General features: G+C 50.3%; 5 protein-coding genes across 6 annotated transcripts; 3 read left to right on the forward strand and 2 right to left on the reverse strand.

The window, feature by feature from the left end:
* The first annotated feature begins 1,871 nt into the window (after positions 1-1,871).
* On the forward strand, positions 1,872-13,721 carry MXD4 (MAX dimerization protein 4). The gene is made up of 6 exons (XM_062212701.1): positions 1,872-2,004; positions 2,106-2,205; positions 4,825-4,854; positions 9,539-9,653; positions 10,370-10,532; positions 10,811-13,721. The coding sequence occupies exons 1-6, from the start codon at positions 1,941-1,943 to the stop codon at positions 10,963-10,965; spliced, it is 627 nt and encodes a 208-aa protein (XP_062068685.1). The 5' UTR covers positions 1,872-1,940; the 3' UTR covers positions 10,966-13,721.
* A 4,578-nt stretch (positions 13,722-18,299) lies between these two features.
* On the forward strand, positions 18,300-33,899 carry HAUS3 (HAUS augmin like complex subunit 3). 2 transcript variants are annotated; one of them, XM_062213726.1, is made up of 5 exons: positions 18,300-18,376; positions 19,177-20,224; positions 22,869-23,305; positions 25,779-26,007; positions 33,579-33,899. In XM_062213726.1, exons 2-5 carry the CDS (start codon positions 19,316-19,318, stop codon positions 33,810-33,812), a joined length of 1,809 nt encoding a protein of 602 aa, XP_062069710.1. In that variant the 5' UTR covers positions 18,300-18,376; positions 19,177-19,315; the 3' UTR covers positions 33,813-33,899. The 2 variants fall into 2 exon arrangements, with proteins under 2 accessions (XP_062069710.1, XP_062069709.1); XM_062213725.1 differs by having other exon boundaries at positions 18,331-18,376; positions 19,060-20,224.
* Positions 18,322-224,140, forward strand: POLN (DNA polymerase nu). Its single transcript, XM_062213723.1, has 25 exons — positions 18,322-18,376; positions 35,894-36,038; positions 53,644-53,723; positions 57,232-57,717; positions 59,159-59,340; positions 70,245-70,357; positions 83,617-83,774; positions 84,534-84,602; positions 85,975-86,035; positions 86,686-86,750; positions 89,492-89,575; positions 92,618-92,710; positions 104,245-104,301; positions 105,440-105,493; positions 106,134-106,199; positions 160,858-160,915; positions 161,885-161,962; positions 163,500-163,614; positions 208,634-208,716; positions 213,537-213,668; positions 215,433-215,543; positions 216,017-216,095; positions 220,481-220,548; positions 223,283-223,344; positions 223,975-224,140. Exons 2-25 carry the CDS (start codon positions 35,900-35,902, stop codon positions 224,068-224,070), a joined length of 2,589 nt encoding a protein of 862 aa, XP_062069707.1. The 5' UTR covers positions 18,322-18,376; positions 35,894-35,899; the 3' UTR covers positions 224,071-224,140.
* A 4,040-nt stretch (positions 224,141-228,180) lies between these two features.
* On the reverse strand, positions 228,181-233,895 carry NAT8L (N-acetyltransferase 8 like). The gene is made up of 3 exons (XM_062213727.1): positions 233,529-233,895; positions 232,410-232,574; positions 228,181-230,461 (listed from the first exon to the last, which is right to left on the reverse strand). Exons 1-3 carry the CDS (start codon positions 233,893-233,895, stop codon positions 230,094-230,096), a joined length of 900 nt encoding a protein of 299 aa, XP_062069711.1. The 3' UTR covers positions 228,181-230,093.
* Positions 233,896-237,588: 3,693 nt separating this feature from the next.
* Positions 237,589-240,045, reverse strand: NICOL1 (NELL2 interacting cell ontogeny regulator 1). The gene is made up of 4 exons (XM_062213100.1): positions 239,991-240,045; positions 239,551-239,704; positions 239,355-239,443; positions 237,589-238,789 (listed from the first exon to the last, which is right to left on the reverse strand). Exons 2-4 carry the CDS (start codon positions 239,675-239,677, stop codon positions 238,724-238,726), a joined length of 282 nt encoding a protein of 93 aa, XP_062069084.1. The 5' UTR covers positions 239,678-239,704; positions 239,991-240,045; the 3' UTR covers positions 237,589-238,723.
* Between the last annotated feature and the right edge of the window lie 6,091 nt (positions 240,046-246,136).

Below are 246,136 nucleotides of genomic sequence, written 5' to 3' on the forward strand. Positions count from 1 at the left end.
CCCCCGCTCCCAACCCCATGCCCTCCGCCACCTCTGCCTCTGCCGCTTCCGGGTCTCCCCGCCCCCCCCCCCGCTTCCGCCCCCCAGGCCCACGCAGCCCCGCGCTGGCTCGGTGGACCCCGGAGCGCCCCGGGCGGAGACGCCCGAACCACGGAGAGTGCTCGGTTCTGGGTGTGGCCGGGGGCGGCGGGGCGGGGGTGCGGGGCAGAGTCCCGAAGCGGCCTAGGTGGAGGTGGAGAATCTGCTAGGCTGGCAGGTAGGCAGCACCCCACGGCCACACCTGGGCACCTGCCTGTGGCAAGCGGGAGGGGCCGCATCCGGCGCGCGCTCTCGCGCTCCTAGCAGAACCCACCAGGGGGCCCAAACCTCGCCCAGTGTTGACCGCAGGTGGGGAGCGGCCAGGGTGGACCCCCAGGACTGGGTACCCTCCTTGGCCACGCACGGCTCCGCGCAGCCCTGCGGACTGACGCGGAGGGGCCGCAATGTCCGGCGCCTGCTGGCCCTGGTCCAGGCTGGCCCGGGGGGGCATCGGGCTCCGGCCGGGGCCCTTCGGAGCGGGCGCAGAGTGACAGCCGTGGCTCACCGCGCACAGGTGCCCCGAGCTGTGTAACCAGCCCCGGATCACGACGCGCGAACCTCCGCTCTGCGGGCATTTGGGGACCACCAGCGTCTCTAACCCCCAGAGGTCTGTTTCCTTCCCAGTCACTGGGCAGAGACGCGAGGGGCTGCAAACAGGGCGTGCGCGCCGCTCCCGAGAGCCCGCGGCGCTGAGGTTCGGACAGCTTGTTTTTCTGGCAGCAGCACCCCCCGCCCCAACTTGGCACTTCCATGGGGAGGGTCCAGCCGCCTCATCCCACAAACCTCTCCAGCGCCTCCCAAGCTAGCAACTTCTGAAGCCCGTGAGAGGGGCCGCACCAGTCTGCACCTGCCCATTCTTGCACCTGTTGGGCCAGTCTCGGAACCAGGGGGCCCCTGGGCGACCTCTCCTCGGCCAGGGGGCACCGCGCCTGCCACTGGGGGGGGGGGCGCCCACCCTCATACCGGACACGGAACTCTTGGGGGCCCCTAACGACGGGGACGGCCGTTCTTGCTCCCCCTCCACCCGTGGTGTCCACGCAGAGCACTGAGGGGCCCCTCCCGCTCCGGGCCTCGGCTCCCCCATGGACACCCTCGGGGGGCCTGGCTCTCAGTCCCGACCGTGTGCGTCCCGGCCCTTCCCGACGCCATCCCGGGTCCCGCGGATGGGGGCTTCGTTGGCCGGCCCCGGAGCAGACCGCGGGGCCCCCTCCTCCAGCGGAGCCAGCGGTGGAAGCCGGTCGTGGACAACAGGTTCCCGCGCGCGGCCCCTCGCCCCTCGAGGGCTCCCGGTCCTAACGGGCCGCGGCGCGCCCCGCTTCCTCTCGGCAACGCGTCGGGCCGCGGCGTCCTCATTGGCCGCGCGCCCCGCAGCTGGCCATTGGTCCGCCGTCCCTGTTTTACATAGGCCGCTCTGGCCCAATCGGCGCGCAGCGCCTACTTAACATGCACGGCGGCCGCCAGTCAGCGAGCGCGGGGGCTGGGCCACCACGTGCTGTTGCTAAGCTTGGGCTTCTAAATTGTTACTACCGCGGCGGGCCTATCGGAGCCGCGCTTCGCATCTGTCAACAGTCTCGGCCCGGCCCGAGGCGCTCGGCCCGTCCCCATTGGCCCCGGCCCGGCGCGGCGCCCGCCTCCGGAGCCGGGGCGCCGGCTCCCATTGGCCGCGCCGGCCGCCGCTCGCCCTTATGTGTCAATTTGAGGGCCCGAGGCGGAGGGTGGCGGCCGAGCGCTCAGCGAGTCCGCCGGAGTCGGGGAAGTGGTGCCGCCGGGCGCGCGGGGCGGGCGGCGAGCGGAGCCGGCCGGAGCGGGCCGGGCAGCGGCCGCCGCCGTCCCGAGTCGCGCGGGCAGGCCCGGGCGGGAGGATGGAGCTGAATTCCCTGCTGATCCTGCTGGAGGCGGCCGAGTACCTGGAGCGCAGGGACCGAGGTAGCGCCCCGCGCGCCCCCTTTGTGCGCCCGGCTGCGGGTGGGCGGGCGGCGGGCCCTGGCGCGGGGCGGGGGCCCGCTGACCGAGCCGTCTGTCCGCAGAGGCCGAGCACGGCTACGCCTCGGTGCTGCCCTTCGACGGCGACTTCGCCAGGAAGAAAACAAAGGCGGCGGGCCTGGTGCGCAAGGCCCCGAACAACAGGTACCGCCCCCCGCCCGGCCCGGCGCCCCGGACCCCCGCGCTGCCCCACTCCGGGAGTGCCCGCCCCGGGCCCAGATTTCCGCCCCGCAGCCCCGGCCGCCGCCGCGCGCCCCGGCGGCCAGCCTGGAGGAGGAGGCGCGCCGGGCCGCGGCCGCAGCCCCGCCCGGCCGGCCCCGCCCGCGCCGTCGCCATCTTCCCGCGGCCGCGCCTCCTCGGCCTCTCGTAAACAGTGCCACGCGTACAGCCTGGCCGCCGGGGTCTCCTCCCGCAGCCGCTCCCCGCCCCCAAGTTGTTCTGGACTTTTCCAGGCGGGGAAAAAGTTGTCAGTAGGCGCTGGCTGGTGCCCGCCGTGGGTCCGGAGAAACCGAGGCGCAGCCTAGGGTCCCGTGGGGCTGCTGGCCTGGACCCCTGCTTCCCGCAGGAGCGTGGGCCGCCTCGCTCCGCCGCTGGACTGGGCACCCCCATCCCCGGGGGCTTGGACAAAGGCGCTGTGGGAAGGCCCCGCGCTGGGAGCCCACCTGTCCCCAGGGCACCCAGCAGCCCAGCTCGGCCTCCTGGGGCAGTGCGGCTCCAGCCACAGGTGCTAGGGCCCCTCCTTAGGGACTGAAGGACCTGGTGGGGGTGGGGGAGGGGCCAGGTCAGGAAAGCGGCCCCCCCTGGCGCCCTGTGGTCCCCCGGAACCCTGGCCATGGACTCAGTCTGCAGAAACTGGAGCTGGGGGCCGTGCACACCCCTGGGGGGGGAGTGGGCTGCCCGGGCCTGGGCCTCCCCCAGGACTCCCCTCCTGGGGCTGCTGTGGGGACACCGTGGCACACCTGGCCCTGTGCGGGGGCCCACCTTGGCCCAGCTGCTCCCAGGACCCCAGGCTGGGGCTGAGCTCACTGGGGGCTCCGGGGCCCCTCGGTGGAGGGTGCGGCTCATTTCTGTGGCTGCCTGTTCTTGGGAAACAGAGAGGCTGGCGCAGGGACCCATCTCTGTGGCGTTCTGGGCCTGGCAGGGAGCTGGTTGCGTCCCCAGCTGCCCTGGCTGGGAACCATCTCTGAGTCCCAGCCCCTCGTCCCCTGCTGGGGACAGTTTGGGGAAGGACATGGGTGTGTTTTGGGTGGAGGGGACGTCGCTGCCTCTGGCCTCGGTGAGCCGACCCGAGTCCCTGCCACTCACGGCAAACTCTGGGATGGGACCCCAGGCTGCCGGAGGGCCCCTCATGTCGCACACACGCACACGCTCACGTGCACACACGTACACGCACACACACATCAAGGTGATTTTCGTGTCCATTTCGTGGCTGAGCAAACGGGCTTCGTGAAGTTCAGTTACTTGCCTGCCGTGGCTCGGCCACCTGCTGAGTGGGGTCCTGGCCGACCACGTTCCACCAGGACAGAGACCTGGGGGCCCTGGCCAGGGTGCAGCCCCACGCAGCTCTCCTGGTCAGGGCCTGTGGGGGCCCCGTCCTTGGGGACCCTGGTGTGGCACACCTGCGAGCCTTCTGTGTCATGCCAAAGTGGGGAGAGTGGGCGGTGGACAGGAGGGCAGTGGCAGGGACACTGTGGGCTCCACTGGGGGTCAGCAGGAGGGGCTGGAGCCAGCGTGCCAGGAGGAAGTGAGCAGGAGTGTGGCCGCTGCACAGCGCCCAGCCTCAGACGAGCAGAGCCACGTGGCCAGGCTGCAGCTTGGGTAAGGGCAGCCCCAGGCAGGTCAGTGAAGAGCGATGGCTGTGCCCCTCCTGGCCTAGCCCACGTGGCCAGTGAGCCCGGGAGGACTGTGGAACCTGGTCTGGAGGTCCCCTGGGGCTGCAAGGTGCCCCCCGGCGTGGCTGTGGCAGGCGTTGGGGTGGGCAAGGGAGAGTGGGGCCAGGTGGGCAGTGGCCTGCAGAAACTTCTGGAAGGAGCAGAGGTTGCGGGCAGGGTTCAGGGCTTGCTCTGGTCGTGTTCCAAGGTGGCCTGAGCCTTCTGCTTGCGCGTGCAACAGCCTGGCAGGCCCCGGAGGCAGAGCTGGCCCAGGGGGCCTCCCTAGACTGGAGGGTGACGTGGAGCTGGGAGCTTGGTTCCACTGCTTCATTGTCCTTTTGTGCAAGCTCCCTGAGGGGCGCTTCCCCCTGGGGTGCTGAACAGGCAGACGGTGGGCAGACGCTGCCTCCAGGGCGGCCGGTCCTGCTCCCACACAGCCGCCGAGGGGTCTCAGCGTGCCCCAGGAAGCATCTGGGTGTCCCCGTCTGTACCGGCTTCTCGGCTGGCCCGTGTTGGCTGCAGGGACGCAGCTGGCCTCGGGGTGTGGCGGGTGGAGAGGAGCAGGCCGCTGAGGAGCCTGGGCAGCCGCTGCTCCCTGGGCCTCCCCCACCCTTCTAGACAAGGGCCCGGTGCTCCCACCGGTCAGCACTCCCCGGGGCCTCCCTGCATGGGCTGGTGGCCTGCGGTGCCTTGGTCCAGTCCTTGCAGCCCAGCGTGTGGTCCCCCAGCCCTAGTTGCCAGCTGCACACCTGCCCGGCCCTTGGCGTCCACCCTGGGGCCCAGGCCCACCTAGCGTGGCCCGTGGGCTCGCGGCCTCCTGGGCCGAGCATCGTTCTTTGTGCCTGGTGGTCGGGCAGCGGAGTGAGCTCTGTCTTTCTGTCTCTCTAAACAGGTCTTCACATAACGAGCTAGAAAAGCACAGGTGAGTGACTCTCCCGCCCCCCTCCCACGGGAGCCCCCCCACGCGCCTGGCCCCGCCGCGGGCGGACAGGGTGCTGTGGCCAGCTGTGCGGCCCCGCCTCCCCCCGCCTGACGTGTCCTGCCAGCTCTGCCCTCTTCTGGGAAAGGCTGGGTCTCAGAGGAGGGGCCCGGGAGGCAGGAGTGGAGGCTCGGCCTGGCCTGGGAGCTCGCTGTGGCGTTGGGGACTTGGAACAGGGTGCCTCGTGCTGGGCGGCAGGCAGGGCCGGCTCGGAGACGGTTCTGCTTAGACTGACCCCTTTGGGAACAGAGGCTGGCGTCTGACCAGAGGGGTTCAGTCCCCTTGGCCTTTTGGGCCTCTGGCCTGTCTGACCCCTGCGCCTTCTAAGAAGCCACGGAGCCTTGTCCGGGGCCACAGGAGGCCGGAGTCAGGCTCCAGCCCAATGCAGGATTCCCCTGAAGCCACTGTGCATGGCAGGGCCTGGGTCACCAGGAGTCTGCCTGCCCGGCCGCAGCCCCTGCGGGGACAGGATGGGGTGAGCCAGGCTGCCAGCAGGTGCTCTGGGTAGGGGTGGAGTCCCCTGAGCTTGGCAGCCCCAAGTTCAGGAGTCCAGTGCCAGGCCCCCTGAGGGACCCCGGGCAAGAACTGTCTCTTGACCTTGGCTTCTGTCTGTGACGTGGGCCAGATCTTTCTCCTCTCAGTGGGGGGAGGTCTGTGTGCTGGCTGAGCCCTCCCCAGCGGCTCTGGGAAGGCTTGGAGCTCGGCCAGTTCTCCGCCCCTGCGCCCACGGCAGCGCCAACTTCCGCTCCCCTGGGATTTGGGCCTTTGGCTGGGGCGGGTGGCAGGGCAGGGGCGGAACACTGTGTTCTGAGGAGCTGCACTTCCTGGACTGCTCGTGTGTGTTTGGGGGCTCCCTAGAGGCCACAGGAGAGTGGGTTGCAGGGACCAAGAGAACCGAGCAGGCCTGGGGCTGCTCCCGGGCCAGCAGGGACTGGCCTGGCCTGGAGGAGGCCCAGGAACCCCAGAGGCACGAGTGGAGGGGCAGTCCTGCAGTGAGGCAGACATCTGGGAAACGGTGGTGGCAGCCACAGGGGAGGCCGCGGGCTGGCCTCTGACCCCGTCCTTGGCTTCTGCCACCTCCTCCCAGAGCCGGGCTCTCAGGCTAGGCCTCCTGGGGCCCTCGGATAGGTGGGCAGCTTGGGGTCTCTGTGTGCCCCGCAGCCCAGTGCAGGCGACTCTGTTGTGGGCAGCCCCAAGCCTGGACTAGGACCCCTGGCCGGGACCTCGGCTGTGGCCGTACCCATGGCTGGCCAGTGCTGACGCCAGATGCTTCTGGCTCCTGGCCGCAGGAAAGGCTGGGTGCTGTCCAGAGGAAGGAAGGAAGCTCCTGGCTGGGCTGTGCAGCCGGTCCTGGGGGGACAGGCCGTGGGCCCTGCCTTCCCTGGAGATAGCCCCGCACAGCGCGGGGCGGGGGCTTCCCCGGGGGACCTCTGAGCCCGTCACCGCCAACCTTAGGCCCCCCCGTAGGTCAGTAGCTCTGACAGGTGTGCTGAGGTCATCGATCGGCTGCTGACCCCTGAGGCCTGGCATGGCCGAGGCCACACATTTCTCGGCCTGGTGACCCTCACGGGCCCACTCCAGGCCTTGGCCTTCATGATGGTTGGGGGGTAGGGGTGGGGCTGGCCATCCTTCCAGCCCTCGGCACCCCCTGGAGTGGCAGCGCCTGTCTCAAAGACTAGGCCAAGTCCTCCGTCGGCTCTGAGCGTGGAGATGGCTGTCCGGCTTCCAGGTAGGCCTGCGGGCGCAGGGCTGCCCCGTGGGGTTGGTGTAGCCGCGTGCCGCCTTCATGAGGCCTGCGCACAAGCAGCGGGTTTGGTAGCAAGAGCCAGAAAACCCAGGTCTGCAGTGGGGGAGCGAGAGGCCCACCGCTCCCCATCCCAGCCCGGCCAGGGCACTTCCTCGGTTCTGGGACTCTGCCCTGAAGAGCGGTGCCGGTCCAGGGCTGGGCTGGGGCCAGCGTGGCAGACGGAGCTGCGGGGGCTGTGACTGCGGGCGCTGCCTCCTCGGGAAGGCACTGGCGGTGGCCTAGGGCACTGCGGTCGCTGCACAAGGAGGGCTTGATGAGACCCCGCCCAGGGCGGCCCCGCTGTGGGGACCTTCCCAGGGTCCCATGACCAGTGACTGGCAGAGCCGGCTCTAGGTCCTGGCTCCAGGCTGCCCCGTCACGGGCACTGCCCAGGACAGGGGGCCAGGGTGACCTCTGTAGCCGGCGCTCCTCGCTGCGTGCTCCCCTGGGGCTGTGGACTCGCAACGTTGCATGTGTGTAGGCAGATGGCTTTGCTGTGTCCCCGAGAAATGTCTTGCTGAAATGGTCTGTTCTCACCCCCTGCACACCACCCCCCGAAACAGCACCCCGGGTACCCAGAGGCCAAGTCCTTGCCTCTGCCTTCTTCACCAGGGCACTAACGCTGCTCCTGGCACTGGGGTAAGAAGGGGCACCTGACCTCTAACCGGTCCCACACAGGTGCAGCTCACCTGCGGGGATGTGTGTCCCCACGTCCCGCAGTCGGCAGGCAGGACCTCCAGGTAGTGCCGCAGCGAGCGGTGTGGGGTGGATCTGTGTACCTGGGGAGGTGCCCGTAGGACCCAAATCCTGGCAGCAGGGCTTCTGGCCAGCGCACAAGCTGGCGGGACTCTGCTGATGGGCCTCACAGCCTTCAGAACTCCACCCCAGTGGGATCTCCTGCCAGCAGAGTGACCACTCCCCGGGCCACCTGAGCCTCTGCTCTGCCGTCCAGCCTCGGGAAGGGGCCGTTAGCATCCCCTGGTTTGCGCATTCACACTTCCAGCCCGTGTGGAGGAGAGCCCGCCTCCCTGGGAGATGGGCCGTGCCGCTCCTGTAACGTGCTTTGTGCCCTTTCCCTGTTGTCACAGCGAAGTGTTCTTCTCTTTATTTTTGATGTGTATGAGCTCAAAATACCATGAATACTAATCGTTTGTCTTTTATATGTATTGCAAATATTTTTCTACTGTGACTTGTCTCTTGGGTGTGTTTTTTCTTTCTTGTACAAATGTGTCTTTCTCTGATTGTAATAGTAATATGCAGAGTGTTTTTCCAAGAAAACTTGGAAAATACAGCAAAGCATAAAGCTAAAGAAATAAACGTTGCCAACGGCATCACCCGGAGGTGCTTCCCGTGCTTCATTGTGTTCTGTCCGTCTCTCGTGTGCGTCCGCTATTTCATTGTTTTAAACAGAATCGGTGCTTGTCGTGAATTTCCCCCGAACTCTGATGATGTGGAAAGCAGTTACCGGGTGGTGGGACTTCAAGTTGCTTTTTTCTTCTTCTTCTCCTTGGTTTGCACTCTAACTTCCCCGCAGCGCTCTGTCCGGCTGATGTGGGTGGGTTGTAAACGCTGCCGTTTGCTCTCACGTGCAGGGTGCTGGGGTGCCCGCGCTGGGACCTGCTCGGTGCCTGGGGGGGTGGGTGCTCGCCCAAGTGCAGCTGAAGAAGGTGCCCCCCGGGAACGGTGGCTTGGACTCGGAGCCTGCCGGGTGCCTGTGAACCATAGAGGGCGGGGGCTGAAGATCCTCGCGCTGCGAGGTGGCGTCCCCTCTCCTGGCCCGGCACAGCCCCAGTCTCCCACGCCCTGAGGGTTCTTCCTAAGGTCTGACTCAGAAATGGCACCGTGGGCTAGGGAGAAGGTGTGTCCTCAGGGTGCCCTGTGGCCCAGGGCGACAGCCTCTCTCTGCCGTTATCACCGCCCGGCAGGCTCTCCCCACGGCCCCTCCTCCTCTGTCCACAGGAAATGGCTGTCCCCGCCCAGGCTCCTCCCAGGGTCTCCCTGGGGCGGTGTGGGTTTGCCAGGACTCTAGGCCGCAGAGGTGAAAGGTGGGGGTGCCAGCGATGGTGCTCCTGGGAGACAGGCGTGTGTGCGGCGCCGCTGGTGGCCAGGCCGTGGGGCTGCAGATCTGCAGACTGGGTAACCCTCCTCAGAATTTACCCTGGGCCAGGCGGCCTGCAGCCGGAGGCAGTCCCAGCCGCTGGCCAGGGTGGGTCGGTCAGCTGCCGAGCCGAGCTCTGCTGAGCCTGGGTGCCCTGGACCCTGGGCTGGGGGACATGTAGGGCATCAGGGGCCACAGGCCATTGTGGTAGGTCGGGGAGGCCGGGGCTGTGCAGCCACAGCCTGCCCTCCGCAGGCAGGCTGGACCACCCCACCCCCCACCCCCGGCTCACGCGGTACTTCCGGGAGGGCAGATGTCTCCTGGGGGCCCTGCCAAACACCACCGGCAGACCCGGCACGTGACGGCGCCAGTTCTGGGGCAAGATGGATTTGTCCTGTGGCTGTGGGGACACCCCCTGGAAAAAAGCCGACTCCAGAGGAATACCAGACGTGGGTGAGCGCGCTGGTCCTTGGCCCTCCCTGGACCTGACTCGTGCTCCTGGGAGGACGGGAGTGGCCAGCAAGTACCGTGGGCCTGGCGCGCTGAGAGGACGCACGCCTCGTCTGGGTCCCCGGGGCTCTGGGAGCAGCCTGACTGTTCTGTGCCCCCACCCCAGCCATGGGACCCCAGCGTGGCCTGGTGGTGGCGCTGCAGCTCCTGAGGGCAGGGTAGCGGTGGACCAGGCCCCCACCCCGCCCTCCTCCAGACCTCTGGGCCAACGGTTCTGTCTCTGGCTCTTTCAGACGAGCCAAGCTCAGACTGTACCTGGAGCAGCTGAAGCAGCTGGTGCCCTTGGGCCCCGACAGCACCCGCCACACCACGCTGAGCCTCCTGAAGAGGGCCAGGATGCACATCAAGGTGAGCGCCGCTGCCCTGCCCAGCCCTGGGCAGCCCGGCCCACAGGGTCGAAGGTGGGTGGGCACTGGGCAGGTGCATGTCGAGGGCTGGGGCTTTCGGGGGGTGGGGGCCGAGGAGGGTTTTGTTGGGTGGTGAGAGGCAGGAGGTAGAGCAGGCTGCAGGAAAGGGAGAAGTAGGGGTGCCAAGGGTTCCAGGGGCCCTGGGTGGTGGGGACGGGGCAGCAGCTGGAAGGAGAGTTGGAGCCCCCTGAGGCCTTTGGGTTGAGACCTGCAGGTTTTGGGGTCTTGGGACACTTGAGCCTACCCGGGCAGGTCTCCCCCCACAGAGGGCCCCCGCTGCCTGTTCAGGGTGGGGAGCTCCAGGCTGGGTGGCAGGAGCTTTGAGAGGCACACGAGGCCCTTGTGGGGTGGCGGCTCTCGGAGCAGCCGGCCTGTCACTCAGGCCCTCAGGAGGACTGGGAGAAGTCCGGAGGGTGGGGCAGGGAGAGGCAGTGTGGCACAGGCCAAGGCCAAGGCTTGGCCCCCTCCCGCCGTGGCAAGGCTGTCTTCTAAAAGGTGCCGGCCGGAGGCTGGGTGTCACCGACCCAGGGCTTCGGGGACCAGCTTGGCTGGTCAGCAGATGGAGAGCACAGGCCCGGGAGGTGCCCTGGGTGTGGCCTGGGGGCTGTGTGGGGCGCGCGGGGCTGCAGCAGGCTCACGGTGCCGCCTCGCTCCCAGAAACTGGAGGAGCAGGACCGCCGCGCCCTGAGCGTCAAGGAGCAGCTGCAGCGGGAGCACCGCTTCCTGAAGCGGCGCCTGGAGCAGCTGTCCCTGCAGAGCGTGGAGCGCGTGCGCACCGACAGCACCGGCTCTGCTGTCTCCACCGACGACTCGGAGCAAGGTGGGTGGGGGCCGGGGGTGCGGAAGGGGCAGGACGAGGAGGGTGGGCCACAGAGGCTGGGTGAGCTGCCCGAGGGAGGGCTGTGGCCAGGCGAGGCCCCCGCCGCAGGCTCTGAGCCACAGCTGAGGATGGGGAGCCCGCCCACCCCGGTGCCTCGGCGCCCTCACCCCACTGCCCTTGACCCCAAGCCTCGGCTCTGTGAGATGGAGTGGTGGGCCCCAACTTTGAAGGGAGCCCCCGTCCGTGGCCTGACCGAGCTCCCTCGCTGTTCTCCCCAGAAGTGGACATAGAGGGCACGGAGTTTGGGTCCGGCGAGCTGGACAGTGCAGGCAGCAGCAGCGACGTGGACGACCACTACAGCCTGCGGAGCGGCGGCTGTGGCGCCGGCTACGGGCCTCCCTGCCGGCGGCCTGGCCGCCCCGGCCTCTCTTAGGCCCACGCCCCCTGCTCCTTGGCCTGCCTGCCCGCCTCTGGCTGAGCGTGTCAGCCCTCCTGCGCTCCCTCGACCGACATCAGCCTCTCCACGGGCCACTGCTGTGCCGTTCTGGAAGCCCCAGCTGTCGCCTGGGCTGCCTGCCTCTGCCTGCCTGCCGGTCAGGGCCCGCCGAGCCGCCCGCCCCTCCTGGCTGTGCGGGGCCCACCGCGGGAGGGCAGGGCCAAGCTCCGCGTAGTCGCCCACGGTCTGTCCTCAGATTCCTAATCATTCCAGAAGTATTAAATGTCATTGCTGCAAACCTCGGCGGGCGCCGTGTGAGGGGCTTAATGACCACCTCGGGGAGCGCAGACCCCAGCTCGGATGCCGGGAGAAAGGAGTGGACCGAGGAAGGAAGGAAGGAAGGTGCAGCTGTCCGTCCGTCCATCTGTCGGTCCACGCAGGCTCCTGAGGCATGGACAGAGGGATCTGTGAAGGGCGGGACTTGGGTGAGCACCCCGGGGTCGGGAGGGTGGAGGGGGCCCTTCCCACCCTGCAGGTTCAGGAGCCAGGCCAGGCCTCCCCACAGCAGGCGGGGGGGGGGGGGCTCCTGCCCTGGTAGGACCGCGGGTCGCACACACAGGCACCTAGGTTCACGCCTGCTCGTGTGCCCGAGGAGCACGTGGGCACCCCTGGAGGGCAGGCTGGCCTTCAGGGTCACCTGCTGGCCCTCGCCCTGTGCCTGGCTCCCCCTCTGGTCCCTGGCCCGCCTGCCCCTGCCCACGTGACCCTGGGGTCTGCACAGAGGGAGCTTCTCTGCCAGCAGAGGCTGGAGCCTCCGGGCTTTCTCACCTCTCTTTGAACAGACAAAAATGCAAAATCCGACGTGAGAAGCTGCAGGCCAGCGCCCCCGCAGGGCTCCAGCGCCCTCCCCGGGGAGTGCCCACGGCTGCCTGTGGCAGCCTCAGCTGGCAAAGAGGCTTTTCCCAAAACACAAAACAGAGAGACAGCTCTGAAGCCGGGGCCAAGGGCCGGGAGCGTGTGCCGCCTTGATTTCCTGTACCAGATTTTGTACTCTATTTTCCTAGCCGCTGTTACGTCCTTGATTGCTGAGGGGTGGGAGCCACCCGGTGTCTCAGGGACCCGTCCCTCCGTCATGCTGTCACAGTGTGCCTTGCGTCCCGAGTCCCGCCCCGTCCTGCTCGCCACCAGCAGCCTGTCTCGGGGCCCTCCTCCCTGCCGCACCGGCAGCCCCCCCAGCCACGGCTGTCTGGGAGTGGTGCCTGCGTGCACAGCATGGCGGCTGCTGTCTGCAGCAGGAGGGGCTCTGATCCTGCCCCGCCGCCTGGCAGCTGGCAGGGACTGGCTGTGCAGCCTGGGGGAGAGCAGGCCTCCTGGGTGGGGGCTGGCTTGTGAACCAGAGGGAGACTCTCACCTTAACCCCCTGCACTCCCTTGAACCCTGGCCCAGGGCAAGGTCTCTGGGTTTCAGACGTTGGCAGCTCCTGAAGACAGCGCTGGCCCCTGGTGCTGCAGGCCCGTCCCTGGGGACATGCAGCAATACTTGGGTGGGCCCGCGCACACACCCCCACTTCCTCCTCCTCCAGTGCATTTGTAACCAATTTCCAAACTGTCGGGGAAATCTGTGTTTTTATCTTCAGTCGTGCCAATGGACGCCCCAGAGTGTGGCAGGGGGCTCTTGAGGCATGCGGGTCCCTAGAAACAGCTCTGGCGCAGAGCCTGCCCTGTGAGGGCGCGGGGTGGTGGGCAGAGAGCAGGCCTGGGGCGCAGGTGGAGTCTGTGCGACAGCCCAGTGGTCCCCGTGGGTGTGAGGAAGCTGGGGGCGGGGTCAGCAGTGCCCCGAAAAGGCAGGTGTCTCCTGTCTGCCTATGCGTGTCCACTGAGTGGTCACTCATGCCCTCCACCCTCAGAGTGTGCTTAGGAACCTGCTTCGAGGGCCAGAGCCCAGGAACCCTGCCCAGTGCAGCCCCGGCCCTGGGGCAGGCACAGCCCAACCCAGGGCTGACCTGCACCTCAGCCCGGGGCTTTTCAGGCTGTGGTTCCCACATGGGCTGGGGCCTCGGCCTCCTAGCTGTGCTGCAGCCGCCCCCACCTGCTACCAGCAGGTGAGGGGGGTGGTCCTTGATGGGGGTGCAGCTGTGCCAAGAGCTACTTGACGCACTCCTCTCAGCCCTGTCTTTGGCACAGGCTGGCTGATGCTGGGGCCACAGGTCCAATGCGGCTGTGGTGTCAGAAAGCAGGGCTGCTGAGGGCGCTCCGTGTCCTGCGTGTGTCTGTCCACGTAGGCCGGCGTGGTGCTCAGAGGCCAAGGGTCCGGAACCCCGGGCACAAGCACAGGGCCGCCACGTTATTAGGAGGTAGCCCCACGTCAGACGCCATGGTCTGGTGCAGGCCCAGCTGCGAACGAAAGGCCGCAGGAAGTGGCCCTGGGCCAGCCCTCCCCAGCCCCAGCTCGGTGGCCTGTGGGCCCCCACCTTCCCGCCGGCCAGGACCACCCCCTGCCCCCCTCAGGGTTAGCTAACCCAGAGTCCCTCCCCAGGCCAGCAGGCTGCCCTGGGCCTACATCTAGGGCAGTAGTGCAGGGCCGTGCCAGGGTCTGGGGCGACACAGAAGGGGGCCTGGTGCTGGCCCAGTGTGTGTGGGTATGCTGCGAGGTCCGTACTGGAGAGAGAAGCGGGGCCTCCACCGCCTGTCCGCCAGGTGGGCTGTGCTGTGTCATTGTGTCATTGTAATATAAATACAGATTTTTATACCTCAGCCTCTGGCTTCCAGTTCTTTCCATCACCTGCTCTGCTCCCTTTTCTTCAGCCGTGGAGTTGACCTTTACACCATGGCCACAGCCCCTGCCAGGGCCTCCCACCTGCTGTCCAGCCCTCACCACGGTCACAGCTGCACTCGGTGATGGCAGGGGGAAGTGAAGCCCCCTGCCCACCCCACCCCCGGCCCCGGTGCTCTTGTTGGTCTGGGCACTGCCCACTGAGGACACCCTGCCCCTTGGGGTGCTCTGTGCTGGCCACGGGCCCTGCCGGCACCGAGGCTGCTGTGAGTGGGGCCCTCCCCCGCCCCAGAGCAAAGAGCTCTGATCTCTGGGTCCCTGGCACAGGGCAGTGGAGCCCGTGGAGCTGAGCAGCCCGGGAGCACGGGGTCACCACGCTGCATGTGCAGCACAGCCTGCTGGAGGCCCAGCGGACTCGCTGCAGGTTTTGGGGCGGCCGTGGGAGGGACTTTCCAGGGCCCTAGGGCATGTGAGTTCCTCCCCTGGCCCCTGGGCAGACAGCAGTGGACTCCTGGGGGAGGGGTCTGGAAAGGGGGCGAGTCCCCCTGGGAATGCAGCTGGGGCCTCAGAGCTGGTGGGACTCAGATGTTCAATGCTGGACATTTGAATTCCAGGTGTCATGAGTAAGGGTCATCACTGACACCACCTTGTATTGCTGGCCCGTGGGCACCAGGGACAGCCACAAGCACGTTGTGAGACTGGCGCCTGGCCCCTCCTGGGCCCTGCTGGCAGGCAGGGACAGCTCCCTTCCCCAGCTCCGCCTCCCCGTGGGACTCAGCTTGCCAGCCAGATGCTGTCTGCATAGTCCATCTTTTTTATTTTTATTTTTTTTGGGGGGGATTTGTTTGTTTATTTGGAAGAGTTGGAGGGAGAGATCCATCGCTGGTTCACTCCTCAAATGGCCCCATCGGCTCAGGCTGAGCCAGGAGTGTGAAACTCCATCCAAGTCTCCCTTGTGGGCGGAAGGGGCCCAAGCAGTTGGCCCATCTTCGGCTGCCTTCCCAGGCACGTCAGCAGAGGAGTGGAGCAGCTGGGACCCTATGGGATGCCAGCGTTGCAGGCGGTGGCTCACCCTGCTGTGCCACAATGCTGGCCCCTCTCCTCCATCTCCCTGTTCGCTGGACTGCAACAGGTCCTCCCGGCCGTGGGACGCCAGCCCTCACCCTGCCTGCTCCCTTCGCAGCTACTGGTGTGACCTCGAGCTGCCTTGGGACTCCCTCCCCTGAAATCCCCCTGTGGGTCCCCAGACACCTGCCCCACCCTGTTCTGCAGCTCAGCCTCTGGCAAGAGGGCCCTGTGGGCACCTGGTGCTGTGCTGGTTTCATATGAGTTCACGCTCATGGCTCCTCCCTCCTTTCCCCAGCCCTCGCCAGGGGGACCCTTCCAGATGGGCTGTGCCAGCAGCCCGTGGCGCCTTCCTCACTGCTTCGGCTTCCTCAGCCTGTCCTGTGCACACCTCGCCTTCCTGGTGGGGTACCCACACTCACTCCTGACTTAGGGGTTGGCTCACCTTTGTCACGTGAATGTCAGTTCAACGAGACAAACCCCTCCTCCAACCCCAGGGAATCAGCAGGGTCTCCTGCTTTCTTCTTTTTGGGGAAGACTGATAGCGAGAAAGGCCACTGCCCACTCAGGTGCAGACCCCAGAGAGGCCCCGACCACCTCTCCCTGGCCCTACTCCCCCTGGGCCAGCCCTCTCCCCGCTACCCGCTGTGGCAGGAGCCCACCTGCATCTTTTTTTTTGACAGGCAGAGTGGACAGTGAGAGAGAGACAGAGAGAAAGGTCTTCCTTTTCTGTTGGTTCACCCTCCAATGGCCGCCATGGCCGGCGTGCTGCGCTGATCCGAAGCCAGGAGCCAGGTGCTTTTCCTGGTCTCCCATGTGGGTGCAGGGCCCAAGGACCTGGGCCATCCTCCACTGCCTTCCCGGGCCACAGCAGAGAGCTGGACTGGAAGAGGAGCGACCAGGACAGAATCCGGCGCCCCGACCGGGACTAGAACCTGGGGTGCCAGCGCCGCAGGCAGAGGATTAGCCTAGTGAGCCGCGGCGCCGGCCTAACCCACCTGCATCTTGCCACCTGTTGTCATTCGTGTCATCATGGAATCACACTTCTAACACATTCTAGAATGTCATGGCACCTGCTCCCCATTGCTGGCAGAACAGGATTCCACCACCTTCATCAAGAACTGCGTCTAAAACCAAGTCCCTTCAGCCGTTACTTCTAACCTTTAGAGCTAGCCCGAAAAGATAGCGTGCACAACCTGCAGCACTCTCCAAAAAATTGCGATGGGAACAGAGCCTCTGCCAGGAAGCAGCAGCACACGGCACACACGCCTTCCGCTGCACAGCTCAGGGGCCCGGTCTGGTGACTCCTGCGGCCCTGTCGGAGGAGTGGTTCCTGGGTTCCCGTCATCTCTTATTACGTTTTTTATTAGCATAAAGAGAACAGACTCCATGCAGTCCAGATAGAACTCCAAGAATGCAATGAAATTCACTCCGTCCTCTGACTTCTTTTTTAGTTTTCCCTTCATCTTTTGACCCAAGACTGTGATACTGGCGGAGAGCGAGTCTGATTGGGGAGCACTCGTAAGTGTGATGCCCGCGTTCTCTCACATCCCAGATGCGTCAGGAACGCTCTCCAAGCCTGCAGCTCACTCCAGGGTCTGCCACTGGTACTCTGGCCGCTGACTGCATTCTGATTTCCCACAGGAACGGTGGTCAGCATTTCAAAGTCAGGTGGAGGATTTATGGGCCCAAGAAGCCACCCAGTGTCAGTATGAAAGTGGCCCTGGGTGCCCTCCCCCCCCCCCCCCCCCGCCTGCTAGGGTGTCTCTACTAGGCAGCCCCTTTTCCTTCCGGCATCCTCAGTTCTGGCTCGAGTTCCTCCTCAGACTCTACAAGTGTGTCTCCAAGTTCCTCCCATTCTAAAACCCAGCCCAACCCAGTCCTCCCTCCGCCGTGCCCGCCCTCTCTCGTTTGCCTCCTCAGCAGAATTTCTTGAAGACACTGCAGGCTGCTCAGCCTCCACTTCCTCCCCGCCAGACTGGCTCAACTCCAGCCCCGCTGTGCCCCCACCGCCACCGCTCTGCTCCGGGGGCTGCACCAGGGCTTCCCCTGCTCCAGAGGCTCCCGGCGCCTCTCGGTTCTAGCACCCCGGGTCCGTGTCTCCAGGCTGGGCACCACTCATGTTTGTTTCTCAGGTCATTTTAGCTTTTGTTAGTTTTAAAAGGATAAAGGTTCTTTAAAAAAAAAAGGGGGGGGGGGCTGACGCTGTGGCGCAGCAGGTTGAAGCCCCGACCTGCAGTGCTGGCATCCCAGATGGGCGCCGCTTCTAGTCCAGCTGCTCCTCTTCTGATCCAGCTCCAGGCTGATGGCCTGGGAAAGCAGTAGCAGACGGCCCAAGTGCTTGGGCCCCTGCACCCACGTGGGAGACCCGGAAGAAGCTCCTGGCTCCTGGCTTCGGATCAGCCCAGCTCTGGCCGTTGAGGCCAATTGGGAAGTGAACCAACGGATGGAAGACCTCTCTCTCTCTGTCTTTCAAATAAATAAAATAAATCTTAAAAAAAATATGCTAAAATAAGGATAAGGAAGACAAGAATTAATAGGAAGTATCTGAGCCTCGGGAGTAATTTGCAATATCTGCCTAGAAGCAGTCCTTTATCTCTTCTTAAAAATATTAAGAAAAACCACGCAGAGCGACGTCTGCCTAGTCACACGGAGTAGAACATTCTCTGACCAGTCACCCTGGGGTCATCTGCCCCCGGGACGAGGGCGCACTAATGACCAAAGCCCACAGCTCGCAAATTTAGCCGTGCACCTGCAGGAGACTGGCCAGCCAGCCACACGTACTCGGCAGAGATGCAAACGAACTCTGTGCCCTGTAAACAAATCTTGTCCGGCACAAGCGACAGCGCTAAGGGGCCGGTCTCGCTGGGCGGCAGATTCGCACCGAGCTCCGGTCGTGGACGCTCGGAGGCTCACAGAACTCTGCAAGGGGCATCGCGGCCGAGGCCGGCTTTTACGAGCGGTCAGGTGGGCACCTGGCACAGGCTGCTTCGGCGAAGACGCTCAGGCACGCGGTGGCCAGCCCTTACACGGCGCTGGCACGGCTGCTGGCGGGCTGCAGACCGCCCCCAGGCCGCGGACTCAGCCCCCACCACCAGCCTGGGCGTCGTCCCCCGACAGCGCCCCTGCCCCAGCGGCTTCGGGCTGCGGTGCAGGGCACGACTCCAGCTGGGGCGGAAGGCGGCTCCCGCCCACGGCCGGGAAGCGCGAGGAGCCCCGACAGGCCGCCAGGGCTCGGCTGCGGGCTGCCGGCGGCCGAGGCCCCTCGCCCGCGGCGCTCCAGAGGACAGAGCCCCGGCCCCAGGCGGCCGCCGCGGCGGACGTCGCCGCTGGGCGCTGGCAGCCAATCAGCTCGGGAGACGGCGCGGCAGGGGCGGGGCCTGCCTGCTCAGCCCCGCCCCCCAACGCGCGCTACGTCGGCCCCGCCCCCGCGTCCCCCGCCGGCGCGGACCTCCCCGCGCGAGCCCCGCCCTGCCCTCTGCGCGTGCGCGCGGCCGGCTCCCGTGAGGCCGTGCGAGGCGCGGGAGGCCGTGGCGGGCTGCTGCGAGGGCGCGAGCGGTCGCTCCCTGAGGTGAGGGCCTCGCGCGGCGGGCTCGCCGCTGCCCGTCAGCCGTGGGAGGGGCGGCCGCGACCCGTCGCCCGCTGCCTCTGTTTCCCTCGCAGGAGGTCGCGGGCTCAGTCAGGGCGGTGAGGGGCGGAGGTGGAGGGCGAGGGGCCAGGCCGTCCCGTGCCCTGGGCGTTGTGGGTGTGTGTTGTGAGCGCGCCTGCCGGTCCTAACTGGATTACAGCAGCCCCTGCCCCCCGAAAATCCGAACCCCGAGCCCAGCGGTGTCGCCCGGCGGGGGTCCGGTGGTGCCGTCGACTCGGGCCGGAGGCATTTTGACGCGATGAGCGCTTAGCTCTTGGGTGCCGCTCGAGCGGGGGGTGGTCCGCGCCCCTGGCGCGCGGCCGGAAGTCGCGGGCGCTGGGTGCGGGGGTCCGCAGGTTCGCGGTTGGTGCTAGGTGTGTCGTTGGGGCGAATGGTCAGGTGACTGGTCCTCAGAGCTGCCGCCTCTGGCTTCTGTGGGGAAGGCGGGGAGACAGGCTTTGAGCCGCACGGGTTTCCACGCGGTTACTTTGAAGTAAGAACTGTAAGAACTGTGTTGTTGCTCCACGCACTGTATTCTATTCTAAGCCTTGGGGAAGAAGGTTTTGATTGCTTTTGCAGTTCGCTAAGGAATGCCTGGATTACTTCCGTGTTTTTGTCTTCACCAGGGGTTGCGGCTACAGCTACCACTCAGCTGGTTCCAGTAGCGCGTGCTATTTATCAGTACTCCTGTTTTAAAAATACGACTGTCTTTGAGTTCTAATACTTGTTTTCTTACCCTCCAGGAGGAATCATAGATTATAAAAATTAATTTTTTTCTTCTTCATGGACTTAATGTAAAAGTTTTATTTCTATTTGCATTTATTTTCTAAAAATCAGCCTCATAAACTCATATCAGTAACGAAAAATTGGGGTCATTAAACCATGAGTTGTGGAAATGAGTTTGTGGAAACATTAAAAAAAATTGGTTATCCCAAAGCTGCTATTCTTAACGGAGAAGATTTTGACTGGCTGTTTGAGGCTGCTGAAGATGAGGCATTTCTGAAGTGGTTTTGCGGGAATGTGAGTGAACAGAATGTGCTGTGTGAAAAAGAACTGGAGGCTTTTAGTGTTCTTCAGAAATCAGGCAAGCCCGTTCTGGAAGGGGCAGCTTTGGATGAAGTTCTTAGAACTTGTAAAAGTTCTGACTTCAGGACATCCAGCCTGGATGACAAAGAGCTAGAGAAGTTAGAGGAAGAGATTCAAAGTCTCCAGAGATTAAAACACCTAAAAATCCAGCGGCGTAATCAATGCCAGTTGATGGCGTCAGTAACTAGCCACAGAGCTCTACGGTTAAACGTTAAAGAAGAAGCGGCCACAAAAAAGCTGAGGCAGAGCCAAGGAATTCTCAATGCTGTGAATGCTAAGATCAGCAGTGAGCTTCAGGCCTTTACTGATGGAATTACCAAATTGATGATGTTCTTCAGACACTCAAATTTAAGTCAAGGGACAAATCCACTGGTATTTTTATCTCAGCTTTCCTTGGAAAAATACCTGAGCCAGGAAGAGCAAAGCACAGCAGCATTAACATTATATACCAAAAAACAGTTCTTCGAAGGTGTACATGAAGTAGTTGAAAGTTCAAATGAAGAGAATTTTCAGCTGTTAGATGTACATACACCATCTGTTTGTGATAATCAAGAAATCCTTGAGGAGAGACGTCTGGAGATGGCTAGGCTGCAGCTGGCGTACATCTGTGCTCAACATCAGCTAATTCACTTGAAAGCAAGTAATTTGAGCATGAAGTCAAGTATAAAATGGGCAGAGGAGACTCTTCATGGCCTAACCATCAAGGTAAAAATAAGAAATGAGATTGGATTCATATTGCGAATGTTGTTAGGAACATGGTAATACTGTTAAAGTACCTTAGAAAGGAGGATCTAACAAGAAATTACAGTTTTTAATTTTCCCTTGTTTAGTGCTTATTTGTGATATCTGTCAATATTTCGTAGAGATAGATCCTTATAACGAGGGCAGAAATAGTAATTATAACCCCAACCACATTATCTAGTTTACTGTAAATTAAAAGTGCTTTAGTTTGTTTTCTGGATTTAGAATTTGTGTTTATTCAGAAACAGATGGAACTGAAATTTTCTTATGATTTCTGGGTAAAACAGCTGATTGCTTTATTGTGAGTAGTCTGCCTTGTTTGCTCTGACCAGAGCATGGTGCTCATGAAGTCAGTCCAGGTTCAGTGAACTGAAACCATGATTGCTGGTTGAGAGTGGATGAGTGAGTTGCAGATATTAGTCTGTATTCTTGGGAAGCTCTGTTGGTAATGTAATATGTAACTTTTCTGAACCTGAATATCAGCACCAAGTCAGTTACTGTAACTGACAAATACTTACAGGGTGAGAAGACCTGTGAGTCTGTAGAAATGGTAGCTAAAGTCAACTGAATAGGTTAAAACCTGCTGAGATAATTTTAACTTTAAGAAAATCTTAAATGACGTATTTGACTTCAATGGTAGTAATGATTTTGAATAAAACAAGCATAATATCTTTGAGTACTCTATATAAATAGTAGTAATGGCATAACAATTTCGTAATTTTTTTTAAAGATTTATTTATTTGAAAGTCAGAGTTACACAGAGAGAGGAGGGGCAGAGAGAGGGAGAGAGATCCTCCATCCAATGGTTCATTCCCCAACGGCCAGAGCTGTGTCAATCAGGAGCCAGGAGCCCCCTCTGGGTCCCCCATGCAGGTGCAGGGGCCAAAGGACCTGGGCCATCCTCCACTGCCTTCCCAGGCACAGCAGAGAGCTGGATCAGAAGTGGAGCAGCCGCTCCTGACCCTAACGCCGGCGCCCCAGGCCAGGGCATCAACCCATTGTGCCACAGCACTGGACCCAATTTAGTAATTAAAAATATATATATATTTATTTATTTGAAAGGCAAAGTTACAGAGAGAAAGAGAAAGATGTTGAGGTCTTCTGCTTCTCTCCTCAAATAGATGCAGTGGCCTGAAGCTGGGCCAGGTAGAAGCCAGGAGCTTCATCCAGGTCGCCTATGTGGGCAGCAGACCCAAGTACTTAGTCCATCCTCTGCTGCTTTCCCAGGCACATGAGCAGGGAGCTGGAAGGGAAGTAGAGCAGCTGAGACTCAAACCTGAACTGATGAGATGTTGGCATTGCAGGCTTTAACCTGCTGTGGTGTACTGGCTCTTAAAATTTAGTAATTCATTGTAGCTCTACTCTTTTTTTTTTTAAGATTTACTTATCTGGCCGGCACTGTGGCTCACTTGGCTAATCCTCCGCCTGCGACGCCGGCACCCCAGGTTCTAGTCCCGGTTGGGGCGCCGGATTCTGTCCCGCTTGCTCCTCTTCTGGTCCAGCTCTCTGCTGTGGCCTGGGAAGGCAGTGGAGGATGGCCCAAGTGCTTGGGCCCCTGTACCCACATAGGAGACCAGGAGAAAGCACCTGGCTCCTGGCTTTGGATCGGTGCAGTAAGCCGGCCGTAGCGGCCATTTGCGGGGTGAACCAATGGAAGGGAGATCTTTCTGTCTCTCTCTCTGTGTCTAACTTTGTCCAAAAAAAAAAAAAAAAAAAAAAGATTTATTATTTATTTGAAAGAGTTACAGAGAGGCAGAGGCAGAAAGGGAAAGGTCTTTCATACGCTGGTTTACTCCCCAAATGGGTGGATCAAAAGCCAAGAAGCTGAGCTTCCTCCAGGTCTCCCACATAGGTACGGTGAATCAAGGACTTTGGCAGTCTTCCTCTGCTTTCCCAGGCGCATTAGCAGGGAGTGGATTGGAAGTGGAGCAGCCAGGACTGCCTGTATGGGATGGCGGCATTGAAATGGCGATTTGGGGCCGGCGCTGTGGCGCAGCGGGTTAATGCCCTGGCCTGAAGCGCCAGCATCCCATATGGGCACTGGTTCTAGTCCCAGCTGCTCCAATTCCGATCCAGCTCTTTGCTATGGCCTGGGAAAGCAATAGAAGATGGCCCAAGTCCTTGGGCCCCTGCACCCGTGTGGGAGACCCGGAAGAAGCTCCTGGCTCCTGGCTCCGGATCAGCCCAGCTCTGGCCGTTGAGGCCAATTGGGAAGTGAACCAACAGATGGAAGACCTCTCTCTCTCTCTCCCTCCCTCCCTCCCTCCCTCCCCCCCTCCCTCCCTCCCCCCCTCTCCCTCTCTCTCTCTCTCTCCCTCTCCCTCTCTCTCTGCGTAACTCTGACTCTCAAGTAAAAAATAAATTAAAAAAAAAAAGAAGTTGCGACTTTACCCCCTATGGCACATTGCCAGCCTCAGCTTTACTCTTTTCTTAGTGAACATGTTTCCTTTTTACACTGTAATTTTGGTTTATGCTAATATATACTTACTCACTGAACATATTATATGACCACTTACATGGAAAGTGGGATTAATTTTATAACTGTTTGAAGTTTAAACCTAGACTTTGAAATGCAGCTGAAATGTAGTTGTTTTTTTTGTGTGTGTAGGCTGTTGGCAAAGAAAATTTGAGCACTAAAATTTCTAACTTCAACAATGAGATTCTGAAACTTGAAGAACAAATCACTCATATGAAAGACAGAAGTTTGCCTGCTGTGATAAAAGAAAATGCCCAGTTACTGAACATGCCAGTTGTAAAGGGAGACTTTGATTTGCAAATTGCTAAACAAGATTATTACACAGCAAGACAAGAGTTAGTTTTACATCAGTTGATAAAACAAAAGGCATCATTTGAACTTGTACAGCTATCATATGAAATTGAATTGAGAAAGCATTGGGACATATTTCGTCAGCTTGAAAATCTGGTTCAAGAACTTAGTCAAAGTAACATGATACTGTACCAGCGATTGGAAATGTTAACAGATCCATCAGTCTCTCAGATAAATCCAAGGAATACCATTGATACCAAGGATTATTCTACTCATAGGTGTGTATGCTTTATTTCCTTAGTAATTTTTCTTTTGGTTTTGTAAAATACTAGGGATTTTGAGCCACATTTTTGGATATTTAAGAAATTTTTAAAATATTTATTTGAAAGGCAGAGTTAGAGAGAGAGGTATAGACACAAAGAAATATCTTCCATGTGCTGGTCCACTCTCCAAATGGGTACAGTAGTCAGGACTGGGTCATACTGAAGCCAGGAACCTCCTTCTGGTCTCCCATGTGGGTACAGGAACCCAAGCTCTTGGGCCATCCTCCACTGCTTTCCCAAGCACATCAGCAGAGAGCCGGATCAGAAGTGGAAGAGCTGGGAGTTGAAAGTAGAACAGCTGGGAGTTGAACTGGCACCCATATGGGACCCCTGGCAAGGCAGGTGGTGGTTTTGTTTGGCCCTCTAATTCTCTCCTACTTTTCTTCTGTATGCCTCTTTAAAAAAAATTTTTTTTTCTTTTGAACTTGGGTGGATTGGTTGGAAGAATATTTCCAAGATTTTATTCCCTTTTAGATAGCATTATTTAGATAATTTAGTTTAGATTTGGGGCAGGAAGTGTGAATACAGCTTGATACACTACTCATAGATACTGCTGGGCAAGGAGTTGACTGTGTTTGGAGAAAGTAATAATAGAGGATAAAACTTCTTTTTCAAAGATTTATTTACTTAATTAAAAGGCAGAGTGACTGAGAGGGAAAGAGGTCTTCCATCCACTGGTTCACTCCTCAAATTACCACAACAGCCATTATTGGGCCAGGCCATAGCCAGGAGCCAGGAGCCAGGAACTCTATCCTTGACTCCCCCATGAGTGGCAGGGGCCCAGTTACTTGGGTCATTTTCTGCTGCCTTCCCAGGCTCATTAGCAGGAAGCTGGATTGGAGCAACCAGGACTCTAATCAGCACCCATATGGATTTTGGATGCTTAACCTGCTGTGCCACAATGCCAGTCCCCAAACTTATTTCTGCCCCTAGTCAGAGGAATCACTGAGAATGAATGTGAGGGGCTGGCGCTGTGGTGTAGAGGGTTAAAGCCCCAGCCTGCAGCACTGGCATCCCATATGGGCACTGGTTTGAGTCCCGGCTACTCCAATCCAAGTCTCTGCTGTGGCTACTGCCTAGTAGAAGATAGACCAAGTCCTTGGGTCCCTCTACTCGCATGGAGACCTGGAAGAAGCTCCTGGCTTCAGATCAGCTCACTCTGGCCATTGCAGTCATTTGGAGAGTGAACTAGCGCATGGAAGGACCCTCCCCCCCCCCCCCAGCTTTACCTCTCTCTCTGTCTTTCAAATAAATTAATTAATGAAATATATCTTTAAAAAAAAAAAAAGGAATGTGAGCTCCCAAGTCTTTTCTGAATGTTTAAGCAATTGATGGTACGATACTGTAATGGGAGGGCTTAAGTAATCTTAAAATCTCAAAAATCTAGGTCATATTCCTTATTTTTCTATAGCACTAGAAAAAATTGCCTAATGCTTTTATTTTCTTATTAATGAAATGAAGGACTTGGATAGGGCTCCCTCATTGCATAATTTCAGGGGCTGCCAGAGACATGATCTGTGTGAATGGTGCCTCCTGGAATTGTGTAGTTAGGTCCCACAGGACAATAATTGGCAGCCTTAGGCTTTTATGAAGTCTGTTGTTACAACTTGTTAAAATTTCTTTTTAATTCTGAGAAGAACAGACCCTTTTTGTCAGATGTGTATGGAAGGTGCTGCCTTAGATTTTTCCATATACCCTGTAGAATAATGGATTTTTCTAGTATTAATATTTGAAGTAATAATAGTGATCTCATGGCTCATCAAGTTCTTTGTCTTTTTTTAATAAACAGTTTCCCTCTCTTTCCTGTTTGCATTGTTTTTTATTTTTTCACTTAGTCTGTCTGGAAGGTAAGTACTGTATGGTAGAAGGTAGTAAGACTAGGCATCTATCGAATTGTTATTATAGCTATTCATGTCGCTCTTTGCTGCTTTACACTTCACATTGTTTACATTATCAGTTTTTCTCCTAAGTACTTCCTTCAAATCCTGTAAAATGAAGCGGCACTAACATGCAGAAAGAAAACTCAAATCTAGATGTTCTGTGTCAAGCTCATTGCTATTTCTACTGCATCCTGCTTGTATTCTGTGAAAGAAGTGTTTTCTTGGGAGGTATCTCTGAAACACATCTTGTTTGAAGTAAGTTAAGACAGTTAAGTGAAGAATTTTGTATCTAAAACTTGGAAGATGGGAGAAACTAGAGATCAAGTGTAATAGGAGCATATCATTTTTGCTGCAATAGTTAGAATATGTGTTTCTGTACTGAAGTAGGATTATAGTTGAAATGGTTTCACTTGGTTGATTTTAGCAAATGAATATTTTTAACTTGTCACTTTGCTGCCCCTGCAAATGCCTTAATACAGTGGATTTTAATTTTGAAAACCATACTGACTTGAGAATTTTACCCTATAATTTTTATTTTTACATCTTAGGCTTTATCAACTTTTAGAGGGAGAGAATAGGAAGAAAGAATTGTTCATAACACATGGAAACCTGGAGGAAGTGGCTGAGAAACTGAAACAGGATGTTTCTTTACTACGTGATCAGTTGGCAGTATCAGCTCAAGAGCATTCGTTCTTCCTGTCCAAACTGAATAGTGATGTGGACATGCTTTGTGATGCTTTGTATCAAGGAGGAAATCAGCTTTTGCTTAGTGATCAGGTGGGTATCTGCCATAGAGATTAAAAATCTTTTTTAAAAATGTTCAATGTTAAAGGTACTAATTAGGAAAATATTACCTCAATCTCATTGCACATCTAGTTTTTTTCACATACACCTTTCCAGGCAGTTTTGATCAGAATGGTAGAAGTTAAAAATGTGTAAGGTTTTTCAGACACATAAAAGGTTAATATAACATTTATGCCAAGAATTGAAAAAATAAAATTATGCTATCCCTCTGTTCATTTGCTCATCTTAACAAATAGAGGGTTGCCATTTTATCTTTAAAATCCTGTGTGTACTTAATGGGTACACGCACCTCCTAATAGAATTCCCCTTTCTTCTTACTTATATGTGTGTGTGTTGTGTGTGCTTAAAAGATTTATTTATTTATTTAAGAGGCAGAGTTAGAGAGAGGGGAAGAGACAGAGAGGTCTTCCACCCCTTGGTTCACTCCTCAAACGGCTGCAATTTCCAGAGCTGGGCTGATCCAAAGCCAGGAGTCAAGAACTTCCAGTGGGTCTCCCACATGGGTGGTTTTTTTTTTTGTTTGTTTTTAATACAGTTTCACTTCTTTCTTTCCTATTTGCATTGTTTTTTATTTTTCTCTCTTAGTTCTGCCTGGAAGTTAAGTAGTAAATGGACAGAAGGTAGTAAGAATAGGCATTTTTTTCGCTTGTTTGTTTTCTAAGATTTATTTATATGAAAGGCAGAGTTAGAGGGAGAGACAGGTCTTCCATCCTCTGGTTCACTCCCAAATGGCTGCAGTGGCTGGAGCTGGGCCAATTCAAAGCCAGGATCTTCTTCTGGTTCTCCCACGTAGGTTCAGGGACCCAAACATTTGGGCCATCTTCCACTGCTTTCCCAGGCCAGCAGCAGGGAGGTGGATTGGAAGTGGGGCACCTGGGACTCAAACACCCATATGGAATGCTGGCACCACAGGTGGAGGCCTAACCTACTAAGTACCAGCGCTGCCCTCTGGAGTGTACTAATTTAAGATACTTACCTTTCTGGTAAAGGGAATCTCTTAACATTATGAAATCCTCCTTAAATGTCTTTGCCTTCAAGTCTGTTTTGTTCCATACTACAGGCACAGACAGTTCTTATCTGCAAACTAGTAAAAAGCCCTAGACTCTTTGGACAACCCAGGAGATTCCTATCTGGACTGTAATTCTGAGCAAGGGCTCTTCCCTATCTGGGCCAGTCTGATTGGATTCCCTTTGGGTCCTCAGCTTATTACTGAGATGGCCTTCTCTTAAAGTTTGTACCTTCTCTGGATCCTGATTTCTCTCCCATTCATCTTGCTAGACTAATAAGCCAGGGATTGGCAATTGACCTTAGAGTAAAGCTGCTCCTGGGCTCTCTTTCCATTTCAGTTATTATAGGGACTTGTAGCTCCAAGTCTCATCTCTATTACTTTTAGGAAGCTTTTATTTATTATTTATTTTTAAAGATTATTTTTTCAAAAGGCAGAGTGACCATCTGCTGCCTTCCCATGTGCATTAGCAGGAAGGTGGACCAGAAGTAGAGGAGCTGGGACTTGAACTGGTACTCTGATAAGAAACGCTGGCAGCTTTGCAAGCAACAGATAACCCACTGTGCTTTTATTTTGTTTAATTTTAAAAATTAGCATTTTAAATCGTTTCCTGTGGGAAGATTGATTTGAAAAGCTGCCCTTTTTTTTTTTTTAAAGATTTATTTATTTAATTGAAAGAGTTACACAGAGGGGAGAGGCAGAGAGAGAGAGAGAGGTCATCCATCCGCTGGTCCATTCCCCAAATAGTTTCAATGGCCAGAGCTGGGCCAATCTGAAGCCAGGAGCCTGGAGCTTTCTCTGGGTGTCCCATGCAGGTGCAGGGGCCCAAGGGCTTGGGCCATCTTCCACTGCTTTCCCAGGCCAGAGCAGAGAGCTGGATTGGAAGTGGAGCAGCCAGGACTCAAACTGGCACCCATATGGGATACTGGTGCTGCAGGCTGCAACTTTACTAGCTACGCCACAGGGGCGGCCCCTGCCCTTTAAGTGTATATTTCATCAGCATTAAGTACGTTTACTTTGTTGTGCAACCATGATGGCTCTCTTTCTAGAACTTTTCATCCCAACCGGAAACTCTGTACCTATTAAACAGTAACTCCCTATTCCTCCCTCCCTGCAGCTCCCCTTCTGCTTTCTATCTCTGTGGATTTCCCTACTCCAGGAACCTCATTTAAGTGGAATCCAACATTTGTCCCTTTGTCACTGGCTTATTTCACTTAGCATAATGTTTTCAAGGTTCATGCATGTTGCATGTGTCAGAATGTATTCCTGTGTCTCACACAGACATCACATGTTCTTTATCTGTTGATGACACCAGGATTGATTTCACTTTTTGACTGTTCTGGAAAATACTACAAACATTGGTTTACAGGTGTATTTGAGTTACTGCTTTAATTTCTTCTGGCTGTCTACCTAGGAAGGGCCTCGCTGGACAATGGTAATCCTTGGCTTGATTTTTTGAGGACGTTGCCTGTTTTCTTTTTCTGCAGCCAGTACATCATTAATGTATGAGGGTTCCAATTTCTCCACATATTCAGCAACACTTGCTGGTCTAATGGGTGTAAATTAGTATCTGCTTAGCTTTTTGAAAGATCAACCATTACTGACCTTACTTTATTTTCTTTAAGATTTATTTTGAAAGAATTAGAGGGAGAGAGAGAAACATCTTCCATCCACTGGTTAACTCCAGATGGCTGCAATGGCCAGGCCGGAGCCAGGAGCCTCATTTGGGTTTCCTACATGGGTGCCAGGGGCCCAAGCACTTGGGCCATCTTCTGCTTTTCCCAGGTCATTAGCAGGGAGTTGGATTAAAAATGAAGCAGTTGGGACATGAACTGGTGCCCATATGGGATGCTGGCATTAAAGGCAGTGGTTTTACCTACCAGCAGCCACAACACAACACTGGCCGCTGATCTTACATTTTTGGTTCATTAGAGAAATATTTTAAGAATTTCCAATGTGATGATGGATTTGAAAATATTTCCATTTAATCCTATAAATTTTTTCTTTATTTTTGATATATTTTGCAAGTTACATACATGCATTTAGCATTACATGATCTTCTCTATGCCTATAATGCTTTTTATTTTGGTACTCTTGTCTCATACTAATATTCTTGTGCCATCTTTCTTTTTGTTAATAATTGTGAGATACAGTTTTTCTTTTACTTACATATTTTCTTCTCAACAGCATTATGTTTTTGTTTTTTTGTTTTTGTTTTTTGTTTTGTTGACAGGCAGAGTGGGCAGTGAGAGAGACAGAGAGAAAGGTCTTCCTTTTGCAGCTGGTTCACCCTCCAATGGCTGCCACGGCTGGCGCGCTGCAGCCAGCACACCGCGCTGATCCGAAGCAGGGAGCCAGGTGCTTCTCCTGGTCTCCCATGCTGGTGCAGGGCCCAAGGACCTGGGCCATCCTCCACTGCACTCCCCGGGCCACAGCAGAAAGCTGGCCTAGAAGAGGGGCAACCGGGACAGAATCCAGTGCCCCGACCGGGACTAGAACCTGGTGTGCCAGCGCCGCAAGGCGGAGGATTAGCCCATTGAGCCACGGTGCCAGCCTAACAGCATTATGAAATAAACAGTTTTATTCTACTTTTCTTATATTTTAAGTTTATAGTGCTCTAACTGAGCCATAATTTCTGTAACCATTCCAGCGGACATTATGATTCTTTTTTTTTCTTTTGTTCTCTAGCAACATTATGTATGGATGGAGTTCAGGTTTTTTTTTTTTTTTTTTTTTAGAAATTTATTTTATTTATTTGAAAGAGTTACAGAGAGAGGTAGAGATGGAGGGAGAGAGTTCTTCCATACACTGGTTCATTCCCCAAGTGACCACAATGGTTGGCGCTGAGCCCATCCAAAGCCAGGAGCCAGGAGCTTCTTCTGGGAGCAGGGCCCAAGCACTTGGGCCATTCTCCATAGCTTTCCCAGGCACATTAGCAGGGAGCTGGGTCGGAAGTGGAGCAGCTGGGACTTGAGCTAGTGCCCATATGGGATGCTGGCACTGTGCCATAGTGCTGGCCCTGGGAATTTTTTTTCTTCTTTTGTATTAAAATAAACATCTTATAAATTCCATTTCCTATGAACTTTTGAAAGTATCCTTGTATATCTTTGTATATATACAAATGTGTTGTTGGGTGCTTTAATTTGGATAAATTCTCAGAATCATTGGGGTTTTTTGGGTATACACTTTTTTTTTTTTTTTTTTTTTGCCGTTTATTGCCTTATTACTTTCTTCATTTTAATTTTTAAAGATTTATTTATTTGAAAGGTAGAGTTAGAGAATGAGACAGAGATGTCTTCCACCCACTGGTTCACTCTCCAGATGGCCTCAAGGACCTGGACTGGACCAAAGCCAGGAGCTTCTTCCAGGTCTCCAGTGTGAGTGCAGGGGTCCCAAGCATTTGGGCCACCCTCTGCTGCTTTCGCAGGTGTATTAGCAGGGAGCTGGGTCAGGAGTGGAGCAGCAGGGACTCCAGCCAGTGCCCATATGGGATGCTGCTTCATAGGCAGCAGCTTTACCTGCTTTACCACAGTGCTGGCCCTGCCATATTGCTTTCTAAAGGAATTGTATGTATTTATAGCTTCTAGCACTATTTAAGTGTTTATTAGACATCATATGAATTATGAGTTGCTAATAAGAAAAAACTCTGAATATGCTTACATAATACTTTTTACACTTACTAGAGAAGATCTTTTAGACACAGGTAGACATAGATGATTATCTTATCCCTCTTGAACGTAGCCAGTTAAAATGGTTGGGGGGGGGGCAGCACTGTAGCACAGCGGGTTAAAGCCCCAGCCTGCAGTGCCGGCATCCCATGTGGGTGCTGGGGGTGGGAGGGCTAGCCAAAAACAGTCACACAGTGCTTTCAATTGTAAGATGCATCTTGATTTCAGTTGTAAGATCATCTTGATTACCCCCTCCTCCTCCCCCCCTCCCCTCCCCCTCCCCTTATGATCCGGCTCTCAGCTATGGCCTGGGAAGACTTCTCTCTCTCTCTGCCTCTCCTTCTCTATGTAACTCTGACTTTCAAATAAATAAATAATTATTAAAAAAAAAAAAAAAAGGTTGGGGGGGCGGCGTTGTGGCATAGTGGGTAAAACCGCCGCTTGCAGTGCTGGTATACCATATAGGTGCTGGTTCGAGACCCAGCTGCTCTACTCCTCATCCAGCTCTCTGCTATGGCCTAGAAAAGCAGTGGAAGATGGCCCAACATGGGCCGACATGCACCGACATGGGAGTCCCAGAAGAAGCTCTTGGCTTTGGATTAGCACAGCTCTGGCCGTTGAGGCCAACTGGGAAGTGAACCAGCAGATGGTAGACCTCTCTCTGTCTCTCTCTTTGCCTCTCTTTCTCTCTCTGTGTAATTCTGACTTTCAAAAAGAAAAAATCTTAAAAAAACATGGTTAGGGTATTTCTATACCTTCACATTACATTAACTCAGAGTTGTCTGTATTTTTCCACATCATACATCAAAAATGTTGTTGAAAAGCATTTTAAAGAGTAGTCAGAGGGAGCCAATGCTGTGGTGTAGCGGGTAAAGCCACCACCTGTAGTGCCTGCATCTCATGTGGGCATCTGTACCCCATGTGGATGCCTGTTCAAGTACTGGCTTCTCCTCTTCTGATCCAGCTCTCTGCTATGACCTAGGAAAGTGGTAGAGGAATCTTTTTTTAAAAAAGAAAAAAGGCCGGTGCCGCAGCTCAATAGGCTAATCCTCCACCTCGGCGCCGGCACACTGGGTTCTAGTCTGGTCGGGGCGCCAGATTCTGCGCTGGCCGCAGTGGCAATTTAGGGGGTGAACCAACAGAAGGAAGACCTTTCTCTCTGTCTCTCTCTCACTGTCTAACTCTGCCTGTCAAAAAAAAAAAAAAAAAAAAAAAGGCGGGGTGGGGGGGCCTAGCCAGAAACAGTCACACAGTGCTTTCAGTTGTAAGATGCATCTTGAGGCCAGCGCCGTGGCTCACTAGGCTAACCCTCCGCCTTGCGGCGCCAGCACACCGGGTTCTAGTCCCGGTTGGGGTACCGGATTCTGTCCCGGTTGCCCCTCTTCCAGGCCAGCTCTCTGCTGTGGCCGGGGAGTGCGGTGGAGGATGGCCCAAGTCCTTGGGCCCTGCACCCCATGGGAGACCAGGATAAGCACCTGGCTCCTGCCATTGGATCAGTGCGATGCGCCGGCCGCAGCGCGCCAACCATGGCGGCCATTGGAGGGTGAACCAACGGCAAAAGGAAGACCTTTCTCTCTGTCTCTCTCTCACTGTCCACTCTGCCTGTCCAAAAAAAAAAAAAAAAAAAAAAAAAAAAGATGCATCTTGATTTCAGATATTTTTTAAAAAATGCATCCTAGAATTATTAAAATATGGTAAGTTCACTATGTCATTAATGCTTTTCTCTGGCTCAATATGGTATAAAATGCCTTATAAATTTTTAACTTATATTTTTATTAAGTAAAATGTATTTTGGTATTTGTAGGATTATTTTAGCAATTGTAAACTCTTTAATATTTAATTGAAATTAAAGGTGAGTTGTTTTTTCAGTGTATCCATTGTAGTCAGTTTTTCTTGAAGGAGACCAGTAAATGTATAATGTCAAAATTACTTGATTTTTTTAAAGAAATGTAATTTAAGGGACAGGCATGGGCATGGTAGATTAAGCTGCTGATGGAGACACCCACATTGTATTTGAAGTACCTGCTTTGCGTCATGACTGTTCTGCTTCTAATCCATCTTCCTGCTGATATGCTTAGAAGGCAGCAGACGATGGCTCAAGTACTTGGTCCTTGCCTCCCATCTGGGAGACCTAGATGGAATTCCTGGCTCCTGATTTTGGCCTGTCCCATCCTGGGCTATGCAGGCATTTGGGGAGTGAATCATGGGATAGATCTCTGCCTCTCTGCCTTTTTTTTTTTAAAGATTTATTTATTTGAAAGGCAGAGTTAGAGAGGCAGAAGCAGAGAGAGAGAGAGATATCGTCCATCCTCTGGTTAATTCCCTAAGTGGCCACAATGGCCAGAGCCAGGCTGATCCAAAGCCAAGAGTTAGGAGCTGCTCCCAGGTCTCCCACAGGGGTGCATGGGCCTAAGGACTCAGACCTAGAGCATAGCAGAGAGCTGGATTGGAAGTGGAGCAGCTGGGACTTGAACGGGTGCGCGTATGGGATGCCGGCACTGCAGGCGGTGGTTTTACCTGCTATACCACAGAGCCAGCTCCCACTGTGTGTCTTTCAAATAAATAAATCAGCCTTAAGAAGAAGCTGGAAAAAAAAAAACTGAAACATGCTTAGCACATGGTATGTACTCAGTAGTATTTGTTGAATATATAGATATAGCAGTTTACAAGTATTCTTCAAACCACTTAAAATTAATGTTACAATTAATCTTACATAGAATTTACATTATACCTGTTTAGATTTTTAATTGAGGATTATTTATTGCTAAAATTGTGAAAATATACTAAAATCATTAAGAGTCATGTAAAATTTTTAATTAGGATAGGGATAAAGCTGTTGAATTGAAAGCATTTTTATTTTCTTCTTTTAGAAATTAATGGAACAGTTTCATCATGTGGAATCTCAGCTCAATAAGCTAAACCATCTCCTTACTGATATTCTTGCTGATGTGAAGACAAAAAGAAAAATTTTGGCAACTAATAAATTGCATCAAATGGAAAGAGAATTATATGTACATTTTTTAAAAGATGAAGATTATCTGAAAGAGATGGTGGAGAATTTAGAAAATCAATCAAAGATTAAGGCTGTTGCTCTTGAAGATTGAAAATTAGTAAAAACTGAATCTATTACGCATACTATCTTTTTAAATGTTTTATATATTAAGAGAATATATTTAATAAACACATTTTTAAATTCAAGGTCAATGGAATATTTCATTTAATGAATTCAAGTATTACATCAGTTTTTTCCTTATTTAATATGTTTGTTCAAAGTAATAATGCTTTTTATGACTTGAACATTTACTTGTACTTAGTCCTGGGAATGCTTTTACTTACAGGGAAAAAGCATTATTGTATAATGCAAATATTTTTTAATATGGTAATAACCCCTTTACTTTTTTTTGAAAATGGAAAATATCTACTGTTAAGTATTTTAAAAATTTGTTGAGGCAGCATTTCTAAATCTGTAGCCCTTCATACGGTAGTTTCCCTTACCCATAGCTTAACCTTTTGTTTTAGTTACCTGGGGTTAGCTGAAGTCTAAAAATATTGAATAGAAAATTCCAGAGATAAAGTTTGTGAACTTTAACTTGTGTACTGCCTGAGTAGCATGACAAAGTCTTGAACTGGTCACTTCATCCCACCCAGGAGTTGAATCATCCCTTTGTAGAATGTATCCACATTGTATGCTGCCTGCCTAGGTCACTAAGTAGCCATCTTGGTTATCATATATAGGAATCAGTACTATCAGTGGTTTCAGGCATCCACTGGGAGTCTTGGAAAATAGCCCCCCCATGGATAAAAGGGGACTTCTGTATATGTAAAAGCCCAGTCCCTCATATTCATTATAAGGTTAAATTCTGCCACTCAGACTATTTCCCTGTAGTCCCCTGCTCTAGACTTTACGGTTGTTTGAATGTCGCTACTTGCACCCCAGAATACAGGGCTCCATTGGCCATTCATTTTAGGGACTGGGCTCTGGAGCCTCAAAGTTTCTGCAGAACAGATTTTAGCAGTGCTTTTGCTTTAGTGCAACTTACACGTCAGAAGTGACTTTGAAATCAAATTTAGAATTTGAACTTTAAAATTCCATTAAATTGATTACTCAAAGGAGGCACAATATTTTGATCAGTTTCTCAGGTAGTAGTGTACTATTTGGATAATTCAAAAATAGTTTAAGAACTGGTATAAAATAACGTGAGGTAGCTTATAAGTTACTACCTCAAATGCTTCTTGAGTGCCCCAATTTAAACATGACCCATGTTAAATATGATGTGAGGATTATAGAAAATACCTTCAAGAGTATTCTTGACCTGCTTGTGACTTGAGAAGCTTAATGTCTAAACTACACATTTCAGGTGGCCTTTGGGACTTTTCAGCTATAAACATCAGGAAATGGAAATGTGCATGTTTGACAGAGAGCACTGTTAATTTTTGTAATCTTAAGTAAAAATATTTTGCCGTTTATTGCATTAGCATATTTTTAAGTGTGTGTTAAGTAAATATAAAGTAAACCTTAATATAGATGAAAATTTTGTAGCAGTAGATTTTGTCTAAAATTTTGCTATCCTTCTCACTTTTCTCAACTTGAATGACTTCATTTTTTCCTATTCTGTCTTGGTGTAAGAGAATTAAAATTTTTCTTTTCTTCAATAAGGTAGAAAAATGTCACCTGATTTCCTGGCTTATGGTAGTAAATTCTGTTTAAATTAGTGTCAGCTATGTTAGATGTGTGAGCAGGTGCTTGACCTGGACTGTCCTTACCTAGGCCTTCGCCTGCTCCATCCATGGGCTGGTAGGGCTGAGGAGTGCAAGGACTGGGGGTTGTGTGTCTGCCAAAATTATCAAGTCAGTTGTTTCGTGTTACTAGATTTGCATGTCAAGGTTAGTAACAGTCATTTTTTGAACTTCAGCAAGTATTTGGATAGATTGCTTGTTTTGATATTGGTTTACTAGAAATTAAGTTCTTGTTCTTTACTGTGACAACCTGATTGAGCCTCTATTTGACTTTCTTCTTACTATCCTTTCTGTATTATGGCATGAATGATACCTATGTCCTCCCATAGCTATTAATACAGACTTAGCAAATGACAGTCTTGGTACCTGAGTTTTGCAAATAATTGTGTTTCTTATTTTAAAGTGTTAGAATATGTGAATATTTATCTTCTGTTAATCTTGCATTTAGGATTTTATGAAAATGGAAAATTATGAGGCATTTGTAGGCTTTGAGCTCTGTAAGACACCACTCTCCAGTATTGCTCAGAAGATTATGTCTGCTATGCGTTCAGGTGATTTAGTTGATTCTAACAATGGGGGAGACAATACAAATAGTAAGTATTTTTTATGAAATTGTTACCTTGCGCTTCAATTAATGTTAAGACTAAGAATTGAAAATGAAATACATATATAGCAAAATTATTCCATAATGACTTGATATTATGTAGGGAAGTTCCACGCCTGCAAACAAATGCAATCCAGCTCTCATCCCCCTCATTCTCATTTAGTGCTGACTGAGCTTCTGCTCACTAAAATTACTCTTTCTGCTTTAAGCAATTTTACCAAATTTTACTGCTTTAAACATAATTACTAAAATTAACTCTTACTGCTTTAAACATTTAAAACTATTCTTTGTTATAGGCATTTCTGTGAAACATTCCCATAGAATATAGGGATTAAAGTATTTTCAAAATACTTTGTGCTTGTTGCTTCAGACCTGGCCCTTGTATCATGAAATCTGCGCATAGTATTGCTACTGTGTGTGGTGAACTGGTAGTATACATACTACATTCCCACAGAAATGTGAAAACTTGTAGGTGGCAAAGATCTATGGAACTGTGTATATGTGTTTATGACGTGATATGATAGTAAAAGCAGTGGCATGGTTACAAGTGTGGCTGAAATGTTTGTGACAGTTTTTACTATTAGGGAAGCAGTTTTCATTCTAAATTTGCAAGTCTGGGCCAATAATTTGTGGTTTGTTTCTTTTCCTAGAGTAAGTTATAAATGAGTGAGATCCAGTTGAGTAATTAGATTCAGATGAAATAATGGAGGGGCTTGCCAAATACTAGGACAAAAGCTGTGGTAAACATGATTACAACATTGATTAAGATACAGTAGCACTTAACATTGCACTGTACTTCTGTTTATGTGCCTTCTTATACTAAAAGTCACTGTTAAACCATGAAGAATTTTTGGCTGTGGACTATGTACCAAGCAATTTGTAGTGTTTTAGAAGGAAGTATTAATATCCTCTCTATCTCCTCTGAAATACTGTTGCTTTCTAAGTACATTGTCTTAACTTCCAGAATTCTTACTGATTCATTTATTATTTCCTATACTTTAAAAAACAATTAGAGCTGTTTGCTTTTGACAGAAGTAGAAATATACTTCCCTTCTGAAACTAATAATTATGAAATGCCTCTGTTAATTATAACGTGACTGTTGAAAAATTTGTGTCAGTTATCTTGTCTCATATGAACTCTTATCATGCTCCTAAAATATTCTGTGAAAATTCTTATTTTTAATAAAGTTATTGAGAAGATAATAGGAAAAATATTCTACCACCCAGCTTTTTCATCACTGTAATGGAACACCTGAGGCAGCCGACTTTATAAAGGGAAGAAGCTAATTTTGGTCCTGGTCTAAGAACCTTGCCTTGTCTGCTGGTGGCTGCTTTGCTATCAGCACCCTGAGGCAGCTAGAGCATCACAGGCAAGGCGTAGGGACTACTGTGTCTGTGGTCTCTTAAAGCCACAGGACTCAATCATGGGGCTCCACTCCAGTAGCCCAATCTAATCATTTCCCAAAAGCATCAGTCCCCTGCTCTCCCCTCAGAAAACCCCACTGTGTAGTAAGTTTTCACTCTTTTTTTCTTTTTTCCAAAGATTTATTTGAAAGAGTTACAGAGATAGGTAGAGATAGAGAGAGAGGTCCTCCATCCGCTGGTTCACTCCCCAATCGGCCGCAATGGCTGGAGCTGTGCTGATCCGAAGCCAGGAGCTTCCTCTGTGTCTCCCATGTGGGTGCAGGGCCCCAAGGACTTGGGCCACCTTCCACTGCTTTCCCAGGCCACAGCAGAGAGCTGGATCAGAAGTGGAGCAGCTGGGACTAGAACCGGCGCCCATATGGGATGCCAGCACTTCAGACCAGGGCTTTAACCTGCTGCACTACAGCGACGGCCCCAAGTTTTCACTCTTTTAGTGTGACTTTGAGGTTTGATGTTCTGCGTAAGTTTGGGGGCCAAATCATCAAATTATAACAGTTGGTATTATGTTTCTGTTGAGCAAACATTGAATTTGGAAAAATAGTGGAACTTTGATAAAGATTCTGTGTTGTCTATTGCTGTTTATAACTATTGTTGTAAATGTGCTGGCTTAAAGCTGCACATTTAATGTTGCTTAGTTTCTGTGGGTCAAGAGCCGGGGGCGGCTCACCCGAGTCTTCTGCAAGGCTGCAGGCCCAAGTTTTCAGCCAGGGTTGAAATCTCATCTCAGGCTCAAAGTGGAAGTCACTGTCTTCCAGGCTCACATGGTTGTTGGCAGAATTCCGTTCGTTTTCATGTGTCCTAATATGGCAGCTTAGTTTTTCAGAGCCAGCAAGAGAGTCTCCCTAGCAAGATGGACATTACAGACTTTCCGCAATACAACCACACATGCCCATCACTTTTTTCTGTTGGCTAGGAGCCAATCACGAAGTCTTACCCACATTCAAAGGGAACACTAAGCAGCATGGCTTGGGGCCATCCTAGAGTATTTCCACCAGATTCCAACGGTTTTCTTCTCGTGAAGTATGAATGAGTTAAAGTTGGATTGCTGGTGGGTAATTAATGAATGATGAGCCTGGAGACTTTCACTGATTCCCGGACACTTGTCACATGCAGCTGTTTTTGTATCAAGGCTTTATTTCTTATAAAAAATATTATAAATCAGCATTTCATTTCTGTAATCCCATTTCATACCGAATAAATGTCAAAAATGAACTCAGAAGTGAGTGGGAATAAATATAAATATTTGTTTTACAGACATTTATTTTTAAAGAATTATTTTTGAAAGAGTTGGAGGGAGAGTCAGAGATAGAGGTGTCTTCCATTCACTGGTTCACTCCCCAGATGTCCATAATGGCCAGGGCTGGGCCAGGTTGAAGCCAGGAGTTTTCTTCTGGGTCTCCCACTTGGGTGCAGGTGCCCAAAGACTTGGGCCATCATCTGCTGCTTTCCCAGGCCATTAACAGGGAGCTGGATCATCAGTAGAGCAGCTGGGACTCAAACTGGTGCCCACATGAGAAGTTGGCATTTCAGGCAGTGCATTAACGCGTCTTGGCCCCCAGACACTTATTTAGTAAAAACAAATAATATTAAACCCCTGGTACATTGTCACTTTGGAGGCTAATTTTATAAGTATTAAAAATTTTTTTAGATGATACAGTTATACATATTTATGGGTATAGGGAATGTATAAAGATCATATCAGGATAGTTGTCATATCCATCAATTCAAACGTTTATCATTTCTTGTGTTGAACATTTAGAATCTGCTCTAGTATCTTATTTTGAAATATACAATTAATTGTTGTCAACTGTAGTTATCCTACTGTGCTGTAGAACTTTAAAAGTAGTTTCTCCTATACTTCAGTACCTCTATACCTCTTAATTATCCTCTCTTCATTCCCCTTCTCCCCAACACCTTTCTCTGGTAACCATTGATTTTACTCTACTTCTGTAAGATCAGCTTTTTAATTTCTGTATATTAATTGAGAGAACATGCAGTGTTTGTCTTTCTGTGTCTGACTTCACTTAACATCATATCTTTCAGTTTCATCCATGTTGCTGCAAATGAAATAATTTCATTTCCTTTGGATTGGAGGTTTTGGTTTTTTATTTTAAGATTCATTTTATTTATTTGAAAGAGTTACAGAGAGAGAGACAGAGAGAGAGGTCTTCCATCCGCTGGCTCACTCTCCATATGGCCGCAACAGAGCTGCGCCGGTCAGGAGCCAGGAGCCTCCTCTGGGTCTTGCACGTGGGTGCAGATCTTCTACTGCCTTCCCAGGCCATAGCAGAGAGCTGGATCAGAAGAGGAGCAGCCGGGACTCGAACTGACACCCACATGGGACTCCGGCGCTTCAGGTCAGGGCTTTAACCTGCTACGCCACAGCACCCACCCCTGGATTGGAGTTTACTTTTTTGGTCAGTTAGACTGAGACGTGTCAAGATATCTATCCAGTAAGGCCTGGACTGTTGATGGGCATTTGGGTGCCTTCATCCAGTATCAGAGTGCCTGTAATCAAGCCCCAGCGTCACGTCTGAGTCCAGCTTTCTGCTAGTGTGCACCCTGGGAGGCAGCAGATGATGCCGCCAGTACTACATCCCTGCTACCCACTGGGAGACCAGGATGGATCAGACTGCTGGTTTGAGCCTGACCCAGTCCTGGCTGCTGTGGGCATTTTAGGAGTGAACCGGGGTCAGCGCTACGGCTCACTTGGCTAATCCTCTGCCTGCAGCACCGGCACCCCAGGTTCTAGTCCTGGTTGGGGTGCTGGATTCTGTCCCGCTTGCTCCTCTTCCAGTCCAGCTCTCTGCTGTGGTCTGGGAAGGCAGTGGAGGATGGCCCAAGTGCTTGGGCCCTGCACCCACATGGGAGACCAGGAGGAAGCACCTGGCTCCTGGCTTTGGATCAGCACAGCGCACCAGCCGTAGCGGCCATTGGGGTGAACCAACGAAAAGGAAGACCTTTTTCTGTCTGTCTCTCTCACTGTCTACTCTGCCTGTCAAAAAAAAAAAAAAAAAAAAAAGTGAACCGGTGGATGGAAGATACTGTCTGCCTCTGTGCTTTTCAAATACATTGAAAATAAGTAAAATTTTCAAGAAGCTTGACTGTTAAATCTTCTTGAAACAAACATAGATCTTTATTTTAAAATCCTTTTGCTGTGGAAAAAAAATTTTCGGAAGCTTAAAATATACCTAAATAGTTAATATGAGAACATCTGTGTTAACTACTACTTCGACTGCTAACACCTCAGAATTTACTTCTCAATTAAAGCCCTATCCCTATTCAAAGGTAACTATTATCCTTTTATAGCAATAAAAGTCCTAATCCTGGGCATTTTATGTTGTTGCAAAGATCTATTTGGCAGAGATTACTTATTGTCCTCCACACTGGATTCCATTCTTCCCTTCTGAGGTACAGGATTATGCTAGTTGGCTCAATCTCATTACAATAAGGTGTGATCAAGTGGCTAGACTCCTGTCCATGGGATGTGAGTTCAAGAGATGGATGCAGTTTCCTGGGAGGGTCAAAGACAGCCAACTTGTTTGCTCTCTTTACAGTTGAAACCTGAAAAGATCCCTCCAATCTTGCAATGATGAGTGTCTTCCTAGTGTGTTGTGGAACAACATGCCACAGGGATCCTGGACCTGAGTGATTTCATCAAACAGCTACACTAGCTGAGACCATTTGCCTCCAAACATGAGACAGAAATAATCTTAGCTTTGATTCTTTAAGCCATTGTATTGTTAGGTCTTGTGTGATTGTAGCTTTTGTCCTAAATTCATATGCCTTTAAAGTTTATTCAGAATTGGGTTCATCTGATTTAAATTTTCATTGACTTTTTTTTGTTTGTTCAGTAATGCTGCCAGAAGTCACTGGTAAATACTAAGGGAGTCTCAGTTTTCAGGACTGTCAGCGGACGTACTGGGATATCTCTTGTGTTTTGTCTCCGTACATGTAGAAATTAATGTTTTCTAGCACATGTTTATTCATTTGAACTTCTTGGAGCTCAGATAAATATGGTGTTATTCCGTAATATAAAAATATTTCTACAAACACTACAAAGTAATAAAAATTTGAGATCCTAAAGGGAAATATTTGCTAAAAATCTAATTAATGTTTCAGTTTCTTTTTTCCCCACCACCGTTTGGAAATACTTGCAATTCAGGAACAGATACATAAAAGCTAAATGACAAAACAGAGCTATTGTAATTGTATTCATTCTAGTCAGGGATATATTGATAAGCATTTTATCTCTGTCAAATAAATGTACAATTCTTACAGCCAATCCATTACCAAACCCTGCAAGGTCTTAGATTTCAGTTCCCACTACTGCTGCCCTCTTTCCTTCTCTTGGGGGTTCTTGTAGACTCTTCACTGCTCTTTGCCTTCAGTTCATTCCGACTTCGGTCTTCTCTTCACTCCATCGCTAGAATTAGCTGTTTTTTCTTTTTTTCTTTCTTTCTTTCTTTATTTATTTTTTTTGACAGGCAGAGTGGACAGTGAGAGAGAGACAGAGAGAAAGGTCTTCCTTTTGCCGTTGGTTCACCCTCCAATGGCCGCTGCGGCCGGCGCGCTGCGGCCGGCGCACCGCGCTGATCCAATGGCAGGAGCCAGGTGCTTCTCCTGGTCTCCCATGGGGTGCAGGGCCCAAGGACTTGGGCCATCCTCCACTGCACTCCCTGGCCACAGCAGAGAGCTGGCCTGGAAGAGGGGCAACCGGGACAGGATCGGTGCCCCGACCGGGACTAGAACCCGGTGTGCCGGCGCCGCAAGGTGGAGGATTAGCCTAGTGAGCCGCGGCGCCGGCTTGTTTTTTTCTTTTTTTAAAGATTTATTTTATTTATTTGAAAGAGTTACAGAGAGGTAGAGCCAGAGTGAGAGAGATGTCTTCCATCTGCTGAATCACTCCCCAAATGACCGCAACAGCCAGAGCTGAGCTGATCCGAAGGCAGGAGTTTCCTCCGGATCTCCCACATGGGTGCAAGGGCCCAAGGACTTGGCCATCTTCTACTGCTTTCCCAGGCCATAGCAGAGAGCTGGATGGGAAGTGGAGCATCTGGGACTTAAACCAGTGCCCATTTGGGATGCTGGTGCTGCAGGCTGGGGCTTTAACCTGCTGTGCCACAGCACCGGCCCCTAGAATTAGCTCTTGTTTGCAGAATTTCTTTCTGGAGACATCTTCATGTGCTCCGGAGTGCCTGTGCTCCAGCCTGCCCTTTTAGTCTCATGTTCCACTGCTTTCTCTCTTCCAGTGTGCTCCATTCACATTTGATTGTGATTTCCAAACGCATGCCACTTTTCTGTCTTCATCCTCTATTTAATCTTTTCTCTTTGTCCTTGGCTTACAACTATTGAGTTTTGAAATCACACTGTTCTACTCAAATAATGCTGTATTGGAAGAAGACTGCTTTGTTCATGAAACGTACTGTGAAGTAGGGGTTCTTTTCATATTCCTTTAACTCTAGATTTTTAGCTTCTTGAAGGCAGGTTAAGGTGTTCTGCCACAAGTGGGCTGATCTGTTACTTTTTTTTTTTTTAAGATTTATTTATTTTAAAGTCAGAGTTACACAGAGAAGGACAGGCAGAAAGAGGTCTTCTATCCACTGGTTCACTCCCCATTTGGCCGCAATGGCCAGAGCTGCACTGATCAGGAGCTTCTTCTGAGTCTCCCACATGGGTGCAGGGACCAAGGACTCGGGCCATCTTCCACTGTTTTCCCAGACCATAGCAGAGAGCCTGATCAGAAGTGGAACAGCCAGGTCTTGAACTGGCGCCCATATGGGATGCCGGCACTGCAGGCAGTGGCTTTACCCACTACACCACAGCACCAGCCCCCATTACTGACTTTTAAAAAAAATATTTAGGGGCCAGCACTGTAGCATAACGGGTGAAGCTGCTGCCTGCAGTGCCGGCATCCCATATGGGACCTGGTTCTAGTCCCAGCTGCTCTACCTCTGATCCAGCTCTCTGCTTTGGCCTGGGAAAGCAGTAGAAGATGGTCCAAGTCTTTGGGTCCCTGCGCCCGTGAGGGAGAGCCAGAAGAAGCTCCTGGCTCCTGGCTTCGGATCGGCGCAGCTCTGGCCAGTGTGGCCAATTGGGGAGTGAACCAGCAGATGGAAGACACCCCCTCCCCCGCCGCTCTCCTTCTCTCTTTGTGTAACTCTGACTTTCAAATAAATAAATCTTTTTTTAGGGGATTTATTTATTTGAAAAGCAAGGCTATAGGGAGAAAAAAGGAGGGACAGGTCTTCCATCCACTGGTTCACTTCTCAAATGGTCCCAACAGCTGGGACTGGGCCAGGCCGAAGCCAGGAGCCTTATCTGGGTCTCCCATGTGGATGCAGGGCCCCAAGCCCTTCGGCCATTCTCTTCTGCTACAGAGAGCTGGATTGGAAATGGAGCAGCTGGGACTTGAACCACTGCCCACGTGGGATGCTAGCATTGGAGGTGGCAGCCCAACCTGCTGTGCCACAACACCAGGCCCTCCGTTACTGATTTTTAAGTGCTTTCTGCAAATATAACACATGAAGAATGTTACTGTTTTATTATATTAGGAGGCTTCAGAAAGTTGTGGAAAATGGAATTAAAGGGTGAGTTTATTGTGGTGCAAAAATTTGAAATTGATCCATGCAAAGTATCCTCAAAAAGTTAATGGGCATGCATATTATGAGTAACCATAGATTCCGAAGTTTTGTGAACTTCAGAATAAACCTAATTTTTAATTCCATTTTCTGTGAACTTTTTGAAGGACTCTCTTGTGTTGTAAATATTCAGGATCTTTGAGGGAGCTCTCTTGGTAATACTTTAGGAGAAGAGAGAAGGAGACAGCTGTCTTTGACTGGTTCCTTCCCCAAATGCCCACAATGGCCAGGAATTCAATTGAGTCTTGCTGTGTGTCTGGCAGGAACCCCATCAAGTGAGACATCATTGTTGCCTCCCTGGGTCTTCAGTTAACAGAAAGGTAGAGTCAGGACTGGAGCCTTCTATGAGGATGCCAGGCTAAATGCCAACCCAAAAAGTATGTTTGTATTTTTTTTCCCCAAAAGTTGTAACCCAAAACCAAATATTAAAGCATTTTTATATACTTGCACACACATATACATGTATAATTTTATATAGGTTGTGTGTTTCATCCTTAAATTTTTTATTCAGTCTTCTTGGTTGCTGCTGCCTCCTCGTCTCCTGGCCATTAAGTCACAATATGATCTGTCCAAGAAGCAATGGCCCTGTACAGGCAATCCAGGGACTGGCATTGTGGCAGTGTATACAGCTGCTGCTTGCAGTGCTGGTAGCCCATATGGGCATCATTTTGAGTCCTGGCTGCTTACAGAGAAGCAGAGAGAGAGAGAGGTCTCCATCTGCTGGTTCACACCCCAAATGGTCACAACAGCTGGAACCGTGCTGATCCGAAGCCAGGAGCCTCTTCTGGGTCTCCCATGTGGGCACAGGGGCCCAAAGACTTGAGCCATCTTCCAGTGCTTTCCCAAGCCACAGCAGAGAGCTGGATCAGAAGTGGAACAGCCGGGACTTAAACTGGTGCCCATATGGGATGCGAGCACTGCAGGTGGCAGCCTTACCCGCTATGCCACAGCAGGGGCCCCTGCGCCACTTCTGATTCAGCTCTCTGTTAATGTGACTGGGAAAGCAACTGAAGACGGCCCAAGTCCTTGGGGCCCTGCACTGACGTGGGAGACCCAAAAGCTCCTAGCTTTGACCTAACCTAAAACAAGAAAAAAGGCAGTCTAGTCAGGGGGACAGAAACAGAGTAATTTGGAGAGTGTTTAAAACATTACTAACTAATAATGGTATTAGCTATCAAGGAATAGAAAGAATTTGAGCAAATCCAGTGGTGGACAGATACAAGGATCATCTTCTTCCCCTAGGGCTAAAATAGGGGACAGATTTAGAAGGGGCACTCCCCTTAAAGCTGAGACTTAGCCCCTATCAAGAGAACATGAATGTAACTCACTGGCTGGCTGTGGAGTGTGCTGAGGTGCCCCTGAAACTGGCCAACAGGAACTCGCCGTGGGCTCTCACTGAACTCACTGAGAGGGTGACAGTGCCTGTGGAACTCAGAGGAGGCCGCCCTCAGGATCTGAAGCTTGCTAGAGGGCTGGCTGGGACACCTAGGAAATGGCACGTGGGCCGCTGCTGGGTATGTGATGTACTGACCAAGAGCGGCAGGCAGAACCAGATTGGCCCCTAACTCTGACAGTGTCCCTCCAGCACCCTCTACTGGCAGAGTTTAGCATTGTGCCACATGTTTACAGGAACCAGCTCCATCCTGTTCACAAGCAGTACAAGGAGGGGTCAGTTTATAGCTGAAAGGCAGTAGATTGATGCCAGGCACAGAGCTGAACAGGACTGTGCCCCAGAGGGACGGCAGAACCTAACTGTGACGCTCAGGCGGGGCCTTTGAGGTACTTGCGTGACTAGGTTTGAGGGTGCTGCATCAAGATGGGTAGAAGAACTAAGGTGGGGTCAGGGAGAGTTGTGGGCTCACTTTTCAGGGATACCAAATTCAACAACAGTTGATAAGAACCCAAAGATGGTGCTAACATACTACTAGGAAGGCTCTTGATCCTTTGTAGGCAATAGTGAAGGAGAAATTTCAGAACTGCCAGGAGGTGATGAAAGAGGGGTAAAACCCAGAAAGCCGGCCATGCTGGAGTGTGTATCATGTGGGACTGGAAAACTCAGCTGGTGGCAACGTTCTGTGGGAGGGTCTGTTGGACACTCAGGTTCCTGAAGCAATAAAGAAGGCTCTGCTGATGGAGTGGAGGTGGGGTTAGGGAGCAGCAGCTTCATAGAGAAGCTCGGTGGTGCTCGTCCGCTGTAGTTCAGGGCTGATAAGAGGAGATGATGATGGTGAGGGTGAGAGGCTCCTGTAATAGAGGGGTGCCGTCAGAAGCAGGGTAGGCACAGTTCTCAGGAATGGCCAGGTCCCAAGACAAAGGACCATACGACACTGTGATAAGTGTATATGACGGTTACTCCCCTGCTCTTTCCCTAGGACCCTATAACCACTTACACATGGGGAAGGTGAAATACTTAAACCTTTAGGGAAAATTGGCCGTGAGGTTCAATATGACATTGATATTTGGAGACTTGGAGTGTCATTGTGGTCCTCTGTTGCAGTCGGGGCTTAGGGACCCAGGTGATATGTGGAGCCTTGGCCTAGATCCTACTCATATGAGTCCACAGGATCCATACCTCCTCTCTTCCTCCAGTTCTCAGAAGTATCTTCCATCTGCTGATTGACTCACCAAACAGCCACAAAAGCTAAAGCTGGGCTAGGCTGCAATCAGGAGCCGGGGATTCCATCCAAGTCTCTCCCATGGGTGGCAGGAACTCAAGTACTTGACCATCATCTGATGCTTCCCAAGCACATGAGTAGGGAGCTGGATCAGAAGTGGAGCAGCTAGGATTCAAACTGGCAGAATATGGGATGTGGGCATGCCAAGTGGTGATTTGACCCATTGTGTTATTATGCCCACCCCAATTTGGGGGTTTTAGGAGTAGAGGTAACATTCAGGAATATTGCTCCAACCCACATGAGAGGTCTTCAAAAGGTTCCTGTGTATTCAAAACTGTGCTTAACTTTCAAAAAACTTTTACACCAAAATAAAGTCATTATAACATCTAGTTTGAAGCATCTAGTCTGAAAAGAGCACCTTTCAGAGCAGCATGAATTCTAAACCTGAAGCAAAAGCAAGCATTAAATTGATGGTAAAATTGAGGTGGAGGAATGCTTTGTGAAAGTTTTATGGGGACAGTGCCCCTAAAGAAATCAGTTTACAAATGAGCACCTTGTTTCAGGAAGTGACAAGATGTTGAAGGTGAAGCCCACAGTGGCAGACCACCCCCATCAATCTGTGAGAACAGAATCTTGTTTGTGCCCTAGCTGAAGAGACCTGATGATTAACACCAGAAACAAAAACCGACACCATGGACATTTCAGTTGGTTCTGCTTATGCAATTACTGAAAAATTGAAGTGCAGCAAAATTTCTGCTTAAACGGATGCCAGACCGCTGTGCCTAGATTAGATGCAGATAAGAACAGAGTTTCCAGTGAAAATTCTACACAGCTGAGACCAAGATCCTGAAGCATTTCTCTGAAGATTCCTAGCAGGAGATGGAACATCTTGATGCCAGTGCAGTCGTGAAAACAAAGCACGAAGAAAAGCAGTGGCTGCCACGGAGGGAGCAGAGGCCCAGAGCAAGAGCAAAGGCTGTCGTGATGGTTCTGTGCGACCGTGCTTCTTCCACGTTTCACCATCAGTTTGATGTTTGTTATTGCTGACTTTCTGAAGGCCAAAGAACACTAGTGTCCACTTATCCGGAGAGTGTTGAGAAAGTCTGCCTCCGCTTCAGGGGAGGGACGCCTCACCAGAGTCTACCACAGCAATGTCTTGCTTTCATCAAGTAAGGGCGATTTGGCCAGTTTTAATGGGAAATGACGAGGCATCCACTTGGCAGTCCTGATCTGGCTCATTCGGACTTCCTTTTGTTTCCTAATTTTTAAAAAATCTTCAAAGGGCACCCATTTTTCTTCATGTAATAATGTAAGAAAGGCTGCACTGACATAGTTAACTTCCCAGGACCCTCAGTTTCTTTAGTATCACTGCTGTCAAGGAACTTGAGCTTGATGGAGCTTTGGTTAGAAATGTTCTGTTTTTAATTTTTACCTTGTAGTTGTGTTTGCCATGAACCGTTTGATGCTCCATTGTCAAGTGTGTGACACTAAAAAAGCCACAGGAAAAGCACAAGGACCAGGAAAGCACCCTGGCAGAGGTCCAGACTGAAGCACGTGCTAAACTACATGGACTTCCAACCCAGTGGATCTCAGGGTGTCAGATATCTGGTGGGAAGAGATGTCATGTGACGTTTATGGGAGATCCGCGATGGGAAATCACAGTGCAGAACCACCAAGAAGTGGGGCTGTAGCAATCTGTTTTAAGTTGTAAGTGGTTAATTTGTAGTAGATACGAGCAGGCCGGTAGGTACTACCAAGCTGCCTAAGTAGGTAGCCCAGACTCCCATGAGATGAACAATTTTAGACCTGCTAATGGAAGAGACAAAGGCTAAGCTTGGTTTAAACTGGGTTGGTTTGGTAAGTGCAAGCAACGGATGGGTTGCAGGTGTACCACAGTCTGATTCAGATAGTCCTGATGACAAGGTTGAAGGGAAACCCAGTGGGTAAAACTTTGGGTAGTTTCTTTGTATGGAAAAAACAATGGCCCCAGGGTTAGAATTTGGACTACTGAGCAGTGGTGAGTGAGTTGACTTGATCAGGGACCTGGAATGGGGACGATTGGGAGATTTGGCACCAGGCGTTGTTGGAGCAAGGAATGTGGACAGCTCTGTGGGAAGGGACATGAAATATATCCCACACGGCAGTATCTACCCCAGAGGATACAGCAAACAGCCATGGACGGAATTACCTGGCCAAGCCTCTGTTCCTTGCTGTCCCCTGCTGGGCATGGGCTTTTTAGTGGAGTAACCACAAGGCTGGTCCCGACCACATGATGCTCCCGCTCACCAGGACTGTTTCTTTGCTGAGCATCCAACATTCCAACGGAGAACAAATGCCAAGTTCCCAGTCGCACCAACTTTTTTGAGAAGTCATTTGAAGGCCAGTTGACAGTGCTGACCCTCCTGCACCCTGAAAGGTTTGACTTGACTGACTGACACGTGCCCCAGGCCTGTCCTCTTCACAAGGCCTCAGCTGCATTGTCCAAGGCTCCAGAGTGCTTGATCCACTGGAACAGGGTCTGCATGCAAGCTGCAGCAGGGGTAACCGAGAAGCTGCCAGACGAGAAAGCAGCAGAGTGGTCTGCGGAAGGCACAGCTTGCAGGTGACACCCTGCAGAGAGAGCAGCGACCTTCAGGATGTGGTGTGCACTGCATCAGTCAGTGTGCCTGGAATTCAGAGTGAACTTGTCTGGGAACCAAGGAGTGGATGCCATCAGTCTCAGTGACTCGTGCCTCTGGGTGCTACAGGTTTAAAGTCCTTGGCTCCCAGACGTAGACCTTCCACCGAGGGCACAGGGAGGGTGCCATTCGGATTCACGCTGTATCTGTCACCTGCTCCTTCCAGTTCCCTGTGCCAAGGGACTGACAGACAAGGAACGTGAATTCCCATCCTGAGCTTCAGGAGAAGGTGGAATAGGCAGAGAAGCGCTCACGTGATGTGATTGGTCACCGCTGGTCCCCTTCCCAAATTTGATAGCAAAGTCAGGGGCTGTGGCCACTGAAGGACGTGGTGACTAGAGACTCACCTCTCAGGGATGTGGTTAGAGCAGATAAGCCATCTAGACCAGCAGAGGTGCTGAGTGGGGACCAGGAGACCTAGAGTGGACTGTAGAGGAGGAAGATGAGTGTAATTTGCAACCTTGGGACCAGTTACAGTGACAAGGTGGAGTTCCTCTCATCAGCCTGCTTTTTGTAAGTTCCCCAGCTAAGAGGCCTACCAGAATCCTCTCAGCTGCTCCAGGAATGTGTGTAGCAAGTGTCTCTGAGCAGTTTAAGTGTGGACTAGTGAGCCCTGTGAGTGTCCAGATTCCTGTTAGTACTAGAGCTCTGGTACTCAGCTTCTGAGACAGCCCCTCCCCTCCTGGTGAATGCCCTGGCTGCAAAGAGCGTCTTTGCCCATGGGTGCACTCCTTCCCCAGAAGCAACCAATCTAATGACTGGTGTAGAGGCTCAGCTCCATAGACTCACCAGGGGACACCTCTGTGGGGCCAGGCCAAACCCAGAGCAGGACTTGAATGACTGCGTCCTAGCCAGGTTCTTCTTTGGCATGGTCCTGCTTCTCACTGCCCAGTCAACTTTCGTTTTTTAAAATTTTTATTTGAAAGGTGGAGAGAGAGAGAGAGACAGACAGACAGACAGAGGCTTTCTGTCGATATGCTAGTTCACTCCAAATGCTCGTGATGGCTGGGAGTGAGGAACTCAATCTCAGTCTCCCAGGTGGAGATCAGGGACCCAGCAACGTGGAGCCATCTGCTGCCTCCCAGGGTGCACTGTAGCAGGGAGCTAGAATGGGAAGCAGAAAACCAGACCCAGCACTCCAGTGTGGGCTGCAGTTGTCCCAGGGGTGGTCTGAACTGCCGCGCTGAAGACACGCCTCCGGTCGACTTTCTGAATGTAGACCTCCCTTTGATCCTGTACATGTGTGACATCTTCAGGCGCATAAATGGGAAATTTGGTCTCGTCTTAGAAAGTGAAGTTACCGTTTTCAGGCAGCTGATACAGCTAAGTCATTCTCTTTAATAGCTGTGCATTTTGTGATATGGATGTTACATAATCTATTCATCAATTTCCCTCTTGATTGATATCTACCGTTTTCAGTCATTTGCCATAATGAGCCACACTACTTTAAGCATTTTGGTCTAAGCCTATTTACTATTGCTTAAATTTCTATAAGACAGTTGCAAGTGAGATTGTTTGATTAGATTGCCAGTTTAATTTATATCTGTGTGTTCTTATTGAAGTCCACTTTCTCTTGTGCCTGTGTGTATACATATATACATATGTGTATACATATATACACATACACACACACACATATAAAACCACACACGTCCTATGTTTATACTTCAAAGTGTCACAGGCTGCACCCAACTCAAGAACCAGAGCATTCCAAGCATTCCCAGCAGCCCATCTTGGGCTACCTTTGGGTTACTCCTCTGAACTCCCAAGAGCAATGTGTGTATTTTTAAAAGACTTACTTATTTGAGAGAGAGTAAAACATAGTCAGAGGTCTCCCATCTGCTAGTCCTCACCCAAAATGCTTGCAACAACCAGAGCAGTTGAAACCAGGAGTTGGGAACTCAAACCAGGTCTCCCAAGTAGTTGGCAGGGAGTCAGTTACTTGAGCCATCACTCTTGCCTCCAGGGCCAGAATCAGGACCTGGAGCTGGGGTCAAATCCAGGCACTCTGAGTGGGATGCAGATGTTCTAACTGTCGGCCTAACTACTAGGCAAAGTGTCTGCCCTGATGGGTGCATTTTTGATTTTAGTAAGTGTTGACACTTTGCTTCTCACAAAAGTCACAGCTTTTCACATTTTACCAGCACTGCGTGAGACTGTCTTCCTCACTCCATCTCACTATACTTACAGTTGTGTTGCTTGCTCACAAAAATACATTCTGGGAAATGCACTGTTAGGCGATTTTGTCATTGTGTGAACATCATGGAGTATATAAACTAAGACAACTATGACATCACTAGGCAGTATTATCTTGTGGGACAAGGTCATGTATGTGGTTTGTCCTTAACCAAGATGGTGTTGTAACTGCAACTTTGATTTCCCTGACTTTTAGTGATTTGAGCTTTATGTTGTATTTATTTGCTGTTTGGATTTGGTATTTTGTGTGTTGCCTCTTCCTATCCCTTGTTCATTTTTCTATTGATTTGTTTTTCTTGTCAAGGTGTAAGAATATATTATGTAATACAGATTTTGACCCTTTGTTGTTTTTGTTCCAAATAGTTTTCCCAGTGTGTTTTCTTTATTGAATGCTATATGAACCAGCCCTATTTATTCATGTCATTTTTCCCAAATTGAAATACTGTCTTTATTGTATCTTAAGTTCTCAAGAGTCCTGGCATTAGTTTCTGGACTGTCTGTTCTGTTCTAAAGGTTGTTTTTTGTTTGTTTGTTTGTTTGTTTTTGTCTATTCCTATTCAGATAATACCATGTTGACTTGATTTCAGTGGCTTTATATTATGTTCTGATAATATAGCAAGGCAAATTTTTAAGTTAAATTTCTTGTCTATTTCATATATTTAGTACTTCACATATACTTTGAAAATGTTTTGTTTATTGAAAGACCCCAGTGGTAGGTCTGTAAGTGGCATCACATTCGATTTATGTTTGGAAGAGAGGCCACGGGGCTGGTGTTGGGCAAGCAGGGTGACCTGCTGCCTGTGGTGCCAGTGTCCCAAAGGAGCTCCGGCTCAAGTCCTGGCTGCTCCACTTCTGGTCTAGGTCACTGTCGAGATGCCTGGGACAGCAGTGAAAGATGTCCCAAGTACTTGGGTCCCTGCCACCTATGTGAAAGACCCACGTGGAATTCCAAGTCCCTGGCTTTGACCTGGCCCAGCCCTGACCATTGTGGCCATTTGGGAAATGAACCAGAGAAAGGAAGATCTCTCTGCCTTTAAAATTTTTTTTTAAAAAGTATATTTGGAAAAATTTAAATATTTTTTATTTAAAACAATTTTTAATTTATTTATTTTCATTTAGATAGATATTCCATGCACTCCCAAAATGCCTGCAACAGTCAAGGATGGGCCATGCTGAAGCCAGGAGCCTAGCACTCAACCCTGGTTTCCCTTATGAGTGGCAGGGACTTAAGTACTTGAGCCATCACCTGCTACCTCCTAGGGTGTGCATTAACAGTAAGCTGGAACTGGAAGCAGGGCTGGATTTCAACCTGGGATTTTGATATTGGACACAGGTGTTCCAAGTGGGGTTCTGACAACTGTGCCAACGCAGGCCCCCAGAAGTAAACATTTTTGATACATGTCCTAATGCTTCATCTTTCCATTTGTACAGCTCTTGTTTTATTCCATTTAATAAGATTTTTAAGTTTTCATCCTTGGGATCTTTGTGCTTTTTTTGTGAAATTTATGCCCCCAAATAACTTTTTTTCTATTGTAAATGTAGTATTTTCCTCCTATTTATATCTCTTTTTTAATTTTATTTTTACTTTTTTAGATTTATTTATTTGAAAGTCAGAGTTACACAAAGAGAGATGGAGAGGCAGAGAGAGGTCTTTCATCCATTGGTTCACTCCCCAATTGGCTGCAATGGCCAGAATCTCTAATTGTTCCATTGCAATATTATTCATCTCAAGGATTTACTCAGACTTTTAATACTTAACAAGATTTCTGTAAAAATGTTGACTTTGCGTTTTCAGAATCAAGTGTTCAAATGTAAATGCCAAGTAATGATTTTTAATAAACATAGATTTGCCTCCAGTTAATTTGAAGGTACTTTACATAAATGTTGCAATGTAATATGCATTTTGGACGTGATTTTTAGGTAAGTTAGTAGTGAATAAATACCCTGAGTATAGAGGCTATTTTCTGTGTTTAGCTGATTGTATGATGTATAGTTCAATGTTCCTTTAATGCATCATGTTTCTTTCTTGTTTTTAAAAGCTGTAGAAGCGATAAACAAATCCAGTGTTAAGTGTTCAGTACTACTTGAAGATGGGAAGAATCAATCACTGGAAAAAAAGGTAAATCATTACAAATGTGCTTAATTTTTTCTTATTTGAAAGTCAGAGTTATGCAGAGAGAGGTAGAGGCAGAGGCAGAGGCAGAGGTAGAGAGAGGTCTTCCATCCAATGGTTCACTCCTCAATTGGCTGCAACCGCTGGAGCTGTGCTGATCTGAAGTCAGGAGCCAGGAGCTTCTTCCGGGTCTCCCATGCAGGTGCAGGGGCCCAAGGACTTGGGCCATCCTCTACTGCTTTCCCAGGCCATAGCAGAGAGCTGGATCAAAAGTGGAGCAGCCAGGACTAGAACTAGCGCCCATATGGGATGCTGGCGCTTCAGGCCAGGTCATTAACCCACTGTGCCACAGCGCCGGCCCCGTAAATGTGCTTAATTCTAAACGGATAATCTTCATTTGTCCAAAGAATACTTACTAAGTGTCCTATTATTTTATTTTTTTAAAGATTTATTTTTTATTTATTTGAAAGAGAGTTACAGAGAGAGGTAGAGAGACAGAGAGAGGTCTTCATCCGCTGGTTCACTCCCCAGATGGCTGCAATGGCCAGAGCTGCGCTGATCTGAAGCCAGGAGCCAGGAGCTTCTTCCAGGTCTCCCTCATGGGTGCAGGGGCCCAAGGACAAGGGCCATCTTCTTTTTTCCCAGGCCATAGCAGAAAGCTGGATGGGAACAGGAGCGGCTGGGACTCGAACCGGTGCCCATATGGGATGCCGGTACTTTGGGCCAAGCAATTTGTGCCACAGCAATTTTTTTTTAGATGGGGTTCTTGCTCTCTAGGAGCTTATAGTTTGATCTGGATAGGGGGTAGGGGAAGACAGAGAGGTACAGAGTTCTACGTGGGAACAGTACGAGGGATGTCTAGCAGGTGTTGTGCTGTTTCATCTTCTTTTGTGGGTGGTGGGGAGAGGAGTCTGGGACGTCTTTGGGAAGCATGGAAATTGTTATCTGAGTTGAGATCTAATGAACGATTAGGAGTCAGGCAACCTAAAAGTCCCCACCTTTCGGTTGAGAAAATGTTCCAGGTTAAGGGAAGAAAGCTTAGATATTTGGGGTGGTGGAAATAAATAGAGGTGCAGAAAGGTAGGTGTATACAGTTCACCATGGCTGAGTTCTGTGGTTTGACTAGTTAGGAGAGGTAGGCGGTCACATTACTAAAGACTGTGTGTGTGAAACAGTGGTGAGGGTAGATGGTGGTTAAGAGAACGAACTCTGTAGCAAACCAGCTGTGTTCCAGTCCCACCCTACTGACTTACACCTAAACTCCCTGTAGTGCAGTGTGGTAACAAGAGGACCTATGTGTTGTCATGTACCCTGGGAGGGAGGGAGAGTCGTCCTCCACAGAGCAGACACCGTTCTCTTCAGCCTCTGTAAGCAAAGAGAAGTTGTCTCTTCATGGTACAAGAGCTTGCTCCTTGGATTTCTAAGGCAGAGGGCTTAAACGTTTTTATTCCCTTTCTTGCAAAAGAATTTTGAAACCTCTTAACATAAAGTTGAAATTTAAAATATTCATCCCAAATTTAAAAACTCTTATACCACCATTTAAAATATATTCACTACAGTTAAATACTGAACTCTGGCAATTTGATATTCATTCCTTTTAAAAATAACTTAGTAAGATCTTCAACAGTTTGAAATTTTATATTTTTCTTTTGATCTTTGAATTCCTTTTCTTGTATATTTCTCTATAATATTTTTAATTAGTATAGTTTTATGCTAAACATTTCTTGAAAACTATATTATGTTCTTAAAAAATCATATTTTTTGCAATAAAAATAAATATTAAATTTTCCATGCTATAGGACCAAATATTAAAGCATTTCCTTTAAAATTAATATTAACGGGCCGGCGCCGCAGCTCACTAGGCTAATCCTCCGCCTTGCGGCGCCAGCACACCGGGTTCTAGTCCCGGTCAGGGCACCGATCATGTCCCGGTTGCCCCTCTTCCAGGCCAGCTCTCTGCTATGGCCCGGGAAGGCAGTGGAGGATGGCCCAAGTGCTTGGGCCCTGCACCCGCATGGGAGACCAGGAGAAGCACCTGGCTCCTGCCATTGGATCAGCGTGGTGCGCCGGCCACAGCGCGCTACCGCGGCGGCCATTGGAGGGTGAACCAATGGCAAAAGGAAGACCTTTCTCTCTGTCTCTCTCTCACTGTCCACTCTGCCTGTCAAAAATAAAAAAAATAAAATTAATATTAACATACAATTGTTCAAAACAGCATGTATTATAAATTTGAGAATAAACGTAGAAAATAAGATATTATTGCAAGTGAATCATATAATGGAATGGGATACTTTTTCTCCCTTGATTAGTTTGTGACCTAAGCTGTGTTTTTATTATTTATTATTTTTTAAAGATTTATTTATTTATGTGAAAGAGTTTACAGAGAGAGAGACAGGGAGAGAAAGAGATTGATCATTCATTCCCCATTTGGCCACAGTGGCCAGAGCTGGGCAGGTTCAAAGCCAGGAGCCAGGAGCTTCTTTCAGGTCTCCGACGCGGGTGCAGAAACCCAAGGATTTGGGCCTCCCACTGCTTTGCCAGGCACATTAGTAGGGAGCTAGATTGGAAGTGGAGCAGCCGAGACTTGAACTGATACAATATATGGGATGTCAGCTTTGCAGGTGGTGGCTTAACTGGCTACATCCTTATGCCAGCCCCTTTATTTTTTATTTTTAAGATTTGCTTATGTTATTTGAAAGGCAGGGTGGCAGAGAGACAGAGAGGCAGAGAGAGACATCTTCCATCTGCTGGTTCACTCCTCAAATGCCCACAGCGTGGGGCTGGGCCAGACTGAAGACAGGAACCTAAAAGTCTACCCTGGTCTCCTACATGTGTAGCAGGGACCCAAGTACTCGGGCCATTATCCGCATTAGCATTAGCAGGGAGCTGGATCAGAAGTGGATCAGCTGAGACTGGCACTCCAACATGGGATGCCAGCGTTGCAGGCAGCCTGTGCCCTGGCGCTGGCCCCAGTAGAGGTCTTCAGGCTCCTGCCTGCCGTAGCCATGATTCAGATATGCATGCCTACCTTGATTGAGAAAAATCACTAGAGGACACCGTATATGTTCTTTTGAAAGTTTGGTTGGGCCAGGTGTGTGGTACAATAGATTAAGTCCCTGCTTGCAATGCTGGCATCCCATTGGAGTGCCAGTTTGAGTCCTGGCTACTCCACTTCCAATCCAGCTCCCTGTTAATGCACCTGGGAAAGCAGCGGATGATGACCTGAGTACTTGGGCCACTGCCATCTGTGTGGGAGACCTGGATGGAGTTCCTGGCTTCTGCCTGGCTGAGGCCTGACTGTTGTAGCCTGTGGATGGAAGATCTTTTTGTCTCTCCCTCTCTCTCTCTGAAACTGTGCCTTTCAAATAAATAAAACATAAATCTTGAAAGAAAAAAAAAAAGTTTGGTCATAGTGATATAAATCTTATATTCCCCACACTACCTTATATAAATTTGGTTTATAATCTATCTTTTGGGTCCATATTCAAATGAAGTATTTTCTACTTTTCTGTAGAATATTCTGTCTTTGACAAGTCAGACTTCAGGAAGTTCCAGCAAGCTCTCTTCTCAGTCCTGCAGTACCTGGCCCACAGATCGGCTGTCTGCTGACCAGGAACCGAAGAGCAGCCACTCACTGGCTCGTTCTAGTTGTTCAGTTCCACAGTGGAATCCAGAGGCTTCAGCCCTCCAGGAGGTGGCGTGTACAAGCAGGCATTTCCTCAAGGACAGTGTGGAGCAGGGAAGTGAAGAGAGCATGACTCTGAAGAGGAAACACACGGCCCACGACTCACCCGAGAGAGCAGGCACACGGACGGCACTGGACGAGGCTGAAGCCTGCCTAAGTTCTGGGAACTCAAGAGCCGTCAAAGAACATCTTTGTGACATTAGGTATTTGGACGATTTGACAAAAAACCAGCTGATCGAAATGTTCAAACGGGCAGCAGCTCTGGTGGTCACTCTGATGTATAAGGATGGTTCAACCCAGCTAAGTGCTGACCAGGTCAGTAAACTACTGGTTTTTGTTTGTTGTCTTGCACTATAAAAGAAGTGCATTGTCCTAGCATCTGACTTTTTTCTTTTTTTTTAAGATTTATTTATTTACTTCAGAGGCAGTGTTACAGACAGAGAGAGGGAGAGACAGAGATAAAGGTCTTCTATCTGCTGGTTCACTCCCCAAATGGCCAAAACAGCCAGAGCTAGACCAATCTGAAGCCAGGAGCCAGGAGCTTCTTCCCAGTCTCCCACGTGGGTGCAGGGGCCCAAGGACTTGGGCCATCTTCTACTGCTTTCCCAGGTCATAGCAGAGAGTTGGATGGGAAGTGGAGCAGCCGGGACTTGAACTGGTGCCTATATGGGATGCCGGCACTGCAGGCTGATGCTGACCCCATGCCACAGCACCAGCCCTGGATCTGATTTTTAAAAAGTTATTTATTTGAGAAGTGTGTTGGGGGGGGGGGGTGGGGAGGAGCTGGGGTTGGAGAGGGAGACCACCCATCTGCTGGCTTATTCTCCAGTTGCCCACAATGATTATGGTATATCTTTGTTATTTATTAAATCTGATTTCTTTCATCAGCATTTTATAATTTTCAGCACACAGGACTGTATGTGTCTTGTTGATTTATATCTAAGTATCATTTTTTGCAATTATGAATGATAGCTTTAAAAAATTTTAGCTTTCACATGCTTATTGTAGTATATACTTGCAGAAATACATTTGATTTTTAATTTTTGTATTTAAAGATTATTTATTTGAAAGGCAGAGTTACATAGAGGCAGAGAGAGAGGTCTTCCATCCACTGGTTCATTCCCCAAATGGCCACAACGGCTGGAGCTGTGCCAATCCAGAGTGGAGCCAGGAGCTTCCTCTGGGTCTCCCACATGGGTGCAGGGGCCCAAGGGCCTGGGACATCTTCTACTGCTTTCCCAGGCCATAGCAGAGAGCTGGATCTGAAGAGGAGCCACCGGGTCTTGAACCAGCGTCCATATGGGATGCTGGCACTGCTGTAGGCTGAGGCTTTATCCGCTGCGCCACAGCACCGGCCCCAGTTTTTGTATTTTGATCTTGTACTCTGCAAGCTTGCTAAATCACACATTAGTTCCAGGACTGTGTTTTAAGATTCCTTTAGCTGCTTTATGCAGATATTCATGTTGTCTGTAGACAGGGACGGTGCCATGCTTCCGTTCTGATTTATATGCCTTGTATGTCTTTTTCCTGTATTCTGGCTGAGACTTGCTTTGTGATGTTGGATATGTTAGAGGCCAGATGTAGAGTTAGATCATGGGGTTTGGCTTTTATGCTTGACTGTCATTAAAAGGCTGTCCATTTCCAAGTTTATTTTTAGACCTCTTCTATTTCTGTCCACTTCATTAGGAAGTGTGACATCTTTCTTGAATAGATGTATTGTCTGTGTTCCATTTGGAAACTTATTGTCTATTTACAGGCTGTCATTTCATCTGTCAAAGGAATTGTGATGCTACTGAATTGCCAGGTGGAGGGCGGCCGTGCTCCTCCGGCCGCTGCAGCCAGGGGGAGTATTCTGGACGAGGATCAGTGCTTCTACATACAAACAGAGCGCTCTTGTCTTGCCGGCCAAGAACAGGAGGCACAGAATCAGTTTGCCAGGTGAGAAATCTCTGCTCATTCTCGGAAGTCTTATTAAATGCTTGCTTTACCCTCCCAAGTCCCCCAGACTCCAGTATTCATAATGTAAATGTTGAAAAGTTTCGTGTGAAAATGAAATGGCTCTAAATGTTAGAAACCTCTGCAAACACTGAGCCGCTCTTCTCCAAAGAGCTTCTGGAATGGAGGTTGCATTCTTCCTTGGAAACCTGCTCCAGGATTGGAGTCAGCTTCAGGTGAGAAGCTGGGAAGAGGAACACCATCCCAGGCCCTGCCGTGGCCCGGATCCCAGCTGGTTTTCCCCACCACACTCACTCACTCACTCACTCACTCACAGCATTAGAAAGTTAAGTTATCGCTGCAGGAACACAGTAAATTATCCTCCATACCGCAGAGGTCAGCACTAATTTCAAAGCTCCATGTCTGTAACCAGAACCTGTCTCACCTGACCCTGCCCCCCTAGAGTCAGGGCTGGGTCGCAGGCAGGGATGTTCCTGTTGCCTAGACCCTTTAGCAGCTCCTGCTCATGTCTCAGACCAAGCGGGACGTGCTACGACGGCCTTCGAGGCCTGCATCCTTACAGTTCCTGACCCTGCGGAGCTGCCTCAGCTCAAGGCCTTGTTCTGCTGTCCACTGCCTACAACAAACAAACTAGAAGTGAATTGTGAAACATGAAAGTACAGAGCAGTAGTCACTTCCTCCTAGACCAACATGATCAAAGATTTTTCCATACTTCATCTCCCTCTCTGTGAGGCAGAGGAGGGAGCTGGAATTAAAGAAAACCCCACACATGTAATCACCTTGTACGTCTCAAGACACGGCTCCTTTGTTTTTGTTGTTAGAACTACAATTCCATTTCAAACGTAAATTGAACACTCAGTCCACATTTGAAGTTGCTTGACTGTCTCAAAAATGTCCTTCCATCACTGACTTAGTGGGATCAGGAACCCACCAAGGCCCCCACACAGCCTTTGGTGTCATGCCTCTCCTCTAATCTGACCATCTCCACCCCGTCTTGCAGGGTGCCATGTCCTGAGTTTACCTGCTGGTGTCCCTGTGTGCTTCTTTAGCTTGTTCTCTCTTACTCCATAGTGACTGTAAACTGGAATTTAGTTCTAAAGCCTTGGTTATTCAGGTCCAACATTTTTTGCAAAACACCTCCATGCTCCTCTGTGATGTAGCTCAATGACCAGACTTAGCAAATAAAAATACAGGACACTAAATGTGAATTTCAATTAAACAACAACTAATATTTTAGTATAATTGTGTCCCAAATGTTCATGGGACATGCTTATCCTGAAAGAATGAATATATGACTGAAAATATTTAAAATTTTTTTCAGATAAAAATTATTGACTTTTTCCAAAGTTCACACTTACCAGGGTGTCCTGTGTCTTATCTGATTCCCCCCCCCCTTTTTTTTTTAAAGATTTATTTATTTGAAAGAGTTAGAGAGAGAGGTAGAGACAGAGGGAGAGGTCTCCCATCCTCTGGTTCACTCCCCAGATGGCTGCAACAGCTGGAACTGCGCTGATCTGAAGCCAGGAGCCAGGAGCTTCTTCTAGGTCTCCCACATGGGTGCAGAGGCCCAGGGACTTGGGCCATCCTCCACCACTTTCCCAGGCCATAGCAGAGAGCTGGATTGGAAGAGAAGCAGCCAAGACTAGAACCAGTGCCCATATGGGATGCTGGTTCTTCAAGCCAGGGTGTTAACCCACTGCAGAACAGCACGCCAGCCCTGTCTGGGTCAGGTGATATCAGCAGGATACCTTCATTGTAAATTTCCCCACCAAACTTTCCCTTTGTAGTTTTGTCCTTGGATAAATATCATCTGAATTATTTATTTAATAATGGCAAGCGACTTGGTGATTTTTTTTTTTTTTGAAGAAAGAATTATATATATATAGAGAAAAGAAGAGTGAGAAGTCTTCCATCCATTGGTTCACTCCCTAAATAGCTGCAACAGCCTGGGGGGAGTGGGGGCAGGCAGAAGCCAGGAGCCAGGAGCTTCTTCCTGGTCTCTCATGTGGGTCAAGGGCCCTAGAGCTTTCCCAGGCGCATCAGCAGGGAGCTGGATTAGCAGTGGAACAGCTAGGCCGGCGATGTGGCTCACTTGGCTAATCCTCTGCCTGCGGCACCGGCACCCCAGGTTCTAGTCCCGGTTGGGGTACCGGATTCTGTCCCGGTTGCTCCTCTTCCAGTCCAGCTCCTGCTATGGCCTAGGAGGGCAGTGGAGGATGGCCCAAGTGCTTGGGCCCTGCACCCCATGGGAGACCAGGAGGAAGCACCTGGCTTCTGGCTTCGGATCGGCGGCCGTGGTGGCCATTTGTGGGGTGAACCAACGGAAGGAAGACCTTTCTTTCTGTCTCCCTCTCTCACTGTCTGACTCTAACTCTGCCTGTCAAAAAAAAAAAAAAAAAAAAAAAAGAAGACGGGAGTCACTGGGTACATGCTCCCCACGTAGGATCTCTGTCCTTAATGTGTTTTACTATGAAACTTAAAAACACTACTAGTTGAACAGTACCCTATACCTTGTGTGGTTGTGTGAGTGCAGCCTGTTGAAATTCTTGCTTAGTATATACTAAGTTGATCTTCAGTATATGAAGGTAACTGAAAATGAAACTCGATAAAGGGTGGGATGGGAGAGGGAGAGGGAGAGGGGAGGGCCATGGGAGGGAGGGAGGTTGGGGGCGGGGAAGCCACAACAATACAAAAGTTGCACTTTGTAAATTCACATTTATGAAATTAAAAAAAAAAAGAAGAAGAAGAAGTGGAACAGCTGGGACTTGAATCAGCACCCACATGGCATGCTGGCTTTGCAGGCAGCAGCTTTAGCCACTAAACCAAACACTGGCACTGAGATGGTACTCTTTTTAACTCTACTTTCTTCCAAATTTATTGGCTAAAACTTTCTGTAAAGAACAACTAGACTTTTAGTTCACCTTACCCTTCATGTCTTTACTTGAGTGTTACCTTTTGGCCCAGCCTGCCCTGACTGTCCTTCATAAAACAGTGCCACCCCCTCAAGAGCACACACAGCCCCTGTTTCCTTCTCCTTCTTCATTTTTTAAAAAACTATTTGAAAGGCAGAGGGACAGAAACAGATTTTCTACCTGCTGGTTCATTCCCCAAATAGCCACCGTGGCCAGGGCTGGGCCAGGCCTAACCAGGAGCCTAGAACATCATCTAGGTCTCCCATGGGGTTACAGGGGCCCAAACACTTGGGCCATCATCTACTGCTTTCCCAAGCACATTAGCAGGGAACTGGATCAGAAGCTGGGCAGCAGGAACTCCAACTGGTGTTGCAGGCAGTGGATTAACCCACTGTGCCACATGTTCTTCATGTATTCCTGTAATACTTAACCGTAATATTGTTGCCGGTGAATGGCAGGGTTCTTGTCTTCGTGCAAGAAAGAATTCAGGCATGAGACAGAGAGTAGTGGAAAAGTAAAATAGCAAGGTTTATTAGGGTAGGGACATCTATAAGAACAGATGGGCACCTCTCCAGACAGGACCTGAGAGAGAGTGAGTGCACAGTCACTCAGACTGGGGGTAAGGGCACGAGGTTCCATGGTCGAGTGGAGAGAGTACACCTGGGCAGGCAGGCGGGTGGCTCAGCAGAGAGGCAGAGGGCTGAGCGCGCAGTCCGGTTGAGGCCGGGGGTTTTTAAGGAGATGGCTCTTTGTCTTCACACATCTCCTCCTGAAACAAAGGATTTCATGGATGTAAATATTAAGAATTTCCTATCTGAGTTTTCCCCTGAAGGTATCAGACAGGAGGAAGGCTAGCTGGCTCCATCCTGGGTTTAGAGGAAGGGTGAGCAAGACCCCCTAGAGAATGGGAATCCGGAGCAGGGTGTTTGAAATGCAGATACTGGGCTTCATCTGGGAGATTGTGGAAGATTTGTCAGGCAGAAGGGACCGCGGGGTGTGTGTGTGTGTGTGTGTGTCCCACCTGGCAGGTGGTTATCCGGTAGAAGGGAGCAGGGCAGGATACGAACACTGGGCTGCCCTGAAACATTATCGGGATGACTTTGAGATGCAGATGCATGTGCTGGACATAGACATCTTTTCTTTAGGCCTTTATGTCACACACACATAAGCTCGTATCTGACTTCCTACCTAACAGTATCATTCTGTGTATGTGACTTATTTATTTTGTTTACTCTGTGTCTACCTCGAAACTCTCTGAGAATGACACTTTTTGCATTCTGTTTATGTTTGTATCCCCACAGCCAAAAACGATGCCACAGGACAGGTGCTCAGTAAGCATTTACTCAACATTCTTATTGAGTGAATGAGAGCTGCAGCTTTACTCAGAGTACTTACCTGAAGATGCTGCCTTGAGTTCCATAAAACTGGAAGCAGTGATCCTGAATCTATGCTAGTATCTTTGATATTCAAGATGAATTTGAATAAATCTCACCGAAATTAATACCCTTATAGGTAATGTTTGTACAGAATGTATTAGGTGGTATTTATTGCCTGTACAGGGCCTTTCTGCTCATATGATCTCACTTCATCTTCATGCTATTTCCCTGTGTTAGGTCTATTAACCCCATTTTGTAGATGAGGAGACAGGCTCCGAGAAATAATTGAAGTTATAGATCAGTCCTACGATTTCAGTTGAAGTCTCTTATTTTTAACTCAAGTCTAACTTTTTGTACTATAGCTTCCTTTTTGTTTTGCAAATGTGACAAATAGACTTAATAACCAACTTATGTTTTAGCCATTTAAATAACCAACATTAATACCAATGTATGTTTTAGCCATTAAAGTATGTATTTATTTATCTGTCTGAAGAGCTGAGAGAGACAGTGAGTGAGTTGTCTCAGTTGAGTCGATCCTGGAAGTGCCTGCAGTAGCCATGGCTGAGTCAGGGTCACGCCGGGAGCTGGAACTCAATCCATGTCCCACGTGGGCAGCAGAGACCCAGGACTTGAGCCATCACCTCCTGCCGCCCAGGGCGCACATTAGCAGGAAGGTAGAACTGAGAGTACAACTGGGATTCGAGCCAAGGCGCACCAGTATGGGGTTGCAGTGTCCCGTAACTACCACATCGAGCACCCATCCCATGTTTTACCCATTTTATCTCACAAGATATTCTTTTTGTTGTTTGTCTTGGCAAGGTAGAAACCAATTAGCTCCTGTCCACGTCTTTTGTTCGTGGGAGAGAATGTAGTTGAGTCTCAGGCTGACAAGGGTCCAGTGGAAGGGAGCTCCACCCAGCTTTATTGCCTCTCCCTGTGAGCATTTCACTCCCTTCCCTTCTCTTCCGTGTACCACTCCCCAGTCCAACCAAGAGAAGATCTGAAGCCCTGATACTGGCACATGGCCCTCCCCAGCATCTTGGCTTCTCTATTACAGGGAAGCCAAAATAAAATGCAAGAAACCTTAGCTAAAATTATCTGTGGTGCAAGACAAAATCTAACTACCTACTTGATGTGTGGAGCTCTGGTTTCTTTCTTCCTCAGTTCTAGTCAAAGAACCTTATCAGTGTATTAACATTTACTATGAAGGGAAAACTTTGGCTTGTTTTGGGCCCTGCAGCAGCAAGGCGTGGTGTGTAGGTGTTGCCATGTAGCAGCCTGTAGCAATGCAAATCACTCAGTCTCTCTGAGCCTGAGTTCCCTAATTCAGAAAACAGATTGGGTGCCTACCTAACAGGATTGGGTGGGGCTTCAAGTCAGTCATCCTTCTGAAGTATTTGGTGGTATTTCTGCCATGTGGTACGTGTTCAATGAATGTTAGCCGTTATGAATCCTGCACTCAGTGAGCTCATGATACAATGGGGAGAGCAGATGTGTAGGGTACTCCCCAATAGGGGCACAGCAAATGTGACCCCCACTGCACTGCAGGTGTGGACAAAGGCACAGAACGTAGGACGGGGCAGCTCCCTGCCGAGGGACCCAGGGTTCCCCCTGCACACAGCGGTTGAGCAGTTTCCCAGGCTGTAGCCATGAAGGCAGCACAAGGGGCGAGCACTTGGCCTACCTGCTGAGGAACTACTGGGGATGCTTGGGTTCGAGTCCTGGCCCCACTCAGTTCCAGCTTCCAGCTGTGTGCTTCCTGGAAGGCAGTGATGATGACTCAAGTGCCGGGTTGCTGACACACACATAGGAGGTCTGGATTGGGTTCCTAGCTTCTGCCTTTTGCCTGGACCAGCCCCAGCCAATACAGGCATTTGGATGGAAGACCTATGGTTTTCTCTCTTGGAAAAAAAAAAAAAAGTAATGACTACTAGGAAGTAGTACAGTCAAAGCAAAAGTGGATTGGTCCAGAGCAAAGGTTATAGAAATGGTTTTTTGGAAGCTCAAAGCATTTTACTTGTTGATTTTCTGGAGAGCCAAAGAGCAACAGTATCTGTAAGTAAGGAGAGTATTTTGAGAAAGTCAGCCACAACTTTAGGAGAAAACTGCCTGGGAAAGCCTCAGAGAGTCTCCACCACCACAGTGCTCCTGCCCGTCTGTCCTGGAGGGTGATCTGGGGAGAGTTTTGAAGGGAAATCACAGGCGTCTGCTTTATAGTCCTGATTTGGCTCATTCTGGCTCCTCATTGTTTCCTAATCTTAAAAAAATCTTTAAGGGGGGCCGGTGCCATGGCTCACTTGGTTAATCCTCTGCCTGCAGCGCCGGCATCCTATGTGAACACTGGGTTCTAGTCCCGGTTGCTCCTCTTCCAGTCCAGCTCTCTGCTGTGGCCTGGGAGGGCAGTGGAGGATGGCCCAAGTGCTTGGGCCCTGCACCTGCATGGGAGACCAGGAGAAGCACCTGGCTCCTGGCTTCGGATCAGCGCAGCTCCGGCCATGGTGGCCATTTGTGGGGGTGAACCAATGGAAGGAAGACCTTTCTCTCTGTCTCTCTCTCTCTCACTGTCTATCTGTCAAATAAATTAAAAAAATTAAAAAAAAAAAGTTTGGAGTCAGAGAAGTGAGGCAACTGACTCCTTTATATTAAAAAAAAATCTTTAAGGGACCTGCGCTGTGGCATGGTGGGTAAAGCCGCCTCCTGTGACTGGCGTCTCATTTGGGCTCCAGTTCAAGTCCCGGCTGCTCATTCCTATCCAGGTCTCTGCTATCGGCTTGGGAAAGCAGCAGAGGATGGCCCAAGTGCTTGGACCCCTGCATCTGTGTGGAAGACTTGGAAGAAGCTCCTAGCTCCTGGTTTCACCCGGGCCCAGCCTTGGCCTGTGCAGCCATTTGGGAGTGAGCTAGCAGATGGAAAACCCCTCTCTCTGTCTCTTCTTGGTCTCTGTAACTGCCTTTCAAATAAATACTGTAATTGTTTAAAAAAAAAAAAAAAACTTTAAACGTTAAATTTTAAACCACTAGGACCTACCTGCTTTGATTGTGTTTTGTCTTTGTGATTGCAGTGCCAAAACCATATCTCATTTCCTGTTTCAATTCTTGAAAGAAATACTAGATATACATGTAAACATTAAAAAAAAAAGATACTAGAAAGTCCGCCTGCTGCTGGGCCGTGAGGGCGTGGTGGCATCTGCAGGCTGCGAGGCGAGGTATGGGGCTGGCAGAGCCGCTGGGGCCCACTGTGGCACTGAGTAGCTACTAGTGGCCCAGCAGCGGTGGTGTTCGAGCCCTTCAGCGTGGGCATTGCCATCTGCCCAGGTCAGCCCTCAGCAGCTTCCTGTCCTACACAGACTTACACTGCCGAGGGCTGTGGTGATGAGCAGCCAGCCAAAGCCTCGGGACCAGTTGCAGAAGTGGATTCACAGGAATGTGAGTGCCTGTGCAGGCTTGGTTTTGATATCTGATGAGATGGATGAATTCCCCCCTGGGGGGTTCTGACGACATCAAGCTCTTTCTGGACTACTGTGAGCAGATCGCCAGGCTGTCTCACTGCAAACCACCTTCATCTTTCTCAGCAACGCAGGTAGCGGCCTCGTAACCAAGACAGCCTTGACTTCTGCCGGGCCGGAGGGGGGAGGACATTGAGTTGAAGGACCTGAAGGCTATGCTGTCTGTCTGCGTCTTCAGTAACAAACACAGTGGCCTGTGGCACCACGGACTGATAGGAATCTCATCGATTATTTTGTCCTCTTCCTGCCCGTGTGTGAGGGCAGATATGTGTGCCCTGGGGGTTGCCATGGGTGAAGACAGACATCAGTAGGACAGCAAGGAGATGACCTTTTCTCTCCAAGATAAGAAAATCTTCCCAGACAGGGCTGCAAGGTGGTGGTGGCGCGACTGGATTTCCTCGGAGCTCTCAGCCAGGGGGAGGAGCCTTGCCTCTGCCAAGCACTTTGGAGACCTCTTCAGGGTTTTGCACATTTGCACCTGCAGACTTTTGGGATATACGAGTAAAAGTTTCTAATCGGAGTTCATTTTTGGGAAGACTCTGATCTGTCTAGGACACTGGTCATTTTGCAACCTGACGGGGATCCAACTGCTCATTGCAATTGAAGATGAACTTCTAAAATCGCAACGCTTACCATCACTAATGCACAGAAATACCTGAAAACAGCTGTGTGAGGCCTACACACAGCCCACAGGAGCTGCTGTGGCTGGTTCCTGGCGTTGCTTCAGTCCCCTACCAGACATCCTGTTCTGCTTTTCCCCTTCACAGGAGATGTCCCCTGACTTGGAGGATTTTCCAGTCATGGGTGGCACCTACAGGTGCAGATGGTGCCTACATGGAGGCTGTGATGGCTTGTTGAGTGGTTGGCCTGGAGTGAGCCAGCTGCATGTGTGGAGGGGGCTGCGCAGCAGGCTGGAGCACAGAGGGCCTCTCCATCTCTCCCTTGCTCGGGCCCTGGCCTTGGAGTTCCTATGCCAGTCTCTCATTTGGTTTCTGTCCCAGCCTGCCTTGTAGCACATCTCCTGGACTTCAGGTCACTAGCAGATTGCCCCTGGCTCAGCACATCATCACTACAGGCAAAGCAGAAAGAGACTGTGGGCTTAGAACTTGAGTCCTCAGCTCCCTTCGTCTGTTACACGTGCTCAGCGGGCCAGGAGCCACAGCAGCACCACAGGAGCTGTGCTCTCTCCATGGTGGACGCAGGCCTAGAAAGAGCTGTCAGCCTGCAGATGCTGTGTTGCCAAAGAAGTGGCCCTGTGTGCACTAGCGATGCCAGGGTTTTCAAGGATGTATTTTTTTATAATGCTTTTTCTTCTGAGTCTTCAATAAAAGATGCATAGGATGTTCTTATTTTAAACTATGGGAATAACACAAAATGGAATAATGCTCTTCCTTTCTCAGGTCCTCTCTGGTGGTACCAGTCTGTGTTGTAGAAGTGTGTACTGTGTGGTCGCAGTTGCAGATAAGACAAGGCCGGAGAACAATGGGCAATGTTTTTGTTTGTTTGTTTGTTTGTTTTTTTGACAGAGTGGACAGTGAGCGAGCGAGACAGAGAGAGAAAGGTCTTCCTTTACAGCTGGTTCATCCTCCAGTGGCCGCTGCGACCGGCACACTGCGGCCGGCACATCGCACTGATCCGAAGCCAGGAGCCAGGTGCTTCTCCTGGTCTCCCATGCGGGTGCAGGGCCCAAGCACTTGGACCATCCTCCACTGCACTCCCGGGCCACTGCAGAGAGCTGGCCTGGAAGAGGGGCAACCGGGACAGAATCCGGTGCCCCGACCGGGACTAGAACCCGGTGTGCCGGCGCCGCAGGCGGAGGATCAGCCTATTGAGCTGCGGCACTGGCCAGCGTGTTTGTATTTGAAGAGTGACAGAATGAATGTTTTAGCACATGGAAATGCCTCACATGAAATCATGCAAAGCAAGGTGAAGCTTAAGGTTTTTAGTACGGTTCTCAAATTGGAACTAAGTTACATTTCCTTTTTTTTTCCCCCCAAGATTTTATTTATTTGAGAAGTAGAGTTACAGACAGTGAGAGGGAGAAACAGAGGTTGTCCATCTGCTGGTTCATTCCTCAAATGGCCGCCACAGCTAGAGCTGGGCCGATCAGAAACCAGGAATGCTAGGGCCACCTTCTACTGCTTTCCTGGGCCATGGCTGAGAGCTGGATCTGATGAGGAGCAGCCGGGACTAGAACTGGCGCCCATATGGGATGTCGGTGTCGCAGGCGGAGGCTTAGCCTATTGTGCCACAGAGTCCGCCCCCAAGTTATATTTCTTTTACATCTCTCTGGGTGTCTGGTTGAGAGGAGACAAGATTTTCTGCTTACAGTGATGCAGTCAACTCTGCATGTGATGGGGAAGGGAGGGAGGGAAATGCTTTAGGAGACTGATGCTGCGTGTTTAAGATTGAAGACCTCTGTTGGAGACTGATGGTGCATGTTAAAACTGAAGGTCTCCGTTGAAAACTTGCCTGCTGCCCATCCCAGCGCCCCAGTTATGGCATCCATCAGCAGAAAGTTTGCTACAATTTAATTTTTCAATCAGAATTGTGTAAGCTGAACTAATTGAGATGTCTATGGTGTTGGCTATTGTTTCTGCTGTTAATTGTTGCTCCCCTTCAATTAGGGCACAAACATGATTAATTTTTTCTTGGAAATTGATGTGGATGGTCTGCTGCTGCAGGCTTTGTCTTCAGCATTGTTCAGTCCCTTCTGACAATCAGCTTCCATCTGTGAACTGCTGGGTTCTTCGGGGCATCATCCCTGTACCTCCCCGTGCAGCCTTCCTGAGCCCACCCTTCCTCCACACAGCCTCCCCGCGTCTTGTGTCAATTTTAGCACAATTCCTGTCGCTCTGATAGGGACTCTTTTAAAACCGATGTCTTATTCTTCTTAGCGCCTCATCCTAGGTCCTGTTCAGACGTGTTGTAACAAGATAGTACTAGTTTATTTTAGTGCAACAAAAACCAAAATCCATACATGTTTTCCATGTATGTGTGCACTTTATAAGGGAAAGCTATTAGAATAGAGATAGTGTTTTTCCATTCTCAGAGGTTCTAAATGTCAAATCAGTGGTTTGTCTCGTCTTCTAGGAACATGCTGTCTCAAGCACTGAAACGTAAGCTTCCCGTTATTGGCTTTGATGCCAAGGACTTCGTGAGGACGGTGCTGCAGTTTCTTGGTGGTGATGACAGTTGGAAGCATGGTGAGCTATAGTTCTCTTTGTCTCTAAAATTTAATTTTTTTTTAAACAATTGATTCATTTATTTGAAAGTCAGAATTACACATAGAGAGAAGGAGAGGGAGAGAGAGAGAGAGAGAGAGAGAGGCAGAGAGAGAAAGAGGGAGATCTTCCATCTGCTGGTTCACTCCCCAGTTGGCCGCAATTGCCGGAGCTGCACTGATCCGAAGTCAGGAGCCAGGAGCCTCTTCCAGGTCTCCTACACAGGTACTGGAGTCCAAGGACTTGGGCCGTCTTCCACTGCTTTCCCAGGCCATAGCAGAGAGCTGGGTTGGAAGTGGAGCAGCTGGGACACGAAGCGGGACCCATATAGGATGGCAGCACTGCAGGCAGCGGCTTCACCTACTATGCTACAGCACCAGCCCCTGAAATTTAAGTCTTCAGAGTGACTCCTAGGGACAAGAAGATGGCAGGGCAGCTGTGTTGGCACTCACTCCCTGGGAGCTGGTCAGAGACCCCGATGTTCCCTGTCACATGAACCAGGCATGAAGAGGCACTGTCCCTCAGTGTCTGGTGTTTAAGTTTTTACAAATATAGTCTCCTTTTGTAATTTAATGCAGAACATTTATGCAGCACGGTGAGGTGGGATTTGTTGTTACTGCACAGGGCTTGTAAACTCTCTAAGAATTACACTATAGTCATTGTCATTAACCAAAACAACGTAGGACACATTTTTATCTTTTGTTTAGAATGGTAAAGGCAGATTTTGTTATTGTTTTTACTAAATGGACTGATAGGTAATAAAACAAATAAAGGAAAACTATGCATTGTAGAATCTGGGTGGTGGATATAAGTATTCACTGTGCAGTTCTTTTCAACTTGTGTGTATGTTTGAAAAACCCTTTTTATATAGAAAATGTCTAGCATGTACAAAAGTGCCCATTATCAACTTGCAAGCAATCTTTTTCCTCTGTAACTCCCCACACTTCTACACCCCTACCCCTTGGATATTTTGTAACAAATCCAAACATCATGTGAATAATCTCTAAATAGTTCCATTGTATGGCACAAACACAAGGATTCCATTTTTAAGATGATACCATCATCCCTCCCCAAACAACAATAATCTCTTGGTATTATTCGTTATCTGGCTTGTTACCTCCACAGTTGTCCTCTAAGTGTTTCTGTTTGCCACTTTTTCTTTTTTCTTTTTAAACATTTGTTTCAGTTAGGATCCAAACAAGGCCCATAACTTGGTATATGTGTGCTTACGTTTCTCACCCTCTTTGAGCTACCTGTTCTCTTTCCCTCCTTCTGTCTTGCTTCCTTGTGATTCCTTTGCTTTTGAAGAAACTAAGTTGTTTGTCCTACAGAACTTCACAGTCTGCATTTTTCAGGTCTCATCCTTCCTTCTGTCATTTAACTCATTCTCTCTGTCTTCTATTTCTTGCAAACCAGCTTTTAGATCCAGGGGCTTAATCAGATTCAGGTTAGATTTTGAGAGGAGAAGGATGACTTCAAAAGTGGCGTGTTGTACATTTCTCAGGAGGTGTGTGATGACTGGGCGTTTATCTTTTGTTGTGATGTTAGAAGTTATTGACTGCTGTTAACTGCGACGTGAAGATAGTCACATCTTTTGCACGTCCTCCCTTTCTTACAGTGCTTCGATGAGAAATCCCCCCTCATCACTGGTTACCATATGTAAAAGCTAGAACAAAAATGTGACTTTTTGCCCTCTATTTACCTGTTTTCCAAATAAGGAATTGTTCCAAAGAGTCAGGAAAATGTGATCAAAAGGCTTCTTCAGGGCTGGTTTGCCTGTGGCATAACTTGTGAAGTCTCCACCTGCAGTGCTGCTATTCCCCCATGGACGCCAGTTTGAGTCCTGGCTGCTCTACTTCTGATCCACCTCCCTACTAACGTGCCTGGGAAAGCAGCAGAGAATGACCCAAGTGAGTGCTGGGGCCCTGCACCCATGTAAGAGACTCCGACAGAGGTCGAAGCTTCTGGCTTCGGCCTGGCCCAGCCCCAGCTGTTGCAGCCATTTGGGGAGTGAACCAGCAGATGGAACATGTCTCTCTTCATATTTCTCTTCTCTCTCTCCCCCTCTCTATAACTCTGCCTTTCAAATAAGCCAAGTAAAATATTTTTTTAAAAAGGCTTTTTATGAACCAACAGACAGAAGACCTTTCTCTCTGTCTCTCCTCTCACTGTAACTCTACCTCTCTAATAAATAAATAAATCTTTTTTAAAAAGGCCTTTTAATTTTAGTATCATGATGAGCATACGGTTTTAGCATATTTGATGGATTTTGATCCATGGCACACAATCTTTGAGAAGTTAGGAGGTTAGTCTTTGCCATCCAGGCCTTGTTGTCTGAGGCATCTTCTTTGGTTTGGGGATGGTGAGATATTCCAGGGTCATCATTTGTACTTCTTTCCTAGACCAGGAATTAGCCATGTCTCTAAGGAGCCCTGTGGTTTCAGTGAAGATGGTGTTGAGACCAGAACTGGATGGCTGAATGTGTGCATTACTGTTAGGTTAGCCTTTGCTTCCAGGGTAGGAAGTCTGTAATTCTTTGTCTTTTTATTATTTTTTTAGTCTGTATTTTTTAAATAAAACATATCATGAGTTAAAGCTAATACTGGTAATTCAAATTCAAGATGACAGAGTTTTTTCTTAATCTCGTTGATTTTAAATTTATATCTCCTTTTGAATGCACTGAAGAATTGTTTTTACTCGGAAGTGACTTTATACAACATCTTCATCTCACATCTTCTTTCCTCGCTTGTCTAAAAGGTGATATTGTACCATTTTAAAAATATAAAGTGATTTCAGAAAGTCTGAAAAAAAATCTTCTTTTCTCTCCTGGATTAGTGATTGTCTTTTTGTGTAGCTGCCCAGAGTTCTTTATTTCTCCTCCTTTGAAGTCTGGTTTGCAAGACTGTACCTTGGTGTTGACTATTCAGGGTTAATTTTCCAAGATGTGTGTCCACCACTTTTTAAAAATAAAGGACCCCTTTAAAATAGTTTTTGATTCAACTTTTTTAAAAGGGCAGCTTTATTAATATATAATTCAATACTGTAAAATTTACTTTTAAAGTACAGTTTAGTGGTTTTCAGGATAATCACGGAGTTGTGTACCCATAACCACTATATAATTTCAGAACTTTTTATCACCTTAGGAAATCTATACCCATTGGCAATCTTTCTGTATTCCCCTTTTCCTCAGATTCTGGTAACCCTAGCCTTTCTTTCTGGGAAGATTTGCCTCTTCTGGCCATTTCATATGAATGGAATCATACAATATGTCATCTTTTATGACTGGCTTCTTTCACGTTGTGAAACCCATGTTGTAGAATGTAGCAGTATCTCATTCTTTTTTTTTAACTTTTATTTAGTAAATATAAATTTCCAAAATACAGTTTATGGATTACAATGGTTCCCCCCCCCCCCATAACTTCCCTCCCACTCGCACCCCTCCCATCTCCCGCTCCCTCTCCCATTCCATTCACATCAAGGTTCATTTTCAATTATCTTTATATACAGAAGATCAATTTAGTATATATTAAGTAAAGATTTCATCAGTTTGCACCCACACAGTTTCAGTACTAGTTATAGCATTAATTCACATTGGACAACACATTAAGGACAGAGATCCCACATGAGGAGAAAGTACACAGTGACTCCTGTTGTTCACTTAACAATTTGACACTCTTGTTTATGGCGTCAGTAATCTCCCTAGGCTCTAGTCATGAGTTGCCAAGCCTATGGAAGCCTTTTGAGTTCGCCGACTTCGATCTTATTCAGACAAGGTCATAGTCAAAGTGGAAGTTCTCTCCTCCCTTCAGAGAAAGGTACCTCCTTCTTTGATGGCCCCATTCTTTCTACTGGGATCTCACTCACAGAGATCTTTCATCTAGGTCCTTTTTTTTTTTGACAGAGTGTCTTGGCTTTCCATGCCTACAATACTCTCATGGGCTCTTCAGCCAGATCCGAGTGCCTTAAGAGCTGATTCTGAGGCCAGAGTGCTGTTTAGGACATCTGCCATTCTGAGTCTGCTGTGTATCCACTTCCCATGTTGGATCATTCTCTCCCCTTTTTTATTCTGTCAGTTAGTATTAGCAGACACTAGTCTTGTTTATGTGATCCCTTTGACTCTTAGACCTATCAGTGTGATCAATTGTGAACTGAAATTGATCACTTGGACTAGTGAGATGGCATTGGTACATGCAACCTTGATGGGATTATATTGGAAACCCCTGGCACATTTCTTTTTTATAATTTTTTTTTTTTGACAGGCAGAGTGGACAGTGAGAGAGAGAGACAGAGAGAAAGGTCTTCCTTTTGCCGTTGGTTCACCCTCCAATGGCCGCCGCGGTAGCGCGCTGCGGCCGGCGCTCCGCGCTGTTCCGATGGCAGGAGCCAGGTGCTTTTCCTGGTCTCCCATGGGGTGCAGGACCCAAGGACTTGGGCCATCCTCCACTGCACTCCCTGGCCACAGCAGAGAGCTGGCCTGGAAGAGGGGCAACCGGGACAGGATCGGTGCCCCGACCGGGACTAGAACCCGGTGTGCCGGCGCCGCAGGCGGAGGATTAGCCTAGTGAGCCGCGGCGCCGGCCCTAATTTTTTTTTTTTTTTGACAGGCAGGGTGGATAGTGAGAGAGAGAGAGACAGACAGAAAGGTCTTCCTTTGCCGTTGGTTCGCCCTCCAATGGCCGCCGCGGCTGGCGCGCTGCAGCCGGCGCGCTGCAGCCGGTGCACCATGCTGATCCAAAGGCAGGAGCCAGGTACTTATCCTGGTCTCTCATGGGGTGCAGGGTCCAAGCACTTGGGCCATCCTCCACTGCACTCTCAGGCCACAGCAGAGAGCTGGCCTGGAAGAGAGGCAACCGGGACAGAATCCAGCGCCCCGACCAGGACTAGAACCCAGTGTGCCGGCGCCGCAAGGCGGAGGATTAGCCTAGTGAGCCATGGCGCCGGCCAACCCCTGGCACATTTCTAATTTGGGACAAGTCCGATTGAGCATGTCCCAGATTGTACATCTCCTCCCTCTTTTATTCCCACTCTTATATTTAACAGGGATCACTTTTCAGTTAAATTTAAACACCTAAGAATAATTGTGTGTTAATTACAGAGTTCAACCAATAGTATTAACTAGAATTAAAAAAATGCTAAAAGGGATAAAGTATTAAATTGTACATCAACAGTCAGGAAAATCACTGTTTCTCATAGTGTCCGTTTCACTTTAACAGGTTTCCTTTTTGGTGCTTGGTTAGTTGTCACCGATCAGGGAGAACATATGATATTTGTCCCTTTGGGACTGGCTTAATTCACGCAGCATGATGTTTTCTAGATTCCTCCATTTTGTTTCAAATGACCGGATTTCATTGTTTTTGACTGCTGTATAGTATTCTATAGAGTACATGTCCCATACTTTCTTTATCCAGTCTACTGTTGATGGACATTTGGGTTGATTCCAGGTCTTAGCTATTGTGAATTGAGTTGCAATAAACATTAAGGTGCAGACAGCTTTTTTATTTGCCAATTTAATTTCCTTTGGGTAAATTCCAAGGAGTGGGATGGCTGGGTCCTGTGGTAGGGTTATATTCAGGTTTCTGAGGAATCTCCAGACTGACTTCCATAGTGGCTTAACCAGTTTGCATTCCCACCAACAGTGGGTTAGTGTCCCTTTTTCCCCACATCCTCTCCAGCATCTGTTGTTGGTAGATTTCTGTATGTGAGCCATTCTAACTGGGGTGAGGTGAAACCTCATTGTGGTTTTGATTTGCATTTCCCTAATTGCTAGTGATCTTGAACATTTTTTCATGTGCCTATTGGCCATTTGGATTTCCTCTTTTGAAAAATGTCTATTGAGGTCGTTGGCCCATCTCTTAAGTGGGTTGTTTGTTTTGATGTTGTGGAGTTTCTTGATCTCTTTGTAGATTCTGGTTATTAACCCTTTATCTGTTACATAGTTTGCAAATATTTTTTCCCATTCTGTCGGTTGCCTCTTCACTTTCCTGACTATTTCTTTTGCAGTACAGAAACTTCTCAATTTGATGCAATCCCAAATGTTAATTTTGGCTTTGACTGCCTGTGTTCCGGGGTCTTTTCCAAGAAGTCTTTGCCGGTACCTATATCTTGCAGACCAATATCCCTGATGCACATAGATGCAAAAATCCTCAATAAAATTCTGGCCAATAGAATGCAACAACACATCAGAAAGATCATCCACCCAGACCAAGTGGGATTAATCCCTGGTATGCAAGAATGGCTCAATGTTCACAAAACAATCAATGTGATACACCACATTAACAGACTGCAGAAGAAAAACCATATGATTATCTCAATAGACGCAGAGAAAGCATTTGATAAAATTCAACACCCTTTCATGATGAAAACTCTAAGCAAATTGGGTATGGAAGGACATTCCTCAATACAGTCAAAGCAATTTATGAAAAACCCACGGCCAGCATCCTATCGAATGGGGAAAAGTTGGAAGCATTTCCACTGAGATCTGGTACCAGACAGGGATGCCCACTCTCACCACTGCTATTCAATATAGTTCTGGAAGCTTTAGCCAGAGCCATTAGGCAAGAAAAAGAAATTAAAGGGATACAAATTGGGAAGGAAGAACTCAAACTATCCCTCTTTGCAGATGATATGATTCTTTATTTAGGGGACCCAAAGAGCTCTACTAAGAGACTATTGGAACTCATAGAAGAGTTTGGCAAAGTAGCAGGATATAAAATCAATGCACAAAAATCAACAGCCTTTTTTTTTTTTTTTTTGACAGTCAGAGTTAGACAGTGAAAGAGAGACAGAGAGAAAGGTCTTCCTTCTGTTGGTTCAACCCCAAATGGCCGCTACAGCCGGCTCACTGCGCTGATCTGAAGCCAGGAGCCAGGCGCTTCCTCCTTGTCTCCCATGCGGGTGCAGGGCCCAAGCACTTGGGCCATCCTCCACTGCCTTTCCGGGCCACGGCAGAGAGCTGGACTGGAAGAGGGGCAACTGGGACAGAATCCGGCACCCCAACTGGGTCTAGAACCTTGGGGTGCTGGCGCCGCAGGCGGAGGATTAGCCTAGTGAGCCACGGTGCTGGCCTGCAGTACCTCATTCTTTTGTGTGTCTAAATAATAGGCACATTTTGTTTATCCATTTATCAGTTGATGCACATTTGGATTGTTTTTACTTTGTGTTATTATGAACATTGGTGTACAAGTTTTTGTATGAACATATATTTTCAAACTTCTTGGATATATACCTAGAGGTGGAATTAATAGTTCTTTTTTTCTTCTTAAGATTTATTTATTTATTTATTTGAAAGTCAGAACTACAGTGAGAGAGAGAGAGAGGAAGAAACAGAGAGTGTGAGAAACCTTTCATCTGCTGGTTCACTCCCTAGATGGCTACAACTGTCAGGGCTGGGGCAGGTTGAAGCCAAGAACCAGGAGGTTCTTACGGGTCTCCCACATGAGTGGCAGGGACCCAAGAACTTGGACGATCTTCCACTGCTTCTCCCAGGCCATTAGCAGAGAGCTGGTTCAGAATTGAGTGGCAGGGATATGAACCAGTGCCCACATGGAATGCCAACATGGCAGGTAGCACCTTCACCCACTACACCACAATGCAGGCCCTGGAATTCTTGTGGTAACTCTATATTTAACTTTTTAAATAAGATTTATTTATTTATTTGAAAGTTAGAGTTACACACAGAAGGAGAAGCAGAGAGAGAGAGAGAGGTCTTCCATCTGCTAATTCATTTCCCAGCTGAACGCAACGGCCAGAGCTGCGCTGATCCAAAGCCAGGAGCCAGGAGCTTGCTCCAGGTCTCCCATGTGGGTGCAGGAGCACAAGCCACCTGGGCCATCTTCCACTGCCTCCTCAGGCCACAGCAGAGCTGGATCAGAAGTAGAGCAGCCAGGACCTGAACCGGCACCCGTATGGGATGGCCGCACTGCAGGCAGCGGTTTTACCTGCTATGCCACAGCACTGGCCCCCTGTACTTAACTTTTTAAAAATATTTACTCATTTTTATTTATTTGAAAGGCAGAGTCACACACACACACAAACACACACATACACACATGCACGTGCACACACACACACACACTGAGGTGGGGGAAAGAAATTGATCACTCTTTAATCCACTGGTTCATTCCCCAGATGCCTGCAACAGCCAGGGCAAGGCATGCTGAAGCCAGGAGCCAGGATCCAGAACTCCATCCTGATCTCCTGTGTGGGTGGCAAGGAGTCACCTAGTTGAGCCATCGTCTCCCGCCTCCCAGGAACATTATCTGGGAACTGGATGGACATGGAGGAGACGTGACTGGAACAGGCACTCTGATGTGCAATGTGGGCATCCCAAGTGGCTCCTTAGCCTGCTGTGCCACAATGCCCACCCGTGTATTTTAACTTGTTAAAGAACTGCCAAACTGATTTTTAAAACAGCCACAGCATTTAAATTCCTACCAGCAATGCATAGAATTTTAATTTTTCCATGTTCCTTGGCAATCCTTTTATTTTCTTTTTAATCTAGTCAACGTAGTGGGATTGAGGTGACGCTTCACTGTGGTTTTGGTTTGTGTCTCCCTACTAAGCAGTGACATTGGATAGCTTTCATGTGCTTGTTGGCCATTTGTATAGATCCTTTGGGGAAATATCTATATGAACGTTTTCCCATTAACATTTTTGAAATGAACTGTTGCAGTGGATTTTTTCTGAGAGGATTCGTTCTGAGAGGAGGAGCATGGTGGGGGCAAGAGGTGCGGGGTCACCACACAGACCCTGGGAGTTTTTAAAGTTTTTAAAAAAATTTATTTGTATTTAAAGGGCAGATAAAGACAGAGAGAGAGGGAAGGAGGGAGAAAGAGAAACCAACCTTTCATCCACTGGTTTACTCTGCTGAAGTCTTCCACACCCAGGACTGGGCCAGATCAAAGCCAGGAGCCTGGAACTCCATTTGGGTTTCCCATGTGGGACCCAAGCAGTAGAGCTATCACCTGCTGCCCCTCAGGGTATGCATTAGCAAGAATCTGCATAGGGCTCCTGCATGGGTACAGGAGTCCAAGCACATGGGCCATCTTCTGCTTTCCCAGGCCATAGCAGAGAGCTGGATTGGAAGAGGAGCAGCCGGGACTAGAACAGGTGCCTATATGGGATGCTGGCGCTTCAAGCCAGGGCTTTAACCTGCTGCGCCACAGCGCGGGCCCCTCTATGTTTTCTTTTGTTGCTATCAAATATAAGAAACCATTGTTTAATCCAAGCTCACAAAGATTTACTCTTTTTTTTTCATTTTTCTAAGATTGTTATCATTTTAACTCTCATATTTAGGTTTATGATGTTTGAATTCATTTTTGCATGTGGAAGAGATAGAGGGTCTGATTAGTTTCCTGTGGCTGCTGTACCAATTACCACAAACTGTTTAGAACAACAGGCATTTACTCTCCCAGTTCTGGAGGCTGGTGTCTGAGATGCAAATGTTGGCAAGGCTGTTCCTCTGGAGTTGTGGGGGGAGAGTTCATTATATGACTCTCTCACAGCTTCTGGTGGTAACTGGTGATCTCTGCCGGTTCTTGGCTTGCACTGCAACCTCTGCCTTGTCCCTCTGTGTATCTTCACATGGCCATGTCCCTCTGTGTATCGGTTTGAGTTTTCTCATTTCTTTCTCTTATAAATGACACTTATCCTTGAATTTAGGTCCCACACTCATTCAAGATGACCTATCTCAAGATTCTTCCCACAATGACATCTGCAGAGAACGTCACATTCTGAAGTTCCAGATGGACTTCAAAAAGTTTGTGGACAATGCATAGATTTCAAAACATTTTTATACCAAAATAAACTTACCTTTAAAAAAAAAAAAAGGCAGGTGAAGAGAGAGAGAGAGGAAGAGACAGAGGGTATCTTCTATCCACTGGTTCACTCCCTGAATGACCAGTACAGCTGGGGCTGGAGAACGCCATTCTGTTCTGTGGCAGGGAACCAAATGCTTGGGCTATCTTCCAGTGCCTTCCTGGGTGCATTAATAGGAAGCTGGATTGGAAGCTGTGTAGGCAGTATTCTCTATTATGGGATGCTGGTATCACGAGCAGTGCTTTAACTCATTATGCCACATGCTGGTCCCAAAATAAACTTACCTTTTTTTAAAAAAAGCATTTTTTAAGATACATTTTATTTATTTATTTTATTTTAATTTTTTGACAGGCAGAGTGGACAGTGAGAGAGAGAGACAGAGAGAAAGGTCTTCCTTTTGCCGTTGGTTTGCCCTCCAATGGCCACCGTGGCCGGCGTGCTGTGGCCGGCACACCGCGCTGATCCGATGGCAGGAGCCAGTTGCTTATCCTGGTCTCCCATGGGGTGCAGGACCCAACCACGTGGGCCATCCTCCACTGCACTCCCTGGCCACAGCAGAGGGCTGGCCTGGAAGAGGGGCAACCGGGACAGAATCCGGCTCCCCGACCGGGACTAGAACCTGGTGTGCTGGCGCCGCTAGGCGGAGGATTAGCCTGTTGAGCCACGGCGCCGGCCTGATACATTTTATTTATTTGAAAGGCAACAGAGAGAAGCAGAGATCTTCCGTCCACTGGTTCACTCTCCAAATGACCGCAATGGCCAGGGCTGGGCCAGGCCAAAGCCAGGAGTCCAGAACTGCATTTGGGTCTCCCACATGGGTGCAGGGGCCCAAGCTCTGAGGCCATCTACTGCTTTCCAGGCCAGCAGCAGGCAGCTAAATTGGGAGAGGAGCAGTCAGGTCTCGAACTGGCGCCCATGTAGGATGTGGTGCCCCAGATGTATACTTAATCTATTGCCACAGCGCCAGCCCCGAGTGGTATAACATTCTTACCATTAGCTTGACAAAGGCATAAACCAAAGTTTTACAAGACTGTATTTGCAGCAGTGTTGATACACACAGACATTTCTTTCTTCTCTTTCTTTTTTTATTTTTTCTTTCTTTTAAAATGTTGGCTCCCACATGTAAGAGAACATGCGGCATTGGTCTTCCTGCATCTGGCTTATGTCACTCAATGTGATGTGCTTCAGTTGCACTGGTTTTGATGCAAATGGTAGACTTTCATTCATTTTTTATGGCTGAGTAATATTCTGTAGTATGTGTATACCACATTTTCTTTATCCATTCATCCAATCGTGGACACCTTGGTTGACTCCAAGTGTTGGCTGTTGTAAACAGTGCTGCTGTAGACATGGTGGTGCAGGTATCTATGATACAATGTGCTCGTGTCTTTTGTGTGTATACCCGGAAGTGCGACTGCTGGATCCCATGGCAAGTCTACTTCTAGCTTTTTTTTTTTTTTTTTTTTGACAGGCAGAGTAGACAGTGAGAGAGAGAGAGACAGAGAGAAAGGTCTTCCTTTTGCTGTTGGTTCACCCTCCAATGGCCGCTGCGGCCGGCGCACTGTGGCCGGTGCACCGTGCTGATCCAAAGGCAGGAGCCAGGTGCTTATCCTGGTCTCCCATGGGGTGCAGGGCCCAAGCACTTGGGCCATCTTCCACTGCACTCCTGGGCCATAGCAGAGAGCTGGCCTGGAGGAGGGGCAACAGGGACAGAATCCGGCGCCCCGACCGGGACTAGAACCAGGTGTGCCGGCGCCGCTAGGCGGAAGATTAGCCTGTTGAGCCACGGTGCTGGCCTACTTCTAGCTTTTTAAGAACTCTCCACACTGTTTTCCACAGTGGCTGCACTAACCTACTTTCCCACCAACAGTGTGTGAGTGTCCCCCTTTCTCCACATCCTCACCAGCATTTGTTACCTCTGTCTTTTGGATGTTAGTTATTCTGACAGGAGTAAGGTGATATTTCAGTGTGGTTTTGATTTGCATTTCCCTGATGCCCAGTGATATTTTTTCATATATTTGTTGACCATTTGCATTTCTTCTTTTGAGAACTGTCTATAATATAGTCCTTTGTCCATTTCTTAACTGGATTGGTTGTTTGTGTTGTTGAGTTTTTAAGTTGCTGATATATTCTGGATATTAATCCTTTGTCAGATAGGTAACTTGCAAACATTTTTCCCATTCTGTGGTATGTCTCTTCGCTTTATTGACTGTTTCTTTTGCTATGCAGAAGCTTCTGAGTTTTATATAGTCCATTTATTTAGTTTTGCTTTTGTTGGTGTGTGTGCTTTAATACGCAATTTAAAGTTACTTGAATTATAGTGTTTAATATAGTGCTAGTTTAATTTTTTGTTGAATTCCTATTTCATATGTAGTGTTTCAGATTTATCACTTTTTATCTAGAACCTATTTTCATTTTTTAAAAAGTATTTATTTATTTGAAAAGTACAGTAACACAGAGATGGAGAGAGAGAATGAGAGGCAGAGATCTTCCATTTGTGGTTCATTTCCCAAATATCCACAACAGCCAGGTCTGGGTCAGGCTGAAGCCAGGAGCCAGGAACTCTGATTGGATTCCCTCATGGGCGGCAGGAATCCAAACACTTGTGCTATCGTCTGCTGCCTCCACCACTACCAGCAGGGTGGATTGGAAGCGAAGGCAGGACTCGATTCCAGGCGCGCAACAGGGTGTGGGTACCTCAAGTGGCAGCTTAGCCACTGTGTCACAGTGCCTGCCCCTTCATTTTGAGTTTTTCAAACTTCCTCTTTTCCATCTTATTTTTTACTCAAGGCTTAATCTATTATATTAATTTGCTTTTGTGTCTTGCCAGTATAGTTTTTTTTTATTTTTGTAATTTTTTCTTTTATTTTCCTTTCTAGACTATGACATTTCTTTATACAGTTTTTTATTCTGTCATTAATTGCTAAATATTTCTAATTTAAAAAAATATTTATTTTATTTGAAAGGGAGAGTTAGAGAGAGAGAGAGAGAGAGAGAGAGAGAGAAAGAAAGCATTTCAGTTTACTGGGTCACTTCCCAAATGGCCACAATGGCCAGGGCTGGGCCAGGCTGAAGCTAGGAACCAAGAGCTTCATCTGGGTCTTCCATGTGGGAGGCAAGGGCACAGGTATTTAGGCCACTTTTCTGCTGTTTTCCCAGGCACATTAGCAGGGATCTGGATCTGAAGTGGAGCAGCTGGAATTTGAATTGGTACCAACATGGGTTGCCAGTGTTGCAGGCAGTGGCATAACCCATTGCACCACAATACTGGCCTCATAAATATTTCTAGTGCGGATTTATTTATTTTCATAGCTCCTATCATTTTCTTAGCTTTTCATCTGAACATTAAGAATCTTGTTCCAGTAGGAGCAGCAATACTTACTTGTTTTCCTTGGGATGATTCAATGACCTCTTTTTCTTTATAGTTGCTGATTTTGTAGGCCTTGACCCCAGAATTGCTGCATGGCTTATAGATCCCAGAGATGCCACACTGTCTTTTGAACATTTAGTGGCAAAATACCTTGAAAAATCCATCACAGTTAAAGTGAGCAGCACTTACAGAAATTCCTCAAGAAACATTGTGGTGAGTTGTTTAGGTTAGGTTTTATAAACCTTAATATAATGCTAATCTTTTTCTAGAAAGTTTTTCAACTTCACAAATGGTCTAATAGTAAAACAAACAGTGCCAACATTCATTTTCACTTATTCTACCCCATTTTTTAAAAGGATTTATTTATTTATTTGAAAGGCAGACTGATGGAAAGAGGAAGAGAATCTTCCATCTGTTCGTTCACTCCTCAAATGACCACAGTGGCCCAGGGGCTGGGTTAGGCTAAAGCCAAGAGCCAGGAAGTACATTCAGATCTCCCACGTGGGTTGCAGGGGCCCAGTACTCGGAACTCCTGCTACTTTCCCAGGCACATTACCAGGGAGCTGGATCAGAGCGAAGAAGCCGAACCTGAACTGGTGCTCAGATATTGGATGCCACTGTCACAGGCGGCTCCATCTACTAACGCCACGATGCCGGCCCCATAAAGTAAACATCCTTTAATATCCCACAAACTTTTTTGAGTATCCTTGTATTACTCAGTGTGTAGAAAGAAGAGAAAATGTGGGTTGGGAGACAGTGTAGAGAAATGGGTGGCATGCTCTTGCACAGGGGTCTTTTCCCAGACTGGGAGACGGCTATGCCAGGTGACAGTAATGTGACCACACACCGTAACTGCCATCAGAAGCTTCATGGGATTTCACTGGGGATATTCTGGTGAACTGAGTATTTCTAGACTGAGAGGAGCATCGCCACCAAATTTACCTAATTTTTAATATTTTTGCTGTTTTAAAGAACCAGAACGTACATGTGAATCTAAGGATACTCCACAGGCTTACGATGAAGCTTTGCTCCAAGCTGAAGGCAAGACGTTCCACTGTAACTTTGGTTTGTGTGAGAGCTGTCCTTTCACTGGCACCTACACAGGGAGCAGCACTGCAGGGTCTGTGAGTGTGGAACAAACCACTTGGCAAAGAGGACTCTACAGGTTGAAAATAATAATTTTTCAATGCCCCCCCCATAGTTGGAATGTTTCTAATGCAACAGTTCACATAAAAGCTGAGATTTATTTTGGTCGATAGTGAAATGAACACTACTCTGTCGACCAGAGCCTCCCTGGGAAGCAGATGGCCATTGGAAGAAACACCGAGAAGAACTGAGTGAAGGGTACTGTGTCCGAGGGAGGGCAGGGTGACAGGAACCAGCAGAACAGAATCCCCCAGGGACAGGCGAGAGCTGGAAGCTCTTGCTCCCCTGGGCTTCAAGGCAGGCTGTTGTCTGCTCTCTCTCTCTCCTGATGCCCACTTGACAGCAAAGTGGGCACCCAGGGGATGTGACCTAGAGGGGTCTGCCTGAGGGAAGGGCAGGTAGAGAAGTCAGGGCAGGGGTAAGAGAGGAGGCCCAGGGTGCTCTCTGGCGGTAGCACGAAAGAGTAAAAGGTGAAAATTCTGATGCAGAGCCTGGGAGATGATCAAGAAGTGGAGGGAGTCATGCTCCTCGAGGAGGTGGCCTAGCACGCCCCTGTACACCCCCGATAGGTCGGTCGGTGCGAAAGCATAGAAATCAAGATACATTTTTTTGGAATTCAGTAAGTGTTTTTTGAAATAAAAACAGAAGACTGAAAGTACATAGCAAAAATGTTTAAGTCAACCTTAAAAATAGAAAGAGCAAAGAAAATTGGGGGAGGGGCTTGGGCTATCAGATATTTCCAAATATCTCTACCAAGTGTAGTAGTACAATAGGATACTTAAAGGAAATGGGAGTTTTTGAGGAAGAATAGGGAGAAGGGTGATGATGCTGGATAGGAAATCAACCATGTCCATAGCAGGAGTTGTCTTAATTGTAGCTTAACAGAATTAAGAAGGCTTTTCAACAATACAAATGCAAATAATTTACAGTAACACTGGGTAGGTGTTTGGCGTAGCTATTGAGATGCCTGTTAAGACAGACCCTCTGACACTGCAGTGCCTGGGTTTGGTTTTCAGCTCTGGCTCCTGATTCCAGTTTCCTATTAATGCAGACTTGGGAGTCAGTGGATGATGGCTCAAATGACTGGGTTCCTGTCACCCAAATGGGAGATCAGGATTGAGTACCTGGCTCCCAGATTCTGTCTGGCCCAGCTCCAGTCAATCCATACCATTAGGGAATGAATCAGCACTCCCCAGTTAGAAGGAAGCTGTTTATGAAATAAACATATTAATAAAGCATATTGATATTATTTATTCCTATGAAACAGGCTTATGGTTTATGGCAGCTGTTTTGGACTTTGGAGCTTCCTCTGATTCCAATTTTGGCAGGTAAGTCATAAAGATAAAGGCAATCATTTTTCTAAAAAAACTCTTTATGTTGTTAGGAATGACTGTTTCTCTCTAATGTATTTAGAAGTTGGTAATGTATCTCGTGGGTACTGAAGCGGTAGCAAAACCTTTAATTCCCTTTCAACAATGAGAGGGGTTGGGCTGTATCACCTTTGGTCCAGAGGACTGGCAGGTTCTGACATTTCAGTCTGTGGGGTCCAGGAGCAGGAGGTCCTGATGGGTGGTTTGCCTGTTAGTGGCTCTCTGCTCTGGTCTTGCTGTCTTTGTAACCCTCCTCTCTTGGTCTGGCAGAGTCTGAGAAGCTCCCTGTAAGCACCCTGCAGGGCTCTCTCTGCCTTTGCCTCCGACCATGTTCTCTGGTGCACAGGAGAACAGAACCTCGTGCAGTGGCCACTGAGTCTGTGAGGGGCCCGGCTGGGGCTGGCTGGTGCAGCTCATTCCACTCTCAGGACCTCTGTTTCCCTGTCTCGCGGGGATCCTGAGGGCCCTCTAGAAGCCGGCGTGCAGCAGGTGCTGAGGGAAGGACAGCGTGTTATCATCGTGCTTCTTAGGGAGGAAGGCAGTTCTGTCTTTGCCACAGGGTTGTTAATGCAGTGAACACAGGAGCTGGTTTGGATTTTGAATTGCAGTGATGGAAAGACACAGCGTTCAGGTGAACAAAGAAGAAATGGAGAGGACATCAGTGCTGCTTGCGGTAAGGCATCTTTTCAGACTGCCTTCATGGCAGTTGTTCCCTGACAGGGCTGGGCAGCTCTCGCTTTTCTTCCCCAGACTGGGGTTCCTGGAAGGGAAGACCAGACACTGAAAGGATTAGCTAGCTAGCCATGAGACAGAGAGACAGAGACAGACCAGCTGACAGAGATCCCATCCACTGGTTCACTCCCATTGTCCATAGCCAGACTGCACCAAAGCCAGCAGCTCATTCTAGGTCTCCCACGTGGGTAGCAGGGATCCAGTTACTTGACGAATCACCACACCTCCCAGGGTCTGCCTTAGAAGGAAGCTGGTGTGAGCTGGGACCGTGTGTCAAACCCAGGTCTCTGAGACTCCAACGTTTTAACCACTCGGGTAAATGCCTCCCCCTAGCAGATTTAGCCTCTAATTCATGTGTGTGAGTGTGTGTGTGTTCGAGTCTGTGTGAGTTTGTGTCTGTATGAGTTTGTGTCTGTGTGTGTGTGAGTGTGTGAGTGTGTGTGTGTGTATGTATGTATGTGTGTATGTGTGTGCGTGTGTCTGAGAGAGTGTGTGTATGTGTGTGTGAGTGTGTCTGTGTGTGTGTGAGTGTGTCAGTGTGAGTGTGTGTATGTGTGTGTCTGTGTATGTGAGTGTGTGTGTGTGAGTGTGTGAGTGTATGTGTGTGTGAGTGTGTCTGTGTGTTTGTGTGTGTGAGTGTGTGAGTGTGAGATGTGTCTGTGTGTGTGTCTGTGTGTGTGAGTGTGTGTGTGTATGTGTGTGAGTGTGTCTGAGAAAGTGTGTGTATGTGTGTGTGAGTGTGTCTGTGTGTGTTTGTGTGTGTGAGTGTGAGTGTGTCAGTGTGAGTGTGTGTATGTGTGTGTCTGTGTATGTGAGTGTGTGTGTGTCTGTGTGTTTGTGTGTGTGAGTGTGTCAGTGTGAGTGTGTGTCTGTGTATGTGAGTGTGTGAGCGTGTATGTGAGTGTGTGTATGTGTGTGTGTCTGAGAGAGAGTGTGTGTGTGTGAGTGTGTTTGTGAGAGTGTGTGTTTGTGTGTGTATGAGTATGTGTGCCTGTGTGTATGTGTGTGTGTATGAGTGTGTGTGTGAGTGTATGTGTGAGTGTGTGTGAGTGTGTATGTGAGTGTGTGAGTGATGGCAGCAGGGTGGGGGGACTTCTTTAATGGATCCTTGGGGTTCTTCTCAAAAGTTAGATTTTTCTTGCGAGGACATTGCCCCCATAGTTTGGCAAAGAGATCCTTGGGTTTTTTGAAAAATAAAAATATAGAGAAATGCATAAAGTTGCATGAAAAAAACACATAACACTGTTCCACTTAAAATGTCTTGAAGGAGGCTCTGCTTGAACCCTCACCTAGGCCAAAGCATAGACGTCCAGGAGCTCTGTCTGTTCTTCTATCAGGATCCCCTTCCTGCTGCCTAAACGTCATCGTGACTTCTGTAGTAGTTCATTGTTGCTTTACTTATTCTACTTTAGAGCCTGAACAGCATGGACTAGCTTTGCTTTTTGAACTGTAAGTAAATCAGTAATCTGTGCATGACCTTTCGCTCAGCTTTCTGCATCTCAGCCTTAGCTGTGACACTGTGTCACTCAGTGCTGTAGACTGAGCCACGCTGGTGTGTCTGCCCCACTGTTGACAGGCCTCTGGTTGTGTCCAGGTTGGGTTCATCGCAAATCATATCACAGCCCTGCACCTCTCCCTTGGGACCTGAGACATTGTGGGATGGCTGGGGCGCCAGGCACTGCTGTTCAGCCACGTTCTGTAGGCAGCATTGCTTCCAGAGCTGTAGTGCCACTGTGCATGGGGGTGGGTTCTGTCCGTGTACCTGCCTGCTGCACCTGGCTGTCCCAGACCTTCATGTAGAAGCCACTGTGGTGTGTGGTGACTCAGTGTGTGCTGTTTCCTTAAGGGTTTACATTTTTCTGTTTACTAATGAGGTCGGTAGCTTTTTATATCACCATTGGCTAGGAAATTTCTTCTTTTGTAAAAGGTCTATTTGTTCAAGTCTTTCATGTATTTTTCTATTTTCCCTTACTGATTTGTAGGACTTCTTGATGTGTTCTGGATGCTAGCCTGTCACCACCCCTCTGTCTTGTGTGGGATGGTGTTGGATCACTTTCCAGCCCTGACATTTCTGGGGAATTCTCCCTCCCGCCCTCCCTCCCTCTGCTGTCTTCTTGCTTTTCCTTTTGTTTTATTACTTTAGTTTGTTTGTTTGTTTGTTTTTGTACAGGCAGAGTTAGACAGTGAGAGAGAGAGACAGAGAGAAAGGTCTTCCTTCCGTTGGTTCACCCCACAAATGGCCGCTAGGGCTGGAGCGCTGCATCGATCCGAAGCCAGGAGCCAGGTGCTTCTCCTGGTCTCCCATGGGGTGCAGGGCCCAAGCACCTGGGCCATCCTCCACTGCACTCCCGGGCCATAGCAGAGAGCTGGACAGGAAGAGGGGCAACCGGGACAGAATCTGGCGCCCCAACCGGGACTAGAACCTGGGGTGCCGGCGCCACAGGAGGATTAGCCAAGTGAGCCACGGTGCCGGCCTATTCCTTTAGTTTTTGAGAAGCATAGTTCTGTGAGTCTTTAGGTATCCACCATAAGTCAAAATAGATCTTTTTAAAATCTATTTTAGTTAATTGTAGATTATTGTTTACTCCATTAAAAACTTCTATTGGCAACTGTTTGATGAGTAAATTAATTTGAAATGATAAAGGCTACTAACGAGGTTAATTGTATTTTCTATATTATTAGGCTCGTCTCAAGGAATTGGAGCAAGAAGCCCATTTTGTTGCAGGAGAAAGGTTTCTCATAACGAGTAACAACCAGCTGCGGGAGGTAAAGTTAGATGTCACCGCCTTGGGAAAATATAATTCTTAGGAAAAAAAAGATTCATTTACTTTTTTATTTGTTAGGAAGAGTTATAGAGAGAGAGAGGGAGAAACAGAGAGAGAGAGAGAGAGAGAGAGAGAGAGAGAGGGAGAGAGGGAGGGAGATATGTCCTATCCTCTAACCAAATGGCTGTAATGGCCAGGGCTGAGTCAGGCCAAAGTCCATGACCATCCAAGTCTCCCACATTGGTGCAGGGACCCAAGTGTTTGGGCATCTTCCTCTGCTTAGCCAGGTGCTTTAGCAGGGAGCTGGATCGGAAGTAGAGCAGCCAAGACTCAAACAGGCACTCCTAGGGGAAGCTGGTGTTGCAGGTGGCAGCTTGACCCACTGCACTGGCCCCTGGAAAAATACAATTCTTACTTAGGAGGCAAAGGAGATTTATTCTGAATTTACAAGTATTATTTCATGTAGTTTATCTGAAAAATGTATAAGCTGTTCATGTTCTCTCACTAGTTGCAAACATGTTTAAATTTTTTTTTTAAAAGATTTATTTTAGGGCTGGCGCCGTGGCTCACTAGGCTAATCCTCCGCCTGTGGCGCCGGTACTCCAGGTTGTAGTCCTGGTTGGGGCGCCGGTTCTGTCCCGGTTGCTCCCCTTCCAGTCCAGCTTTCTGCTGCGGCCCGGGAAGGCAGTGGAGGATGGCCCAAGTGCTTGGGCCCTGCACCCGCATGGGAGACCAGGAGGAAGCACCTGGCTCCTGGCTTCAGATCAGTGTAGCGCGCCTGCTGTAGCGGCCATTTGGGGAGTGAACGAACGGAAGGAAGATCTTTCTCTCTGTGTGTCTCTCTCTCTCACTGTCTAACTCTGCCTGTGAAAAAAAAATTTTTAGTTATTTGAAAGACAGTGTTACAGAGAGAGGTAGAGACACAGAGAGAGGTCTTCCATCTGCTGGTTCACTCCCCAGATGGCCGTAAAAGCCCGGAGCTGTGCCGATCCGAAGCCAGGAGCTAGGAGCTTCCTCCAGGTCTCCCACGCGGGTACAGGGGCCCAAGGACTTGGGCCATCTTCTTCTGCTATCCGAGGCCATAGCAGAGAGCTAGATCGGAAGAGGAGCAGCCGGGACTACAACTGGTACCCATATGGGATGTTGGTGCTTCAGGCCAGGGCTTTAACCCGCTGTGCCACAGTGCCGGCCCCCGTGTTTAAATTCGTAATTCAAAGCCTTTAGGTTTGGGCTGGTGTCTTGGCACAGTAGATTAAGCCGTTCGACACCAACATCCCATAGAGCACCAGTTAGAGTTCCGGCTTCTCCACTTCTGATGCAGCTTCCTGCTAGTGTTCCTGTGAATGCAGTAAAATGGCCCAAGAACGTGGGTCCCTGCCACCCACGTGGGAGATGGAGCCCAGTCCCAGCTGTTGTGGCATTTGGGAGGTGAACCAGAGGATAGAATATCTGTCTCTCTCTCTCTCCCTCTCTCTCTGTAACTCTGCCTTTAAACTAAATACGTTTGTTGTTGTTGTTGTTGTTGTTGTTTTGTTTTTTTTATTTGACAGGTAGAGATATAGATAGAAAGGGACAGAGAGAAAGGTCTTCCTTCTGTTGGTTCAGCCCCCAAATGGCAGCTACGGCCGGCGCTGCACTGATCCAAAGCCAGGAGCCAGGTGCTTCCTCCTGGTCTCCCACGTGGGTGCAGGGGCCCAAGCACTTGGGCCATCCTCCACTGCCCTCCCGGGCCACAGCAGAGAGCTGGACTGGAGGAGAAGCAACTGGGACTAGAACCTGGCGCCCATAAGGGATGCTAGAGCCGCAGGCGGAGGATTAACCAAGTGAGCCATGGCGCCAGCCCCCCTAAATACATAATTTTTTTTTTTTTGGACAGGCTGAGTGGATAGTAAGAGAGAGAGAGACAGAGAGAAAGGTCTTCCTTTTTGCCGTTGGTTCACCCTCCAATGGCCGCTGCGGCCGGCGCATCGCACTGATCCAAAGCCAGGAGCCAGGTGCTTCTCCTGGTCTCCCATGCGGGTGCAGGGCCCAAGCACTTGGGCCATCCTCCACTGCCTTCCCAGGCCATAGCAGAGAGCTGGCCTGGAAGAGGGGCAACCGGGATAGAACCCGGCACCCCGACCGGGACTAGGACCCAGTGTGTTGGCGCCGCAAGGCGGAGGATTAGCCTGTTGAGCCACGGCGCCGGCCTAAATACATAATTTTAAAAAAATATTTATTGGCCAGCGCCGTGGCTTAACAGGCTAACCCTCCGCCTTGCGGCACCGGCACACGGGGTCCTAGTCCCGGTCAGGGCGCTGGATTCTGTTCCGGTTGCCCCTCTTCCAGGCCAGCTCTCTGCTATGGCCCCGGGAAGGCAGTGGAGGAGGGCCCAAGTATTTGGGCCCTGCACCCCATGGGAGACCAGGAGGAAGCACCTGGCTCCTGGCTTCGGATCAGTGAGGTGCGCCAACTGCGGCGGCCATTGGGGGGTGAACCAACGGCAAAGGAAGACCTTTCTCTCTGTGTCTCTCTCTCTCTGTCCACTCTGCCTGTCAAAAAATAAAAAAAAATTTTTAAAAATTATTTATTTGAAAGAGCCACACAGAGAGAGGAGAGGCAGAGAGAGAGAGGGGTCTTTTATCTGCTGGTTCACTCCCCAGTTGGCCACAATGGCTAGAGCTGCGCCCATCTGAAGCCAGGAGCCAGGAGCCTCTTCCAGATCTCCAACACGGATGCAGGAGCCCAAAGACTTGGGCCATCCTATACTGCTTTCCCAGGCCATAGTAGAGAGCCAGATCAGAAGTGGAGCAGCCGGGGCTCAAACCGGCACCCACGTGAGATGCTAGCACTGCATCGGTGGCCTCACCCTGCTATGCCACAGCGCAGGCCCCAGTACATAATTAAAAAAAAAAAAAGCCTTTTAGAAGCCACTAAATCAGAATTTAAGCATTTTGTAACATCTGCGTCTGGTGTCTTCTCTGCTGTTGGTTTTAACTCTAACAATAATGTTGCTTCTCTCCAATCTGGAACTCTCAACACTTGAAAATGGCTTTTACTGAAGATCCTCTTTGACAAGTTAAAGCTGCACTTGCTGAGTCAAAGGAATCTCCCCAAAACAGGGCTGCAGAAACACCCATCCACGTCAGAAGCTGTGGTAAGCTTTTAAAATAATCTTTTCTTTTCTTTTTATTTTTTTAACTTTTAAAAACTTATTTGAAAGAGTTACAGAGAGATGTAGAGCCAGAAATAGAGGTCTTCCATCCGCTGGTTCACTCCCCAAATGGCCACAACAGCCAGAGCTGAGCTGATCCGAAGCCAGGAGCCAGGAGCCTCTTCTGGGTCTCCATGCAGGTGCAGGGGCCCAAGGACGTAGGACATCCTCCATTGCTATCCCAGGCCATAGCAGAGAGCTGGATAGGAAGAGAAACAGCTGGGACAAGAACCAGCACCCATATGAGATTCTGGCGCTGCAGGTTGGGGCTTTAACCCGCTGCGCCACAATGCTGGTCCCATCTGTTCTTTCTTTGAAATGATAGCCCATCTGTGACTCACCTCAGACCCACTGGAGCTCCCTTAGAGGGCGGCCCCTCAGGCTCCTCCCCAAGACTGCTCTCCCAGCAGTGGACTAAAGAGAAAGTGGCCGGCAGTAAGTACATTTTTTCAGAAGCAATGGATCGGCTTGACTTCCTGCAAAAGACAATTTGGTGGGGTTTGTTCTTAAAATCAAATTCCTGACATCCCAATCCCACCCACTTTGTTTCATCTCCTGAAAGAGACTGGGAACGGGAAAGGTTGTCAGTCCTCTTTTCTCTCCCAGATTTGTTGCAGAGAATTAGCTGCCCCTTTCTTGAGAGGAATATACTTTTAAACTGACAAAGAGTACTGAGAGTAACTCATAGAATGACAAATGCCCTAAACAGCACTCCGGCCTCAGAATCAGCCCTTAAGGCATTCGGATCTGGCTAAAAAGCCCATGAGAGTATCTCAGGCATGGAAAGCCAAGACACTGTGGCAAAAAATGGCCTACGTGAAAGATCTCTGTGAGTGAGACCCCAGTGGAAAGAAGGAGCCATCAAAGAAGGAGGTACCTTTCTCTGAAGGGAGGAGAGAACTTCCATTTTGATTATGGCCTTGTCTAAATAAAGTCAGAGTTGGTGAACACAAGAGGCTTCCATAGCCTTGGCAGCTCATGACAAGAGCCTCGGGAGATCACTGACGTCATAAATAAGAGTGCCAATTGTTAAATCAACAACAGGAGTCACTGTGCACTTGCTCCCCATGCAGGACCTCTGTCCTTCATGTGTTGTACTATGAGAATTAACAGTAAAATTAGTCTTCAAACTGTACTTTATACTTTGAGTGTCTGTGTGGGTGCAAACTGTTGAATTCTTTACTGGTATAGAGTTGATCTCCTGTATATAAAGATAATTTAAAATGAATCTTAATGAAGAATGGGATGAGAGAGGGAGTAGGAAATGGGATGGTTATGGGTGGGAGGGTGGTTATGGGGGGAAGAACTACTATAATCCAAAAGCTATACTTTTGAAATTTATACTTATTAAGTAAAAGCTTTCTATAAAAGGTACTGCCGGCGCCGTGGCTTAACAGGCTAATCCTCCACCTTGTGGCACCGGTACACCGGGTTCTAGTCCCGGTCGGGGCACCGATCCTGTCCCGGTTGCCCCTCTTCCAGGCCAGCTCTCTGCTGTGGCCAGGGAGTGCAGTGGAGGATGGCCCAAGTCCTTGGGCCCTGCACCCCATGGGAGACCAGGATAAACACCTGGCTCCTGCCATCGGATCAGCGCGGTGTGCCGGCCGCAGCGCGCCAACCGCGGCGGCCATTGGAGGGTGAACCAACGGCAAAAGGAAGACCTTTCTCTCTGTCTCCCTCTACTGTCCACTCTGCCTGTCCAAAAAAAAAAAAAAAAAGTACTGAGTTGACTCTGCTAGGATGGCAGAGTATAGACATCCAGAGGTCGGCAGATGCTTGTCCTGGAAGGACGCAGCATGGGAGAGCGGGGAGTGCATTCATGGAGAACCAGCTCAGAGCTCCAGACGGTACTCCCCGTGCTCGCCAGCTCTGGTCGGCAGCACAGGAAGTTTCCTTCTGAGAGGACTTCTCTGGCCGGACTGGCCCCCATCGCCCAGCACAGTCTTTTTCTCCTCTCAGCCCTGTTGGGACCTTGGATTCAGGACCTCGTGAAGCCCTGTGCTCTGAGACTGTGCCCACACCGGGTAATAATGGCCTCCTGTAGAGGTAACCCAGAACCCCCGTCTTTCAGATCCTGTTCGTCTTCACAATGGAGAAGGGCCCCATCCTCCTCCCAGGTCCATGGGAGCCAGTGTGGAGTACGGAGTGAGAGCAGGGCCAGTGGATCAGCCACCATGCCCACTTGCACGGTTCGGGCCACGTTTGTTGGTGGCTGTGTGCCTCAGTGTCCTGATCTGTAAGAGGAAGATGGTGACAAGAGTACTTTCCCAGCTGAGTATGTCTGTGTGTCCAGCAGGACTTAGGAGGACGGTGCTGGACACAAGTTCTCCGTCATCCACCAGATGTGGCCTGTACCATTAGCTGCGCCAGCCACTCGCCTGGGACTCATCTCTGCCTTGCTTCCCATCTCACCCATAGCAAGCCTCGTGGCCTCTGCCTACAAAGCATGTCCTGAACCTGCCCCCACTGTCCCCTCTCGTCCCTCTGTCCCCTCTCCTTTGAATACTCCAAACCAAGCTTCCACTCCTTCCCACCTGCTGGCCATTCCTCAGCTCTAGGCAGAGCTTGCCTTTAAAAACATTAGAGATCGGTTGCTCCCCTGACTAGAATTTCCAGTGGTTCCCATCGCACTTAGTCAGACCCAAGCCTGTGAATGCAACCCTTGGCCCTGGGTCTGGCCCTGTCACTCCCCTGTGAGCATGCTGGCTGCACACGGCATTCTACACAGGCTCATACCTAGGTCCCCGGACTGGCCACAGGTTTACCCCAATGGCTTGATTGTCAGCTTACATGTTGTCTTCAGGAGACCTTTCCTGGTCACCCAGATGCCCCTGAGGCCCCTGTTGCTCTCTATGTCTTCACCTTGATTTATTTTTACACATTATCTAAAATTGTCTTAGGTATTAGTTTGCTTATTTCACTAGAATGTAGGTTGCACAGACCAAAGCCCTCACTTTGTTTGGAAAACCAAAATGTCCTAAAATCAGCCTCTTGTGGGGCTGAACTGAATGTCTGTTCATGGAGCCCCGAGACAGCAAGTGGCTGCTGGGAGCTAAACCCCTTCCTGCTGGAGAGACTCAGGCCTGTGTCTCCTCCCTTGCAGAGCACATGTGGGCAGTGAGCCCCAAAACTCCAGCAGCCATTGTGCAAGGCCCCGCTCTGTGCCTGCTCTCTGGGAACCCCGGTCAGTTCATTTTCCGGCCTGGCACCGTCGGCACTGCTGCCCTTCCCTTGGCAGCGGCCTTGCTTCCCGGCAGCTTGCGGTGTGAGAGCTCTCCTGGTCCTGAGTTACCTGCAAGCAGAGTCAGACAGTGACTTTAACAGGGAGACTCGTCTTTTTTCCACAAAGACATGACTGACACCATGTTAGACTTACTCTCTTATTTAAATGAGTGAGTCATGCTTACTCATTCTGTGCATTTTTTTAAAAAATTAACTTTCAGTAGGTAACACATGCCCATGGTTCCAAACTGAAAACTAAGCTCCTGCCCACTACTTCCCTCCCTCTGTCTCCTTCCTCCCTTCCCAGTACCTGCCCCTTTCTCCCATTGTGTTCTTGGCTTCACACAGGATTGTGACTGCCCAGCTCCCCTACTGAGTTAGGTTTTCGTTCTAGCAGGGTGTGGACTTTGTCCCAAGGACATTCCCAGTGCTTGAAACAATGCATGGGCAGAGTTGCTCAGTGCATCTCAAAGGAATTCCTCAAGTTGTGATAGGTACTATTTTTTCTCATTGTTTAATTCCACATAGTTTCTTATTTCCATTATAATTCTTTGACTCCTGAGTTGTGTGGAAGTGTCCTAAAGTTTCCAAATGTCTGGGGGCTCCCCCTGGCGTCCTTCATTATTGAGGCTGAGAACGTGATCCATGTGACTTCAGTTCTGTGGCAGCACCAGTGTTCACTGACACCCCGCAGGGGCATAGAGCTGGCGTCTTCCTGCATCTGTGCAGGGGCTGTTCCCTAGACCTCTGGTGTCAAGCCAGGGGCCTCCTCCATCATTTGCTGCTGCTGGGGGATAGTGGAAATTCTCTCCCATTAGCAGACTCACAAGGGGTGGGGAACATGAGTCCTGCTTGAACTAACTGAAAGCTTTGGGGTGTGTGTGTGTGTGCGTGTGCGTGCGTTCTCTAGTAAAGCCACATGTTCTCAGAGAATTGTGGGGCTTCAGATGCTGGAAAGCTGTTAAGACAAAGGCTGGGCCGGCGCCGCGGCTCACCAGGCTAATCCTCCACCTGCGGCACCGGCACACCGGGTTCTAGTCCCGGTCGGGGCGCCGGATCCTGTCCTGGTTGCCCCTCTTCCAGGCCAGCTCTCTGCTGTAGCCCGGGGGTGCAGTGGAGGATGGCCCAAGTGCTTGAGCCCTGCACCCCATGGGAGACCAGGAGAAGCACCTGGCTCCTGCCATTGGATCAGTGCGGTGCGCCGGCCACAGCACACCAGCCGTGGCGGCCATTGGAGGGTGAACCAACGGCAAAGGAAGACCTTTCTCTCTGTCTCTCTCTCTCACTGTCCACTCTGCCTGTCAAAAAAAAAAAAAAAAAAAAGACAAAGGCTACTGGTCTAAGTTTTGGAGTCCAAAAGCTGGAGATAGGTGGGGGGCAGGGAGACTCAATTTTTCCTGAACAATTTCAGGTTCACAGCAAAATTAAACAGAATGTAGAGTTCCCATATGCCATCAGCCCCTACAAATGCATGATCTCCACTATCAACATTCCTCACCAGAGTGGTGCATTTGTTACAACTGATAAGCCTCGATTGTCTCATCACTATTACCCAACGTCTATATCAGGGTTCATTCTTGGTATTGGACATTCTATGGGTTTGGACAAATGTGTGAGTACTTGTATCTACTACTATGGTATGTAGAATGGTTTAATTGCCGTAAAAATCCTTTGTGCTCTGGCCTAACCCTTGACAATCCCTGATCTTTTTACTATCTCTCTAGTTTTGCCCTTTCTAAAACATCATATTGTTGGAATCATATAATATGTAGTCTTTCAGATTACTTTCCTTCACTTAGTAACATGCACTTAGTTTTTTCCATGTCTTTTCTTGCGTTGATAGCTCATTTCTCTTTAGTGTTGAATAACATTCTGTTGTCTGAATATACCATCATTTATCTGTTCATCTACTACAGGCATCTTGTTGCTTCCCAGTTTTGACAGTTACAAATAAACCAGCTATAAATATCTATGCACAGATTTTTTGTATGGACATAGGTTTTCACTTATTTGGGTAAACATGAAGGTATGCAGTTGCTGGACTGTGTGCTTTAAGTATGTAGTTTAGTAAGAGCAAACTGTCTTCCAAAGGAACAAACCTTTTTGCACTCCCACTGGCAGTGAATGAGAGTTCTTGTTGCTCCACATCCTTGCCAGTACCTGATAATGTCATTGTGTGTATGTGTGTGTATGTGTAAGGCAGAGTTATAGAGAGAGAAGGAGAGACAGAGAGAGAGAGGTCTTCCATCTGCTGGTTCACTCCCCAGATGGCTGCAACAACAAGGACTGGGCCAGACTGAAGCCAGGAGCCAGGAGCTTCCTCCAGGTCTCCCATGTGGTGCAGGGGCCCAAGCACTCAGCCATCCTCCGCTGCTTTCTGATAACCATTAGCAAGGAGCTGGATTGGAAGTGGAGCAGATGGGATGCAAACTGGCATCTGTATGAGACGCATCTTTAACCATACCTTTAATCCACTGAGCCACAGTGCTTGCCCCAGATATGTTTTTATTTTTAATTTTTTTAAGATTTATTATTGTTTTTGAAAGGAATAATTCCAGAGAGGGGAAGAGAGAGAAAAAAAGAAATCTTCCATCCATCGATTCACTTCCCAAATAGCCACAACTGGAGCAGGTCCAGGCCAAAGCCAGGAGTCTGGAACTCCTGGTCTCCCCTGTGGGTGGCAGGGCCCAAGTAGATAGGCCATCTTTCTAGGCACATTTGCAGGGAGCTGGGTCAGAAGTGGAAGAGCCAGGACTGGAACTGGCTCCAATAAGGGATGCCGGTGGCATAGGTTGTGCTTCCCCTGCTGTACCACATTATTGGCCCTAAGATATGGTTTTTTTTTTTTTTAAGATTTATTTAATTATTTGAAAGTCAGAGTTACACAGAGAGAAGGAGAGGCAGAGAGAGAGAGAGAGAGGTCTTCCATCCGCTGGTTCATTCCCCAATTGGCTGCAGTGCCCAGAGCTGTGCTGATCCAAAGCCAGGAGCAAGGAGCTTCTTTCGGGTCTCCCATGTGGGTGCAGGAGCCCAAGCACTTGGGCTGTCTTCCACTGCTTTCCCAGGCCACAGCTGAGAGCTGGATAGTAAGTAGAGCAGCCGAGACTGGAATCGGCGCCCATGTGGGATGCCGGCACCACAGGTGGTGGCTTTACCCGCTGTGCCACAGTGCTGGCCCCAAGATATGTTTTTAGAAGCCCAGTCTTAAAGCTGATTGGAGGAAGAAAGAGACTGATTAATAGGCTGTCACTTGTCCTGGAGCAGATGTCACTGTAGGCCAGGTGACAGCAGTGAAAATGAGGCACCTTTAGAGGAGAAAGGGCCTTCTGATACATTCATATGAGTGTGAATAAGGCAGGATTTGGGTGCTTCCAGGTGTACTAAGTGGTGCACCTGGGCAGGCAGATGGGCCCACTACTCAGGGAAAGCTGGTACAGGGACAGTTTATTTGGTGGTGGTGGTGGTGGCTGGGGATGGGTAGTCAAGTGCACAGAAACACGGATGTCCCGTGCCACCTCGGCGGCTGGATCTGCAGGGTAGGGCTCAGGACAAGTCCGCCACCTCGGCGGCTGGATTTGTAGGGTAGGGCTCAGGACAAGTCCGCCACCTCGGCGGCTGGATCTGTAGGGTAGGGCTCAGGACAAGTCCGCCACCTCGGCGGCTGGATCTGTAGGGTAGGGCTCAGGACAAGTCCGCCACCTCGGCGGCTGGATCTGTAGGGTAGGGCTCAGGACAAGTCCCACGTCCCACGTTGGAGATACACATGTGGAAGCTGTCGGTGATTTTTATTATGGTCACCCTGAAAATGTTGGTCCTCTACCCCAGCTGAGATTTGGAAAGCACTGCTTTGATGGCCGGGCCCACAGCTGACCCACCAAGGCAGCATGGGGCAGGCAGCCTATTCGGGGCAGTTTCTAAAGCTCTGCCGCTGATTCTCTTGTGCAGTCAGCTTTGACAACCAGAGTTGAACTCCATGAAATTGACATGCGGAAGTCAGAGGGAGGAGGCACAAACGGGGCTCCAGAGTGGGCAGAGCATGAAGGAGAAATGGAGTCAGGAGCCCACAGAGCGCCTGGTAAAGCAGCAGAGCTGCAGGCAGCCTGCCGCCCCAGCTCTGATCCTTAACCAGTGCTTGTAGTCGTTTGTCCACATTTTTTTGTGATCAGACACTGGATTGTTTTCTCCAGTGTTCTCAGCTGCTCCAGTCAAGACCAGGAGAGACTGGTTAGAAAGTCATTTTGTAAGAAAGGTATCAAGATAAGGAGCGTTAGATATCCTGAGCAGTTTTCTTGGGTAAGTGTTTTCATGCACTCTGTCCCCCTGGTGGTGGCTTTTCTGAGAAAACCAGGGTTCTGGATTGCACCGAGGCGAGGCTCCGCCCTGAGCAGCGCCTGGGTCTGGTGCCGGTCGTCACTCTGGTTCACGTCTCTAGGCCTGGCCGTGATTCTGTGTCCTCTGTATTTACCAAGAAGGCTCCTCCCCTGAGCAGCACCTGGGTCTGGTGCCGATCGTCACTCTGGTTCACGTCTCTAGGCCTGGCCGTGATTCTGTGTCCTCTGTATTTACCAAGAAGGCTCCCCTCTGAGCAGCACCTGGGTCTGGTGCCGATCGTCACTCTGGTTCATGTCTCTAGGCCTGGCCGTGATTCTGTGTCCTCTGTATTTACCAAGAAGGCTCCTCTCTGAGCAGCACCTGGGTCTGGTGCCGATCGTCACTCTGGTTCATGTCTCTAGGCCTGGCCGTGATTCTGTGTCCTCTGTATTTACCAAGAAGGCTCCCCTCTGAGCAGCACCTGGGTCTGGTGCCGATCATCACTCTGGTTCACGTCTCTAGGCCTGGCCGTGATTCTGTGTCCTCTGTATTTACCAAGAAGGCTCCCCTCTGAGCAGCACCTGGGTCTGGTGCCGGTCGTCACTCTGGTTCACGTCTCTAGGCCTGGCCGTGATTCTGTGTCCTCTGTATTTACCAAGAAGGCTCCTCTCTGAGCAGCACCTGGGTCTGGTGCCGGTCGTCACTCTGGTTCACGTCTCTAGGCCTGGCCGTGATTCTGTGTCCTCTGTATTTACCAAGAAGGCTCCTCCCCTGAGCAGCACCTGGGTCTGGTGCCGATCGTCACTCTGGTTCACGTCTCTAGGCCTGGCCGTGATTCTGTGTCCTCTGTATTTACCAAGAAGGCTCCTCTCTGAGCAGCACCTGGGTCTGGTGCCGGTCGTCACTCTGGTTCACGTCTCTAGGCCTGGCCGTGATTCTGTGTCTTCTGTATTTATCAAGAAGGATACTTTCAGTGGTTTATACTGTTAAATTAAGGTCATATCATGAGTTCTCCCCTACGTTGATTTACAGATTCCAAATAATCCTAACTAAAGCTGTAGAGGAGTTTTTTGTTAGAAATTGACAAGCTTATTCCCAGGTTTATATGGAAATACAAAAAACTAGTAAGAGCCAAAATAATCGTGGGAGAAATAAAAGCACTGTTGGAGAACTTATTCTGTTCAATATCGTGACAAACTATAAAGCAATGAGAATTACTAGGAATTGATTAAGTGATGCCAGTTGGTACAGACTCAAGGATAAATAAATAGACCAAGGGACCAGGTTAGAAAATCCACAAGTGGGAACCATCATCTGTGGTGCAGCCGGTTAAGCTGCCGCCTGTGACTCTGGATTCTATATTGAAGCCCCCTTTCATGTCCTGGTTGCTCTGCTTCCTATCTATGTTCCTACTAATGTGCCTGGGAAGACAGCAGAGGATGACCCAAGTACTTGAACCTCAGCACCCATGCAGGAGACCTAGATGGAGTTCCTGGCTCCTGGCTTTGGCCTGGCCCAGCCCCAGCCAGCCATTGCAGCTTTTTGGGGAGTGAATCAATGGATAGAAGATCGTTTTCTCTCTGTCTCTGCCTCTGTCACTCTGCCTTTCAAATAAATAAAATAAATCTTTTTTAAAAAATGGGGTGGTGGTGGTGGTGGCATTGTGGTCTAATGAGTTAAACTGCTGCCTGCAACTCCAGCATCTGATATGGGCACGGGTTTGAGTCCTGGATGCCCCATTTCCAATCCAGCTCCTTGCTAATGCACCTGGGAAAGCATCAGAGAATGTCCCAAGTCTTTGGGCCCCTGCACCCCTGTAGCAGACCCTGATGAAGCTCCTGGCTCCTGGCTTCAGCCTGGCCTAGCCCTGGCCATTGTACCATTTGGGGAGTGAGCTGGCAGATGGAAGATCGATCTCTCTCTCTCTCTGTAACTTTGCCTTTCAAATAAATAAAACAAATATTAAAGAAAATCCACAAACTCCCATATATGTGTAAGGATTTCTGATAGGGGTTGCACTGCAAAGCTGAGTAAGCAGGGCCTGTACAATGATACGGGGCCAGCCATCCTCACCCTCATCTCACACTGTGCACAAAAGTAAATTCCAGTGAATCGTATATCTCAATAGAGAAGGCAAAACAGTAAAGATTGGAGACGGTAACAGAAAAGGATATCTTCAAGATCCTGAGGTAGGTAAACATTCATAAACAGTCCACAAAGTGTTCCAATTGTAAAGGAAAAGATGGATAAATAGAACAAGAGTAAAGTTATGAATCTCTATTTATGAAAAGATGCTACTAAACCTGTAAAAAAGTAAGCCACAGAGGTGAGAAGCTATCTCCAATAAATGTAAGTGACCAAACACTGTTCAGGGTAACACACTCCTGCAATTTAGGAAGGAAAATACATAATCCAGGTTTTTAATGAGCAAAAGATATTAATGGGTTTAATGAAAGAAAATATTACAATTGGCCAATAAATATATGCATTGTGGCCAGCTTCATTAATCTGGGGAAATGCAAATGGCAGTGAGCTATCACTTCTCGCTTGGCAGAACAGCTCAAATTAAGACTATGCATTGGTTGGGGCCAGTTCTGTGGCATAATAGGTAAAGCCACCGCCTGCAGTGCCAGCATCCCATATGGGTGCCTGTTCAAGTCCCGGCTGTTCCACTTCTGATCCAGCTCTCTGCTATGGCCTGGGAAAGCACAAGATGGCCCAAGTCCTTGGACCCCTGCACCCATGTCAGAGATCTGGAAGATGCCCCTGGATCCTGGCTTTGGATTGGCACAGCTCCAGCCATTGCAGCCATGGGGAATGTACCAGCAGATGGAAGGTCTCTCTCTCTCTCTCTCTCTCTCTCTCTTTCTCTCTCCTCTCTCTCCTCCTCCTCCTCTCTCCTCCTCCTCTCTCTCTCTCTCTCTCTTCACTCTCTCTCTTTCTTTCTCTGCCTAACTCTGACTTTCAAATAAATAAATAAATACATCTTAAAAAAATAAAAGACTATGCATTGGAAAAGATGTGGAGCACCTGGAACATCTGTGTGTTGCTTGATGGAGGTATAAACTAGTACACTTTGGAGAGCTGGGTACCTCTGCTAATGTTGACCAGCAATCTCACACCTGGGCATATGTTGACTGAAGTCTGTGCAGCATAATTTTCATAGTAACATTATTTGTAATGGCCCAAAATGGAAACGCCTTTATATCCATGCAGGATGAATGAGTAAATAATTGTCCTTTATTCATACAACTTAGAGGAACCTTCAAACCCTAATATTGGGCAAGACAAACTACACACAGTACCTATCCTGTTCCATTGGTAGGAAGTTCAGAAACAGGGCAATGTAGCCAGCGGTGGTAGAGGTCAGGGTGGTGGTTACCCCTGGGAAGGGGCAGGGACTAAAAGAGAAACAGGAATGTTCCATTTGTTAATATGGGCAGCTGTTCCACAGTGAGTTCACTCTGTGATAATTCAACAAACTGCTCTTACTAGTTTACACCTTCCAGCATGTATGTTATATTTTCTTTTTTAAAATTTCATAGTCATATTCCAGTGCTACTTCCCTGAAATTATGCCCAGATTACTTGTGATTCAAATAGTGACTGTTCCTAAACTGTTGAGTCACACATTTGCAGGCATTTTCTTAACTTGCTCCCCTATGTGTTACTTTACATGCCCCAGATTTAGATTTCAGTAATTTAAATCTCAAGGAATCTTATTTCCATGCTCATGTGAAGTATTTTAACTCCCATGGGAACAGTAGAATGCTTTTGCTTGAGATTAGGATTAAGACATTTGACATATCGAGTTTATTATAAGTCTTCATTTGGAAAATATACTCAATTATACCATATATTACTAGAACTTTCTCCAGCTGAAAATAAGTGTTTGAAATGGTAAAATGAAGGACTAAGTTAGTGATGTTTCTTTTCATTTTTTAGTTAAATGCCCTGCGAGACCTTCATCCACTACCCAAGATAATTCTGGAATATAGACAGGTAAGGTAAATTTTTGGTAAGTGAGTTGGTGATGAAAGGGAGCCACATGGTCCCAGACAACCACATGCACTGAAGCTGCCCTGACAGTGTCCTGAGGGAATACAGTTCTCTTCAAGGCAGCCAGCGTGAATCATACATGGAGAAAGATGACTGAACATTCAGAGAAAATATCAGGCATGTCATTACTGTGTGGCTCCAGCGTGATGCACTCCCACCAGCACTGAGCTCCCGCAAAGGCCCCGCTTCCTCTGGTTTCTAGGCGCCAAAGCATGTTTCATCATCTTGCACATTTACCAGGGCATTAATGCCCTGCCCTCTTTCTTCTTCTAGCCACTCAGATTTTCTCTGTTTATACACCTGCATTTACTTCAGAAGTTCTCTATGGTTTGGGGAGCAGCATTGTGGTATAGTGGGTTAAGTCATCAGCATCCCAAATGGGTGCCAGTTCAAGTTCCGGCTCCACTTCTGACCCAGCTCCCTGCTAATGCACCTGGGAAAGCAGTGGAAGATGGCCCAAGTGCCTGGGCCTCTGCACCCAGTTGGGAGATCCGGGTGAAGCTCCTGACTCCTGCTTTGGCCTGGCCCAGTTCTGGCCATTGCAGTCATTTGGCAGAGTAAACCAGTAGATGGAAGAGCTGTCTCTCCATCTCTTACTCTCTCTCTCTCTATAACTCTGCCTTTCAAATGAATCTCTTTAAGAAATTTCTTTAAAGAAAACATTCTCTGTGGACCTCATTTGTTGTTGCCACCACCTGTACCCCCAGCACCACTGTGTCTTGCTGTCTGAGGACCCGGCCACTGTGCAGAAATTCAGTTTCCAAATAGTCCTTCCTGAAGCAATGTAAGCATGAGAAGAAAACAAAATGGCCTACTTTGTGGGCAAGAGGCATTTATTGATCTTTGCCATTTTTCTGTAAATCTAAAACTATTCCAGAATAATATTTTAAAAGGGTAGACTTCGTTCTCTGTGGACCAGTGTTATTTATCCTTGTATCTCCAAAGGTCGTTCCGGGGCTTCCTAGAGTTATCCAAGGTGACACCAGCGGCATGCCTAGCACTCTGTGAAGGGCTACACTGATGCTTGCACCTGAGAAATACTTAGACATAGAAAATTGTTATTCTTGTCTTTGTGATTTAGGTTCACAAGATCAAGTCAACCTTTGTCGATGGATTACTTGCTTGCATGAGAGAGGTAATTGAAGCTCTAAGAAAAAGATATTATGATTAAGAATAGAGTTCATATGTATGCTTAGATACATACAACTTTGATAATTTATTAAGTTAAGAAATAATATAATATTCTTGAAACCATGAGCCATGATTTTGTGATTATTCAGATCTTCTGGATTAAGCTGATGTTCTACCTTAAAATCTCCTATTTGTGTTGGAGCTGTGCAGCTGACCTGTGCTCTCATCTGTTGTAGCATCTCTTTTTGGAATTATTTGAGATGTTATTGTTTTAGTTTGTACATGAGTAGGCTACAGAGATGTTCTGTGACTTGTTTTGAGGCCACACAGCAAGTGACAGAACCTGTCTGTGACACACAGTCCCTCCACGGCCTGTTGGCTCCTCCTGTCCCCAGGACTGGATTTGTAAGTGACGTTAAGGCCTACTTGGTGCTATCACAGCTTCTGTTTGTGTAAGAGAGAAACTTCCTTCTTGCCCATCCTTGGTCATGCAGTAGGAGTTTTGTAACCCCAAGGGCTTTTTGGGTTGGGCATGGAGGGCCCAGCGACTCACTGACCTCTGGAGGAGCAGTGAGTGTTGGGTGTTGGAGGTGAGGGGTCGTAGCATTGCCAGAGTTTAAACTGATTCTTTTTAACTGTTCAAGGGCTCCGTTTCTTCTACATGGAATCAAACTGGAACTGTGACGGGAAGACTTTCAGCCAGGCATCCTGTGAGTTAGCATTTTTTGTTAAATGCCAATTTCCATGCCTCACAATTGAAATTTTGCCTGGATGTGTTTGCCTGTACATGTTTCATTTCATTCCACACTGATAAATTGTGTTTTAGTTTGCTTACTCATTCTACTAGTACTTATTTAGCATCTTCTATGTTCTGGAAACAAAGTGGGCAAATAAGACTTCCCCTCTCCTTGTGGCGTTCTGAGTGAGGGATTCTTCCTACCTGGAAGCCCGCCACTCTAATGCTGAGAGCAGAAGGGACCCCACTTTTCCCATCTTCTTTCAAATTTGTGCTAGAAAAGTGGCTTCTGGTTCTGGGGCCCGGTGCTGTTCCGATGGCCACCTTCATTTTATGACTGTTGCAAAGTACTCTTCTCTGATGAAAAAGCTATGAATGCCTTTAAATTTAGGATGCAGCTTTTTTTTTTTTTTTAAAGGCGGAGTTAGAGCACGCACATGAGCTCTTCCATCCACTGGTTGACACCCTGAATGGCTGCAACAGCTGGGGCTAAGGCTGGTCCTACACTGGGAGCCTGGAACTCCAGCCTGGTCTCCCATGTGGGTGCAGGGACCTAAGCACTTGGGCCATCTTCCACTGCTTCCCAGGCTCATTAGCAGGGAGCTGGATCAGAAGTAGAACAACCAGGACTCAAACCAGCGCCCATATGGGGTGCTGGGCATCATACACAGGGACTTCCCTCTGCACTCCAGTGCCAGCCCCGTGATACAGCTTTAATAACACAAGAGCTGGTTTTTAAAATGGCTTTATCTTATTGAAAGAAAGACTTATCTCTGATTTCTCATTACAGAACAGTTACTTAGGCACACAAGTAATATAAACTTATTAAAATCACTTGCTGGGGCTGGCCAGCATTGTGGCATAGCAGATTAAGCTGCCACCTGCCATACTAGCGTCCCATAAAGGTGTCAGTTTGAATCCCAGCGGATCCACTTCTGATCCAGCTCCCTACTAATGTGTCTGGGAAAGCAGAGAAAGATGGCCTGAGTGCTTGAGTCCCTGCCACCCATGTGAGAGACCAAGTGCTTGGGTCCCTTGCACCAGTGTGGGAGACCCAGAAGAAGCTTCTGGCTCCTGGCTTTAGTCTGGCCCAGCCCTGGCCCTGTGGCCACTTGGGAAGTGAACCAGTGGATGGAAGATCTCTCTCTCTGCCTTTCAAATAATATATACAATAAATCTTTTTAGAAAAAAAACTAATTATTCCACCCCACAGAGCGCACTGGTTAGCAGCTGGGTATCAGTCTTTACATATTTTTTGCAAAGCGCCTGTATTCATAAAATAATATCTTTTCAACACAGATAAAGACATACTATTTTATATTATGCTTTTCTATTTTAGTTAACATCTCAATATCATACATTAATAAATATTGATATTATACATTAATAAAGAATAATTAAATCTATATTTAAATATATAGTATATTATATATGTTTATGGTAAAGAAATTAATGTAATGTAAGTTGTTTTAAAATAGTATTCATTTATTTGAGAGGGAGACAGAGTGCTCCCATCTATTGGCTCACTTCCCAAATACCTTCAACAGCCAGGCTGGACCAGGCCAAAACCGGGAGCTAGAAATTGAATGCAGGTTCCCACATGGGTGGCAGAAACCCAGTTACTTGAGCCATTACCAGCTCCTCCTGAGTGCCCATGAGCCGGAAGCTGGACTCCAGAGCAGAGTCAGGAACTCCAGCCTAGGCATTCCAGTATGGGGTGTGGTATCCCGGGGACTCTACGCATTCTATCCCAGGGACTGGAGCCTAGGCATTCCAGTGTGGGGTGGGGTATCCCAAGCAGCACCTTAGCCGTTAGGCCCGAAGCCCATCGTATGGGTGTTTACAGAATGAGAAAGTGTAAGTTGTCTTTCCCATGGTCCCCTCTGTTAATAGACCTTCCTCTGGACGTTTACATACATGGCATACCTAGTGCACACAGGTAGCAGGGCACCATGCACCTACCTTGGGTGACTGTGTGAGGAGGAGAAAGAGGCTGGCACTGGGCAGACTTGTACTGGGGTGTGACACACGGGTATAAGACACCCCCTCTGGGGCTGTAAGCTCTTGGGTCACCAGCTATATCTTGGACTTGTCCCCTTCTAGAAGAGTGGCACTTGGAAGTGACAAGAGAATTCTTCTGTGGTCTAGATCTGGCTGATTAATAGCAATGGCAATAACAATACTAACAGCAACATGAATGCAAATGCTGCTCTGTAAGCAGTGCAGCTGTCAGCCTGCAGTTCAGTTGGTTTCTCCAACTACCACATCTGCTGTGCGTTTTCTTTTAATTGATGCTGCTTCTTATTCAGGAGTTATTTAGGAAGTTTGACGAGTTTTAAGGTTATTTTCATCCTCATTATTACTATGTATTAACTGGTGAGGGAAAGACAGAAGGAGAAAGAGCTCCACTAGCTCCACTAGTTCACTCCCCAAATGACTGAGGTCGGGAGGGAGCCAGGAACTCGGTTCCCATCTCCCATGTGAGTGACCCAATCCTTGGCCATCCTTGGTCTGCACCAGCAGCAGCTGGAGTCAGGAGCGTGAGGACGCAGGTTTCAACCTGTTGTCCGCATGGTACAGTTCCAACATTTGTTTAGTTCTCACAACCTTTGCAGTACTGGTCAGATATCCCCACTTGATGGTCACCCAGTGGTCACTTTAGGAATTGAGCTGCATTCTGTTTGCTTGCTTCCCAACGTCTTTGTGTGCTGTCAGGATGCTACCTGCACCGGTGCAGCTGCAGGCTGAGCCTGAGGATTTATGAGCAATTTTATGATGTTGTTTTGCTGAGCTCCTGTCCCTCCATAATCTCTCCAGTTATTTCTGGTTCTTTGCCAATCTCATTTTTTTGTCTTTTAGCCAGAAATCTGAGGCCATAGTAATCTGACTCTGTTGCACACTTCCTGCCACTGGCCCCATATCCGGGACCAACGAGGCAGGAGGACTGAAGGGAACAATGATAAGCTCGCAGCCTGTTTGGTGGCGCTCCTGCTTGCTGCCCTTGCAGTCTCACCTTGCTGTCCTGTGTGTTGTCTGCTCTACGGCTGCATTCAGCAGAGAAGGCTTCCTGTGTCTTACCAGGAATAGGAGCTCAGCTTCATTTTTAAGAGATTTACTGAAGTATAAATCGACATATTATAAATTGTATACATCACAAGCAAATTTGGTGAATTTTGGCATTATGTGTTTGACCATCAAAACATCACCGCAATCAAGAGAGTGAACATACTCATCACTCCCAAAAGTACTCTTGTGCTCCTTTGTAATCTCTCCCTCCCTCCCTCCCCGCAGGCAACCACTGACTTCCTTTTGCCACTGTAGGTTGACTTGCAATCTCTGAAAGTTTGTGTAGATGGAATTACACAGTGTGTGATCCCTGTTTGGTCTGGCTTCCTTTGTGGCGTTATGATTTCAAAATGCAGCCATGTTCTGCTTTTCAACACTTCATTTGTTTTTATTGCTGAGTGGTATCCCTTTGAATCTGTGTACCCCAACTTTTCTTTAAATTTATCTATTGATTGATATCTGAGTTGTTTCTAGTTTGGAGATACCAGTTTGGGATATTACTACATACATGCATGCACAGACTTTATACAGGCATACTTTTTTTTTTTTTTTTCCCCTCTCAGGTGAATGCCAAGGAGTCAAATAGCAGCTATATGTTTTACTATTTAACAAACTGCCAGGGCCAGCGCTGTGGCATAGCAGGTGAAGCCACTGCGCATGATACTGGTATCATTTAGTCACTGCGCATGATACAGTCCCAAAAGGGCACTGGTTCGTGTCCTGGCTGTTCCACTTCCACTCCAGGTCCCTGCTAATGGCTTGGAAAAGCAGCAGAAGATGACCCAAGTGCTTGGTCTCCTGACTTCCAGGTGGGAAATGCTGATGAAGCGCCTGTGTCCTGGGTTTGGCCTGGCCCAGCTCTGGTCATTGTGGCCATTTGGGGAGTGAACCAGCGGATAGATGACCTCTCTCTCTCTATAGCCCTGACTTTCAAATAAATAAATAAATTTAAATTTATTTAAAAGAAGAAAAAAATGCCAAACTGTTTTCCAAAGTAGTTCTACCATTTGACATTTTTTAAAAAAGATTTATTTTATTTATTTGAAAGGCAGAGTGACAGAGAGGGAAAGAGAGAGAGAGATCTTCTGTTTGCTGGCTCACTTCCCAGATGGCCACAGGCTGGTACTGGGCCAGGCTGAAGCCTGGAGTCCAGAACTCCCTCCAGGTCTCCCACGTGGGCGCAGAGGCCCAAGGACTCAGGCCATCTTCTGTGGCTTTCCCAGGCGCATTAGCAGGAAGCTGGATCAGAAGCAGAGCAGACAGGACTCGAATTGGTGCCCTGATAAGGGGTGCTGGCATTTAGGCGGCCGCTTAACCCACGACATCACAATGCTGGCTCCCGATTGACAGTCTTGTCAGTAGTGTGTGAGAATCCTACTTCACTTAGCCTACTAGCACTTGGTATGGGCAGTCTTAATTTTAGCCATTCTTTTATTTTACTTCCATTGCGTTCCGTTCTGTTCCACTCTATCCTATCCTATCCTATCCTATCCTATCCTATCCTATCCTACCCTACCCTATCCGAGCTGGAGAGAGATACAGATAGATTGAGAGGCTCCCATCCACTGGCTCACTCTTCCAAATGCCTGCAAATTGCCAGGAATAGACTGGGTTCAAGTCAGGAACCGGAGACTGAGTACAGCACTCCCATATGGGTGGCAGGACCCCAGCCCCAGTCACTTGAGCCATCACCGTTGCCTTCCAGTGTCTTCACTGAGAGGAAGTTGGAGTAAAAAACTGGAGCCAGCTCTCAAACCATGGTACTGTAATGTGGGATATGGGCATTTTAACCCCCAGAATAACCCCCTGTCCTTAATTTTAGTCACTCTAGTAATGTGTAGTGGAACCTCACTGTGGTTTGAGTTGCATTGCTATAATGACTGATGGTGTTGATCATCGTTCCATAGGTTTACTTGTCCACTTTTCTTTAGTGGAGCATCTAATCAAAACTTCTGCACATTTTAAAGAGGTTTTTTTTAATATCATCAAGTTTTGTGCATTCTTTATATATTCTAGATCCATGTCCCTTATCTGATATATATCTAGCAAAGATTTTCTTCCAGTCTATGGTTTATCTTTTCATTCTTTTGATATTATCTTTTGAAGAGAAGTTCTAAATTTTAATGAATTATGATTTATCAATAGGTTCTTTTTTAATTTTTATTTTTTGACAGGCAGAGTGGACAGTGAGAGAGAGACACACACAGAGAAAGGTCTTCCTTTTTGCCATTGGTTCACCCTCCAATGGCCACCACGGTCGGCGCACTGCGGCCGACGCATCACGCTGATCTGAAGCCAGGAGCCAGGTGCTTCTCCTGGTCTCCCATGCGGGTGCAGGGCCCAAGCACTTGGGCCATCCTCCACTGCCTTCCCGGGCCACAGCAGAGAGCTGGCCTGGAAGAGGGGCAACTGGGACAGAATCCGGCGCCCCGACCAGGACTAGAACCCAGTGTGCCGGCGCCGCAAGCAGAGGATTAGCCTATTGAGCCGTGACGCCGGCCTATCAGTAGGTTCTTGTATGGATCATGGTTTTGGTATTGTTGCTAAGAAATCTTTGCCAAGCCAGGATTATAAAGATTATATTCTATTTTCTTAATCTAGATGTTTTATAGTGTTGGGTTTTGCATTTAGGTTTATTATCCATTCTGAGTCGGTTTTTGTATATGGTGTGACACAGTGTCTAGATTCATCTCGTTTGCAAGTGGATTTGTAGTTGTCCCAGCATCATTTATTGAAGACTCTCCTTTCCTTCATCTAATTGTCTTGGCAAAACCAAAAAGGCTTATGTCTGTGCTCTGAATGTTGTCCATTTATCTCTGTACATTATTGTAGCTTTCTGATAAGTTTTTAAGTTGTAGTATGTAAATCCTCCAACATTTTTTTTCTAAAAAATAGCATGGTTATTCTGAGTCTTTTGCATTTCCTTATGTACCATGTAATCATACATTTATCAGTTTCCATCAAAAAAGCTGAGATTTTCATTGATACTACATTGACTCTAGAACTCAATTTGGGGAGAATTGACATCTTCATGATATTTAGTCTTTGGGGCTGGAGTGACACAGCAAGTTTAGCTACTGCTTGTGACACTGGCGCCCCATTTTGTAGCACAAGTCCCAGTCCTGTCTGCTCTGCTTAGGTTACAGCTCCCTGCTAATGTGTCTAGGAAAGCAGTGGAAGACGTGCCAAGGCCTTGGGCCCCTACATCCTTGTAGGAGACTCAGATGGAGTTCTGGGCTCCTGGCTTCAGCCTGGCCCAACCCCAGTTGTTGCAGAGAGAGAGATCTCTCTCTCTCTCCATCTCTCTCTCTCCATCTCTCTCTCACTCTCCCTCTCTCTCTGCCTTTCAAATAAACAAATCTTTAAAAAATAGTATTTACTCTTCCATCCCATGGAAAAGGTGAACCTCTTCATTTGTTAGTCTTCCTTGGATTTCTCTTAGCAAGGTTTTGTAGATTTCAGAGTATAGGTCTTATTTTTTTTATTTATCTCTAAGTATTTAATATTTTTGCTATGGGTATAAATGATATTTTGGCTTTAAATCTCAGTTGTTCATTTCTATGAACATTTTATGTTCGTTGTATTCGGTATGACCATTTTTAAAAAAGATTTATTTATTTATTTCAAAGTCAGAGTTACACAGAGAGAGGAGAGGCAGAGTTAGAGAGAGAGAGAGAGAGAGGTCTTCCATCCGATGGTTCACTCCCCAATTGGCCGCAACAGCCGGAGCTGCGCCCATCCAAAAGCAAGAGCCAGGACCTTCTTCTGGGTCTCTCACGTGGGTGCAGGGGCCCAAGGACCTGGGCCATCCTCTACTGCTTTCTCAGGCCATAGCAGGGAGCTGGATTGGAAGTGGAACAGCCAGGTCTTGAACTGGCACCCATATGGGATGCTGGCGCTTCAGGCCAGTGCGTTAACCCACTGTGCCACAGTGCCGGCCCCAGTATGACCATTTTATATTTTGATTTTTGCATCCTGCAACCTTGATAGGCTAACTTGTTAGTAACTTTTTTTTTTGTAGAGTCTGTCAGATTTTCTAGCTAGATAATCATGTCATATGTGAATAAAGAAACTTTTACTTCTGATTTTCCAGTATGGATTCCTCTTTCTTGTTTTTCTTTCCTGAGTACAGAGATCAAAATGTGGTGAAGAGGAATGGTGAGAGCAAGCATCTTGTTTATTCCAAATCTTGGGGAAAACATTCAGTTTTTCACTAATGAGAATCGTTTACCTGTAGGTTTTACATGAATACTCTCAACCAGCTTGAGGAAGTTCCTTTCTATTAACAGTTTGTCTAAAGTTTTTAAATGGATATGGATATTGCAATTCATCAGATTCTCTCTTGCACCCATTGAGATGATCCTAGGATTTTCTTTTTTAGTTTGTTAATTTGGTGAATTACACTAATAGATTTTTCAAATAATAAACCAGCTCTGCATTCCTGGAATAAAACCTATTTGGTTTTGATGTATTATTCTTTTTATATATTGTTGGGTTAGATTTGCTAAAATTTTGTATAAATTTTTTTAAAAGATTTATTTTATGGGGCCAGTGCTGTGGCATAGCGGGCTGAGCCTCTGCCTATAGTGCCAGAGTCCCATATGGGTGCCGGTTCAGCTCTCTGCTATGGCCTGGGAAAGCAGTGGAGGACGGCGCAAGTGCTTGGGCTCCTGGACCCACGTGGGATACCTGGAGGAGCTTCCTGGCTCCTGGTTTTAGATCAGCTCAGTTGCAGCCATCTAGGGAGTGAGCCAGCAGATGGGAGACCTTTCTCTGTGTCTCTCCCTCTCTCTGTCTGTAACTCTGCCTCTCAAATAAATAAAATCTTTTAAAAAAAATTTACTTGAGAGGTAGAGTTATACAGATGGAGAGGGAGAGATAGAAAGAGATCTTTCATCTGCTAGTTCACTCCCCACATGGGCACAATGGCCAGAGCTTTGCTAGGCTGAAGCTAGGAACCAGGAGCTTCACCTGGGTTTTCCACATGCGTACAGGAGCTCAAGGACTTGGCCATATTCCACTGCTTTCCCAGGTGCATTGACAGGGAACTGCGCCAGAAGTGGGAGCAGCCAGGACTCGAACTGGTGCCTATATGCAATGCTGGCATTGCAGGCTTCGGCTTAACCTGCTACACCACAACACCTGCCCTTGTATAAATGTTTTTGAATCTGTTTTAATGATGGCTGTTTGTCAGTAGTTTTCCTTTATGTCTTTGTCTAGTTTAGGAACCAGAGTAATTCTAACCTCAAATAATTAATTGGGAAGTATTCCCTCCTCTTCAATTTTTTGGAAGCATTTTTATAGAATTACTTTTATTTCCTTTTTGATGGTTTGATAGATTTCACTGGTGCAGCCATTTGGGCCTGACATTTTCTTGGTAGAAAGGCATTAACTAAAAGGGCAAATTCTTAAATATTTACCCATGTAGTTACCATTTCTGGTGTTTTCATTTCCTTATGTGCACCCAGATTCCAGTTTGGCATTATCTTCCTTCTGGCTCTATGACATCTTTTAACACTTCTCACAGTGTAGGTTTGCTGTTGATGAATCTTTTAGTTTTTGTAGGTCTGGAAATGTCTCTATTTCAAATTTGTTTTTTGAAAGTTATTTTGGTGAGGTATAAAATTGTTGGCTGAATGGGGTTTTTTCCCCCTCAGTACCTTGAAGATGCGAACTTCTTTCTTACATTGTTCCTGATAAGAAATCTGGTGTTATTGTTCCCTTCCCTATATATAATCTATCTCTTTTCCTGGCAGCTTTTAATTTTTTTTCCTTTATCACTACTTTTGAGAAAATTGATTATGATGTAGCTTGGTATATAGTTCTGTCTTGTCTCACATTTGAGATTCTTTGAGTTTCTTAGATCTGTGAGTTTATAGTTTTCATCAAACTTAGAAAAGTATTGGTGATTTTTTTTCCATTTTTTAAAATTTTATTTGAGTTATACAGGTTTCATGTATTTCACATATACAGATTTAGGAACACAGTGACACTTCCCCCCTTACCCTCCCTCCTGCCCACACTCCAACTCTTCCTCCTCCTCCTCCCTCTCACATTCCCACTCTTAATTTTTACAAAGACCTGTTTTCAGTTTACTTAGCGATCATATAGTTAACGCTATACTAAGTAAGTATTGGTGATTATTCACATACTTCGTTCTCTGTCCTCTGCCTTGGCATTCCATTTACAGTTACAAATATGAGGTCACTTGAGGTTGTCCCGTAGCTCACTGAAGCATCTGTTGTCTTTTCCCTGGATTCTTTATTGTTTCAGGTTACATCGTTTCCATTACTGTATCCTCTAATTCACTAATCTCTTCTTTTGTCTTGTTGAATCTGTTGTTAATCCAATTAAGTATTTTTTCATATTAGACATTATAGTTCTCATTCTTGGAAATTCAATTTGTATCTTCTTTATATATGCCACTTAATTTTTTCAATATATTGAGTACAGTTGTAATATTTGTTTTATTGTCCTTGCCAGCTAACTTCAACATCTGTGTTATGGATTAGTTTCAATAGGTGATCATCCTGTTGAGTCCATTCTCCTGATTCCTTGTACACATGGTAATGTTTGTTTGGATAACAGATGTTAAGGATTGTACATCATTGAATCATGGATCTTTTTACACTCCCATAAAGTTCCTTAGCTTTGTTCTGGGATAACTGAAGTTATGTACAAGTAGTTTGTTCAGTTCCGGTCTTGCTTTTATGATTGGTTAGGCAGTTCTAGAGAAGCGCTTCATTTAAGACTGTTCTCCTGAGGAAAGACCTCCCTAGAATTCTACCTAATGTCCCATGGATTATGAGCTCTCCAAGAGCAGCTGGTGGGAAAGGCCCTACTCCTGGCCCAGTATTCTGGATATTTTCCCCAGTCCTTACTAGTTCAGCTTGCACTGAACAGTTCAACGCTGGATTCTCAGCTGCCTGATGGGCTCAGAAATCTGTGATGATTTTGTAGATTATCTCACTTCTCTAATTGTTAGTGTGAAAGCAACTTTCTCTTGCACTGTGCACATCCAAGTAGAAGTAGAAACTCCCACCTACAATGATTAATTCATCTAAACCTCTGCCTTCTTCATGTCCTCTTAGCACTGGAGTGGTTTACTACTCAATATTACTCATTACTTATTTGCTCTCTGAGCAGCTCAGCCTGATGCCCTCCTAGATACTCCCCTCTTAGCACTGCAATAGTTTATTGCTCATTATTACTCAGGATTTGCTCCCTGAGCAGCTCAGCCTGATGCCCTCCTAGATACTCCCCTCTTAGCACTGGAGTGGTTTATTGCTCATTATTACTCAGGATTTGCTCCCTGATCAGCTCAGCCTGATGCCCTCCTAGACACTCCCCTCTTAGCACTGGAGTGGTTTATTACTCATTATTACTCAGGGTTTGCTCCCTGATCAGCTCAGTCTGGTGTCCTCCTAGACACTCCCCTCTTAGCACTGGAGTGGTTTATTACTCATCATTACTCAGGATTTGTTTCCTGTTCAGCTCAGTCTGGTGTCCTCCTAGATACTCCCCTCTTAGCACTGGAGTGGTTTATTACTCATTATTACTCAGGATTTGCTCCCTGAGCAGCTCAGCCTGATGTCCTCCTTGATACTCCTCTCTTAGCACTGGAGTGGTTTATTGCTCATTATTACTCATTGCTTCTTTGCTCCCTGATCAGTTCAGTGTGATGCCCTCCTAGATACTCCCCTCTTAGCACTGCAGTGGTTTATTACTCATCATTACTCATTGCTTCTTTGCTCGCTGTTCAGCTCAGTCTGGTGTCCTCCTAGATACTCCCCTCTTAGCACTGGAGTGGTTTATTACTCATTATTACTCAGGATTTGCTCCCTGATCAGCTCAGTCTGGTGTCCTCCTAGATACTCCCCTCTTAGCACTGCAGTGGTTTATTACTCATCATTACTCAGGATTTGTTTCCTGTTCAGCTCAGTCTGGTGTCCTCCTAGATACTCCCCTCTTAGCACTGGAGTGGTTTATTACTCATTATTACTCAGGATTTGCTCCCTGAGCAGCTCAGCCTGATGTCCTCCTAGATACTCCCCTCTTAGCACTGCAGTGGTTTATTACTCATCATTACTCATTGCTTCTTTGCTCCCTGATCAGCTCAGTCTGGTGTCCTCCTAGATACTCCCCTCTTAGCACTGGAGTGGTTTATTACTCATTATTACTCAGGATTTGCTCCCTGAGCAGCTCAGCCTGATGCCCTCCTAGATACTCCCCTCTTAGCACTGGAGTGGTTTATTACTCATTATTACTAAGGATTTGCTCCCTGATCATCTCAGTGTGATGCCCTCCTAGATACTCCCCTCTTACCACTGGAGTGGTTTATTACTCATTATTACTCAGGATTTGCTCCCTGAGCAGCTCAGCCTGATGCCCTCCTAGATACTCCCCTCTTAGCACTGGAGTGGTTTATTACTCATTATTACTCAGGGTTTGCTCCCTGAGCAGCTCAGCCTGATGTCCTCCTTGATACTCCTCTCTTAGCACTGGTCTGGTTTATTGCTCATTATTACTCATTGCTTCTTTGCTCCCTGATCATCTCAGTCTGGTGTCCTCCTAGATACTCCTCTCTTAGCACTGGAGTGGTTTATTACTCATCATTACTCAGGATTTGTTTCCTGATCATCTCAGTCTGGTGTCCTCCTAGATACTCCCCTCTTAGCACTGCAGTGGTTTATTGCTCATTATTACTCAGGATTTGCTCCCTGAGCAGCTCAGCCTGATGCCCTCCTAGATACTCCCCTCTTAGCACTGGAGTGGTTTATTACTCATTATTACTCAGGATTTGCTTGCTGATCAGCTCAGTCTGATGCCCTCCTAGATACTCCTCTCTTAGCACTGGAGTGGTTTATTACTCATTATTACTCAGGATTTGTTTCCTGTTCAGCTCAGCCTGGTGCCCTCCTAGATACTCCCCTCCTAGCACTGGAGTAGTTTATTACTCATTATTACTCAGGATTTGTTTCCTGTTCAGCTCAGTCTGATGCCCTCCTAGATACTCCCCTCCTAGCACTGGAGTGGTTTATTACTCATTATTACTCAGGATTTGTTTCCTGTTCAGCTCAGTCTGATGCCCTCCTAGATACTCCCCTCTTAGCACTGGAGTGGTTTATTACTTATTATTACTCAGGATTTATTTAGTGAGCAGCTCAGTCTGGTGTCCTCCTAGATACTCCCCTCTTAGCACTGGAGTGGTTTATTACTCATTATTACTCAGGATTTGCTCCCTGAGCAGCTCAGCCTGATGCCCTCCTAGATACTCCCCTCTTAGCACTGGAGTGGTTTATTACTCATTATTACTCAGGATTTGCTCCCTGAGCAGCTCAGCCTGATGCCCTCCTAGATACTCCCCTCTTAGCACTGGAGTGGTTTATTACTCATTATTACTCAGGATTTGCTCCCTGAGCAGCTCAGCCTGATGTCCTCCTTGATACTCCTCTCTTAGCACTGGAGTGGTTTATTACTCATTATTACTCAGGATTTGCTCCCTGAGCAGCTCAGCCTGATGCCCTCCTAGATACTCCCCTCTTACCACTGGAGTGGTTTATTACTCATTATTACTCAGGATTTGCTCGCTGTTCAGCTCAGTCTGGTGTCCTCCTAGATACTCCTCTCTTAGCACTGGAGTAGTTTATTACTCATTATTACTCAGGATTTGTTTCCTGTTCAGCTCAGTCTGGTGCCCTCCTAGATACTCCCCTCTTAGCACTGGAGTGGTTTATTACTCATTATTACTCAGGATTTGTTTCCTGTTCAGCTCAGCCTGGTGTCCTCCTAGATACTCCCCTCCTAGCACTGGAGTGGTTTATTGCTCATTATTACTCAGGATTTGCTCCCTGATCAGCTCAGCCTGATGCCCTCCTAGACACTCCCCTCTTAGCACTGGAGTGGTTTATTACTCATTATTACTCAGGGTTTGCTCCCTGATCAGCTCAGTCTGATGCCCTCCTAGATACTCCCCTCTTAGCACTGGAGTGGTTTATTACTTATTATTACTCAGGATTTATTTAGTGAGCAGCTCAGTCTGGTGTCCTCCTAGATACTCCCCTCTTAGCACTGGAGTGGTTTATTACTCATTATTACTCAGGATTTGCTCCCTGAGCAGCTCAGCCTGATGCCCTCCTAGATACTCCCCTCTTAGCACTGGAGTGGTTTATTACTCATTATTACTCAGGATTTGCTCCCTGAGCAGCTCAGCCTGATGCCCTCCTAGATACTCCCCTCTTAGCACTGGAGTGGTTTATTACTCATTATTACTCAGGATTTGCTCCCTGAGCAGCTCAGCCTGATGTCCTCCTTGATACTCCTCTCTTAGCACTGGAGTGGTTTATTGCTCATTATTACTCAGGATTTGCTCGCTGAGCAGCTCAGTCTGATGCCCTCCTTGATACTCCTCTCTTAGCACTGGAGTGGTTTATTGCTCATTATTACTCAGGATTTGCTCGCTGAGCAGCTCAGTCTGATGCCCTCCTTGATACTCCCCTCTTACCACTGGAGTGGTTTATTACTCATTATTACTCAGGATTTGCTCGCTGTTCAGCTCAGTCTGGTGTCCTCCTAGATACTCCTCTCTTAGCACTGGAGTAGTTTATTACTCATTATTACTCAGGATTTGTTTCCTGTTCAGCTCAGTCTGGTGCCCTCCTAGATACTCCCCTCCTAGCACTGGAGTGGTTTATTACTCATTATTACTCAGGATTTGTTTCCTGTTCAGCTCAGTCTGATGCCCTCCTAGATACTCCCCTCTTAGCACTGGAGTGGTTTATTACTTATTATTACTCAGGATTTATTTAGTGAGCAGCTCAGTCTGGTGTCCTCCTAGATACTCCCCTCTTAGCACTGGAGTGGTTTATTACTCATTATTACTCAGGATTTGCTCCCTGAGCAGCTCAGCCTGATGCCCTCCTAGATACTCCCCTCTTAGCACTGGAGTGGTTTATTACTCATTATTACTCAGGATTTGCTCCCTGAGCAGCTCAGCCTGATGTCCTCCTTGATACTCCTCTCTTAGCACTGGAGTGGTTTATTGCTCATTATTACTCAGGATTTGCTCGCTGAGCAGCTCAGTCTGATGCCCTCCTTGATACTCCCCTCTTACCACTGGAGTGGTTTATTACTCATTATTACTCAGGATTTGCTCGCTGTTCAGCTCAGTCTGGTGTCCTCCTAGATACTCCTCTCTTAGCACTGGAGTAGTTTATTACTCATTATTACTCAGGATTTGTTTCCTGTTCAGCTCAGTCTGGTGCCCTCCTAGATACTCCCCTCTTAGCACTGGAGTGGTTTATTACTCATTATTACTCAGGATTTGTTTCCTGTTCAGCTCAGTCTGGTGCCCTCCTAGATACTCCCCTCCTAGCACTGGAGTAGTTTATTACTCATTATTACTCAGGATTTGTTTCCTGTTCAGCTCAGTCTGATGCCCTCCTAGATACTCCCCTCTTAGCACTGGAGTGGTTTATTACTTATTATTACTCAGGATTTATTTAGTGATCAGCCTAGTCTGGTGTCCTCCTAGATACTCCCCTCTTAGCACTGGAGTGGTTTATTACTCATTATTACTCAGGATTTGTTTCCTGTTCAGCTCAGTCTGATGCCCTCCTAGATACTCCCCTCTTAGCACTGGAGTGGTTTATTACTTATTATTACTCAGGATTTGTTTCCTGTTCAGCTCAGTCTGGTGTCCTCCTAGATACTCCCCTCTTAGCACTGGAGTGGTTTATTACTCATCATTACTCAGGATTTGTTTCCTGTTCAGCTCAGTCTGATGCCCTCCTAGATACTCCTCTCTTAGCACTGGAGTGGTTTATTACTCATCATTACTCAGGATTTGTTTCCTGTTCAGCTCAGCCTGGTGTCCTCCTAGATACTCCCCTCTTAGCACTGGAGTGGTTTATTACTCATTATTACTCAGGATTTGCTCGCTGAGCAGCTCAGTCTGATGCCCTCCTTGATACTCCCCTCTTACCACTGGAGTGGTTTATTACTCATTATTACTCAGGATTTGCTCGCTGTTCAGCTCAGTCTGGTGTCCTCCTAGATACTCCTCTCTTAGCACTGGAGTAGTTTATTACTCATTATTACTCAGGATTTGTTTCCTGTTCAGCTCAGTCTGGTGCCCTCCTAGATACTCCCCTCTTAGCACTGGAGTGGTTTATTACTCATTATTACTCAGGATTTGTTTCCTGTTCAGCTCAGTCTGGTGCCCTCCTAGATACTCCCCTCCTAGCACTGGAGTAGTTTATTACTCATTATTACTCAGGATTTGTTTCCTGTTCAGCTCAGTCTGATGCCCTCCTAGATACTCCCCTCTTAGCACTGGAGTGGTTTATTACTTATTATTACTCAGGATTTATTTAGTGATCAGCCTAGTCTGGTGTCCTCCTAGATACTCCCCTCTTAGCACTGGAGTGGTTTATTACTCATTATTACTCAGGATTTGTTTCCTGTTCAGCTCAGTCTGATGCCCTCCTAGATACTCCCCTCTTAGCACTGGAGTGGTTTATTACTTATTATTACTCAGGATTTGTTTCCTGTTCAGCTCAGTCTGGTGTCCTCCTAGATACTCCCCTCTTAGCACTGGAGTGGTTTATTACTCATCATTACTCAGGATTTGTTTCCTGTTCAGCTCAGTCTGATGCCCTCCTAGATACTCCTCTCTTAGCACTGGAGTGGTTTATTACTCATCATTACTCAGGATTTGTTTCCTGTTCAGCTCAGCCTGGTGTCCTCCTAGATACTCCCCTCTTAGCACTGGAGTGGTTTATTGCTCATTATTACTCATTGCTTCTTTGCTCGCTGATCAGCTCAGTCTGATGCCCTCCTAGATACTCCCGTTCTTCCCTAACCATGATGTTCAGGATTCTGTGCTGCAACAGCTGTGTACTGTGTTTACCTTGCTGGGTTGTAAATTCCGTGAATGTGGGGACTGCCTCTTCCTGGACTTATCTTCAGGTGTAGCTTTGTGCCTAGAACCTGACAGGCTCAGGGTGGATGAAATGAATGAACGCACTGAATGAAAACCTGAGGGATGACCACCTCTTGAGTTGTCTTCCAGGGCTTCACTGTCACCTGTTTGGAGATCACTGGGACCACCAGTTTGTTGATAAAGTGGATCAAGTTGCTTCCCTCTCCTGGATGGACATGCTCGTCACCACAGGCAGAGGGTGGCCGAAAGGTATTTTGTCTAAATTCTCCTCTTCCCCCCGCTCGGAGGCTGCAGGGCCCATGCCTGTCGATCCTTGTTTGGCATGTCTCTCTTTGAACTGCCGTGTTTTTTACGAAGGCCTTCTCATGGGAAGGTGCTGAGGACCTTGGTTCTCACTGCGTTTGCCAGGAGCTGCATTCCTGCATCCAATACCTCCTTATCACACGTGGCTTCCGATGTCCTCCTAACGTGTCTGCATCGACAGGGCCCCTTTTTGTCAGTGTCCTCATTTCACTGAGTGCCACTCGTGATGCTGGCTCGGGACTTATCAACATTACGTGATTCAAAATATCTGACCTTTCACATTTTTGCAAATTCTTTGGTATCCAAGTTCTCATTTTTCTTCTAGGTTAGTATTTACTTTTTAAAAAGTGGTATAACTGTATTAAATTGGAAATGTTGGAATCCAGGCCTTTCAGCTGTATTTTACTTTGCTTCCTTTGTTTTTTTCCCTTTGGTTCTCTTTATTTTTCTAACAGTGTGTCCAGTGTTTCATTAGCATGTTTGTACTGGCTGTTTGGAATTGAGCTCTGGTTGTCATGGTATGGTCATGCTTTGACATACTGGATTACTCACTCTTTGCCTTGCCTTTGGGCCATCACTCTTGGTATCTGTGTTTGGATAACTTTTTCTACACCTAGAGTCCCTAACATCTTCCAGACTGGTCTTCCTTGTCTGGTTACTGCTGTTAGTCCTTCTGGTTTCAACTCCAGGAACGTCCTCAGGAAGCCTTATTTGACCCCTTCTGCCTCCATCCTCCTGCTCTCCCAAGGTCAGTTAGAAGCCCCTTGCCACATCCCATAAATAAGACCAAGTGTCTGGTAATAACAATAGATAGAATTAAAAAGGAGAGAATGTTCCAACATGGGAAGCAGTCCACACAGCAGACTCATAGAAGGACAAACTCCCTAAACAGCGCTCTGACCTCAGAATCAGCCCTAAGGCATCCTGTTCTGGCTGAAAAGCCCATGAGAGCATTTCAGGCATGGAAAGCCAAGACGCTGTGGCAAAAAATGACCTACATGAAAGATCTGTGAGTGAGACCCCAGTGGAAAGAAGGGGCCATCAAAGAAGGAGGTACCTTTCTCTGCAGGGAGAAGAGAACTTCCACTTTGCTTATGGCCCTGTCTAAATACTGGTGGAGTTTGTGGACTCAAAAGGCTTCCACAGCCTTGGCAGCTCATGTCCAGAGCCTTGGGTGATCACTGAAGTCATAAATAAAGAGTGTCCATTGTTGAATCAGTTGTTAGTTAAAAGGAAGCTTCTGAAATTCAAAGGTAAAGAAACAAAGCAAAGTATTTTCTGATATTTGATCTCCGGTGACTGATACCTTTGTACTTTTACTGGGAGATATTTCTGCCTTCACATTCTTTCATAGTGATGACCGTGTTTCTGTGTTTCTGTGTGTAGCACATCCTTAAGCATCTTTTGTAAGGCTGGACGAGTGGTGACAAATTCTTTCAATTTCTGTTTGTTATGGAAGGTCTTTATTTCACCTTCATGCATAAACAAATGAGAGCTTTGCAGGGTACAGTATTCTGGGTTGACAGTTTTTTCTCTTAAGAGTTAGGATATATCGTGCCCTTCTCTCCTAGGCTGTAGGGTTCTGATAAATCAGCTGTGAATCTGATTGGAGATCTTCTGAAAGTAATCTGGTGTTTGTCTTGTGTACATTTTAGAATCTTTTCTTCGTGTTTTACTGTGGAGAGTTTGACTACAATGTGTTGTGGTGAAGATCTTTTCTGGTCAAGTCTATTAGGAGTGCTATGTGCTTCCTTCACTCGGACGTCCCTTTGTTTCTCCAAATTGGGGAAGTTTTCTGTAATTATTTCACTGAATAGGCTTTCTTTTTTTTAAAAGATGTATTTATTTATTTATTTGAAAGTCAGAGTTATACAGAGAGAGAAAGAGAGGCAGACAGAGAGAGAGAGAGAGAGAGAGAGGTCTTTCATCTACTGGTTCACTCCCCACTTGGCTGCAATGGCCGGAGTTGTGCTGTTCCAAAGCCAGGAGCCAGAAGCTTCCTCCTGGTCTTCCACGCAGGCGCAGGGGCCCAAGGACTTGGGGCATCTTCTACTGCTTTCCCAGGCCACAGCAGAGAGCTGGATCAAAAGTGGAGCAGCCAGGTCTCGAACCAGCGCCCTATGGAATGCCAGTGCTTCAGGCCAGGGCATTAACCCACTGCACCACAGCGCCGGCCCCCAGCTTTAATTCCATAACTCGTGTTCTAGGTAAAAGAATTATCATTTTCTCAATAGAATGCATTTGAAGTATCTGATTTTTTGAAAAAGATATTGAGTTCCTCATGGGAACTTTATTGCCACTTGAAGTTCCTAGGTATGAGTGATAGTTTAGTTTTGAAGGACATCTGACTTATTTCCAGTTTTTGGCTCTTACAAATAAAGCAGCTAAAAGCATTCCTGCACAGGTTTTTGTGTGAACTTGAGACCTCATCTCTCTGGGATAAATGCTTCCTATTGTTTAAATCTTAGTGTTTTTGTATCCTCCAAAATCCTTTGTGTTGAAAGCTTGGTCCACCAAATCTTATGTTAGTGGTTAGTGGTTAATGGATTAGTGTGGAAACTGAATCCGGTGATGGTATCTGAAGGCCAGATCTTGGGTAGTGATTAGATTGGATTGGGCTCTAGGGTAGAGCCGCATGATGGAATCATGGCAGCTTTATGAGGAGACACTGTATAGGCACAGACAGGAGAGTATTCCTGATCTCTCTGCTTCCTGGCTACTATGTGCTGTGTTACTGCCCACCTTCAGCCTCGCCAGATGGCTGTGCCAACCAGATCTTGGGCTGCGAATCTTCAAAACCATGAGCCCAAACCAGCCTGCTTTATTCATAGGTGGTTTCTATGTTGTAGTGACTCCAAGCTGATCAGCACAGTACCCAGGAGTGTAATGGTTGGATCATATATTGTAAAATATATTGCTGAATTATGTATGCTGATTTTTTCAACCTCTTTATACTAATATTTTAATTATGTTTGTCAATGTTTGTGTACACATTTATGAGGAATACTAATTTATCTGGGTTGGTGTCAGGGTAATAGTATTAAGTGAATTTATCTGGGTTGGTGTCAGGGTAGTAGTACTAAGTGAATTTATCTAGGTTGGTGTCAGGGTAGTAGTACTAAGTGAATTTATCTGGTTGGTGTCAGGGTAATAGTACTAAGTGACAGGAAGTGTTCTCCGGTATTTTCTAGAAGATGCTGTATGGAACTGATGTTAATTCTTTAAATAGTTGGGAGAATCTTCCAATGAAATCATCTGGACCTACTACATTTCTTTCTGGAGAGTTTAAAATTATGTGTTCAACTTCCTTAATAGCTGTTTATATTTTAATATTTTTAATAGTTGTTTATATTTTCTGTTTCGTATTGGTTGGATTTTGGTCTGTGTTTCTTGAGGAATTGATCTGTTTTGTCTGAGTTGTGAAATGTATATGTGAACAGTTTCAGGGAGGGTCTGTAGTGATATTCCCTACTTCACTCCTGATGTTAATCTTTTCTTGTCTTTTCTGTTTTTTCTTGTTAATCTGGTGAGTCTTGTCAGCTGCATTGTTCTTTTTCAAATAACCAACTATTTGTTTCGTTGGTTCTTCTCTATTAGCCTGCTTTTAGTGTATTGATTCTGTTGTTCATTGTTTTCTTCTCCTCCTTGATTTAGATGATTCTACTTCTCTTTTTCTGGATTCTTGAGGAAGGAGACTAGATTATTTCCTCTCCCAGCACTGCAAATTTCACTTAGGCACTGTCATGTCTGTATTTCATATATTTTGTCAAAGAAAAAAATGCACCAGAGTTAAACTGGCAGGGAGAGCTTGTTCAAGGTCGTTGCACTAGGGGAGAGATTGAGCTGCACTCCACGTAGTGCAGGGAGCTGGGGATTCATAGCCAGTGGGCAGGGTGAGAGGTCAGTAGATGGGAAACTACGAAGACTGGGCCAGCTAGCCAGGACAGAGAGCCCTTGCTGAACGTACAGAACTCTGCACTGTGCCATCTGGGGTGTCAGGATGGAGCAGCACGGTCATCATCGAAGTCCTGTGTGCTAGGCTGCCGCTGTCCTGGTCCCCTGTGTTTGTGTTCAGTATTTTTTGTCAGTGGCTGCTGGCACTTCTAGGTTTCTGGCTTCCTCAGCACCCAGCCGGATATATTAGGCAAAACAAACAAACAAACAAACAAACGGAAACCAGGGACCTCACCTGTGTGTAGTTCTTGGGGTCCCATGGTGCTAACCAGTCTGACTGCTCTCGGCTCTTCAGTCTTCTTGGGTTGGCTTTATACATCGTGGCTAGAGCTCCACTAGCTGCCACTAGCAAGTGGCAGGAATAGGACGAGTGTGTGTTTATGCCATCTTCCTGGAAGGTCTCCTTGTGGGCAGCTCTAATGGAACTATACAAATAAATAAAAGCAGAGCTGTGAAATGCCATCAGTGTTTGCTTTGTTCCCACTGGGGCTGAGGCCTCTGTTACTGCAGCGAGAGAGGGCACTAAGGTGAGAGGAAAGAAGTCGACAGGCAGCTCTGGCTTTCAGCTAAACTTGCCAAAGAGCCCAGCAGAAACAAAAGTATCAGTCACCAGAGATCAAATATCAGAAAGTACTTTGTTTTGTTTCTTTACCTTTGAATTTCAGAAGCTTCCTTATAACTAACAACTCAGAGCCTTGTATTTTCAGCTTAACCTTGTAGAGGAAGCCAGTGAGTAGAAAGGAAGCAAGATATGCGGTGTGGGCAGTTCCCCACCCCAGGGAGGAGAGGGCAGCTCTGGGCTGGGAGATGTGTGGAGGGGGAGGGGGGGAGCAGGAGGCTGGGACTCCATCCCTGGGGGCTGGAAACCAGAGGTGCGGAAAGCCAGAGGAGGGGAGACAGCCTCCCACAGGCCACACCACATGTAGGGGCTGAGGCTCGGCTCCTAGCCAGCAGTGCCATGCCATCCCACGATGTGTGTTTGGGCAGGAGGGCCTGGAGTGGCTGTCTCCTGACAAGTGTCGATGGCATGCGTGACAGTCCCTGGGCTCTGTGCAGCTCCCCCTCATCTGCCCCTTCTGTCTGTTCATGGAGGAGCTCTGTGAGGACCAGCCTAAGGCCACGTTCACAGTGAGGCATGGCTGGGCTTCAGAGGACAGCAGTGACCTCCAGGCGAGGCCCAGTCCAAGAGGAGGACGGCAGATGCTGGCTGCGGAAGTAGCCAGGGCAGGGAGTGCAGGCAGAGCAAGGCCGAGGCCAGCAAGGGCAGGGTCTCCATGAGCCAGTGACACAGGACCCACTCATTCGTAGTGCAGGATCCTGTGGGAAGGAGCTGAGTGGAGGGAGAAAGAGAGGGGAACCTGGTCGAGCCTGAATAACCCAGTGTGGGTGCTTTGTGCGCTGAGTGCTTGTGCACACGGTCTCAAACACCAGTGATCCATGTATCCACTCAGAAAAGAAAACCAGCCTCGACTGATCTAAACAGGGAAGGATCTGGAAGTCTGAGCAGGGCTGACTCCAGGCAAGGTTTGTAGGGGACTGAGTTGTGCGGGTGACCCAGCCCCTCTCTCCCATCTCAGAGACTCCGCCCCTCGTTGTCGCAAGGCACACAGTCCCAGCAGATCTCGGACACGCTCTGTTGTCCTCATCGGGACTCAGAATGTCTCTTCCTGTGGCTCCTGTGACAGAGTGAGGAGCTACTTCTCACAGGCGGCCTCAGGAAGAATTTTCTTTCATGTCTGTGACGTGCAGGGCCACTGGCTGGCTCGAAGGTGGGTGGAAGGAGCTTAATAAAAATTTAAGTGCATTTTTCTAAAACACGTGCGGCCCCAGTCAGCCAGTAACCTTTGTGAGTGGCAAGATTATTTTTTCTGGTCATTAGTAGAAATAAGGGCTGTACATTTTAAACCTACCCCATGAGATAATTTTTTATTTTTTTTTTATTTTTTTATTTTATTTTATTTTTTTTTACAGGCAGAGTGGACAGTGAGAGAGAGACAGAGAGAGAGAGGTCTTCCTTTTGCCGTTGGTTCACCCTCCAATGGCCGCCGCGGTAGCGCGCTGCGGCCGGCGCACCGCGCTGTTCCGATGGCAGGAGCCAGGCGCTTCTCCTGGTCTCCCATGGGGTGCAGGACCCAAACACTTGGGCCATCCTCCACTGCACTCCCTAGCCACAGCAGAGAGCTGGCCTGGAAGAGGGGCAACCGGGACAGGATCGGTGCCCCGACCGGGACTAGAACCCGGTGTGCCGGCGCCGCAAGGCGGAGGATTAGCCTGTTGAGCCACGGCGCCGGCCCCATGAGATAATTTTTAAAAATTCTTTTAATTTAATAAATGTGAATTTACAAACAGCAACTTTTGCATTGTTGTGGCTTTCCCCCACAACCTCCTCCCTCCCGCAGCCCTCCCATCTCCCACTCCCTCTTCCATCCCACTTTTCATCAGGTTTCATTTTCAATTAACTTTATATACAGAAGATACTAGCCGGCGCCGTGGCTCAATAGGCTAATCCTCCGCCTTACGGCGCCGGCACACCAGGTTCTAGTCCCGGTTGGGGCGCCGGATTCTATCCCGGTTGCCCCTCTTCCAGGCCAGCTCTCTGCTATGGCCCAGGAGGGCAGTGGAGGATGGCCCAAGTGCTTGGGCCCTGCACCCGCATGGGAGACCAGGAGAAGCACCTGGCTTCTGGCTTCAGATCAGCGCGATGCGCCGGCCGCAGCTGCCATTGGAGGGTGAACCAACGGCAAAGGAAGACCTTTCTCTCTCTCTCTCTCTCTCTCTCTCTCTCTCTCTTTCTCACTATCCACTCTGCCTGTCAAAAAAAAAAAAAAAAAGAAGAAGATACTAAGCAAAGATTTCAACAGACTGCACCCACACAACTGCACAAGATATAGAGTGCTGTTAGACTAGTAGTGTTATCGTTAACTCTCATAGTAAAACACATTAAGGACAGAGATCCTACGTGGGGAGCATGTGCACAGTGACTCCCATTGTTGATTTAACAATTGACACTCTTATTTATGACGTCAGTAATCACCCAAGGCTCTTGCCATGAGCTGTCGAGGCTATGGAAGCCCCTTGAGTTCATCAGCTCTGAACTTGTTTAGTCAAGGCCATATCACAGTGGAGGTTCCTTCCTCCCTTTAGAGAAAGATGCCTCCTTGTTTGATGGCCCGTTCTTTCTGCTGGGGTCTTGTTCACTGAGATCTTTCATTCAGGTTGTTTTTGCCACAGTGTCTTGGCTTTCCATGCCTGTTAGACTCTCATGGGCCTTTTAGCCAGATCCGAATGCCCCAAGGGTTGATTCTGAGGCCAGAGTGCTGTTTAGGGCATTTGTCATTCTATGAGTCTGCTATGTGTCCCACTTCTTCTCTCCCTTTTAATTCTATCCTTCATTATTTGCAGACACTGGTCTTATTTGTGAAATCTCTTCAACACTTACCCTGTCTTTTTGATCAATTATGTACTTACACTTATCACTTTAACAAGTGAGATGGCATTGGTACCTGCCTCCTTGATAAGACTGAATTGGGGGCCGGCGCCGTGTCTCACTAGGCTAATCCTCCGCCTTATGGCGCCGGCACACCGGGTTCTAGTCCCGGTCAGAGCACCGGATTCTGTCCCGGTTGCCCCTCTTCCAGGCCAGCTTTCTGCTGTGGCCAGGGAGTGCAGTGGAGGATGGCCCAAGTGCTTGGGCCTTGTACCCCATGAGAGACCAGGAGAAGCACCTGGCTCCTGCCTTTGGATCAGCACAATGCGCCGGCTGCAGCGTGGCCATTGGAGGGTGAACCAACGGCAAAGGAAGACCTTTCTCTCTGTCTCTTTCTCTCACTATCCAATCTGCCTGTCAAAAAAAAAAAAAAAAAGAAAGAAAAGAAAAAGACTGAATTGGAATCCCTGGCACATTTCTGGCTCTACCATTGGAGGTGAGTCCGAACGAGCATGTGCCGACCTGTATATCTCTTCCCTCTCTGATTCCCACTCTTATATTTAACAGAGATCACTTTTCTGTTGATTTTAAACATCTAAGAATAATTGTGTATTAATTACAGTGTTCAATCAGTGGTATTAAATAGAACAAAAAGAACAACAACAATAAAAAATACTAAAAGGAATAAAATAGTAAGTTGTTTCTCAACAGTCAAGACAAGGGCTGATCATGTCATTGTTTCTCATAGTGTCCATTTCACGTCAACGGGTTTCCTTTTAGGTGCTTGGTTAATTGTCATTGATCAGGGAGAACATATGATATTTGTCCCTTTTGGACTGGCTTATTTCACTCAGAATGATATTTTCCAGATTCCTCCATTTTGTTTCAAATGACTGGATTTCACTGTTTTTTTTTAACTGCTGTATAGTATTCCATAGAGTACATATCCCATAATTTCTTTATCCATTCATCTGTTGATGGGCATTTAAGTTGATTCCGTGTCTTAGCTATTGTGAATTGAGCTGCAATAAACATTGAGGTGCAAACAACTCTTTTTTTTTTCCCATTTAATTCCATTTGGGTAAATTCCAGGGAGTGGGATGGCTGGGTCCTGTGGTAGGGTTATATTCAGGTTTCTGAGGACTCTCCAAACTGTCTTCCATAGTGGCTTTATCAGTTTGCATTCCCACCAACAGTGGATTAGTGTCCCTTTTTCCCCACATCCTCTCCAGCATCTGTTGTTAATTGATTTCTGTATGTAAGCCGCTCTAACCGGGAAGGTGAAACCTCATTGTGGTTTTGATTTGCATTTCCCTGATGGCTAGGGATCCTGAGCATTTTTTCATGTGTCTGTTGGCCTTTTGGATTTCCTCTTTTGAAAAATGTCTGTTAAGGTCCTTGGCCCATCTTTTTATTGGGTTGTTTTGTTTCTGTGGTGTTTCTTGATCATTTTAGATTCTAGTGTTAATCCTTTATCAGTTGTGTAGTTTGCAAATATTTTTTCCCATTCTGTTGGCTGCCTCTTCACTTTCCTGACTGTTTCTTTTGCTGTAAAGAAGCTTTTCAATTTGAGGTAATCCCATTTGTTTATTTTGTCTTTGATTACCCACGCCTCTAGGGTCTTCTCCAGGAATTCTTCGCCTGTTCCAATGTCTTGAAGGGTTTCTCCTATGCTCTCAATTAGTTTCATGGTGTCGTGGCATGTCTCTAGTTTTTTGATCCATGTTGAGTGGATTTTTGTATAAGGTGTAAGGTAGGGGTCTTTCTTCATACTTCAACATGTGGACATCCAGTTTTCCCAACACCATTTGTTGAAGAAGCTGTCATTGTTCCAGGGGTTGGTTTTAGGTCCTTTGTCGAATATGAGTTGGTTATAGATGTTTGGATTGATCTCCGGTGTTTCTATTCTGTTCCATTGGTCTATCCATCTGTTTCTGTACCAGTACCAGGCTGTTTTGATTACAACTGCCCTGTAGTATGTCTTGAAGTCTGGAATTGTGATGTTCCAGCTTTGTTTTTATTGTAAAGGACTGCTTTAGCTATTCGCGGTCTCCTGTTTCTCCATATGAATTTCAGCATCATTTTTTCTGGGTCTTTGAAGAATGACTTTGGTATTTTGATTGGTATTGCATTGAACTTGTAAATTGCTTTTGGGAGAATGGACATTTTGATGATGTTGATTCTTCCAATCCATGAGCATGGCAGGTTTTTCCTTTTGTGTGTGTGTGTCTTCTATTTCTTTCTTTAATGTTTTGTAATTTTCATCATAGAGGTCTTTGACATCCTTGGTTAAATTTATCCCAAGGTACTTGATTGTTTTTGTGGCTACTGTGAATGGGATTGATCTTAGAAGTTCTTCCTCAGCCACGGCATTGTCTGTGTATACAAAGGCTGTTGATTTCTGGGTGTTGACTTTGTATCCTGCTACTTTACCAAACTCTTTCATGAGTTCCAATAGTCTCTTATAGGAATTTATTGGATCCCCTATATATAGGATCATGTCATCTGCAAATAGGGATAGTTTAACTTCCTCCTTTCCCATTTGTATCCCTTTAATTTGTTTTTCTTGCCTATGGCTCTGGCCAACACTTCTAGGACTATATTGAATAGCAATGGAGAGAGTGGGCATCCCTGTCTGGTGCCAGTTTTCAATGGAAATGCCTCCAACTTTTCTCCATTCAATATGATGCTGGCCATTGGTTGATCATAAATTGCCTTAATTGTGTTGAGGAATGTTCCTTCTAACCCCAATTTGCTTCGAGTTTTCATCATGAAAGGGTGTTGTATTTTGTCAAATGCTTTCTCTGCATCTATTGAGATAATCATATGATTTTTGTTTCTCAGTTTGTTAATGTGATGTATCACATTGATTGACTTTCGAATATTGTACCATCCCTGCATACCAGGGATAAATCCCACTTGGTCCAGGTGAATGATCTTTCTGATGTGCAGTTGGATTCGGTTTGCCAGAATTTTGTTGAGTATTTTTGCATCTACGTTCATCAAGGAGATAGGTCTGTAGTTTTCTTTCTCTGTTGTGTCTTTTCCGGGCTTAGGAATTAAGGTGATAATGGCTTCATAGAAAGAATTTAGGAGGATTCCCTCCCTTATAATTGCTTTGAATAATTTGAGAAGAACTGGAGTGAGTTGTTCTTTAAATGTCTGATAGAATTCAGTGGTGAAGCCATCTGGTCCTGGGCTCTTCTTTTTCAGTAGTGTGTTTATTACTGATTCAATTTCTTTCATGGTTATGGGTCTGTTTAGGTTTTCTATATCTTCATGGCTCAATTTAGGAAGGTTATATGTGTCCAGGAATCTATCCATTTCTTCCAGGTTCCCCAATTTGTTAACATCTCTTTGTAGTGGTTTCTGATGATTGTTTTTATTTCTGTTGTGTCTGTTGTAACATTTCCATTACTATCTTGATTTGATGGATTTGGATCTTCTCTCTCCTTTTTTTTTTTTTTTTTTTTGGTTAGTTGGGCCAATGGTATGTCTATTTTGTTTATTTTTTCAAAGAACCAGCTCTTGGTTTTGTTGATCTTTTGTATTGTTTTTCTGGTTTCAATTCTGTTTATTTCTTCCCTAATCTTTAGTATTTCTTTCCTTCTGCTAGGTTTGGGCTTGATTTACTGCTGTTTTTCTAAATCCTTGAGGTGCATGGAGAGGTCATTTGTTTGGTTCCTTTCCAGTTTCTTGATGTAGGCACCGATTGCTATAAACTTTCCTCTTAGCACTGCTTTTGCTGTATCCCACAGGTTTTCATAAGTTGTGTTGTCATTTTCATTTGTTTCTAGAAGTCTTTTGGTTTCTCTTTTTATTTCTTCGATGACCCACTGTTCATTCAGGATCATGTTGTCCATTCTCTGTGTTTGCATATGGTGTAGAGATTCTGGGGTTGTCGATTTCAAGTTTCACTGTGCTATGGTCTCAGAAGATGCATGGTATAGTTTCAATTTTTTTGAACTTGTTGAGGCTCCCTTATGGGAGCATATGGTCAATCCTAGAGTACGTTCCATGTACTGGGGAGAAATATGTGAACTCTGTGGCTGTGGGCTGGAAGGTTCCCATGAGATAATTTTAATTTAACCAATATTACTTTGAATGTATCCAAAAAAGGTAAAACAGTGATTTATTACTCTTCTGTTTAGTTCCAATAGGATACATTCCGTTCTGTCTTCCAGAGTGGCAACCATTCGTAAGTTACTATTTGATGAATTTTTTTCTTCAGAGCTCCCCTGTATGAAGAGGTTTTGTTTTCCAAAATGATGTTTAAACTCTGTTTTCATAAGGATCTATGTACGTTTTTTTAAAAAAGATTTGTTTATTTATTTGAAAGTCAGTTATACAGAGAGAGGAGAGGCAGAAAGAGAGAGAGGTTTTTCATCCACTGGTTCACTCCTCAATTGGCCACAATGGCCAGAGCTGTGCCGATCCAAAGCCAGGAGCCAGGAGTCTCTTCCAGGTCTCCCACAAGGGTGCAGGGGCCCAAGGATTTGGGCCATCTTGTACTGCTTTCCCAGGCCATAGCAGAGAGCTGGATTGGAAGTGGAGCAGCCGGGACTTGAACTGGCACACATATGGGATGCCGGCACTGCAGGTGGCACCTTTACCCACTATGCCACAGTGCCGGCCCACCTGTGTAAGTTTTGCAATAGCTGGTTTGAAATAACCAATGAAGACCTTTACACTGTTCATGTTATTTTTCTGCTTTGTTGATGGCTATCCCTCCAGTATAATATAAATACCAAAATATTAGCAAGATGTCTTTAAATCATGTAATTATCACTAAATCTACAACACTATTTGAAACCAAAGTGAGCTTCTTTAAGTCTCTGTACTTGGGATTGGCATTGTGGCATAGCAGATTAAACTGCTACCTGCAACACTGGCATCTCATATGGGTATCGGTTCAAGACCTGGCTGCTCCACTTCTGATCTAGCTTCCTGCTAATGGCCTTGGAAAGCAGTGAAAGATGGCCTAAGTGCTTGGGCCCCTGCACTCACGTGGGAGACCTGGAAGAATCTGCAGGCTCCTGGCTTCAGTCTGTTATAGCCCCAGCCACTGCAGCATAGAGAAGATATCTCTCCTTAGCTCTCTGTGTCGCTCCCTTTCTCTGTAGCTCTGCCTTTCAAATAAATGAAAAATAAATCAAATCTCTGTACTCAATTATTTTGGTGATTTAACACTTTCCCACTTGTGTGTGGAATAAAATGCACAGTACCCTCACATTCCGTGCATTGCTTTGCCGTGGGAAGTGGGGCATTTTAGTATTTTCTGTGCAATTCCTCTTTACTGGGATGGGACAGAGCAAGTTCCACTGTGTGTAACGCGTGCTGCTTTTTCTCCTCTATTCAGTTTCATCTTTTAAAGTGCTCTTGTGACCTACAAAGAAATCATGATTCACAGTGGAAAACAGATCATCCGGGCCAAACACCAGCAGGCAGAGGAGCCTTGTCCTCTCTAAGCCACACTTCCCAAAGAGGCCCCGGGCTCCCTCAGGCCCCAGGCCTTTCCTGCTGGGCAGAGGAGCCCTTGAGGCACTTCCTCTGATGGCCTGGCCTGTCTCTTCCGTTCCACCCTGTCTCCACTCGGCCCTGCTAGGGACCCGGCTGTGCTCCGCCGTGCCTCCCAGCTCAGAGTGGTCTCCCTTCTCTCTGGCTGTGTCCACTGCACATGGAGATTTGGCCACGGCAGGGGTTGGTCCCCTTTCCAGAGGAGTGGGCTCCTTTAGCTCACAGTCCCCTTCTTTCTCTTCAGAGCTCCACTATGGAGGCACCTCCTTTTGCACCAGCTTCCACACTGCTTAGATGCTTGGGAACCTCGAATCTTTCTTTTCATTTAGCTTTCCTTCAGGAACCTCAAACAAAAAAAGAACACAATGATTTTACCATTTTTAAGCCAAATCTTCTCTGAAATACCCATGTAGGTAGTGAAGCGAAAGATAATTTTCACAATAACCCAGTTATTTACTTTTGCTATTTGGATGAAGTAATGAGGTTTCCGTAAGTTAAATAACTTGCTAGAATCACACAGCTGGTAACTGATCTGGATTTGAACTCAGATCTGCCCGAAGTCAAGGCTGTCTTGCTCTGGAGTCCTGTCAAACAATGCTAGAAATTTCCTGAAGTAGTTTCTCTTAACAATACAAGGGAAAACAAGATGAGTAAAAACAAAAAAAATGGCAATAAAAGCATGGAGGAGAATAGTTGGTGCCGGGAGCAGAATAGTAAGGGCCAGGCCAGCACTCCTGACGCGGCTGTTAGGCTCCACGGAGCCTTGTCCCTCGTCCTCGTGGCGTCTGAACCCTCTGAGCGGCTCTGCCCCTCTGCCTGGACTGCTGCTCTCTGCCCAGCCCCACAGCCTCTCACTACCCACTTTGATTGTAGGTTGTTTCTGTGTGCTAGAAGGTGTGGACACCGAGGACACCTTGGGCCTGACCCCAGGAGGGCTGCTGCTGGGGGGGGGGGGAGTGAAGTTTGCCCAACTGGGGCATCTGACAGTGCCTGCAGGGTGTGTCCACATCCCCCTTAGGACAAAGGCCAGCCATCCAGCCCTCAGGTTGGGGGACCCTTGTGATTGGCACACCCCTTGGCTTTGTTACGGAGCCCATAAGGACAGCATGGTTAAGCAAAAGCAGGACTATGGTCAGCATTTACACACTTCCCCTACCTCCTAGGCATGCACGGCACCTTCAGTTTGGAACTTCGGCTAGGTAGGCTGATGCAGACACCCAGGCCACTCAGCAGCCAGACAGAAAAGCACTAGGCCTTGGGGCCAGCACTGTGGCGTAATGGATAAAGCTGCTGCCTGCAGCGCCGGCATCCCATATGTGCGCCGGTTTGAGTCCCAGCTGCTCCACTTCCAATCCAGCTCTATGCTATGGCCTGGGAAAGCAGTGGAAGATGGCCCAAGTCCTTGGGCCCCCTGCACCTGTGTGGGAGACCCAGAGGAAGCTCCTGGCTCCTGGCTTCAGATTGGCGCAGCTCCAGCTGTTGTGGCCAATTGAGGAGTGAACCAATGGATGGAAGACCTCTCTCTCTCTGCCTCTCCTTCTCTCTCTGTGTAACTCTGACTTTCAAATAAATAAGTAAATCTTTAAAAAGAAAGGCAGCAGGCCACGTGCCTCCCCAAGGCTGACACCACTCCGGGCTTGGCGTTTCACAAGCAACCACTGGTATTTTAGCAATTGCCATCGTTCAATTAAGACACCTTAGCACCTTGCCTTTTGCTGAATATGAAATAAAGGCTGATGTTGAATTTTTTTAAGTCAGTTTCCCTATTTGTTTAAACACAATGGAGTTAAATATGAAAACAAATGGTGGTGGGCCTGGTTTCCAATCCTGGCACTTTCCCCTATCACCACTACTGGGAGAGCTGGGCTGCCCAGCCCAGCCTGTGGAAGCCAAGCACAAGGTGTCTCCCGTGAGCTTCTGTGTCTGCAAGAAATTGGCTGGGTGTGTTTCCACAAGGAGCTTGGAAGTGATCTCCATATATTTTGATGTCTACATTAAGGCAGGAAAATATACCCTAGGGGAGAATAAAATTGTAAGAAAATGAGACCACCGCAGCCCGCAGCCCAGCGGGCCGGCACAGAAATAAAGTGCAGGCCCCTCCGAAAAAAAAAAGAAAAGAAAATGAGACCTATTTGCTTGCTGTTTAAAAAAAAAAATTATTTAAAGGCAGAGAGAGAGCACATGCATGCGAGAGAGTACTTCCTTCCACTGGTTCATTCCCCAAATGGCTGCAACAGCCAGGGCTGGGGCAGGCTAAAGCTGGGAGCCAGGAGCTTCTCCCAGGTCTCCCACGTGGGTTCAGGGGCCCATGAACTTCAGCCATCTCCTATTGCTTTCCCAGGCCATAGCAGAGAGCTGGATTGGAAGTGGAGCAGCCAGGACTTGAACCGGCACCCATATCAGATGCCAGCACTGCAGGCAGCAGCCTTACCCACTATACCACAGTACCGCCCCCCACATTTGCTTTCAAATTCCATAGTTTGGGAAACTTTTTTAACAGCTTCATGACTGCTGCTCTCCCCCTGTGTTTGGCTCCAAATGTGCAAAAGATTCCTTAGCGTAGTCTCCATCCCACTGGAAATGGTGTGGGCCTGAGAGATGAAAATTTTCACTTGTGCTGAGCATGATGGGGCCAGCAGATGTAATGTAAATAATACAAGATTCCAACACGTGGGGCATGCACATTCTAATGTCTGCATTGTGGGAACATTCGGACATGCTCATTTGATATTGGCATGGGTAGCCCGCTCCACTCCTGAGGAGGTTAATAGGGAATCCAGCCCCTCCTGGAAACATGGTATCTGCAAGTCAGAACCACTGCTTGCTTCTTGCTCCTCGGAAAAGTAGTTCCCATGTGTGTTGATATCTGACTTTGGTCTTTGACAGCATCCACTTGCAAGAGTGAGCCTGACCTGGATGCTATCACAGGCCAGTGACAGCCATGTCTATACCCACAATGTGCTGGGTGCTGCCCTCAGGCCTTGCCCACATTCCAGCTGTCACCCTGATGTTCAGGCTCCTGCTAGTTGTCACATTCTTACCGCTGTCACTTTGGTTGCCCTTGGTCTTTGGTCGTTCTCTGCCCTCGTCTGTCACAAATTTGTGAGCAGGCATTGGTGCAGAGGCTGTAGGGGCAGTGCGGTGCGCGTCACAGAGGCCCACACAGAAGCTCCACAGCAGGTACACGTGAACACACGTGAACCTGTGTACATGAGCGGACACTCACAGACCTGGTGGGTACCCTGTGCAGCACAGTCACAGGGAAGGCGAAGGTCACGCAGAGCCTGCCCTGGGCCGACCCCTGCCTCCATACAGGCCTCACAGGAGAGGACGTGAGGGATAGTTACCAGAGAAAGTCGGTTCTGTGTCTGCTTCCTCTCTCCTTTCCTGGAAACCTGCCCAGATTTTCCCAGCTGTACTCCTCAGGAGCCTGAAGTGCTCCCTCCTCGCCTCAGATCACTCATGAGGTTTTTCTGTGACTCCTGTCAGTTATTTGAACCCTGCCTTATGCGATTCATGTGTGTGAAACACACATCATGGTAGACAGAAACTCCCTGAAGGCCAGATTTGTCTGCATTTGCTTTGTGCTGCCCCACCCAGCCAGACTACAAGTTGTGGTGCTTTATGTGTGATGGTGCTTAATAAATTTTGGAGGGATGCATGCAAAAGGCATAAACGGCAATGAGTTAAGTTGAAAGTGGCAATTTACATATTCGTGTGTGTCCAGTTTTTGATAGTATACTGATATGTCCCTCTAACGTGCATTCAGTAAGCACACATTAAGTTCTTTCCATGTGCTGGACCCTGCTTGGAAGGGAGGGCCAGAACCGCGGACTGCAGTGTTGTGGGCGGTGTTTGGGCTGAGCCGTGTGGAGAATGCTCTCCAGTGCACCATGGCAGGCGCTGAGCCTGCCGGAGCGCGGAGCTGGGGAAGCTGTCTTCCTCGAGAAGAGGGTGCATGTGCTAAGACAGGAAAGACGAGCAGGAATTAGAGGTGCAAAATGAGGACAGGACACTAAGTGAGAAGCACTCTGTATGTATTAGAAAGGCCAAAATCCAAAAGTCCATGTAATCCCAATTGCTGGGGAGGCCGGGGAGCAGTGGGCACTGTCACTGCTGGTGAGAAAGAAAATCCCGACTTGGGAAAAGCTTGGCAGTCTCGTACAAAGCTAATTACAGTCTGACCCAGCCACAGCACTCCTAGATGCTTGCCTAACTTGCGTCTGCGCAAAAACCTACACACAAATACTTATGGCAGCTTTGTTTATAATCACCAAAAACTAGAAGCAGGCGAGAGGTCCTTCCGCAGGTGAGTGGCTGACCACCTGCAGTACCTCCAGACAGAGATGTTATCAGGGATAGGAGGTGATAGGGGTGATAGGGGCAGGTGTCTGGCGCAGCAGATGAGTCCCAGCTTCACACCTGACTCCAGCTTCCTGGCAGTGCACACCTGCGAGGCTGCACGTGAAACTACCCACGAGAGGCCCAGGTGGAGCTCCTGGCCCCAGCCTGGTCCACCCCTGGCTGTGCTGGGCATTTGGGGAGTGAGCCTTCGCATGGGAGATCTCTCTTCTCTCCCCCTTCCCCCTCCCCCTCCCCTCCCTCCCCCCTCCCCTCACCTCCCCCTTCCCCTCCCTTTCCCCTTCCCCTCCCTTCCCCCTCCCCCTCCCCTCCCTCCCCTCTCCCCTCCCTTCCCCCCTCCCCTCCCTCCCCTCTCCCCTCCCTTCCCCCCTCCCCTGCCCTCCCCTCCCCCTCCCTTTCCCCTCCCCTCTCCCCTCCCTTCCCCCCTCCCCTGCCCTCCCCTCCCCCTCCCTTTCCCCTTCCCCTCCTCTCCCCTCCCCCTCTTCCCCATCCCTCTCTCCCCCTCCCTCTCCCCTTCCCTCTCCTCCCTCCCCTGCTTCCCCTCTCCCCCTCTCCCTCTCTCTTTCTGCCTTTCAAATAAATAAAATTCAATTAACCCATTCATTAATTAAGGCCAAAAATATGCTCTTTTAGCAAAAGAATAAACTGCAAAGTCATAAAAAGAATGGTGAGTCATCGCTAAGTGGAGGAAGCCAATCAGAAGTCCAAGTTGTATGCTAACATTCTGGGAAAAGCAACACTGTAGAGAGTCGAGATAAATGGCTGCCAGAGGTTCAAGGCTGGGGCTGGAGATGGGATTGCATACGGAAGCTGAGGGGTTTTTAGAGTGTTGAAGCTCTTTTGTACAATGGGGAAGTGGTTGATAAACTACATATTTATGAAAGTCTATCGAATATATAATACCAAGAGTGGGCCTCAATGTATGAGACTGAAGAAGTCATTTACAAGATGAGCAGAGTCAGGATGTGGTGCGCATGTGGTGTGACTGTCAGTCCACCTGGAAACGTGTGAGGCAGCCTGCTGGGGCTAGAGAAGGTGCTGGCCTGAAATGAGTCGAGTGTTGAGGTCACGAGGCAGAAGGGACTGAGCGTCATCAGTGTAGTCTGCTTGGTAAAGCTGCTTTCTACAGGGGATAGGTTAGCAATTCGGATGCCATTCCGCATGTGTGCTGGAGTGCAGCAGTTACGTAGGAGTGGCGGGAGTCCGAGTTCTCCCTGTTGGAGTAGGGAGGATGCTAGGCTTACCCATGTGACAGGTGAGGTCTGAGACATCCACCTGAGCCTCTGGGAGGCTTCTGGAGGATGCACACGATTACATGTAGAAACACAGACATGTGAGTGCACCAAGGTCAGCACACACATCCCGAGAGCCTGGAGCGTAACTCCCAAGCCGCAGAGACACACCTAGAATCCAGATCTTGATTTCTGTATACCACTTTCCAATAAGCAGAACCAAGGATCCTTGGAGAGATGACAGATTCTAGGAATGGGGTGTGAAATCTACAACATGAGCTTGGGACATTTTGTAGTAGAAGAAAGTAAGAAAATGCTTTGAGGGGCCGGCGCTGTGGTGCAGCGGATTAACACCCTGGCCTGAAGCGCCGGCATCCCATATGGGTGCCGGTTCAAGACCTGGCTGCTCCACTTCCAATCCAGCTCTCCACTATGGCCTGGGAAAGCAGTACAAGATGGCCCAAGTCCTTGGGCCCCTGCACCCGCATGGGAGGCCTGGAAGAAGCTCCTGGCTCCTGGCTTCGAATCGGCACAGCTCTGGCCGTTGCAGCCAACTGAGGAGTAAACCAGCGGATAGAAGACTTTCTCTCTCTCTCGCTCTGCACCTCTTCTCTCTGTGTAACTCTGACTTTGAAATAAATAAATAAATATTTTTTAAAAAATGTTTTGAAAGATAGGACAGGTCAAAGGAACACAGGACCCAACTGAAAAAGGTCTCAGTGCCCAAACTGGAACAATTTGAATAACAAAATAAAGTAATATTGGATTAAAATGCATAATATACTCAATATCCATGAGTCCATGCTGGTATAAATGACTGAATAAATACATAATCACATTAATTATAAATAATTAATGGAAAAACTCCTTCCTCAAGGAGGTGGAGCAAACTTCCCACTAAGTATGGGATGTGTGTAGTATTTGGAAACACAGGTCAGAGTAGCTACAGTGTAGAAACCTTGGGGCCGGCGCCGTGGCTCACTTGGTTAATCCTCTGCCTGTGGTGCCGGCATCCCATATGGGCACCAGCTCTAGTCCCTCTTGCTCCTCTTCCAGTCCAGCTCTCTGCTGTGGCCCGGGAGGGCAGTGGAGGATGGCCCAAGTGCTTGGGCCCCTGCACCTGTGTGGGAGACCAGGCTGCACCTGGCTCCTGGCTTTGGATCGGCGCAGCACGCCGGCCATAGCAGCCATTTGGGGGGGTGAACCAACAGAAGAAAGACCTTTCTCTCTGTCTCTCTCTCACTGTCTAACTCTGTCAAATAAAAAAAAAGAAAGAAACCTCACATACAGCACCTCCTCCAAGTGGTCAAGGTCAGTCTCTGCAGTGATAAGTCCTACTGATAGTACATGTGTACCCTTGGGCAGATATGGTAAGGATGGCACTTCACCAAGAACACATAATCCCAGCATCACGTGACAGCAGTATAACAGAAATCCCAACTAGGGACATTCTGCTTGACCAGTACTCCTCACACTGTCAAGGTCATCAAAGACAAAGCGAGTCTGAGAGACTGTCACAGCAAATGGAAGCCCAGGACATAGGCCTAAATGTAATGTGTGATCCTGTACTGGTCGTGAGCAGAAAAAGGATAATAGGTAAAAATTGGTGAAATCTGAGTAAGTATGGCATTTAGTTGATCACAGAATATCAAAGTTGGCTTCTCACTTGTGACACATGTGCCCATGGGCATGTAAGATGCTAACAAAACAGACACAGGCAGGAGGGCGTGTGGGGGGTTCTCAGTACTACCTTCACAACTTTTCTGTAAAGCTGTTCTGTAATTTAAAAGTTATTTTTATTTAAAATTTACTTAGCATAATAGCAGATTCTGTTTTTTGGTTCTCACCACCCAAAAAAAATATGATTCCATTTATACTTATTCATTTTTTGAAAAGATTTATTTATTTATTTATTTATTTATTTAAAAGGCAGAATCAGAGAGAGAGAGGTCTTCCATCTGCAATTCACTCCCCAGATGGCCACAATGGCCAGAGTTGGGCCAATCCGAAGCCAGGAGCAAGGAGCTTCTTTTGGGTGTCCCTCATGGGTGCTGTGGCCCACGCGCTTGAGCCATAGTCTGCTGCTTTCCCAGGCACCTTAGCAGGGAGATGGGTTGGAAGTGGAGCAGCCAGGACTCGAACCAGAGCTCATTTGGGATGCCGGTGCCACAAGTGGCAGCTTTACCCACCGCCCACAGCACTGGCCCCTGTTTATTCATTCTTATTGGAGACAAAGCAAGGTACAATCTGCTGATCCGCTCCAAAATGCCACAATAGCCGGGGCTGGGCTCAACCAATAGGTGCCAGGAACTCAATCCAGGTCTCCCACCTGAGTGGCAGGAACCCAACCACTTGAGCCTTCAATTGCTGCCTCCTAGGGTGGGCCTAAGCAGGAAGCGGGCATTGAGAACAGGAGCCACGACCCAGACACAAGTGACCTGATGTGGTCGAGGACTTCGTAACAGCCGAGGGCACAGCATTTTCTCCTGGCTTGTTCTGGGTTTGACTTACGCTGCTGCTTCTCTTCTTGCTATGTCAGCAGTGGGAGGTAGTGCTTAGTGGGTGGAGCTCTATGCTGTAGTCAGTTGCCAAAACTCCACGCACACCTTGACAGTCACCACTGACAGAATGGTCATTGCCGGATAATGGAAAAGAAGGTGCCATTTGAATGAGTGGGAGTACCTGGGAGTTGGGTTGATGGCTGTCAGCGACTGTGGAGAGAATACAGAGGCTAAAATCTTGTCTTTAGAAAGAAGAAAAAGTCCTCTCAGGACTGAATTCTTCTGCATGGTCAAAGGACAAGATATATGTTTTAGCTTTTCTTTTAAAAAAATATTTATTTATTTGAGAGGTAGAGCTACAGACAGAGAGAGGCAGAGAAAGACAGAAAGGTCTTCCAGGCCAGCGCCGTGGCTCAATAGGCTAATCCTCCGCCTTGCGGCGCCAGCACACCGGGTTCTAGTCCCAGTCGGGGCGCCGGATTCTGTCCCGGTTGCCCCTCTTCCAGGCCAGCTCTCTGCTGTGGCCAGGGAGTGCAGTGGAGGATGGCCCAAGTGCTTGGGCCCTGCACCCCATGGGAGACCAGGAGAAGCACCTGGCTCCTGCCATCGGATCAGCGCGGTGTGCCAGCTGCAGCGCGCCAGCCGCGGTGGCCATTGGAGGGTGAACCAATGGCAAAAGGGAAGACCTTTCTCTCTGTCTCTCTCTCTCACTGTCCACTCTGCCTGTCAAAAAAAAAAAAAAAGAAAGAAAAGAAAGATCTTCCATGGCCAGCGCCGCGGCTCAATAGGCTAGTCCTCCGCTTAGCGGCGCTGGCACACCGGGTTCTAGTCCCAGTTGGGGAGCCGGATTCTGTCCCGGTTGCCCCTCTTCCAGGCCAGCTCTCTGCTGTGGCCAGGGAGTGCAGTGGAGGATGGCCCAAGTCCTTGGGGCCCTGCACCCCATGGGAGACCAGGAGAAGCACCTGGCTCCTGCCATCGGATCAGCGCGGTGTGCCGGCCGCAGCGCGCCTACCGCGGCGGCCATTGGAGGGTGAACCAACGGCAAAAGGAAGACCTTTCTCTCTGTCTCTCTCTCTCACTGTCCACTCTGCCTGTCAAAAATTAAAAAAAAAAAGAAAGAAAGATCTTCCAGCCACTTGTTCACTCCACAAATGGCCTCCACAGCTGGAGGTAGACCGATCCAAAGCTAGGAGCCAGGAGCTTCTTCCAGATCTCCATGCAGGTGCAGGGGCCCAAGGACTTGGCCATTTTCGGGCCATGGTAGAGACCTAGATCAGAAGTGGAGCCACCGGGACTCGAACCAGCGCCCATATGGTATGCCAGCGCCACAGGCAGAGGCTTTACCTGCTACACCGCAGCCCCAGCCCCTGTTTTAGCTTTTCTAAAGTTAAATATTTAGTGAGGTGTCTATTGTCTTACTATTTGATATATTATGAAAACATAAAATTTGACTTTTAATTATTAAAAGGCTTCCTGCATATTCATGTAAAAATATGTATTTAAACTTTTTTTAAAGAGTTATTTATTTATTTATTGGACAGGTAGAGTTACAGGTGAGAGAGAGAGAGACAGAGAGAAAAGTCTTCCTTCTGTTAGTTCACTCCCCAAATGGCTGCAACAGCCAGAGCTGGGCCGATATGAAGCAGGAGCCAGGAGCTTCTTCTGGGTCTCCCACATGGGTGCAGGGGCCCAAGCACTGGGGCCATCTTGTACTGCTTTCCCAGACCATAGCAGAGAGCATAATCGGAAGTGGAGCAGCCTGGCCTTTAACCTATATGGGATGCCAGCACCACAGGCAATGGCTTTACCTGCTATGCCACAGCGCTGGCCCTTCCTGGTTAGTAATTTTAGTATGAATATTTGTTGGATTTTCCCCAATACCCTTTGTGATTGTGTGGTGTTTTTGTATATGTATTCTACTAGTAGTATGATACATTGTGTTGATCATTTCTGGATTTCGAGCCATCTTGCCTTCCTGAGAGAGCTCCCACTGACCGTGGTACCTAGTCTTTCTTCTGCGTTGGCCTCAGTATGCTAATGTGCTGATGACTGTTGTCATATCCATGTTGTGAGGGATGCTGGCCTGCATTTTTCTGTTCGTCTGTCATCTGACTTTGGTAATCAGGGTAATTCTGATCTCATGGACGAAGCACACGCCTCATTCTGCCATCCTGTAGGACCTCATAGCTGAGCGTTTAATTGAGTTGTTTATACGTTTTGAATGCAGTGTGAGTTAGGAGAAGTTTCTCCCAGTATGCGGCTTGTTTTTCATTCCCTTAACAGTTTCTTTCGTAAATGAAAGACTTTAAGAAATTTTCCTGTTGCTTTCCTTATGGGTTATGCTTTTGATGGGTATCTAAATGTCTAATCCAAAATCAGAAATTTGTTTCCTTAAATTTTCTTCTGAAAGTTTTTTGGTTTTGTTTTCAAGATTTATTTTACTTATTTGAAAGGCAAAGTTACAGAGAGAGAACTGGAGATATATGTATTCATATAGAGAGAAATCCTCCTGGTTTACTCCCCAAATGGCTACAATGGCTAGGGCTGGGCCAGGCTGAAGCCAGGAGCCATAAGCTTCATCCAGGTCTCCTATGTGTGTACAGAGGCCCAAGGACTTGGATCATCTGCTGCTGCTTTCCCAGGCACATTAGCAGGGAGCTGGATCTGAAGTAGAGCTGCTGGGATTTGAACAAGCACCCATATGGAATGCCGGCATCACAGGCAGTAACTCAACCCATTATGCTACAATGCTGACCCCTAAAAGTTTTAGATTCTTATATTTTACATTCAGATCTATGGTCTATAAATTTAAAATTAGGTTGTTGGGGTCAGCACTGTGGCATAGTAGATTAGGCCTCCATTTGTGGCACTGGCATCCCATATGGGCACCAGTTCACATTCCAGTTGCTTCACTTCCGATCCAGCTCCCTGCTAATGGCTTGGGAAAGCAGTGGAAGATGGCCCAAGTGCTTGGGCCCCTGCACCCACATGGGAGACCCAGAAGAAGCTCCTGGCTCCTGGCTTTGGATTGGTCCAGCTCCTATGTTGTGATCATTTAGGGAAAGAACCAGGGGATGGAAAACCTCTCTCCCTGTCTCTCCCTCGGTCTGTAGCTCTGCCTCTCAAATAAATAAATCAATCTTAAAAAAAAAGAATTAGGCCTGCGCCGTGGCTTAACAGGCTAATCCTCCACCTTGCGGCACCGGCACACCAGGTTCTAGTCCCGGTTGGGGCGCCGGATTCTATCCCGGTTGCCCCTCTTCCAGGCCAGCTCTCTGCTATGGCCCGGGAAGGCAGTGGAGGATGGCCCAAGTGCTTGGGCCCTGCACCCGCATGGGAGACCAGGAGAAGCACCTGGCTTCTGGCTTCAGATCAGCGAGATGCGCTGGCCGTAGCAGCCATTGGAGGGTGAACCAACGGCAAAAAGGAAGACCTTTCTCTCTCACTATCCACTCTGCCTGTCAAAAAAAAAAAAAAAAAAAAAAGTTAAAAAAAAAAAAAAAAAGCGGCAGGCGCCGCGGCTCACCAGGCTAATCCTCCGCCTTGCGGTGCCGGCACACCGGGTTCTAGTCCTGGTCGGGGCACCGGATTCTGTCCCGGTTGCCCCTCTTCCAGGCCAGCTCTCTGCTGTGGCCAGGGAGTGCAGTGGAGGATGACCCAAGTGCTTGGGCCCTGCACCCCATGGGAGACCAGGAGAAACACCTGGCTCCTACCATCAGATCGGCACAGTGTGCCGGCCGCAGCGTACCAGCCGCGGCGGCCATTGGAGGGTGAACCAACGGCAAAGGAAGACCTTTCTCTCTGTCTCTCTCTCTCTCACTGTCCACTCTGCCTGTCAAAAAAAAAAAAAAGAATTAGGTTGTTAATGGCTAGGAAAAATCCGCTGAGATTTTGATTGTGGTTGTATTGAACTTATTGGCATGTTAATATTGAACGCTTCAATCCACAAGCATGGTGTCTCTTCCTGTTATTTAGGATGCTGTATTTTTTCCTCTTCTATTTGTTCTTGTGGTCTGTGCCAGAGAGGGGCTGCAAACTCTAGCCTTGCCCTGAATGAGCTCCAGGAGGTTGGGTTGGAGATGTTTATAGTGTGCTTTTCCCAGGATGCTTTTTTCATCCTGGTGGGCAGCCTAATGCCGTCATGTCCTAGCCATGACCAGGTCTCTCTCACAGGAAATGTCTTTAAATGGCCACACACATCCATGCCTCTGTCTGACCTGAGTGAAGTTTATTCCTGCCAAGACTGCTGTTCTCTGAGAGATCCCTGACTCAGAAAGAAGTTAGGTTTGGGTGAGGTGAGACCAGAAGACCCTATAATTAGATCAAGTATTCACCCTTGATCCATTAAGCACAAACTAAGACTTTAGCACCAAACCCCTATTGCATGGGCCTTTGGGGACATCTAAAATTTTATTCAAATCATAATAGTATTATACCTACATGCATTGAAACACTCCCAGAAAGTATTATAGTTTTGCCTCTTTACATCTAAGAATATTTTTATAGAAACCTTTTATTTAAGGTATACAAATGGCATGCCCTTCATATATACAAATTTAGGAGCGTAGTTATTCTTCCCAGCCTACTCTTCCCTCCCACATGTACTCCCCCCTTCTTCCTCCTCCCTCTCCTATTCACATTCTTATTTTTACAAAGATCTGTTTTCAATTAACTTTATACATATAAGATTAACCCTACACTAAGTAAAGAGTTCAACAAATAGTATGGAAAAAAAGCCTGCTCTTCAACAGTCAAGACAAGGGCTGTTCAAAATCATTGCATCTCAAAGTGTCAATTTAACTTCCATAGATGACCTTTTAGGTACTCTATTAGTTACCATAGGTCAGGGAGAACATATGTAATTTATCTGTTTGGGACTGGCTTATTTCACTAAGTATAATGTTTTCTAGTTGCATCCATTTTGTTGAAAATGACAGGATTTCATTTTTTTTTTACTGTGTAGTATTCCATTGTGTACATATACCATAATTTCTTTATCCAGTCTTCAGTTGATGGACATCTGGGTTGATTGCATATCTTAGCTACTGTGAATTGAGTAGCAATAAACATGGGGGTACAGATAACACTTTCATGTGGTGATTTCATTTCCTTTGGGTAGATTTCCAGGAGTGAGATGGCTGGGTCATATGGCGAGTCAATATTCAGATATCTGAGGTATCTCCACACTGTCTTCCATAGTGGCTTTACCAGTTTACATTCCCACCAACAGTGGACTGGGGTACCTTTGTCTCCACATCCTTACCAGCATTTGTTGTTTGATGATTTCTGTATGAAAGCCACTCTAACTGGATGAGGTAAAACCTCATTGTGGTTTTGATTTGCATTTCCCTGATGGCTAGCAATCCTGAACATTTTTTCATGTGTCTTTTTTTTTTTTTTTTTTTTTTTTTTACAGGCAGAGTGGACAGTGAGAGAGAGAGAGACAGAGAGAAAGGTTTTCCTTTTGCCGTTGGTTCACCCTTCAATGGCCACCGCGGCCGACGCGCTGCGGCCGGCGCACCGCGCTGATCCGATGGCAGGAGCCAGGTGCTTCTCCTGGTCTCCCATGGGGTGCAGGGCCCAAGGACTTGGGCCATCCTCCACTGCACTCCCTGGCCACAGCAGAGAGCTGGCCTGGAAGAGGGGCAACCGGGACAGAACTGGCGCTCCGACCGGGACTAGAACCCGGTGTGCTGGCGCCGCTAGGCAGAGGATTAGCCTATTGAGCCACGGCGCCAGCTCATGTGTCTTTTGGCCATTTGAATTTCTTCCTTTGAAAAATATCTGTCCATTTCTTGACTGGATTGTTCGTTTTGTTGTTGTTGTTGAGTTTCTTATAGAGTTTGGATATTAAACTTTTATCATTGCATAGTTTGCAAATATTTTCTCCATTCTGTTGGTTGCCTCTTCACTTTGCTAAGTGTTTTTTTTGTAGTGAAGAAGCTTCTCAACTTGATATAATCCCATTTGTCAATTTTGGCTTTGATTGCCTGTGCCTCTGGGGTCTTTTCCAGTAAGTCTTTGCCTATGCCAATGTCTTGCAGTGTCTCCCCAATGATCTCTAATAATTTGATGGTATCGGGTTGTAAATTTGGGTCTTTTCCATCTTGAGTGGATATTTGTGTAAAGGTTTAGGGAAGGGACCTTGCTTCATACTTTCTCTGAAAACAGAGATTCAATTTTTCCAGCACCATTTGTTGAGGAGATTGTCTTTGCTCCAGGGATTAATTTTTGTTCCTTTGTCAAAGATAAGTTGGTTGTAGATGCATGGATTGATTTCTGGAGTTTCTGTCCTGTTTCATTGGTCTGCAAATCAGGGTTTTTTTTTGTTTTGTTTTGTTTTTGTTTTGTTTTGTTTTGTTTTGTTTTGTTTTGTTTTGTTTTTTTTTTTGCCGGTATCAGGCTGTTTTGATTATAACTGCCCTGTAGTATGTCTTGAAATCTGGTATTTGATGCCTCCAGCTTTGTCCTTGTTATATAAGATTGCTTTAACTATTTGGGGTCTCTTATGCTTCAATATGAATTTCAGTATAATTTTTTTCTAGATCTGAGAAGAATGTACTTGGTATTTTGATTGGAATCACATTGAATCTGTATATTGATTTTGGTAGTGTGCACGTTTTGATGATATTGATTCTTCTAATCCATGAACATGGAAGATTTTTCCATGATTTGTATCTTCTGTTTCTTTCTTTTTTTAAAGATTTATTTATTTTGAAAGCCAGAGTTACACAGAGAGAGGAGAGGCAGAGAGAGAGAGAGACAGAGGTCTTCCATCCACTGGTTCACTCCACAGTTGGCCGCAATGGCTGGAGCTGTGCTGATCTGAAGCCAGGAGCCAGGAGCTTCTTCCAGGTCTCCCACACGGGTGCAGGGCCCAAGGACTTGGACCATCTTCTACTGCTTTCCCAGGCCATAGCAGAGAGATGGATTGGAAGAGGGGCAGCCGGGGCTAGAACCAGTGCCCATATGGGATGCTGACGCTGCAGGTGAAGGATTAACCTGTGCCACAGTGCCAGCCCCTATTTATTTCTTTAATATTTTTTAATTTTCATTGTACAGGTCTTTGACATCCTTTGTTAAATTTATTCCAAGGTATTTAATTTTTTGTAGCTACTGTGAATGGGATTGATCTTAGGCATTCTTTCTCAGCCATGGCATTGTCTATGTATACAAAGGCTATTGATTTTTGTGTGCTGATTTTATATCCTGCCATTTTACCAACTCTTTTCTGAGTTCCAATAGTCTGTTAGACCCCCTATACATAGAATCATGTCATCTGAAAACAGGGATGGTTTGACTTCCTCCTTCCCAATTTGTACCCCTTTGATTTCTTTTTTCCTAATGGGTTTGGTTTGTTGTTTTTCTAGGTCCTTGAGCAGCAATGATAGCTCATTTATTTGATGCTTTTCCAGTTTCTTGATGTAGGCACCAGTTGCTATAAAATTCCCTCTTAACACTGCTTTTGATGCATCCCATAAGTTTTGATATATTGTATTCCAGAAATTTTTTGATTTCTCTTTTGATTTCTTCTGTGACCAGCTGTGCATTTGGGAGCATGTTGTTCAGTCTCCAGGTGTTTGCAAATGCTCTAGGGATTCTTGAGCTATTGATTTCCAGCTTCAGTCCATTTTTATCAAAGAAAATGCATGCTATGATTTCCATTTTTTTGAATTTGCTGAGACTTGCTTTATGGCCTAGCCTGTGGCTATCCTATTGAAAGTTCCATGCACTACTGAGAAGAAGGTGTATCCTGCAACTATAGGAGTAAAAGTTCTGTAGAATCTTTTAGGTCCATTTGGTCTGTAGTGTTGATTAGCTCTGTTGTTTCCTTGCTGATTTCTGTCTGGTTGATCTGCTCATTGCTGAAAGTGGGGTATTGAAGTCCCCCAGTACTGTTGTATTGGATTCCATGTCTCCCTTTAGATCCATTAAAATTTTTTAAATACCCCAAATGCCCTATAATTGTGTACACATTTGTTATATCCCATCTTACTATCAAATTGATCCCTTAGTCACTACATAGTGCCCTTTGTCTCTTTTAACAGTTTTTGTGTTAAAGTCTATGTTGTCTGATACTAGATCGCCACATCAGCTCTTTTTGGTTTCTGTTGGCACAGGGTATCTTTTTCCACCCTTTCACTTTCAGTCTGTGTGCATCTTTGTTGATGAGATGTGTTTCTTGCAGGCAGCAAACAGGTGGGTTTTGTTTTGAACCCAATTCAGCTAGTCTGTGTCTTTTAACTGGAGAGCTGAGGCCTTTTACATTCAAGGTGACTACTGATAAGTCACCACTTGGCCCTGCCATTTTTCCATAAATATTCCTATTATTTACTTTGGATTCCCTTTGTACTTTTACTGGGAGATTTTTCTGCCTTCACATTCTTTCATAGTGATGACCATGTTTCTGTGTTTCTGTGTGTAGCACATCCTTAAGCATCTTTTGTAAGGCTGGACGAGTGGTGACAAATTCTTTCAATTTCTGTTTGTTATGGAAGGTCTTTATTTCACCTTCATGCATAAACAAATGAGAGCTTTGCAGGGTACAGTATTCTGGGTTGACAGTTTTTTCTCTAAGAGTTAGGATATATCGTGCCCTTCTCTCCTAGGCTGTAGGGTTCTGATAAATCAGCTGTGGATCTGATTGGAGATCTTCTGAAAGTAATCTGGTGTTTGTCTTGTGTACATTTTAGAATCTTTTCCTCGTGTTTTACTGTGGAGAGTTTGACTACAATGTGTTGTGGTGAAGATCTTTTCTGGTCAAGTCTATTAGGAGTGCTATGTGCTTCCTTCACTCGGACGTCCCTTTGTTTCTCCAAATTGGGGAATTATTTCACTAAAAAGAACTTCTAATTCATTCTCTTTCCACACCTTCAGGAACTCCTAAGACCCATACGTTGGGTTTTAGATAGTATCCCACAAATCTCTAATACTGCTTTTTAGTTATCTAATTTCTTCTTCTACTTTTTTTTTTTTTTGGTCTTACTATAAAATTTCCAGAGATTTGTCTTCTAACTTGAATATTCTTTTTTCTGTCTCACCAAGTCTGTTGTTAGGGATTTCCACCACATTTTTTATTTTACCTTTTGAATTCTTCATTTCCAATATTTCATTTTGATTTTTCTTTAAATGTCAATTTCAGGGGGTAATTTTTTATTCATGTATGGATTTCTTTAATTAATGGATTTGCTTTTGGTTACTTTTTTTTTTTTTAACAGGCAGAGTTAGTGAGAGAGAGAGAGAGAGAGAGAAGGGTCTTCCATTGGTTCACCCCCCCCAAATGGCCGCTATGGCTGGCATTGGGCCGATCTGAAGCCAGGAGCCAGGTGCTTCCTCCTGGTCTCCCACGCAGGTGCAGTGGCCCAAGCACTTGGGCCATCCTCCACTGCCTTCCCAGGCCACAGCAGAGAGCTGGACTGGAAGAGGAGCAAGCGGGACTAGAACCCAGCACCCATATGGGATGCCGATGCTTCAGGTGAAGGATTAACCAAGAGAGCCATGGTGCTGGCCCCCATCACATTTTATTAAACATCAACAAAATAAGCAATGTCTATGTATCCTGCATAAGCACATTAATATTTAATATGATTACCAAATATTAAAACAATTTTGGTGAGTACATCACTGAGTATAACCGGCAAATCTGAGAAGAATGATCTTGGATCTCGCCCATGTGATTCCTAATAGTAACTGTATGTAGCAATTCTTTTTACAGCAAGCCAGACCGTGCTGAGTAATATGCTCAAGGTGGATTTATATGAAGTTTGTATATTGTGCTTTTACTTTAAAACACAATTTATTTTAAAACACAATGAGAATTCTGTTTTCTCTGCTCTTAGTCGCTTGCCCTGCTGCTCCTGGCACTGGTACCTGCCTGTCTTAGCCTGCCCATGGCTGGTGGTGGATGTACTAGAGGCTGCTTGCTAAGCACCTTCCCCCTCTCACGCTGAGGGGCAGTGTGCGCCAGGCCACAGTCACAGTCATGCCTATCTCCACTATTCAAATCATAAGACTGTGTTATGACATCTTCCTGATTCCTGGCAGCCCATTGAACAGTAACGCTCTGCTTTGTCTGGTAACAGATCTCCATGGATATTAGTGGGTCTTAACGCCCCCCCCCCCCGCCTCTGACTGGACCGATGACCTGTGCTACAGTACAGACCCATAATCGCCAAAGCCCTGCTGCTTTGCGTGTGATCTCTTTAGGTTTCCCCAGAAACTCTTGGCGGTGGCAAGGCAGGCATTAATCATCTTCACTTCTAGAGTGACGACGCTGAGACCTGCAGGCATTCATTCAGTGGCTTTCAAGTTTTCTGTACATTAGAATCACATGATGCTTTTTAAAAATACCAGATATACATAGGATAAGCTCAATAAGAGATAACACAAAAAAGAGTCAATGGATTGGGCGGCGCTGCGGATCAATGGGCTAATCCTCCACCTGCAGAGCCGACACACTGGGTTCTAGTCCCGGTCGGGGCGCCGGATTCTGTCCCAGTTGCCCCTCTTCCAGGCCAGCTCTCTGCTGTGGCCCGGGAGGGCAGTGGAGGATGGCCCAGGTCCTTGGGCCCTGCACCCCATGGGAGACCAGGAAAAAGCACCTGGCTCCTGGCTTTAGATCAGCGTGATGCGCCGGCCACAGCGCGCCGGCTGCGGCGGCCATTGGAGGGCGAACCAACAGCAAAGGAAGACCTTTCTTTCTCTCTGTCTCTCTCACTGTCCACTCTGCCTGTCAAAAAAAAAAAAGTTAATGGATTGAAGACATGAAAAAAAATGGAGCCTCAGGGACAGTGAATAATATCAAAAGTATGATATAAAAATGTGTTATTTCAGTCCCTGAGGGGGAAAAGAGAGATCTGCATAGATTTGTGTGAAAAACACAATTTTGCCAATTCTAGAAGACCAACAACCCTAGATGTGATAAGTGAAAAGTAAACAAGGCCCAGAAACATCATAATCAAATTTACGAAAACCAGAAACCTTGAAAGGAGTTGCAGCAAGATGACACGCAACACGAGTGGAGCAAGCACGTGAATGAGTGCAGATCTCCCACCAAGAGCCAGGCAGCCCTGAGGACAGTGGAAAACTGTCAACACTCAAAGAAAAGAACTGTCAGCTCAGAACAGTCAGCAAATGTGTTCTTCAGAAATGAAGGTGGATTGGCCGGCGCCGCGGCTCACTGGGCTGATCCTCCGCCTTGCGGCGCCGGCACACCGGGTTCTAGTCCTGGTCGGGGTGCCGGTTTCTGTCCCGGTTGCCCCTCTTCCAGGCCAGCTCTCTGCTGTGGCCAGGGAAGTGCAGTGGAGGATGGCCCAAGTGCTTGGGCCCTGCACCCCATGGGAGACCAGGAGAAGCACCTGGCTCCTGCCATTGGATCAGTGCGGTGCGCCGGCCACAGCGCACCAGCCGCGGCGGCCATTGGAGGGTGAACCAATGGCAAAGGAAGACCTTTCTCTCTGTCTCTCTCTCTCACTGTCCACTCTGCCTGTCAAGAAAAATTAAAAATAAATAAATAAAAAGAAATGAAGGTGGACTAAAGGCATTCGCAGATGCATAGAAATTAAGAGAACCTGTTACCAGCAGAGTTGCCCTACAATAAATGCCACTGTAAGTACTGTAGGTCAAAGAAATATATTTCCAAAGGGAAACCTGGAACTTTAGGAACGAAAGAAAAGTAGCATAAATGCTCAATAGCTGGGTAAGTACAATAGGTCATTTTAAAAAGTTCTTTAGGGAGGCTGGTGCTATGGTTTAGTAGGTTAAGCCTTTGCCTGTGGTGCCAGCATCCCAGTTTGTGACCTGGCTGCACCTCTTCCAAGCCAGCTTCCTGCTAATGCACCTGGGAAAGCAATGGAAGATGGCCCAAGTGCTTGGGTCCCTGCATCCACGTAGGAGATCTGGAAGAAGCTCCTGGCTCCAGATTGGCCCAACTCCAGCCACTGTGGCCATTTGGGGAGTGAACCAGTGGATGGAAGAGCGTTCTCTTTGTCTCCCTCTCTCTCTAACTCTGCCTCTCAAATATAAATAAAATCTCTTTAAAAAGAAGTCCATTTCAAAAATAAATAAATAAATAAAAGTGTTTTAGGGGCCAACACTGTGGCCTGTAGTGCTGGCATCCCTTACGGGTACCAGTTCAAGTCCTGGCTGCTCCACTTCCAATCCAGCTCCCTGTTAATGTCCCTGGGAAAACAGTGGAGGATTGTCCAAGTGCTTGGGTCCCAACACCCCATGGGAGACCCAGAAGAAGCTCCTGGCTCCTGACCCAGCACCAGCTGATGTGGCCATTTGGGCAGTGAGCCAATGACTAGAAGATCTTTCTCTCTATCTCTTCCTGTCTCTTTGTAAGTCTGATTTTCAAATGAATAAATAAATCTCTTAAAAAAGTTCTTTAAAATATTTAGACTCACATAACTAAACATCACAGATAATAATTCTTCACTTAGTTCAACTCAAGCTGTTAGAATGGCTACTGAAAACACAAAAAGTGAGTAAAATTAGGTCACTGCCATTAATGAACTCAAAACTTAGTGAAATAATGTGTCAGTAAATTAAATTATTAAAACACAATATGGGAGAGATTCCAAGATGGTGGGATTGGGAGGGAGCTTACTGCTCTAGGCTAGGTAAAAGTAGTTTTAAAAAAAGTGGAGAGAGTGCAACCTCAGGGAAGAGCTAGGGAGAGAACTGCAGCAGACTCCATGGAGGAAGGGGGACACCGTGGCTCTATGTGCAGCACAAGCTCGGACACACACAGGACCCAGCAGCCGAGAGCCTTGGACTGCAGCAACCCAAGCCACTGGTTAGAGAGCTGTGGGGAGAGCCTGGCCTGAGTCTGGCCTGGAGCCCGTGAGGGGCAGTGTACATGCCACCCTAGAGGCAAAAAATAAAAAAGGGGGACACATTTCTCTCTCCCTGTCCCCCTGACAACAGTGCCCTGCAACTGGCTGCAAGAGGGCAGGCACCATTTTGGACTCATGTAACAATTGCACCAGCTTGTGTCTGTGTGCCAGCAACTAGCCGAGAGGAGATGCCAGAGTCTGTTTGGGAGGACTGACGGGGCTGGGTGCCCATGCATGACCGTGATGTGCCCCAGTCTCCCAGCACATCATAGGCTCCAGGGCTCAGGTGGCCTAGGCAGAGTAGCCACAGGTGGCTGGCTCTGGGAGCATCTCTGCCTCTCTCTGGAAACATGGATTGGCAGGGTGGAGAGGATCCTTGGCTGCCCACGACTGTGGGAGCCTGGGGCTCTGGGACAGAGGAGACACTGTGGCTGTGTGGGAGGGCACAGTGTGTGGCGGGGTCTTTGGGCAGTTGCTATGGGTGGCTCCACATGCTCGGGCTCCCTGATTCCCTGCTGAGGATCACTGCAGCGGGATCCGAGTTCACCTTGAGGACTGCACGGATCCTTTGTGTGCTAACTGTGGCAGCATGGGGTAGTGCCCAGGTATCGGTCACCTTGGAGAAGAGGTGAGTCTGAGACTATGCCAACAGAACAGATCAAACCTCTCCCTGATTAAAAAAAGAGAGATCTACCACACCCAACTTGGGTGTCACCTTGGATACCCCCCGCCCCCTGGAGCACTGAACAGAGCTCCCTGACCACACCCAGCACACACCGCTGGGTACCCACTGAAAGAGCGGACACTCCACTAAGCCACAGAGGCATAGCCCAAAGATAAAAACCATCACAGGGGGAAAAACCAACAAGTTTCTCTACAAACGCCTAAAAATAAACAGAATTCAAGAAACAAGAATAAGGAAGACAACATGACATCCCCAAAGGAACACAGCGGCACTTCAGACACAGAACGTGAAGATGAAGAGACTGAAGAGATGCAGCAAATGGAATTCAAAAGATTGATCACAGGATTACTCAGAAGTAATCAATGAATTAAAGAAATTCATACATGACATGAATGAAATTTTTCTCATGAAATTGAGACTATAAAAAACAAATGAAATATTATAAATGAAGAAATCAAAAGGTAAAATAAAAAATGTGGTGGAAAGCCTTAACAACAGACTTGGGGAGGCAAAATAAAGAATATCCAAGTTAGAAGACAAATCTCGGGGGCTGGCGCTGTGGTGCAGCAGGTTAAAGCCCTGGCCTGAAGCACCGGCATCCCATATGGGCACTGGTTCGAGAACTGGCTGCTCCTCTTCCGACCCAGCTCTCTGCTATGGCCTGGGAAAACAGTAAAACATGGCCCAATTCCTTGGGCCTCTGCATACATGTAGGAGACCTGGAGAAAGCTACTGGCTCCTGCCTTGGGAATGGTGCAGCTCTGACTGTTGCAGCCATCTGGGGAGTGAGCCAGTGAATGGAAGGCTTCTCTCTCTGTCTCTGCCTCTCTAGGCTTCTCTCTCTGTCTCTACCTCTCTCTGTAACTCTGTCTTTCAAATAAGTAAAATAAATCTTAAAAAAAAAGAATTCTTAAAAAAAAAAAAAAAGAAGACAAATCTCTTGGAAATTTTATAGTAAGACATCCCCCCAAAAAAAAAAAAATCCAGAAGAAGAAATTAGAAAACTAAAAGGCAGTATTGGAGATTTGTGGGATACTATCAAATGACCCAACATATGGGTCTTAGGAGTTCCTGAAGGCATGGAGGAAGAGAATGGATTAGAAGCCTATTCAGGGGCCAGCACTGTGGCATAGCAGCTAAAGCAAAGCCACCACTTGCAGTACCAACATCCCATATGGGCATCAGATCAAGTCCTGGCTGCTCCACTTCCAATCCAGCTCTCTGCTATGGCCTGGGAAAGCAGTAGAAGATGGCCCAAGTCCTTGGGCTCCTGCACCCACGTGGGAGACCTGGAGGAAGCTCCTGGCTCTGGACCGGCACAACTCCGGCCATTGCAGCCATTTGGGGAGTGAACCAGTAGATGGAAGACCTCTCTCTCTCTCTGCCTCTCTTTCTCTCTCTGTATAACTCTGACTTTCAAATAAATAAATACATCTTAAAAAAAAGAGAAAGCCTATTGAGTGAAATAATTACAGAAAACTTCCCCAATTTGGAGAAACAAAGGGACGTCCGAGTGAAGGAAGCACATAGCACTCCTAATAGACTTGACCAGAAAAGATCTTCACCACAACACATTGTAGTCAAACTCTCCACAGTAAAACACGAGGAAAAGATTCTAAAATGTACACAAGACAAACACCAGATTACTTTCAGAAGATCTCCAATCAGATCCACAGCTGATTTATCAGAACCCTACAGCCTAGGAGAGAAGGGCACGATATATCCTAACTCTTAAGAGAAAAAACTGTCAACCCAGAATACTGTACCCTGCAAAGCTCTCATTTGTTTATGCATGAAGGTGAAATAAAGACCTTCCATAACAAACAGAAATTGAAAGAATTTGTCACCACTCGTCCAGCCTTACAAAAGATGCTTAAGGATGTGCTACACACAGAAACACAGAAACATGGTCATCACTATGAAAGAATGTGAAGGCAGAAAAATCTCCCAGTAAAAGTACAAAGGGAATCCAAAGTAAATAATAGGAATATTTATGGAAAAATGGCAGGGCCAAGTGGTGACTTATCAGTAGTCACCTTGAATGTAAAAGGCCTCAGCTCTCCAGTTAAAAGACACAGACTAGCTGAATTGGGTTCAACAACAAAACCCACCTGTTTGCTGCCTGCAAGAAACACATCTCATCAACAAAGATGCACACAGACTGAAAGTGAAAGGGTGGAAAAAGATACCCTGTGCCAACAGAAACCAAAAAAGAGCTGATGTGGCGATCTAGTATCAGACAACATAGACTTTAACACAAAAACTGTTAAAAGAGACAAAGGGCACTATGTAGTGACTAAGGGATCAATTTGATAGTAAGATGGGATATAATAAATGTGTACACAATTATAGGGCATTTGGGGTATTTAAAAAATTTTAATGGATCTAAAGGGAGACATGGAATCCAATACAACAGTACTGGGGGACTTCAATACCACCTTTTTTTTGTTTTAGATTTTATTGATTTGTTTATTTAAGAGGTAGAGTTACAGACACACAGAGAGAAACAGAGAGAAAAGTCTTCATCTGCTAGTTCACTCCCCAAATGGCCTCAACTGCTGGAGCTGTGCTGATCCAAAGCCAGGAGCTTCTTCCAGGTCTCCCCATGTGGGTGCAGGGGCCCAAGTACTTAGGCCATCTTTCACTGCTTTCCCAGGTCATGGCAGAGAGCTGAATCAGAAGAGGAGCAGCTAGGGCTAGAACCTCTGTCCATATGGGATTCTGGTGCCACAGGTGGAGGCCTAGCCCACTATGCCACAGCACTGGCCCCCAATACCCCTCTTTCAGCAATGAGCAGAGCAACTAGACAGAAAATCAGCAAAGAAACAATAGAGTTCATCGACACTAGAGACCAAATGGACCTAACAGATATCTACAGACCTTTTTTTTTTTTTTTTTTTCTGTCAGACAGAGTGGACAGTGAGAGAGACAGAGAGAAAGGTCTTCCTTTGCTGTTGATTCACCCTCCAATGGCCACTGTGGCCAGCGCGCTGTGGCCAGTGCATCGCGCTGATCCGAAGGCAGGAGCCAGGTGCTTCTCCTGGTCTCCCATGGGGTGCAGGGCCCAAGGACTTGGGCCATCCTCCACTGCACTCCCAGGCCATAGCAGAGAGCTGGCCTGGAAGAGGGGCGACCAGGACAGAATCCAGCGCCCCAACCGGGACTAGAACCCAGGGTGCCAGCGCCGCAAGGCGGAGGATTAGCCTGTTGAGCTGCGGCGCCAGCCTCTACAGAACTTTTCATCCTACAGTTGCAGAATACGCATTCTTCTCATCAGTGCGTGGAACTTTCTCTAAAATTGACCACAGGCTATGCCATAAGGCAAATCTCAGCAAATTCAAAAAAATGGAAATCATGCCATGTATCTTCTCTGACCACAATGGACTGAAGCTGGAAATTAACAGCTTGGGAATCCCTAGAACACACATAATCCCATGGGCTGAGCAGCATGCTCCTGAGTGAGCAGTTAGTCACAGAAGAAGTCAAAAAACCATCGAAGAACAGTTTTTCCCATACTATTTGTTGAACTCTTTACTTAGTATAGAGTTAATCCTCTGTGTATAAAGTCAATTCAAAATGGATCTTAGTAAAAAATAAGATTGGGAATAGGAGAAGGAGGAGGAAGAAGGGTGGGGGGATGGGTATGGTGAGAAGAGTCACTATGTTCCTGAAGTTGTATTTATGAAATGCATGAAGTTTATATACCGTAAATAAAAGCTTTCTGGGGAAAATATACTTAATCTATCAAAAAAAATATATAGATATATAGATTTCAACTAAAGCTATTCTCCTTTTCTTAACAGAATATCCAAGGTATCTCCAAGCACCCAATTCATATTACTAAACCTCAGAATATTAAAGGTAACACATGCCTTTCTACTTTGTTGAAACCTTGGGTACTATTTTTTTAAAACCTGGAAATTTTTGTAATTGCTTTTCCATACAACGATGGGCTTCACTTTCCTGAGGTTTTCCTCTTTCTTTACATGACAAGGGTTTAAATGCACATTAAAAAAAAAATTTTAACAGCTAAAATGATAGGGTAACTCCCTTTCAACAGTTTGCAAGTTAAAATAGATAATAATTATACAAGGGAAATAACTCCCCTCCTACCACCTGTCCCCTACCAACTCCCCTCCAACTTCCCAATAAAGAAAATACACACGCACGCACGTACCCTAGCTTTTGTTAAAGCCTGAAAGTTGCTGAAAGTGTTTATAAAAGGACACAGCCTCTTCCTTCTCAGCTGTTCCACTGAAATGCTGATAGTCACGGCTCTGAAAAGGAAAGCGCTGCATATCTGAGCAGATCGGCACTGTTGCCTACTGCAGTGACCTCTCCTCCCGTGTCACTGCTGCCCCCTTTGCTCTGGGCATTGCCTTGGGATTCCAACAAAAGCATGAAGCCTGAGAGTGGTCCTTCCCAGAACCCACAGTCGTGCTGAGCAGGCCCCCTGAGAAGTGTAATCAGCTACTCTGCCTCCTACAGCCCTTTACATTTCCGGGGGAAAAGTCGAGTGTGGGTCTCATGTAGATCCTCTTAGGAGGGAGGCTCAGAAAGTCTCCAGATAGCTTGTATTGAATGTACTCACTTGTCAATATTTGATATTTTCTTCATCGGGAATTCTAAACAGAATGAAAAATTTTAATAAGAAATATAGTTAACTTCTAGTAGTAGTGTTATTTTAAAATCACAGTAATAAAAATAAATCAGAAAAACTAAAAATCTAGACTTTTGACTTCAGAATGATTTTAAAGTAACTCTGTATTGAGGAATAGCTGGGCCTGCTCATGACCAAACTCACTGTGTACTCTTGAAACAACAATTCAGGTAAAGAAGAAGAGATTCTCACTATCTCCCCAAGGGCCATGTTTGTCTCCTCTGCAGGCCACACCTTCCTGGCAGCAGGTACGTGGGAGCCGGGGTCAGAGGCCACTATGTGTCCCTGTAGCTCACTTAATGCATTTCCATACAGCTCAAATATTTAGAAATTGAATAATCTAAAGGTACTTAGAGGACTCTAGTCTAAGGCAGCTGTTTGAATGAAGCGTTTTCTTATGCACAATAAATAGCAACAGGTCCTTTGCTTCCAGGGTTCCCTTACGTTACCGTATCCAGATTCCAAAGACCCCTGCGTGGTTGCACCCTGTCTGTCCTCCCCTCCTTTCTGTCCTCGCCCCTCACGGTTCCCTCCTTGCTCAGTCACCACAGCCACACTGGCCACCCCACTCTTCCTGCTGCGGGACAGCTAGCCCCGCCTCACACCCTTGCCCAGGCCACTCCTCCTCCCCAGGGCCACGATGGTTCTCCTCCAGGCCTATGCTCAATGCCACTCCCTGATGAGACCTGTAGTGGGATGACTGCCCCATTTAGAACAGTAGCTTCCCTAAACACACGCACACTCCCTAACCACATTATCTTCTTCCATATTTTTTATTTCTCATCTTTTAAAAAAATTATGTATTTTATTTGAAAGAGTTACAGAGAGAGGAGAAGCAGAGAGGTATTTCATCCCTTGCTCACTCCCCAGTGGCTGCAACAACTGAGGCTGGGCCAGGCCCAAGCCAGGAGATAAGAGCTTCATCCCTGTCTCACACGTGGTCAGGGGCCCAAGCACTTGGGCCATCCTCTGCTGCTTTTCCAGGTACATTAGCAGGGAGCTGGATCAAAAGTGGAGCAGCCAGGACATGAACTGATGCCTGTATGGGATGCCAGCACTGCAGGCGGCAGCTTTACCTGCTACACCACAACACTGGCCCCCTTTCTGACCTTCTTTTTTAAAAATTTGTTTATTTATTTGAGAGGCAGAGTTACAGACAGAGAGAAAGAGACAAAGAGAGAACTCTTCCATCCACTGGTTCACTCCAATGGCCGGAGCTAGGCCAATCCAAAGTCAGGAGCCAGGAGCTTCTTCCAGGTCTCCAACATGGGTACATGAGCCCAAGTCCTTGGGCCATCTTCCACTGCTTTCCCAGGGCATAAGCAGAGAGCTGGATTGGAAGAGGAGCAGCCAGGATACAGACTGGTGCCCACATGGGATGCCGGTGCTGCAGGCAGAAGCTTAACCTGCTATGCCACAGCACCAGCCCCCTCAACTTCTTACATACCAAATAACTTATTCAAATTGACCATCTCTCTTTCTACAACTTACGCTCCATTGGGGGAAAGCACAGAGTAAGCCTTTTCTAAAGATTTGGTTTACAGAACGTGTGAATGAACAAGTGAACAGTGCTCACCCTGAAGGTGGTGCTGGCCTCTCAGGAGGCATACGAAGTCCCCTGGACTTGCAGACAAAGGGAATGGCCAGTGGCCCTGAAGCCAAAGGATCCTGGCACGTGGGTGGTGGGATGTTGGCCTTGACTCTGCGGTGGGGGGCGGCACGGGGAAGCAACAGTGAGGAACATCATTGGTGAGTTCTGAACTAATGCAAAGCTCTGTCTAACAGACTTCTCGCAGATTGAATTGCGCATTCTTGCACATTTGTCTGGGGATGCAGAACTCTTGAAGTTATTCCATGAACCTGAGAGAGAGGACGTGTTTTCCACTCTAACTTCACAGTGGTAAGATGCGTGAGTTCCTGAGTTCGCGATGCTATCAGATCTGCAGGAAGGCAGAATGACTTGGAAAGCGTCACATTATTCCAAGGCTTTTCTCATAAGAAAGAAATTTCACTTTTTTCTAGTAGCTATGATTTCGAAAAGAGGAGTAGATAACTAGACCGCCAAGAGTTTCCTGACTGTGAAAGAGCTGATGACTCTTCACCGCTTAGAAAGAGAAGTGTGTCTCGGGAACGCAACAGACACGTCGGGAGAAAAGACGTGTCTCCAGAGGGTGCAGTCGATGTGTCGGGGAAAATGCAGCTGCCGTGCACGGGGCTGGCCTTGGGCTGCCTGCCTCTCAGAGGAGAGCAGATGGTCCCACTGTGCCCGTCACCACACCCTTCTGTGGCAGGGGCACACTGCTCCTCCTGGAACCCCTTTTCCCTCGGCACCCCTGCCTTCCTCACCTGTCACCTGCTCCCCTCAGGAGTCACCCTACAGATGTCACTTCCAGGTGTCCCCCACCCCACACTAGGGTCAGCTCCCCGTGCTCTGGAGCCCCCTGCGCTTCCCTCCAGGCATATGAGCTCCACAAGGCCAGGACTGTGTCCCCTTATCCCAGGCAGGTACTGGCCTCCAGCTGCCCGCTCTCCAGACTGCCCCTTGAAGTCACCCTGGCTGGTCCTGAGTGGCCTTTCCTTCCCTTGGGCTCATGCAACCCTGCCCTGGAGCCCCCCTGGCCACCTGTCTGATGCCCTCACAGCACCGCTGCTGTCTGGTGAGTACCGTGTTGCTGCGGGGTCAGCTGAGGGTGAGGGCCATGAGACCACAGGTGCTCTGCTCCCTGCTGGGACTCACCAAGGATGTGTCCATTAAATGAACAGTGCAGAACTCAAACATCTCTCCAAAAGTGCCACCACCATGAGCCCCTCATTTAAACAACAAAATGCAGGGGAAGTATTTTATGTAAGGGGAGCAGAGAGTGAGAAGGTTGTTGTACCTGAATTGGGGCTTTAAAGAGTTTGTGTTTGTAGAAATAGAGGAAGGGAACGTTTGCCAGGCAATGGAAGAGGGGCGCTGGATGCACAGGACGGATTTAACACACAGCTGAGTGAAGCGGCCTCAGGAGCCAGGTCCTACTCAAGGCGCCAGCCTTAGTCCCCAGGCCTGCTGTCTCCAGGGGCTTTCTCTTATCTGTCCCGTCCTCTGCCCTCCCCTCAGCCCTGCACCTGACCCTCTGGGACACTTCCCTTTCACACAAATGGCCTCTACCCTGGATGTGATCCTTTTTCAGACCCCAGCTGCCCACCTCGGAACTCCCATAGATCCTCACTTTGGCCTCACTCCCATGCACCACCCTGCCCTGTGCCTGTCACTTTGTGTGGCATGTGATGATGTCATTAGTGTCTCCCTTTAGCTACTCCTTGAGCTCCAAAAGCCCGGGATCAGTCCCCAGTTCCTCCTGGGCACTCAGTGAGGGCCTAAGGCGTGGACCAGTGGGTAAATGAAGATACCCACAGACCCATTCACTCCTTGCTGTGCTGCAGAGGGCTTTGTGCGCCTCTGTTTTCTCCCAAGGTGCTGGAGACAGTCGTAAAGTGGTGGTGATTGTATTCACTAGAAACTCGGGCTGTCTGCCTGAGGAGGACTCTGAGTGCTCTCACCCTCTTGTCTCATCAGCAGCTCCCAACTTTCTGATGCCCACAAATCTACTCTTCTTAGTCTCCAAAGCGTACCTCCCTCCTCCATGAGGGACAGCGTAGAGGGCCTGCACATGGACACCCGCACTTCCTTCCACTCTGCCTTGATGTCTGAATCCCCACTCTCCCAAGGCTCCTGCCTTGAGGTCAGGGCTATGCTTTGTTCATTTCCAGGTGTCGCCCACATTCAGCTGTCTGTGTGAATGGCTCTCAGAGCTGTGCCATGTGCAGCCCGCACAACCTTGCATGGCCGACTTCATCCACAGTCCCCTGTTTTCCATGTTTATTCCAACACCATTAATACCTACGTTGACTTCCTTCCCCTTTACTGAAAACAAGATTGTTTAGGGTTGTCCTAAAGGTTACCCCAGCATGAAATCCTACCTTCAACCTGGTCGAAAACATCATTTATATTATTTAGGTACACAGTAAATCTACACTGAATCCCTATAGTTTCTCACAGTTATGTTATCCTTACTTTCTAAAACAACCTTGAATTTTACCTACTTGGGCTTTTCCTTCAGTTTGAAACCTGGAACCCCTCACATCTAAGGCAATGATTGCCATCCCTCAGGGTGCAGTCGCCCCCGAGGTTCAAGGCCAGCAACACCAGGCAAGGACCTATCCCCCAGCAAAGGGAGACCCAAAGGCCCTTCGGGGTCCTTGTTCCACAACCCCGCCGACCCCACCCTCCGCAGTGTGCTATTCACCTGCTCTGTCTGCCCGCTGACCCTGCGGAAACCCTCTGCTCCTAGGTTGTCACCATTTTTTAATTCAAGATACAGGGGTGGACATTTAGCTTCGTGGTTATGATACCACGTGGGACGTTTGCATCGCACTTCAGAGTGCCTGGGTTGTAGTCCCAGCTCTCTTCCCAATTCCAGCTTCCTGCACATGCACACTCTGGGAGGCAGCAGTTATCACTGGCGCAAGTGGTTGGGTCTCTGCCACCCATGAGAGACACCTAGACTGAGCTTCCAGCTCCTGGCTTCAGCCTGGCTTGGTCCCTGCTGTGACCTGAAGTGAACCAGCCAATGAGAGATTTGTCTCTCTCTGTCTCTCTCTGACTTTGAAATAATTTTCTTAAAAAGATACAATTCACAGACCATAAAATGCCCTCCCCTTTTAAGATTTATTTTATATATTTGAAAGGCAGAGGTACAGAGAGAAAGAGAGGAAGGTCTTCCATCTGCTGGTTCACTCTCCAGATGGCTTCAATGGCCCAGGCTGGACCAAATCAAAGCCAGGAGCCAGGAGCTTCTTCTGGGTTTCATGTGAGTTCATTGAGCCCAAGGACTAGGACCATCCTCTGCTGCTTTCCCAAGTGCATTAACAGGGAGTTGAATCAGAAGTGGAGCAGCCAGAACTTGGGACTTGAATGGGTGCCCATATGGGATACGGGTGCTGCAAGCCGTGGCTGTAACCCATTGTACCATAGCAACGACAGGAATTCCCTCTTTTAAAGTTACCACTTCATGTTTTTAGACTTCCACTAGGTTGTACAACCATCACTGCTATCTATGGTCAGAACATTTCCATCACCCAAAAAAAGAAATTTCTTGACCATTTAACTGTCACTTGAGCCACTGGAAACTACTAACCTACTTTGTCTCTGTAGATTTGCATGTTCTGTACTTATCACATTGATGGGGTCATACAATATGGACGCTTTTGTGTGACTGGGTCCTTGGGCCCTTCACTGAACATAAGGTTTTCAAGGTTTATTCATGCTGTAGGAGGTAACAGTGACTCATTTCTTTGTATGGCTGAAAATATTCCTTTATGTAGAATACTATATTCCACATATACATTGCAAATAAGAAAATATCATTTCGTTTATTTGTCAGTTTATCTATTGATGCATCTAATGGGTTGTTTCTACCTTTTTACTATGAATAATGTGTTGTTGATGTTTGTGTAGTTTTTATATGGATGTGTATTTGGTATATACCTAGGAGAACTGCTGAGTCATATACTAATCCTATGTTTAACTTTTTATAGTGTGTATATATACGTATATATGTTATCATCTGTGTTTGGTGTTTTGAGGAACTGGTAAACAGTTTTCCAGAGTAGCCGCACTACCTTGCACAGTTGCAAGCAGTAAGTGGGCTCGCCATTTCTCCACATTCTCACTAACACTCTTGAGACCTTTTTGATTGTAGCCATCCTGCTGGGTGTGACGAGACATCTCACTGTGGTTTTTATTTTTGTTTCCCTAAGCAGGGTGGGGAACCACTTTTCTACCAAGGGTCATTTGGATATTTACAACAACATTCACAGGCTGCACAAGATTATCAACTTAAAAATTAGCCTGCTGTAGGTTTATTAAATTTCAAGTCCTACCTGTGATTGTCTTGGCAGGGCCAGACCAAATGATTTCCAGGGCCTTATACAGCCTGGGGGTCAGACATTCCCCACCCCTGCCCCAATGACTGGTGAAGTTGAGCATCTTCCAGTTGTCACTTAGCTCTGCCTCTCTCCTCCTGTACACAGGAGCTCCTCAGAGTGTTCTGCTGGCCCACCTTTCTCTGTATACTCATGCTTCCCACTTGGCGTCCTTTCTTTCTCTTTTTTTAAATCTTTTTTATTTATTTACTTATTTTTTTTTTTGACAGGCAGAGTGGACAGTGAGAGAGAGAGACAGAGAGAAAGGTCTTCCTTTTGCTGTTGGTTCACCCTCCAATGGCCGCCGCGGCTGGTGCACTGTGGCCGGCGCATCCCGCTGATCCGAAGGCAGGAGCCAGGTGCTTCTCCTGGTCTCCCATGGGGTGCAGGGCCCAAGCACTTGGGCCATCCTCCACTGCACTCCCAGACCATAACAGAGGGCTGGCCTGGAAGAGGGGCAACCGGGACAGAATCCGGTGCCCCGACCGGGACTAGAACCCAGTGTGCTGGTGCCGCAGGTGGAGGATTAGCCTATTGAGCCACGGCGCCGGCCTGGTGTCCTTTCTTAACACTGTCACTCTCCCTCCATTTAGGATACGAATAATTTAGAATTGCTACCACATATAATAGATTTAGCAGCACCCCTGCCCTCTCTGGAGGATTGGAAAGTCTTGTTTAGGTGGGGAGATTATTTTACTTATCTGTTTAACTCTTGAGCTTTTCGCCATCTTTGTGGTTGACTGGGATTAGTGCCATGAATTTTCCTGTACGTGTATAAGAGCATTTCTCTGTGGTTCACAATAAGTCTTGGTGCACAAATCAAAAGCATATTATTTTTTTCAGTGGACTCAAAGTTACTCTGAATGTCACTAACCAAGTATTAAGATAACATTTTGGTCAAAGTACTAGGCAAAGGGTATAGATAAAGCAATGTCAAGAGGCAAACGTATAACATTAGAAACAAGGAAAGATCTATCAATAGTCTAAGTTGCTATCTCAAAAAATTCGAGGAGCTAGTGCTGTGGCACAGCAGGTTAAAGCCCCAGCCTGCAGTACTGGCATCTCATATGGGCACTGGTTCAAGTCCCAACTGCTCCACTTCCGACCTGGCTTCCTGCTGATGCACCTGGGAAGGTGCCTGAGGTTGGGCCAGTTTCTTGGGCTCCTGCACCCATGGAAGAGACCTAGAGGAAGCTCTCCTGGATCCTGGATCCTGGATCCTGGATCCTGGATCCTGGATCCTGGTTTCAGATCAGCTCAGCTCCAACCAGTCAGCCATTTGGGGAGTGAACCAGCAGAAGGAAAACATCTCTTGTTATCTCTTTGTCTCTACTGCTCTCTATAACTCTACCTTAAAGATAAATCTTAAACAAACAAACAAATAAAAAAAACTTGAAAAAGAAGAGCAAAGTAAACTGAAAGCAAGTAGAAGGAAAGAAATCATAAATATAAAAGCAGAAATCAATGAAACTGAAACCAGGAAAATAATACATAAAATCAATGAAGCAAAAGCTGATTCTTTGAAAAATCAATACAACTTACAAACTCTAACAATATTGACAAAAAATAAAATCCTATAGACATCATAAGTAGAATGGGGATATTATGAATAACTATTTTTAAAATCAACAATTTCAAATATGTGGACTAATTTCTTGAAAACCGCAAGCTACCAAAACCCAAGATGAAACAGATAATCTGAATATTCCTAAACTGCTAATGAAATCGAATCCGTTACTTGAGAGCTCCTAAAACAGGGACATTTGGCACAGCAGTGAAGTCACTGGTTGGGACATTCCCACCCCATAACAGAGTGCCTGGTTTGCGTACGCCTCTGATCCAGCTTCCCGCCAGGGTGCACACAGGAGCAACAGATGATGGCTCATGTCTGTGGACCCCTGCCACACACGTGGGAGACTCAGATTAAGTTCTGGGCTCCTGGCCTCACCCTTGCTGCCCTGGCTGTTGTGGGCATTTGGGGAGTGATTCAGTAGATGGAAGATCTTTCTTTCTCTGCCTTTCAAACAAAATGAAAATAAAGAAATGAACAATTTTAAATGCTCCTGAAAACGAAATCTTCAGGCCCAGATGGCTTCACTGGAGAATTTTACCAAATGTCTAAAGAAGAATTAACACCAATTTATACAACCTCTCCTAAAAAAAAAAAAAAATAGAAAAGAGATCACTTCCTAATTCCTTCTGTGAATCCAGAATTAAGCTTAAGACCAAAACCAAAAAAAGTTTTTTATATATATTAACAAAAAAACTAGTCAATATCACTCATAGATGCAGAAATCCTCAAAATGTTAACAAACCAAATTCAACAATGTATAAAAATAATTATATATCATGTTCAAATGGGATTTATTCCAAGGATGCAAGGCAGTTTCAGCATTCAAAAAATGAAATCAGAACCGGCATTGGGGCATAGTGGGTAAATCTGCCGCCTGCAGTGCAGGCATCCCATATCCTGGCTGCTCCACTTCTGATCCAGATCCCTGCTAATGGCCTAGGAAGCAGCAGAAGATAACCCAAGTACTTGGGCCCTGCCACCAACTGGGAGACCTGGAAGAAGCTCCAGGATCCTGGTTTCAGCCTGTCCCAGTGCTGGCCATTGCAGCCATCTGGGAAGTGAGCCAGTAAATAGAAGATACCATGCTCTCTCCCTCTCCTTTCCCCTCTCTCCCTCTCTCTCTCCCCTCCCTTTTCCTCTCTCCATGTAACTCTGACTTTCAAATAAACCAGTCTTTTTTAGAAATGAAATCAATGTAATTATCATGTCATTAAGCTAACGGGTAAAAATAACATATTCATATTAATTGATGCACACGTAGAGTGACAAAATCAATACCCATTCCTGATTTACAAAAAATCTTGGCAGAGGTGGCATTTGGTTAGTGGTTAAGATGCCACTCAGGGCCGGCGCTGCAGCTCAATAGGCTAATCCTCCACCTGCAGCACCAGCACCCCGGGTTCTAGTCCCGGTCGGGGTGCCAGATTCTGTCCCGGTTGCCCCTCTTCCAGGCCAGCTCTTTGCTATGGCCCGGGAGTGCAGTGGAGGATGGCCCAAGTGCTTGGGCCCTGCACCCCATGGGAGACCAGGAGAAGCACCTGGCTCCTGCCTTCGGATCAGCGCAGTGTGCCAGTTGCAGTGCGCCGGCCACGGCAGCCGTTGGAGGGTGAACCAACGGCAAAGGAAGACCTTTCTCTCTGTCTCTCTCTCACTGTCCACTCTGCCTGTCCAAAAAAAAAAAAAAAAAGCCACTCGGGATGCCTGCATTCCATATTAAAATGCCTGAATAAGTCTGGCTCTGCTCCCAATTCCAGCTTCCTCAAAGTGCACACCCTGGGAGGTGTCAGGTAATGGCTCAACTGTCCCTACCACCTGTGTAGGTGTCCTACGTTGGGTGCCTGGCTCCCAGCTTCAACCTGGCCCAACCTCAGCTGTTGCAGGCATTTGGGCAATGAAATAACCTCTCTCTGTGTCCCTTCCCCCTCAAATAAATAAACTAAATGAATAAAATTTGAAAAAATTCTCAGCAAACTAGAAACAGAGGGAGATGACTTCAGTTTACTAAAAAACATCTTTGAGCAAAACAAAACAACCTCCAGACAACATTATGTTGAAAGACTGGATGCTTTCCCTTAATATCAGGAACAATTAATATCAACAACAATTAATGTTGAATATTGATGTTAATTAATGTTGAATATTAATATTCTAGCCAATGCATAGGAAAAGAAAAATAAATGAATTTCATATGGATTGCAAATGAAGAAATAAAACTGTCTCTATTTGCACATGAAATGATTGCATAGAATAAATCTCAAGGATTACACAAAAGAAAAATGTTTTAACTTCTAGTAAGTGGGTTCAGAAAGGTCAGAAGAATGGAGACACAAAAATTAATTGTATTTCTATAAATTAACAGTAAACATACAGAAATCAAAATTAAAAGCACTATGCCATTTACAGTCACTCTAAAGAGAATGAAATACTTAAATATTCATTTAGCAAACTATGAACAAACATCTATGTGCCTGAAATTACAAAATGATGAAAGAAATAAAAAATTATCTAAAAATAAATACCATGTTCATGGAACAAAAATCTCAACATACAAATATATTAGTCCCCCTAAATTGATCTATAGGTTCATAATGCAATCACTATTAGAACATGGGCAGTTTTTGGTAGACATAGACAAGTATATTCTAAAGTGTATATGAAAAATCACAAACCCTAGAATAGCTAAGACAATCTTGATTTAAAAAAAGAGGGGCCAGCACTGTGGCGCAATGGGTTAACGCTCTGGCCTAAAGTGCCAGCATCCCATATGGACGTCAGTTCGATTCCCAGCTGCTCCAGTCCAGCTCTCTGCTATGGCCTGGGAAAGCACTACAAGATGGCTCAAGTCCTTGGGCTCCTGCACCCACGTGGGAGACCTGGAAGAATCTCCTGGCTCCTGGCTTCAGATCAGCACAGCTCCATCCATTGCGGCCAATTGGGGAGTGAACCAATGGATGGAAGACCTCTCTCTCTCTCTGCCTCTCTTTCTCTCTCTGTGTAACTCTGACTTTCAAATACATTTTTTTATTTATTTTTTTATTTTTGACAGGCAGAGTGGACAGTGAGAGAGAGAGAGACAGAGAGAAAGGTCTTCCTTTGCCATTGGTTCACCCTCCAATGGCCGCCGCGGCCGGCGTGCTGCGACCGGCACACTGCGCTGATCCGGAGGCAGGAGCCAGGTGCTTCTCCTGGTCTCCCATGCGGGTGCAGGGCCCAAGCACTTGGGCCATCCTTCACTGCCCTCCCAGGCCCCAGCAGAGAGCTGGCCTGGAAGAGGGGCAACCGGGACAGAATCCGGTGCCCTGACCGGGAATAGAACCCGGGGTGCCGGCGCCGCAAGGTGGAGATTAGCCTGTTGAGCCATGGTGCCGGCCTCAAATAAATATTTTTGAAAATCTTTTTTAAAAAAAAAGAATAAAATAGGGAGGAATCACTCTACCTAACCTTAAACCAGTATGTGGTCATCAGGAGAGTGTGGTGTGGGCAGAGAGACGCATGCAGATCAGTGGAACAGACAAGAAGCCGGGGACAGACAGACGTGTGCTTACCTGGCATTTGACACAAGGTTAAATATATCAGGCAGACAATAATTTTCTTCAGATTTATATCAAACTGGTCACACAGAAAGTCAGCTTGAGATGTTCATATCTACACTGTGTATTCCCTGTGTCTTTCCTGCATTTCATTTTATTTTTTAAAGGTGTATTTATTGGAAGGCAGAGTTACAGAGAGAGGGGGAGAGGCAAAGAGAGAGAAATCCTCCATCCACTGACTCACTCCCCAAATGGCTGCATTGGCAGGGGCTGAGCCAGGCTAAAGCTAGGAGCCAGGAGCTTCATCTGATTCTCCCAATATATTCTCAGACCCAAGGATATGCGCCATCTTTTGCTGCTTTCCCAGGCGCATTATCAAGGAGCTGGATTGGAAGGGGAGCAGCTGGGACTCAAGCTGGTGCACATATGGGATGCTGGCACTGTAGGCAGTGGCTTAATCCACTGTGCCACAGCACCAGCCTTTTCATTGCATTTTATTAGCTTGTATTAGTTCTTAGAACTTAAACAATAAGAAGTGTTAAATGTTTTTATGATAGTTACTTTTTTTTTTTATTTTTTATTTTTTATTTTTGACAGGCAGAGTGGACAGTGAGAGAGAGAGACAGAGAGAAAGGTCTTCCTTTTTGCCGTTGGATCACCCTCCAATGGCCGCCGCGGTAGCGCGCTGCGGCCGGCGCACCGCGCTGATCCAATGGCAGGAGCCAGGTGCTTCTCCTGGTCTCCCATGGGGTGCAGGGCCCAAACATTTGGGCTATCCTCCACTGCACTCCCTGGCCACAGCAGAGAGCTGGCCTGGAAGAGGGGCAACCGGGACAGGATCGGTGCCCCGACCGGGACTAGAACCCGGTGTGCCGGCGATAGTTACTTTTAATTCCCCACCAGCAGTAGTAATCCAACATTTGTGACTTACCCTATAATTAGTTGCTCTGGAAATGATTTTTATGTTCCAAACAGAGGACTAGAATAGTACATGGTAAAAAAAAAAAAAAAAAAAAAAAAAAAAAGAAAGAAAAAGAAAACAAAAAAGAAAAGGAACAAAATCAAACATACTTTTAAAAATGATTGTTTCGGGCCGGCGCCGCGGCTCAATAGGCTAATCGTCCGCCTTGAGGCGCCAGCACCCCGGGTTCTAGTCCTGGTCAGGGCACCGATCCTGTCCCGGTTGCCCCTCTTCCAGGCCAGCTCTCTGCTGGGGCCAGGGAGTGCAGTGGAGGATGGCCCAAGTGCTTGGGCCCTGCACCCCATGGGAGACCAGGAGAAGCACCTGGCTCCTGCCATCGGATCAGCGCGGTGCGCCGGCAGCAGCGCGCCTACCGCGGCGGCCATTGGAGGGTGAACCAACGGCAAAGGAAGACCTTTCTCTCTGTCTCTCTCTCTCACTGTCCACTCTGCCTGTCAAAAAAAAAAAATTTAAAAAATGTTTGTTTCGTCTCAATGCGCTATTGTTTGAAACACAAAAAGAAAAATCAATTAGAAGTTATATTCTAAAATATTTAGCAGCATTTTCAAAGAATAACTATCTCCTTGAGAAGCCCTCTGATATTATGTAGTTATACATAAAGGATATGGAAGAAATTGCAGAAATCATCTCTAGAACCACAATTTGATAGATGGGCATCTGTCTACCCAAGCTTCCTGGGGCTTGCCCAGGGTGTGCCAATCAGCTAGGACCAGACCTCAGAGCTACTGCCCGCAGCTCCCGTGGCTTTAAACACACATGAGGGCGTGGCCATTCTGTGTTGCATAATCTGAGACCTCTCAGGTGCCTTTCCTCACAGTAATCAGGCCTTGGCCTTATAGGAGATTTCCTTAAAGTTTATTTTTTTAAAAAAGATTGATTTCTAGGGCTGGCACCATGGCATAGTAGGTTAATCCTCTGCCTGAGGTGCCAGCATCCCATATGGGTGCCGGTTCTAGTCCTGGCTGCTCCTCTTCCAATCAAGCTCTCTGCTGTAGCCTGGGAAAGCAGTAGAAAATGGCCCAAGTCCTTGGGCCCCTGCACCCACAAGGAAGACCAGGAGGAAGCTCCTGGCTCCTGGCTTCGGATCGGTGCAGCTCTGGCCATTGCAGCCATCTGGGGAGTGAACCAACGGATGGAAGAGCTTTCTCTCTGTCTCTTCCTCTCACTATCTATAACTCTACCTCTCAAATAAATAAATAAAATCTTTTAAAAAAGATTGTTTTCTTCATTTGAAAGGCAGAGTTACAGACAGACAAAGAGAGACAGAAAGAAAAAGAGATATTTTCCATCCACTGGTTCACTCCCCAAATGGCCACAAAAGCCAGGGCTGGGCCAGGCTGAAGTCAGGCTGAAGCCAGGAGCCAGGAGCTTCATCCAGTTCTCCTACTGGGGTGCAGGGCCCAAGGACTTGGGCCATATTCCACTTTTTTCTTAGGCACATTAGCAGGCAGCTGGATTGGAGGTGGAGCATCCAGGACACAAACCAGTGTTCATATAGGATGCTGGCATCTCAGGTGGTGGCTTAACCCACTGTGCCATAATGCTGGCCTCTCCTTTAAGTTTAGAAAATGCAGATTAAGGCCGGTGCCGCGGCTCACTAGGTGCCAGCACCCTGGGTTCTAGTCCTGATCGGGTCACCAGATTCTGTCCGGGTTGCTCCTCTTCCAGTCCAGCTCTCTGCTGTGGCCCAGGAGTGCAGTGGAGGATGGCCCAAGTGCTTGGGCCCTGCACCCGCATGGGAGACCAGGAGAAGCGCCTGGCTCCTGGCTTTGGATCAGTGCGGTGCGCCGGCCGCGGCGGCCATTGGAGGGTGAACCAACGGCAAAAAGGAAGACCTTTCTCTCTGTCTCTCTCTCACTATCCACTCTGCCTGTCAAAAAAAAAAAAAAAAAAGACAATACTTAGATCTGAAAGAAGACTAGGTAGAAATTAATATGCATAAATTATTCTCTAAATAACCACTTAGAAAATATAATGGAGTAAAAACACCAAGAAGATAAAATAGTTATAAAATATGTTCAAGATCTATGTGAGAAAAGTGAAAAATAGGAAAGGCACAGAAAAGAAGGCAGACGGGAAGCTTGCTGTATGAAGGTGGTGTTTCTGCTCATACTGCTGTTGCGTACGGGGTGCGTTTACCTGCAGTTAAGACGCCAGTTACGAGGACTGCATTCCACACCAGAATACTTGGGTTCAAGACTTGGTTACCTCTCCTAGCTCTGACTTCCTGCGAATGTGTGCCCTGGGAAGTAGTAGTTAGATTCCTGCCACCCACATAGGAGACCTAAACTGAGTTCCCAGTTTCTTGCTTTGGCCTGGCCCAGCCGCAGTCATTGAGGGCATTTGGGGAGAGAACTAACAGGTGGGGGGCTCTTTCCATACATCTCTCTTGGTCCCTCAGCCTCTCAAATAAACATAAAAAATTTTAATGGTGCATGTAAATATAGACGTTTCTTAATAAATAAGCCCACATTACCAATAGTATTCTATTAATATCTAGACAAACTATCCAGTATATGATGCAGAAGACTGCATAATAATCATGGAGGTTTGTTTTTTTTTAAAGAAGAATGATTTAAAAAAGCCAACTCTTACCTGTTGTTAAAACATTCTCACAGAAGTATTATAAAGCTACAGTCACTAAAATACTAAGAACACAAAATGGAGTAGATGAATAGAAAAACTGAAGTCGGCCGGCGCCGCGGCTCACTAGGCTAATCCTTCACCTGCGGCGCCGGTATCCTGGGTTCTAGTCCCGGTCAGGGTGCCAGATTCTGTCCGGGTTGCTCCTCTTCCAGTCCAGCTCTCTGCTGTGGCCCAGGAGTGCAGTGGAGGATGGCCCAAGTGCTTGGGCCCTGCACCCACATGGGAGACCGGGAGAAGCACCTGGCTCCTGGCGTTGGATCAGCGCAGTGCGCTGGCTGTAGTAGCCATTTGTGGGGTGAACCAATGGAAGGAAGACCTTTGTCTCTCTCTCTCTCAAGTCCACTCTGCCTGTCAAAGAAAAAGAAAAACTAAAGTCCATAAACAGATCCATACACATATAAAATTTGGTATACAATGAATGGGTATTAATTTGAATGAAAGATACTCAAATTATTTGTGAACCGTCTGACAGAGCCACAGGGTTTTTATTCAAATGACCCTTTATGCTAAAAGAGTGGGCTGCCAGTTATGTTCTGATCATTTAACAGCCAAGTCTTACAGGTGTTTATATGGATTGGGAATGCACACATGGCAATGTTTCGTATTTTACTTTTGTTGTACCTGTTTATAGAGTGCAATGCGATCATTCAGTTCATGTGTTCAAGATGTAATGGTCAAGTCAGACATGCCAATTTTTGCATTATTCTCTGGCAAAAAAAAAAAATCATCAATTTAAGAACTATGAAAGTTACAGGAGTCCTCTAAGAGCATCCTCACAGGACTCAGGACTGGGGACGCTAGCAAGACCGGGAGAGCAAATTTGTAATGCAGGGAAGAAAGGCTGCAGCCACTCTTGGTTACAGGAAGCCAGGAAGGGGGGTGAACACTCCCCCACTTAGCATTTCCTCGCCGGGCCTCTCAGGCGGCGCCTTCCTGCACAGCTAGCGCGGAGGGAGCCTCTTCATTTCCTTCTTAGACGCCACTGTTGCTGTTTAACCATGAAGACTTGCGTTTTCCAGGTCAGGCTCTGGAGTTTCACTGGTTAGCATTATAAGCAGAAAGTAGGCTCCTAGAGATCGCTTTTGCTAGAAGTGAAGAGCTTTGCAGACGCTTGCTGCGTGTGTTCCACGGAGTGCACTGAGCATCGCAGGACAGGTATTCCTGTCGGGGCTGTCTTCACCATCACCATCACCGTCATCATCTGCCCAGGAGGGCGGATGCCTGCTAGGCGCGCCGCACAGGTGTTTGAGGGGGATGATGGGCAGTGCGTCGGAGAGGATGTTGAATTCACTGTCCCCGCTTCTGGCCCCAGTCTCTGAGTGTTCCTTGGCTCTGCTAGGCAGGAGCTCCCCTCGGCTGTCCTCGCCCCCAAGTTCTCCCCTAGCTTTCCTAAGCGTGCAGGTCTCTCCCGGTCTGTTTTCCCTGTACAGTCGCCCCTTCTCATTCCTGTGCTTTCTTTTAGTGGGATCTTGGAAGGAAGAAGACAGATGTGCCACCTTTAACAGCAAAAGATTTTCAGCAAGAAAGTATTGCAGTTGTGTGTGGGCTGCTGAGCAGCAGGGTTGTAGGGGCAGGAAGGGCAGAGGTGAGGGCGAGGGGTCCAGGCTCCAGCAACGTGAAGACAGGACTAGAGAGCCAGTGTGGACAGGGTGCGGGCGTGTGGGGACACCTTAAGCACAAGCAGTGTGAGGTGAGGAGGGAGAATGACCTGCACATCTGTGCTGCCGGGGAGGTGCCAGACAGGCAGGAGCGTTGGCCGGACAAGCACAGACGGGGGCCCAGGGCTTGGCAGAGACTCGGCACGTGGGAGCTGCTGTCGCGGCTGCCCTCAGGCTAGACGTGGCGGGGGGCACGTGTGTGTGTCCAGGAGGCGCACTTCTGAAGTGCACCCAGCTAATTCCCTGTCACACTGATTCCCTGACACTGACACGAACCTCGCACTGGAACCCAGGTGAGGGCGGGGCAGCCCTGTCGAGCGGCACAAGGTCGTCACCTGCCCATCAGCCACTCCCCGCTGTGGCCACAGATGGACCGGTCGCCGCTCAGGCAGCCTAACGGGGCGGCCGTAACCACACAGAGGCTCTCAGTGCCCAGAGGAAGGCAGAGACGGCACCTGCTTCTGTTCCTCCACCCAGTCGCCCTCCAGAGCCTTAGTCACTCACGAAGAGCTCCAGGATTGTGTTTGCTCAGATCTTCATTTCCGCTTTTCTGTAATTGAACACAGTGAACACTTACACATTGCCAGTGGGGAGGAACCAGTGTGGCAGTCCCTCAGGAGGTTACACGTGGTGACCAGCCATTCTACACCTCGTGTACACCCAAGAGAAAGTAGAACGTGTCCTCGCAAAAACGTACACAGATGTTTGCAGAAGTGTTTTTCATAACAGCCCAAAGGTGGAAGCAGTCCAGACATCCATCAGCACAGTGTGGTCGATCGTATGGTGGAATATTGCTCAGCCACACAAAGGAAGTTCCAACACCTGCCAATGTGTGAGTGCGCCCTGGAAACCTTGTGCTCAGGGAGAGACCAGACACCAAAGACCACATGTTGTACGACTCTGTTCACATGAAAAGTCCAGAGTGGGCAAGTCTGTGAGATGGGAAGTGGACTTGTGGTTTATAGGGACTGACGGACAATAGGTGTGGGCTTTCCTGTGGCTTGATGGATGGAACTGGTAGTGATGGTTTGTGGAGCATGCGTGAATGTACTAAAAAGTTACACTATATTGTATACTTTATTTTTTTGGTATTTACTCATTTGAACGGAAAGTGAGAAAGAGACAAGGAGAGACAGAGTGAGAAAGAGATCTTCCATCTGCTGATTCACTTTCTGAATGGCCACAACAGTCATGTCTGTGCCAGACCAGAGCCAGGGCAGGAACTCCATCCTGATCTCCACATGGCTGGCAGGAGCCCCTGTAAGTGGGTCATCTTCCACTGCCTTCCCAGGAACATGAGGAAGCTGGATGGGAAGTGTAGTAGCTGGGACTCAAACAAGCATTCCAACATGGGATGCCTGTGTCACGTGTGGCAGCCTAACCCAGTGCTCCACAATTCCAGCCCCATTTTATACACTTTAAATGGGTGAGTTTTAAGTTATGTGCATTATATCTCAATAATAAATAAAAGCCATCACTTCTAACAATTTTTTAAAATTAAAAGTGATTGGAAATATGAGCACAGAGTTTTGGTCTGAGATGTTGAAACAGTTCTGGAAATAAGTAGTGATGGCTGGACAATGTTGTGAATGTACTTAGTGCCCCTAATTACACACTTAAGCATGGTTAAAATGGCAATAAAACGTGTATTTTACCAAAACAACAACTACTATACTGTGCTAATGGGGACATAACGGAGTCCTGGACAAGCCATTCCAGTGAGTGCTTCAGTTGTTTGCTGCACGGAAGCACTTGAGGAAGCACACGCCTGCCTTCTGCCCAGAAGTCCATGCCTGAGGTGGTGGTGGACAGAGAGCCCAGGGCTAGTGTGACCTCTGCACCGTGCCTTCTCTGTGAACTGAACTAGTTCTCTGTGTGCGTTGTGCACCTGGCCAGCGGGAGGCGCCCTCCCCAGGCCCGCCTCTCAGGCCATGTGGATGCCCCAGGCACAGTCTCTGCTCACAGAGGCTCCGTGGCCTCAGTCGGTCCGCCAGAGTCCTCTCCCTGGCCTCTGTCCCACCTGCCCTGCCAGAGCCGGTTTCCTCCATCCCCGTCATCCCTCCGTGTTGTCAGGCTTTTCATTCTGCCTTCCTGCTGTGTGAAGAGTGATGTCTTGGGATCTTTATTTGCATTTTATGAGGCTAATAAAATTGTATTAATTAGTCATTCCAATGTTCACTTCTTGAAGTCACTGTTTACATTTTCTGCCCAGTCTTCTGATAGCCTGTTTACTCTTTAAAAAAAATAAATAAATAAATTTATTTATTTATTTATTTGAAAGAGTTACAGAGAGAGGTAGAGACAGAGAGAGAGAGAAAGAGTTCTTCCATCTGCTGGTTCACTCCCCAAATGGCTGCAATGGCCAGGACTTGGCCAGGCTGAAGCCAGAAGCCAAGAACTTCCTCTGGGTCTCCCACATGGGTGCAGGGGCCCAAGGACACGGGCCATCGTCTGCTGCTTTCCCAGGCACATTAGCAGGGAGCTGGATCGAAAGTGGAGCAAACAGGACTCGAACTGGTACTCATATGGGATGTCAGCACTGCAGGCCAGGGCTTTAACTCACTGTACCACAGCGGCCAGCCCCCTGTTTATTCTTAATGACTGTGAGAGTTCTTTATCTATTCTACATATAATCCTGCTTCTCCTTTGTATGCTCATGACCAGTTTGTCTTTTAATTTTTTTAATGATGCCTTTCATCATGCAGGATTTTAAAATTGTGGTATAGACTCTATCTTTTTTTAATTGTTTATATTGTTATGGTTTCTTTTCAGCATTCCTATTTGTGGAGACTCATATATTCTCCTTTGTTTTCTTTAAACTTATTTAAGGTTTGATTTTTTAAAAAGATTTATTTTATTTATTTGAAGGGCAGAGTTAAAGACAGGGAGGGGGGAGAGAGAGAGAGGTCTTCCATCTGCTGGTTCACTCCCCAAATGGCCGCAATGGCCAGGGCTTGGCCAGGCTAAAGCCAGGAGCTTCTTCCACGTCTCCCACATGGGAGCAGGTGCCCAAGGACCTGGGCCATCTTCCACTGCTTTCCTAGGCCATAGCAGAGAGCTGGATCTGAAACGAAGCAGCTGGGATTCGAACCAGCGCCTGCGTGGGATAGCGGCATTGCAGGCAGCTGCTTAACCTGTTATGCTACAACACCAGCCCCTACATTTTGATTTTTTTTCATGCTTTTAATCCATCTTGACTCTGTTTTTGTGATTTGCATGGCGTCAGATATCTGCTTTTTCCCAGCAGGGTAAGCCAGTTGTCTCAGGTCAGCGTGTGGGAAGGTATTCACCTTGCTCACCGTCGCACCTTGGCAAGAGTCCCTGGCTTTCCATGCTGCTCCAGCCATAGACAGTGTCCCCGCCCTTTTATGATTTGTTTTTACACTAATTTGCCTCTAATTTAGTTCTGCATGTGATGTGAAATTGGTGCTTGACTTCATGGTTTACCAAGTAACCAATTTCAACCCAGCATAGCCTTAAAACGTCAAACCATAGACTGTATTTCTATGTGTGCCATGGCCGATTTGAGGCTTGCTTTTTCTTCTGATGTAGCTGCTTGTGCATCTGTGTCAGTGTTGCCCTGTGGCACATTTCCCTGTCCACAGTGACTGGCCTTCCTCACTGTTCGCCCTTTTTGATGCAGTCACACTGTTCTCCTTTGGTTTGTTTTCAGATGAAGCTTGGAGTCACTTTGTAAATGTTCACCCCAAACTCCCCCAGTATCTGGATTGGAACCCCCTGAAGTAAAGTGAGTGTGGGGGAGTTGACTCCCTTTGAGGGCTGCCGCCTGCTGCCCAGGAGTGTGGGTGTATTCTGTCGCACCCCTCAAGGCCCCTCCTTCCTAAATGGCTACGTACTGCGTCAGCCTAGTGGCAGTGAAGTTGGTTTTCGTAACTGCATTTGTGAGTGAAGTTCTTCTATTATATTTTCTATCTGGTTATTTCTAGTAGGAAAACTGCTAATTCTTGTATGTTAACTATGGTATTTTTATGACCTAATTTTCTTTATAATTTTCACTAGTTAGAAGAATTTAAATACCAAATATCAAAAATAATAGAAACCAAGTTTCCAGAGTTCCTCCTGTGTTTTCCCTGTATATTTATCTATAATTTTATAACTCAAAATTGAGATATACTGCATAAGCTATTTTACAACTTTGCATAATTTTTCACCTGTTTTTTAAATAAACTTTATATTTTAGAACAGTTTTAGATTTACATAAAATGGCAAAGCTGCTACACAGGGTTCCTGCATGTCCCGTGCCTCCTTGCCTGCTACTGATGTCTACACGAGTGTGGTGTACTTGTCACCAGTCAGCACACCCAATACTGGCACAGCCCTGTGAACAGAGATCCCCAGTTGCCTGAGCTGTGCCCTGATGTGTGCTCAGGATACCACGTGGCATTCAGCTGTCCCGTTGCCTTGAATACCTCTTGCCTGTGATAGTCTCAGACTTTCCTTGGTTTTTTTGTTTGGTTGGTTTTGTTTTTTGACAGGCAGAGTGGACAGTGAGAGAGACAGAGAGAAAGGGCTTCCTTTGCCGTTGGTTCACCCTCCAATGGCCACCGCGGCCGGCGCGCTGCGGCCAGCGCACCGCACTGATCCGATGGCAGGAGCCAGGTGCTTCTCCTGGTCTCCCATGGGGTGCAGGGCCCAAGCACTTGGGCCATCCTCCACTGCACTCCCTGGCCACAGCAGAGAGCTGGCCTGGAAGAGGGGCAACTGGGACAGGATCGGTGCCCCGACCGGGACTAGAACCCAGTGTGCCAGCGCCGCAAGGTGGAGGATTAGCCTGTTGAGCGGCGGCACTGGCCTCCTTGTTTTTACTCAGGGATTTTGTAGAATGTGTGTTTCTTGTTTTTTGTTGTTTTGTTTTGTTTTGTTTTAAGATTTTATTTATTTATTTGAGAGGTAGAGTTACAGACAGAGAGAGGGAGAGACAGAGACTGAAAGGCCTCCACCTGCTGGTTCACTCCCCAGATGGCCACAATGGCTGGAGCTGGGCCAAACTGCAGCCAGGAGCCAGGAGCCAGGAGCTTCTTCCAGGTCTCCCACGCACGTGCAGGGACCCACGCACTTGGGCCATCTTCTACTGCTTTCCCAGCTCAAAGCAGAGAGCAGGGTCAGAAGAGGAGCAGCTGGGACTAGAACTGGCATCCATATGGGATGCTGGCGCTGCAGCGGCGGCTTCCCCCGCTGTGCCACAGCACCGGCCCTGCATGTCTCCAGTTCTCCCCACTGCCATTTGGGCCATTCCAGCCTCCTCCCTTGCTCATCCATCTGGCATTGACCCGAATGTGCCGAGACCTCCATATAGCACGTTTTCATTGAATTAAGTATGAAAATATTTCTCAGAAATATTTTAAATAAGTACATCAGAATCCACTGAATGGATAGATGCTAATTTAAACAATTTTCCAAATGCTCCCTTAATGAATATCCTTTAAGCACATCTGATTATTTCCTTAGGATAAATGGCTAGAGGAGAAGATTTCGAGCCATAATTTTTATAAAAAGAGTACAGGCATAATTTTTATACACACTCCCAGATTGTCTTCTAGAAAGATTATAACAGTTTATTCTTGCATCAGAAATAAATCAGAATGTATATTAGAACTGTCACCTTGCACTCATGCTAGAAGCATGTATTTCCAAGTTGGATTAATGTTTGCCAACTTGGTAAGTGAAAAAATTATCTTATTGGTGCACATATGTTCATATACTTAGTTGTTATTGGAAGCCAAGCTTTTTATTTAATTATTGATTATTTTTCTTCTGTGAAATTGCTTATCTATATCATTTGGTATTTTAAAAAGTAAATTTGGTGGGTTGTAACCCTTTAAAAATATATTTATTAAATTTGAAAAGCAGAAAGAGAGAGAGCATTCATCCGCTGATTCACTTCCCCAAGTTCCAGTGAAGACCTCCTGACTGAGACTCAGGTCTCCCACGTGGGTGCAGGGCCCAAGCACTTAGGCCGTCCTCCACTGCTTTCCCAGGCCACAGCAGGGAGCTGGATCCAAAGAGGAGCAACCGGGACTGGAGCTGGCACCCATATGGGATGCCAGCATCGCAGGCAGCAACTTTACCTTCTACACCACAGCACTGGCCCCTAAATATTTTTTTTCATGTTACTTTTTATTAGCTCCTTGTCTGATAAATCTGCTAACCTTTAAGATGTTATGATACAGGCCGGTGCCGTGGCTTAACAGGCTAATCCTCCGCCTTGCGGCGCCAGCACACCGGGCTCTAGTCCCAGTTGGGGTGCCAGATTCTATCCCGGTTGCCCCTCTTCCAGGCCAGCTCTCTGCTATGGCCCGGGAAGGCAGTGGAGGATGGCCCAAGTCCTTGGGCCCTGCACCCGCATGGGAGACCAGGAGAAGCGCCTGGCTCCAAGCTTTGGATCAGCGCGATGCGCCGGCCGCAGCGGCCATTGGAGGGTGAACCAACGGCAAAAAGGAAGCCCTTTCTCTCTCTCTCTCTCACTATCCACTCTGCCTGTCAAAAAAAAAAAAAAAAAAAGATGATACAAATATTTTCCTCAGTTTTTATTAACCTTTAAATTACATGAAACTTTTAATGTTCAAACCTTTTAAATTTTATATCATTAAATCTATTAGTCTATTTCTTCTGTCTTCGATATCATCTTTACTCTTTCCCATCGCAAAAATCATGTAATTATCTTAATTTTTCCTGCATCTTTAGCGGTTAATCTGTTCTATTTAAACTCCACATGGAGTTTACTGCAGGTGCTGGGCAGAGATCTGACTTTATGTTCTGTGCCCTGGGTACAGAGGCTGAGTTGATAACAGCTAAAATTAATTAAACATCAGCATCTGTCCTGGAAAGGCCCTGAATAGGTTTGCAAACGAAACAATATTTTGTTTAAAAAAAAATCTTTGGTGGAAAGAAAGGAAAGGAAGGAAGAAAATGAGAAGGAGAATGGGAAGGAGGAAAAGAAACAATGAAAATCAGAAAATTAGGAGGGGCCCATGTTGTGGTATACTGGGTAGAGCCACCACCTGAGATGCCAGCACCCCATGGGAGCCCAGTTCAAGTCCCGGCTACTCCACTTCCAATCCAGCTCCCTACTAGTGTGCCTGGGAAAGCAGTGGAAGATGGCCCAAGTGCTTGGGCCCCTGCACCCCTGTGGGAGACCCAGAGGAAGCTCCTGGCTCCTGGCTTCAGACCAGCCCAGCTCTGGCTGTTGGCTGCTGTTGCAGCCATTTGGGGATTGAACCAGTGGATGGAAGCCATTCTCTCTCTCTCTCTCTCTCTCTCTCTCTCTCTCTCTCTCTCTATCTCTACCTTTCAAATAAATAAAAAAAAATCTTAAACAACAACTAAAGGATAAAAATTGGCTGATTTAGGGTTTTTTTCCTTGATTTTCTGGTTTCCGCCACATAATTATTTTCCTTCTTGGTTATTTGGATTGATTCTGTTGATCCTTTTTTCAACATATTGAGTTGAAAACTTGGCTACACATCACAGGGTCCAGACTCTGTAACGTATCTTCTTTACAACACACTTAGACAATAACAGCAAAAAGACGGGCCAGGGGCCGGCTCTGTGGCACAGCAGGTTAAGCCACGGCCTGCAGCGCCAGCGGCCCAGGTGCCCCGCGTGTGTCCTGAGCTTATTAGCTACTGAGCTCTGTGTATACCAAACAGTGTGTGATTATTAATTAATTTATTCTGTTCTTCATTTTCTCTGCTGGCCTGCTGCTGTATCTCTATGTTTATGAGAGGAGTGTGGTAAAATTTCCAATTAGAATTGTTGGTCTGTGTCTCCCTGCAGTTCTGTGATTTTTTCCCCAGAATTTTTGGGGCCTAAGTTAGTTGTTCACACGTTTATGATGGAGGTATCTTTTTGTCTTACTGTCTCTTTCAACAGTTTATAATCTCCTTACTTGTTCTTTATGACTTTTTCTTGATTTAAATTTTAATCAATATTAAGATTTCTTTTTGAGCATATTTTCCTCAGGTATCTTTTCCCATCCTTTTATTTTCACCTTTCTGTGTCTTTTTGCCACTCCTCAAATGGCTACAGCGGCTAGGTCAGGGCCAGGCCAAAGCCAGGAGCCAGGAATTCCATCCTGATCCTCCCACGTGGGTGGCAGGGGCCTCCTTAGTACTGGGGTAGTCTTCTGCGACTTTCCCAGGCTTGTTAACAGGAAGCTAGATGGGAAGCAGAGCACCTGGGACTTGAACCAGCTCTGATGTAGGACCAGCTCTGATATAGGATGCCAGTGTCATAAGCAGAAGCTTAACCCACTGAACCACAGCATCGGCCCCATATACCCAGAGGGCTGGCTTTGTGGCACAGTGAGTTAGGCCACCACCATGACATTGCCATGCTATACAGAGTGCCAGCTCAAGCCCCAGCTGTTCCACTTCCAAATCAGTCTCCTCCTAATGTACCTAGGAAAGCAGCAGAAGATGGTCTGTGTACTGGCCCCCCACCACCACCATGTGGGAGACCAAGATGAAGTTCCCGGCTCCTGGCTCCTGGCCCCTGGCCCCTGGCTCCTGGCTCCTGGCTCCTGGCTCCTGGCTTCAGCCTGGCCCAGATCTGGCTGTTGCAGCCATCTGAGGAGTAACCAGCAGATGAGATTCTCACTCTCTCTCTCTCTTTCCTTCTCTTTTTTAAAAATTTTATTTCAGTCTATCAGTCTCTCTTAGTTGGCGAATTAAATAACATTTAAATTACAATTAAAATGTTTTAATTAAAAGAGGAGCTTGTTGGGGCCAGTATTGTGGCATAGCAGGTAGAGCCACTGCCTGCAATGCCAGCATCACATGGGGCAGCAGTTCATGTCCCAGCTGTTCCACTTCTGATCCAGCTCCCTGCTGATGACCTTGGAATAGCAGAAGGCCCAAGTGCTTGAACCCTGCCCCCAACGTGGGGCACCCAGATGAAGCTCCTGGCTCCTGGCTTTGCCCTGGCTCAGGCTGGCCATTACAGCCACCTGGGGAGTGAACCAGCGGGTGGAGGGCCTCTTTCTCTGACTCTTCCTCTCTCTCTGTGTAACTTTGACTTTCAAATAAGTAAATAAATCTTTATTCTAAAAAAATAATAACCTTATTTTTGTGCAAAAGATTTTGGAATTCCTGCATAGTTTTTTCATAATGTGCACTTTCTGTGAGTGTATGGAAAACGGCCTGCATAGGCTTTTCTTGTGTTGCATTGCCAGTGTACTGTGGTTTCTTTTTTTTTTCTTCTCTGCATCACTTTGAATGGGGCATGTTTTCTTCTGCTAGTTTAAGATTTTGTGTCTACGTATGTGTAGGCAGCCCGGCCATAACTTTCCATTCTTTTAATTTCCTTGTCAAGTTTGTTAATTAGGGGGTGCTCTTTCTTCTGCTCTCTGAGTTTTATGTAAGAACGCTTTTCTTTCTTCCTGAAGTGTTTGGAAGAAATCAGTGGTGGCTCAGCCAGGCCTGGAATTGTCTGATTCAGTCTATCTAGCAGGTTCACGGCCGCTCAGATTTACTGTTAGTTCTTGTAGTAGTAGTTTTAGTTCATTATATTTTATAGTGAACTTGTGCATTTCTCCTAAGTTTCCAGATTCGTTGCCGTGAAGTTCCTCGTATTATTCTCTTCATTGCCTTGGTGACTGTAGAGAGTGTAATTATAGGGGCCGGCACTGTGGCACAGTGGGTTAAAACCCTGAAGCCCGGCATCCCATATGGGCACAGTTCTAGTTCCAGCTGCTCCTCTTCCAATCCACCTCTCTGCTATGGCCTGGGAAAGCAGGAGAAGATGTCCCAAGTCCTTGGGCCCCTGCACCCACATGAGAGACCCTGAAGAAGCTGCTGGCTCCTGACCTTGCGTCAGCTCAGCTCCAGCTGTTGCAGCCAACTGGGGAGTGAACCAGCGGATGGAAGACCTCTCTCTCTCTCTCTCTCTCTCTCTCTCTGTCTCTATCTCTATCTCTCTAACTCTTTCAAATAAATAAATCTTTAAAAGGGAATGTGTGTATTTATATCCTGTTTTTGTTCCTAGCATTAATAATTTGTGCTTTTTCCTTCATTCATTTTTTTTTTAAGATTTATTTATTTATTTGAAAAGTAGAGTTACAGAGAGGCAGAGAGAGAGAGAGGTCTTCCATCCACTGGTTCACTCCCCAAATGGCTGCAATGGCCAGAGCTGGGCCAGTCTGAAGTCAGGAGCCAAGAGCTTCTTCCAGGTCTCCCACGTGGGTGTAGGGGCCCAAGGACTTGGGCCATCTTCTACTGCTTTCCCAGACCATAGCAGAGAGCTGGATGGAAGTGGAGCAGCCGGGACTAGAACCAGCACCCACATGGGATGCTGGCGCTTTAGGCCAGGGCTTTAACCCACTGTGCCACAGCGCTGGCCCCCATAATTTTCTTTCTAATCATGACTTCAGCCATGCTATGGTTTGGATATATTTTGAACAAAAGGTTCATGGCTGGAGGCCTGGTCCCCAGTGTGGCAGTGCTGAGGTGGCAGGACCTTTAGCAGGTGGGGGTTAGAATGGAAGGTTCTCAGGCCATGGGGGCTTCATCCTTGGAGGGGGTAATTGCTGGTCTTACATGGTGCGTTAGTTCTTTTTTTTAATTTTTTTTTTAGATTTTATTTATTTATTTGAGAGATACAGTTACAGACAAAGAGAAAGGTCTTCCTTCCACTGGTTCACTCCCCAAATGGCTGCTTTGGCTGGGGCTGCACTGATCCGAAGCCAGGAGCCAAGAGCTTCTTCCTGGTCTCCCACACGGGTGCAGGGGCCCAAGGACTTAGGCCATCTTCTCCTGCTTTCCCAGGCCACAGCAGAGAGCTGGATCAGATGTGGAGCAGCCGGGTCTCCAACTTGCGCCCATATGGTATGCCAACGCTTCAGGCCAGGGCGTTAACCCACTGTGCCACAGCGATGGCCTCTTAAGTGCCCTTTTTTAAAATTTTATTTATTTTCATTGAAAGGCAAAGAGAGATCTTTTATTTGCTGGTTCACTCTGCAAATGCCCACAACAGCCAGGATTGGGCCAGAGCAAAGCCAGAAGCCAGGAGCTCCATTCAGATCTCCCACATGAGTGGCACGAACCCAAAACCTGATCGATCCATCGTGAGCAGGGAAGATGGGTTAGAAACAGAGAAGCTCCAGCCAGGTGTATTGCAGGCATCCCAGGCAGTAACTTCACCTGCTGCCGCAACTATCTGCCTCCAGGGCCTGTTCTAGCGGCTGTTAGAGAGTCGAGTTTAAGACTCCATTATGATCATGGATTTACCTAATTTTCCTTTTGGTTCTGTCCATTTTTGCTTCATATTTTTGAAGTGTTTTTTTTGTTTTGTTTTTTTGACAGGCAGAGTGGATAGTGAGAGAGAGAGAGAGAGAGAGACAGAGAGAAAGGTCTTCCTTTTTTGCCATTGGTTCACCCTCCAATGGCCACTGCAGCCGGCGCATCATGCTGATCCGAAGCCAGGAGCCAGGTGCTTCTCCTGGTCTCCCATGCTGGTGCAGGGCCCAAGCACTTGGGCCATCCTCCACTGCCTTCCCGGGCCATAGCAGAGAGCTGGCCTGGAAGAGGGGCAACCGGGATAGAATCCGGCGCCCCGACCGGGACTAGAACCTGGTGTGCCGGCGCCGCAAGGCGGAGGATTAGCCTGTGTGCTGCCGCATGGTGCGCAGCTACTCCCTTTTAGCTATCCATTCTCCCCGGGGGCGGGGGGACACTCGGGTAGCTTCTAACACCTCCCGCACAGGGAACACCACAGTGATATCCTCGTAGGCACTCGTGTGAGACTGTGGTTGGAACGTGTGAGCCCAACAGTAGGAGCAACCAAGGCCACAGGTGACAATGTGGTTCTGGCTGACACAGTCACTCTCCCGCTCGGTGAGTGACGATCCCTGCCCTGCACTTGTCTGCCATTTCCTGGCGTCACCTGACTCTGCTGCCCTCCCTCTGGAGTTACAGGGTGTGGCATGAGGTCTCTGCCACACCAAGGGCTTAGCAGGAGCAGGCCCGGCTGTGACCTCCCCAAAGTGACACACAGGAGAGGAGCTGGCAGGCCTGGGTCTGCCTGAGTGCTGATTTGGTGGCTCTCAGCTTAGCGAGGGCCGTCTCCTTCCTCTCTCGGGGTCAGCCTGGGGTCTTTGGAGACGTCCATCCTCGCAAGCAGCGCCATTTACCTTCTACTATTTGTCAGGCCCAGAGAGGAAAACAGGGACGTTCAGAACTCATCCCTGAATCGGTGAGAGTGTGAACAGGAGACAAAGAGGGTTTCTGTGACATCCCTCTTACAGTGTGATAGAATAGCCACTTTGGGGCCATGGAGCCCCTATCCGTATCCATCCAGCACGAGATCACCAGGATGGCACCTTCAGATGCCGCAGCAATGTTACCTCTCCTCTGTGTGAGAGGTTGTCTCACTTCACTGCAAAGATAAACAGCAAGAGATGTCTGCTTTTGGCCATGATGGAGTAAAAAGACTGGGCTTACCTCTTCACCGTCAACAGCCAGAAAACAGAAGAAACAGTGGTTTTCAGATATTGTACCATAGGCAGCTCAGAACTACAATCCCTGAAGGAATAGAAACCAGGTGACCCCGGGCTTCCCACCTGGTGGAAGTTTCCAGGCTAAAACACAGAGATGGGAAACCCAAATAGCCCGCTGATCACTCTAAACTGAAGAAACATTATCAGAGTTCAAGGAGACCAAGACAGCTGGAATTCACAGAATCGATCTCGTCCAGACCACAGGAAAGGAAGAGGGAGAGGAGGAAGGCGAGAGAGAGGGAAGTTGGCACTGACCTTCAGTGCCAGACAGGAAACTACCCTAGGCCAGAGATAGAACCCCTGAGGACTAGCAAGCCAGATGCTTCCCAAGCCCACGTAGAGCTAGGAGTAGCTCATCTCCCCGTCAGCCAGAGTGGGAAGTCCACATAATGCCAGGGAATGGGTGCCTTTCAACAGTAGTGGGCAAAATCAGTCCTGAACCGAAGACTGCTCTGGACTCGCCCAACCAAATTTAGAAGCAAGACTTGAAAGGCTCTCCTGTTAGCGCGTGTTTTAACCGTGCGCCAGAACAAGGTCCAGAGCTAGTTAAGGAAACGTAAGAAGATCTGCACCCATAAATGGAAGCATCGCAATGGCTGGCATCGATTAAAAATTGCCAAGCATCTGAAGAAGCAGGAAAAATAGGATGAAAAATATCAATCAAAGTAAGTAGGGCCCTAAATGACAAGAGAGAGAACTAGCAGATAAGGGCTTTAAAACGGCTGCTGTCAATATGCCCACTCAGTGTATAAGAAAGTAAAGAAAACGCAGCCATACAGGAAAAAAATATGGAAGATTTTTTGAAAACAAGCACAAATGGAACTTCTAGAGATGAGAAATACAGTATCTGCAATTAAATCTACTCTGGATGGAGTGACCAGGTGATTAAGACCCTGTGGAAGAAGGGACCAGTGGATGTGAAGACAGGTCAGCAGAGCCAACCAAAAATAAAGCACAGAGACGAGGGTGAGAAAAACGAATCGAATGTCTGTGACCCGTGGGAAGATATCAAGGGAACTAGCATACAGGAGACTTCAGAAAGTTCGTGGGACATGGAATTAAGAGATAAGTTTTCTTTTGATGCAAAAATTTTTGAAATCCATGCAGTTTTTTCATAATATATATTTTCCATGAGCATTTTGAAGGCCCCTCATGTACGAAAATTGGAATCCTTGAAGGGAGGGAAATAGAAAAAACTGAGAGGAAGCAGTCGGTGAGGAAGTGCCAGGTTGTATGCAGATTACAAACCCTCGCTCCCAGGAGCTCAATAGCTGCCACCAGAAGAAACACAGGCAGGAGGAATGGCCTGCAGCCCCTGGAGAAGAGCACCGCACCAGCTCTGCCACGGTTGATGCCGCAGCCTTCGCACTGGAGCCTGCAAACAGAGCAAAGCGAGGAGGGCGAGGAGGGGAGCTAATGTCAGTGTTCCTTAGGAAAGAGTTTCACTAAATGTGAAATACATGCACAAAAGAGCATAAAACGAATTCCCAGATTATTGAACAATTACAAAGCCAGCTGTTGTGTAACCACCACCTGGACAGGAAACAAACACCTCTGACACCCAGGAAGCCCTTGGTGTGACCTTTCTGAAGGTGATCTTTCTCTCTGAAAGCACCCATCAAACTGAATTTCTTTTTTTTTAATATCTGTCCATTTATTTGAAAGGCAGAGTTACAGAGAGGCAGAGAGAGAGAGAGAGAAAAAGAGATGGAGGGAGGGAGGGAGGGAGGGAGGGAGGGAGGGAGAGGGAGGTCCTCCATTCACTGGTTCACTCCCCAATTGGCCACAACGGCTGGAGCTGCACTGATCTGAAGCCAGGAGCCAGGAGCTTCTTCCGGGTCTCCCACGTAGGTGCAAGGGCCCAAGCACTTAGGCCATCTTCTACTGCTTTCCCAGGCCATAGCAGAGAGCTGGATCGGAAGTGGAGCAGCTGGGACTTGAACCGGTGCCCACATGGAATGCCAGCACCGCCGACAGCGACCCCAAACTGAATTTCTAATCATCATTTCCTATTGCTTGTGGAAGCAATAGGGGTTTTGCCTGCTTTGAAATTGTACGGGTTTTAGTTAACTTTAAAGGATTTGCTTGTGTTTGGTTTCTTTTTCTTGTTGCACATTTTATCAGATTTGTCTGTGTTGTTGCTCATTGTTATCATTTGTTTGTTTTTGTTGGTGGAGGTATTCCATTGAATAAATACCCCACCATTCATTTATCTATTCTGTTGTGGATGAATTAGAGGTTTATTTCCATCTGGGGGCCATTATGAAGAAGGCTACTATGGACATTCCAGTCGGTGTATGCTAGGAGCAGGTGCACAGGTTTCTCTAAGCCGTCTGCCAGAATTCAAGCCATTGAGTCTTAAGACATCATCAATGTTATTTATTTTTTTTCCTTTGAGTAAATTCCAAGGAGTGGGATGGCTGGGTTGTATGATAGGGCTGTATTCAGGTTTCTGGGGAATCTCCAGACTGACTTCCATAGTGGCTTAACCAGTTTGCATTCCCACCAACAGTGGGTTAGTGTCCCTTTTCCCCACATCCTCGCCAACATCTGTTGTTGGTAGATTTCAGTATGTGAGCCATTCTAACAAGGGTGAGGTGAAACCTCATTGTGGTTTTGATTTGCATTTCCCTGATTGCTAGTGATCTTGAACATTTTTTCATGTGCCTATTGACCATTTGGATTTCCTCTTTTGAAAAATGTCTGTTGAGGTCCTTGGCCCATCTCTTGAGTGGGTTCTTTGTTTTGTTGTTGTGGAGTTTCTTGGTCTCTTTGTAGATTCTGGTTATTAATCCTTTATCTGTTGCATAGTTTGCAAATATTTTTTCCCATTCTGTCGGTTGCCTCTTCACTTTCCTGACTGTTTCTTTTGCAGTACAGAAACTTCTCAATTTGATGCAATCCCAAATGTTAATTTTGGCTTTGACTGCCTGTGCCTCTGGGGTCTTTTCCAAGAAGTATTTGCCGTTGCCAATATCTTGCAGGTTTTCTCCAATGTTCTCTAATAATTTGATGGTGTCGGGTTGTAGATTTAGGTCTTTAATCCATGTTGAGTGGATTTTTGTGTAAGGTGTAAGGTAGGGGTCTTGCTTCATACTTCTGCACATGGAAATCCAGTTTTCCCAGCACCATTTATTGAATAGACTGTCCTTACTCCAGGGATTGGTTTTAGATGCTTGATCAAATATAGGTTGGCTGTAGATGTTTGGGTTGATTTCTGGTGTTTCTATTCTGTTCCATTGGTCTATTCATCTATTTCTGTACCAGTACCATGTTGTTTTGATTACAACTGCCCTGTAGTATGTCCTGAAATCTGGTATTGTAATGCCTCTGGCTTTGTTTTTGTTGTACAAGATTGCTTTAGCTATTCAAGGTCTCCTGCGTCTCCATATGAATTTCAGCATCATTTTTTCTAGATCTGAGAATAATGTCTTTGGTATCTTGATTGGTATCGCATTGAATCTATAAATTGCTTTTGGGAGAATGGACATTTTGATGATATTGATTCTTCCAATCCATGATCATGGAAGATTTTTCCATTTTTTTGTATCCTCTTCTATTTCTTTCTTTAAGACTTTGTAATACTCGTTGTAGAGATCTTTAACGTCCTTGGTTAAGTTTATTCCAAGGTATTTGATTGTTTTTGTAGCTATTGTGAATGGGATTGATCTTAGCAGTTCTTTCTCAGCTGTGGCATTGCCTGTGTATACAAAGGCTGTTGATTTTTGTGCATTGATTTTATATCCTGCTAGTTTGCCAAACTCTTCGATGAGTTCCAATAGTCTCTTAGTAGAGTTCTTTGGGTCCCCTAAATAAAGAATCATATCATCTGCAAAGAGGGATAGTTTGAGTTCTTCCTTCCCAATTTGTATCCCTTTAATTTCTTTTTCTTGCCTAATGGCTCTGGCTAAAACTTCCAGAACTATATTGAATAGCAGTGGTGAGAGTGGGCATCTCTGTCTGGTACAGGATCTCAGTGGAAATGCTTCCAACTTTTTCCCATTCAATAGGATGCTGGCCATGGTTTTTTCATAAATTGCTTTGATTGTAATGAGAAATGTTCCTTCTATACCCAGTTGGCTTAGAGTTTTCATCATGAAAGGGTGTTGAATTTTATCAAATGCTTTCTCTGCGTCTATTGAGATAATCATATGGTTTTTCTTCTGCAGTTTGTTAATGTGGTATACCACATTGATTGATTTGCAAACATTGAACCATCCCTACATACCAGGGATAAATCCCACTTGGTCTGGGTGGATAATCTTTCTGATGTGTTGTTGCGTTCTATTGGCCAGAATTTTACTGAGGATTTTTGCGTCTATGTTCATCAGGGATATTGGTCTGTAATTTTCTGTCAATGTTGCATCTTTCTCTGGCTTAGGGATTAAGGTGATGCTGGCTTCATAGAAAGAATTTGGGAGGATTCCCTCTTTTTTGATTGTTCTGAATAGTTTGAGAAGAAATGGAGTTAGTTCTTCTTCAAATGTCTGGTAGAACTCAGCAGTGAATCCATCTGGTCCTGGGCTTTTCTTTGTTGGGAGGGCCTTTATTACTGTTTCGATTTCTTTCTCAGTTATTGGTCTGTTTAGGTTTTCTATGTCTTCATGGTTCAATCTAGGTAGGTTGTATGTGTCCAGGAATCTGTCCATTTCTGATAGATTTCCCTGTTTGCTGGCATACAACTCTTGTAGTAATTTCTGATGATTCTTTTTATTTCTGTGGTATCTGTTGTTACATTTCCTTTTTCATTTCTGATTTTATTGATTTGGGTATTTTCTCTTCTTTTTTAGTTAATTGGGCCAATGGTGTGTCAATTTTATTCACTTTTTCAAAAAACCAGCTCTTCATTTGGCTGATTTTTTGCAATTTTTTTTTATTCAATCCTGTTGATTTCTTCTCTGATTTTAATTATTTCTCTTCTCCTACTAGATTTGGATCTGGTTTGCTGCAGTTTTTCTAGATCCTTGAGATGCGTTGAAAGCTCATTTATTTGTTACCTTTCCAATTTATTGATGTAGGCATCTAATGCTATAAACTTTCCTCTCAACACTGCTTTTGCCGTATCCCATAAGTTTCAATGTGTTGTGTTGTTATCCTCATTTACTTCCAGAAAGTTTTTGATTTCTCTTTTGATTTCTTCTATGACCCAGTGTTCATTCAGGAGCATGTTGTTCAGTCTCCATGTGTTTACATAGTTATTTTTTAAAGATTTTTTTGTGGCATTTGGCATTTGGCAGAGTGACATGGCACTGCTTGAGATGTCCACATCCCGTACTAGAGTGACTGGTTTGAGTCCCGACACCACTCCTGGTTCCGGCGTCCTGCTAATGTGCACCTGTGAGGCAGCAGGTGACAGCCCAAGTGGTTGGGTCCCTGCTACACATATGAGAGCCCTGTGTTAAGTTCCAGGCTCCTGACTTAGGCCTGGCCCAGCTCCTGCTGTTGTGGGTATTTTTGGAGTCTACCTTGGAAGTAAAATGAAAACAAATACATTTAAAAAAAATTTTTTTCTTGATGTGAATGGAAGGGGAGAGGGAGCGGGAAAGGGGAAGGTTGTGGGTGGGAGGGAAGTTATGGGGGGAAGCCATTGTAATCCATAAGCTGTACTTTGGAAATTTATATTCATTAAATAAAAGTTTAAAAAAATTTTTTTAATTTTAAATAAAAGTTTTTGTACAGTCATTTCCCAAAGTGACTGCCTTTTCTCCATGTACTCTCCATCACTTGGAATTGCCATTTTTTATATCTGCTAATCTAATGAATATGTAATGATTTTTTTCTCATATAAATATATTGGGGGGCTGGCGCCATGGCGCAGTAGGTTAATCCTCTACCTCCGATGCCAGCATCCCATATGGGCACCGGTTCTAGCTGCCCCTCTTCCGATCCAGCTCTCTGCTATGGCCTGGGAAAGCAGGAGAAGATGGCCCAAGTGCTTGGGCCCCTGCATCCGTGTGGGAGACCAGGAAGAAGCACCTGGCTCCTGGCTTTGGATCCGCACAGCTCTAGCCACTGTGGCCATCTAGGGAGTGAACCAATGGAGGGAAGACCTTTCTCTCTGTTTCTCCCTCTCACTGTCTGTAATTCTACCTCTCAAATAAATAAATAAAAAATCTTTGAAAAAATATGAAAATATAACCTCATGTTTTGTCCATTTTTCCGATTCGTAAGAGAGTTTCATAATCTGGATACTAGCCTTAACCTCAATATCTTTTTCTCTTTTTTTTTTTTTTTTTTGACAGGCAGAGTGGATAGTGAGAGAGAGACAGAAAGGTCTTCCCTTTTGCCGTTGGTTCACCCTCCAATGGCCGCCGCGGTAGGCACGCTGCGGCCGGCGCACCGCGCTGTTCCGATGGCAGGAGCCAGGTGCTTATCCTGGTCTCCCATGGGGTGCAGGGACCAAGGACTTGGGTCATCCTCCACTGCACTCCCTGGCCACAGCAGAGAGCTGGCCTGGAAGAGGGGCAACCGGGACAGGATCGGTGTCCCGACCGGGACTAGAACCCGGTGTTCTGGCGCTGCAAGGCAGAGGATTAGCCTAGTGAGCCGCGACGCCGGCCTTCTCTTTCTATTTTTAAGGGACTGAAGTTCTTAACTAATTCAGTTTAATTTATGAATTTATATGGTTAGTGCTTTCTGAGACCTGTTTAGGAAATCTTTCCCTCAAGGTTGTGCCAAGGATCATTTATGTTAACTATAATTTCTATTTTAAAAAAAAAGTCAGGCCGGCGCCGCGGCTCACTAGGCTAATCCTCCGCCTTGCAGCGCCGGCACACCGGGTTCTAGTCCCGGTCGGGGCACCGATCCTGTCCCGGTTGCCCCTCTTCCAGGCCAGCTCTCTGCTGTGGCTAGGGAGTGCAGTGGAGGATGGCCCAAGTCCTTGGGCCCTGCACCCCATGGGAGACCAGGAGAAGCACCTGGCTCCTGCCATCGGAACAGCGCGGTGCGCCGGCCGCAGCGCGCTACCGCGGCGGCCATTGGAGGGTGAACCAACGGCAAAAGGAAGACCTTTCTCTCTGTCTCTCTCTCACTGTCCACTCTGCCTGTCCAAAAAAAAAAAAAAAAAAAAAAGTCAAACTTTTTTTAAAAAGATGTTTATTTTTTTGAAAGAGTTACACAGAGAGAGAAGGAGAGGCAGAGAGAGAGGTCTTCCATCCGCTGGTTTACTCCCTAGTTGGCCAGCATGGCCGGAGCTGTGCCAATTGGAAGCCAGGAGCCAGGAGCCAGGAGCTTCTTCCAGGTCTCCCTCACAGATGCAGGGGTCCAAGGACCTGGGCCATCTTCTACTGCTTTTCCAGGTCATAGCAGAGAGCTGGATGGGAAGTGGAGCAGCTGGGACTCCAACCGGTGCCCATATGGGATACTGGCACTGCAGGCAGCGGCCTCCAAAAAAGGTCAAACTTTTAGAAAAATTTAAAAAATTGTACCATGATCTCTCACATTGAGTCACTGAATGTAGCATTGTAGCATACTTGCTTTCTCTGTTCTTCTAGTAGTAATTTAGTAAGAGCACTGGTTTTAATATTTTTATGCATTATATGTTCAGTATTACCTTGTATAATACAAAATTATAATAAATTTTTTAATTACTAACTATGAGAGGACAGTAAAAGTTAATGGGAAAATGGAATTAAACATAAAAATAAAGACATAAACTTTATTCCTTAACATAAGCAGCATCAAATTTACGACACTTTAATCAAATTTACGACACTTTAGAAAGTGATCATTCCAGTCATTTGTTTCACACTGAAGAGCTCAGGGTCCTGGGAATTTACCACATCAGTGCGGTCTTTTTTGTACCATAGTGTGAAGAAAAGGCTGTTGTAGGATTTGGAAACACGTAGTCAGAAGGAGCCAAACCAGGCCTCTAAGGGGGGTGTCTAATGGTTTTCTGTCAAACTCTTGGAAATGTGCTTCCTTGTGAGGGGGCCGGAGCGCAGTGTGGGAGACGCCTCTCCGGAGCGGCCTCGCTGGGGGAAGCTGCTCCGCCGACTTCCTCAAGCAGGGGCTGCCCTAGAGTCTCCAGAGGGTCAGCAAGCAAAAAGCCTTCAACGTGCAGAGCCCACTGCTGTGAGGCTGGCCACCGACCGGCCCGCATCTGCCGTGGGCCACTTCCACCCGGCCCGCGTCTGCCGTGGGCCACTTCCTCCCGGCCCGCGTCTGCCGTGGGCCACTTCCACCCGGCCCGCGTCTGCCGTGGGCCACTTCCTCCCGGCCCGCGTCTGCCGTGGGCCACTTCCACCCTCACCAGCCGTTGATCATGCTTCGTCCTCGCGATCGCACCGGCAGAGCCGTGCTTCCTCTCTTCAGGATCCTGGCTCCACTTGTTTAGAATTTCCCTTAAAAGCTCCTGTCGTCGTCTGGTTGATCTGGGCTTACCAGTCTTGCATCCATCAAGGAGGAAGTCTGCTGCTCTTTGATTTGTGTAAGCTGAGCCAAGCTATCTGTGATGTTGGTTATCGATTCTGTTAACGGCCAGTCGTCCTCAACGAGGGTACAAACGATCCATTTTGCTTCTCGAGTTGTTGTGGATGGTCTGGTCTGCGCAGCGCCTGCCGCTTCTCGCAGTGAGCGAACTGCTGACGTGGCTGGGGCAGGGCCCACAGATTACGTAAAGCACCACTGGCTCACTGCTCCTCCACGCAAGCCTCGCCGTGGACGCCATGTGTGTTCCTCAACCTGAGCGGGATTCGTGGTGGTCTGACAGGAGCTCTGCAGACCAACGTCTGGTCCTGTCCAGACGTGTGATGACAAGGTAGAACGAGTTCACTTGGATGCAAAAGAAATTGAAATCTAGGCATAGTTTTTTCACAGCACATTTCCCACAACCCTTTTTGAAGACCCTCTTACATGTACTTAGTGCTATTTCACTGAGCCCTTTGAGGCTAAGTTACAGACATCAGGACCCTTCGCCTGTAAATGCTTTGGTGTGCTATTTCCTAAGATTCTCTCTCTCTTTCTCTCTCTCCGTCTCTCTCTCTCTCCCTCTGTCCCCTCTCCCTCTCTCTTTTAAGATAAAGGCTTATTGTCAGGTGGGGGAAACCCATCGAAGGGTGAGGGGAAGAGGGCGGGGCAGGGAGGGTGAGAGAGTAAGAGAGAGAGCATGTGTGCTGGAAGCAGGTCCTGTTATACCTTTGCAGAGGGCAGGGAAATAGAAGTAGTGCCCATTAGGGTGGGGGTGGAGCTGACACCTGTGGTTGGGCCATCTGGTCACCCGGTTTTCAGCAGTGGCTGTGGGGGCTAGAGCCTAGGATGGTGTCTGGGACATAAACCACGCCACAGACAAGACTGCACCATTTTACTAATGTTTCACTCCTTTTGTTTTTATAAAGCAAGTGTTCTATGGGATTACATCGGTCCCAAAAGTCCAGGAGGGGCAGAGGGACGATGATCTATTTTTTAGAGCTACTTCCTGCTGACATGGGGTGACAAGTCACTCTCCACTGGCATGGGGCAGTGTCTCGAGGCCCGATCTCCTGGGTGGGGAGCTGAGTCTATCCCTGTAGCAGTATTTGGTTGACTGCCTAGTTGGTGAAGGCTTCGGTTCATTGCATCATCACCTCCTATAAATACTTGAACAGACAAGGTAGTGTAAGAGACAGGCTGAGATAGCAGCCAACTGTCCTAGGAGTGGCATTAACCAAGTAAAGAGGACTTCCTAGAGGAGAGGAAGTGGGGGCGTCTGTGGACCCTGGTGAAGACTGTTGGGTGGATGTGGTTTTACCTGACCTGGTTAACATAATTACAACACTGTTAAGGCCCGTCTGTCCGAAGTACCACGCCTGTTAGTGAGGTGATTTGGCTTTGGAGACCTCAGATGACATCTCCTTCTGTAACTGTTGGAGTTGTTTCGGAGTCGGTCAGTTGAGATAATGTTGTGGCCCAAAGCTGTCCCTGAGATGACCACTGGAGAGGGAGACTGTGAAGCCGATCCCAACCAAGACTGGGGAAAGGCCGCTCGTCTCTTGTGGGGAGAGGGGTTTGTCTGTAGAAAAACTGTGAACAATCGTGCGACATTAAATGGTGGGGAGGTATTGTCTCTTCTCTTTTTTTTTATTTTTATTTATTTATTTATTTTGACAGGCAGAGTTAGACAGTGAGAGAGAGAGACAGAGAGAAAGGTCTTCCTTCTGTTGGTTCAACCCCCAAATGGCCGCTATGGCCGGTGTGCTGTGCTGATCGGAAGCCAGGAGCCAGGTGCTTCCTCCTGGTTTCCCATGCAGGTGCAGGGCCCACGCACTTGGGCCATCCTCCACTGCCTTCCTGGGCCACAGCAGAGAGCTGGACTGGAAAAGGAGCAACAGGGACAGAATCTGGCACCCCAACCAGGACTAGGACCTGGGGTGCCAGTGCCGCAGGCGGAGAATTAGCCTAGTGAGCTGTGGCGCCGGCCGTATTCTCTCTTCTAAGAGTATACCTGTTGGGAAAGTTGACGTTGGTATCAGGTACAACCTTAATACTTGTAATATCCTTACAGCAGTGTGTTCCCAATCTAAAATCGTGCATCGATTTGATTGTCATGTCTCATCGCCTTTCCTCTAAGACAGCCCAGCCTCCTTTGCCTTTGCGAACGCTGGTGTCGCTGAGGAGTGCAGGCCGGTTGTTCCTTTCAGATGTGCCTCTTTTGAATTATCCTGACACAGACCATTTTTCTACTTGATTGTCTGTGTGTTTGGCCCATTCTTTCATTGGTGGATTTGTGTGTGTGTGTGTGTCTTTGTTTCCTCAATTTTTTTTAAAGATTTATTTATTTATTTGAAAGGCAGAGTTACAGAGAGGCAGAGGCGGGGAGGAGGGGGAGGAAATGGGTTCAGGGAGGGAAAGAGAGGTCTCCCATTCGCTGGTTCACTCCCCAGAGGGATGTAATGGTCAAAGCTGCGCCAATCTGAAGCCAGGAGCCTGGAGCTTCTTCCTGGTCTCCCATGGGGTGCAGGACCCAAGGACCTGGGCCATCCTCCACTGCTGTCCCGGGCCAGAGCAGAGAGCGGGATTGGAAGTGGAGCAGCCAGCATTCAAACCAGCGCCCACATGGGTGCCGGCACTGCAGGCGGCGGCTTTACCCGCTCCGCCACCGCGCCGGCCCCTGTTTCCTCAGTTTTAAAATTTCTTTGTATATATGTCAGCGCTTCATCTGTGATATTTGTTACAAATATTTTCACTTAATTTGTTGTCCTTTGACCACTTATGTTATCTTACGCCATATAAAAGATTTGGTATTTTGTTGGGAGGGGAAATTTTTTATAATCAAAGTTGTCAATCTTTTTATTGCATCCAAATTTTGAGTTGTAGTTAGAAAGCCTTTCTCAGGGCTGGCATTGTGGTTTAGCAGGCTAAGCCTCTTCCCCATGTGGTACCAGCATCCCATATAGGTGCCAGTTCTAGTCCCGGCTGCTCCTCTTCTGATCCAGCTCTTTGCTATGGCCTGGGAAAGCAGTAGAAGGTGGCCCAAGTGCTTGGGCCCCTGCATCTACGTGGGAGACCTGGAAGAAACTCCTAGCTCCTGACTTCAGATCAGCCCAGCTCCAGCAATTGTGGCCATTTGGGGAGTGAACCAGTGGATGGAAGACTTTTCTGTCTCTCCCTCTCTCTCTCTCTTTCTGTAACTCTCAAATAAATAAATAAATATTATGGGGGGGGAACCTTTCTGTACATCCAAGTTATAGAAGAATCCACTCATGTTTTTTCCCTTTTAAATTTTTTTCAAAATTTTATTTAAGAGAGACAGAAAGAGAGAGATAGGCAAATAAAGAGAGACTCCATCCACTAGTTCACTCCCCAAATGCCTGCAATGGCTGGGGTATATCAAGCCCAACCTGGGAGCCAGAATCTCAATCCAGATCTCCCATATGGACGACAGAGACCCAGCTACTTGAGCCATCACCTGCTGCTTCCCAGGGCGCCTATCGGCAGGAAGTGGAGCTGGGACATCAACCCAGGTCCTCTGATATGGGATCAGACTTCCCAACCAGTGTCCTAGCACTAGGCCAAACATCCACCCACCTATGTTTTCTTCTTTTCCAAATGGCTCTCCAGTTGTCCCAGCACCATTTATCAAAAAAGTTCACGTCTATCCCGTGATTGGAGACCCCCTCTTTATTACACTAGATTTCTGAAGTCCCTGAGTCTGTGTCAGAACTGTCCTCGTCCAGTGGTCTATGTGTGTGCCAGTGCCACACTGCTGCAGTTACAGAGAACATGGTGTGCTGTGTTATACCCGGGCAGCCTGGTTCCCTTGTAGCTCTTGTCTTGTTTTCCTACCTATTCTTGGGTATTTTGCATATGAATTTAAATATAGCCTTGTGGTAGTTCCATTAAAAAGCTTGGTGTTTTGTTTTTTGTTTTTTTTTTTTTGTTTTTTTTTTTTTGAGATCACATTAAATTCACAAATTATCTCAGGGAGAGATGACATCTTAATGATGCTGAATATTTCTGTCAGGAACAAGGGATGTCTTCCATTTGAGCAGGCCGACTTGCGTATCTTCAGGAGGTTTTAAAGTTTTCTTGATGCAGGTTTTACACATGTCTTAAATTTATTCCTGAGTAGTTAATCTTTTCTGTTAACATTGCAAATGGGTCTGTCTCTTCTCTGTAATATCTTCATAATGAAGGCTATTGACGTGTCATGTTAATTTTATTTCCTGCTACTTTGCTGAATTACGTTATCATCGATTCTTTCAAGGCTTCCAGGAATACTATCATGTCTTCTGCAAGTAGAGACAGGGTTTTTTTATTTCTTGTTTTTTCTTTTCTTTTCTTTTTTTTTTTTACAGGCAGAGTGGATAGTGAGAGAGAGAGACAGAGAGAAAGGTCTTCCTTTTTGCCGTTGGTTCACTCTCCAATGGCCGCTGCGGCCGGTGCATCACGCTGATCCGAAGCCAGGAGCCAGGTGCTTCTCCCGGTCTCCCATGCGGGTGCAGGGCCCAAGGACCTGGGCCATCCTCCACTGCCTTCCCGGGCCATAGCAGAGAGCTGGACTGGAAGAGGAGCAACCGGGACAGAACCCGGTGTGCCGGCACCGCAAGGCGGAGGATTAGCCTGTTAAGCCACGGCGCCGGCCAATTTCTTGTTTTTTCAATTTTGTACTTTGGCTAATGCCTGCAGAACAGTGTTAACAGTGAGAGAGTGGACAGCATCCTGCCTTGTTCTGGGCCTGAGTAAGAGTGCTTCTCGTGTTTCCCCATTAAGATGCCGAGGTGTACAAAATGTCTTCAGCAAGTTTGTGGGAAGTGTGTATTATGAAAAACTATGCATAGACTTCAAAAAAAAATTTTGGTTCTGACATGAATGTTTTCACTGAAAATTATGTCATTTCTGTTTGTACTTTCCTTCACTCAAAATATGGTTGATAGATATATATTTTTTCTTTGGTTTATTTGGGTTTTGCTTTAGTTTTTATTTCTAGTTTTATTACACTGATATAAAAGTTATTATTTCTATCTCATGCCAACTTTTTATATTTTCTGTGTACCTTAAGAAACACGGACCAGGGATGGGCACTGTGGCATAGCATCTGCCATGTCGGCATCCCATATGGGTGCTGGTTCCAGTCCCAGCTCCTCCACTTCTGATCCAGCTCCTTGTTAAAGTTAATGTGCCTGGGAAAGCAGTGGAGGATGGCCCAAGTCCTTAGGTCTTTGCACCCACATGGGGGACCCAGAGGAGGCTCCTGGCTCCTGACTTTGGCCTGGTCCGGCCCCAGCCATTGTGGCCATTTGGGGAGTGAATCAGTGGATGGAAGATCTCTCTGTGTGTGACTGCCTTTCAAATAAAAAAGAAAGAAAGAAGAAAACAAACAAGCACAGAGCAGTTACTATGGATGCCCTGTCTGGGCTTGGAAGGAGTATTCTGCGTCATCAGAGCGAGCCGTCCACTGGGCAGTCACAGCGTCTGCTGACCACTGTGGGTCTGTGACGATTCAGGGTGGCTCTGGGAAAGGTTTGTGCTCTTCTTCACTTTTCATCTCTGGGACATCAGGCTGGGGAGGCCGCCTGTACCCTGCTCCAAGTGCCTCCTTCCTGCCCTCCCCGCAGTCTTCATTAGATCTGTTCATTTGGGCTGAGGGATTGTCTTTTTTAAAAAGATTTATAGATTTTTCTTTGAAAGTCAGAGTTACACAGAGAGAGGAGAGGCAGAGAGAGAGAGAGAGGTCTTCCATCCAATGGTTCACTCCCCAACTGGCTGCAATGGCCAGAGCTGTGCCGATCCAGAGCCAGGAGCTTCTTCTGGGTCTCCCACGTGGGTGCAGGAGCCCAAGGACTTAGGCCATCTTCCACCACCTTCCCAGGCCACAGCAGAGAGCTGGATGGGAAGTGGAGCAACCAGGTCTTGAACAGACGCCCATATGGGATGCCGGCACTGCAGGCCAGGACGTTAACCCACTGCACCACAGCGCCAGCCCCATATTGTCTTTTTTAAAAAGATTTATTTATTTATTTAAAAGGTAGAGGTTTCAGAGAGAGAAAGAGAAACAGCGAGAGATCAATCTTGCACCCACTGGTTCACTGCCCAAGTGGCCACAATAGCCAGGGCTGGGCCAGGCTGGAGCCAGGAGCCAGGAGCTCATCTGGAATGCCTGAGTCACAGGTGGAGCTTGACCTTGTGACCACAGCATTGGCCCTTGTTGTCAGGTGACCCTGGGAGGGCAAGTAGAAGCTATTCCCCTTTACCCGTTACCTATTTTGTAAAGACTTGTTTATTTGATAGAGTCACACAGAGAGAGGGAGAAACAGAGAGAGATTGTCCACCAGCTCATTCACTCCCCAGATGGCCCCAGTGGCCAGGGTTGGGCCAGGCCAAAGCCAGGAGCCAGGAGCTTCTTCCAGGCCTTCCACCTGGGCCATCTTCCGCTGCTTTTCCCAGGCCATTAGCAGAGAGCTGAATTGGAAACGGAGCAGCCAGGACACGAAAAAGCACCCATGTGGGATGCTGGAACTGCAGGCGGTGGCTCTACCCGTTACATCACAATGCCAGCCTCAGAAGGTGTTTTCTTTAAGCATTGCTTTTTCTTTTTTTTAAGATTTATTTATTTATTTATTTATTTATTTATTTATTTGAAAAGCAGAGTTGCAGAGAGAGAGAGAGAGAGAGGTCTTCCATCCTCTGGTTTATTCCCCAAATGGCTACAAGGGCCAGTGCTGAGCTGATCCAAAGTCAGGAGCCAGGAACTCCTTCCCAGTCTTCCACGCAGGTTTAGGGACCCAAGGACTTGAGCCATCTTCCACTGCTTTCCCAGACCATAGCAGAGAACGAGATCAGAAGTGGAACAGCCAGGACTAGAACCGGCGCCCATATGGGATGCCAGCACCACAGGCAAAGGCTTAACCCACTGTGCCACAGGGCAGCCCTGGAAGCTTTTCTTAATACATTTACCGACAGATTCTTTCCTGGGAGCAGATTTAGAGCAAACACAGAATTTCCAAAATAAAGGTACGGAGTGAGGTACAGAGTGAGGGTACTTTGTCACAAGTTGACAAATGTTTGCTCTGAGCGTGGGTGCAATTTGATTCTTTTGCTTCCTAACCGAATCTTATCTTAACAACAGCAAGTTTAAGAGTGAGATGAACAAGCAGGCAAAATAGCTTAACACATCAGAAGAGGAGGTGAAAACTAGAAAGGCACTGGACTGCAGTCAGTTGATAAAATGAATGGCATCTAAAACTCCAGTGAAAACTGGAGAGGGCAACTCCATGGCCCATCTCCCACAGAAACACCAGAACATCGAGCCGAATTTACGAAACAGCTTTGCCAGAACTCTGGAAAGCAGTGAGAGATGCACAGAAACCAGGCAGCTCATGAGTCAAGAAAAAGGCAACGTAGAGCCAGCAGGAGGACGAGCCTTTGGCCTGGCGCTGGAGACACCCACGTCCCTCTGAGGGGCCTGAGCTCAGCTCCCCCTGCTCCTGACTGCAGCCTCTCCCCAGTGCAGTCTCTGGGAGGCCGCCGGCATGGCTTACGGAACCGCGTGCTGCCCGGCTGCCCTCCTAGGTCAGGCCTAGCCATGGCAGCTGTTTGAGGAGTGAACCAGTGGGTGGGAGTGTCCCTCTCTCCCTCTCTCCCTCTCCCTCTCTCTCTCCTTTCCTCTCTTTCCTTTCCTCTCTCTCTCCCTCTCCCTCTCCCTCTTCCCCTCCTCCTCCCCCTCCCCCTCCCTCCTTCTCAAAACAGAATAAAAAGTAGGAGGTTATGGTGTCCTTCCTTGCCCTGGCAAATCCTGAAGATGCAGGCAGCTGAGTGAACCTCCCTGGCTCTGGGGGGAGCAGAGCACCCCGTACTCAAAGAAATGGGCTATCTGTTCCCATGTATCTGGGGCTGCTGCTAGAGGGACACAGACCCTCGTCCTGTCTGACCCAGAACCCGTTCTGCAGCTGCCAGGGCAGTGGCTCTAGTTAAGGGAAACAGCAGAACCTGAGTTTAGGAGGAAAGGTGTGGGTGACAGGTGCTTTGGGAAATTGGACACTCAAAGCACGTGTGTACTGGGACATTTAGAAAGCCCTGTGCAGGGACAGGCACGTATGATGCAATGGGTGAAGCCGCGTCCCACACGGAAGTGCTGGTTCAAGTCCTGGCTCCTCCATTTCCTACTAGTGCATGCTGGAAGCAACAGGTTACTGCTCAAGAGTTTGCACCCCTGCCACCCATGTGAGAGACCTACATGGAATTCTGGGCTCCTGGATTTGGGCTGTCCTCTCTCTGGCTATTGTGGGAATTTGGGGAGTGTAGAAGATCCATCTCTTTGTGTGTGTCTGCCTTTCTCTCCCTCCTCCCTCCGTCTCTCTCTTTCTCTACCTATCAAGTAGATGAAAATAAATACAAAGAAGAACAAACCCCTGTGCAGGCCCAGGGCAGCTTGCAGGCTCAGAAAAACCAAGACCTTAAGCCTTCGCCTTGGGCTGGCCTCTGACCACTCTGCAACAGCGGGGAGTGAAGACTAAGGCAGAGCTGTGGTAGCTTGACTGGGCAGTGAAGCAGCCCAGCAGAGAGCCAGTCACAGAGACAGGAGAGCGCTCTGTCCCGCTCGCCCACGCTCTCCCTCTCTCCACTCCTGAATCTTGTCCGAGTCCGTCGGGGAGGCCTCATGTGAATGATGAGCATGCTTGCAGGAGCAACAGGCGGCGGGAGGTGCCCAGGCTCAGGGCTGTTCCTGTCTTGGAGACTGCCTGGCAGGCGGGGAGCCTTGGTGGCACCGGCAGTGGCCTGCAGCTCCTGTGATGCTCAGCTGTCTCGGCTTTAATGTTTGCAGACGGCCGTGGTTCAGATGCCGGTCAGATGTTGGGTTGATCATCATTCGGTCTGAATGCTCTAGCCCTAGGACAGGGCTCATCCCACTGTCCTCCTGTCTGCAGGAGGCCGAGGCTGCTTGTCCCATTCCCTAGGAGCTAAAAAAGGACTAGCAACAAGCTGCTCCGTGGCAACAAGCACAGATACAGCACAGGCCCCAAACCCCACCACTGGGACTCGCTCTGTGAACAGGGGTGGTGTCCTACGGTGACAGCAGTTTTTAAAAATATTTATTATTTATGTATTTATTTGAAAGACAGAATGACAGAGCAGGAGAGAGAGAGAATCTTCCATCTGCTGGTTCATTCTCTAGATGCTTAAGCTGGGAGCCTAGAATTCCATCCAGGTCTTGCAGATGCGTGGCAGGGGCCAAAGTACTTGGACCAGCACCTGCTATTTTCCTAGGCACATTAGTAGGGAGCTGGATGGGAAGCAGAGCAGCTGAGACTCGGGCTGGCACTGTGCTACGGGATGCAGCCTGACCCACGGCGCCATAATGCCGGCCCGAGCTCTTGGTTTTGCTTTATGGGTACCCCATGATTCAGGGGCTGGTGTTTGTACTCTGGCTGCTCGGACCATATCATCACGTTCCCATCAGGGAGCCTTGCCGAGCTGGATGCCGCAGATGGGGGTGGTCTCCCCTGCCCTTGGGACAGGGCTGATGTGCCATGGTTAAGACCCTCCAGAGGAGTGACAGGGACGCACGTGACTCGGACTCACCATCCCTCTGTGGACAGTGCCGACTGCTGACATCTGCCGTCTTCCTACACAGGAAGAACATGCCTGTGGAACATGTGACACATGTGGACAGAGAGCAGACAAAGAGGGTGGTGTACTCAGTGGTCTACGGAGCAGGTATGCAGCACCCAGGAGCTGAGATCTTGGGGTCACCCGTCAGCCGGACAGCTGTGTGCCTCCGGTCCCCGTGTGCCTGCCCCTGGGCGTGCTCCAGGACCTCTTCCAGGACTGTGAGTGACATCCTGTCTCCACACCTCCACCTTTCTCTCGGAGTGGATGCCAGCCCCACAAGCCCACAGCCCCAGAGCTCCACTCCTTCAGACTGCCACTGGCTCTTCCCTTCTCAGCCAGCAGCCACCGTGGTAGATACCCACTTCCGGGTAACATTGCCACGACCTAGTGACGTGAGACAGCACTTACTATCTCCCAGCTTCTGTGGGTCCAGGCCCAGCTGAGCTGGGACCCCGCCACGCTGCAGTCAAGGTGCTGGCTGGGCTCTGCTCTCTTCGGACACTCAGCTGGGGAGGGATCGGCCTTCGTCCACCTCGGATTACGGTTGACATCAGCCAGAGCCCCTCAGCTCCCTGCCCTGCGTGGCCAGTTGGTTCTTCAGGCCCAGCTGGGAGAGATGCCCACCCGCACCTGCTCCTGGTTCTGTTTCATCCCCCGGCTCAAACAGCAGCCTGGTGGGGCAGGTGCTCCTGTCAGCTTTGCTCGTCGCCTGTGAGAAGAGAAGGCACACAGTACGCACTGACAGTCTTTCAGCACAGTTTCTGGGGCCTAGTCCAAGAAATTCTGTGTGAAGAACTAAACCCAGCGGGTGACAGCAGTGACATTGGGTTGATTTTTCCCAGTGTTTCCTGGTCTGTTTCCTCCTCTCTGTGGCTCCCCTGAGCATTCTGCCAAGTCGTGTTAGCTCCTGCAGCCTCGTGTCCTTGCTCCAGGACCATGTGCTGTGGATGTGCCGTGAGTGCCAGCTCTGCAGAACCCTGCCTTCCCCAAGCCGGCCAGGTTGGCGTCCCCACCCTGCCACCCCTCACTGTGACCATTTCTTCCTTGGCGGGTGCTCTCAAAGGAATTTCTGAGGCCGCGCCTGGCACATCTCTGTCATTGCCCCCACATCTGGGTCCCACTGAAAGTCTGTGCTATGTCAGCGAGTGCTCCGGGTGGCTGTGCAGCTTCCCCGAGGCCCCTGTGGCACCACCTCTGGGGCTGGCCCCTCAAATGCAACGGAGAGCAAGGGGCAGAGGGTGGGCGTGTGGCACCTCTGCTGTGGGGAGCTGTGCTCCAGGGGGACGCAGGGCCCAGCCCTCCACATTGCGCCCTCCACCCCTGCACCCAGGGGTCGGCTGCGCCGCCATCCCTTTGCCTCCTGGAGTATGCGTTTCTTGAGGGAAGAGCTACACTGTGTAATAAGCGTGAGTCATCAGCCCTGGTGCTGAAGAAACGGGGAATCTGGCTGCTTTTAGCACAACAGTGACACAGGAGGTCCCACCCTGAGCCTGCGCCTCTGCTGCCCCCGTTGTTCTGTCCAGCGTGACAGCCACAATTACTGTGGCTCTGGCTGTGGCTCTGTTCTCATGTTTGAAACCTGAACCCTGACAGACGAGCGGGGACTGTCAGGGAGGGCTGGGGCCAGCCCCTGTGCCCGACTTGCAGCAGTGCGTTGCCACAGAAGCGCCTCTGCGCCAGCTGGAAGCTGCTGGTCTGATGCTGGGGCAGACGGCAGAGGCATAATTCCAGCGCACTCCACGGAAAATCAGCTATGTGATCGCGGTGAGGACCACGCGGAGGACGGAGAGGAAGCATCAGGACTGTGAAACAGGCACAGAAGGTTCTGGAAAGGGATGAGGGGTCCTTGTGCTCTGCCCCTATAGCCTGTGGGGAGATCCTGGCCCCGCAGCACCCTAGGATCTGCCCCGGGTCTGCAGGGGCTAGCAGGCCATGTGCGGAGCTGACAGCTCAGTTACCCGAGGCCTTGCTCTGAGTCTGCTCCTGGCTTCCCGCCCCTTGTGGACCGGGTTCATTGTCTACCCCTCACCCCGACAGCCTTGTTCGCGGCATCCTCTAACTCCCCAGCTTTGCTGCGAGCTCCTGTCACTCTTACAGCCAGCCTCACATTGTCAAACATGTCTCGTTTGCTGCACGTGCATTTGTCTTGTGATCAGCAGGCGTTTACTGAGTCCTGGCACCAGGAGGGCTGTGGACGATGGCCCAGGGCCTGCTCGAAGGGGTCCTGCATCTGTGAGGCGAGACGCATGGGAGGGGCTGAGAGCATGGTGCTGACGGTCCCTGCTGCCCCTGGCCTGGGCAGCGCTGGGCGAGTCCAGGAGGCCTACGCAGGGCAGCACTGTCTGTGGTAGTCGATCAGCCGAGTCGGCCGGGTTTCCTGAGGCCAGGGTGCGTTTCCATGCAGGACAGAAACAAGAATCAGGCGTTGAGTGGTGTTCAGGGGAGCACTTGGAGGAAAGGGAGTGAAGCCTGTCTCCCTAAAGCTAGAACTGTGACACACACACACACGTCTGTGGGAAAGTCAAAGTGTGTGCTTCACACAGGGCCTGAAAGGTAAGGAGTGCTTCACCCTCCCACCTCGTAGACCCCAGAGTTCGCTCAGGGAGTCAGGCCTGCATATGGTTACAGTTTAAGAAGCAGAAACCTGATTAATTGAACGAAAGCATGGAAGAAATTTGTATGAAAAAAGGTGCAATCTACGGAGTCGGCACTGTGGCATAGCAGGTAAAACCGCCACCTGTGGCACAGGCATCCCATGTGGGCACCGGTTCAAATCCCAGCTGCTCCACTTCCCTGCTAATGCTCCTGGGAAAGCAGCAGAAGAGGGCCCAAGTGCTTGAGCCCCTGCACCCGCGTGGGAGACCCAGAGGAAACTTCTGACTCCTGGCTTCAGATTGGCCCAGCTCCGGCCATGAGGCTATTTGGGGAGTTTACCAGCAGATGGAAGGTTCTGTCTGTCCCCCTCTGTCTCAGTAACTTTCCCTTTCAAATAAATAAATAAATCTTAAAAGAAAGCAGCAACTCGTTTCCAGAACCTTCTGTGCCTGTTTCACAGTCCTGATGCTTCCTCTCCGTCCTCCGCGTGGTCCTCACCGCGATCACATAGCTGATTTTCCGCAGAGTGCGCTGGAATTATGCCTCTGCCGTCTGCCCCAGCATCAGACCAGCAGCTTCCAGCTGGCGCAGAGGCACTTCTGTGGCAACGCACTGCTGCAAGTCGGGCACAGGGGCTGGCCCCAGCCCTCCCTGACAGTCCCCGCTCGTCTGTCAGGGTTCAGCCAGGCTCCAACAGCCAGGCCTGGGCACAGAGGAAGGAGCAAGAGCTCAGGAGTGGAACCCCTGTCTGCTGGGGTAAACTTGCAGAGAACAGGGCATTGCAGACTCCCCACTCTTCCTGGCCAGGCAGTGGAAGGCATCTGACCCTTCACCATCAGGGGACTCCAACGCTCTTCTGTGTGGAGCTGCTGACCTGGGAGTGACCTCGCTACAGGCAGCTCAGTCCCACTCCTTAGAGGTCTCTCCCTCAGTCTTTGTAGACCCCACATCTCCACTCCTTTTCCTCTGTGTCACTCTCTAACCTCCCCGGTTCTGGAATCAGATCTCCCACTGGTCAGGCTGAGTGAAGGGACCATGTCCACTTCACTCACGGCCTGAAACGCTTAGCAGGCCGTGTCCAGATGGACAGCACCTGGTACCCAGTGTGGAGGTCAAAGCTAGGACTTGGGAGCTCCGGGCTGAGCCCTGCACCGCTGCAGAGTTGGCGGGGAGGGGAGAAGTGAAGGTGGTAAGAAGAGACACGGACACGGGACTGGTTCCCTGCTGGCGGCACGGGGAAGCTCAACAAGAAGCATCACTGCCATTTCCTGAGATTGAAGACGCTTACCTGCAGTTCCTCACCCGAAATGACATCAGCGTCGTCATCGTCAGCCAGCACATCACAGATGGAGCAGCAGCCCGGGACGCCACCCAAGGAGCAGCCCCGGCCCACCTGGCACTCCACTCAAGGAGCAGCCCCCAGCCCATCCAGCACTCCGCCCAAGGAGCAGCCCCCGGCCCACCCAGCACTCCACCCAAGGAGCAGCCCCGGCCCACCCGGCACTCCACCCAAGGAGCAGCCCTAGGACACCACCAAGGACTCCATCCTGAGCAGGACCAGCGCATGTTCACTATGGAAGACCTGCACTAGGGTCTCCCTGCAGCCTTAGCTCCTCCTGCCTTCCCAGGCCTTCCCCTGGCTTGCCCTCAGCCTGTCTCAGATTCCAGCCTCTGATTTCCAATTCTCCACTCCTTCCCACCCTATTGAGAGGCTGTGAGGTGCAGCTAGGCTACGTGGGTGCTGCCATCAAACCTAGGCTGTTTAGGGAACAGGAGGCCTGACCATGTTCTCTTTCCACTGCCTCTTCCCTGTGTTGTCACAGTGTCATTGTCAATGTTGAAGTGATATTCTGTGGGTAAAAAAAAGTCACCGCTAACGCCATCTTCTCTGATCAGAAAATGCTGGAGGTTCCAGCTGGGCCTTCCCTCCCCAGGTCATCCCAGAGGCCCTGGTCAGCTCTTGGCTGGGCGGGCAGTCACTCCGGGAAGTGCGCTCTCAGTGCCCCTCCCTCCCCATGTCATCCCAGAGGCCCTGGTCAGCTCCTGGCTGGGCGGGCAGTCACTCCGGGAAGTGCGCTCTCAGTGCCCCTCCCTCCCCAGGTCATCCCAGAGGCCCTGGTCAGCTCCTGGCTGGGCAGGCAGTCACTCTGGGAAGTGCGCTCTCAGTGCCCCTCCCTCCCCATGTCATCCCAGAGGCCCTGGTCAGCTCCTGGCTGGGCGGGCAGTCACTCCGGGAAGTGCGCTCTCAGTGCCCCTCCCTCCCCAGGTCATCCCAGAGGCCCTGGTCAGCTCGTGGCCTTGGCTCTGACCCCGGGTCTTCCTACATACAGGGAAAGAGCGGCTTGCTGCCTGCCTTGGAGTGTCTGTTACGGAAGCTGCCCGGTTTTTGGAGAGTTTTCTGCAGAAGTACAAGAAAATCAGCGACTTTGCCCAAGCAGCTATTACTCAGTGTCACCAGAGAGGTGAGCCGGCTGTGGCTAAGCACGCGGCAACTGCCGTGCCCGCTCCCATGTGGCTGGTGGTGCCCAGGGCTCCTGGTTCTGTGAACAGGTGGACAGAGGGGTGGGTTATGTGTGATCATGTGAGCTGGGAGTGGAGGGGGTGTCTGGGTGGGCAACCAACCCCTGCTGGGTGAACTGAACCAAAAGTCTGCATGTGAGAAGGGGCCAGAGCCAGACCTCTCTGGAAGCAATAAAACAAACTCGAATTAATGAATGATAAATGGACCAATATCTTGTTCCAAAAATGGAGCATTGGGCCAGCATTTAGCCTAGAAAATTTACATTCTACCCATTTACTGTGAGAATCCATGTTGGAACCCTGGGACGTTCCATAGAGACCTCAGATACGTCTAAACTAGCTTTAGATGAAAAGCTCCTCTAAACTTACCCTAACAAAACTTAGAGACCTCAGAGGGATCAAGATGGCCTGCACATAACTTAAGCTGGCCACTTTTTTAAAGATTTTGTTTGTTTATTTGAGAGGCAGAGTTACAGACAGAGAGAGGGAGAGACAGAGGGAGGGAGATCTTTCATCCACTGATTCACTCCCCAAACAGCTGCAATGGCTGGAGCTGAGCTGAGCCAATCCACAGCCAGGAGCTTCTTCTGGGTCTGGGGCCCAAGCACTTGGGCCATCTTCTACTGCTTTCCCAGGCCATTAACAGAGAGCTGGATCAGAAGAGGGGCAGCTGGGACACGAACCAGCACCCATAAGGGATGTTGGCGCCACAGGCTGAGGCTTAGCCCACTATGCCACAGCACTGGCCCCCTTCTGAACACTCTGGAAGGCAGCACACTCGGCACCAGCAACGTAAAACCCACAACGCCCAGCTTCCAGCCAAAGCTCGAGACACGGAAGCTGCAAGAACTAAAATGGGCCAGGACAGAAACACAGCTCTTCCTTATCCTCACATGGCCAGTCACCGTGAGTACACTTCAGGAATCACCTGGCACCCAACGGGTGTTCAATACTGTGTCATGTTTATGATTATTCTAATGTAGGAAATTCTTCTAATGTCCTCAGACACATAAAACCCAAAGCAGAGGATTGGTTGCCAGCACCTACTCAGGACAGGAATACACTCAGCCAGCGTCCTGTGTTATGTTCTTGTTCTCAGAGCCCCTGCGCCACCAGATGTGGGTCTGCTTCTCGCAGGGCCTGGGCCGTGCCTCCACCTGAGGGGAGCAGGGCTGAGGGGAGCAGGGCTGGTGTTTTCCCACAAATGGCTTTGAACAACTGCTACAGGACAAAAACTGTCCTCCCTTGTCCTACATCAGATTATTTTTTAAAGACTTTGTTTATTTATTTGAGAGGTAGAGTTACAGAGAGAGGGAGAGACAGAGAGAGAGTCTTCCATCTGCTGCTTCACTCCCCAATGGCCACCACAGCAGAGAGCTGGATGGGAAGTGGAGCAGCCAGGACTAGAACCAGCGCCCATATGGGATGCCAGCGCCACAGGTGGAGGATTACCCATTGCACCACTGCACTACAGCCCCAGCCCCCCTACTTCAGACTTAAATGCAGCCAGAAGTCAGGGGAGCACAAGTGTGGGCCACCTGTGAAGTGCTCTCCTCACCCCCCCAAACCTGCTTGCTCCCCCACAGGCCAGCATCAGCACCATGGCAAGGGGTCAGGAGACACTGTGCTCACAGGGGCACAAGCCCATCAGGCTACACAGCCCGTTCATTTCTGTCTCTCGTCCGCTTCTCTTTTGTGCCATGCAGGCTATGTGACATCCATCACAGGCAGGAGGAGGCCTCTGCCGAGGATTTGCGCGCAGGAATCGCAGCTCCGGGCCCAAGCAGAGCGCCAAGCAGTGAACTTCGTGGTGCAAGGTACCGGGCCCTGAGCTGCCTACTGACTGCGGCTCCTTGCTCCCAGCTCTGCACCCAGCTGCCTCCCCATGCGTGGGGCTGCAGGACTGCGCATGCCTGGTGGTTGCTGTCAGGAGGCGTGAGTGAAACAGCACCTGCAAGTGCAGGACTCAGTGGAAGGTCGGCTTTCGAATCAGGACGGTTCCCTAAGAGCCAAGCTCTGCAGAAAATTCAGCCAGCACCGGAACGTGGCCTGGGGCCCCTCTGTCTTGCCCAATGGGGTAGGGCATCTGAGAGCAGCTCCCAGGACAGCCCGCGGGAGGAGTGGGGCACTTGCTTCCTCTCATTGCAGGAAGCCCCCCTTGGTCTCTGGCTAGGTCCAACTAGGTCAGGATCAGCATCTCTGCTTAACGGTGCTGTGAGAACACTGTGATAACAGGTGCCACGTGCCACGCACCCCAGGGCCCTGACACAGGCTCCTCCGTGTCCCCCAGGCTCAGCTGCAGACCTCTGCAAGATGGCCATGATCCGCATCTTCGCTGCGGTCTCCAGCTCGCCCACCTTGACGGCCAGGTCAGCGGGCGGAGGCCACCTGGCCAGAAGCAGCCTTTGCCAGAGCTCGGGTGGGAGGGTGACAGGCTCTGTGGCTGGGCCTGCCACCTCCCACCTGTGGGACTGACATGTCTAAACGGCCCAGGGGCACCACACTCAGCTGCCCCTCCCAGAGGCAGGCAAGGACCCTGGGGACTACAAACTGCCCCATCCGCACCCTTGTTGCCAGCAACCCCAGCCATGCCCATGTACAGCTCCTGCTGCTGTCGCCCTTTGTCCCCAGAGCCAAGGTTCAGGGGCCCTTGGTGGTGGGGGCTCTGGCACAGCTGCCCCAGGGCCCTGGCTCTCTGGCCTCTCTCTGCCTTGGCGCTCCCCTGGCCTGCACCCGAATGCCCTTGTGGTGAGAGGACAAGGAGCTCTTGCCCCAGCCACCTCCGCCTGGCCAACTGAGGCCTTGGTGTTGCCTGAGGTGGCCAGCCAGACCCCTGTCCTCATGCAGCTGCACTCACGCCGGGCATCCTGGGACCCCATTCTGGCCAACAACCCACATCAGCCCTCTCAGACGGATCACGTCAGACCCCAAACGGGCCTCCCTCCCTCTGCCCACCTTCTCCCACGCGGCCCCTGCTGGCTGAGGGTCAGGGAGGGGTAAGCACAGTCTGTGAAGAGGGCTCCTGGCCCCCACCAGAGCCCCCACAGAGCCTGCCTTGGGCTGTAGGGATGGAGCTGACGACGTTCTCTTAGCTCGAAATCACTTCACGTTCTCAAGGCGTGGTTTTATCCTTGTCAGAGATCTTTCATCTTTCAAAAAAGTCTCCTCTGTCTCTTCAAATATATCCTCCTGTTCCTTTTGACTTCTGGTGATTTCAGCAACTTGATACAGGAGCGTGTGTGGCGCGGGGAGGAGATGGTCCCCAGCCACAGACCCCTGCTGGCCTCTGCCCTTTGCAGCCCCTGACAGGCACTTGCTGCCCTGGGGAAGAGCTGGGGCTGTCATCCTAGTGGTCTCGGGAGGAAGGTGCACTGCCCCCAGGGACCCCACAGCCCCCTGTTCTGGGCTGCTGCTCTGATTGCTGCCGTGGCGACAGTGGCTGCGAGGCAGGGGCAGAATGCGACAGCTCTGGCCGCACCTCATCTCCCCGGCCACTCTCCGTGTTGTCCTGCACGCATACACGTGTGTGCACATGCCGAGGGCTTCCTGATTGCTTGCTGCTCGTGGCCACGGTTTCTGCAGAGTAGATGACAGTTCTCATGGGGACAAGCCGCCATGTCGGCTTTCCATCTTTCAGCCACTGGAAGCCAGGAGCTGGTCCTGCATCTAGAGTAAGTCCAGTCTGGAGTGGCTGATCGTTTCTGTTCTGTGTGGAATTGACCAAGGAAGTGTGAGTGACTAAAGCCTTCTCAAAGTCGACCACAGACCATTCTCACTCAGGGGCCAAACGGCCTGCTGTCGCCTCCGTTAGCAGCCCTCTGTTGTCATTGGGAACAGCAAAGTGCTCCCGGGGGACACGGCATTCACACACGTGGGTTTTGTAAGTGTCATCTACCCAGGAGTGACATGAGTGGCTTTGGGTGGTGTGTAGAAAGGGCAGGCTTGGGCCAGGTGAGAAGCTGCACACAAGTGCCCCTGGAGCACTATTCATCACCCGGGGACACGGGCTGGGCCAGGGGACAGATCCAGGACGGGCAAGTGCCATTCATGCTTGTCAGCACGAGGAAGGAGGAGGGCCTGCGGTGGCCCAGCCCTTGGCTTTCGCAGGCCCAGTGCTGGGAAGCTGGTGGCCCCTCTCTCTCTTCAGACAGGCCCCTCAAGAGAAGGCCTTCTGGATTTTAGAATGTGTAGAGACCATTAGCTCCAACGCCTGAGTGTTGAGAAGGGGAAACTGAGGCACAGAGCCCAGTATGACTTGTCAAAGTCCATGTACCCCTGGGGTGCGCCACCTGCAGCCCTGGTGGACTTGGAGCCACAGGGGCTTCAGCAGAGCTGGGGGTGCCCCTCTGCAGGGGGAGCTGCCCCGGACGGGGGCTGAGGCGAGCTCTCCTGGTCAGGACACCCAGAAACAAGACACGGGCTGGAGGGACAGGAAGTGACATCAGCGGTCAGCCCCTTTCCACAGGAGCTGCACTGAGGTGCCTTTCTCCTTGTTTCCTGTGTCCCAGTTTCCAATTAGAAACATGGCAGCGTCTCTGCGGCTGTGAGAGTGATGTGTAAGTGACTAACAATTAAACTATTCTTAGGATCCTGCCACACCAGCCGCTCAGAATCGCACGGCGTAATTTCAAGGAGTGTGAAAATGGTCTCGGCTAAATCCGGAAAAAGTTGCAAGAACCTTCTCTGAGGTTTCTGTTCATTCTAAAGCCAAGTCCCCTTGAGAACCAGAGACCTCAAAGTAGTTTCAGGAGGCACACGCCAAGCGGCAGCCTGTGTCCTGCAGGCCTGCTTCGTGGGCAGCGCCCACGGCCCCTGGCGGACGGTCCCCCATTCCGTGGTCCAGGCACAGTGGGGCGTCTTCTGGAGTACACCCCAGCCACGCCACAGCAACTGGGGGCCACATGGTGGATTTTTCACCATCACGAGGAGTGCAGAGCCCCATGGTCGCTGCCTCTGTTCCAGAAACTCAGGGCGACAGGACCCCAGTGCTTGTGGCTCCCTGGCCCTTCCCCTTGTGGTGCCGTGATGGAGGTGTCTGCTCCACCCATCACGAAGTTTCAGGCCCAAGGAGAAAGTGACGACGGTGGAAAGAGCTCCGGCCCCCGACCGAGTCGGACATGCTGAAACCCTCCTGGCAGGAGGTGTGTGTATTTCTCTCCTGAAAGGGAGCCCGGGAAATGCTGCTCGCTGGGCACACATCGCTGTCGCCACCCAACCACAAAGGGGCCGGCACGGAGAAGACATGTGGAGCAGGCCATGGAAACCTCTGCTGCCCGCTTCATGTCATACCCCCCACGGGGGCGCAGCCCCAGCTCCCAGGAGCAGCCTGTCGTGGGCAGGTAGCGGAGGTGGTGGAACAGGACGTGATCCCCGCCCACAGAAGAGCTGAGACCACACGAAGGGCAGAGTACATGGGCCCCTACGTGGCCTGGTCCCTCCTGCTGGGCCACAGGCCCCAGAGACCACCCTGTGGATGTCCTCCGCACGTGGTCCCCCTGAGCCTACGCGGAGGGGCTGGCCTCTGGTCCAGAGCTGAAGCCCAGCAGCCTCATGTCCACCCAAATTCTGAGACCGCACCTGCCCGGGCAGCATACGCCAACACCAACCCCACTCTAAAGGGAGTGTGGCGTGTCCGGGGGCCAGCACAGTCAGCGAGGCACGTTCTGCATGGCCAGCACGGAGCACCCAGGGCTGGCCACTCAGATGTCCCTAGCACTCTGCCTGCCCCCGCTTGAATCTGTAGCCCTGCCCAGCACCTGTCCTTGCTTCCTCGCTCTACTGAGCCCTGGGGTAGGCCTCAGCGGTTCCTGATGGACTGCTAATAAAGGCTGCAGGGCGCTTACCAGGCCCAGGGCAGACAGCCCACAGCAGGAACCCAGGAAAAAGCACCCAGTCTCTCCCCAGACCTGGGCCAGGAGTGCAGCTGGGCACAGCTGTCTGGGCAGCCGTCCCTCAGAGACTGAGTGCCGAGAGGAAGTACATGTCCGTTCCTGGCTAGGTCACCCAGATGCCCACTGTGGTAGGTTGGGGGGAGGAGAGCATTGTTTTGTGCTTTGAATTGTCATATATTTTCCAGATTCTTTTTCAATATGTATGTCTTTGACTTTAAAAGTAAAAAATTTTAAGACTTATTTATTTCTTTGAAAGAGTTACAGAGAAGGATCTTCCATCTGCTGGTTCACTTCCCAAATGGCCACAACGGCCTGGGTTGCAACAGGCAAAACCAGGAGCCAGGAGCTTCATCTAGGTCTCGCACTTGGATGGCAGAGGCCCAAGCACTTGGGCCGTCCTCCGCTGCTTTCCCAGGCGCAGGCGCAGGGAGCTGGGTCAGGAGTGGAACAGCTGGGACTCGAATCAGTGCTCATATGGGATGCTGGTGTCGCTGTGCCACACGCCAGCCCCACTAAACTTTACAAAGGATTTCCCCTCTCATCCCCTTTCTCTAAGCTGGCATTCCCAATAGGGAAGGAATTGTCCCTAGCTCCCGAGGCGCTCCCCACGTCCCGTGTATGTCTTCACCCGCTCTCAGCGAGCCCTTCCCAAATCTCCGCCAGGCTCCCTGGGGTCGGCACAGATAGGGGCTGCCCAGCCCCTCTAGGCCTTTCTCCCAGCCCCCCAAACAGCATCGCCTGGCTGCATCCCCACCCAGCCACACCGCTTGGGCACCTTCCAGGAAACCTGAGAGGATGAGCCCCACCGCTCACCCCCATGTGCAGGCCGCAGCCTCCCAGGTGACTCCCGCCCTCCCTTGCAGGCTGGTGGCCCAGATTCACGACGAGCTGCTGTTTGAGGTGGAGGACGCACAGATCCCCGAGTTTGCAGGTGAGCGAGGCAGCACAGGGACCCTTTCAGCAACTGTTAAAAGAAGCCTTGATGCCCAGGAAGTGCCTCCCCTCTCTATCCCTTCTCAGCCCCTCCCCCCGCAGATGGAGGGGCCAGCCTGGCTTGGGGACTCCTGAAAGGCCCAGGCAGGCTCCATGGTGTGACAGTGTCTCTCAGAGGGCGTCATGTGATCTAGAGCAGTTGTCACTGTAGCTGCCGTGCCTCGACCTCGATGACTGGGGGTGGGGGTACGGGCTCTGTTATGATGGGGAGTGGGGCTGGGGCCGCCCAGGCTGGCTGGGGGTGGGGGTACGGGCTCTGTTATGATGGGGAGTGGGGCTGGGGCCACGTAGGCTGGCTGGGGGTGGGGGTACGGGCTCTGTTATGATGGGGAGTGGGGCTGGGGCCACGCAGGCTGGCTGGGGGTGGGGGTACGGGCTCTGTTATGATGGGGAGTGGGGCTGGGGCCACGCAGGCTGGCTGGGGGTGGGGGTATGGGCTCTGTTACAATGGGGAGTGGGGCTGGGGCCGCCCAGGCTGGCTGGGGGTGGGGGTACGGGCTCTGTTATGATGGGGAGTGGGGCTGGGGCCACGCAGGCTGGCTGGAGGTGGGGGTACGGGCTCTGTTATGACGGGGAGTGGGGCTGGGGCCATGCAGGCTGGCTGGGGGTGGGGGTACGGGCTCTGTTATGATGGGGAGTGGGGCTGGGGCCACGCAGGCTGGCTGGGGGTGGGGGTATGGGCTCTGTTACGATGGGGAGTGGGGCTGGGGCCACCCAGGCTGGCTGGGGGTGGGGGTACGGGCTCTGTTACGATGGGGAGTGGGGCTGGGGCCACGCAGGCTGACTGGGGGTGGGGGTACGGGCTCTGTTACGATGGGGAGTGGGGATGGCCGGCGCCGCGGCTCACTAGGCTAATCCTCCGCCTTGCGGCGCCGGCACACCGGGTTCTAGTCCCGGTCGGGGCACCGGATTCTGTCCCGGTTGCACCTCTTCCAGGCCAGCTCTCTGCTGTGGCCAGGGAGTGCAGTGGAGGATGGCCCAAGTCCTTGGGCCCTGCACCTGCATGGGAGACCAGGAGAAGCACCTGGCTCCTGCCATCGGATCAGCGTGGTGCGCCAGCCGCAGCGGCCATTGGAGGCTGAACCAATGGCAAAGGAAGACCTTTCTCTCTGTCTCTCTCTCTCACTATCCACTCTGCCTGTCAAAAAAAAAAAAACAACAACAACAACAACGATGGGGAGTGGGGCTGGGGCCACCACCCAGGCTGGCTGGGGGTGGGAGTACGGGCTCTGTTAAGTGGAGAGTGGGACTGGGGCCACCCAGGCTGGCTGGGAGCAGGCAGGAGGTGTTCTTGGTGAGCTGGTGGTTTCTGGGACCCTCTGGCCTGGTCTTGTCCTGCTCCCCTGCCAGCCCAAGGGGTTCTTTGAAGCCAGGTGCCATCTGCCCCACTTAAGAAGGGCCAGGACCCCAAAACTACAGTCACTGGCCTCTTAGAGGCTACAGTTCTGACCTCACCAGTGGGCACAGCAGCTCCCAAGGGCCTATACCCAGAGCTGGACAGGTAGGTGGGAACAGGAGACGCTGCGGCCCACCCAGGGAGGGCCGGGAAGGGCTCCAGAGCAGGTGTGTGCCAGTCTTGGGCACTGAGTGCCCATCGAGGGGCTGAGGCCGCCATCCTCGGCATCGCCCAGCAGGCTCCTCCTGGAGCAGGGCTCGGCCACTGGAAACCGTGCCCAACTGCCCAACTGAAGACAATGCTGTCCTGTGTGCTGGGCTGCCAGCTTAAAGAGAAAGAGCAACTCCCCAACTCCCTTGTTCTCTGGGTGGATCCTGAGGCAGGCGGCTGGGGGGCCAGGTGCCAGGCAGGACCTCTGAGGGCTGGGTGGTAGGACATGCGTGCAGGCCATGCCGGCATTGCCACTGGCCACAGACCTGCTGCGCTGGGGTGGGCCAGCAGCAGAGAGCCCCTCTCTGGGCAGTAGCTGCTCGGGGTTTCCCATTCATTAATTGCCCCTTTCTCTGCAGACCCAGCAGGTCCCAGCCAGCATGGTGCCCTGGCTCTGCAGCCCTCCTGCAGCTCCCAGAGAGCTCCTGGCCCACGGGGGTGGCAGCAAGGGGGCTGGAGGACAAGGCAGCACCTGGAAGGTTGGCTGGGTGTTGCTGTCACAACCTCTGTATCCAAGCGTCACATAACAAAAGGCAGAATGAAATACTCATGCTTGTCAGAGGAGTATAAGAGCAGCGCTGGCTGGCCATCCCTCCCCACCAGGAAGTTGCCCCCACAGGTTCCAGTCACAACCACAGACCCCACAGGGCTCTGGCTGTGTGGGGTGGCCCTGCCTCCCTCCTCCTATCCCCAGGACCTTCTGGACAGAGTGGGAGGCGCCTGCCTCCACCCCACTCAGTTGTCCCAGCTGGTGAACTAGGGTTCTGGGGTGAGGGGCGGCAGCCAGCACAGAGCTACAGTGGGCTAGGCCAGGAGGAACTGGAGGGCAGGCTGTGTTCTGGGCCATGGACACGGCCAGTGGGAGATGGGACCAGCCGTGGGGGGTCGTGCGTGGCGATCCAGGCCCCCAGACGAGCTGGTTTGAGTGACCACGCGGACATAAGACACAACCAGGGGGCTTGAGGCTGGGGCAGGACGTGGGCCTGGGGTTTCTGGTTCCCAAGGCTAGGAGAAGGGGGGGGGGGTCTCAGCACAGATAGGCTGCAGCTGCTGTTTTCTGTTCCAGCTCTTGTCAGAGGGACCATGGAATCCTTGCAACAAGTGCCAGCGCTGGAGCTTCAGCTGCAGGTAAGGGGTGGGGATACGAACCCTGCCCAGCGCCCCAGCTGTGACACCCGTGGCCAGAGCCATCCAGTGTGGGAGAGGAGATGGCACCCCAAGGACAGGAGAGCCAGCCCTGGGCCCAGCCCTGCTGTGGAACCCTCGCTGGGTGGTCCTCGGCCACACCGGGCCACACCACACCGGGCGTCCTCGGCCCGGGAACTCGCTGCACCTGCTCGGCAGTAGGAGCACCTTCGGGAAGCCCCTCCCTTCCTGTCAGAGGGAGCTGTGGAGGTTTGATCCAGGGCCTTAGCAGAGCCCACGCTGGATCAGGCCCTGAGAGAGGGCTCTGCCACCTCCTGGTGCCACTCAGCCAGCAACCGCAGCCCAGCACCCTGAGGTGGTCAGCACAGGTTGGCCCAGGACACCTTACCCACTCTAGGACACCTTGCCTGACCAGTGGTGAAGGCCACTCGCTGGCACCACGGCCTGGCAGGTGGCAGGTAGCTGTGGAGCAGCCCTGTCACCAGGTGTGTGTGTGTGTGTGAGGGGTGTGTGCCAAGGCACTGTGGGCCCTGTCCACACCCATATGGGCCTGGGCGGTGCCTGCTGACAGCTGGCTTGGGTCTAGTGTTCACCTCTGGCTGCTGCCCACAGGTGCCCCTAAAGGTGAGCCTGAGTGTCGGCCGCTCATGGGGACACCTGGCACCACTGCAGGAGGCCGTGAGCCCTGAGCTCAACCCATCGCACTGAGCCTCTCAGCAACAGCCAGGCCGCCGCAGGGCCCCTTCAGCACCCACCCTCAGGGCCCCTCAACACCCACCCTCAGGGCCCCTCAACGCCCACCCTCAGGGCCCCTCAACGCCCACCCTCAGGGCCCCTCGACGCCCACCCTCAGGGCCCCTCAACGCCCACCCTCAGGGCCCCTCGACACCCACCCTCAGGGCCCCTCAACACCCACCCTCAGGGCCCCTCGACACCCACCCTCAGGGCCCCTCGACACCCACCCTCAGGGCCCCTCGACGCCCACCCTCAGGGCCCCTCGACGCCCACCCTCAGGGCCCCTCGACGCCCACCCTCAGGGCCCCTCGACGCCCACCCTCAGGGCCCCTCAACGCCCACCCTCAGGGCCCCTCAACGCCCACCCTCAGGGCCCCTCAACGCCCACCCTCAGGGCCCCTCGACGCCCACCCTCAGGGCCCCTCAACGCCCACCCTCAGGGCCCCTCGACGCCCACCCTCAGGGCCCCTCAACGCCCACCCTCAGGGCCCCTCAACGCCCACCCTCAGGGCCCCTCGACGCCCACCCTCAGGGCCCCTCGACGCCCACCCTCAGGGCCCCTCGACGCCCACCCTCAGGGCCCCTCGACGCCCACCCTCAGGGCCCCTCGACACCCACCCTCAGGGCCCCTCAACGCCCACCCTCAGTGCCTGCATTTTTCGCCTTCATTTTGTGTGTAGCCCCAGGCAACAGTGGGAGGAGAGAACTGGTTTCCACCGGCCCATCATTGTGTGGCCTTCCCCCAAGGTCACCAGTGGGCACCTTGTACCAGCTCCAAGACTTGCACAGACCGTGTTAACCCTTTAGGACCAGGGCTGGCTGGTCATCTCCTGGAGTAAATGCATCCTGCAAAGCCACCTTGTCCGAGTGGGTTCTTCCTGTGCCCCAAATGCCGATGCCTCAGCCCCAGCCGGGGCCTGCACGGGGGCACCTGCAGCTTCTCCCGTGGATCCCAGGGTGGGTGAGCTCTCCGACAGCTCAGCAGCCGCTCACCACTGGGCAAGTGCCTGAGGGGCCGCCAGCAGCCTGGCTCAAGCCGTCTCCCTGCTGTGTGCGTCAGCTTCACATCCCCAGAAGGGTGTGTATCTTCCTCCCAGCGGGCCCACATGCAGCCAGCCCCGTAATGGGTCCCAGAGAACACAGACTGCTGGCAAGCCCCATCACTGGCCTCATATTCCAAACCCAGGCTTCCAGAGCCTAGGATGACCAGGAGCCCTGGAAGGGACCAGCACCCCAGGAGAAACCTCAGCACCGAGGCCCCAAGCCTGGAGGACAGAACAGAGAACCTGGCTGCAATCCCCCCAGGGCAGCGAGGACGTGGGAGGGTGGGAGGGAGCACAGGCCAAGCTTTCTGTCTTAGTTGTCCCAGGATGAGTGCCCAGGACCACAGCACAGGTGCTGAGGGCAGCAGGAAGATCCTGGACCACGTGAGCCAACGGGCAGAGCCCTGACACCCCGCCTCCTAGACCCACCAGCCCAGCCCTCTCCTCTCTGAGCCCACCCCACTCCAGGGCACAGCACTGCACAGCCTTCAGGGAGCACCCCTGAAGGTGCTCAGAGCCCTGACACCCCGCCTCCTAGACCCACCAGCCCAGCCCTCTCCTCTCTGAGCCCACCCCACTCCAGGGCACACCCCTTCACAGCCTCAGGGAGCACCCCTTCTCAGCGCCCTGGCAGGCCTGAGCCCCGTCTCTGCCTGGGGACTCCAGAATGCCAGCCCGACCCGGCCCAGCAGGCAGAGGCACCTCCAGAGAGCACACAGCCAGGTTCCTTCAACACAGGTTTATTGAAAAACAGCAGCATTGGGGGCCGTGCAGGAGAAGGGGCACACACCCACCCCGGCCCCCCCAGCCTGTCACCTCGGGAACTTGGCTTGTGCCCCAGGACCCTGGCGGCATTTTTGGCACCTCCCGGGGTCTCAGGACAACCCTGCCCCCTTCGTGGGCTCACAGTAGCTTCAGGAACAAACCACAGCAGGCGAGACCCGCGCTCATCCAGGGACGCGCCCCAGCCTGGCCACACGCCTGTCAGAAGCCCAGGGGTCCCGCCTGTGGGGTCTACAGCAACCCTGCCCGGCTCTTGGGCCCAGAGGGAGACAGATAGGGCCAGGCAGTGGCTCACCTGGCTCCTAGAGCCCTGCCCAGCAGAGACTGCGCACGGCCGTGGAGCAAGACCAGGTGCCACATCGACTGGGCTGGGCACAGGAGGGAGCAGACACCGCCGGGGCCTCCACCGGACCCCTGCTGCTTGCCCTTCCCTGCCCAGATCAAGAGGAGGCCCTTCCCACTTGCTCCCTTCTCTGCCACACACGTGCACACACACACACAGGCTGACAGATACATATATGCTCACAGGTATGTGGTGCACACATGCACAAGTTCACATACGCACTTACACACTAACACTCTCACATGGCTACACACATGCATGTACACACACATACACACACACGCTCTCCTATACGCAGGTACACTCCATCTTTAAAATGGCTAATTATTGCTGTTTTAAAAAAATTCATCCAGCCATGGTATGCAGGCTTTGTCCTCCTGTACCCCGAGCTCAGGGTGCTCCGGACCGTGCTGCCTCCCTGGCAGCAGACGTCACCCATGACTGGAACCAGCGGCAGCAGCATCAAGAGGCAAACATATCCCAGGGCTGCCCCGCGCCCAGCCAGAAGCATCAGCCAGGGAGCCACCAGCACAGGAGCATGGCCAGTGGCCACCATGGACTCACAGAGCAGCTTCCAGCAGCCATGAGCCAGCAGCTAGGAAACAGAGGAGATGGCAACCACACTCCTCCAGATGGGGACAGGCAGTGGCTTGGGGACCGGACAGCCAGCCTGGTACCCCATGGCTGAGGGGCCAGCTTCGGCTTACAGGTAGTCCCACAAACCAGCAAAGCCCAGAAAGCCAAGCTCCCAGGCCCCTGGCCACAGGCACAGCCCTGGAAATGGCTCCAGTGAGGGCCTGGGCTCAGGGCCACACCACACAGGCAGGGGCAAGTGACAGGAGCAGTGTGCCTCCCAGGGGCCAGCTCAGGCCCTTGTGGTCTAGGGGGCTTCCTTAGCACAGCAAGGTGACATCCCCTTGGGCCTGTGGATTCCTGCCCCTTCTCTGAAGGACACCAGAGCAGGGTGGGGGTCACCCCAGCACCCACCATCTACTCACTCTCTGCTGTCTGCTCATGGGGAATGAGGCTACGCAGGAGCAAGGTGCGTGGGGCTGTGGGCGCTCAGCCCTTCCACACTGGGGCGCCCCCACCCACCCTGGCCTTTCCCAGGGGGCCTCATCTGAGGCCAACCCCCCTCAGGGCAGGGGGAGAAGCCAGGGATGGTTCAGCAGCCACACACCAGGCCCGTGGTGACCTACAGCTGCCGGTCAGGTGCGTGCTGCAGGCTCATGGAATGCTGACATTCTGGGACACCCCCTCCCACCTTCCACCCTCCCCACTCCAAAAACAGAGGCCTCAAACAAACAGCAGAAATCCTGGGAGTCCCAGACCCCTGAGCACAGTGTAGGCCACAGGCTGGCTTCCCTTGGGCCTCTGTAGGCCAAATTGAGGGGTGGGGTGGAGAAGGGACCCAGGAGCAGCCAACTCGAGAGAGGCTGCTTGGGACACAGGACAGCAGGACCCCTGGAGGCCTCACGGAGGTAGAAGTAACGTCAGAATTTCTGCGTAGAATTCATGTCAGTGCACATGTGCAGAGCAGTGAGCTCTGGGGCCGCAGGGAAGGGCAGGCCAGGACAGGCCCAGCTCTGCCCTGGTGGACGTGGGGGCCTGCCAAGCTGCTCACAGGTGCCTCTGCCCACCACAGGGGCCTGGCAGCAGGTCCTGGGCTCGTGCTTACCCTGCCACCTCCTCCTGGTGTCTCCACCAAATCCTGGCAGCAACCAAGGAGCCGCCCAGAACGGCCACGCGCCTGAGCGTCTCTGCGGCAGGGAGAGGTCCCCACAGGCAGAACAGGAGCGGGACACGCCTCCACCCCGGGCCCTCTGCGGGCTCTGCCAGGGGCCACCCCAAGTCAGTACCCAGGGTGCACCCGGCCCCAGGGCCCTGCCCAGCCTCAACGGGCTCCCAGGACCCCTCCCCACCGACACACCCAGGGACTGTGGGCTCCAAAGACGTGGGTTAGAGAAGGCAGCCGGCGTCCGCCGCTCCCGCTCAGTCCTGCCTTGCCCTCCTGCCCCGGCAGCCGCCTCAGTGCACCCACACCAGCTAAGACCAGCCTGGAGCCGAAACCAGACAAAGAGGAAAAAGGCACAACTGTTTGTTTCCATTTTGCTAAAACACTTTACGTCTGTCTGTATAATCCCAATTAACAAAATCTGAGAGCTGCAAGAAAATAGGGGGCCGATTTCTGTACAGTCTACAAAACTGCCCTCCCACAGCAGGGACCGGGCACCACCAGGAGGGAAGGTACGGGGCGCGGGGTCTGTACAGTATTCCGTAAAACCTCCACTGCCAACAGGGAGGTTGGGCTTGTTCCATGAAGTCACTATTCGCTGAACGTTCCCTCCATGGGCCAACACGTGTCCCTGGATGCCCGGAACCCAGCTCCGTGGCCACCCTGCTTGCCTCTCCCCCTCCCCCAGGCCGCACACCATGGGGTCCAGGTGGAAGTGTATGCCCCTCCCGCCATGCAGGCCAGACCCAGGCTCAGCTGGACACACAGGTGCTGCCGGCTACCACTCCCTCCCCTGTGTCAGGCTGCTCCCTCCTTCCAGGACAGCCCTGCCTCCCACCTTGGGAAGGAGACACCACGGAGCACAGGCAGCCCTCAGCTGGCCACAGTGGGACATCCAGCCCTGCCCTTCCTCCCACCTGCCCCCCTGAGGCTGCAGGACTGCCGGAGGGGGCTGGGAAGGGAGGGTCCTCCCAAGCCAGGAATGCTCTTTGGCGGGGAACCAGGCTAGATCGGGGCCTCCCTCTAGATTCTGAAACCCTCCACCCACCCCATCGAGCTGGGCCAGACGCAGTGCACATTCTAGCACCACACAAGTGTCTCAAGGTACAAACTACCATTTTGTCCCAAGATTATGTCATGCAGAGTGCTATTCTGTCTAGATAACTTAGTGGAAACGGGTTGGTGTCAGGCTGGGAGAAGCTGTGGCTCCACATTGTGGCGGTGGCCCGGGCTAGCAAGATCACAGGGCAAACCCGGCAGCGGGGCACAAGGTCCTGGGAACGCATGGGAGAGGCCACCTGATCTAGCAGGTGTGGGGGAGGGGTGTCCCTTCACCGCAGGGCCCCCACCACGCTGTGCTACAGGATGCTATGGAAACCACACCCGGGCAAGACACCAGTCAGCCAAGCCCAGGCAGGAGAGGGCAGACTAAACGGGAAGAAGTAAGATGACGTCACAGCAAAGCAGGAGAGGATGAAGCCGGGCGGTGGGAGGTGGTCCGAGCCCCTGCACAGCAGGCCCTCTGGAGGCCAGCTCAGGCTGGGGCAGGGGTGCTCACCAGCCATGGTCCCGGGGTCCAGTCTGGGCAAGACAGCAGGGCAGGGTGCTGTGGGCACGCGGCATGCTGCAGCCAGGCCACATCGTCAGCATGCACAGAGCAAAGCAGGGCCCACAGCCAGCCAGCCCAGCAGGCCACACTTCTGGGCGCTGTCGGCTGAGCCGTAGCCTGGCTGAGGGCCAGGGGTCTGCTCCTCGAGGCTTCGTCACAGAGGTTCTGTGCTTGGTGGGCAAGGCTGGGCCCTCCACAACGGCGGCAGGCGTCAAGGGGATCCACAACGCGGCTCTTCGAGGCGTGACAAGCCTGGGGAAGGCAGGGGGCTGTGGCTGCGAACCACCCACCCCCACCAACGTGTCACAGGTGAGCAACAGCCCGGCGCCCCCGAGAACCAGCCAGATACTGCGTGATGTTGAAAAAGGGAGACCCGACACACACGCCAAGGTGAGCGTCTGGAAGCAGGGCCGCGCCGGGCGGCGGGCAGGCGGGCACAGGCGGACAGGGGCGGCTGGGCGGCGGGTGGGCAAGCGGCAGTGGTCACTCCTCACGCAGCTGCAGACGGTAGCGGTGGTAGCGGACCTGGAAGAAGAGGCGCTCGGCTAGCGAGAGGGTCATGCCAGGCAGCACGTAGTGGTCACTCGCGCCCATGTGTCTGAAGCCCAGGGACTCGTAGAGCTTGTGGGCGGCCACCTTGACAGCCGTCGTGCCCAACACCACCGCGGAGTAGTTCTGCACCACGGCGAACTCCAGCACCTTCCGGCCCAGTGCCTTGGCAATGCCCTTGCCGCGGAAGCGCGAGTCCACGGACATGCGCAGCAGCTCCACCGTGTTGTCCTCCTCGTGAGCCCGTGCGGCCACAATGCCCACCACGTTGCCATCCAGCACAGCCACCCAGAAGCAGGAGCCTGCGGGGGGACAGGGCAGTCAGCGACACCTGGCCAGGAATGCCCTGGGGCCGCCCGCTCCAGCCCAACACAGTGCCGGGGCCCACCTGCAGTGGGAGGCCGTGATGCGGGCTGGGCAGGGTTACCTGGCTCCTGCAGACACCCCGAGCAGAGCACCCAATCTGCCTGCTCTCCAAGACCTGGCCCTGCACCTCCCCGGAACCAAGAACCGGGCCCTGCCCCTGCCCAGCTGCCCCTCGGCTGACTGCATGGGCGCTGCTCCCAGCCGCCCAGTGCTTCGAGGCAGGGCCCTAAGGGAGTATCTAGAAGCAGCCCTTCAGTGAGGACACTTCATAAACCCAGTGGGGGACCGGGGATGGCCACGGGCACCACCAAACCCCCTCTCCTGGGCAGTGAGCCTGGAGCCACACAGCGTGGCCCAGTCCCAGCCTCTCCAGGAGGAGCAGGAAGGGGGGCGGGCGGGCGGGGGGAGAAAGGGAGAGGCCAGCAGGGCACAGGCCACAGGGAGAGCCTGCGGCACTTCTGGGGGCTAAAGGTGCAGGTGACCCTCAGAGACCTCTCCAAAGACCAGGTGGTGTCTGCCACAAGCCAGGCCCACGTGTCCCCGCCTGTGCCACTCCCATTCCCCAGGGCTGTGTCCCTCTGACCACACTCCATCCCCCAACCCCACCCAGCCTCCCTCTTCAAGGGGCAAAACTCCTCCCCACACTGCATGTGCCCCCTGGCAGCCCACTGCCCGGGGGGAGAGCCTCCTTTCTCATTCAGGGTCAGTCCCGAGCCCTGGGATGTGGCTCAGAGGTGCCAGCTGTCCCTGAGCGCCCACCTTCCACCAGCAGGAAGAGGAAGCAGCCTGGGTGAGTTGGTGCAGGGGAGCCCCCCAGGGTCTGCCCGTCCAGGGCTCCTGTGCCCAGCTCTCTACCTGCACCTCCAGTGGGGGTCCCGGGCCAGAACCACTCGCCTGCCCGCTGTCCTGGGGCCCTGAGGACACAGCACAGGTCAGGACAGTCGTGGAGGATCAAAACCCTGGCTGGCGCTGCGCAGAACTGTGTGTGCCTCACCCCCGCCTCTCACTTTCCCCATGTGCAGGGAGCTCCCAAATCCAGCCTCAGCCCAGGGAGCTCTTCCTGCAGACCCACCAGGTGTCACAGAGGGGCAAGCAAGAGCCCCCACTTGCCTCGTACACCCAGAGAAAGCAGAGCCCTGGGCAGGGGCCTCATGCCACACGTCTGAGCCCCCTTGTACCGCACACTTGGCTTAGCCCCCGGCGGTCCCGCTTCTGCAGAAGAGAGGCCAGGGCTGCAGGGAGGGGGACCAGATGCCTTGTTTGGACTTGGAGAGGTTCCAAGAGGGTGGCCGAGGCCAGCTGAGTGGGAGCAGGGGCCCAGGACGGGCCAGTGGGCACAACTGTCTGCAGTGCAGGAGCGGGCGCTCTTCAGACACAGACTGAACTCTAGCTGGATCCTAACCAGCCAGCCTGTCTCCCTTAGCCCACAGGGGGCCTGCACGGAAGAGACCACGTGGCCCTGCCTGCTAGGACCCCTGCAGCCCCCGGTGCCCCTCTGGACCTAGCTCCCAGCCCCTCCCACCCCAGGCGGCTATGGCCAGAGACAAGACATGGCCCCCTAACTTCCCACCCCGGTATCCTGCCCTCGGGAGTGTCCTCTGACGCCTCCCAGGTCCTGTGCTGCCGTCCAGGCCCCTCCGGCCACGTCCCAGGAACCAACAAGGCACACCAGCCAGGACCAAGGGGAGCCTGGGAAGGCCCCACCCTCTCTAAAGGGCTCCGGGAAAGGTATCCTGCAGCCAAAGTGGGGCCAGCCGCTCAAGCTCCCACCATTGGCCGGGGGTCTCCCACCCTGCCTGGCCCTGCCTGGGGGTCTGGGGGCCTCGCTGGAAGGAGGGCAGGGAGGGGCGAGGAGGCTGGCAGCTCCCCCCACCCCGGACTCACCCGGCGGCTTCATGTAGTACTGCTCTATGTCAGCCATGTCTGTGTGCAGCGCGCACTCGAGGTAGGCCAGGATCACCTTGCGGCTGTAGTAATAGCGCAGGGCCAGCAGCCCGGCCGGCACGAGGCACGTCAGCACCAGCGAGCGGGTCACGGCGAAGCAGAGCGCTGCGGGCAGGAGGGGCGCAGGTGAGCGGCCGGCGCCGGGGTGAGGGAGGCCAAGACTGCTCCCTCCCGGCGCAGGAGCGCGGGGTCGCTTCACACGCGGGTTTCCACTTCTCCCCGTGCTCAAACTTTCCGCCGAATACATGCGCTGCGCTGGGAGCCTGGGGCGGAGGTCGCAGGCCTCCGGCAGGCGGCTCCGGGCCGCCTCCCTCGTAGCCCCCAGCCGGGAGGGGAGCTTTGCCCTCGGCCTTACCCACTCGCTTGAGCCTGGAGCAAAGACAAGCAGCGGCCCCTGCCAGGCCTCACAGGGCTCCTCCGGCTGGCGGGGGGTGGGGGGTGGGGGTCCCGGGATCCGCTAGGACCCCGTCCGATCGCACCCTGAGCCAGCCTCGGGGAGCGAGGACAGGGCCCGAAGCGACCCGCCACTGCTAGCGGCCGCATCCGGCTGCGGAGGCGGCCGATGCTCCTGGGGTGAGTCGCCGCTGCTGGGTGACCTTGGGAGATCCGCATGGCCTCCCCCACCCCCACCCCCGACTCCAGCTCCACGTCCGTAAAATGGGAGAGCCCTCCCCCGGCACCCCGCGGAGTTGCTGTCATTCCCCTCCATAAATTAGCACCGGGAGCCGCAGAAGCCGCCTCCCCCGCCCGCACATTATATATATAGTCGCACGCCGGGCGCGGGGCTCCGCAGCGCGCTGCCTTCCCCACCCCCACGCGGGACCCCCCGGCCGGGGACGCGCGGCGGGGACGCCGGGGCGCCCCCCTCCTCCAGCCCGCGGCCCCTGCCCCCTGGCCTGCGCTCGTTCCCACGCCCTGGCCCAGCGCGCCTTGGCTCGGAGCCCGGGCCGGCCCCGCCGCCGCAGCGAGCGGGAGGGCGCGCGGGTGCGTGTCCGCCTCCTCCCCGCCGGGCCCCCAGCCGGGCTCCGAGGTGGGTCCGCAGCGCCGCCGCGCACTGACCCGCTAGCAGGGCGTAGAGCAGCTGCGTGCGCGGGTGCTGCCGCAGGCCGCGGAAGGCCGTGTTGGGGATGCGCTCCAGGATGCCGTCGTAGAAGATGCGGCGCGCCGCCTCCTGCTCCGCCGCGCGGAACTCGCGGATGCACACGCCGCGCCCCTCCGGCGGCCCCGCGCCCCCCGCCCGGCCGCGGGGCTGGGCGCCCGGTGCAGGCGGGGGCGCGGCGGCCGGCCCGGGGGCAGCGGGCAGCGGGGGCCACATGGCGCCGGCGGCGGCGAGCAGCGCGTCCTTCCTGGCCCCCGGCAGCGCCTCATGATCCTCGGCGGCCACGATCTTCGTCTCGCAGACCATGTCGGGAGGCCCACAATGCATGCACCCGGCCGGGCGGCGCAGCGCGGGGACGCGGGCCAGGCGCGGCGGGCACAGCCGGGCCCAGGGCAAGGGCGCGGCGCCCTCGGACCCGCGGCGGCGGCGGCGGCGGCGGCGGCAGCGGCGGCTCAGGGGCGCGGGGCGGAGGCGGCGGGCGGCCGGGGCGCGCGCAGGGAGCTGCGCCGCATTTTGGAGAAGTATTTATAATGCAGCGGCGCCGGTGCAGTCGCGGCGCCCGGGGTCCCGCAGGGTCCTAGCGTCCACTGCATTGGCTGCCGAGGGTCACCATGTGATCTCGGGGCTGGGAGCAGACGCCGCCCCCGCGCCCGCCCGATGGCACACTTCGGCGCTGCGCCGCGGCCGGGCGGCGCGGGTATCCGGGCCGCGACGGGGCGTCCGGGCCACGGGAATTGCCAGAGGACGAGCGCGCGCGCGGCGGAGCGGGCGGCGGCGTGGCCAGGGGTCCTGGGCGCAGGACGCTCCGTGGGGCTCGGGGCAGGGCCGGGACGGGGAGCGCGTGATGGGTGCTTCCTGCCCCGCCCCCTGCGCCCCGCGCCGCTGCCGCTACGCGCGTGCGGGGGGCGCCCGGCTCGGCCCGGCAGCCAGTGCTGCAGCGCGCCGCGTCCTCGAGCGCTGTCACGGCCGCCTCTCCACCCCCATCTCCCGCCCTTTGTCTGGAGGCGGCGCCCGGCGGAGGCCACGGAGGGGGCCCGCCGGCTCCCCGGGAACCCGCCGCTGGGATCGCAAGGGCTGCAGGGGCTGGAGGCGCGGTCGGCGCTGGGTCTGACGCCCACGCCGCCCGCAGCCGGCGCGTCTCGGCGCAGCACAGCTACCCTCCTCCCAACCCCCAACGCACCCCAGCCCCAGCTTCCCGCAGCGGCTCCGGGGGCGCAAGGCCTGCAGGACCCCTCCCGGCCAGGCCCCAGCCCTCCGCGGTCGGCGCATGCGCCCCATGGGCTCGGTGCAGGTGCAGGGGGCTCTCGGCGCAGGGGGCTCTCTGCGTAGAGCCACGTCCTCTGGTGAGACTCACAGAAGATACGGGCTGGGGCGGGGCAGGTGGTCGCAGACCCCTCCCCGGTGCCTGTAGACCCAGCCGCCCTGCACCGGCAGCCCGCGTCACTCACAGGGAGGGTGGGAGAGTTCCCCACCCCCTGCAAGATTGGGGCAAGACCCTCGGCCTGCGTTGGGCGGTGGAGCGGGCTCAGAGGGGCGCTAAGGTCACGCAGGGGCCGGCAGGGGCGCGGCCCACCCGAAGGGATTTCGAGAGCGGGAAGCAGAATCGGTCCACCACGGAGGGCCCCGGCCCCGGGCGGCGGGACAGCCAAGCCCCGCGCCAGTGTCGCCGGAACGCCGCAGGGACATGGCTGGGCTTCCTACGTCACCTTCCTGGAGCTGCAGGCGCAATCCGAGAGTCTCGCTGGTCTGTCCAGCGAGAGGTGCGCCGGTGCCCGGCGCCGGCCGAGGCCTCTGGCCAGCTACAGCGGCTTCGCGAGGTCCGCCAGGTGGACTGCGCAAAGGGCGCCGTGGCCGACAGCTCGCACGGGGTGCAGGCAGAAAGGGGGTTCCGGGGACACACGGGGGCTAACGTGCCGGGTGGGGGTCTGGGGCCGGAGGGCACTCTCTCCGGCTGCCGGTGAGGCCAGGTCCACTACCGGCGGGAGCTCCCGAGCGGTGTCTGGCCCTTGACCTCAAGGCCTTGCGTGCCCTCAGCAAAGTGGTGCGGCCCCTTACAGAGCCACACGCCAGCCTCAGGCCACCCCCAGTCGGAACCCACGCCTGCTCTGTGCCAGGGACCTGGGCTCTGGCTCGCCTCAGCCTGCAAGTGCAGGAGTCCCTCCTTCCAGCCCACAGCCCCCGACAGCCCCGGTAAACCCTGTGACCCTCCCCACCCCCCACCCCGCCGTGGCCTGGACAGTCTATGGGAAGGGGCGGGGCTGGAGCCCAGGGACAGCCACCGGGGGCCTAGGAGACCGGGTGGAGGCGGGGCTGGAGCCCACCTCTCTGGCCCCAAGGGGAAGGCCGGGCTGACAGCCAGCTGATGAGCACGGAGCACGGCACCGGGTCAGCCCTGGTCACTGCCAGCACCCACTTCATGGGGGCTCTGCACGGCCCAGGCTGTCCTCCCAGGGCCTGGCTACCACCCTGCCCCCTCTGGGTTCCCCGCCCCACTGTCCCAGCCTCCCCCACGCCGTGGCACTCACCTGGGAGCGCCTGCTGCCTCCGCCTGGGGGTTCCCAGAGTGAGTGCAGACGGGGACCCCTGCCCAGGCTTCTGAGCACCGGGAGGCAGGGGGCCCCCAGACCAGGATGTTTCCTAACCCACCGTGTTGGGGCGGCGGGGGGGGGGGCGTCGTGTCCCCACCTGGTAGCTTGTGGGACCCGAGCAGGAGGCTCAGAGGTGAAGAGGGGCCTGGCCCTACCCTGGAGGTGGAAGCTGCCTCGGGCCAACCGCCCTGAACGACCACCCCAAGTAGAAGAAAACCTGGGAAAGATGCAGCCCAAGTTCCCCCAACAGAGGAGAGAGGAAGCAGCACGGAACTCCCCCAGGGAGGCCCGAGCAGGGGGGCACCCGTGGCCCCTGCAGCCCGCCGCCCCACCCTCCCTGTGGGCACCCGGCTGTGCCAGCCTCCCGGGCTCTGCCGTGCGGCTGGCAGTGAGCAGAGGTGGGGGTCGCGTCTCCCAGGGGCAAGTGCTTGAGGCAGGGAGTGGAGGTCAAGGGGGCGGCCGGGGCGGGGGCCAGTGGCCGTGCCAGCAGTCTGTCTTCAGGAAGTCCGCTTCCCACACTCATGCCTGCGAGTGCAGCCCGAAGGAGAGGGCTGAGGTCTGGGGAAGGGTGGGGACGCCCGGGGGCTTGGGCTTGCCCGGAGCATGGGGGTGGGGGACTACTTGAGACGACGATGACCTGTGGCTGGGAGGACAGTGCGATAAGGGCAGGCAATGGGGGAGGGGCGAATAAGGAAAACAGGAAGTCCAGGAGAACAAAAGCCGACCCAGAAAGGGAATGGCGACTGCTGCCTGCATCCCTGTTTACCGCTCGTGTGTCTAAAAAAGGGTTCACTTATTCACTGGAAGGGCAGAGTGAGAGAGAGAGAGAGAGAGAGAGAGAGAGGTCTTCCATCTGCAGGTTCACTCCCCAAATGCCTGCGACAGCCAGGGCGGGGCCAGGCTGGAGCCAGGAACGGCACCCGGGTCCCCCACGTGAGGGGCAGGGACTCAGGGTCTTCAGGCTGCTGCCTGCCCCGAGGTCCCCCTTCTCACCTGTCCCCAGGGAGCTCACCTGTCCTCACGGTTGTCCCCGGGCCCGGCCAGGTGCTCTGGAACTCGAGTCCTTCCCTCCCCTCCCTTGAACCCTGCCGTTTTCAAATGCTGGAATGCAGCTGCCCGCCCCACGGCCACTCTGTTCAGCCCATGGCCACTCCAGCCCGTCGGTCAGTTCCGCGGCAGCCAGAGCGTCCTGGTCAGATGTGAGGCCACGCTCCCGAGGCGCTGAGCAGGCCGTGTCCTCCAGCCTCCTGCCCGGCTGCGGGGCCCCGAGTCCCCTCAGGACAGGGCCAGCAGCAGCTTCGAGGATGGCCCTCCACACCCAGACCGGCCTGGCTCCGCCCCTCCTCCACACCCCAGGTAAGTCTCTCCAGCGAGCGCCCGGCTGAACCCCATCTTTTTTTTTATTTTAAGATTTATTTATTTGGAGGTCAGTTACAGAGAAGGGGAGAGAGAGAATCTCCCACCCGCCGGTTCACCCCCCCCCCCCATGGCCACAAGCACTGGTGCTGGGCCAGAAGCCAGGAGCCGCTCCCAGGCCTCCCGGGTGGGTGCAGGGGCCGTCTTCTGCTTTTCCCAGGCCTCAGCAGGAAGCTGGATGGGAAGTGGAGCAGCTCTGCCCCACCCCCCACCTTTTATAGTTAGGAGTCCCAAGGGTTGCATGGGGTCAAGGTTACAGACCACACACACAGGCGCACAGGCGGATGGACGATGCCTGGCCCAGGGCACACAACACCTCTATCTGACTTGTGCAGTCTGGCCAGGGAAGCCTCAGCCGCTGGCCTCCCCTGCACCCCGCCGGCATCGCCCAGGCCAGGAACCCTGGCCTGGCGGCCTCCGTCCCCACGGGGTCCCTCACTGGCCTGCTCCCGGGGCCACAGGGACCCTCCCCACCATGGCCGGGCTGCCGCGGGAGCAGTGTGTGTGCACAGAGACCTGGCCTGAGGGGCCCTGCCCAGACAGGTAAGCAGTGAGGATCACGGGCCCCTCCATGGTGGAATGAGCGGGTGAAGGCCCGGGCACCTTCCTGGGAAGGCGGTGCAGGTGCGCCCCGCGGCGCCGGGGCAGCGTCCTGCCTGCAGGGAGTGGCACTCACTCCCTCCATGCCCCCCTGCGCCCCTGGACTGCCTAACAATAAGCACACACTGCTTTGATAAAAGCCTCTAATTTTACTTAAAATATTTACAGAATGAACCACAGGGAGGTGATGTGCTCTACGTGGAGACCCCTGGCAGGTGCACAGGGGCGTGGCTGTGAAAATGGACCCCTGCTAGCTCCCCTCCCCCCTCCCACCAGCTCAGCCTCCCCAGAGCCCCCAGCCCCAGCCACCCATTGCAGAGGAGCCTCCGGGAGCCGGGCCAGTGTCTCCATGCCCAGCCTCAGGGCAAGGCAGGTCAGGGAGCACCCCGGGGTGTGGCGCACAGGGAGCGGTGTAGCAGGCTGAGAGCTAGGCCCCGGAGGGCCCAGCCGGGAGCTCCCAGGGACGGCACAGCAGAGGCTGGAGCAGGGAGGCGGGACACGGGAATGCTGGTGGGTGTTTACTGGCAGGGAGCAGAGCTGGCCCCGGGTGGTCAGCGCCCCGAGGGCCAGCAGGCGCACAGGGCCCGGCGTTCAGCCTGCAGCAGGAGGGTGTCTGTCTGCAAAGCAAAAAGAGGCCGTGAGGGTGGACACGGCCCGCCTGCAGTGGACGCAGCCTGCCCAGGGTGGACATGGCCCGCCAGGGGTGGACACGGCCTGCCTGGCATGGACACTGCCTGTCTGGGGTGGACACGGCCTGCCCGGGGTGGACACTGCCTGCCTGGGGTGGACACGGCTGCCAGGGACGCCCTCTTCCCTCAATGCCCCCCACCATGCGTGCCTGGGTCCCACCTCCCATTCCACTTCTTCCTACCAGATCAGCCTGACAGCTGCTCTCAGGGCGCCTTAACCCCCCTCCCCAGGGACAAAAAAGGGGCCGCTCCTCCAGGCGTGGGACCCGCCGGAGTCTCCCCTTCTTCCCACCTCCAGTTCTCCCTCTGGTAGGAGCGCGAGTCCCTGTCGCCCCCGTCCCCGCCCTCCGGACAAGCTCTGGCCCTGGGCTGTTCCTCCCGCCCCCGCCCCAGCACCCGGAATGGGCGCAGTCGCCCGGGGAGGGCCTGCTCGGGCAGCCGCAGGTGCAGCCCAGGCCGGCACCCACCCTGGCTCCCGGGCCCGCAGGCTCACCCGCGCGTCCAGGCTGTAGGCCGTCTTGCGCAGGTCCTGCAGGGCGCGCTGCATGAACTCGAACGCGTGGCAGTCGACGCACGGGCGGCCTGCGGGGGGAGGGAGCGGCGGCTCGGGCCCGGCCCCGCCCGAGGGTCCCCAGCCCCAGCCCACCGTCCCGGGGACAAAGCGCCCCGGGGCCGCGCCCGGCACCTACTCTGCGCGGGGACGGCGCTCCCGGCGGCGGGCTCGGCGCGCGCCCCGGCGCCCAGCAGCGCGACGCCCAGCAGCAGCAGCAGCAGCGGCGGCGGCCTCGGGGCGCGGCAGGTGGGCGGGGAGGCCATGGCCGGCGGAGGGAGCCCGGGGCCGCCCTGCGGAGGGCGCGCGGGGTCAGCGGCGCCGGCCCCGGGCCTCCCGCAGCCCGCGGCCTCGGCTCGCCGCCCCGGACCCCGTCTCGGCCGGCGGCCGCCACCGCCCCAGGCCCTGGACCCGCGAAGCCCTGTCCCGCCCGGCGACCCCGCCGGGCCCCACCCCCGGGCCTGCGGAGCCCCCGCCTGCCCGCCGACCCCGGGCACGACGGACCCACCGCCCCCCACCCAGCCCGTCCCCGGAGCCCCGACAACCCCACCCCGCGGCCCCGCCCCACCCTGCCCCTACCGCGGTTCAGGGATCCCGCGACTGGCGGCGCGGGCGACTCCGAGGACGGTGTGCGTGTCGCGCATGCGCCCCGCCTGGGTCCCCGCCACCCCTCGGCGTCGTCATGGAAACCCGAGGCTGTGCGGGCCGCGGTTTAAAGGGACAGTCGCGTTGGGGGTCCCCGCAGGCTCTCCCTGGAGCGGCGGATCCCAGAGAGCGTCGTGGAGGCGGCGGCGGTTACAGACGCGCGGCCTCCGTCCCCGGCCTGGGACAGCGGGGCGAGGCGAGGCAGCCCACCCACCCGCTCGGTGCCCAGGGAGCCCCCTCCCCGGGGCCGTGCGCTCGGGCCCGGGGCGCCCTCGCTGCGCCTCTTTCCTCCCGAGGGGGCCCGGAGCCCCGGCCGCGTCTGCCCCCTGGCTGGGTTCCCCGGGGCTCGCCCTGTGGGAGGGACGGGACCGCGACCCGCGCCGCGGGGACTCGCGCCGCGCCCCGGAGGACGGCCCCGGCCTCGCGTGCGCCCCTCGCTCGGGCCCGCCGCACCCCCCGGCCCGACGGCGCAGGTCGCTGTGGCAGCGGGCGGGCGCGTGGCCGTCACACGCAGGCGAAACCGAGCTTGGGCGGCCCCGCCTTCCGCGTCCCCTCCGCCCCTTGTCCTTGTCCCCCGGACGCGCCAGCTCCGCCTGGTCCAGACCCCGCAGGTGCACGGGCTTCGGGCAGGTGGTGCGGCCACACGGCTGTGCGCCACGGCGGCCTCCGCGGCCCGCTCAACGCCGGGTTTCTGTCCCCAGCGCTCCGGCTCTGGCGCCTCACCGAAGGGGACCTTAGGGCGCTCGTCCCTTGGTGACCGGCTGCTGTCACTCAGCAGCGCCCTCAGGGCCCATCCGTGGGCAGCGCGGGGCACTCGGACCCGTCCACCTCTCTGCTGTCAAGGAGACCCCTCCCCTCCCCCAACTATTTTTTTAAGAGGGCAGCTGCTGGGCAGGTGCTGGGGCAGCGGTTAAGTCACCGCCTGGGAGGCGGGCACTGCACCCGGGAGGTGCCCGTCGGAGTCCCGGCAGCCCCACGCGTGATCCGCTTCCTGCGGGTGCGTGAATCCCTGCCGCCCACCGGGAGACCCGGATGGAGCTCCTGGCTCTCGGCTTCAGATCCACACCCAGCTGCTGCGGGCTCTGGGGGGTGAGCAGAGGATGGACAATCTCTCCCCTCCCTCTCTCTCTCCCTCCTCCTCTTCCTCTCTCTCCCTCTCTCTCCCCCTCCTTCTCTTCCTCTCTCTCCCCCTCCCTCTCCCTCCTCCTCTTCCTCTCTCTCCCTCTCTCTCCCCTCCTTCTCTTCCTCTCTCTCCCCCCTCCCTCTCCCTCCTTCTCTTCCTCTCTCCCCCACTCTCTCCCCCTCCCTTCTCTTCCTCTCTCCCCCTCCCCTCTCCCTCCTCCTCTTCCTCTCTCCCCCTCCCTCTCTCTCCCCCTCCCTCTCTCTCCCCCTCCTCCTCTTCCTCTCTCTCCCTCTCTCTCCCCCTCCTTCTCTTCCTCTCTCTCCCTCTCTCCCCCTCCTTCTCTTCCCTCTCTCCCCCTCCCTCTCCCCTCCTCCTCTTCCTCTCTCCCCCTCCCTCTCTCTCCCCCCTCCCTCTCTCCCTCCTCCTCTTCTCTCTCTCCCCCCTCCCTTTCTCCTTCCCTCTCCCCCTCCCTCTCTCACCCCTCCCTCTCCTCCTCCCTCTCTCCCCCTACTCTTCCTCTCTCTCCCCCTCCCTTTCTCCTTCCCTCTCCCCCTCCTCTCTCCCCCTCCTCTCCTCCTCCCTCTCTCCCCCTCCTCTTCCTCTCTCCCCCCTCCCTCCCTCTCCTCCTCCCTCTCTCCCCCTCCTTCTCTTCCTCTCTCCCTATCTCTCCCTCCTCTCCCTCTCCCCCCTCCTTCTCTTCCTCTCTCCCCCTCCCTCTCTCTCCCTCCCTCTCTCCTCCTCCTTCTCTCCCTCTCTCCCTATCTCTCTTTCCCTCTCTCTCTCTCCTCCCTCCCTCTCCCCTTACTCCCTCTCTCTGTATCTATCTGACTTTCAAATACAGTGGAAGTAAAACATTTTGGAGAGGAAACTCTGAAAAATAACCAAGTGGGAATATGGAGCCCAGTTAACGGCTCCGTGCACGCTGGCGCGGGTGAGGCGCGTCCCTGAGCTGGGACATAGGTCAACAAAAAAGGTGAAATCCCTAAAAAAAAAAAAAAAAAAAAAAAAAAAAAGGAAGAGAAATTGGCAGTTGTGGTAGTGTAAGAGCCTAACCGGAGTGTGACTGGGGCCTGGGTTCAGGTCCCGCCAGCGCCCCCTGCTGCTGATCCAGAGGCTCCGGGCTCCTCTGCCCTGCCGGGCCACACAAGCATTGGAGGGGTGAGGCCGAGGCTAGCAGCTCTGTCCATCCGTCGTCCCTTTGGCTGTGGGGAAAGGAGGAGCCAATGGCCTTCGGCAGCACTCGGAGAGACCGTGGCTCGGTGTCTCCAGGACTGGAGAAAGACGCTGACTCAAAAACTCAAGGCCGCAGTCAACTCCCTGCAAGTTCAAGTTCACGAGTGACAGGCGCTCACGGGAGGTCAGGGGTGAGGCAGGGCTGGGTGCCCGCACCCACACGGCAGTGCCTGGGCCAGAGTCCGGCTCTGCTTCCAGCCCAGCCCTCTGCGGACGCACACCCTGGGGGCTCCTGCGTCGGCCGGTGGCCCTGGCTGCTGCAGCCGCTGCTCTGCGGACAGGAACCTGGGTGGAGACTGAGTCCTGCCACCCCCCGTCCCCCGAGGAGGGACCCAGCTGGGCTCCCACAGGGCAGAGGCAGCTCCACTCTGCAGGCCAAGAGGAGTCGCGCCGGACTCCCATGATTCCAGCGCTTGGAGCAGCCGCGCGCCGTGCAAGGAGAGGCAACAGGACAGGACGGTGAGGCCGTGCCAGCGCCCCGGCGTGGCCCCCCAGTTCCGGAACCCCCCAACCTCGCCAGCTGGCTCAGCGCTGCCTCTGGAGAACCCAGGCCAAGGCTGACAGAGGCTCCCCCTCCCTGTTCCCGGAGCTGCGCGTGGACTGGGCCGCTGGGCGCAGGGGGACAGTGTGAGGTCTCGCGTCCACCGCGGGCTGCGGGGTAGTCACTGTCGTTTTGACTTAGTTTCCCTGATGAGCAGTGCCGGGGAGCGAGGTTGCCGACGCTCCTGGCCCCTGGGGTCTCTCTCTCCACAGAGCACCAGATGGGGCGCACAGCAGGCCTCGGAGCCCCGCCTGGCGTGAGGCAGACAGGGCAGCGCTGACCGGAGCACCGGGCGCGGAAGGGTTTGTCTTGCAGGCCGGGCTCACAAGGCCTCCCCCACGCCCGGGCTCGTCCTCTTCCCGCCAGGAAGGACCAGGGTGCAAATGCCAAGCCAGGTCAGAAAATGGAAGACTGCACAGATTTCCCGAAAGCCTGCCAGCGCCTCAGAGCTCATCAAAGAGAAACTGGGGTCCAGACGCCGGGCACACGGCGGCAGGAGGGGCGCGGGGCCACTCCCCCCAGCCAGGATGCCGGCAAACCGTGTGGACGGAGCCCAGCTGGGCCCGTTCACCGCCCGCACCGGTGGCAGGCGCCGTGCTCGGGTGTGGACGGGATTCCGGGGCCAGGCTGCGGCGCTGCTGTCAGCGCGGGGACAGCGCGTGGCCCCACGGACAGGACAGAAAGACACCGTGGGGGGCGTCCACGGGGATCTCCCTGCGCCTACACCGACGTTACCGTCCTCCTGTTAGCTTCCCGGGAAAGAATTTTCTGGAACAAAGCGTCCGGTCAGGTTGACGCAGGAGGTGGGGGTTCTGAGTCCCAGGAGGGGCTCTGGGGTGAAGCGAAGCGGTCTGGACTCCCAGTCCTTCCTCGGGTTCCGTCCGCAGAGTCGCGGGGAGGCGCTGTCCTGCCCCGCCGCCCCGGGAAACAGACCGCAGCTGGATTCGCTCCAACCGACAGCCAGAAGGCCGTCCCCACCTGGAGCAGGCAGAGGATCCGGTTCCTTCCTTGGAAAGGTTTGTTTATCGGAAAGGCGGCGCTCCAGAGGCGTGGGGGAGGTCTTCCAGCCGCTGGCTCATTCTCCAGTTGGCCAGAACCACCAGGGCTGGGCCAGGAGCCGGAAGCCGGGAGCCAGGGGCTTCTCCTGGTCTCCCATGGGGTGCAGGGCCCAAGCACTGGGCCATCCTCCACTGCTTTCCCAGGCCACAGCAGAGAGCTGGCCTGGAAGAGGAGCAACCGGGACCCGAACCAGCGCCCATGTGGGATGCTGGCATCTCAGGCGGTGGCTTCACCGGCTACGCCAAAGCACCGGCCCCTTCATCCCGGTTTTAATGGCGGTGCTTCCGTTGGGAGAGGAGCGTGCTGACGTGGGTGCAGGGACCCAGGCACGTGGGCCTGCCCCTCTGCCTCCCAGGCGCCTTAGCAGGGAGTTGGCCGGGACGTGGGGGTGGGAATGGAGCCGAGGCACTGACACGGGTGAGGCGGCCGCTGACCCTGCTGGCCAGAGACGCTGCCCAAGCACACCCGAGCTCTCCAGGGTGGCTGGACTGCGGCCTGAGGGACGTCGGGACGCTGTGGATTTGCAGACCTGCCCCTGGGACTGCCTGTCCTCGCCCTTCACCCACCTGTCGTCACGCCCGGCCGCGGCCTCCCCGCCGGGCCGCCAGGCTTGGGGCGAACACTGAGCAAGCAGCGGTGAGCAGAGTCGCGGGTGGGCTCAGACCTCGTTCCCTGTGAACTCCCACATCTCCCGCGGGACGGTCGCGATTCCGCCGAGACACCGTCACACACGCCTCTCCCACCGGCTGCACCCTCGGGAGCCTCAGCACGAAGCAGCCGCCCGAGGCACCAAGGCGCCGGTTCCGCGTCCAACCCAGCGCCCAGGAGGGCAGCGGAGGACCCAAGGGCTCAGGCCGTGTGCCCACGTGGGAGACCGGAAGATGCTCCCGGCTTCGGCCTGGCCAAGCCCTGGCCGCGCAGCCATTCGGGGAGCAACCGGGGATGGAACGTCTCCCCACCCCCAGCTCTGCCTCCCGAATACATGAAATCTTTGCTCTAAGGATCTGTGATCAAATGAAGGCATCTTCAGTGACGTCGGCATTTAACGACCACCTCATAAAGGCCTCAGGGTCCAACAGGTGCCTCCCGCAGTCAGTGCTGCCGGCTCAGGCGCCCGAGGGCCCAGAACCTCCGAGCCTCCGATCGGCCCCTGCGCGCTGTGGCCAAGTCCGGTCTCCCCAAACCGCCCCCGGCTCCTCGGGCCATGGGCCTCTCTCCCCTCTGGGGGGACACGCGCAGGCCTCTCTCCCCTCTGGGGGGACACGCGCGGGGCTCTCTAACCTCTGGGGGGACACGCGCGGGGCTCTCTAACCTCTGGGGGGGACACGCGCGTGGCTCTCTAACCTCTGGGGGAGGACATGCGCGGGCGTCTCTAACCTCTGGGGGTGGACACGCGCGGGGCTCTCCCCTCTGGGGGGACACGCGCGGGGCTCTCTCCCCTCTGGGGGGACACGCGCGGGGCTCTCCCCTCTGGGGGGACACGCGCGGGGCTCTCTCCCCTCTGGGGGGACACGCGCGGGGCTCTCTAACCTCTGGGGGTGGACACGCGCGGGGCTCTCTAACCTCTGGGGGGACACGCGCGGGGCTCTCTAACCTCTGGGGGACACGCGCGGGGCTCTCTAACCTCTGGGTGGACACGCGCGGGGCTCTCTAACCTCTGGGGGTGGACACGCGCGGGGCTCTCTAACCTCTGGGGGGACACGCGCGGGGCTCTCTCCCCTCTGGGGGGACACGCGCGGGGCTCTCTAACCTCTGGGGGGACACGCGCGGGGCTCTCTAACCTCTGGGGGTGGACACGCGCGGGGCTCTCTAACCTCTGGGGGGACACGCGTGGGGCTCTCTCCCCTCTGGGGGGACACGCGCGGGGCTCTCTAACCTCTGGGGGGACACGCGCGGGGCTCTCTAACCTCTGGGGGTGGACACGCGCGGGGCTCTCTAACCTCTGGGGGGACACGCGTGGGGCTCTCTCCCCTCTGGGGGGACACGCGCGGGGCTCTCTCCCCTCTGGGGGGACACGCGCGGGGCTCTCTAACCTCTGGGGGGACACGCGCGGGGCTCTCTAACCTCTGGGGGGACACGCGCGGGGCTCTCTAACCTCTGGGGGGACACGCGCGGGGCTCTCTA

The sequence above is a fragment of the Lepus europaeus genome, chromosome 16, assembly GCF_033115175.1.
Source record: "Lepus europaeus isolate LE1 chromosome 16, mLepTim1.pri, whole genome shotgun sequence".
NCBI classification, from domain to species: domain Eukaryota; kingdom Metazoa; phylum Chordata; class Mammalia; order Lagomorpha; family Leporidae; genus Lepus; species Lepus europaeus.

Bases quoted from the DNA above. Each gene is read 5' to 3' on its own strand.
- HAUS3 (XM_062213726.1), top strand. From the start codon at position 19,316: ATGAGTTGTGGAAATGAGTTTGTGGAAACATTAAAAAAAATTGGTTAT. The intron at 20,225-22,868 runs GTAAAAATAAGA...TTGTGTGTGTAG, and splicing joins TTCATGGCCTAACCATCAAG to GCTGTTGGCAAAGAAAATTT. The intron at 23,306-25,778 runs GTGTGTATGCTT...TTTACATCTTAG, and splicing joins AAGGATTATTCTACTCATAG to GCTTTATCAACTTTTAGAGG.
- NAT8L (XM_062213727.1), bottom strand. From the start codon at position 233,895: ATGCATTGTGGGCCTCCCGACATGGTCTGCGAGACGAAGATCGTGGCC. The intron at 232,575-233,528 runs GTCAGTGCGCGG...TCCTGCCCGCAG, and splicing joins GCTCTACGCCCTGCTAGCGG to CGCTCTGCTTCGCCGTGACC. The intron at 230,462-232,409 runs GTGAGTCCGGGG...GTCCCCCCGCAG, and splicing joins GTACTACATGAAGCCGCCGG to GCTCCTGCTTCTGGGTGGCT.
- MXD4 (XM_062212701.1), top strand. From the start codon at position 1,941: ATGGAGCTGAATTCCCTGCTGATCCTGCTGGAGGCGGCCGAGTACCTG. The intron at 9,654-10,369 runs GTGAGCGCCGCT...CCTCGCTCCCAG, and splicing joins GGGCCAGGATGCACATCAAG to AAACTGGAGGAGCAGGACCG. The intron at 10,533-10,810 runs GTGGGTGGGGGC...TGTTCTCCCCAG, and splicing joins CACCGACGACTCGGAGCAAG to AAGTGGACATAGAGGGCACG.
- POLN (XM_062213723.1), top strand. From the start codon at position 35,900: ATGAAAATGGAAAATTATGAGGCATTTGTAGGCTTTGAGCTCTGTAAG. The intron at 86,751-89,491 runs GTAAGGCATCTT...CTATATTATTAG, and splicing joins GGACATCAGTGCTGCTTGCG to GCTCGTCTCAAGGAATTGGA. The intron at 105,494-106,133 runs GTAATTGAAGCT...TAACTGTTCAAG, and splicing joins TACTTGCTTGCATGAGAGAG to GGCTCCGTTTCTTCTACATG.
- NICOL1 (XM_062213100.1), bottom strand. From the start codon at position 239,677: ATGGCCTCCCCGCCCACCTGCCGCGCCCCGAGGCCGCCGCCGCTGCTG. The intron at 239,444-239,550 runs GTAGGTGCCGGG...CTCCCCCCGCAG, and splicing joins GAGCGCCGTCCCCGCGCAGA to GCCGCCCGTGCGTCGACTGC. The intron at 238,790-239,354 runs GTGAGCCTGCGG...TTTGCTTTGCAG, and splicing joins CCTACAGCCTGGACGCGCGG to ACAGACACCCTCCTGCTGCA.